Raw genomic sequence first — 288,358 nt, 5'->3', positions numbered from 1 at the left:
AATGGACCTCATTACAAGGTTGCTGGTCGGTAAAACTGATGTCTGTACGGTAATACCAGCATCGTTTACCGGACCCGAGCATTACGACCCGTGATGCTGGTATCACCGGCATTGGCAGGGACCCACCATCACTGGCATGCCGCAGTTTAGTGCACATCAAGAGGTGGTCAGACATGCTCTTATCAGCATGGACATGCCAGTAATAACAGATACAATGATGCTGTTAACACCAGCATCGCGGAACAGGTATTAACAGGAATCTGGTGTGCAGAAACCAGCCACAGGAGGCCACAATCAGCACAGGTGGAGGCAATGGAGTCCGGCACAGCACAAAAGGAGCACACCCACACACCACACTGCTCCCAAAGCCAAAATGCTACCATTAGCACTAGCCTTACTGGAGAAGGAGTACATGCAAGAACACCTACTCTATGAGGAGGCAGTGAGCCAGAGCATGCAGCGTATGCACAGGACATATGCACAGGAGGAGAAGGAGGGCGAGAATGGCCCAGCACATACCCAATGTGCAGTCAGTTGTACCCCACAGGCAGCCACTAATCCCCCGCCTAAGGACCAGCCTATTTAACCAGACCCCTGCCCAGATACACACCCTGTACCGGCTGGACAGGGACACCATCACCACAGTAGTGGACCTCATACACGATTACCTGGTGAGCGTAATCAACACCCGGACAGCCACCCCCCCTGCTGAAGGTAGTGTGTGTGCTACACTTCCTGGCCAGAGGCACTTATCAGCACACAGTGGGGCACCTGCATGGAATATAACAACCCTGTTTTTCCCAGGTTCTAGATGCACTCCTGAACCATGTATGCGACCACATAAGCCTGCCACGGACTGCAGAGGAGGTGAATGCCACCAAAGTTGCATACCATGCTATCGCAGACATGCCCAACATCATAGGTGCACTCGATTGCACACATATTGAGCTGGTGGTCTGGCATGCTGTGGAGGGAGTATACTGCAACAAGAAGCTGTACCATTCCCTGAAAGTACAGATGGTGTGTGATGAACGCAAAATAATAACGCATTGCTGTGCAAGATTCCCTGGCTCCACAGATGACGCCATGGTGCTGCAGAACTCCACGCTGCCCTGCTACATGGCACGACATGCTGGACGTCGTACATGGCTGTTGAGTGAGTCTAACCACAGGGGCATGAGGGGTGTTGAATGGGGGGCAGTTAACAGCATAGACAACCTGTTTGCTGTGTGAGCCCTGAGGGGCGTGGGAACATAGCATTGTATTGCATCAATGAGGAGCACAAGTGCACACTGCATGCATGAATGCATCATGACTCCTGGCAAAACTCATTAACATAACCAGGAATGCAATGAAGTGCAGAGAGAGTGGGTAGGCCGATAGAATGCTCAGTCAGATGTGGAAATAGAGCAACCAACCTCAGCATTGCCAACATACACACAATGGACCCTCACACATTGATCAGTTGAAGACCACACACAGTCAGATTCCCTGAGGCATGATATCTGTAAATTCCAAGATCATAAAGCACAGTTGATGCATGCAGATACGCAATGCCTTCACAGCCGTGTCTACAATCAAAAAACAGACCCGGAGCTCACACCAGCACATGTATCAGGCACATTTGTAAACATGCGCCACATCTACTATGATGCACCACCCTGTAATGACAATGCATTAAATGGGAAGTCTGGAAATTAAATCACGAGTCAGGATGCTCCACCAGGAAGAAAACCATCTGTCACACACACAAAATCAGGGACTGCACTCAGTCCACTGGTATAGCGCAGATCAACATGCCAGTCCTGTCACCTTAAGGGACACCCACAAGTACAATGGTTTCAATATAGAAACACAAAAACGCACACTTCTTCACTACACCCAGATATGGCAGTGAGGTGCGGGACACATCCAATGTAGCACCATTCCACCATGCTAGCACCCACCCAGATGTATTACAGTACCGTCACCCTTCACCTTTGCCACATACTACCCATGGACATCGGACCTAGTCACATGGGGATATGTGTCGATGCATATGTACATGGATACCTGTGTATGTATAATGCATAATGGGGAAAGGCCTGTATCACAACGCTGAGAGCAGGCAAATGTGTGAGTAGACACTGTGTATGCACATTCCTTTTCCATTGGTAACACAATCTTGCAAAGTGAGACAACAGTGGTCTGTACGACATGATTTGTGCATGTGCAGGTTCCCATTCGATGGACTATGTGGCAGCAACTGCACCTACCCCACCCACCACAAGGATCAGCCCTACGTACACTTTCCGGGCAACAGAGAATGTAAATTACCATGTGCTGTCATGTCATCCTGTGTTTTTTTGTGAACAACACTGTACCGCCTGTGGAACATGGAATGACCAAAATCATCACAAGTACACTTTCTCATGCTCACATGCAGTAATGTCAGTTATCCCCTGATGGGCTGGCTATTGACCCGCATCAGTCAACCACACAACAGACATGAGGAGGACTACACCCGCGCACATGCACACACTCGTGTGACCATTGAACAGACATCTGGCCTGCTGAAGGCCCGGTACCAATGCCTCAGCAGGTCGGGGGGAGCACTCATCTACGGTCCCAAGAAAGTGGGCAAAATTGTGCTGGCATGTGCGATGCTGCACAACATGTGCATCCGGAATAACGTCCCCCTGCCCCCTGACATAGACATGACGCCACCTGAGGATGAGGATTATGAAGATGCTGGGATACCTCAGCAACATCATGGCCATGATGGACATGCCACATGGCAAGCATTAATTGACAATTAGTTCTGATTGGATGTGGAAGACATGGAACTGAGCGTGGGTCACACTGTGCTGGACACTGTGCATGATTACATTGATACACACTCAAGAATCAATGTCCAGGTATATGTTTTTTGCTACACCAGGTGTATTCAAAGATGAAGAACTATGTACAGATAATATTTGTTGAACCTTACACATCTATCCCCCTGAACTTAGACCCCACATCCTCCCCCACTAGCCCCATACACAATGCCCCAACACCTCCTCCCCCACTAGCCCCACACAAAATGCCCAAACACCCCCTGCCCACTAACCCACACACAATGCCCCAACACCCCCTCCCCTACTAACTCTTATTCCGCCACCCCACCCCCACCCCTACAACCACCAACCACATGCCCACTGCCACCTCCCCCACAACCCTCACATCCCCTTCCCAACGACTCCATCCACATGGTTACATGGCCTATTTGCTGCCCCTTTTTGGTGGATGGGGGTTAGGCTCCTGCAGCCGATTCAGTCTCTGCGAGCGATGCACAGGACTTCCTTGGGTGGAGCGGCTTGGTGTTGCGCTAGCTGATGGGCCAAGTGGAGTTATAATGTGCCTAAATTTGGCTATTGCAGTCACCAGCATATTTATCGACTCGGCTATTGATGACATCACCTCATTCCCCTCACGCACACGCCTTGCCAGTTGGTATACACCGTTGGTTCCCCTGCCGAGCATATGCGCAGTGTTGCAGGAGGTGTCCTGCATTGTCTGGCATGTCAACTCAGCCTTGGTGAGGTATCGGCTGACCAGGGCATGCAGAGCCTCTTGCCGCTCCTCCGTTCGACTGAGGCGGCCCTCAATGTCCCTGATGTGGCATAGTCTGGGCAGTGGCAAGGGTGGTGGGCTGCAGAGGTCTGGGGGAGAGAACCGAGCTTCCTCATCCAGTGCCACGTAACTCTGTGTGCCTGCCCCAGTGCCCCCAATGGTGCTGCGTACTCCTGTGTCATCCGTTGCACTTTCTGGGTGGTGCGACTGGCTGGGTGGGGAGGAATCCAGATGTTCGGTCAGGCTCCGGACAGGGGATTGTGGGTCTCCTGGCAGGCTCGGGACAGGGGATTGTGAGTCTTCAGGCAGGTTCATGACTGGGGAATCTGGATCGTCCTGGTGCTGTGCTGCCTTGGAAACTGGTCTTTTTGGCTGATGTGCTGGCTTGTCCACTGGTGGTGTTGGTTTGCGAGGTTGCTTGGCCGCGGGTGTTGCGGACTTGTGGTGCTGCTGGCCAGCAGGTGTATGGTGGTGGCAGGGGGTTGAGCGATAGAGGTAGAGGCACGCTCTGGTCTTGTGGCGCTGGTGCCTGGCTCCTGGCTAGTGATGGTAGATTTTGTGCGCTGGCCACATGCTGCAGTGGAGGTGAGTGTTGTGGCTAGCTCACCCTCGCTTTCAGATGATGTGCCTGTGGGGCACAGTGAAGGAGGGCATTATTGATGTGTTTGAATCCATGTGACATACATAAAAGCTAGTGCATACATAGTCATGTGCATTGTCATGGTCACGGTGTAGGACGTGGCATGGTGCACACATGATTGTGTGGGGGAAGCAGTGTTGGGACATATTTGCAGTGTGGACATGGATGGTGCAGTGTCTGTTGGCTGGGGTACTGGTGTGTAGTGGCTTGGGTGTTGTAACCACGCAGCCGTGGCTCTGTGACATGTACAGTTTGATTGTGATAAGGATGTGGTCAACTTGTGTACATTGCTGCATTGATGTTGAGTCTGTGGGAAGGGACATGGTGGGAGTGACAGGTGGGCGACTGGTGTCAATGATGTGTGTATCTTACCATGAGGTGGATTGCACCATGTGGTGGCACAGTGCTGCGGGCAGCTGGTGGACAGTGATGTGTGTCTGTGCATGCTGATGGTACTTGTGTGTGCATTACAAGGGACATGTGGGTTGTGTCAGTGGGATTTGTTGTGTGTCTTCCTGGCAGGTGCATACTTGCGTGCAATGAGGTTGTCGGTGTGTGGCAAGGCAGCATGGATCTGGTGGCACTGACTTGTCATTAGGACATTGGGGAGACATTTGTGTGATTTGGGATTAAGGTCATGGGCACTCACCAGCATCTCCTGATGACGCTGCTCCCGTCTCAGCATCTCCGACTCCCTCAATGCTTTCCATGTGTATGACCGAGCTACAAGTTTCCTCCCATGGCTAGAGTTTTATTGGGGATGGCGCACCACCTCCTGTGGCCGGCCCCTGGCTGCGCTCAGCTGCGAGGAGGTTTCAGACGCTGAGACGCAAGTTGTCCCACCTCTTGCAGCAGTCTTTCACAGTCTGGGGTGTTGTCCCCACTGCAGACACTTTGGTGGCCACTTCCACCCATATCGCCTTCTTCCTAATTTGGGCTGGCCGAGGCAGATCTCCTCCAAACACAACATCCGCATGCTCTACTAGAGTGTCCGCGAGCATGTTGAGCTCTGCCTCGCTAAAGCGTGGTTTGCGCCGACGGACGGTGCCTCGTGTGGCTGACATAGTCCTCAGTGTAGCTGTGCAATTCGGATTTCAGATGCACTCCTGTAGGACGAGGATTGCAATGGATTCTGATTTTAAAGATGGCCGCCAGTGGATTTTTCATTCCGACATGATGACGTTGCTTCCGGTGCCAGTATTACCGGTACCAGCGATTACGGCCTCATCAGTGCCAGAGTCGGTGTCTGCGACATCGAGGATGCTGGTATTGAGAGCTTGGGGGCTGTAACTGGCATGCCGGTGCTACCGTTACCGGCATGCCGGCGTGCGCATGCATGTTGACTCAGAATGTACGGTAGATTCCGGCAGCAGTGCTACACGTGCACGGAAGCACCGGAATGCCAGTAATTTTCGTTTTTTACCGGCAAAGTCGTAATGATGTCCAATGTCTTAAAAAGAGGCCAGGGTGTCTAAAGTAGCGTTTGCTGTTGATTTACCAACAATGTACTCGCAGAATTGAGCTTCTGTTTATGGATTTATATTGCTTACCTATAAAAACAGGAAAACAGAAGATCCATCCTGGGAAGGGGCTGCAGAAAAGAACAGTATTTCTAAGCATATTTAAAGAGACCTACCTCACTGGGGCCTGGAGAAGCGTTGCTGTTAAAAACTGAATCTGTAATGCAGGAATGCTACCCCTGTCTGTGGAGTGGTCGGGGTGGGGGTTTTGCCTACCAAATGCCAATGATGGGACTGAAGTTTAGTTAGCTTCTTTTTCAAATTACAACTAGCAGGTATGTGTTTAACAACTTCTTTTTCAAATTACAACTAGCAGGTATGTGTTTAACGCTTGGACTTCACTACATGAGCCAGAGGTTCTTTTCTCTTGCTCATATAATTTGTTTTCTTGAATTGAATGGAATGTTACAAAGGTGCAAGGGCGACAAACTATGCAGGTATTTTTTCTTATACCAAAACTTGCTGTGTGGAAGTTGCCACGCTGTGCTTCATTGACACTCGGAGCCTCAGGGATAAAAAGCAAAGGCACACACTCGCACCTCAACTGACATTTGCAGGGTGTTGGCTCCAGTTCCAGTAGACAGAATTACCCTCGTAACACGGAGTGAACTTGCTGGTAAGTGGTTGAACTGATTAGCAGGCACCCAGCAGACTATTGTGTATGATTTACTGTATTTGGGATGATATGGTGACTCCACAATCAATGACAATTGTTTTCTCCTACATGCAACAGAGCTGATAAGGAAATAAGGAACACAGCCTGGACTTGATGACATTTTCAACTAGGTGCTCCCTACAGTTTACAAGGTGCAAAGGAGACGTTCATCCCTCGTGCGCATCCCAGCAGGGGACTGATACACACAGCACAAGCCACACAGAGCTGCAGGGATCTTCCACTTCTCTCTACTTGGCACTGACCAACAGCACCAGCAGTGAGCAGGGCCTGGTGAGAGCAATCAAGAGCAGTAAAGAAAAGGGCGATCAAGAGCAGTAAAGAAAAGGGCAATATTGAAGGCCTAAGGCTCCATGAATGGACCCCTGAAAATCAACTTCTGCCCAGCAAAGCTCACCTCGGGTCTACTATTCAACTTTTCTGGCTTTACCTATCAGGCCGCCAGTGGGCTGCACCACTCACGCTGTCCCGAGTGGTGACAGCATTATCACAACAAATTACCTCAGGATGGACACTGTGTCTCCCGACTGGATACAGTGGGCCTCATTATGCGGTTGGAGGTAGCCTTGTCGGTAAAACCGTCAAGGCTACCTCCAAACTCGCAACTGGGTCCGGCACCCATGAATGGGCAATTACCGGGGTATTCTGGCCCTTTCACTGGTGGGAACCGCTACATCCCCATTACCATTGAGCCCCGCAGGCTCTTGCGAGCAAAGCTCGTAGTATGGCGGTATGGTAGTAGCGCTACCGGCACCATTGTTACCTTACTGCCATACTAATAATGAGGCCCAGTAAGTTTAGCATTACAGGAATAGGCAATCAAATAAGTGAGCATGAGTATCTAAATTGGAGACGGTTTGCATGTGTTAGGGAGAATTCTCCAGAATGGCTAATTTCCCTTAGCTACTGAGACCCTCACGTTTTCACTTGGTAAGAGTGTAAACCCTTTTTCCCACTCTTACATGTGTTTTGCTGGGTGTGTTTAACATTTGTTTGTGTTCACAGACTGAACCTACTCCACAGGCATCATCTTTTTACAGTGTGTTACACAGCACCTTCAGTGCAGTGACAGAGGGTTGTCTTTTAGACTTCCCAACTCAGGCTCCATTTTCTGGGACTCCCAGAACATGTAAAGTTGCCATTAACTTTATTAGTCTCTTTAAAATCCACAGACCCAGTACAAACTATCTTGCATAGAGTACTGGAAAGGGTTAATACCTATCCCTTTTTGTCTGTTTCTCTTGGAGCATTGTTTAGCTCCCTTTTCATCAAGACTTGGCCGGTGGCAGTGGTAACTACCCAATTTTTCCTACCACGGCTATCTTAAATAACCTTAGTATTGTTTTAGGCTATCTTGGTAGCCTCGAACTTAAACCCACTAAACCATATACGTTTTTATACGGTTCCAGCTGGGTTTATTTGCCATTTCTTTTTGAAAATGTCTTTCTCGTGTTTTACTCTGCGCGCCAAACCAGGTTTGGTTCCTTTGTTCGCCGTCCTTTTGCGGGCTTCTGCACAGGAGCCCTCCTTAGGCGCCTGAAAGTCTGGGTAGGCAGGATGTGAGGGAGGGGTTTTAGGACCCCTGCCATGGGTTCCTTTGGTAACCCAAGTTGCACTCCTGTTTGAATGGCTAGGTGACTGTCCCACCAGGACAGCCACCCTGCTTTGTGATTGACAGCCAGGATGTGTGAATGGGGGAAAACTGCATAAAAAGCAGGTCTCTGGGGCTGGAAAGGCAGAGTCGCAACGGGAATGAAAGAACCAAAGAGGAGCTGACAGAAGAGGACCCTTACAACGACTGAACTGCCCGCTGAAGCCCTGCTGCAGGTTTGAATCTTCAGACTCCAACGACAGAGAAGACCTACCAGGAATGTTCTTCCCCTGAGCTGGTGGGACCAACCAGTTCACCCAAACTGCAAGCCAGGACCCCCTCCTCTGGTCAAATTTGCTGTACAGAGCTTCAGTGAACCAGATAGCCAGGAAGGTCGGACCCTGCTTGGGTTTCAAGGCGCGCACCTTTTATTTGTTGCTTTGCTCTGCTGCTGGTTTCGTCCCTGGGCAGTGCAGGACCCTCCAGTCTTCCTACTTCATGTCAGTCCGACAGTCGCTTCAGGAACTGTGTGCCTGCAGGAACTGCCAGGAACGTCTGCCTCAGCTACAGCTTCTTCTCCATTTAAAGGTACTGTGCAAATCCGGTTGTTTGTTTCGTCCAGCCGCGGTGAAGGTGTGTGAAACCTTTCACCAATCTGAGGGCTTGTCCTTCTGTACTCTTTAAACTAACTTTTCTGCCGACCAACCTCGTCCGGAACTCTTGGCAAAGACCTAACCGCGAACTACCCTGAACTGTGTGATCTTGAGCAAAAGACTTTTGTCCCATTGATTGACTTTGACCCTAAGCTTTTTGATTTGTTCCCAACACTGTAGTCCCTCTTTCTAGATTGCCCTGCTTACTTACCTGTTGGTGCTGCTCAATTTTAGTCTAACTTTGTCTTTCCCTCCCTTTTAAATTATTGGAGTCCCATTTTGCTCACACTTCATTTTCAGCTTAACTTGTCCAGAATCTATTGGGAGTGGTGTGATGTAGTAAGAGTGTGATTTTCCAACTGCTTTACTTTAATGAAATGTTTTACAACTGATGTGTAAATAAATGTATATTCTTTTACTCAGAAACCTTGAGTCAGAGTTTGTTTGAATCATAGTAATTGCTGTCCTTTCTGTAACTACTGATACTGCTCTCTTGCTCTTGAGATAAGTCTGGCTACTTAGCCATCGCTACCACTTTGCTGTGTAGTACAGGCTTGTACCCAAGGTGAATGTGTACTGTCACTTGTAGTCTTAATTGTGTGTGGTGTTCCCAAAGGGTACTGCATATAATTCTGCCTAACACTGGTGTACAGCGGTGAGGATCAAGTATAGTAATTACACTTAGAGTGCTGCTATTACCTTGGGTCAACTAACCACGAGGCTAAACATCACTAAAAAGCAATACTTAATCATGTCTGATATGGAAAGCTACAATCAGGAGACCCTCCTTAGTTACACGGTGTGTTATCTGAAAAATCTGTGTAGAGAAAGGAATCTCTCTGTTAAAGGCAAAACGTCTGAATTGATTGAAAGGATTGAAAGGTTGTTAGAGAAACAAAGTCTGGAGGCTGGGTCTGAAATACCTGACCCCTCAGCAAATGTGGAAAATAATGAGGATGATAATGTGTCTATTATTGATGAGTTAGAGGAAGTAGATGTGTCACATAATATAGGCCTCACTGCTCCCTTACCTGCTCAGCAACCTCAACCTTTGTCCACTGGGGCCCCCAAAGGTCCTACACTTAGCCCTGAATTCATTGCTCTTGAAAAGATGAGGCTTCCCTGGCTCTTCTCTATGCTACCCACTGTTGCATCTGATGTTGTGATGGAGTTGGGGGGAGGTGGATAGGATGGATTATGAGTGTGTGAAGCTAGCTTTAATTGCTAGATTTAGGAAGACCCCTTCCCAGTACCTTAAGAGGTTTAGGACACCCAAAAGCATGATGGTACCCCTTGGGCTATCTGGGTATGTGAATGTTTGAAAAACTTAGATGGTTGGGCTAAGGGTTACAGAGTAAACACTTATGAAGGTATGAGGAATCTTGTTATGTTGGAGTCAATATATGATGCCTGCTCTCCTGAGCTCAGACAGTACTTAGCTGATTCCAAGGAGATAGATCCAAACAAGTTAGCTAAGGCTGCTGACTTGTGGGTTGCCAACAGGGCTACTCACAAGGATTCTGGGGCAACTCAAAAGAAGGATGAGGGAAAGCAGCCAAAGAAAGATAACAAGGAGTATTCTAATACCTCCAAACCAAAAGAGGGCCACAAACAGCAATATAAGGATAGCCACAAAGGAAACCGAATCAGGCTAGTGCACCATCTGGACCCAAACCAGATGGAGGTCAGAATAAACCCCCATTCATCAAGACATTTGGGAAATGTTATGTTTGTGGGTCAACTGACCATGTGAAAGGGGATCCCAGATGTAAGGGTAAAACTTAAGGTGTCCACACTGTCTCCTTATCCTTCTCCCCAGAGGAAGAAGTACCTATGGCAAGTGGAAACTTTCACCTACTTGCTGATGAACCCATGAGAGTCTCAGCTAGTGTTTCTTAAGTGTCCCTGGGATTGTGGGAACAACATAATGTAGATGTCTATAATTCCATCCCAGATAATACTAAAGAGTATTATAAAGATAGTGTTCTTATGAATGGACAGGAGACCCCTGCCATCAGAGACACTGGAGCCAACATAACTGTGGTGGATGAATCATTTTTCAAGATGGAGGATGTTGCTAAGGTACCCAAACTCCTCACCAAGTTAGCTGGAGGCCCTGTGCAAATGCTTCCCCAGTTACCAGCTGACATCCAGTGCAATTATATGACTGTCAAGATACCTGTTACTATGCAGAGTGAAGTGCCTGGGAGAGTTCTGTTGGGTAACAACCTAAAAACTCTTGGCATTGTGTCAAGTACCCCCAGGCCTCCCAGTAAGAGGAGACAGGAGCTCACTAGGCCTGCAAGGGAGAAAACATTGAGGGGCTCTCCAGAGGAGTTGATAGAGGTAACTATCACTCCCACTCCACAGGAGTTGCTCACTGCTATTTCTAGAAATAAAGAGGCAAAGGGGAAACCCAAGACATCAAGGAAAAAGTCAGACAGCACCCCTGTGCTACCAACAAGGACATCCCCAAGATTGTCCAAGGTCACACGTGTGATCCCTCCACCTGCTCAGGCAGAGTGTGAGGTACAACCATGTGTGGTTGAGCTAGTTTCTGAAGAGTCAGATCTGGAAGAAGACACTGTTTTGGTCGGAGATCTTGACCCTGTTGACCATCCTGAGCTGCAGTCTTTACTGGCAGAAGGTGGACCCAAATGGGCAGACCTCAGCAGAGGACAAAGAGAGTGTCCTACTCCCGAGGGTCTTCAACAACAGGCTGCTAACCAACTTGATGGGCAAGAAGTTGGAGAGCATAGGTTAAGCTGGGAAGATGGCCTCTGCTACAGTGAACCGACTGAGTCTATCCCTGGGGACTGCAAGCGAATTGTAGTGCCCCTTGCTAACAGACTCCAGTTCCTACATTTGGCCCATGAGATACCTTTGGCTGGTTACTTGAGTTTCAAAAAGACCAAGGAAAGACTCTCCTTGTACTTCTACTGGCCTAAGATGGGTTCAGAAGTTTACAAATTCTGTAGGGGCTGTCACACTTGCCAAACCTCTGGCAAGAGTGGAGCCAAGAATGTGGCACACCTAGTGCCTCTCCCCATGTTGGAAGTTCCTTTTGAGAGGGTAGGCATCGACATTGTTGGTCTCCTTGACCCTCCCACATCTTCAGGGAACAGGTTTATTCCTGGTTGTAGTAGACCATGCTACAAGGTACCCAGAAGCAATACCTATGAGGACTGTTATGGCTCATATTGTGGCTAAGGCTCTACTTGATATTTTCTTTTACCAGAGTAGGGTTTCCTAAGGAAGTGATATCCGACAGGGGATCCAATTTTATGTCCGACTACATGCGAGCTATGTGGAAAAACTGTGGTGTCACTTACAAGTTCTCTACAGCCTACCATCCACAGACAAATGGACTGGTACAGAGGTTTAATCCTACTATGAAGAGCACGATAGGTGCTTTAGAGGAACCCCTTAAAAGAAAGTGGGACCTTCTACTGCCATGCCTTCTCTTTGCTTATAGAGAAGTCCCTGGTGAGGGAGTTGTATACAGTCCCTTTGAACATCTCTATTGCCATCCAGTCAGAGGTCCATTGGCCCTGATTAAGGAGGGGTTGGAGAGTGTTCCTTCCCCCAAGCCAGTCAGGGTGACTGACTATGTGATAGGTCCCCGGAGGAGAATGTCACACATGATGGCAGAAGCTAGTGATAACTTAAAAGCAGGTCAGGCTCTCATCAAACATTGGCATGACCAGAAGGCCAGCATGGTTGAGTTTACTCAAGACCAGCTTGTACTAGTTATGGTGCCAAGAAGGCAGAGGGCCTTGCAGGACAAATGGACCCTTCAAGGTTGTGGGCAAACTTGGAGAGGTGAACTATTTGGTGGACTTAGGCAGACCCAAGGAGGCTCCCCGAGTCTTTCACACCAAGTGGGAGCATTGGTTCTAGCTTCAGCTCAATTGGAGGAGGAGAGGGAACGTCTGCCTGACCTCCTCAGAGGCCAACCTTTGGATGAGAAAATAGGAGTCAATCTTTCTTCTCAACTGACTTCTGAACAACAGGAGGAGTGCAAAGTTCTGGTAAATCAGTTTGCCTCCCTGTTTTCACTATCACCAGGCTTGACCCATTGGGGCCAGTATAATTTTCTCACTGGTGACTGTCTACCTGTGAAAAGCAGAGGTTACAGAATGTCAGAACATGTGAGATCCCACATCAAAGGAGAGGTCATCAAGATGCTTGATCTCAGGGTCATAGAGCCCTCTACAAGTCCATGGTCTAGTCCAGTTATTCTAGCACCAAAGGCAGGATCCAAGGAGTTGAGATTCTGTGTGGACTATAGAGCTCTAAATGCAGTCACTAAGACTGATGTGCATCCTTTGCCAAGGACAGATTAACTGGTGGACAGACTTGGTTCAGCCAAGTACCTCAGTACATTTGACCTGACATCAGGCTATTGGCAAATCGCCCTGACAGACCATGCCAAAGAGAAAACTGCATTCTCCACCCCAGCAGGCCTCTACCAGTTTAAGGTTATGCCTTTTGGACTAAAGAATGTATCTGCTACATTCCAAAGGATGGTCAATGAAGTTCTAAATGGGATAGAGGACTTCTGCATGGCATACTTGGATGACATTGCAGTGTTCAGCCCTACATGGAAAGAACATGTTGATCATTTAAGATATGTTTTGCAGGCTCTTGAGCAGGCCCATCTGACCATAAAGGCAAGCAAATGTCAAATTAGTCAGAGCAAAGTGGTCTACCTTGGTCATGAGGCAGGAGGAGGTGTAATAAGGCCATTACCTAGCAAAGTACAAGCTGTACAAAACTGGGCCGCCCCTACTACTCAAACCAAAGTGAGAGCTTTCCTAGTTCTCACTGGGTACTACAGGAATTTCATAGAGAACTATGGGACCATAGCTTCTCACTTGAATGTGAGCTCCTCTCCAAAATTCCCTTTGTTAAGCTCCAGTCCTAAGAGCTCCTGATTATCACCAACCCTTCATTGTGCAGACAGATGCATCCAATACAGGTATAGGTGCAGTCCTTAGTCAACTGGATGAGAAAGGTAGGGAGCACCCCATTTGCTTCATCAGTAGGAAACTCAAGGAATCTGAAACAAGGTGGGCAACCATAGAGCGTGAATGTTTTGCCATTGTGTGGTCTCTGAAGAGGTTTAGACCATACTTGTATTGATCTACTTTTGTGATTCAGACAGACCACCAACCCTTGAGATGGTTAATGCAAATGAAAGGGGAAAACCCAAAACTTCTGAGATGGTCAATCTGCCTGCAAGGGTTTGATTTCACCATTGAGCACAGAGCAGGATGTCACCACCAAAATGCTGATGGTCTCTCCAGGATGTTTTTAACCGACTAGAGGTAGAGATTGATCCAGGAGTGCATTAAATCCTCCTGTCCCTTAGTCTGGGGAGGGGGGCGAGTGTTAAGGAGAATTTTCTAGAATGGCTAATTCCCCTTACCTACTGAGTCCCTCAGCAGCTTTGTTGGATTTCTAGGATTTTTTTTTCTCCTGGTAAGAGTGTGAACCCTTTTCCCCACGCTTACATGTGTTTTGCTGTGTGTGTTTAACATTTATTTGTGTTCACAGACTGTGGAGCCTCACCGACTCCACAGGCATCATCTTTTTACTGTGTGTTACACAGCACCTTCAGTGCAGTGACACGGAGTTGTCTTTTAGACTTCCCAACTCAGGCTCCATTTTCTGGGACTGACTACTGTCTCCCAGATCATGTAAAGTTGCCATTAACTTTATTTGTCTCCTTAAAATCCACAGACCCAGTACAAACTATCTTGCATAGAGTACTGGAAAGGGTTAATACTTATCCCTTTTTGCCTGTTTCTCTTGGAGCATTGTTTCGCTCCCTTTTCATCAAGACTTGGCTGGTGGCAGTGGTAACTACCCTATTTTTCCTACCGCGGTTATCTTAAATAACCTTGGTATTGTTTTAGGCTATCTTGGTAGCCTCGAACTTAAACCCGCTAGACCATATACGTTTTTATACGGTTCCAGCTGGGTTTATTTGCCATTTCTTTTTGAAAATGTCTTTCTCGTGTTTTACTCTGCGCGCCAAAACAGGTTTGGTTCCTTTGTTAGCCATCCTTTCGCGGGCTTCTGGGGCTGGAAAGGCAGAGTCGCCACTGGAACGAAATAATCGAAGAGGAGCTGACAGAAGAGGACCCCTACAATGACTGAACCGCCCACTGAAGCCCTGCTGCAGGTCCAAATCTTCAGATTCCAATGACAGAGAAGATCTACCAGGAATGTTCTTCCCCTGAGCCGGTGGGACCAACCAGTTCACTCAAAGTGCAAGCCAGGACCCACTCCTCTGGTCGAGATTGCTGTACATAGCTACAGTGAACCAGATAGCCAGAAAGGTCGGACCCTCCTTGGGTTTTAAGGAGTGTGCCTTTTATTTGTTGCGTTGCTCTGCTGCTGGTTTCTTCTCTGGGCAGTGCAGGACCCTCCAGTTTTCCTACTTCATATCAGTCCGACAGTCGCTTCAGGAACCATGAGCCTGCAGGAACTGCCAGGAGCGTCCGCTTCAGCTACATCTTCTTCTCCATTTAAAGGTACTGTGCAAATCCGGTTGTTCGTTTCGTCCAGCCGCGGTGAAGGTGTGTGAAACCTTTCACCAATCCGAGGGCTGGTCCTTCTCTACTCTTTAAACTAACTTTTCTGCCAACCAACCTCATCTGGAACTCTTGGCAAAGACTTAACCGCGAACTACCCTGAACTGTGTGATCTTGAGAAAAAGACGTTTGTCCTATTGACTTTGGCCCGAAGCCTTTTTGATTTGGTTCCATCACTGTAGTTCCTCTTTCTAGATTGCACTGCTTACTTACCTGTTGGTGCTGCTAAATGTTAATCTAACTTTGTCTTTCCCTCCCTTTTAAATTATTGGAGTTCCATTTTGCTCACACTTCATTAACTTGTCCAGAATCTATTGGGAGTGGTGTGGTGTATTAAGTGTGTGATTTTTCAACTGCTTTACTTTAGTGAAATGTTTTACAACTGATGTGTAAATAAATGTATATTATGTTACTCAGAAACCTTGAATCAGTGTTTGTTTGAATCATATTAATTGCTGTCCTTTGTGTAACTATTGATACTGCTCGCTTGTTCTTGAGATAAGTCTGGCTGCTCAGACATCGCTACCACTTTACTGTGTAGTATGGGCTTGTACCAAAGGCTTGTGTGCTGTCACTTGTAGTCTTAATTGTGTGTGGTGTTCCCAAAGGGTACTGCATATAATTCTGCCTAACAGCATGTGCTTGTTATTTTTTTCTTTTTAGGAAATGGTGTTACTTTATTCATACAATGAAGTATTAACAGTACAATGCATTACAGTTCGAATTATTGCATTTAGGAAATGCATTACACTTAAAAGAACATTTCAAAATACATATCAGGTTAATAAAATGGTTTACATTACATTTTTACTTTTAAATACAATAACATGTCCTATTAGCCTGCATAGGTGTCTCTGTAATTTCTTTCTCAATGTCTAACAAAACCACAAAGCAAATGCATACATAGAATACATATTTAGCCCACTGCTTTTTATAATTTAGTAGCCACTGTGTTTTTAGGGGTTAAACTGATAAAACTTCTGCTTGGCTGAACTAAAAACATATTTGCTATTCAGTTTACTCGCAAGATCTTGCCAGGTTTGCCAGAGCCCCAAAAATGTGTAAGGTACAAGTTCAATGAGTAGGTCTGACTTAAACCTTTTGTTTTCTATTGTCATGTTTTTTGAAGTTCCTTAAAGTCAGACCCCCCCTTTGACAAACACCAGGTGATTGTTCTTTGAATCGCTCACCCATATCCTCCATAAAAAAGCAAAAAGAAGCCCTTTCTGAAAACCTTTTATAAAATCCTTTGTCACTCATTTGGTGAATTTTGTAATCCATTTACCTTTAACCTCCCTTCTTGCAGTGAAACAAAACCTTTATGAAATTCGTTCTAACAAACCATTGGGAAATCTTTATCTTAGTGCCCAGCACAACTGTTGATTGTATCAATAAAAATAATAAAAACTGGATCTCTTTGAGCACATATCATCTTCAGATGAGGAAGAAGAGATGAACATTGGCCTTCATGTGGTTGTGTATTCACAATCTGATATTGAGGCAGACACCTTGTCCAGAGACAAGGAAGTGCCTTAGACAATAAAGGTGAAGGGCTGCTATTTGATAGACATGGACAGTGTGGGGAAGAGGTGGAATGGGTAAAGACACAGAACAGTAGCATGCCATCATTGGGGGAGCTCCCTTTAGTGATGTGGGAGGAGGAGAATGTAGTTGTGGGGTAGGAGGAGATATTAGCAGCAATTGAAGAGATGTTGCAGCAAGAGGCTTATGGTGAGGGGCAACAAGAATGAGGTACGAGAAGGACACAAAAATTAGGAAATGGAAAGGCAGGAGATGGCGGAAGAGGAGGCAGATAAGGAATGTCAGAAAAGGTAGCAAACATAGTGTAAAACATGGGGCCAGCAAGGGACATGAAGCGGTCTCTGCATCATCTATACAGCAGTTGCCCTCAAGTCACCCAATTACATTGTGGAGAAACTTAGCATCTTCAGTGGACAGCGCACCACCAGAAGCCAGAACACGTGATATGATATGATAAGTCATTTATAATGCACCTGTATACAAGTGTTTCTAGGTGCAACAAGACAAGGAAGGTTAGACATTGGGTGGACAAAAAAATCATTCATATCATGGAAGTGTGAGGGTGAGGGAAGAGGGGAAGTGCTGAGGGGGGAGAGTGCAGTGGCAACAATGGGGTAAGTGCTGCCAGGGGGTGGCTCAAGTAAGTGCCGGGGTAAGTGCAGGGAGACTATAGGGTTGCAGATACAGCCCCTAAGTGGGTGGTAGGCTCGGAGGCAGGGCAAAGATCTACTGGTCATGGAGGAGCCTGTGAGGTTAAGTGGGTGGCCAGGTAACCAGTTAGCGCTGCAGACAGGAACATCAGCAGGGGAGAGAAAGAGAACAAGGAATTGAAGAGGAAGGTCTTGAGTTGCTTCCGGAAACCTTAGGTCATCCTGCTCTAGTTTGAGAGCAGCAGGGAGGCTTTTCCAGAGGGAGGCCCCAGCCGAGGATAGATATCTACCCCCCACTCTCTGCCTGGAGAAATATCTTACCCTTAGAGAGTTGGAGGTGGATGAGTGGAGGGCTCAATAAAGAAAATGCTTAGGAAGAGAGAGTTGGATGTAGTGAGGTCGCCACCCCCAGAAAGCCTTGTGGATGATGCAGAGGGTCTTGAACTTGATCCTTGCAGCAACCAGGAGCCAGTGGAGAGATTTCAGGGCTGGAGAGATGCAATCCCCAGGCTTGAGGCCAAGGAAAAGTCTTGCAGTCTTGTTCTGGGTTAGTTGCAAAGGGGCAAAGAGTAGAGGCAGGCAGATTTAGAAAGAGGCTGTTGCAGTAGTCCCGCCTAGAGAGAACCAGGGCTCTGGATACAGTGATCTTCTGGGGCAAAGTGAGAAAAGAAAGAATACCTCTGAGGAGGTGCAGCTGGTAGTGAGAGTTCTTAGAGATGTCAGAGATGTGAGGGGAGAAATAAAGGGTGGAGTAGAAAATGACCCTGAGGTTCTTCGCCTCACAGGAAGTTGCGGGTAGAGGGCCCATAGGAAGGTGCATGCAGAGTTGAAATTCGCCACTGGAAGGAAAGGACAAGAAAACAAGCCTTCTCTGCCTATGGCTCAAGACTATGGCACCTCTTCCCCGTCAGCATCACACTCGCCCCCACACTCCTCCAATTTAGAAAAGAACTCAAGACCATCCTCTTCAAAGAGTCTCTCCTCCCCAACACCTAGGCCATCACGTAACCCCCGTGCCACCTGACTCGCTAGACGCATCCGCCACTCTCCTCCCCGCTCCTCTATATCCTACCCCGGCTGTATAACCGTTATCCATCTGTACTGTTGTCTATCTCTCTAAAACACTCTGTTGTGTATCTGTATTGTTGTATACCTCTGTAAAGCATTTTGTTTCTTCTCGAAGCAAGGATTGCACTCGATAAATATAATAATAATAATAATAATAATAATAATAATAATAATAATAATAATAATAATAAATATAATAAATAGGTGGATGAGGGATAGGAGCAAGGGGATTACAAGGAGGTAGACATGGGGCTGTGGGTGCTACACATGGAGATATATGTGGATCAGTAGGTGGAGAATGATGATTTGGAACACATGGATGTAGTGCAGTATGTGGAACACTAGAAGGTGGAACACAGGTGATGGATGTGGGGCAGGCAGAGTAACATGAAGTGGCAATCAACTGTTATGAAGAGATGAGGTCGAACAAGGCATATCCAGGACAGGAGTAGGATGGCAAGATTTTGAATATGGTGCAGGGTAAAGAGGGACTGCAGGCGGAGAGGCAGCCAAAGTAGATGGAGAGAGAGCAGAGGACTCAGACTAAAATGCTGATGGTGGCTCTTATCCATTACAATGGGCAGAGTGGACCAGAGGAGGGGGCAAACAAAAAGAGACTGCCCCGTCACTTTCAACAAGTTGTTGTACCAGCCTGTTGGGAAAACACAGGCAGCAGAGTTCAAAAGGTGTGGGTGTAAGAGGAGTGTGCATAGAGGCAAGAAGACTCAGCATTATAACTTGGGCATACCTGCAGTGCATGACCCCATTCAGCAGTTGCATGTAGCTATGTTTACCATGCATGTGGAATCTGCCACCTCCTGCCATAGTACAATCCTGCAGTGATGCAGATGATACATCTGCCAGCAAGTCTGGACATGCAGGTAATTCCCGAGCACAATGCATAGTGGAGTGGTATGGGAATGTGGCCCAAATACGGCCAGCAGCATCAGCTGCAACTATCAAGCCTTTGTTGGCCTCTAATTCAGCCATCATAGAAAATGTTGGCTGGGCCTCCATTCTGGAGGACTGTGCAATTCAAGATGTTTTGAAGGCTTGTTTGCCTACCCATCACCCCGGAATCCCCCACTTAATTGAGCAAGTGAGAAGATGACCAACAGGAGCTTTTGTGGAAGCAAAGAGTAGACAGCTGTCATATATTAGGAAGACCCTGTGGACTACTTGCAACTGCCCCTATTACCTAGAAAGGATGTCCCAAAAAATAAAAGTGTGCATATATTTTCAGGGCGACCCTGTGAATTATTTGTAGCTGCACGTATAGCATAGCAGAAAGACACTGGGCCTCATTACGAGTCCGGCGGTAACCGCGGCGGTAGAACCGCCTGGTTTCCGCCGGACTCGTATTACCATTCCGCCTCCGTGATTCCCGGAATTACCGGGGCATTACAACCCCGGTTTTCCGGGAATCACGGAGGCGGAATGGTGTTAATCCCCATTCCCATTGAGTCCTACGGGACTCGATGGGAATGGGGATCATGGAAACACCGGCAACATCTCGTAATGCTGCCGGTGTTTCCTCGTCCGCCTGCAGGCGGGCAGTGTTAAACCCGCCAGGTCAAACCTGGCGGGAACATCACCTTCCGCCTGCAGGAGTCGGGATCAGGCGGTCCGGAAACAACAGTGGCGGCGGGTTTACCGCCACCGTTATTTCCGGACCGCCTGATTTGTAATGAGGCCCACTGAGTAAAATGTTCTGCACCTCTCTCATTTAGCAAGGAGAGCCAGAAGAAAATCATGTAGTGACAGCTCTAGTGTAGCAGGTCGAACCTGAACAATTCTCATGTTTTCGACTTTCGTGTGGCAGTGAGAACCCCTTTCATTTTCATGTTAGTGGCTCTTGTAAATCTGGGGAACTCAAACGTGATCATGTTGATGGTTTCCATGTAGCAGCAAGAACCTGCAAACTGGAATGGTATTTATCACATAGATGGGAACACCTGAATAATTATTTTTCTATTGATTATCATGTAGAGGGGGGGGGAGGGTTGAAAAATGCTGATTTTCATTTGTATTTTATGTTTGTATGTGTACTTATTGGAAGAACAGTGATATCAATTTTGATCAGAAATGACATACAGTAACACATGGTGGAGGCATTCCCCAGGTTTTGAGCCAGTCTATGAAGGTGTGAACAAAGTGGGATACAGAGCAAGGACAAAACAAAATCAAATCATTAACCTATAAGGGTAAGTGTATTTATGTGAAGAACATGGATGTCAATTTGGATCAGAAATGATGTACAATAACACATTTACAGATGGTGGAAGCACTCCTCAGAAAGGTGCTAGTACAATAGAACAAAGATGAGAACACGTGGTAAGCCAGTCCACGAAGGTGCGAACAACGTGGAATATAAAGCAAGGACAAAACAAAACATAGTATAATCATTGAGCCAGAAGTTTAAATGCTTCTATAAACTGAAGAGGAGCACATTATTACATGTAAATTAACTAAGCTAAAAGGGTAAATGCTACTGCAAACTGAAGAGAGTACATTATTGAATGAAACTGGAGGGAGTGGTGGGGTCAGGTAGGGAGGAAGTGGCAGCTGCTGCAAGGAAGTACCTTTTTGGCCAGTAGCTGAAGCTGAGTTTGAGGAGAACACAGTCGGACAGGCTTTGATTGTGCCTGTCAGTGGATTCCAATATAGCAGGGTGAACAGGGATTAAGAGCGGAAGCGAGTGTAATCATGGGGGAATGGGACAGTGAGGTTGGCTGCAGAGGAGGAGCTCTGGAAATTAGACAGTGTGTAGACAGATGTACAGTCAGCCAGGTACTGAAGAGCAACACCCTCAATACCTTTGTAGACTAGGAGAAGGAACTTGAAAAAGGAGTGGTTGTGCATGGAAAGCCAGCAGCATTGTGCTGGTAGGTGGAAGTGGGGGAGGATCTGAGAAGGTTGTAGACAGTGAGGGTTGCGAAGTTGAGAATGTAATCTAGAGGGATTGGGAGTAGAGAGGAAAGCAGAGGTGGTGAAAGTGATGAATTGCAGAAGTCATAGTTCGCTTTCAAAGCCACATCCCCTAGTATGATTACATGTTTAAATGTTTCAGACATGTTGGCACACAAGATGGTTATTCCTCCTTCAACTGACAAGAAACTTCACATGCGTGTATGTCACACAAGACAGTAATTGAGATTATCCCTTCCCTAGTACTTCTATCCACTAGTTGATGTCACATGTGTTGCACACTTACCCACAGACAATGAATATAATCTCCTGCCTTCAAACAATTCTGTGATTTTCTTTTCACAAACATTATTTGGTCTTGCCTATCATAAAATATTGGCACATTCGGTTACAACCACTAAACGTAATTGCCTATCTAGTAGCAATATATGATTGTATCTGTGCAACTAGTTTTTTGTCTCATATGTCACAACAAATTGGCACACTATGTTGCAATCAGTGAATGCAATCTCTTACATTCAAACAATTCTAAGTAAGACTAACATTTTATCTCATCTGACACACCATTGACACACTACTTTACAACCACTGAATGTAATCTCCTGCCTCCAAAGAATTCTATGATTTTCTCATTGCATCTAGCATTGTGTCTGGTTCATCACAATAAGTTACTAGTTGCAGCCACTAAATTTAATATCCTGCTTCAAAACAATTTGTAGCTAGTATCCCATCTTGCCCCTCACAAAACACTGTCACACTTAGTTACAACCACTGAATGTAATCTCCTGCCTCCAAAGAATTATATGATTTTCTCATTGCATCTAGCATTGTGTCTGGTTCATCACAATAGGTTACTAGTTGCAGCCACTAAATTTAATATCCTGCTTCAAAACAATTTGTAGCTAGTATCCCATCTTGCCCCTCACAAAACACTGTCACACTTAGTTACAACCACTGGATGCAATCTTCTGCCTTCCTCCAAACATTTCTTAGACTATTTCCTGATTTGCCTATTCACTGACAAGAAATGTCACATATGTTTATGTTATGCAAGGTGGTCACTGGAATTCTCTTCTGAAAGATGGCCTATCCTATTTCACATTTCAACCTCTCACTCAACTAAGTCCTATTTCAGTGGCTCACCTCTCCCTCAACTAAAGGCTTACTTTAGTACCTCTTTTGCAAAAGAAATTCTATTTTAATATTCTCCCTCTCCCTCTACTAAAGCCTGTTTCAGTGTTTTACCTCTATCTTAACTAAATCCTATTTTAATTTCCTAACTCTCCCTTAACTATATGTAGTTTACTTTTCTACATCTCCCTCAGCTTTTCCATCAACACCCTACCTGTGCCTTTGTCTACTAGTCTGATTACTAATTCAAACTGTGCATCACTTATTTATAGCATTTTAGTCAGAACGTATTAAACCATTTTGCACAGACCCCAACAGAGGGTCATGAAATTTCACCTTGACTGAATCGTCCAAATTTGAGTGATTCAGAATTGTGGCAGAATATGTTTGCCCATGCTTTGTTGCTACCAATAGAAAAATGAAGTCTACAAAAATTAAAAACACTGATATTAAGGTACACACTTTCAGTCCAAAGTAAAAAGGACAAGTATACTAACACTGAGTATGCCAATATTAAGATGCAAAGACTCAGTTCAAATGAACATTTTCCAAATTATAAGCAAAGTTAATCACACTACAAACTTAACATAACTCAAACGCTACACCACTAATCCACACAATTCACTTGATCTATAGAATTGGTACAAACTGTGTAAAACTTAAAGCAAGTGATGTGGAATAGTGCTCTATTTTGTATCTGTCTATCTATCTATCTATCTATCTATCTATCTATCTATCTATCTATCTATCTATCTATCTATCTATCTGATATGTGTATTTGTGAGGCTATCTATCCTTTCTATTTAACAATGTATCAATCTGTGTACCCCTTTGCATCGATGTGTCTATCTATTGGATGTCTGTTTGTCAGCCAATCCATTTCTCAACATCTGCCTGTCTCTCTATATATCTATTTATGTTTCTAGCTTTCTTTTTTATTGATGTAACTTCATATCCATGTCTTGAATTATCTTATTCTTATATGTATCTATCTTTTCATCTATTTATCTATCTGTCTGTCTTTGTCGCTTCCTTTTCAAAAAAGAGGCGACAGTGGATGGAATATGTTAAATGCTAGGTAATCCCAGCTCTTTATTCAAAATACTCAAGAAGCTGGGGAGGAAGGAGGAACAAGATCCACAGGCAAGCCTTTGCCCAGTTTTCCTAACTGCTCCATTGGGGGACAATTATATTTAAAGACAAAACTTGTCATTGATGATGTCACAATGACAAGCAAGCTACAAAACTTATGTCTGACTTTCATTGGTTTGCACCGCTAGGGCATATGTATTTCGTATTGGTGCAACTCTCAGAATTGGAGAGTGCCTTGTATGCTGATAACCCACTTAGATACCATATGCGCTTACATCACTTTCCTTACATTTCATAGACTAGTATTAGACTGAGGTAATGTGTGTTCCCATTGGTTGGCACAGTCTGTGCTCAAACTTGTACAGACCAGGTGTGAGATATGGAGTTTGTTATAATGATGATAGAGAGAGATCAGTGTGCAACTTGTAATTCCAATTAAATAACAGCTCTGTGTTATCTCAGTCATGTATGTGAAAGCCCAAGGCTATTCGCGGAGCCATTATATGCCTCTGTCTAGTGCAGCAGCTGTGCTTATCTTAGTGTTAACACTTTGACTAACTGCAGCCTTAATCGTGTGTTCCTCAGGACTATGTTTCAACTTAGAATATATATATTTCATCAGATTGTAGTTTTTCTTTCTATCCATGTATCTCTGAGTCTATCTATCTATCTATCTATCTATCTATCTATCTATCTATCTATCTATCTATCAATTTATCTATCTGTTGGTACAATGTCCCCTGCTTGAGGATGGGGACGGACAGTGGGGGTGGTCATAGGAGCTTTAGGTAGTGGGTGTCCAGAGGAAGTAAATGGGGATCCCCAGACCACCCTCACTGAGTCAGCATAGTGGGCCTGTGGATCTCCAATGAAGAAATACATAGAGTCCATTGAAGTCTATAAGGACGCTCAAGCAGCAGATCTTTGAGGACAGCCATCACTGCTTTACCCTGGCCAGGGAAGGTGTCAATTCCTGGTTACCAAGAGTGTGATGCCTAGTATAAGAATGGGTGCCTGCTTCTTTAAGGGATCCCTGGAGCAGGGCTCTGAAATCAAAAGTAGCTCTGATGATTCAATGTTACTGTCAGAGGCAATGCCGAGTAAGACTAAACTTTCAGACAGTGATTTTGATAAATGTATTTCCATTGGCAGTGTTGCCTGTCCTGAGAAATCTGAACATGAAAGTGGAGATTTCGACATATTAATTTCTTCTGCTGAGAAATATGCAAACAGATGAAAGAGACCAGTGTGGTCAGCTAATACAATATTACCACAGACATTAATTGAGACACACTCTACATAGCCCGCTCTGCATGAGTACAGTGATGGGTAGTGTCTAAAACACATACTCATCCCACTACTACCAAACCAGCAGTTATCCCACTCACCAATCAGAAATGTGAAACAGGCAGAGCCAGACAGGTAAACCTCCTTCACCACTGTTAGTAATGCATGCAAAGGGCATGCTGTATTCTTCAGATGGGGTTTGATCTGGTACAGAAGCAATCCAAACAACAATAGTAGTACGGCTGGGGTGCTACACAGTACCTGTGTAATCCCACATGGTTCAATTTCTCCCCAGTTATCTTCAAACTATACATGGAGCCACTGGGAGCCCTCCTAGCCACACACAACACCCACATCCACCAATGTGCTGATGACACATAGCTAAACCTCAAGATTGACACATCAAGGACATCCATAGGCTCAGACCCTGCCTCTTGCTGATCCAGTCTTGGATGTCCTGTGCATACTTGAAGCTCCCCCTGTCCAAGACCAAATTCCTACTCCTCACCAACAACACTGAACACCTAAATATACAGACCTCGTTATCAACCACAAACTCTGAGCGATTCACACCTGAGCTCACCTCCTCCACCAAGTCCCTTGGGTTCCACATCAACAAACACCTCTTCAAGACACACTGTCACGATCCACTTCCTGAAACCCCCCCGGCAGGTCCACGGGCCAGGAGGGGTCTCAGCTCGGGCCCCCAACAAGCGTAGGCATCCTTTGCCTAGGCCCTCTTGGGGCCAGTCCTGGCGCCTTTGGCGCCAGGCTCATACTTAATGAAGACTTGTGCTTGGGAACTACTTTATTTCAGTGCCAGTCAACATGGACGCACCCACATAGCTTGGCTCCTTGGAACCAAGCTATGTGGTATAGTGTTTTGGGTGTGGTGGCCTAGGGACTATTTTACCTGGACTACTTTCTTGATGCTATTTAAACCACACCCGACTTGGATAACACGCTTCGAGTTACTTTGCAATCCTGCAACGTGACGCTCATCGTGTTCAGCTGCATCTGCAAACCTCGGAAGCATCTGAAAACAAAAGGACATCGTTAATAGCAGCAGCTTACCTGTGATTCCACCGCTAGCTGCCCTCTGCTCCTGCAAACAGCATCCAAGGAGCAGCAAGCCTCCCGGACCATCGGATCTGCAAAAAGGAGAGAAACAGGACATTAGACATTTTACAATTGTGCCTGCAGCTTACCTGGTGAGTCGCCCATCGACCAGTATTGCCTTGGGACTTCTTGCTCCGGGTGAGCACCGCAACCTACGGGAACAAAAGACAACAGGTTAGCAAAGGCAAGGCATCATAGCGCTGTGCATAGCGCCTACTTACCACATCAAGGCGCTCTCGAAGCACCATCACCCGGCGGCGAGTCCCAATTCAGCCAACTTTCCACAGCGAACTTCCGCGCACCTAAGGAGAGAGAAAAGACATTATTTAAATCCAAGAAAGGCATACAGTATAACAGTAATAAGACCTACCTGAAAGACTCTAAAGGGCCTGCATCAGTGAAGTAACTAGATCGCACTCGCCCACAAAGGACAACGCGCCCCTGCCAAGAAGGCAGGACGGAGAGCACGCCAAAACCCATAACAAGGTGAGGAAAGGTCCGGGGAGGGGCTGTGGGCATACAGGGTGTTGGGAGGCTCTTACCCCAGATGCCCAGTCTTGAACATTGCCCACCTGTCTTCCAGGCAGAACTTCTCTGCTGATTATACCAGTGAGCGGCTGAGAAGGGTACCATAGTCCCCACAGCTGGGTGGCGTCCCCGTGGATACCAGTTGAGCGTAACAGAACGCAAAGCCTGCCAAACTAATCCTCCTGGTTGCCATGGAAACATCAGAATTAGACCAATTGGCTCAATTGTTGGGAGAACTTCGTGCCGAGGTTCACTCTGCCAGACAGGAGATTAACTCTCTCCGGAGAGACTTATTGGTGACTAAAGAGCGTACCAAATATATCAGCAGGCAAGTCTTGCAATCGCAAGCGGGTCAGACGCCTCTACCTGGGAACAACCCACCGATGCAAAATCCTAGCATGTCATCCACTGTCTCTACTCCGGTACAAGTTGTGTTACCAGGTACAATTCCTTTGGCACCACCAGAGAGGTTTGCTGGTGATCCACGAAAATATGCTGCTTTCATGAATCAGTGTCGCCTTCATTTTCTTTGCAGGCCGGGAGCATTCCCAAATGCCCAAGCCCGGGTAGCCTTTGTTTTATCATACCTAAGTGGCAGCGCCGCAGATTGGTCGGTACCATTGGTGTCCCATGATGATCCTTTATTACATAACTTTGGGGACTTCCAGAGGGAAATGGAAAAACTCTTTGCTCGCCATACCCGAGAACAAGCTGTGGACAATGAACTCCTTTCCCTCCGACAGGGGAATCAGGATTCATTAACGTACATCGCTACTTTCAACCGATTGGTTGCTGAAGCTAGGTGGCCTGAAAACAAAAGAACCACGTTGTTTCATCGGGGTTTATGAGGCAAATTAAAAGACGTTCTAGCTCAAGTGGTTAATCCTCCCAGAGATTCTTCTGAATTCATAGACTTGGTTGTGCAACTGGACCACAGGTTGCAAGACCGAAAAGCAGACCGTTCTAAAATGGACCCTCGGCCAGTGTACGTTCAACCTAGAAACAATGTAACTCAAGTGAAAGAAAATACTGTGGAGCCCATGCAAATCAGATGGGTACGACCCCCGCTAACAAAACAAGAGTGAGATAAAAGGAGACAACAACAACTATGTCTGTACTGCGGAAGGTCAGGGCATTTCCTGAAGGACTGCCCAGTGAAACCTCTGAGGAAGGTCATTGGAGCCACGGAAAAAGATCAAGAGAAGGAGTGTCAGTCGGGAAACTACCCAGCTCGGCAAACGTAGAGGTCAGTTTGTCGAGTGAGGGAAAAGAGCCACCAACCTCACACTTTGCAATTCCGGTGATCTCAATTAATAACCAACAGTCGTCAAGAATGCATGCCATTGGAGCATACATCGACAGCGGAGCAGTTGGGAATTATATAGATCAGCACCTGGCTGCAGAGATGGTGCTTCCCCTGTGTTCCAAGCCGACTACAGACAAGGTAACCACGGTGGATGGGACAGAAATCGCTTCTGGACCCGTAACCCAGCGCACAGCCGAAATAACCTTGCTCTGCCAGGACGGACATCAGGAACTTATTTCGTTCGATCTCATCAAGGCACCTCAATTCCGGCTCATACTAGGGATGCCATGGTTAGTTGCTCACAAACCTTTGATTGACTGGCGGGCAAGATAATTAACCTTTCCCAGCGAATGCTCTCCAGCCTGTTACTGCCAAGAACAGAAACCTGCTTTCAGTATCTCTACGACTCCTGAAGTGGCAACTTTGGGCGTGACTAGTACCTTGCCTGAGGAATACCACGATTTCCAGGATGTATTCCAGAAGGACCAAGCAAACACGCTGACGCCGCACAGGCACTATGACTGCCAGATCGACATAGTTCCCGGTGCTCAAGCTCCTTACGGCGGAATCTATGCTCTCACGGAACCCGAAAACCTTCATCTGAAGGCTTATTTAGACCAGTACCTCGCAAATGGATTCATCCGCCCATCCAAGTCCCCTGCAGCTAGTCCTTTGTTCTTCGTACCAAAAAAAGAAGGGGACTTAAGAACCTGTATTGACTACCGCGCATTAAACCTGATCACTGTAAAGAACCGTTACCCCTTGCCGCTCATCCCAGAAATGCTGGACCTGGTCAAAGATGCCCAAATTTACACCAAACTGGACCTTCAAGGAGCATACCACCTGATACAGGTCAGAAGCGGAGACGAATGGAAAACTGCTTTCTGGACCAAATATGGTTTGTTCGAATATCAAGTCATGCCCTTTGGGTTATGCAACGCTCCTGCAGTGTTTCAGTATTTCATGAATGACGTTTTGAGAGAGTTAATTGATGCCTGCGCCCTAGTGTACATAGATGATATCTTAGTGTACTCAACTTCAAAACAGGATCATATCAAGCACGTCCGTTGAGTTCTCTCCAAGCTCCGAGAACATCGTTTATATGCAAAGCTGGAGAAGTGCTTTTTTCACGTCACCGAAGTTGAGTTTCTGGGTTTTATTCTTACTCCAGGAGGCATCACAATGGACCTGCATAAAGTGGACGCCGTTTTGAAATGGCCAACACCAACGTCAGTAAAAGGGGTACAGAGCATGTTGGGCTTTGCGAAGTTTTATCGCCGGTTCATACCATACTTCTCACAGGTCGTACACCCGATCACCATATTGCTAAGAAAAAATTACAAAACATTTGCCTGGACCGAAGAAGCAGAGAAAGCTTTTCAGGAACTCAAGAAAAGGTTCACCTCCGTGCCAATCCTGCGACATCCTCGCCCAGATCTTCCTTATATCGTGGAAACAGACGCTTCGAGCATAGCGATGGGAGCTGTCCTCTCACAAAGAGACCCAGTAACAGGCCAGCTACATCCAGTGGCCTTTTGGTCGAAGAAATTCTCTCCCCCGGAGATGAATTATGCCATCACGGACAAAGAACTCTTGGCGATCAAATCCGCCTTTAAAGCCTGGCGGCACTACCTTCTGGGGGCCAGAGACACCATTACAGTTATCATGGACCACCGAAACCTGCAATACCTTAAGACAGCTAAACCCCAGTCTTCACGCCAATTGCGGTGGGCCCTTTTCTTCGCCAAATATGACTATGTCATCACTTTTCGACCAGGGGTCAAGAATGGAAAAGCTGACGCACTCTCTCGTACAGGCACTGATGACTTGGTATATACGCCCCCAGATCCAGTCCCCATCTTACCGGAAGACAAGCTCTTGGGCGTCACTATGGCCTTAACCCAAGTTGAACTGAGAGATAAGATTCAACGAACCATGAACCAGGTGCCTTCCTCGCATGGCAAGCGCAAGGAGAACAATATTCCATTAAAGATCACTTATTCTTTTTTAAGGATCGGTTGTATGTACCCACCAAAGACTTACAACAACAAATTGTTTCAGGTTATCATGATTCCCTGATCGAAGGGCACCCTGGAATCACCAAAACTCTAGCCAAGGTAAAACAGAACTTCTGGTGGCCTGCCCGGCATAAGGATGTCACCCAATATGTTCAAACCTGCGGAGTCTGTGCGCAAAACAAGTCACAAAAACAAAAAACATCCGGTCTTCTGCAACCTTTGGACATTCCTCCCACTCCCTGGCACACTCTTTCCCTCGACTTCATCACTGACCTACCTCCCAGTCAAGGGTTTAACATCATCCTGGTAGTCGTGGACTTGTTCTCAAAGATTGTGCACTTTATTCCGCTCAAAGGACTCCCTGACGCATCCACTCTAGCCAAAGTGTTCCTGGATGGTATTGTAAAACTACATGGTCCTGATCTCCGATCGAGGTAGCCAGTTCATCTCCAACTTCTGGAAAAAATGTTGTGCAATGGCACAAATTGACGTCCGGCTATCCACTAGCCATCACCCCCAAACGGACGGTCAGACCGAGAGGACCAACCAGACCCTCGAACAATATCTACGGTGCATGTTACACCATGAACTAAGAGACTGGAAAGATTTGTTATGGATAGCCGAGTACGCATATAACAACTCCTTGCACTCCAGTACCGGACACATACCCTTTTATACCCTTTATGGTAGACACCCACGTACCTCCGAACTAGATGTCCCAACAAGTTTGGAAATGCCAGCAGAAAAAACTCTTCACACCAACATCACTCAGGCTTTCAAAAATGCCAAAGAACATCTTATTTTCGCCAAAGAAAAACAAAAGCAATTTGCCGACCAACACCAGAAAAAGGCCCCAGACTATCAGGTAGAATACAAGGTTTGGCTGGCTGCCAAGTTTGTACCCAACAAGGGAACCCAGACCTTTCAACCCAGGTGCTTAGAGCCGTACACCATCAAGGCAATTATCAATCCAGTGGCCGTCAAACTAGACTCACCACCTAACCTACAGATTCACCCAGTATTTCATGTGTCCCTATTAAAACCAATGCAGCCGGGTACACGGATTGGGACACCACCAAAACCCATACTTATTGACGGAGAACCAGAATTCGAAGTCAGAAGCATCTTGGATTCCAAGTATTCGAGGGGAAGGCTATACTACCTAGTTGATTGGAAAGAATTTGGACCCCAAGACAGATCCTGGGAACCCTGTGAAAACATTCATGTACCACGTCTGATCAGAACATATCATCGCAACTTTCCAACTAAACCGGGGCCGGACAGAAGGAAAACCTTGAGAGGGGCCTTGGGGGGGAGTGCTGTCACGATCCACTTCCTGAAACCCCCCCGGCAGGTCCACGGCCCAGGAGGGGTCTCTGCTCGGGCCCCCAACAAGCTTAGGCATCCTTTGCCTAGGCCCTCTTGGGGCCAGTCCTGGCGCCTTTGGCGCCAGGCCCATACTTAATGAAGACTTGTGCCTGGGAACTACTTTATTTCAGTGACAGTCAACATGGAGGCACCCACATAGCTTGGCTCCTTGGAACCAAGCTATGCGATATAGTGTTTTGGGTGTGGTGGCCTAGGGACTATTTTACCTGGACTACTTTCTTGATGCTATTTAAACCACACCCGACTTGGATAATACGCTTCACGTTACTTTGCAATCCTGCAATGTGACGCTCATCGTGTTCAGCTGTAGCTGCAAACCTCGGAAGAACAGCATCTGAAAAACAAAAGGAAATTGTTAATAGCAGCAGCTTACCTGTGATTCCACCGCTAGCTGCCCTCCGCTCCTGCAAACAGCATCTAAGGAGCAGCAAGCCTCCCGGACCTTCGGATCTGCAAAAAGGAGAGAAACAGGACATTAGACATTTTACAATTGTGCCGGCAGTTTACCTTGCGAGTCGCCCATCGACCAGCATCGCCTTGGGACTTCTTGCTCCGGCTGAGCACCGCAACCTACGGGAACAAAAGACAACAGGTTAGCAAAGGCAAGGGATCGTAGCGCTGCGCATAGCACCTACTTACCGCATCAAGGCACTCTCATATAGCACCATCACCTGCCGGCGAGTCCCAATTCAGCCAACGTTCCACAGCGAACTTCTGCGCACCTAAGGAGAGAGAAAAGACAATATTTATATCCAAGAAAGGCATACAGTATAACAGTAATAAGACCTACCTGAAAGACTCTAAAGTGCCTGCATCAGTGAAGTAACTAGATCGCACTCGCCCGCAAAGGACAACGTGCCCCTGCCAAGAAGGCAAGACGGAGAGCACGCCAAAACTCATAACAAGGTGATGAAAGGTCCGGGCAGGGGCTGTGGGCATGCGGGGTGTTGGGAGGCTCTTACCCCAGTTGCCCAGTCTTGAACATTGCCCACCTGTTTTCCAGGTAGAACTTCTCCGCTGATTATACCAGGGAGCGGCTGAGAAGGGTACCAGAGTCCCCACAGCTGGGTGGCGTCCCCGTGGATACCAGGTGAGCGTAACACACACATAGCTAATTTACTCAGACAGCTTGGGATCAGTTCTCCCTCTTGCGAAAAAAGTCAATCCCTTCCTCCGTCTGAACAGATTTAGGTCCACCATTCAGGCACTAGTTCTATCCCACCTAGATGGGGGCAATGCACTCCACAAAGGCCTCCCATTGTCCTCCCGTGCCCCCCTGAGGAGTGTCCTGCACATGGCTGCACGCATCCTCAAGGGTCTACGCAGATGCGCCACATCACCCTGGCCCTCATCGACCTTCACTAGCTCCAACTTCATGCACAAATCACCTTCAAGTCTTGCTGTATCCTCTATGCTGTACCCAGCTAAATCGTGGAGAAACTCATCATCTGTGGCAGACAGTGCACCAGCGTTGAGCTAGTCCTTTCAGCATTGGACCCAGAGTGTGTGTGCAAGGGTGAAGTTAGAGAGGAGAAACAATGGGATCCAACAATGCCTTGCTATTCAGCAAAACAACAGCTTCTGGGTGGAAGACATTGGGAACGGCAGGTGATGTCATGTTGCTGGTGCTGGAAGATGTTGCGGCCTCAAATGCAGAGAAGCAGAGACTTGTCTTCAGTGGTGAGTGGGCTCAACTGACACAATACAACATGGTAGTGCAGCAGCGATGGCATGAAGATTAAAGAGGTTGGTGTTGTCAGATGCAGAGGTTTTTGAGTGTCAAAGTTGGAAATTAATATGCCAGTATCCTTGCAGCAGCCTGGATTGCATCAATGGATCCCAGACTGGCTTTAAGGTAGTTTGTAGATGTAGGAATTTCCTAGTGTGACTTCCTTGATTTTGTGGTAACTGGGAGACTGTGTGCAGGTTTTGCAGGAGGAGGGTAAGTCGTTTCTTCTGCCTTTCCCAATCATGAAGATTTCAAGAGAGCACTTACTGGGTTATGTCATTTCCATTGAGCCGAGCCATTTATACCATTGTCACAGTTGCAGTAGGCCTTGTCCAGTCAGCTGGTAATCACAAATAGGTCCTTGGGATGGGTAGTGAGTAGTAATTTCCTCTTTCTTGGTGCTTCTGCCATCACCTCTCCATCAGAGGACTTTGGAGTAGACCTTACTTCCACTCATGTCCCAGTGAATCCCTCCAAGAGTGTTCTGATGGTCTTCCCCTGCCCCTGTTGTAAAGGAGAAATGCTACAGTGGATTGGGCCAGAGTAAGAGTCTTGTTAAGGTTGCCATCCTTGCTGCTGAAACAAGTGTCCTTTTCCTTCTGATATCATACCCAGATCCCCTTGTCTGCAGGAAGTGTGTAAGGCGGACAGGGGGTTTGGGAAACCTATCAAAATGTAAGCCGCTGAGGCCCCTTTGTTGGTCGGAAGCTCTCCTCTGTGCTACACCTGCTCTGGCCCATCCTCTGTTTGTCTACTTTCAAAGGTAATCAGCAAAAGGGGAAGACACAGCATGCCACACTTAAGTATTCAATGTTTGTAATAATGTAAGGTGCAACTGTGTGAAAACATGTACTGGATATGTATTATACGGAAAAGAAAGAATGCCAGGTGGAAATACTACCTAGAACCACAGAGCATTTAGTATGGCCAAAGGCTTCCAAATGTGCATCCAAACAAATATCCAGAAAAGTGCTACTAATGTAGATTATACATATACAGTCCATTATGTCAGAGTACAGCACAGGAGAAGACTAAACTCTTAACAAACATGTCCAATGCATTTCAGTGCATCAGTGTTCAACATTTTTTGCAACACTCCCAAACTATTACCAAATGAAATTTTGGATTTCATCAAGAAACCTTCTTAGACATAAGAGGGACACCAGGGGAAAGAAATACCAAGGCCAAACCTAGTACATCAATACAAGTTATACATTAAAAAGTCCCTGTGTTGTCATGAATTGATCCACGAAACAGCATATCAAATTAGACAGCGGAAAACAATACAAAGTACTCTCTTATACAAAAAAAGTAAAAACAGTGTATTTGTGCTCATATTTGGAACCATTTCAGTTAAGAAATGTGCATAATTAAATGTTTGCATCCCAATGTGATCAGTGCCAATAAAACAATACATATTTTAATTAATTAGATTAAAACACATGATTAGTTGCACAGAGTAAATTCAACAGCGGACATACAGTGGATGTAACTGTTGTATTGGTGGTCTTTACACTTCTTGTTCTGAAAGACTTAGGGCCTTGTTACACGGTATGCGGTAAGGGTTTACCGGTACCAGTATTTTACCGGTACCGGTAAATCCTTACCGCCTTACTACGAGGTCCCTTTGCGGGTTGGGGAATTTAACGCCTGCTTTTTGCAGGCATTAAAAACCAACCCGCAAAGGGACCAGTGGAGCTAATTACGTTACCGCAATTTGCGGTACCGTAATTAGCGCCTTCCCCATTCCCATAGAGCCCTATGGGGCAAAAATGGGAATGGGGAAGGGCAATGGTGGAAGGGGGAATTACCGTCCCTCCAACCTTGGAATGGAGCGGTAATTCCCCTTTCCACCAAGGCGGTGCCGGTATTTTACCGGCATGAACCATGGCGCTAATAGCTAATAGCGCCATGGTTCACCTCCTTCCGTGTAATGAGGCCGTTAATCTGTCTCTTTATAGACTCGTAGTGATGCAGCCTTTTAAATAAAGATATATTTGTGACCCAACATGTTTTATTCTTTTAAATCTATTTTCTTAATTGTAGGAACTTCTTCAGGGGCTTTCTCTTTCGCTGTTCTTGGGTTAGGTGAAACATATACCTATATTAGTAGTCACCTTCAAGTTCAATACTAGATTTGTGTTCTTCTATGTCCAATATATGTAGCAGAATCCTGTGAATGCAGTTGCTGCCTGTATCATAACGACACAAAAACAGCTCAAGTAAGATGCTGTTCTTATTTAGAGTTTAATTCTATTATTAACCTGAAATTAATACCAAGGTCTTTTTTTATTCTTACTTATTATATTACTGTCTAATAGGTGGTCAGGAGAAGTTCCATTTCTCTAGTATCTCTTCCCAAGGAGACAAAAACATGATGTCCCTTGGTCATTAGAAAGTATTGGTCAACTGTGATAAATTACATTCTCTGAGTATCTTGATAGGTTCACTTACTGCTATTAGCCTTGGTTGTTAACTCGGCTTCTAGTGTCAGTGCATTCAATAATACAGATTGTCAGTATCCTTAAGGCTCTCATTTATTGAAGGTTTGTTATTGTTTCACACTGACATAACATTATTCATTCAGTACTCTAAGGTGTTACTATTTCTGTACGTACAGCTTCGAAGTACTGAAATTGCTTTTTTATTTATTTATTTATTCATTTATTTATTGGTTTTGAAAAACCTTTACAAAATGTTCATTTCAAAGATACAAAGCAAAAACAGAATAAGATAATTCAATTGTTCTCAAGTGTATTACATAAAAATTATACCAAATTCATACCGTTGATTTTCATACAATAGCATCAAAAAGTCACCTATTGACGATCCAAAATCATCCTCAAAACTCTTACATAGTAAGAAAACCAAGCCCAAGAAAAACATTTTTAAAACAGAGCACAAATATTTCTCAGAAATGTTGCAACCCTGATATTCAAATTGCCTTTACTGTTATGTAACATTTTATACCAAATAAATTCTCTGTTTACTTCCGCCGTGTTATGAACGTATTGAGCAAAATATAAAAGTCTTTTTTCCCTCAACGCCAAACATACCAAAAGAATGTGTTTCAGGTCCTCCACCATACCTTCTATACAACAGAACCTACACCACAGCCATGTTAGTTGAGCAGTGGATCTGATTGAGAGAATTTGGTTAGTAGGCAATACGTTGAATCTAAAACACATAAAATCATTTCGGATTGTTTTGTTTGGATACTTGATTAGGTCACTTTCCATCCCAGGTAGCCATTTATTTGAGGCACACACTTGTTGATACATTTTAGTGCTCAATATTGCATTTGTTGTATGGATCCAATAGAAACCCAGCACACTTTCTTTCACCCTACCCGGGTTATTCCTGAGAGAGATACCTGAGATACCCATTAGCATCAAATTTTTTGTAATTTCTTCATTTAATTCCACTATGAATGGATTACATGTATCCCGACCTGCATAATAGTACAAAGTGTTTGGTCTCTAATGAATTGGATTTCCTCCATAGCGTCATTCTTTTCCATGTCACCCACGCCTGCAGCGAGTTTAGACCCATTTCATACTAAATTAGATGATACGGAATACATTTCGGTAAATGGTACATTACAGATTTCCAAATGTAGCTTTCTATCGAGGACCACACTCCTTCACCGGTTAAGGGTTGAAATTCAGCCCCATATATTAAATGGGGAATTACTTTTTTTGTGTAAAATTCTCTAAGAGGGGTCATTGAGAATTTCCCAAATTTTGTATCTAAGGCCCGCATTTGAGAGATAGCAATATCGGCCTTAAGTTTCAGTTGTGTCCTGAGTAGAGGTCTGGATTGAGCACCTGCTATTGAAAAACCCAGGTATTTGAACTCCGATTTTGCTTTGAGTCTGATGTTCCCGGATACCCATGATAACATATTTGATTTCTTGTTCTTCCTCCCTAGTCGCACAATCACTGTTTTGTCCGGATTAACCTTTAGTGCTATTGATGTAATAAATCCCTCAAAGGCTCTCAGCATACGTTGAAGTCCCACCTTAGTGGTGTCAATAAGGAGAAAATCATCCGTGTATGCCATCCAGGACATACGTGTATTCGAGAGTCTAGGTGATACCAGTCCCCTATTTAATAGAGCCTGGTTTGCACCACTAACATATAGGTTAAAGATTGTGGGAGCCAATCTACAACCTTGGCACAATCCATTGTGAATGGTGAATTGATCTGAAAGGGTGCCTGCTGAATCCAGTCTAACTTTCACATCCGTCTGAGAGTAGATTGCCCTTACTATGTCTAACAATATTGCCGGCATATTTAATGTTCTTAATCTTGTCCACAGTATGTTCCTATCCACCAAATCGAATGCGGAACTCAGATCCATTGACGCGATAAAGACCGAGGTATCCGCCTTTTTCATTGCTTCTGCTCTCAGACAGTACAGGATCAGCCCCCCACATTCCATCCCCATATTTCTCCTAAAGCCGAAATGTCTCATATCCAAAATCTGTTTATCATCAATCCATTTCTGGATGTCTCTTAGAAGAAGTGAGAACAGTTTGGATTCCGGGTCGGCAATGGCAATTGGCCTGTAGCTCTTGGGGCATAGTCGAGAACCCTTTTTAAATATAGGTATAATAATAAATACCCTCCAAGACAGTGCGAAGGACTTAGTCGATAGTATGTTGGAAAACAAAATGGACAGTATTTTTGCCCATAATTCAGGATCGGACTTAAGGATTTTATTGGACATATTATTAGGTCCCGGCGCCCCAGAATTTTTAGATTTTACAATTAAGTTTTTTATGTCCCATGTGGTAAAATTCAAGATCCAATTTGTTTCATGTTTCCATGGAACCCCTGCCCCATCCTCATTGGGAGAGTACATTTTGGAAAAGTGACCCTGCCACATTGCTTCATTTATGGGATTCACGAGTAGCTCTTTCTGGGGTTTGTCCCAATTATTAATTAACTGCCAGAAGTTTCTTGAAGTAGAGCCTCTTAGAGAAGTCAACATTTTTTCCCCATCACTCTGAGCTTTATTTATTCTATGTTGTATAGACAAATTTTTATAACTTTGTTTGACTTTTTTAATCCTATTCACCATATCTGATAAAGTAAGTCCTGATTTCTTGATTAGTCTGATCTCTTTCCTCATACCCCGCTTTTTTTCTCTGATTTCCAAATCAAAGTTATGGGATTTGCCTTTCCTCGGTGGGTTATCCCTAATATTAGTATTTCCCAGTTTTGCCACAGATCTCCCGATGCATTCTGTAAAATTACTCGCCATATAGGTCTTTCTCCTCTGTAATTCTGAAAAATTCTCAAAATCTGCTACCATGGAAGCTGTAAATTGTCTACCTTTTTTTCCTGTCCATGAAATTCGGTTCCCTATGTGATTGACATTTAAATTATAATTAAACACAGTTTTAAGCTCAGTAAGTACCGTAATACATATTTCCAAAGACAAGATACAATGATCGCTAAAGGTGGTCTAAATGCTCTCGAGTTTCCCTGAACAATTGAACAAGTCCCCTGAGCAAATGATGTAATCGATTATTGAATGACAGCCTCTAGCTTTCCAGGTTGGAAGTAGATTTACCAAAATGTCCAAGCCCCACGTCTCTGCAAAATGGGACCACATCCTCCCCCGGCACATTGGGTTATCGACAATTTGGGATTCTTCACCCAATTTACTAATCAAAACATCCCTGTTGAAATAATCTCCATGGATGACTGCATTGAGATCACCTGCGATCACTATTTGGCCCCCTATGTTAATTAACAACCAGTTCTGCAGTAGGGACCCTAAGTTACATAATTCCAACCATAATTGCCTGTCAGAGAGTTCAGCCAGATTCCAATATATGTTGACTAACAGAAAAGGTGAGTCCCTATTATTGTACAACAGTGAAAATCCAACAGCTAAAAAATGACGAGCAAATGCCCATTCTCCCATAATTTTGGGATTCAGGTGTTTTTTTGCTGCAATAAGGAGGCCTCCTTTGGGACGACCTCTACCTCCGCCATGTGCGCATAGAGAACATCCCGTAAAACCCTCCCAACATAATGGGACCGTTGACCAAGTTTCTTGGATAAAGGGTAGATCATATTGTGTCATGTCCCTCATTAAATTCACATTATGTAGGAGATTAACCGAACCTCTTGAGTTCCAGGTTAACAATTTCAATATACCATTTACCTTGACTAAAGTGGCTTCCCTAGTTTTTTAAGGCTGTCAATAGACTCTCTCAAAGTCATAGCGAGCCATCTCCAGTCCTGTTTCTCCTCCTTTTCCGTCTCCTCACCCTTATCTCCTTCCTCCTGTTTGAAGGGACTTCCTTCTGAAAACTGCCAGTGTTACGTGCTGTCACTGTTGGATGGGAGTGATTCTGAACATATTCAAAGATATCGAAGCCCCTATGATATAGTTCTTCTGCTTCTTTCATCATAAGGTTTCTGACCAGAGGGGATGGTATCACTGCACGGACATAATCCAGCCTCTGCCTGTGTATATAATCGACCAGATATATGTCCGTTGATTCAATCAAGCTTAAATTTGGAATCTGACCCAATAGAGACATAATGTAGGGTCGATTGAGGGAAGTATTATTCTGTTCTAAAAATAGGGTAGTCAGAACTAGGCCTGGTAGGTCCGGTCTCACCGGATCCTTCAGGTCTAGTATCTGATATGAGTGAAGCTGATCCTTCTCCTTCATCTCCTTTTCCCTTCCGTAATCCTCTCCCCTCATTCCCGAACAGTATTCTTCATATGTATCCTCCCTCGTGTTATTCTGTCGCAGTTCAATCCCACTTTTGGGCTCATCCTGCTGCTGTTTATCCCTTAATACTCTGAGGATGTTTTGATAAAGGGCCTCATCATTAACATTCTCATATGTTTTCCCTTCCGGTTTCTGGTTATCTGTAATGCTCACCTGGTTCCCCCGGAGGCGCGGGTCTTGATCTGGCGAGGATACTGTCTTCAGTGTTAGGCGCAGGGTTCGTTTTGCTCCCAGACTGTGCCCCCTTCCCACCGACAGTTTAAGCTGAAGAGAGAGATGTCTGCAAGGGTAAACCAAGGTATTAGTGTTTGGAAGGTTCGGAAAGTTCCTAGCCCCTCTCGCCCTTTCTTTCCCCGTGGAACTGGGTTGATATTGCGCTTACCTTATATAGGTAAATGCCGGGCTCTCCATCCTGCGTCTATGCAGGGGCGCTGGATCCAGTTGCTTCACTGGATGCGAGCTCTGCCTCTTGATAGCAGAGGATTTGCTGAGAGCGAAGACGCCGTTAATGCACAAGCGTGCCTTGTAAGTATTAAAGTTCCTTTTGCCTTGTTTTCTTCTCTTTCAAAAGTCTTAAGTCTGTAAAGTCTATGTCTTTCCCTTTTCAGATGCTGTGACGATGAAGATTATCCTTCTAATGGCACGTAAGTAGAAAGACTGCACTAGCACTGGAGAATGCTCCGTAATGTCTCTTTTGTCTTTGCAGGTGCTGAGGTGCAGCGCGAACAGATTGAAAGCGAGCATAACACAGGTAAGCAGTCTTGTAACTAAGCGTTACTAACCGATGTATCTTGCCTTGCAGGTGCCGGAATGCAGCGCGAGCTGAGTTGGAACGGGCGTAACACAGGTAAGCAGAACTTGTAGTTGAATATTACTAACCGATGTTCTCTCTCTTTGCAGATGTCGGATGCCGGAAGAGAAAGGCAGAAAAAGGCGCCTTGGATGCTGCTGTTGGATTAGGTAAGTAGATTCACTGCCTTTACTTTAACCTAACCTGTGCCTTTGTCTTGCAGGAGCTGCAGAAGACTGAAGAAGACTGCAGATTGGATTCCAGCAGGTTATTTCGTGTTCACAGGATCTGGAGCTGGAGGTTTCCTGGAGCTGACACGGTGAGCGTCCTGCTGCAGATGCAGAATAACGCGAAGCACGTGAAACCAATCGGGTGTGGTTAAATAGCCTTCTGTAGTGCTTAGGCGTCTCCTTCCACGGCCCCACCCAGGTAAGAAAAGAGTTCCAGATTTCTAAATGAGTTCCTGTGTTCTGCTTCCAGGGAGTGGCCCCTGCTCCACCCAGACAGAAAAAGTAGTTCCAGGCAGAGAAGGATCAGGAGACCAGTTAGCTGGTAAGTAAGCAGCATGGTCTGCTACAGGTAGGTCCACCAAGCACTCTTATCCAATATGAGCCCGGCGCTTCCTGTGCCGGGACCAGTCACCATCATGAGCCTGGCGCCACTGGCGCCAGGACAAGGTCCAGAGGGTCCCTATAGGGACTGGCTGGTTCCTGGGATCAGAGTCATGGGCCTGCTTCCATGGTCGTGGGGCAAGTCCTGACCCCTTGGAAGCAGGGATCATGACAGCACCCCCCCTCAAGGCCCCTCCCAAGGTTGACTTCTCCGGAGGTCTTGGTTTGTTAGGAAATGTCCGATGAAATTTCCTGATTAGTCGGGGAGCGTGTACATGTTCTGCAGGTTCCCAAGATCTTTCTTGGGGGCCGTAGCCTTTCTAGTCCATTAGGTAGTGTAGTTTTGATTTGGAGATCTTGGAATCCAGGATATTTTTGATTTCAAACTCAAGTTCTCCGTCAACTAGGATAGGTTCAGGAGATTTAGTCAATCGGGTTTCTGGTTGAACAGGTTTTAGTAGTGAAACATGGAAGACTGGGTGCATTTTCATGCGAGGGGGTAAATCCAACTTGACCGCTACTGGATTTATTATGGCAGTAACAGAGTAGGGTCCCAGGTATCTTGGGTTAAAGGTGCGTGGTCCCTTTAGGGGTAAATATTTGGTGGATAACCAGACTTGATCTCCTATTTGGTATTGAGGGGCTTCCTTTCGATGTTGATCTGCTCCTTTCTTGTATTGTTCCTTGGCCCTTTGAAGGTGGGTAGTAGCTTCCTTGAAGGCTTGGGTGATGGTTGAATGTAGGTGATCAACTGCTGGTGTTCCAAGATCCTGAGGTGGATCCAGGTTAGAGGTTCGAGGATGATTACCATACAAAAGAAAAAACGGGGTCTTTCCGGTTCCAGAGTGGACTGAGTTATTGTAAGCGTACTCGGCTATCCAGAGGATGTCCTTCCAAGTTCCTCCTGTCTGTTGCAGCATGCAGCATAGGTACTGTTCTAAAGTCTGATTGGTCCTTTCGGTCTGACAATCGGTTTGTGGGTGGTGACTGGTGGAAAGCCTCACATCAATTTGAGCTAACCGACAGCAACTCCGCCAGAAGTGGGAGATGAATTGACTTCCTCTGTCTGAGATTAAAACTGAAGGAAAGCCGTGCAACCGAACAATGTTTTCAAGAAATTCTCGAGCCAGGATTGCTGCTGACGGTAACCCCTTTAGTGGGATGAAATGTGCCATTTTTGAAAATAAGTCTACGATCACCAGGATTGTATTGTATCCGGAACAGGGAGGTAAGTCGGTGATAAAGTCCATGGAAAGGGTATGCCAGGGATGAGGTGGAATTTCAAGTGGTTGTAAGAGGCCTGCTAGTTTTCCCTTAGGACTCTTGTTCTGGGCGCACACTCCACAGGACATGACAAAGTTTCTGATGTCTTTTCTCCAAGATGGCCACCAAAAGTGACGCTTGACCTTTTCCGAGGTCTTGGCCATACCCGGGTGTCCTTCCATTAAGGAGTCGTGATAACAAGAGATGACTTGAGTTTGTAAGCTGGTACAGGGTAATTTAAATCGTTCCTTGAAGTATAATAAGTCGTCCTTTACTGTGAAGTCTTCCCCCCGAAGTTGCCATTTTTGTATGTCCGTTGGAGTTACAAGTTGTTTAACCTGGGTTTCAATTTCTGCAATGGATTGCATGCTGATCAAACCCAGGATTCTTTGTTCAGGAATAATAGGTACAAGCTCGGGGTTAACCATGTGTTCCTCTACTCCGATTCAAGAGAGGGCATCCGCTTTACCATTCTTATTGCCTGGTCGGTAGGTGATTATAAAATCAAATTCGGCAAAAAATAATGCCCAGCGAAGTTGTCTGGAGGATTGAGCTTTGGCTGATTTAAGATACTGTAGATTACGATGGTCAGTAATGACAGTGACTGTGTGTCGGGCTCCTAAGAGATAATGCCGCCAGGCCTTAAAGGCGCACTTAATAGCCAACAGTTCCTTATCGGTAATGGTGTAATTGATTTCTGGGGCTGATAATTTGCGAGACCAAAACGCCACAGGGTGCAACTGGTTGGTTTTTGGATCTCTTTGTGAAAGCACTGCTCCCATAGCAAGGCTGGAGGCATCGGTCTCTACGATGTAAGGTAGTTCCGGGCGGGGATGTTTTAAAATCGGGGCGGAGGTAAATTTAGTCTTTAGCTCCTGAAAGGCTTGTTCTGCCTCGGTAGACCATTCAAAACGTTTGTTTTTTCTGAGGAGAGCTGTAATGGGTTGGACTACCCGAGAAAAGTCTGGAATAAACCTGCGATAGAAGTTGGCGAAGCCCAACATACTTTGAACCCCTTTTACAGATGATGGTGAGGGCCACTTGATTATTGCATCTACTTTCCTCGAGTCCATGTGAACTCCGTTAGGTGACAAAATAAATCCCAGAAATTCGACCTCAGTAACATGAAAGACGCACTTCTCTAATTTTGCAAAAAGTTTGTGTTTGCGGAGCCTCTCCAGTACTGCGGTTACATGTTTTCGGTGTTCTGCCTCAGAGGACGAATAAACCAGAATGTCGTCAATGTATACAACTACACACACATCAATGAGTTCACGGAGCACGTCATTCATAAAGAACTGGAATGCGGCCGGTGCGTTACTCAACCCGAAGGGCATCACTTGATACTCGAACAGTCCATACTTGGTACGAAAGGCCGTCTTCCATTCATCGCCCTCCTTTATTCGCACCAAATGGTAGGCTCCTCTGAGGTCTAACTTAGTATATATGCAGGCGTTTTTGACTTGGTCAAGTAGTTCTGGGATCAATGGCAATGGATACCTGTTCTTAATTGTAATCTGGTTCAGGGCACGGTAGTCTATACACGTTCTTAAGTCTCCCTCCTTTTTTGGCACGAAGAACAGAGCTGAGGAGGCCGGGGACTTCGAAGGACGGATGAATCCGTTAGCCAGGTACTGGTCCAAATATTGCCTTAGGTGGAGATTTTCAGGTTCAGTAAGGGCATAAATCCGACTGCACGGAGGAGTGGATCCGGGAATCAGGTCTATCTGACAGTCGTATGATCTGTGGGGAGGCAAAGAATTAGCTTGGTCTTTCCGAAAGACATCTTGGAATTCCTGGTATTCAGGAGGCAGTTGCGGACTCTCAGAAACAGTTGCAGCTAGTTTGGTGGAGAGCTGAGGGTAGCAGGTAGAAGCACATTCTGGAAACCGGATTGTCTTTGCTCGCCAATCAATTTGAGGATTGTGTTTCTCCAACCAAGGAACTCCCAAGATGACTTGAAACTGAGGGGCCTTGATCACATCAAACACGATCTTCTCTTGATGCCCATCTTGGCTTACTAACGTTACTTCCATGGTGGTGTGAGTTACGGGTCCGGAAGCTATTTCCGTCCATCCACGGTGGTAATGACGTCTTTCACCGTCTTTGGACAAAGAGATAGATTCATCCTGGCGGCCAGCTCACAGTCCAAGTAATTCCCGATTGCGCCACTATCAATGTATGCTTTAATGGCATGCATACGATTAGGTTGTTCAGGACTCACGAGGACCATGGGCATGATGAAATGCGAGGTCAAAGAACTGGTTTTAACGCTCGGCAAGCGGACCTCTGCACTTGCCGGGCGAGGTCGTTTCCCGGCTCAGAATTCTCGGTACCTTTATCAGACGCCCCTACTATCTTCTTCTTGGGCTTCACTGGACAATCTCGAAGAAAGTGCCCTGAGTTTCCGCAATAGAGGCATAATTGCAGTTGTCTCCTCCTTTCCCTCTCCTTTTGGGTTAAAGGTCCTTTTACACCCCCTATTTGCATGGGTTCCACGGAATCAGTTCCTTTCGTAGAACTTTGCGGCCTTGAAAAAAGTCGGGTTTCAAATCTGGATCGATCGGCTTTCCGATTCTGTAGTCGATGATCCAATTGCACTACCAGATCGATATATTCGGAACAGTCTTGTGGAGGATTTACCACTTGAGCCAGAACGTCTTTTAATTCCCCACGCAGACCTCTGTAAAACAGTGTGATCCTCTTATCCTCCGGCCATCCGGTTTCCACCACTAGTCTGTTAAATGATGCAATATAAGTCAGAAGATCTTGATTGCCCTGTCGTAGTGAAAGAAGTTCATTGTCCAAGGCCTGTCCCTGATAGTGCCTTGCGAACAGTTTCTCCATACTGGCTTGGAAGTCCTGGAAGTTATGGAGAATGGGGTCATCTTGAGACACTAAAGGAACAGACCAATCTGCGGCACTGCCACTGAGATAAGAGAGCACGAAGGCCACTTTAGCCTGGTCCGTTGGAAAAGCGGCGAGTCTGCACAAGAAGTGCAAGCGACATTGATTGAAGAACACAGCAAACCTTTTTGAATCACCTGAAAAGCGTTCGGGCGGAGCCAAAGGTATATTTCCTGGTAGATTGATTTGTACCGGATTCGAGGAAGCTGGAGGAGCGTGGCCCCCACTTGGGGTTGGTAGAGGAGTTTGTCCAGCTTGGGCTTGCAGCAATTGTCTAGCCAAATCGTCTGTTCGCTCTTTGGAGACCACTAACTGCCTCCTTAGGGCATTTGTTTCCTGACGTGCAGCGTGTACTTCCGCCCTCAACTCCCCGAGTAATTGGGCAAACTGGTCTGTGTCTGAAGTTTCCATTGCGCCTGGGCGGGAATTTTGTGGTAAGGCTTCGCGTTCTGTAACGCTCACCTGGTTCCCCCGGAGGCGCGGGTCTTGATCTGGCGAGGATACTGTCTTCAGTGTTAGGCGCAGGGTTCGTTTTGCTCCCGGACTGGGCCCCCTTCCCACCGACAGTTTAAGCTGAAGAGAGAGATGTCTGCAAGGGTAAACCAAGGTATTAGTGTTTGGAAGGTTCGGAAAGTTCCTAGCCCCTCTCGCCCTTTCTTTCCCCGTGGAACTGGGTTGATATTGCGCTTACCTTATATAGGTAAATGCCGGGCTCTCCATCCTGCGTCTATGCAGGGGCGCTGGATCCAGTTGCTTCACTGGATGCGAGCTCTGCCTCTTGATAGCAGAGGATTTGCTGAGAGCGAAGACGCCGTTAATGCACGAGCGTGCCTTGTAAGTATTAAAGTTCCTTTTGCCTTGTTTTCTTCTCTTTCAAAAGTCTTAAGTCTGTAAAGTCTATGTCTTTCCCTTTTCAGATGCTGTGACGATGAAGATTATCCTTCTAATGGCACGTAAGTAGAAAGACTGCACTAGCGCTGGAGAATGCTCCGTAATGTCTCTTTTGTCTTTGCAGGTGCTGAGGTGCAGCGCGAACAGATTGAAAGCGAGCATAACACAGGTAAGCAGTCTTGTAACTAAGCATTACTAACCAATGTATCTTGCCTTGCAGGTGCCGGAATGCAGCGCGAGCTGAGTTGGAACGGGCGTAACACAGGTAAGCAGAACTTGTAGTTGAATATTACTAACCGATGTTCTCTCTCTTTGCAGATGTCGGATGCCGGAAGAGAAAGGCAGAAAAAGGCGCCTTGGATGCTGCCGTTGGATTAGGTAAGTAGATTCACTGCCTTTACTTTAACCTAACCTGTGCCTTTGTCTTGCAGGAGCTGCAGAAGACTGAAGAAGACTGCAGATTGGATTCCAGCAGGTTATTTCGTGTTCACAGGATCTGGAGCTGGAGGTTTCCTGGAGCTGACACGGTGAGCGTCCTGCTGCAGATGCAGAATAACGCGAAGCACGTGAAACCAATCGGGTGTGGTTTAAATAGCCTTCTGTAGTGCTTAGGCGTCTCCTTCCACGGCCCCACCCAGGTAAGAAAAGAGTTCCAGATTTCTAAATGAGTTCCTGTGTTCTGCTTCCAGGGAGTGGCCCCTGCTCCACCCAGACAGAAAAAGTAGTTCCAGGCAGAGAAGGATCAGGAGACCAGTTAGCTGGTAAGTAAGCAGCATGGTCTGCTACAGGTAGGTCCACCAAGCACTCTTATCCAATATGAGCCCGGCGCTTCCTGTGCCGGGACCAGTCACCATCATGAGCCTGGCGCCAGGACAAGGTCCAGAGGGTCCCTATAGGGACTGGCTGGTTCCTGGGATCAGAGTCATGGGCCTGCTTCCAAGGTCGTGGGGCAAGTCCTGACCCCTTGGAAGCAGGGATCATGACATTATCCTGCTGAGACGGGTTGCCCCTCGTACACCCATCATTACCCTCGGAGTTCGGTTGACACCGGTTATTTGCCCCCCCATCCGGTCCCTGTTCTTGGATGCAAGGATTTATATTACCCCTGATCAAATTCGGGTTAGTTTTAAGTTAATTTCCCTGAGGAATTTTCCATTCCCTACTACCCAAGCCCTTATTATCTGCAATGGGGATCATATTCCTTACAGGGCCCTTTTCAATAAGTGTTTCATTCATCCCCATCAGATTACTTTTAGTCATCAGTCCGTCCCTATGTGTTGAAAGGTTTAACTCTTTAGCATTTACAGACCGCCCTATGCTAGACATGTTTTCCTTCTGAGGCGCTACATTGAAAATTTCATATACCTCATCTCTATGGTTTTTATTTTTCATTACTTCCTGTAGTTATTGCTCTCCTTGTACATATATACCTTGAGTTGCTTGGTCCTTCCCCTTGTTGGAGGTCCAACAGTTCTCCTTTAAAATGATTTTATTCTGTAGTTGTGTGTTTACAGGTGGAGATTCCTCAATGTCAGCCCCCTGAATAACATTTCTCAAGAATTTTCTAGATGTTTTGCCCATTCCACCATTTTTGTTAATATTTTTCTTTTTTTGTTTTGCCATTTTTTTTACCTGTCTTTTAGACAGTTTAAATTCTGTCATCAGATCCTCGGACCCGTTTGTTCCAGTTCTTACATCTAGACAACTTAGGTCAGTGGCCTCCAGCAAGGTATTTCCCCCCACCCCAATCGGGTCTAATGCGTGTTCTTGTGAGGCATCTACCAGAATGATCTCTTCAGTGAGGGGAGCCTTGGTAAGATCCACCGACCTGACCTCCCCTTCCCGCTCCTTTATTTTCTTCAGAGACTTTAACAATGCATCTGATAGTGTATCTGGTAACGCTCTAAAATCAGAGGTCAAATTGGTCAAGAAATCAGTTTGCTTACGCAATTCAGACAGGATATGGCGATTGAAAATTGTCATCATTACTGTAAATTCAGAGGGAGAAGAATCAGACCTGATTTTAGTGGAGTTCTCCTTTCCGAATGTAGTGCCATTAGAAAAATCTAGGAGTTTATTATAATTCAAGTTATCATGCACCTCAAAGTCATCCAGTTTCTGGATATTCTCATACTCTTTATTTGTATTAAATCCCATCCCATTAGGCTGAACACTGTTCACTGTATCGTCATCTCTGAACAGCGGTTGGGAGTGGTCAATAATTTCCTCACTCTGTTTCTCGAGAAGAGAACGTTCTTGAGCAATTTTTAGGAATTCGGCCTCTTGCGAGGGGTCAATGTTGTCCTCGGGCTGTTTTTCCAAATGAGAACATTGTTGAGCACATTGAAGTAATTCTACTTCCTCCTCGTTGGCCTCCGGCAGCGGTAAAGCAGCTGCGCGAGCCAAGCTTGCCCTTCTTTTGCTTACCGCAATAAAGAAGTCTGCCCTCGCATCTTTGCGGAGCGGAAGTTTGACTTTCCCCATTTCTCACTCACTACAAGTTATACCCAGCAGAAGTACACCATATACGAGTAAGTATGCCCAGTCAAACCCCGTGCAACAACACACACCGGCCTTGTGTAAAAAAACTCCTAGCCAAAGTAAACTCTTACCCCCTCCATTCTCCACCAGCCGAACAGCACAACAGCCGCACTTGCGAGCACTTCCGGATGCACGCGCAGGATGCGCGTGCACAGGTGCTTTTAAGGAAGTGGAAGAGGCTGTGGCAGGAGGGCCGGCAATGGGCGGGTCCGGAGGCGTGGCTAGAAAAAAGAGGAAACCGGAATGAATACACTCCCCTGGATACGAGACCCGCGGTAGACCCGCGGTCGAGCTAGGTCAGAAAGGGAGTAAAGAGCAAAAATACCCTCAAGTTCACAGTTAGAGTCCCCAATGTTGCGCGTTTCGCATTGAAAGAAAAGGCTGAGCTTCAGCTTGCCGACGGCGACCCCAGCTTCCAGATCCGAGCAGCAGCGAGCACAGCCCAACAGCCGCACTTCCGACCACTTCCGAGCACTTCCGGATGCGCACACGAGATGCGCGTGCACCGGTGCTTTTAAGGAAGTGGAAGAGGCTGTGGGCAGGAGGGCCGGCAATGGGCGGGTCTGGAGGCGTGGCCTCAAGTTCACAGTTAGAGTCCCCAATGTTGCGTGTTTCGCATTGAAAAGAAAAGGCTGAGCTTCAGCTTGCCGTCGGCGACCCCAGCTTCCAGATTCAAGCAGCAGCGAGCACAGCCCAACAGCCGCACTTCCGAGCACTTCTATTCTCCACATGGTGGTCAATGTTACGCTGTGTAGGTTGTTTCCGACTTCCTTCTTGGTCACGTATTTACATGCTCGTCACGTGACTAGAGCAATGTAAGTGGATGTTCAACTAACGTCTTCCATGGCAGCCATCTTACAATGGTGAATTTAAACTACTTAACAGGCTAAAATAACCGTATTGTTGTTATTGTTTCACTACTGGCGATAAATACAACCTCACACTTATTACGTGTAATGCTTTACATCATTGCTTAATATGTGGCTCATCTTAGACTCTTTAATAAATGAATGATCGCATAATGAGTGACATTTGTGAAAAGCACAATGGCCCTCATTACGGGTCCAGCGGTAATTGTGCTGGTAAAACCGGCAGATAGCTGCCGGACCCATAATGATTTACCTGTGCCTGACTTGCCGGAAACACCGGGGAATTCCAACCTCGACGGTCCGGTAAGTCAGGTGCTGGTAAAATGTTGATCCCCATTGCTGTGGGAATGGGGACCACGGAAGCACCGGCACCATTAATAACGGTGCCGGTGCTTCTGTGAAAGTCTGCGGGCGGGTGCCGTTCCACCCAGAAAGTCAGACTTTGCTGGGCGGGAGGGCAACCGCCACACAGACTTGTACTTTGCCGGTCCAGAAACAACAGTGCTGGTAAACTTACCGGCACCGTTGTTTACGGACCGGCAGAATTGTAATTATATCTTTTTTTTAAATATATATATATTTTTATTGGTTTCACCAAACAATCAGCTAAACTTCCAAATCCCCTAACTCCCAGCCCCTTCTCCCCACCGATGGTAGGATGGTAGCACCCCGTGACCTGTGGAGTTTCTCGTGCCTGAAAGAGGTCCAAAATCCTGATCCTCTGTGGACACCATTGCATCATGTAGTCCGATTGAAGATAGTCCAATACCAACCCCCTCCCTTTCATGAATGACCCAGGAGACCCATGTAAATCATGAGACAGTCTTTCCATTGCAACCAATGACCAAACCTTCTGCAACCAGATAAATATCCCCGGTGGATCACATTGCTTCCAGTGTTGGGCTATCACTGCCCACGCAACATTAACTAGCCCCATGAAACATCTCCATTGTGCCATTGAATACCTCTCAGCTATACCATCTCTCAAACCACACAGCCAAATCTGTATACCCAACTGCTCCACATGCGGAAACATCTCCTTCATTTGGGATTTCACCCCATCCCAAAAGACCCGTATCCTCTTTCAGTCCCACCAGATATGCCTCCAGGTTCCTTCCCTCCCGCATCCCCTCCGGCATACTTTGGACACCTTTGGGTACATCGCATGAAGTCGCTCCGGTGTGTAGTGCCACTGCAATACAATCTTAGCCCACATTTCTCTTGATTGAATGGAGCGGGTCGTATTAGGATACTCCACCATAGGTCTTTCCACTGCTGTTTACTTATGGGCTCCCCCAATGTTCGTTCCCATTTTACCATGTAGTTCCACCTGATGTCCACTGTTTGCACATTTATAAATCTATACAATGTTGACACAAATTTCTTCGTCCCAGAGTTGGTTATTGTATACTGTTCAAAGGGTGTGAGGTCCTCCCGGCCGCCCTTTTAATTGCTGGCGTCACTAGCCAATACCGGAGCTGTTCGTATTTGCATCTGTCCGACTCTTGCAGCTTTATAAGACTAGTCTCAAATCACTTGACCTCCCCGTCTTGGTACATTTCTCCAATCTTGGTCCACCCTGCTTGCTCCCATTTCCCAAAAGCCCCTTCCTACATCCCTGGTGGGAAATCCGGGTTCCCAAACATAGGAGTAAACGGGCCTGGGACACTCTTCATAACACCCTTCTCCACTTGCTCATACCAAGCTCCAAGAGTAGCCCCCATCACTTTACTTATGCGCATATTAGGATGCCTACTATGTACCCCTTTCCATAAAAAGTCCACTAACTGGGTTTGCGCTACTGCCCTATCTTGCTCGGCCCATATCTTAAGCCCTTCTCCCCGCATCCATTCCTTTATAATCCATAATTGTGCCGCTTGATAGTATCTGAGGAAGTGCGGGAACGCTAGGCACCCATCTTGAGGCAGTGCAGACAGCACTCCCATTGCTACCCTGGCCGGTTTCTTCCTCCAGACGAAAGAAAGTACTATTTTAGTGAGGGCTCGGAAAAAGGACTTGGGGACTGAAATAGGGAGAGCCTGAAAAAAAATATCAATTTAGGAAGGATCGACATCTTAACCTTAACCATGCGACCCCACCAAGAGATTGTCAAGGGATTCAAGCGCTCCAACTCCCTTTTGACTTTAGCCAGGAGGCCTGTGTAGTTTGCCCCATATAGTGTCTCTATCCTGCCTGTGAGAATGACCCCCAGGTAATTAATCCCGACTTCTGCTACTATCAAGTTTAGAGAGGTCGCCACCTGGTTTATCTCCTCCCCATCCCCTGCTAAAACCAAAATCTTCCGATTTATTTCGATTAATCTTCAATCCTGACACAGCCCCAAACTTCTCGAGTTCGTGACAGACCTCCGGGAGGGAACGGGTCGGGTCCGTGAGGAACACCAACATATCGTCCGCGGATGCCATCACCCTATGCTGGATGCCCGCCATGTCCATCCCAATGTTCTTGGGTTGTTCTCTAATCTTAAAGGAATGGTTCGCCCAAAATGTTTTATTTCAAAAATAGATAGCCAATATTAAAAAAAAAAGATTGTCATTTTTTTTTTCGAAGTCCCTATGCAAAATTTTGGGCAATTCAAGCTCAAAGATAGCACATGGGGGCATCAATTTTGTGAAATGGATGCCCGCCGCTGTGCTCGCTTTGGCTTTTGCGGCAATAATGAAGGAAAAGCCAGCCAGCTGTAGTAAACAAAAGCTACCACTGGGTGGCTTTTCCTTCATTGGTGCTGTACGCAGAGGACAGGGACCGGAGACTACAGGCAGAAAAGCAGTTTTTTTGGCTCAAGGAAAACAGCATATAGAAGTGGCGAGAGCGGACATCCCTGCTTGGTGCTTCTCGTTAGCTCCACCCTGTCCGTGACCTCCCCATTCAGTGCAATTCGAACTGAAGGGGTATTGTAATTGGCTTTGACCATTTTCACAAATTGCCCTCCAAAACCCATACCCTCCATGGTCTGGAATAGCATTGACCATTCTACCCGGTCAAATGCCTTTTTGGCATCCAGTGCCAGGAGGACTGCCGGGTTTAATTGATCTCCGTCTTTTCTACCAAGTGTATGATTCGTCGGATATTATCATGGGTTTTCCGACCTTGGATAAAGCCTGATTGGTCCCTATTGATCAATTTGGGGAGCACTGGGGTCTGTCTAGTCGCTAATACCTTCATATACATTTTTGAGTCTAAATTGATTAAGGCAATAGGTCGATAAGAGCTTGGGAGCGTTTGGTCCTTTCCTGGCTTATGAAAGACCAAGGCTTTGGCCTCGTTCATCGACTGTGTCACGGTACCTTCCTCCCTAAAGGAGTTAAATAAGTTTACTAGCAAGGGGGTCAGGATGTCCGCATATTTTTTATAGAAATCCGCCGTGAACCCATACGGGCCCGGCGCTTTATTAACCCACAGTTCTCTTATAGCCTGCCTGACTTCATCCTCCCTAATTTCTCCTTCCAGGATTCTCTTTCTTCCCCTGACAGCCGAGGCAGTTTTATCGCACTTAAGTAGGAGCGTTGGTCCTCACCATTCAGATTATCCGAAGAGTACAACTTCCTATAATAGTCTCTAAAGACTTTGCCCATATCTTTCGTACTGGTTACGGTCTCCCCCTGCCTTGTTTTCAATCCCTTAATCGAGAGTTCCAGCTGCTTCGCTCTTAACTCTCTGGCCAGGTACCTGTCGGCTTTATTCACCTTCATATAATAATAATGACGAAGATAAAGGGGATTCCTTTCTGCTTTTTTTGTGCAAAGCGCATCTAGTTGGCCCTCTATATACCTTAATGCTCTTTTTAGGCGAAGACATGGTGAGCGGGCAAGTTCCCCTCTTATGTCCACCATTTTCGACTCCAATTCCTTCTCCCAAGCTTAGCACTGCTTATCTTTGGATGCATTCAGGGCTATCACATGCCCCCTTATCACAGCCTTAAAGTCCTCCCACGCAGTGCCTACACGCACATCCCCCATATCGTTGACGGCCCAGTATTCCTCAATCCTTTCCCTAATCGAGTTTCCTACTGCTGGGTCCTGGAGGATTCCATGCGGCAGCCTCCATCGCCAGAGTCTTGACCTCTTCTCCGGGGTGTTTATTTCTATCCACACTGGCGCATGGTCTGACAATGATATGGGCCCTACTTCCATTTCTTGTATGTACCCCAGCAGCCCCACTGCTGCCCAGAAGTAATCTATCCTCGACCATGAATTATGCACATGCGAGTGATAGGTGAACCCCCTTTGCTGGCCCTTCATTTCCTGCCAGACATCACAAAGCGCCAATTGGCTCATTTTTTGGCAAAGCCGTTTTGAAGGAGCTCCCGGACCTTGCCGGCTCCCTGAGCTCCGATCCACTGCAGGGTCCCAAGGCACGTTCAGATCTCCATCCATGATTATCTCCCCCTCCGCAAAAACCTCCAATTTTTCTAATACCGGTCCCAGAAATCCATCTTGCTCCGTATTTGGGGCATACACTGAGGCCAAGGTAAGTAACTTTCCTTCCATTGTGGTGTTGACAAACACAAATCATCCCTCTTTGTCCGCCCATCATGGAATGCAATCAGGACCCGGCTTTCTTATCAACCGAGTTGGCTTGTACTATCCGCTTGTACCCCCTTAGACGCAACTTTGCTTTGTCCTGCAATCTGATGTGTGTTTACTGCATAAAGAGGATATCCCCTCTATCCCTTCTCATGAAGTCCTCCACTTTCCTCCTCTTCACCGGGGGATTGAGACCCCGGACATTATATGACAGAATTTTCAACTTCCCCATGTGAATTGACTCCTTCCAAATAATACGCCGCCTTTTGATCTCCACAGTCCCACCGGCCTCTCCCTACACATCCCCCGCAACCCCCAACCCCCCCACCCTAACCCCAGCTCCCCCCAACACCCCACAATTGTCCCAACGAGGGCCCAGGAATCTATGGATGCTAGGATGCACTATCCTTTGCACCTGTCCCTCAGAGAACTCGGGAATGTCACCCAGGGGAGTCCTAAACCCTACACTCTCAAAAGATTCCGGCACTAAAACCCTCACCGGGCCACATTCAATACGACCATTGCTGCGTTGAGTCCCCCTTGTTTCTCCAGGGGCCACTGAGTTACCTTTTCTCCACCGCCGGCCGTCCCAACATATGGCGAACGCTGACACGTCCCAGAGGCCTCCCTCCCCTTTATTGCTTCTTTCTGCGCTGGATCTCCTTCCATAACCTTTTGCTGTGAATATCCCTGTGATGCTGTCACCTGTCGCTTCCCTCATCCTCCTGGATGCCCATCATCTGCAGCCCCTCCTCACACAATGTCACCCTTCTTGGCTTTCCTTCCCAGGTGAATAGCAGTCCAAACGGGAATGTCCATTTGTATCTAATTTTTCTGTTCACCAGCTCCCTGATCACCGGAGCCATCGCCCTCCTCTTCTGCAGGGTCACCTGCGACAGATCCTGAAACAGGTATACTTCCACCCCATTCATTTTTATGTGGTCCGTTCCTCTGGCTTTCCTCAGGATTTCCTCTTTCTGTGGGTAAGAAGACATCGCAACCAACACGTCTCTGGGGCGTTCCCACAGCTCTCCCGTTCTCCTGGGACCCACTCGATGGACCCTATCGATCTTGACTGCCTCCGCTTCTTCCTCTGCGAGGATGTCCGGAAACCCCTCTTGTACCACTTTCGTCAAGTCCTTCTCTACCATATTTTTAATGCGGATATTCACCCTCCGGGATCGATTTTCTAAGTCCTTGCATTGCAACTCAAGGTTATGCGTCAAACGAACCAACTGTTCCTGTGTTGCGCTCCATTGCTGAACTTCGTCTTCCACATTTTGTACTATCTTTTCCAAGGTGTCTGTCTGCTCTTTGAGTTTTGCGACATCCTGCCGGACATCCTGGACTGCCTGCTTCATGTCCTCTTTCATACTGGTGAACTGATCCTGCACCGTGAACATGAACGTGCCCTGCAGGTCTTTAAACCATACCTGCATGTCCTTCTTTGACACTTGTAAACCGTGCGAAGGGGCCTGATTCTGGGCCTCAGGAATCTCCGCCTGAGCTTTCCCTCGATGGCTGCTCGCTGTGTCGACTGTCCACATCTGAACCAGGCTCGAGTCCTGTTTTGAAGAAGTGGATTGCGACCCAGAGGGGCCTCCCTTTCTTTGTTCTTAGACATCTGGATCCAGAGCCGCCAAATCTCCACACACCTTGTCGAAATCCTCTCTTGCTGGATTGCTCCGTTCACATGGGGGTGCCCAATGCACTCCTTGCTCCCTCAGAGCTCTGCTCGCCCAACACTCCCGGGGTCTCCTTCCGCTGCCTCTCACTGCTCAATTAAGCCCCCCTGGGAGTGTGGTCTCTCCTACCACCGAGACCACTCCTGCGATCGATTCCTGTGACAATTCCCAGAGCCGTTGAGGGGAGTCTATTTGTGGCCACTTTATTGTCTGATATGCAAAATGCAGGACCTCTGCTTTTCCAATGACCAGCTCCTGTCCTCTTTCCCTTCTCTGGCGACACTTAAACCGCATTGTGGCTCCAGCCGCTCTTCCTCTGTCCCGTTGTTAGGCTTTCTGTCTCGAAAAGGGCAAGCAGGTGGTTAACAGGGAGACTGTGCCCGCAGGCTGTAGCCCATTACTGTATGGGCTGTTTACTGTAGGGGCCCTCACCCAGGTCCCGTTGCCTCAGCGACCACCCGTGGCCTCCCCGGCCCTGGTTGTCTCACTGCTTATGCTTTAGGCAGACCCCTCAGCAAAGATGGAGTCCTCTGAAATTCCCTTTATCTGAGGGCTTGCTGCAGTCCCCCACAGACTTGTGCTTCAAACGCGGCCAGGAGGAGGGGGGGAAGGAGTGTGGACACGACCTCCCCCGCACTGGGCCACGGGCCGCGTGATATTGGTGCTTCCTGGAGCCCCCCGATCCGCGCTCACCTCTGGTCCTGATCTTGCCATCTGCAGATGGCCACTGGGTCTCTGCAGGCTCCTGACTCCCGACTCCTGAAACGAATGCAGCGCCTCCTGGGGTGGGCCGTCACCGCTACCGGAGAGGAGGCGCTACTCCTCCACTCTCCTAATGCCTCTCTGCTACCGGCCTCTGGAGTGTATTCTATCCACCTCCCCCGAGGGGGACACTCCTTGCCTCTGCCTCTTTCCACTCCAAAATGCTTCCTTAGGGCGGTTTTCACCCAGCTCAGCCCTGCACGCCCAATGTCTCCTGGCGCGGCCACACTAGACCGCATACCCCGCTGCAGGCTCCCGCGCCGCCGTCCACAGCCAGAGTCTTCCACACCGTATTTCACTCAGCTGCCCCCAGGGAACTATGGACTTGCTGCTCTGTCTCTGCGCCCGCAATGCTAATGTGTGGTGCTTATTGTCCAGCGGCCCGGCGGGAGAGACCTCTACGTGCGTCTCATCTCACCAGCCGCCATCTTGGAATGAGTGTATTATATCTTGTTTAGTACTCTAGACTCGAAGCGCTCATGTTCTGGTACAAGTATACCTCGCATATTTTGCATTGCGATCATAAATCAGTGGTTGTCTTATCCAATTGAAATGTATATGATATCTAAAGCTATTTTGTTGGCAGAAGGAAATTCGTTTTTCTTATTGCAGAGTCTTTGGCATTAAGCAATGTCTCTGTATATGTGAATTCCCATATAATACTAATTTATATTCACCATTGCAGCCTAATTACCGGTTGTATTTACTCGATCTCAAATTCTGTTACCACTGTGCTTTATATTTTGTGCATTTCCATCATGATTGAGTGCCTATCTTATGTTAAAGAAATATACATGGATGTCTAAATGTATTCTATTACTACAGAAAAGAATGTATTTTTCTTGTTATAAAAGCTACGGCGTTGAGCGATGTCTCTATTTACATGTGAATTCCTATACAATGCTCATTTACTTTCACCATTGCAGCCTAATTGCTGGTTTTATTCGATACATCTTCCTTCTGCTGGTCTCTCATGTAACGTCTGTCGACTCATGTGCCAATGGATGTGCCAATGAATGTTTTCGTTTTATCCTTTTTCATGGCTTTTTGTTAAGAAGATGATACGCAATTCTTGTTTAGTCAGCTTCATTTTATCTCAATTGTTGTCATTGCTTAAGTTAATTTTCACAAGCACTGACCACTAAAGTTCTTCACATTTATGTTCTGCTGCCATAAAGTGGCCTACTAAAACATGATTCCTAATGCAGCTCTTCTGCTCGCTAATGTGAGTCTTAATTTCTTAATTTTCTGCTCAGTTTACCAATGTAAATCTTCTGGCAAAAGCATCCAATTACGTATACTAGACATGCAGTATTGCAATCGGTGAAGCTTCTTTGCTGCCAGGGCTACGCTAAACCTATGTCCACTTCCACTGTTCTTATAGTTTGCGCACAGCATCTACATCCTCCAAAAGAACTGTGTCCAATGGGTTTACTCATACCCCATTGTTCTGCTAGAGTTGTTTGTTTTGTTGATTGTTCATACATGTCATTGCGCGGTTACCAGTTCCTCAAGAAATAACCTGGGGGAGGAAATATCAATCGACTGTTTCTTCAGAGAGAACATTTTTGGATTGACCATTTACCAACATTGTCTCCTTGGGGTCTGAATGAAGAAATTAAGTGTGTGTGTAGGGAATGTGGAGCAGTCAATACACTGGAAACTCTCAAACACCTGATTATTTTCTGTCCTATTTTCCAACAGAAGTGGATTGAAAGATTCTCTTGTTATGTACTTTATTCTGTAACAATAGTTTCTGAAGGTTTTTGGCATCAGTTTATACAGCTTATTGTGAGAAACCTGAAGGTGTCTCCCTAACTAGTCCCTGGGATCTGTCATCCAGGTGACTAGGACATGGCCATTGCTATTGGATCCAGTTCCTGTGGGTGGACCAGTGAGGGAGGATCACCTGGATGGGGGGTCCTTAGGGAGTGGAAGTGGGACATCGACAGGTGAGAGGCGGTATCCCCCTTCTTTCAACACCTTTTCCCCCACCACGTAGGATATTCCGAAACACTGCCCCCCTCCGTTTCCAACAGGAGCACTTTCGCACACCATGAAAGACAACGGACTAACACCAGAGTCGTTTACCTAACATGTCCCAATACAAGGGTCAAGCAAAGTCAGGCAATTGACCAGAATCACACACACACCTGAGGGCCCTTTCCCACAGGGATACAAGGTGGAGCACAAGAGCACAATACGAGCAAGGCAGACCTCACAACACAGCTATCCAAGCACAGCAGTTCAAGAGAAGGAGAAAGGTTGTAGGAATTTGACAAGAAGAGAAGAAAGCTTGCCCTTTCCAACCCAGTCCTGCGAAACCTCCCTGTATGGAAGCATAAGACCATGAACAATAGCTAACGTGTGTTGCAGCAGATGCCAAAGGTACACAGAGCATGCCTACACTGATAAGCAGGACAGAGAGAGACACCTGCTACTGTTGTACCATCCTTGACTCCAGATACAAGAAGCGCCAAGCAGTTCACCACCGCTAGTGAGTTGAGTGGAGAGCCGATAAGAACCAAACTGTGTTGAACAAAAGCCACAAAGTAGCAACTTAAGGGAAGTTCGAAAAACTGTTAGAATAAAGGGAAGACCAGCTGCAGCGGGATCCGGCACCACGTGGGTGCTTACTCGAGATACTCTGGGCAGTCCCACTTTTGTTAAAACTGCCAATACCAGAAGTCCTTAGGAAGGCCACAAAGGAACCCGTCAAAGTGGTCATACAGGGGTCTAGCAAAAGCCTCTGCACCGGTAAACCATTGAAAGTTACGGGAGACGAATCCTGTCTGATGAGAAAGCGGAGGCACTATATGTGTGACAAGAATTAACCCGACGGAGGGATGTTCTTGCAACACAGTACGCCACTGGCATCCTTGTCGGAATGTCCCAAGGATTACCACTCTTTTTGCAGATACTAGCAACCCTTGAAAGTCTATGGGCAGTATTATACCTGCTACCGATTCAGGAGACACCACAGGGCAGACAATGAAATCAGTTGGCACTCTCCAGCAGGCTTTGGCAAATTGTGGCACTTTTACGAGCACTGTTATGCCGTATATTTAACATGTCTTGGTCGATGGGTATCCCTCGCACTACTACCTTACGTGCAATGGCATGTATTATGACTATCATTCTCATTGCGCCCATCCCTTGCTTAGCGCAGGCAATGATGTGATCTGTAAATGAGATCATCATGTTCAAATTGCTGAGCAGATCCCTGCAGAGCAAGTTGACAGGAGAACTCTTGGCATGTAGTAGGGGAGCACGTACTACCCTCCCCCACCTTTACATCCAAATCCTTAGTGTATGGAACCATATAAATAGCCCCAGAGAGTCCCTGCGTGTCGACAGTTTTGCCAGATAACGGGTAGTCGCCTTCACTGACGCATCATCTCTCAGTGCACGTACGAACCATACAAATGAATTGCTTGTTTCTATCTCTGCCCCCACCAAGGGTTCCTCTTCTGTGTTGAGGGTGATCGACAGGCCTGGACAAGCAAGTGCTCTCTGTGGGCTTCCCTAGTCCGGTATGTATTTGTCCCCGGAAATTAGAAGGGGTTGCCCCCCACCACCGTTGTGCCTTGGAACAGAGCTACTGTACCACTAGGCATTCTGTTAAAGGGGTTTATGTGTCCTCTCTGCTGAAAGTTGTTGCAAGACATGTATTGTTGCATCATCTGCTGTGGTTTTGCTGTGTGGGGGTCCTGGTATCTACGGGGGAATCTGTGTGTATGCCTCTTGTATTTCATAGGGTGTGGAGGTCATCCTGGGAGTTGGATCGGGGGTACATACTAGAATATTGTAGACCATAACTGTAACCCATCCCGTGTCTGCTTCTACACTCTCTTGAGAAGTGTCCCCATTTCCCACAGTTCCCACATTGCCCCATTCCTCCTCCCTGGGGCCCCATTCCTCCAAATCCCCCTACACTTGATCCTCAGAACGCACCTCTTCCTCTCTGTTGTCCTCCTTGCAAATACAGTCCGGGGTATTGTGGGTTCCCACCCCAATGTCCTTATCCTCCTTCTGACCACACTGCAGCTATTCTGGTATTCGTGAAATTAGGGGTGTACCCAGCCACTTACGTCTTTGCTGGCATCGACACTGACACCAGCATCACAAATTTTAGCTAATTTATTTTGTACTAGTTTCGCTTCCTCTGCTTTTCGCCTCTGAGCCATTTCCCTGTCACATTATTTTATTATATTATCATGCTCTGTATTTTAGGCCATCCCTTCACCTCAACATCCATAATGTTGTCCAGTGCCTTTTGCACTTCCTTGGGTAGACTCTGTCTACCGATAAAATAGAAGAAAGGTATTGATTGATCCCATGCGCTACCCATCTCTGCTCTTCACATCTCTTGAACGTTAAGAAGAAATTGAGCAGCGTCTTAGTCATCGCCCATAGTTTTTTAAAAATGTATCATTTGTGTTTTAGCCAAATCATGGCTTTTTACAATATAACAACATATAAAAGAAACAGCTGTACAACATAAAAGTAGTATATATTCAATTTCATAAAAAAAGATAGGTAAGCGGGAAGAGAAAGGATAGAAAAGAAGAAAAAAAAAGAAAAAGAAAAGAAAGAATATACAATAAACAATTTCCCCTCCGGCAATCCATCATTTGCTAATGAAAACAGTTTCCATGCATTGCATTGAGAATACATCACAAATCTCCCCTTAAGCACAGTTCACTCATATGATTGCCTAAGGACCTGCCTGTTTCTGATCAGAATTTAACAAGAAGACCTAATGCTTGGAGCACTCGAATATCTTGGAGTGTTAGAGCGACATCTTGCCGCAACCAGTCTATTCCAAAACATCTCAGAGTGTAGGGTATATGCTGTCTCTACTGCATGCAACACATTCCTCCTCACCTCACAGGTACCACTGCAGTTCAACAAAATATGCTTGAGAGTTGGACCATATTTTCTTTGCACCAAGTGGAACCAGTTCCCCAAGAGTCATGAGACATTAGGACTTCGCTGGGAGGCACAAGAATGAGAGGTATCCTTTTTTTCTGTGTATTGGGAGGAATGATTTTGCTAGGACTAAGGAACACATGGTATCAATGGTGCATAGCCAGTCCGTTCTTTTCATCAATCTCTTTGTGCAAAGTGGATTGGACATAAGCCCCTCAACATCACTTTCACAGTCTGAGAGAATTGTTGTTACCATCAATTATATTTTTTTAATTAGCCTCAGGGGATTCGGTCCCAATGTGCATGCAATATTTTCATAAAGGGAGTTCGATTGTGGAACTATAATCAATCTGTACAGTGAAGTGATCCACCAGTCTACATGCATTTTTAATGAAGAAAGCCCCAGTTCAAATCTTAGACTAGCCATAGGAAGGGAGAGGGGCAGGCCCAGTACTTTTTTCCAGAGTCGACCCTCTACCCTTATCCAGTTGGTCTCCCAGAGCAGAGGTTTGGTGTCGATCCTATAGAGCAAAGCTGGGAGTACCGTGGCTATATAGAATTTTAGTAAAGGCTCCAAGGAAAGCTTACAATATTTTTTCAGAACTCTACTCATCTAGCTAGCCAGACCTTTTGACTTATCATCTAGATCCAAATTCAATGTGTTCAGTGTCAGGCAGGCATATAATTTAAAGCCCAGATGCCAACTTTGTCACTACGGGTATCTCTTCATCTACTAAGGCCCATTTTAACTGTTAAACCTGTTTCTTGGTCTTTTGCAGATCATTATGTTAGATTCTTTCACATTAATCTCTAATTCATTTATCTCTGCATAGTTCCACATCACTTTTAAAAGGCGCTGCAGACCTATTAGAGAATAGTTCAGTAGGACTATATCATCGGCGTAAGCCAGGCATCTCACACGAGTACCTCCTATCTTGGGGCTGACCAAGGCTACAGGAACCAAGCTTCTATCCAAATCAGCCAAGTAGAGGTTGAACAGAATGGGTGCTAGGAGGTAACCCTACCTTACCCTTCTGCCCACCCCTACCGGGACCGACAGCTCACCCGCTGCATTCAGTGTGATCTTCAGGAAGATGTCTTCATGGAGGCTTGTCAGCATAGGTAAAAGGTGCCTCGGCATTCCCAATACATGTAGCTTAGCCCAAAGGTGCTTTGCATACTGTATTGAATGCCTTTGATAGATCAATTCCAGCACCATATAGGGCAGGCCTCGTTTTACCCAAGGGTTTTCGCTGCCTAGATTCAGAACCAAACCATTTAAAGATGTAGATTGACCCTTCCTGAAGCCTATTTGGGCCTTTAGTAAAATTTCATATTTCATTGACCAGGCCTCCAGCTCCCTCAGAATCAGCCCTGAGAAGATCTTACAATCAGCATCCAGGAGGGCGCTAGGGGGTTTCCATTGTTTGCCCAGTCGCCTCTCTTATAGATCAGGATAATGATGGAAGATTTCCAGGAGGAAGGAAAGCATTTCTCCCCATAGATCTTCTCAAAAAGTGTGTCCAAAACTCTAGACCAGGTTGCCGCTTTGTTCTTCATTATGGCATTCGTGAGTCCATTCGGGCCAGATGCCCTAGAGGATGAAGATTTTCCCCAGAGTTATCTCCTCCGATATCTCTATATGCCATGGGGCATTACACTCTTTAGTTCGATATACACTCAGAGGCTTGCTGTATACTTCTGAAAAATGTACACACCATTCCCTCTCCCCTATTACATTGCTCATCAGGAGCACTTGGGAGCTCTCTGCCCGGTTAACCAGGGACCAGAAATTGCAGGAGTTACCCTTCCCCAAAGCTCTAAGCATAGTCTCTTCTTCATTCTGGTAGCACTGATATTTCTTACCCCGTATCCAATTTTTTTACTCATTCTGGAGGTTTTCTTTCTTTAACCTATAGGTCAGGGGATCTAACAGAATAGTTCCTAGTATTCTTAAGGCTTTTCAGAGAGATATCTTTCTCATACAGACCTCTTCATCAAATGAGTGCAGATGATTTATACGCCTAATAATGTACCGGACATTCGGCTTCTCTACAGACCATAGAAAGACTTGAAAATGAGTTGGCATACATTCCAGGCCCAGTTCTACATCACTCATACCGCCGCATCTTATAGTAAGATCATCATTTAACCTCATACCTCCTTTCTTAAAGCGTAGGAGTCTGTTATTGCTTTCATTCAGAACCACATCATGGCATAGGCCAGCTTGTATTACCGTAAAATCCCAGTTTATTAGGCAAGAGATTCTCCTGGGGTCACTTTTCCCCACCACCCCAACCCGGATCTCTTTACATAGGGCGAATAAATAGGGGGACAGAAATATATAGCCCAGAATTGAGCTTGATGAGCCCCGGCTCCACGTGGCAACAGGAGGGACATCTACCCTTATGGCAACATTTTCCATCACCAGATTCCATTCTGTTATAAAACATAACCATTTTTCACACCTTACAAGGCCCCTCAGCTGCCCCTGGCTACCCTTCTGATTATCTACAGGGATGCATTGAAAGTTAAGGTCACCCACTAGAAGCACTTCAGGGTGCCCTCTGCTCATTCTTATCTCTAAAAGCAGATCGGCAAATCCTTCCAAGAAGGCCTCTAGGTCAACCCCTGCTTCATTCCAATAAAGGTTTACTACCACGATTAATTTCTGATCAGTTTTGTAAGGTAAATTCAACCTTACTGTCTGAATACCTCTCATGTTCGTTGTGATCAATTCTGAAGCACTTTGAAACACATTGTGTATAGGCGCTATATAAATAAACTATCATATCATATCATATATGAGTATATGAGAGGCATTTGCAGTCATGTTTTGTTTATTTTGATCTTTTTCCCACTTCCCCTTTTCCTTGCCACTGCCATCCAGCCAAACCTACTTCTTAACCTCCCATCCCCTAAACTTTGCACCCTTATAGTTAATTCGGGTGCCTGTTCTGCTTCCTCATCCTCATCATCCTCAAACTCGTTGAACGTACTCCACCCATCAGCATTGACATATCACAAGCTATCAGCCCGCTCACTTCCTTCTCCCTCCTTTTCCACATGCACATTTTACATGGGTGTATTATCTACCCTGAATAAGAGATCCCCTGCTTTTCATCCATCTGGTGCCTGTTCTACCTGTCTGTCAGCTTTCACTTCATTTTGCACTGTTTGAAGTCTGTTAATTTCTGCTCTTGCTGAGGCCAATGCCACCTCTAAATCTCTTTTATTGACATCGGCATGTCCTGGGGCGTCCGGAGGGGACACATCTGGGGGTGGTGGAGCTGTCGATGCTGTGGACACGTAGGTTGGGTTGGTATGCCTACCACGGACCGAGATGCCAGTGGGTATATCCCTCTGTGTTCTGTTGCTGCCCCGCCCTCACTTCCTGGGCAATCACCCTTGCTACCGTCCTGTACGCCCTCTCTCTTATACTCGTCAGTGTCCTCAAACATCCTCCAGAGATCTAATATTTCCTTACGTCTTTGTGATTGTTGTCCCTTATACTTGGCTGTTAGAAAAATTGACATATGCTCTAGCATACCCTTATAGTAGTAGCCCTGCTCTGACCACGAGCGGGGCATCCGCCCTCCTCTTGTCTCAGTCACCTACTGCTTATGGTAGTTCTAAATTTTGTCTCAATATAGCGGTAGGGCCCTACACATGTACTCTATTGGTGTTTCTCCTCCCATGTTGGGGGTGGTTGTGCCTCCATTGCCCTTACGCTTGTACTAACGCACTGCACACAGTGTTATAATATTATCAAAAAACACAACAAATGTTCACCCCCTCCTGTCAAATTCTAAAAATACCCCCGCCCCCTTCTTTCTCTTCACATTATCGATCACACACTGCACACACTCAAATATACACACATTACACAATGCCCCTCCTGGGCCTACCCTACACAATAAAAACACCAATAAAACAAGATAAACTATCAAATTAAAATAACAACTACTATTGTAATTGTTTTCCCTTATACTTGGCTGTTAGAAAAATGGACATATGTTCTAGCATATCCTTATTGTGGGAGCCCTGCTCTGGCCACAATCGGGGCATCCCCCCTCCTCTTGTCTGCCACCCACTGCTTATGGTACTCCTCAATTTTGCCTTGCTTTAGCGATAGGACCCTACACATATACTCTATCAGTGTATCTCCTTCCATGTTGGGGGTGGTTGCACCTCCACTGCCCTTACACTTGTACTAACATGCTGCACACAGTGTGACAATTCTATCAAAAAACATAACCAATGTTCACCCCTCCCTTCTGTCAAAAAATTCTAAAAATATTCTTATCTTCCCCTTCTTTCTACTCACACCCTCGTTCAAACACTGCGCACACTCAAATATACCACAAATTACACAATACCCCTCCTGTGTCTACCCTACAAAATGAAAACACCAATAAAACAAGCTAAAATAACAAACTAAAATAACAACAACTACTAGTCCGGAGCCCTCTAATTATGCAGGGCTCCTACATATGTCCTTGTTTCTCCATTATACATCACTGGCACCACCTTCTCCCCTTACACGGGAAGGCTCCAGACCATTCCATTTTCCTTTCCTTAATATTCTACTGAAAACATTTCTAATACCAAAAAACAAAACAATCCACATACATGCCACACCTACAAATTCAATATCGGCGTGTTCACACTTTCCCATACATCTATCATCTACTTGTTATCCCTTGCAAGGCTATACTCACGTGCGCGTGTTCACCCAGACTCCTCCATCACAGGGTTCCAACAACACCTGTACTTCTCCCTGCTCCAAAGAGCAGACAGTAATTCTGCAAAGGCCACTCCTGTACGGTCACTGGAAAATACTTGTTTTCTGGGACTGGTTGCTGTAGGTGGGCATGGCCCTTTAGGAGAGGCTGCCTGGACACCTCTGCCGGTACGGGGGGGTGCTGGGATCACATTGGTTCACCAAATGAAGGCACACCCATGAACGCTCACACCAGAGAAAATATAACCTGCTAGGGAAGAAAGGGCAAGAGATTCTTGCAAGGATATCAAGGTTTAATCACACAAAAAATAGGCAAGCAAAGAACATTGATATCAACTAATTAGGCCCAACAACTTGTTCCTAGAACCTTCCAGCAACTTGTTCCTAAAACCTTTATTGGTTCAGTGTCGCGCTTATGAGATATTCGGAGGGAAAAGAAACCCATCCTCCGTTCAGAACATGTTTACTTGTTTCTCATAAATGACTGCGCCACACTTAAATAAGTGTGGCGCAGTCATTTATGAGAAACAAGTAAAAGTAAAAATAGTACAAGCAGAAATTTATAAGGAAACACACATCATCACTAATGACATCACATATATAGTAAAAACCTGCATGTCTGGTTGGTGAGACCCTATACATTTGCGGCCTGCTTCATAGGGGATACCAGGCTGGTATTAGTTCCAGCCCCGTCCGTCCGTCTTCCATCACGTGGGGTTCCCTGGGCTCATTATCTCCGGGGAACCAAGATTGTGTTTGCAATTAGTTACTATGTAAGACAATGCTACACCTGGGAAATTTGGGGACTGGCACAGCGGATGCTTAAAATCATGCTGACCCACACATTCTTAACTCAGTCCATATCGCACTTTCGGCACCCAAGGCGTCCACTCTCATTTTGGACTATAATGTATTCCACCCTGTAGCTCATATTACGAAGTTTGTCATTATGAAATAAGGTGGAATGGTCATGTTCTTTTAGATCTTTTATGACCACTGGGTTTATAGTTGGTGGTCTGAGATCACATACTATGGTGGAATTCAGGGGTCTTGGACTGGGCTGGTTGTGGGGGTCATAACTCATGGTGGGCTGAGTCGGGGCTGGAGGTCTGCTTTTGGCCTGGCTGCAATAAACATGCATTGCGAGGCACCTGGTACTGTCTCGCAGCCTTGCAGGGCACATTCCTTCTTGGGATAACATGTATTAGCAACAGTTATCGAACAATGGAAAGTTTCTATGGGAGCTAGCAGCGTGGGTCTCTGTATCATCAGCGCTTGGGCCTGTTCAGGTTTCTTCGTTGAGTCTGTGTTTACTGTGCAGCCATGCAGTGCTGAATTTTTCTACCATAACTAGAAAAATGGTTCTTACTTATATGTGCGCACTAAGTGTATGCATTTAAAATATTGTGCTTGCGCAGGGTTTCTTAGCATGCCACCCCTGCCCCCTGGTACGTTACAAGTGTAGTTATTGGATTCGCCTTACTCTAAGGCGCCTAGGGGTGGGTGAGGTTCATTTCCTTCCCAACACTTCCCAGGTACAACTGAGCTGTTTGTACTCCACTACCTCACTGTATACCTGCAGAGTAACACAGGGTTTCATCCTATCATTGTGGCAATACCATTTCTATTTTCTCCCTCTGGCTCACCTGATGTATTTCTTCTTTTCTCATTTCCAGTGTTATGTTAATGACAGACAGTTTTCCTTAAACTTCCCTGAACTAATTTGTTCTCCCCGTTTTATATCCCTGATTGTCTGACTGCCTTTGAGGCATTGTGTGTGGCTAACAATCTCTGTTTCGATGCCAGTAAGCCAGAAATCTTTCTTTTTATGACACCTTTAACCTGTTTTTCTACTACCCCGTGGCTGCTGTATTTGGGCCGTCTACTCTTACCATTTTTTTAGGCCAAAAATCTTGGGGTTATCTTTAAGTCTTTTCTCTCTTTTACTCCTTACATTTTGGATCTTCTAAAGAAAGCCTGTGTTTTGAGCTTGACCTCCTTACTGGCATTGTAATGTTCCTTCCCTTCCCCCAGAAGCTGAATGTCTGCAGAGCCCTGGTACTGTGTAGGCTGGACTACTGCAACAGCCTCTTCCTTAACCTCCCCATTTGTTGTCTGTGCCCCCTTCAGCTAATCTAGAATAGGGCTGCAAGACATATCCTTGGCCTGAAGCCCAGGGATGGTATTGTTGCAGCCCAAAAATGTGTACATTGGCTCCTGCCAATGGCAAGGACTATAATATGTCCACTTTGTTTCCCTAAATACTTCCCTGCTGAAGCCCTCCGCTGCTGTAACTCCAATACTCTCCTTGTCAAATGCTTTTGAGCTGGGCTTCCTTAATTTCCAAAAACTTCTGAAAACTGCTATTGTGTTCCTGTTTTACTTAATCCCTTCCCTGCTAAGTCATACTACTGCCACTCACACTGGTGGCCTGGTACCTCATAAACTTCACAAGTTTCAGGCCCTAAATCTAGTCGACACCAGTATACCCCTCCACCCTTGAGCACTGCAGTTGTGGGTCTACCACCTGGTGGCTGTGTACCACACCGTTGGAACTCCTTTGCCCCAGCAGGTAATTATTGGCCTCCCACTCTGGGATGTCTTGATACTTTCTTTCTGGCTTCTATAAGCACTTCGTAATCCCCACTCCTCTTTACATGCATGCACTTATTTTACTGCACAATGCATATGTGCATTTATAGCAGCAGTGTGTACAATTTTCTTGGAAAAGCAAGGGAAATGCATATGGAAAAGATGTGCACAACTTTTTAAGTGGCAGTTGGTGTGTGGAAGTTTAATATGCTCACAGGGTTATCTGTGTTCTTAAAAAAAATCATTGGTGGATATATGTGTGACTGTTTCAAAGCAGGCAATGAGGGAGTGCTACAAACATAACAGTTAATCTGTTATTTTTTAACAAATCATGGTCTACAGAGGGGACTGTAGAGACCGCATATAGTCATGACAGGCCACGGTATATGGTCATTATTGTATGGTAGAGAAACATTTTCGGGCCAGAAAATTGTTTCTGTGTTTTGATCTTTTTCTCTAGCATACAATTGCCCATTATTTCAATTAGCATAGGAGAAAATGCTAATGGGAATGTTGGTGTATCTCATTGAGTCTAACTACTTTACTGAAAAATGTGAAGTAGATGGAGTCTATAAGCTTATCTTTTTTACTTCTATTTTTTAACCGTGATGATTCCTAAAGTAACCCTTTTTTACTGGTTTTTATTTATTTATTTATTTGCAAGAGAGGCCAGGAAGTAAGGTGGCGAGGGAAGTACGGGAAGGGGCAGCTATGGAGGGGCAGGTGAACAGGGGAGGACGTTGGGCGTGCATTAAATCTAAGGTAGGGGGCAGTGTTTCTCATGGTCCCTGATTGCAGCATCAAAAGCACTTAGGAAACTGTTCCCTCTGCAGAGTGCTGTGTTGCAATATGTACCAAGTGCAGTTGTCTTCGAAAGATATGCATGTACTGCCTCTTTCATAGCTTGCAAGGTAGCTGGTGGGATCTTGTGCCCCACAGGAGAAGACTGTGTGCTGGCAGTATTGATTGAGGAAGATGATGTAGAGGAAGACAGCCTACTACTTCCTGAGAAAGGAACAGCTTTTCTCAGAGCATCCTGGTGGTTGTATTTAGTGTGGCCACGCATGGGGAGGTGGTCCGTAGGCGTACTGCTCAGATTGTCCGTGGCTGAGTACAACGTTGCACTCAGTGCATTTCACCTTGGTAGCTTTAGCCTTTAGTACAACCCCAATGGTGGTAAAGAACTGCCACACCCATGATGCTCTCTGGGGGCTAGAGGTAGGCATTTCCTCTGCCTCATCTTCCTGGTGCTCTTGATTGTTTTCTGCATCATTGCACTTTTTCCGTTGTCTAGGCCCTCCAACTGGTGGTGGTGGATGTGGCTCCTGGAGAGGAGGCATGGCAATAGCTAATGTCATTTTTGAAAATAAATAGCAGTTCTGCTACTATTCTGGTAAGCATGTGCCGTGTCCTAGATTGCAAATGGATAATGAGTAAAAATAGGTGTAAAAGTTGTGCAAGAGTACATTTCAGCTCAATACCTCCTAGATCATCTGGAAATGCAGTTTCAAACAGTTTGATTAGCACAGACCCATTTGCGAAGTGTGTACGCATTTGCGAACATGTCATCATGCTGCGCATGTGCCCTAGGTCATGTGACACCGCCCGGAAAGTCAGCAGTGATGTCAGCAAAAATAGAAAAAGTAGAAAAAATTGCAAAAAGTTTATAGAAGTGTTAAAATGTGGCTAGGTGGTGGGGAATGCCACAGTTCTAAGTTGAAACATTCTACATCTGCCAAAAATGCAGCTATATTGGGCGCAAGTATGACATTAGGAAGTTGTAGCCAATTAGGGTGCACTGGTAAAAACCCATGAAATTCAGCAAAAAACGTTCTTAAAGGGACATTATGGTTACAAGTAAAACTGAACACCCCCGGAAATTCTCCAGTTATTGTAAGCCAAGCAACCATAACTCACACCACCACCGTGCACTGCACAAACATCAAAGATGACATCATAAATGTTATTGATGACATCACCGTTTTACATCACATATCTGGCCCATTTCTTCTTATTCACTAACATTTGTAGATTAGTTGTTTTTGTTCACTAACAGTGACAATTTCAAACATTGAAAAGGTGCTATATTTATAAACATTAACCTTCTCATATGTTCTTAAAGTATTTTTCTTACAGTTTGATCTAAGCTCATGGCGCACATGCATGGGCCCATAAGCAGGCCTCAAACACACAATTTATTTGTGTACATGATGGTCAGCTCTAATGTTATTTTCATTTTCTGGTGATGTTGTTTTGTTCCTCTTTACTGGAGTTTTACTGTATGTGCCTCAGAATAGTATGCATTGTGGCTTTGCATATGTATTATTTGTACTAACACAAGTGTGCAGTGCTTCTTGTATTGCTAGCTATTGATTCCAAGTTTAATGTTCATATATATAAATATATAAATGAAATATCATATATATCATATCATATCAACATTCTGATAGGTTTGCATTTATTATTTTACGGGCCACTATTACCACATTAAACATACTGTACTTCTATGATGCATGCTGCAACCATTGCCTATGTGTATGTATGATTAGGTTCCTGTATTAACAACAACACTGCAATATAATGTTTTGTTCAGATGTTGAAATTCTTCAATACATTAAATAGTTCATGATAGGTCTCCCGATCACCCCTGACATCCTGTTAACAATATTATAAACACAATCCCTTGTAGGAACTTTCCATGATGTCATAAATAACATGTGTTATTGTTAGCAATGCAAAGTGGTGGAACGAGTTATGGTTGCTTAACTTACTATAACTGGGGTATTTCTGGGATTTGGGGTTTTTACTTGTAATCATAATGTCCCTTTAATTCCATAGGTGTTTATTAATGCAAATTAACCACAACATCCCAAAACCACGTTTTTCCACTGAATATATCTATACATCTACTTCCTCCCTAAATTGCACAAGTCATTTAAAAACCTCCAGGGAGACCCATTGTTACACTGTGTAGATCCCTATTAAAGTATGTGGCAGAACTGGTTGATGAAACACTAAAACCCATGGTTTCCACATTACCCTCAGTACCAAAGATTTTTTTAATTTTGTGAATGGCATTCCTTGAGAGGAAGATATGCTTCTTGCCACTCTTGATGTGGTTTCACTTTACACTGCTATTGATCATTACATTGGACTTGAAGCCTGCAAATCATTTCTAGACATGAGATCTTTAAACTATTTGCAACAAACTGAAATGATCATGGAACTCATGAACATCTGTTTGACCCACAATGACTTTCTTTTTAATGGTTCTTTTTTTCATCAAGTCAGGGGTACTGCCATGGGAGCCATCTTTACTTTGCCCCTCTTATGATAACTTGATGATGGGCTGGTGGGAACACAATGTGGTCTGGATCAAGCTAATTCAGGGTATATCGAAAAGATCTCCACTATATTGATGACCTTTTCAACTTTTGGAAGGGCAGTGTGTCAGAGTGGCTTGATTTTGTTAAGATCTTAAATCTGAATGATCTCAGTGTGTGGTTCACTGAAAGTCATAGCCTAACCGAACTGGCCTTACTTGATTTAAAGTTCACCAAGTCCATGGGAGCATTGACTACAACCGTGTTTTGTAAACCCACCATCTCCAATCTCCCATTGTTGGCCACCAACAATCATCTAAGGTCATGTGTCAACAGTATACCCTATGGAGAGTTTGTGAGATTCCATCGGAATTGTTCAAGGAAAGCAGAATTGGACTCATATTCGGATAACGTTGCAAAACATTTTGCAGCCAGGGGCAACTCCAAGAAACTGATCTCCCACCACATCCATGAAATACTTTCCGCAGAGCCTCTTCACTAAAGGACAAATTGGTTTCCAGTTTGCTTGCTCCCATCAAATGTCCCGATTGGCTGGTGAAAAATTCAGTGGGATTTACTAAATGTACTAAATGTACTAAATGCAAAGTTTGTGATTATGCGCTGGTCCAGTCCTCATTTCCACATCCTATTGCAGGACATGACTTTTCCATCAACGGGCACATTAATTGCAATGCAGACTTTGTTATTTATGTTCTGAGCTTTCCCAGCCACAAATGGTATGTGGGCTGCACTGCAAACAAACTCAAACGTAGGAACTTGCCACATGTGCAGGTCATCAATAATAAGGATTTTGCATAGCCCATTGCACAACATTTCTATGAATTTTACAATGGCGAGATATAAGGCTTTACATTCTTTGCATTGGCTCACATTGCAAAACATCCTCGTGGAGGCATTAGAACACTGAAGCTAAGACAATTTGAAACCACACTTGTAATCGACTTTCCCATAACATCGTTGAGAAACTTTACACATTTATAGGTGTTTGACTCCATTATTTATGAGGCCCTGGCTATCTGTTTTGATGTTTTAATGTTTCAATATGTGGTGCTATTAGCTGTTTCCTCAACATCTGCTAATGTATTTTAAATGTACTTATTATTTAGTTTTTGTCCAATTCTGTTCGGTTATCTAATTAGAGATTTTCAGAGTTTTTATGAGTTATTAATCTGTAATATTTCTTGGGCAGAATATATCTTTTTTTCTTTGTTTTTTTCTTTGGTTCTTTTTTGGGTTTGATTTGCTTAGGCCACTGCCTGATATTTCTTTTCTCTTATCCCAAGGAATCTCTTCTTTATGCTTTCCTTCTTCCTCTTTGTCAACACTTTTTTCACTTGACTTTGTTTCCGTGAATTGGTTCATTAATTATTTATTATCATTGTGTATTTAGCCTCGTGCGATTTTGCATTTTGTATATTATGGTTTTTGATTTATACAGACCAGTGAGGTCCTTTGATCTCTATTAGACATCATTTTTTTATGGGCCATTTGTATTCTGGGTGGATAATGTAGCGTTATTGGGTGCGTCAGCATTTATTGTCATGCATTTCCATACCCAGGACTTTTGCCCTATGGTAAGATGTACGTCAGATTATTATGAGGTGTGCACTTGGCACTTTATTACAGTGTTTATTATGCATTGTACACTTTGACTTTGATGTTATCATCTAAGTTATATGTTACCTCGTTCATGTGGCCCTCAGAATGTTCTCCTTTACCTGTTGTTTCTATTTAGCATTTTACTGACATATAAACCAATGTACTTGGCACTTTATCTTTGTGCACTATTATGCATTTTGCACTTTGCTATTGGCTGAATTATTATAGGCTCTCTTGTATTGTCAATACAGTGGTCTGATACTCTTATCCGATGGTACTGTTTTATCATTTGGGTTTTAATCGATGTGATGGTTTTAGCATTTTATGTGTTTGCTTTTATATCCATGAAGCCCTTATATCCTCCATCTGCCCAGTCCCCTTTTTCCCTGTCATGGCATGTTATGACATATCCACCTTTGGTCTGTATTCGATCTCAGGAACTTCGCACTTTTAGTCTTCCAATTGTGTGATTATAGTGCGTACACTGCACAGTGTGTTACCTTTGTAATGAATCCCTACATGGGGTTCATTGCGCCTCTTTTTATTACCCACATAGGGTCCATTGCGCTCATTTTCTGATCATGCGCTTGTAGTGTGTATTTTTAGTGCCCTGACCAGCAATCTGCATGCTGCAGTTTTGGTCCTTTAGCACTACGTGTTAGGCAGCACGGTTTCCCTTCATGGATGTACCAACGAGCGACCCACTATTGTTACTCCAACAGGAATTGTTACTTTTATTACAATTTGAGCAGTTTTACCATGCTTTGCAATTTTATATCCATTGCATTTGCTTATTTTTGTATTGAAACAGAGCATTTTTACTCTGTGAAAAATGGCTGACATTATTACCATGATTTTATGTACCATGTTGTAAACCAAAGAGTGTTATTCACTATTCACTGGGGCCGCGTTTAGCGTGATCAAGTGCCTGGTAGGGCATGAAACGCATAGCTGTTGCTGTTTGTTTTTCTTGCGCAGCTATTGTCTGTGATTAAACATGCTTTTTTGAAACAGATTACTTTCTGTGTCTGTGTCTCTCTCTGTTACCCCCTTGTTGTGCGACCTTGACACCAGTGCCGTATGTCAGTTTTGCTCCTATATTTGTATAACAAATTCAGTGGGAAAACTTTGTTAAAGGGATATTATGGTTACAAGTAAAATCAAAAACCCCCAGAAATGCACCAGTCATGGTAAGGTAAGCAACCATAACTCACACCACCAATGTGCACTGCTAAGATTGACACCCATGACATCAAAGATGACATCATAATTTATATTGATCACATCACTGATGACATCAGAAATCCTAGCCCCTTGGTTTTGTTCACTGACACATGAAAGCCAACTGGTTTTCTTCACTGGCAGTAAGAATTTTTTAATGGAAAAGTTGGTATATGTTGGCTCTCTCAATGACCACCAATCTGGTTTCAGAGCTGCCAGAAGCACGTAAACTGCTCTCCTGAACATCTGTGAAGACCTGCTCTCCAACCTTGACTCTAACATCCCTCTGTCCTCATCCTGCTTGATATCTCCTCTGCTTTCGACACGGTCAACCATACCATCCTGCTCAATCGTCTCTGTCACAACCTGGGTATCACCGACACCATTTTCAGCTAAACTTCCAGTGCTTTGCTGAGGACACTCAACTCATTTTCAGACTTCCCTCAGACATCTCCTCTCCTTCTCTCATTTCTGATTGCCTAATTGCCATTCAAAATTGGGGTGCAGCCAACGATCTTTGACTAAATGCCAACAAGACTGAGATCCTCGACATTGGTACACCTTTACCATCCTTTCCCCTCACTCTCTGTCCGGCCTCCTTTGGCCCTCTCAGGGGTCTGCAACCTGTGGCTCTCCAGATGTTTCGGACTACAACTCCCATGATCTCCTGACATTGACTATGCTGTACAGGGCGGATGGGAATGGTAGTCCAAACACATCTGGGAGCCAAAGGTTCTTAGAATCTCGGGGTCATCTTTGACTCCACACTTTCCTTTTCCCCACACATCTCTGAAGTCTCTAAAAAGTCAAACTTCCTACTGCACCTCTTTAGAGGTACTCTGTCTTTCCTTTCATTCCCCCAGAAGCTCACTGTCTCCCAAGCTCTGGTTCTCTCTAAGTTGGACTACTGTAACAGCCTCTTTCTAAATCTACCTGCCTCCTCGCTCCGCCCTTTACAACTAATCCAGAACAGGACTACAAGACTTGTCCTTGGCCTCAAGCCCTGGGATCGTATCTCTCAAGCTCTGAAATCCCTTTGTTGACTCCCAGTGGACGCAATGATAACATTTAAAAACCACTCTATTGTCCACAAGGCTTTCTGGGGCCTGGATCCAAAATACCTTTAAATATCCCTCTGTAAATATCTCCCCTCTTGGGCCCTTTGCTCCTCCACTTCTAACTCCCTCAGGGTCAGTCGTTTTTCAAAGAAAAGAGATGGGGGTAGATCTCTGTCCTCAGCGGGGGCCTCCCTCTGGAACAGCCTCCCAGCCACCTTGAAACTTGAGGAGAAACATCTCTTGTTCCGGTAGCACCTCAAGACATTCCTCTTTGCTTCTGCCTTTGCCCCTCTTCTCCCCTGCTGATCTGTTTTCTCTCTCAGCACCATGCTCCTGGCCGCCCTTTGTCTTCGGGCCCAGGTACCTGCTCACCCTACTACACTGCCTTCGAGCCACCCTTGCACTGGGTTCTGTATCTGTACCCACACAGTCCCCCATTTTTCTCTTGCTCTTAACAGATATACCCTATCTGACTATTTATGCACTTACCTCTGCCTGTATTTATTTTATTTATTTATTGCATTTATCTATTTTTTGCACTTATTTTTACTCTGTTCTCTCCCTTGTGCTGCACTTTCCACTCCTCCTCCTTCCTCGCACTTTGCCCCTTTTCCCTTTTCCATGCACTTGCATGTTCTTAATGTCACTGGGCCTAGTAAGATCGTTGTTTTTATTCTCTCTTGTTCCCCTCCCTTTGCTTGGTCGCGCTCTGTACCACTTGTATAAGCGTGATATAAATCAAATATAATTCATATCTTCATATATATTTAGAAGACATTTACTTTCTTTTATATTGTAGAAGTACTTTCCTTAGGGTTTGGTGTCAGCTCATGGTGCACAGATATGGGCCAATAAACTGGCCGGAAAGACATAATTCATTTGTGTACTTAATGATGACCTGTAATGTTATTGACATTTTGTATTGATGTTGTTTCTGTCTTCTATACTGTAGTTTACCCGTATGTGCCTCTAATTTGTATGCATTGTGGGACTTTATGTGTATTGTTTGCACTAACACACGTATGTAGTAAGTATTGACTTATTAGCTATGTATTCCATTCCTTACATTTCTGAAAACTCTCCACAGATATCTTTAATTATTTTACAGGGAAAAATGACCAGAATAAAAATATTCTGCTTCTACAGTGTATTCTGCAGCCAGTTCCTATGTGTATGTATGATTAGGTTCCCTGATTAACAACAACACTGTAATATAATGTTTTGTTTAGATAAGTACATTTGTTCATACATTAAGTAGTTTCTAATAGATCTCCTGATCTCACGATCACCCCTAACACCTTGTCAGCAACATTATAAACAGAACCCCTTGTAAGGTCTTGAAAATTGTGATGTCCTGGGTGTTAGTCTTAGCAGTGCACAGTGGCGGCGCAAATTATGGTTGCTTACCTTACCATAACTGGCAAATTTCTGGGTTATTTCGATTTTACGTGTAACCATAATATCCCTTTAACAAAGTTTTTCCAATGAATTTGTTAGGTTTTTATTAGTGTAACTTAACCATAACGTCTCTTTAACAAAGTCTTTTCACTTAATTCGATAGGTTTTTATTAGTGCAACTTAGCCATATCCTCCCTTTAACAAAGTTTTTTCACTGAATTTCATGGGTTTTAACCAGGATACACTTACATTTTTTACATGCTTCTTACATCATACTTGTGACGGAAGTATCCGCGGACAGGGTACATACCCCCGGACAGTTTAAAACTGCATTTTTGGCCAATCTAGGGTGTTTCAAGCTGAAATGTTAACCTTGCAGAGCTCCCAGACCGTGTCTTAGTTGGTCTGGCAGCTTTGTATAACTTTTTAAGTGCCATTTCTAGCTCGGTAGTCCACGGACAGTTGCACCATCCACGGACATCCCCTCTAAAGGGATCCACCCATTACTGCTCCTCATTCTCAATCTGGCTGTTCAGGAGAAAGCACCTGCTGGTTTTTCTTTACTTCTTGGAGACCACAATGACATCTACTTTGGCCACTGCAGCTCCCCACCACCACCACCACCAATGCCACCACCACCATTTTGGAGGGCCTGGAGAGGGGAACAGGCGTGGTGATAAAGAAGTGGATACAGATGAAGATGAAGATGAGATACTGGAAGTCCCTCTCTCCAACTCTTGTCATGAATCCTGGGTGTGGCAGCTTTTTAGCACCGTTGTAGGTATACCCAAGGCTCAGGCAGACAAGGTTCAATGCACTGAGTGCAGGAAAACCAGGTCTGTACTCCTACGAGACCATCTCCATGTGGTGTCACCTCAAGTCCAATCACAAAGGAGGAGTTGGAAAGGTCGTACCTTATGAAGGGATGAGTAGGCTGATGCCGACTACCTCATCCTCATCATCCACTCCTGTCACCACAAGAGACACTCCTGTGGTGCAGAGGATCACAGCAGGAGCCTCACAGGCCATCCATAACACAGTCAACCCTTACCTTTCAACAGTGACAGTGCTGTGCATGTACTGTGACACACCGCTATGTAGGGGGGAGCAGTTTTGAGTGCTTTTGAGGCCGCGGTCAAGGAGCATGAGAAACACTGTCCCTTACCTGATTAATTCCCACCGAACATCTTCTTCGCTGCCCCTGCCCCTTTGTCGCTGTGGTTGGTGCCCCTTCCCACCCTTCCCTTCACTTCCTTGTCTCTCCTGCGGAACAAAAAGCCCAAATTAATATAAAATACAAAACCACAAAAAATATTTCCTTTAGGGGCCACCTTTCACAGTTGAAAAATAGATGGAGCCAAAAATGTTACAGGCCCCTACGTAGCCTGTGGAGTCGGCAGACAGCGCAGTAGTCTGCAGACATCAAAAATGTGTGTGGTGGCATCTAAAACATTGAACTCTTTTGCGTGGGAAAGTAGTGCCTCTGAAAATAACCTTTTTTTGCATTTTTTGTTTTGAAACGTTTTTTTCAAAGTTTAAAGTAAAATAAAGAGCATTCTATTAAACTGAACCATTTCTTTAAACTTGCAAAAAAGTAGGCATTTTCTTTTCCACGTGTTTCCATGTATTTCTTTTGCACCTACTGGAAAATACTTTCTATATTTACAAAAACTGCTGCAAAGCATTTTGAATGTTTTACATAAAAAGCTGATTATCAGCATCAGTATCAGAGATGCACTCCATCTCTGTGGAAAATATTGGCAAAGTCAAATTTAATATTTTCGCTATGGAAAGACGTCAAGCCAACATCTCTGAAAAATGCACACACAGTCTTGTTGACATTGTGCATTGCTTTCTCCATTTGTAGACCAAATGAACTCGAGCACATCCACATCTGCCTCGGGGCAATGCAAGAAAAAATCAGTCTAGAATTAGGGAACATTTTCTTCAATTTGCCAAATGTCTCCTTCATTGCAAACTGCAGTGAAATTCCAGTGACATACCCTAAACTGATCCCTCCAGAATGAACAATGATAATGCCCGAATGTTGCAGTGTGACCATATTTACACAAAATGGGACCAAGTCCACCCACTTCATGCCGTGCCCTCCATACCATTGCACATGAACATCATCAAATCCAAGATCTCCAGACACTCCACAGTGCTCTGCATACACCTTCAGCTAATGGGTCCACAAGTCCCCCAAAATCCATGGACTCTGCCTCCTGAAATACATAGCCATAGTCATCTGCACTCCTCTCAGCAAACAAAGCTTCTGCCAGAGTCTCTCCTTGTGTAGCTGTCACAACCTTATCCCCACCCTCTTTATGACACCCTCACAAATGGCATAAATACGATAGCCCCACTTGAAAGTAAGAAAGCAAAAAAATCATTCCATTGCAATTCCTGGTTCTGGGAAGATCTCCAGACCCTCTGAGCACAAAAGCGCCAGGAACTGAAAAACTGTCAAACGGATCCCAACAAAAGCTCATTCACACAGCTATCCCTCCAATACAAAAATGCCATCCTCGCAGCAAAATCCAAGTCATTCAATGACAGGATCACTAATAGCAATTCCCAATCAAAAGAATTATTCGCAATCTTCAACGAACTAGTCACGCCCCCGGCCACCGCTAACGAGATAATTAAAGACAAAGCTTGGTGTGCCAACATTCAGACTGCTATGCTCAACAAAATAAAACTCCTCCAGAACAAAATACAAAACCACTGCAAGGCCCTCCCTAACCCAATAACCAACCACCCCACACCAGATAAATGCAACAACGTCACCCACGAGCAATTTACTTTCAGAAATGTCACTGAACATGAGGTCCTTAACCTTATAAAAAAACTCAAACCATCTCTATGCAAAACAGACATCTGCCCTCCTCAACTCATCAAGAAATGCGCCAATTACCTAGCTCCCCTGAGCACCGCCTTCATTAACGCATCAATCCAAACAGGAACTGTCCCAAACAATCTCAAGGAAGCCTGGGTGCGGCCACTTCTAAAAAAGCTACACTTGATCCAGCACAACCGAACAACTATAGACCGATAACGACAGTCCCATTCCTCCTGAAAATTCTTGACAAAGCAGCTCACAACCAGATCCAGGCATACATAGAAGCCAATTCCATACTAGGTAAAAGGCAATCTGGCTTCCGGGCCGGCCATGGAACAGAATCTGCCTTACTAGACCTAAAAAACCAAACCACACAAATCCTGGACAAAGGCAAACCGGCCCTTCTCCTCCTTCTCGACCTATCAGCGGCTTTTGATCTGGTGGATCACCAAATGCTTACCAAACACCTCACTCAAGCAGCCCATTTCTCCAAACAAGCAGCCTCTTGGATCACCTCCTTCCTCGAAGGAAGGCCATGAAGGCCTACTCCGACACAGCAAATGCAGACCCCACCACGATAAACTGCGGTGTCCCCCAAGGATCATGCACAGCCCCTACCCTCCATAACCTCTTCACGAAACCCCTTTTCGACCTACTGAACACCATTGGTGTGGCATACACCAACTACGCAGACGATACGCAAGCACTCATACCCCTAACTGGACTCTACCACAAAGACGCCTCCACCCTCAACAACATCTATGCCACAATCCAAGCCTGGATGGGCATCAACGGCCTGTGCCTCAACGGAGACAAGACTGAAATTCTCATTCTTGGACTAAAAAACACTATAACGAAGTTAAGCCCCCAATACACCAACCTCAACATAGACAACTCAACCATACTCGTATCACCATCCGTCAAGACCTTAGGGGGTTCACATTGATGCCAACCTCTCAATGGACAAACAAGTCAGAGCCATAGCCTCTGCATCAGCGCTCAGCACCAAACTCATCAATGCCATCAAACCTTATCCCCCCCAACCGAGTGGCCATAGCAAGAGCAACCGTAGGCGCTAAACTCGATTACTGTAATGCCCTCCTGGCCGGCACCTCAGCTAAAAACATCGACAGACTACAAATCATCCAAAATAACGCCCTCAGAGCCGCCTTGAGCATCCCTAGAAGAGACCATAAATCCATAGCCAGACGCTCAGCACGATGGCTTCAGGTCAAAGATCAAATCACGCTAAAAATCCTCACCATCACACACAGATGCATCAACAACACTGCTCCCACTTACCTATAATAATAATAATAATAATAATAATAATAATAATAATAATAATTTGGCTCTACTGAAGCAATATCTAGAACCACTTCCGACCGACCTACTAGATCTCAGTATACCAACCAGCTACACACGCCTCGCATCAAGAGAACCACTGCTGGAGGCCTAGTCTTCTCTTACATCGCACCACAACTCTGGAACTCTCTCCCGTTCACCCTCAGAGCTGAAACTTCCATCTCGGCCTTACGCAACAACCTAAAATCCACACTCCTCAATTAGGACCATGACCTCCTCTCCCACCATGACATGTATATTGTAATATAGACAGAAATGTATAATCATATTGTATATAACCAGAAATATAAATGTAAATAACTTAACTATTGTACCCTGTATATATATTGCTGTTGACTCTGTAACTAAGACTGTACTTGTAACAAGTGCCACGATGTCCCCGGACTGCTGTGCGCTATATAAATGTTAATAAAACAAACAAACAAACCAAGGGCTCACCGGGCCATAAGGACCTTTTTCGGATCCCCTCGGATGCCTTGGAGCCAGTCCTGGCGCTGTTGTCATAGGAGACACTTGCTGGGACGGGGTTTCTATGAACAGAGGACAAGCACGGCCGCCCCCATGCGGAATACTGGAGAACTGCATTCTGCGGTCTAGTCTTCAGTGTGGGGCCCGCCCCAAAGACACCTGGGATACTGCCTTGCTATTTAAACAACGCCCGATCAAGGGCACGCGCTTTGCGTTATTCTGCCTAGCAGCGTGACGCTCATCTGATCCTGCCCTTACCTTTTCTGCAGCATCCATCGGTTTCGAACTCTTCCAAGGCAGAACCATCGCCGTCCTTACCTGCTTAGCAGCACTCATCGGGTTCAACATCATCCGAGGCAAGATTCATCGCCATCCTTACCAGCTCCACTGGTCGCCCGGAAGGCCAACATCTTCAAGACATCTTCATCTCGTTGGACTCTTGTGAAACCTCCTCCTCCAGGTCCTCGCGACCTACAGAACAAAACCAAAATCACAGGTTAGCCACTTGCTAGGATGCTCCCAGCGCCGCTTGGCGTTCTTCTTACCTGTTTTAACCGGGCTTCGACTTCTACCGCAGCGCTTGCCACCTGCAACAAAAAGCGAGAAAGACAATGTTGCAAATTCAACTAAGGACTTGCTTGCATCTAAAAGACATTTCTTTCGCCAGAAAGACTTACAAGAAAGAAGGAGTTGCAGCTGGTCTGAACTCCGGCCCTCGCCAGTGAAGAAACTCGGTGGAACGGTGCCACCTTTTGACGCGCCCCTGCTCAGCGCGGCAGGACGGAGAGCGCACCTTTATAGAGAACCAGGTGAGAGACATTCCCTGGGGAACTGCAAGGGGATGCCGGGAGGAGGGTTGCAAGGAATGGACCGAAGCTCATCTCCCCCTCCTTTCTTCCAGGGTTGTCCCTCGATTATCCACGTCCCAGGACAGGTGAAGGGTTCCCAAGAGCATTCCAGCTATTCGAGAGGCGCACCCATGGACGAACAAGGTGAGCTTTACAGTACCACTCCCAGGAATCCTGATTGGCCATTCCCCTGGGCTTTACAGTGTCATTTCCATTCCTGGCATCCTCAAAAAACCCAGGCATGGCATGTTCCGTCCGCGGACTACTGCAGTGTCCATGGACAGATCGTCCAATTGAAGGGGGTGTGGAAAGAATTCAAACCCAATGTAAGCTATTTAATCGATTTCTTTGGGGGGCTTTTCAGGTTTTTTTCCTATAACTACTTACATGCACTTTACATAATTTTCACAGGAACTTTCTGAGTGCATTTTGAATGTTTTGAAGAACGATTGCATTACCAAAATCAGTGAAAGTCATGCCATCTAATAAAATGATGTCCACCATCCAACAGAATGTTCTCATTTGGGAAGCATGTCATCCCAACACCATTCAAAAATGAACATACCGCTTTGTTCACAAGGGGCCTTCCTGCATCTTGTTGGGGACAAAACACATTGGTGCATCTCCATAGTGCCCTAGGAGGTATATGAGAAAAGATTATCTTTCCACATGGAAATAGTTCCATTAGTACTATCAGCATATGTTTCAATGCAATCTGATGCAGCCGAAACTATGTCCTCTTCAATGGTCCACAATGATCACTGGACATTGGAAATTAGACATGTTTTTGCAAAGTGGAAATAAAGTCTCCCAGTTTGGCCAGGCATGCCATACCATGAATACTCCACTCCCTCCAATTCAATGTTGGCAAAAATTCCACACATTTCTGAGTACCTTTTCAGATTCACCATCCAAGAATCTCCCACCATCCACGCAGTAAGATTTCTCATCTCAAAAACCACAGCCATCTTCCCTACACACAACAATGAAAATAACTGCTATGCTCTCTTCCGATAAACCACAAACAGAACACCTCATTGGCTAATCCCCACAGTCCCCTTTCCATACTAGGCATCATTAAAAGACCTGGATGTGGCACGCCCTGTCCACGGACTACTACGCTGTCCACGGACTCTGTAACACAGATCAGCCCTTCTTCCCTTTCCACTTTAATATTTGTAGCACTCCCTCATTTGGCTACTTCAAAGCAGTCACACAATCATCCACCAATCATATCCAAAAACTCTACATCTAATTCTGTCATATTAGTTCAACACTTCAGATGTACTGTTCAACTCCACATGTCTAGTGTTGGTCACAAGCACCCGCATCAAAAACTACTATAAAAATCTCCAAGATTTCTATTTGCAGATTCAACCACATCTGCATCTTTCAACACAAAGTACAGGTGTGCTTATATTTTTAAAATTATATTTCCAACTCTTTTACAAATGCTTATAAATAGGGTTTGTGCCACTTACCCTGCGTTAACCTAGTCAATAATCATACTTTCCTTTGTCCCACCTCCTGACATCAAGTGGCAGTTAGGTACAATGCTGTGTGGTTGCAAAGTTTTCTTTTAATGAGCTTTTCCATAACAGTGTAAAAATACATATTTGCAATTTCAGCAGCACTGTCTGTGTCTTTTTTGTGAATGAGAAGAAAACCACATTTAAAACATCTCTGCAGCATGTTTAAATCAAACATCCTGTGTGAAAGTTCAATATATTGACAGTACATGCATACTTGCCAATATGACCCATTGTAATCTACTAAGTGTTATTTGTTTCTTTCATTCTGTCACTTTCAATACCACTTCTCAAACTAACAAAGTTACACTAAAACTCCCACAATGCAAAGTCAAAACGAAAACTGCATGCATGTTACTAAAGCATGGCTTGTAAATGGAATGAAAAATGGGAAAATGCAATGCGTTTACATTTTTTTTATTTCACCACCATTTCAAGACAAACTAATAAATGCATGTATACATATGCAACAGTACTGTCTGTAATTGTTTTGAAATAAATAAAAGAAAATGGAAATGATTTGTGCAACATTTTGAAATAACACTCAGTGTGTGCAATTTTATTAACTTTGATGCACATGCAAACCTGCTAGCATTCCCCTTTCTAACCTGTACGTGCTTATTGGCTCCTACATTTTTCGCTGCATTCTGGGAAGTATGCAACATGTGCAACCACAACTCACACAATACAATGAAAAGAAGCATAATTTGATACGCAACTACATATTGGAATGCTTCACATTCGCAAGTATACATGTACTGACAGCATAATAAACCTTCACAAAAGTGCCACTTAATAGTGTTCTACAAATATTTTCCATGTGCATTTCTTTTTTTAATAAAAAGGTTATGCACAGTGCTGCTATAAAACCACAAAACCCCTTCTTTGATTTTCATGCACAGCCTCCCAAAAAGGACAGCTTTTTAAATGCTCAGCAGTTTCAATTTTGCATTGTATAAAAATGTCACACTTTCTTGCTGCGGCCCCGTTAGGCATAATTATCATGGGACTACTGGCCCCATTAGCAACGGTGCGAGTGCTCCCGTCCCAATTCCGTAGAGTCCTATGTGACTCGGCGGGAATAGGCACTAACATTTTCGGGCACCTGACTTTCCAGGCACACAGGACTTGTAATGTCCTCGTGGCACCAGTGTGATGCTGGAAATGCATCGGAGGGACAGGGCCTCCGTATCCTTGTCCTTTACTGCTTTTTATCATGTGTTCTGTCGTGTTTTCCATGCAGGAGTTCGTGTGGGACTCCTGGCGGTGCAGCTTTCTCTTTTGGTTTGGCGTACAGACCCATGGGATACCCTAATGGCACCCATGGGTGTGGGGTACAACCGTGTGCCCCTAGTGTATGTTTTTGGGCACATGTGTGTGGCCCACAGAGCAGGGTACGGGCTGGTGGCAGCTCCGTGCTGAATTGACTGCTAAACTGAGCATCCTCCATTTTGGGATGCCCTGGCCCTGTCATTGGAATCGGTAGATTCCTGGTGGAGACAAGATGGCCCCCGTGGCCTCTTGCCTTCCATCGCCTGTTACCTTGATCTTCCCGAAGTCCCTGAAAGCCATGACTCTGTCCCTTCCACCTGACTGGCTGTTGGGTGGAAGTTCCATATATGGTAGTGTGGGGAAGTGCCGACCAGACCGGCTGGAGCCTTCCCAACAACCGTATGTTGTGGGTACACCTATGGGTGGGACCTGGGTGAATGGAGTGTGTAATGAATCTACACTTCTTGTTGTGGATGTCTGGTATCTGGTGCTTGACACAATGACTGAGACAGCCCTGCCCGAAACTGGTATGAATGCAGTGTGTAGTGTTGAATGGCATGGTACTTGTCCAAATCCACATTCTGTATTGTGAGTGTCTGGATGGAGAAGAATGGCCTGAATGCACTGTGTGCCTGATTGGTTGACTGACTACTGAATGCCCTTTGAAGTGATTGGATGCTTAAGTGTGACCCAGCAGAATGAATGAGAGATAAACAGTATTTCTGGGGACCTCTCACTGCTAGGAATCATTTTCAGAAGCTGAAGTCCAAACTACGAAGAGTAACTGGAGTGAAACTGAAGCTCGACCTTGAAGCCCTGCTGGAAAAGAAGAATTGCTGTTGCTCTCCTTCATCAATCTGAAATCTGCTCTGTCTCCAAGGACTGACTCAGAGAGCACCTGGTAAGGCGCCCTCTTCCCGAGCTACGAGGGACCATCTTGCACCAGCTGATCTTTGCCAAAGCTCCCTGGTAGACAGACCTACGAAAGGCTGCCGACCGGAGACGGGCACTGCCGAGGAATCCCAAAGAGAAGCGTCTGGACTGTTGTCCGCCACCGTCGATGACCGCCATCGCCGACTGGACCCGCCGTGCTCCCGTTGCCTAAGAACTTTCAATTCACGGGCACGCTCGTTTGCACCGCCGCCCGCCTTATCCCGCTGAAGAAGGCCATGCAGTCGACGCGCCGAGGAACATCCGCCGGTGGGTTTCCTGCCACTCAAAGACCACAGTGACACTGACGACTCGACATCCTTGCTGGGCCACAGTTCTTCAAACTCTTTGCGGTCCAGGACTATCGACATCGAGGTGTCCCGCACGCCTCTTCCTTGCAGGGCGTTTACGCTTCCCCGTCGACGAGCACTGCTAGGAAAGAAGCTGCCACTTCACCGCCGTAGTTCACCCTGTTCTTCACCGGACGTTCGAATAACGTGACTCCTGCCTTAAAGGGAGTGCATTTAAGAAGGGCCGTTGATTCCCTGTCAAGGAACGCTACAACGCCAGGTGCTGTGGGGTTGCTGAACTATTGGAAAGACTCTTGTGAACAATATATGGACTGGGCTTGTGATATATCTTTATTCTACAGGTTGCCCAGGTGGGGGGCTCTCCACACAGAGCTGTGTCTATCGGTAGGGGCCAGTATTCTGCCAATTGTTCTAACCAACTGCTTTCCTCTTACATTTATTGATGGTTTCCTTTACGAGCTGATTTGTGTGACATGTCACCGTACAGTTGATGCACTTTAAAGAGATCTAATAGTAATTGTAATTGTGTAATTGTGGTACCACGTAGAACTGTATGTTTGCCATTATAGATAACCGAGTACAAAGTGAGTTATCGTGATATTGTACATAACCTTGAATATTAATTATATAAAGACTGTGTTTTAACTAATACAGTGTGCGGACATTCCTTTGTGGATGCTTGGGGACTACACTGTACTTAAGAACCAGCCCGCATCACCTCCTGAGAAGCTAGGCGTTGATTGCTCTACCACAAACCAGAGAATCTTGGCTGGGGTCCTCTGTGCCTCTCCTCTGCCATATAGAGAGCAGGAGAACAGACACCTTTCTCCGGTCTTTACAACCAGGAATCCAGGTGCCACAAAACTATTAGGAATATGGTAGCAACCCATCAGCAGCACTAGCAGGGTTACCACCATACTCATAATGAGGGCCAATGTTATTAACTCTTCTTCCCAACAACTACTCCTACATTCATAAATCATGTCTTCTTGTGCTAAAGTACAAGAAGACATTACCACCATTACCATATATACCCATTAATTTCCTTCTTTCACAATTGCAGTGAACAACAACCTGCTGGAAAACAACAACCTGAAGAAAACTACTCTTCACATCCTACAAAGTAAGTGCATTAGTGTAGTAGTATTCTTTGTGTTACTCGTACAGTATAGTTTAGCCGCATTGTAGCCTACAAAATTCCCCAGCCACCAAGTTTATGAAAGATTTGGTTGGTGTGTATGTGGAAGGTCCTGTTATCCTCCAATGGATTGAAGCCTTTGAGATGGCTTGTGGAATCCATGATGTTGATAACAGAGATTGGGCTAAGTGTTTTTTAAGCAGAGTGCCTCAGACTGGATATGACTGTATTCTGAAACTGAGTGTGGAAGAAAGGGGTCAGTATGAGTGCATGAAGTCTGCTTTGATTGCCAAGTTTGGCAAGACACCTACCAAATACCTGAAAAGATTCAGGGAATTTAAGAAAAGAGAGAATGTGTCTTGGATTGACTGGGTGAGTGCTGCACATACAAACATGATGGAGTGGATTGATGGATACAAGGTGAAAACCTTTGTTGAATTGTCCCACCTTTGATTTTTGAGCATTTTTCTGAATCTGAAGCCTGTTCACCAGAGCTGCATCAGTATGTTGCTGACCAGAACATTTTAGATCCCTTTAAGCTGACCAGACTGGCTGACAAGTGGGTCTCCCACTGGGTGTCACCTAAGGACTCCAGTGTGAAGGACAAGGACAAAGAAAAAGGGACCTCTCAGAAGGCTGACAAGTCCCAGATGAATTCACAGTCAAGTAATCCAAGAGCTTCCTCTCCTAAGACCCAAAATTCTAGTGGGGATAAGTCCTATGTGGGTGGGAGTAAGAGTAGTGGTCCACCTGCTGCAAAGCAGGCTCCCAGTGGTTCCAGTACTGTACCCCGCATTCCTGGCACTTGTTGGGACTGTTGGGCTCTGGACCACAACAAGGGTGACCCCAAGTGTAAAGGTAAGGCACTTGGAGTCCAGGCTGTCAGCCTGACCTACCCTTACCCCATGCCTGAGATGGAGGCCACTGTCCTCCCCTCCTCTACAGGGATCACATTTGGTGCTCCTGTAGAGATTTCCCTAGTGTCCCTTGGGGCATGGGACCAGTATGCAGAAGTACTGGCTACAATTCCACAGAACATCTGTAGGTTTTTGAGAAGCGTCCTCCTGAATGGCCAGCCTTCTACTGGCTTGAGAGACACTGGGGCAAGCATGGCAGTGGTGGAAAGGACCCTGCCCAAGCCAGAGGACTATGTGGGTGCTCCTCTGAGAACTACCAGGTTAGCTGGTGGGCCTCCCAAATGATCTCCTATAGCCTTAGTCACACTCATGATTGGAGACAAGACAGCAAATCTTCCTGTCCTGGTTCAGGACAATGTATCTGCTAATATTTTGTTAGGCAACGATTTAGTAGAGTTGGGGTTGATCTCTGATGGTCTTCCCATGACTGCTGCTGCGGCCACTAGATCACAGGGGATACCGGCTCTGACTGAGAGTCATATACCCAAGCCAAAGGCAAGCCCTAAGGCAAGAAGGAGGAACAAGAAGGCCACCTCTGTGAAGGAGGCTCCTTCTCCTCCTGCTGCTCCTGCAGCACCCATTGGGATTCATGCTCCGGACGGGCTGGGTCCAGTGGTAAACATAAAACTCAACTCCTGAGGGAGAAGAGACAGAAGTCCCTCTTGCGGGAGAGGTGCTTAACCCGGAGGAACACCTCGACCTTCAGTGCCGGTTGGCTGAAGGGGGACCCTCCCTGGCAGACATCTGTAAGGGACAGAGAGAGTGCCACTCTCTCAAGGGTATGAGGACACAGGCCCTGGCCCAGGGACAGGGAGAAGTCCCTAGGACATTCCAGATATATTGGGAGGGAGAGCTCCTTGTTAGTGAGCCACTAAGCCTGAACCTGGTGCCCTCAAGAGGTTGGTGGTACCCCAGATTTACAGGTCCTTCCTACTGCAGTTGGCGCATGAGGTGCCATTGGCTGGTCATCTTGGGACCAAGAAGACCAAGCAACGGCTCTCTGCCCATTTCTACTGCCCCGGATGGGAGTAGAAGTTGAGTCCCACTGCAGGACCTGCCCAACTTGTCAGTTGTCTGGCAAGACTGGAGGCAGTGTCATTGCCCCACTGCATCCATTGCCAGAGGTTGACACACCATTTGAGAGGGTGGGCATCAACATTGTCGGTTCCCTTGACCCTCCCACTTCAGTTGGACATCGGTTCATCCTGGTCTTGGTTGATCATAACACCAGGTACCTGAGGCTATACCCCTTCGGACGGTTACTGCGAAGATGGTTACCAGGGCTCTCCTGGGCATTTTTACCTGTGTTGGATTCCCTAAAGAGGTTGTCTCTGACAAAGGATCCAATTTCATGTCAAGTTACATGAAAACCATGAGGAAAGCGTGTGGGGTAACCTACAAGTTCTCCACCTCTTAACATCCCCGGACCAATGGTCTGGTCAAGAGATTTAATAAAACTCTCAAGGGCATGTTAGGGGCTTTGGAATAGCCCCTAAGGAGGAAATAGGATCTCCTCCTACCATGCCTGCTGTTTGTTTACAGAGGTACCTCAAGAGGGTGTTGGTTCCACCCCCTTTGAAATACTCTTTGGCCATCCAGTGAGGGGGTCCCTTGCCTTGATCAGAGAAGGTTTGGAGGCCACCCCTTCAGGTCCTGCCAAGCAGGTTGGGGACTATGTGTTCGGCCTCAAATGGAGGATGACACAGATGATGGGTCAGGCGACAGCGAATCTCAAGGCCAGCCAGGAATTGAACAAGTACTGGCATGACCTTAAAGCCTTGCAAGTGGATTGGACTCCAGGACAGGAGATCCTTGTGATGGAGCCTACCAAGCCTCGAGCTTTGGCAGATAAGTGGACTGGACCCTTCAGGATCATCTGCAAGATAGGCAAAGTCAATTATCTGGTTGACATGGGAGTCCCTGGGGTAGCCCCTCGTCAACAGGCTCAAGCCTTTCCATAAGCGAGCAGAAGCTCATGCCTCTGGCTGCCTTCAGAGCAAGAAGAGTATGAGAGTGAGCCCCTTCCTGATTTGGGTATAGCAACCCTCAGGATGGCTCAGTGGAGGGAGTGCATCTCTCTCCAGATCTGACTCCAGAGCAGCAGAGGGCCTGCAGGGCTTTGCTCCAGCAGTATGCGCCTCTGTTCTCGCTGACGCCAGGCCTCACTCCATGATGCAGGCACGAAATCAACGTTGGTGACAGCGTACCTGTCAAAAGCAGATGCTACAGGATGTCAGACATTGTGAGGAACCACATCCAGGCTGAGGTCGCCAAGATGTTGGATCTGGGTGTAATTGAACCCTCAACCATTACCTGGGCCAGTCCAGTGGTTCTTGTCCCCAAAGCCAGTTCCCAGGCAGGTACCAAAGATTGGAGGTTCTGTGTGCACTACAGAGGAGTCAATGCCATCACCAAAACTGATGTGCACCGATTGCCCAGGGCTGATGAGCTTATGGACACCGTAGGTGCTGCCAAATTTGTGAGCACCTTTGACCTTACCTCAGGCTATTGGCAAATAGATCTGACGGACAGTGCCAAGGAAAAGACTGCATTCTCAACACCTGAGGGACTCTACCAGTTTAGAGTCATGCCCTTTGGGTTGAAAAATGCACCTGCTACTTTCCAGAAATTAGTCAAACAAGCACTTAGTGGACTGGAGGCCTTGTGTGTGGCATTCCTAGACGACATCGCTGTCTAAAGTTCCACCTGGGAAGAGCATTTGACTCATCTGGATAATGTGTTGCAGGCCTTGAAAAGGGCTAACCTCACTATCAACGCCAGCAAGTCCCAGATAGCTCAGGGGAAAGTCATGTATCTTGGTCATGATATAGGAGGGGGTCAAATCCAACCTCTCTCCCCATTAAGGTACAGGATGTACATGACTGGGAGACTCCCAATACTCAAACCCAGGTGAGAGCCTTTTTGGGCCTCACTGGGTATTATCGCAACTTCATGGCGGACTATGGAACCATAGCTGCCCAACTGACAGCTCTGACTTCGTCCAAACAAGCAAGGAAGGTTAGGAAGGTAATTGGACAGAAGACTGTCAGAGGGCCTTTGTTGGCTTGAAAGAAAGTCTGTGTAGGGCACCTGTGTTATGTGCGCCTGACTACAGCAAACCCTTTATCGTCCAGACGGATGCCTGCGACACCGGAATTGGAGCTATCTTGTCCCAGTTAGACGACAAAGGGAGGGAACATCCAATCATATTCCTCAGTAGACAACTCAAGGGGAGAGAATGTAGGTGGGATACTGTTGAAAAGGAATGATTCAGTATAGTTTGGAGCCATAGGTGTTTTAGGCCCTACCTTACGAGGTCTACCTTTAAGGTCCAACAGACCATAAGCCATTAAAGTGGCTTATGCAGATGAAGGGTGAACATGCGAAACTGCTCACGTGGTCCATTAGCCTAGATGCCCTAACCTCAGTCTGGGGAGTGGGTGACTGTGATGCTCTAAATGCATTGGAGGGACGGGGCATCCCTGCCTTTCTTCTGTAGTCCTTTTTCATATGTCTTCTGTATTGTTTTCTGCCCAGGAATCCATGTGGGACTCCTGGCAGTGCAGCTCTTCCTCTTTTTGGTTTGGTGTACAGACCCCTGGAATACCCCTAAGGCTCCCATGGATGGGGGTACAACCCTCTGCCCCTAGTGCATGATTTTGGGCACCTGTGTGTGGCCCACAGAGCGGGGTATGGGCTGGTGGCAGCTCCATGCTGAATTTGACAGGTGCTCTGAGTATCCTTCATCTTGGATATAGCCAGGCCCTACCATTGGAATCAGTTGATTCCTGATAGGAAACAAGTTGGCCCCTGTGGCTCCTTGCTTTCTATTCATTTCTACTTCTAAACCCTGGCTATGTCAACATAGATGCCTTTTCAAACTTTTGTGAAGGTGAATGGATTCACACAGGCAGCAGAGAACCATATTTCAATGAAGAGGCTTATAAACAAGAACAGAAAAACCCAGTTGTCATACATAGTAATGGCCAAGGGTATGAAATTGTAGAAAACACCATTATGGCACAAGAAACCCTTATCGAAAAAACATCCCCAACAAACTTTCAATCAACTGTTCCTTTCACCCAGCCAACCGTCCAGTCTACAAATAGCCCTGCATCTCAAGATGTAATGTACAGCAACAATCCTTCAAATCTTTACGAGAATTCCTCAATCACTATGTGAAAGGAAAAGATCAAATTAGAATAAAAACGTTACAAAACATGGACTCCTGTCCAGTGCGCAACTACACTGGACTGCAAGGACATCCATTAGCCTGCATTTCAGGAACTGCTTGCAAAAGCACCTTACACCACATCAAAATTTTAGGAACACACCATTCCACTATATGGAATCTTCTGCAGAGACTGTACTATGTATCAAGTCCTGCTTTACAACTGCAACATTTTAATGACATTCTCCTACATGGAACAGACAAATAACTCCTTCAACAAATAGAACACATCCAAAGTAAATATTTTGGAAGTGAAGACGTTTAAAAGCACACCTGCTGAAGTACCAAATGAAGTATGTTTGTGTTGTTGCAGAACTTTTTATAAAAAGAACACACAAATTGTAGATATCACTTACAAAATAGAGGACAATGATAAATCCCAATGGTTCCAATTAGTTTCATATGTTACAACAGAAAATACATACAAAATAAGGGACCACTCAATACTTTGCACATACTGCAATACAAAGCTTGATTATACCCAAATGCCATCACGTGCTTTCATTAATAACTTGGAATTATTCCCACTTCCAAAACCTCTCCAACAGCTTAATTTGTATGAGAGCATTATAATCCAAACAGTACATCCATGTCAAGCTCCTCCTAAATTATTGAAGGGCATTCGTGGCAAAGTAGTATATTTGCCATTAGATCTTAATGAAAATGTAGAAACTCTAGGAGTGCAATGGCCAATAGATCAATCTTTGATTATCCCAGTTAATGGTGCACCAACAAAAGACAAAAAATGTGGCAATAACTAGTAGACTTAAACAAAGTTAGAAAAAGCCCTACAATATCTAAAAGAAAACAATGAGTACTATAAAGATATAAACATTGAAACCACCCAAATGATTCAGTATTCATACCAACTGGCCAATTTGAACGTGTAGATCCTATTACTGCAGTCAATATTTTGGACCAGTATACAATTTAACCACTATACTCCAAAGACACCATAGACGATGCATTAGAAACAGTTCAAATGCATCAAGCCAAAGGATCTCCAATCAGCATATGGGAGAAAAGTGTAGAAGCAAGGGCCTTTCCTCTACTCTTTCCTACTGGAAAAGGTGGAAGTTACGATGAAAGATGCACACAAATGACAGAATCAGAATACTGCTCTTTACAAATGTACTCTGAAGAGCCCAGATTCAGACAAAATGTTGAATACATATTCCACCTCCTCTTTGAAAGTGAACTAGCAACTCGGTGTTATAGAGTTTCACACACATTGAAAACAGGCTCCAATTTTCAAAAGATGTCTGCTACGCAGCTACTTCAAAAGGTGCAAGAGAAAGATGAAGTTTACAGTCAAGTATTTCAAATCTCTTGGTAAACATGCGTGGTATGAAAGAATACTGGTTCCGATGTACGGTGTATGCTACGCAACCTTGACCCGCCCACATGGTTTGTCACTTTAAGTTGTACAGAGTATGCATTGGAAGACTTGCACGCTTTCATACGCATAGCAAATTAAAACAAAGCAGGTATAGACATGAAAACACCAGGAGAACTCCCATCATCACTTTATTGCCATGCTGCGCTTCATTTGTAATAAAACACTTCCTCCCCTGGAACACTTCTTTTGGAGAAAAGAATATCAAGCCAGAGGAGCACCACCCATGCACATGCTTTTATGGATTAAAGATGCTCCTAAATTTGGTCAGGACAGTGATGCAACTGTTTTGCAGTTCATTCACAAATATGTCACTTGCACAATCCCTGCAGAAAGTACACATAGTGACCTACATGCAAAGATTTTGCAGTTTCAAAGACACAAGTGTGGCAGGTTTTGGTGGCTCAAGTATAAATCTCATCAGCTAAACAGAGCTGTATTGTCCTCTTTTTAGGGGCCGTATGGGAAAGGACTGAACTATATAACACAATGCACAACCCATCAAAACGGCTTCCTCCCTTTAAGTTATAGAGCTGTCTATGACATCAGCCCGACACATACACAATCCACCCTTTCTGACTTCAGGGAGGCACACACAGTACTTCAAAAAATATACATATTTTAATATCTATCACATTTCATAAAAATCAATCATAAAAAGATCAAAAATACATTTGTAAAAAAAAACAATGGTTCACAAACAAGTGCTGTGTTTTTCTCTCCTAAACACCATTTCATTGCAAACAGTATGCATTCTTACACATAATGCCGTGTTCTTACACCCGACCATAACATATACACACAAATTGGTTATATATGCAAGATATAGTAGTCCCCTCTTTTTAAGGAACTCAGTGTGTCAACACTAGACATGTGTTTCTGGAATCTATATACAATTTCCAAATACAATCCAAACAAATTGTCTTTTTTACTTTCCATGGATTCTGTCTTCAGGACACATTTTCTTTTATGTCAGGCAGTCATGTTATGCGTGTTGCATACTAAGAACGAGGTATTCCCCCACAGATCTACAAAATTAAAACAGACAGACATACATATAAATATTATGTGTGACTTTGTGTAATGCATCAACAAGGCAAAAAATGTCAAATACATGTTCTATTTCATCATTTTTTTTACACCAAGGGACGTGCCCCTAACTACAATTTAGTCAAAGTACTCTCACCAACACCCTCTTTTGTGTTGAGTGTACACTTATTCCGTAATTAATTAGAACATCATCTATTTCTTCTTTTAAATGGTACTGTGTTAGTTAACAACAGACACTGTATCATCTCATAACATATCATCATCATAAGCTCTTCTAATGCAAAGGCCCCAGACATCTTTCTCTACAAGTATAATGTCAAGTACCTCTTATTTTCACTTTCCCCTCGTGAGATTCTTTTCAGCCTTGGGGATCTGCCAGTTCGACAATGCCGTGAGTCAAAGTTTTCTGGGTAGCCGTGTGTCTACAAGAACAATACCGCCAACGAGTTATGGTCCCATCTTGTTCTAGACCATCTACCCTGCCCCTTCGTCGCTGTATCTTACCGGAAATAGCTAGACAAGACAGGCGTAGCCCAACAAACATCTGTTGCTTCTACGTTCATTTATTCGGCCATATTTCACAATGCCAATAGATCATCACGAATCTTGATCCCAAGTTATTCGACCTACAACAACAGCATTCCTCATATGAATACCAAAATGGATATCCACTCTCTGTGCCCATTTTCATTTATGAAATGCTCCTTTGATTTACCTTTCTTACACCGTGATGTTGCCCCCTCTCATTCGTGTGCGCACGAGCCTCCGTCTTCACAGTGCACTCACATTCCCCGATGTCACATGAGCCTTATCAGCCCTGTGGGTGTGATGACATCATGACGCTGCCTTGTGCACTCGCGTTACGGACTACATTACTTTTAAGTCCGGATGTGTAATAAACACATTGAGGCTGGACACATGATAGCGTTATCTGCCTATAATAAACCCATACACTGGGCCCAATGATCAAGTCAGTGAATTGACCCACAGACTGGATATGGACACAGACACACTATGTTACACACCTGCTAACGGTTGTGCCACATGGATAAGGAATATTAGAATTAAGCTATCAGGATGACCCGGAACGATCAGTAAAAAGCTGATCAGGTTGTGTGGATCTAGCCCTTTACATCATAAGATTGATGTTTTTCAGGCTTGTGTGAAAGACTTTTGTATTGAACACTACATTACCCATGAATCGCTGGGACTGGAGTAGTCCGTAACGCGAGCGCACAAGGCAGCGTCATGACATCATCACGCCCACAGGGCTGATAAGAATCATGTGTCATCAGGGTATGCGAGTGCACTGTTAAGACGGAGGCTCGTGCGCTCGAATGAGAGGGGGCAACATCGCAGTGTAAGAAAGGTAAATCAAAGGGCATTTTATAAATGAAAGTGGGCACAGAGAGTGGATATCCATTTTGGTATTCATATGAGGAATGCTGTTGTTGTAGGTCTAATAACTTGGGATCAAGATTCGTGATGATCTTTTGGCATTGTGAAATATGGCCGAGTAAATGAACGTAGAAGCAACGGATGTTTGTTGTGCTACAGCCGCCTTGTCTAGCTATTTCTGGTAAAATACAGTGATGAAGGGGCAGGGTAGATGGTCTAGAACAAGATGGGACCATAACTCGTTGGCGCATTGTTCTTGTAGACACACGCTACACAGAAAACTTTGACACACGGCATTGCCAAACTGGCAGACCCCCGAGGCTTAAAAAAGAATCTCACGAGGGGAAAGTGAAAATAAGAGGTACTTGACATTATACTTGTAGAAAAAGATGTCTGGGGCCTCTGCATTAGAAGAGCTTATGATGATGATATGTTATGAGATGATACAGTGTATGTTGTTAACTAACACAGTACCATTTAAAAGAAGAAATAGATGAGGTTCTAATTAATTACGGAATAAGTGTACACTCAACACAAAAAAGGGTGTTGGGGAGAGTACTCTGACTAAATTGTAGTCAGGGGCAAGTCCCTTGTTTTTTTTTTAAAATGATGAAATAGAACATGCATTTGACATTTTTTGCCTTGTTGATGCATTACACAAAGTCACACATAATATTTATATGTATGTCTGTCTGTTTTAATGTTGTAGATCTGTGGGGGAATACCTTGTTCTTAGTATGTAACACGCATAACATGACTGCGGACATAAAAGAAAATGTGTCCTGAAGACAGAATCTATGGAAAATACAAAAGACAATTTGTTTGGATTGTATTTGGAAATTGTATATAGATTCCAGAAACACATGTCTAGTGTTGACACACTGAGTTCCTAAAAAAGAGGGGACTACTATATCTTGCATATATAACCAATTTGTGGGTATATGTTATGGTCGGGTTTAAGAACACGGCATTATGTGTTAGAATGTATACAGTTTGCAATGAAATGGTGTTTAGGAGAGAAAAACACAGCACTTGTTTGTGACCCATTGTTCATTTTTACAAATGTATTTTTGATCTGTTTATGATTGTTTTTTATGAACTGTGATAGATATTAAAATATGTATATTTTTTGAAGTACTGTGTGTGCCTACCTGAAGTCAGAAAGGGTGGATTGTATATGTGTCAGGCTGATGTCATAGACAGCTCTATAACTTACAGGGAGGAAGCCATTTTGATGGGTTGTGGATTGTGACTCAAGTATAAAAGCAAAGACACATACTACACCAAATTCCGTTTTGGTTTCCCTATACCAGTTTCAGCAACAGGATATGTAAACAGCTTCATGTCTTCGGTTAGACACAGTGTGAAAGGCAAATCACCTAAGAACATATACTGCATAAAAAGAACCGAAACATCAAAGTACATCAATGATTACAATGCATTCATTGCCCTCCCATGGAATGCAAATATAGATGTGCAGTACATTGCAGACAGTTCCAGTGCAGTTGCACAATATGTCACAGCCTACTTAACCCACGCAGAGAAAACAGAGCTGAAAGATCTCTGGGATGACATATCATCAGACAGAACACTGTCACAGAAATTGTACAGCTTTGTCATAAAAATGCTCTCCCATAAAGAATGTGGCTGCTATGAAAACCACAGTCCGTTAAACCGTGACAGCCTTATATGCAAAATCTGAAAACATAGTCTGGCTAAACCTGGGTCCTGCTGCATCCAGAAAAAGGGTTCTCAATCGTACCAAGATATAGAAACAAAGACCCACAAATGATCCTAACAGCCAGTTCATTTTGAAAAACAACTTTTTGGACACATACTACCCAAACAGGAGTACTGCTTTGGAAACCATGTGCCTATACCGCATAGCCCAAAACTTCTTATACAAAAATAATATTAAACCAGATGAGAAAAAAGGTAAATATATACAAAAGTTGTGAGCGAAGCCTGGTTAAACTTACCAAACCAAGCCTGATTAATCATATGAAGCTCTCACTGAAAACTCCTCAACACAGAGAACGGCCCTACTGCAACTTTTTAAACCATGGAGAAACAAAGATTTATTAGACACCCATGCCTCCTATGAAGATGCTTTCAATTCAAGTGAAAGCATTATAACAGATATAAACTTTACGCAGTACAAAACCATGTTGGACAATGAATGCCAACAAGAAAAAGAACTTCAAGCACAACTAAATATAAACACTCATGAGAGCAGTCAATCTTCTCTTACAGGAAGCCAAGAACCACTTGGTCAGACACTCATAGCAAATGAGGCAGAATTAGCCATGACTGAAGGAGAAAAAAACCTGTTTCTGTATGCGCAATCTGCAGAAGACTTTGCTCTATTGAAATCACATATGCTACCTATGTCATGGAACAAAGCACACAAAAATGTCAACTGTATGTCATTAATGCCAACTCTAGCAAGCTGTGCACAATTCAATGAAACAATACTGAAAAAAGAAATGCCACCACTAGTGCAAATTTACTCCACAGACAAACTGGACGTGCACAGTATGACAGTACCCGTGTGTGAACAAGCCGCAGCACAACTAAATACCTTAGAGAACTCTGGCTCTAACACAGCTGGTTTGGAGAAAATGTTAACATTGTGTTAAAACTGTAGAGTAATGCTAAAGCATAACTTTGACGCGGAACAAGGTTTAGTTAATGGAGCCCTTGGTACAGTTGTTCGCATCCAGACATACCCACGTGACAACAGCATTCAGTTTGTCAATTTTCAATTTGATAAACTTTCAAAGTTAAAATGATAGGGCGCTCAGCAGCCCTTTTCCTTCTTTTCAAAGACATGTATGTACGCAGAGAACAGTTTTCTCTGTCTCTTGCATACGCAGTCACTGTTCATAAATCACAAGATCTAACCTTAGATCAATCAGTGATTGATATTGGCAGCACAGTCTTTAAAGAATTCATTCATGAGTTAAGTAGCTCTGTCATGCCTTGAAGGACTATTTCTAGTCACTTTTGATGCAAGTAATGTCAACACTGACATTTCTTGCATCGTAGAGTACAATAGACTACATTCACTCTACACCCCATCTCAAAATGAACCCTGTTCCTCAAAAATACAAACTTTGTAAAATAAATTGAGTGCAATCAGAACTAATACATGATCTCCCAACAGAATCAGCAAAGAAATTGAAATCAGCTCATACTGCTTCAATTACCACAACCATAGAAGAATGTACTGAAAGTGCAAATGCATACCTAACTGAGCAAACAACGAAAACTACTTCTTCAAAGAAACCATGTGGACTTCTATCAAATGACTCAGACACAGAACTATCTGGTCCATTCACATTTTCCCATACAACTAGTGTAAATTGCTATGCAAATGTAGCAATCAATGTTCTCTTCCAATTGCCACCAATTGTTGAAAACATTTACTTAAACAGCTTGGACCACTTGTGTTTACAAATGCTACTCCTTCACAGAAATGCAACAAACAATTCTGAGAACACGTACAGTGTCTCTGGATTAAGGCAGGAATTGCACTACTGTGCTGGAATGGTGAGATTCACTATAAACACACAAGAAGATCCACAAGAATGTCTAATGCATTTACTACAAGTACTGGAAAGCAAAAACATAACTATAAATGAAATCTTCCAGATTTCATACATGTGGAAACATACATGCACTCTCTGCAACCATGTGATGCAGGAACAAGTCTCTAACGAGTGCTCCATCTATGTATCTATACCTGACTGTGAATCCATTCCATTTCAACAGCCCGTACAAAATGCAAACCATAGGATATTATGTACTACTTCCAATTCCGATAATCGTTCCATTTTACAGATACAAACACATAGCCAATGCGTAATAGTAATGCTTTTAAGATATAATGCAGATGGTACCAAAAACAACTGCAAGCATACAAGCTTCACACATGGACAAGTATCACTTGGTAAGAAAACCTTCACAACAGTAGGCATAATCTACCACACATGCGCAACAACCAGTGCAGGTCACTATGCTGCATACATTAAAAAGAAATGTGGATGGTGTGAATTGAATGATACTTCCATTACTCTAAAGCAGAGATTACCAGCAAATCTTGCAAATGCCTACGTAATATTCTTGAAACCAAAATGTACTCACTGATCAACAAAATTAGAATAACCTACTGCCCAACACCCACCAGTAGATATATAATTGCAAAAAGAAAATAAACTTCTACTCTGTGGAACTGAAACAACTTAGCATACAGCGTCTATCCAACAAAGATATCAGTTGCCCTGCTATACAATTATTTCCCCAATTACCCAATGATTATAGTCATAGACACAACAAGTGTAGAAAAGACAGACTAATATTGTTGCCTACATAGTACTTAATGTAACTACACCCATACTGCTGCAAAGGCACTTCACAATAGTGAAAAATAGAAATGTGCCAACAAGAATGAACGTGCTTGAAAACATACCCTGTGAAAATGAGAAAGTATAAACAGTTATAATATGCCAACTGGTATCTAACTGCAACCATAATACTTCAATATTACTTGCTGCATTCAAACTGCCAAACTCAACGTTCAGAAACCACAGCGCTACAAACATACCCTCAACAAATTCCAAACTATCAACAGTTAGAATACACCAACAGGTATCTAACTCCCCCCACAATTCTGCAATATTACTGTGCAATACCACTGTACTTACAAACCATGAACAGGAACCAAATGCATAAAGAAATACTGCTAAAAAGAGGTAACAGATAAACAGTTAAAATACGCCAAATGGTATATAACTGCAACCATGCTACCACCACTTCCAAAAGGATAATCATACACCATTTCAATTCCCCCTACTGCAACAGTGCACCTTAAACATTGCTGTAACTAGTGCACACGTCACTAAAACAGACTGTGCAAGATAACAACAAATAAACGTACACATTTTTTTTTTTTAATCCTGCATGGATTTTTTTTCTCAGTGACTCAATGATTATGCGAACAAACATAGGAACTGAGCACAGAACACTTGTTTAAAGTATGGTACTTATAAAGTACTAATTATAAGGGTCCACAAAGTATACAAATGTCTGCAATGCAATGCAATACAACATACCCTAACATGTTATGTTTTCCTTTATCACAGAGAATGAAACAACGATTGCTCCTACATTTCCACGTACAATGCCAAGAAACTGCATAGGCCCTCAACAATGCAAACAGTAAGTATACAATTATTAGTGTCATACTTCTTTATAATCTGCAAATTGTAATCTGTACTCATATTTGTGCAATACATATACCAGTATCACAATGTTGAGTACATAGCTATATTATACTGCAGTGCTTGTACCCAGTGCCTAGACTCTTGAGTGCATAGCCTACAATCTACGGCCTCCAGCCATGCACCCAATACTCTACAGCCTCGCCACAACCACCACAGCATAATATAACCATGCATACAAACATCTGCCCACTTACCACAACCCACAAACATAACACAACCACCTGACCCCCCTATCTACTTCAGTTCACATAGTATTGCAGTACTTCCAGTCAGTGAACAAACTCTTTGATACATGGTCTCTTCACCCAAGACTCTACTAACTGCCCGCAACCAATACATCATAATACAGTAAGCTACCAAAGAATCTGCCCAGTGGCCACAACCCAAACACAGAAGGTATCCAATTCAGACCCTGTCCACTTCTGTACACATAGTATTCCAATACGTGCAACCAGTCAGCACACTCTTGAGTCCAATAACCCAGCGGCTGAGGCCCTGTCCACTTTTCTCCAGATACCATTACAGTACTTCAACCAGTGGACACAATCGTGGACTCTTCAATACATCACTCTATTAATTGCCTGCAACCAATACATCATAATACAGTAAACTACCCAAGAATCTGCTCAGAGGCCACAACCCAAACACATAAGCCATCCACTTGAGACTTGTCCACTTCTATACACATAGTATTCCAATACTTCACCCAGTGGGCAAACTCCTGGACTGTTGACTGCAGCACCTCCAGCCATGCACCCAAGACTGTAGTAGCTGTTCATAATCACCACAGAATAACATACCCATGCAACTAACACTGTACACACTGGTCACAAGCCACACACATAAGCCAGCCACCTGAAGCCCTGTCCACTTCTATAAATACAGTATTCCAGTGTGTACAACCAGTCACAACACTCTTCAATCCAATAATAAGCCACCTGAGGCCCTGTCCATTTTCTACGCATGCCATTCCCATACTTCAACCAGTGGGCAAACTTTTGGACTGTTGACTGCATCACCTCCAGCCATGCACCCAAGACTGTGGTAGTTGGTCACAATCACCACAGCATAACACACCCATGCACCCAACAATCTGTACACTGGCCACAACCCACACACAGAAGCCAGACACCGGAGGCCCTGCCCACTTCTATAAATACAGTATTCCAGTACATAAAACCAGTCAGCACACTCTTCAATCCAATAAGCCAACCGCCTGAGGCCCTGTCCCCCTTTCTACACATACCATTACAGTACTTCACTCCTGTCCGCTTGCTCTCGTCTGTCTTCCCCCACTCCCTCCTTATTCCATGGTGCTCTCTATCTCTCCTATCTTCTCTAACTGCTTCTCCATTGACTATTCTGCTCTCCTCACTAAATCTGGTAGGAAAACGTATAAAAAGGATATCCTGGTCTCCAACCCAGGCCTCCCTATCGCTGACACCTATACTAGTGCCTCCTCCAAGGAAACTCTTACTGACATCCTCTTTTTCGTGCCTTCCCCTGACCAATGGACCCTTCATATGGTCTCTGTGCTCTCTACCTTCCCCTCTTCTCCCATTAATGGTGGCACCCATTGGGATGTCCTCTTGGCCCCCTTCTGCTCCTCTAAGGCCACCATTAATGTCTACGCTAAAGGGACTGTCTTGGTCCAAGGCCCTCAGACCAACCTCCACCTCTTTGATAGACGCTTCCCGCGCCTCATCAACTTCCTTTCCTCTCCTGCTGTCCCCTCTTCTCTGTCCTCGGCTACCTTGCCTCCACCCTCTCACCCTGCCCTCTCTCTTGCTCCTTCCTCTTCACCTCCACAGGGCATACCTCTGATCTGTACCCCTCCCCGGAAGTCCTTTAAGGATGGCAACCTTCTCCTCATGAAAAAAAAGAGGGGCGAGAGTGCACAGCTTCTTTTCTTAATAGTATATTGCGTTTCCAATAGATTGTTATTTTGTGAATAAATATGTTAATGGGGTGCAGCCCACTATCATGTGCCACCGTGTTGGGCACAGAAAATGAACATGGAGAAAAAGAGACCGAGGCAATTGTGCCTTCGGTGTGGGCCGCACACCCTTAATTCCCACTAAGGGTTAATCAATTTCTTTTGTGCTCGTTATTCAGTTAATAAAGTCCAACTTCAATCGTGATTCAAAAATATGTAGATTTTTTAATTTTTCAATTATTGTGTATATAAAGTTCATAAAAGATTGTGCTTAATTGGTTAAACTTCACCAAAAAAGCTAATTATCTTAGTTGAGGCAAAACAGAAAACCCATCCGGCTAATGCATTTCGGATTGTATCCTTCATCAGAGCCAGGTTAGTACTACACACGTTATAATGCATTATAGATGGATTTAGAAGGTTTACAATGTTTAAGTTCATAATTAATCCGTACATCATGTACAACAACCAGATATTCAAGAATTAACAACCAAAATAATCATAATTAACGAACAGGGCGCCCACAGGGACAGACAAATATTTAACATAAAAGTGAAATTGGAGAAAAGAGAAAAAACAAACAAGTAGGCATACATCATTACAAATCGTAAAATGCAACATTTACAAAGATAATGATTTTACTCTATAGTTCAAAAGGTTAATGGAACTGGTCAACTACATACTAAAATGGCAACGTGATCCCTTGTGATGACTATGGTGCTTAAAGGTCAAACTAGCGGCGTGTGCTTACTGTGCCAAGGTGTTAATTGTCGTACTATATTCTGTGAGAATGCCTGTGGCTAATTTAGCATGTCACTAACCTGTGTGCCAGTTTGCAACCCACGCGTACTGTCCGCTTGTGGTGTTTCTCTATGAAGCACTGCCTGGTATGGAGAGAACAAACGTGTTATCTCCTCTGTGTTATTTACTGCTGTCAGTCTATACGCGATCTGACTTCGCATTGCATTCTACAAAGATATTGCTTACCTGGAGCGTTGTGAGCAGCGTCTTGCTCAATCAACTCCGAACAGCGTCTGGGACTCGCGGTTCGTGTCGTTGCCCTGGGCAACGTTATGTAAACAAAATGGCCGTTCGTGTAATGCCAAGTCGGCCATATTGGTAGAGGCAATACTAGGACATTGATGGCATAGAGTGTGAAATTTAGTTAGTAAATGTAAAAAATGTAAATATAAAGATGTTGATTGCACATATAAAGGATTGTAAGCCTCATGATATCTGCGTGTCGTATGTTGTGCAGCTAGCACGTGTATGTTCTGATAGTTTATGTAGATCCATTGTGTGCCTCATGACTTGGGGTGTCTAATTGGCCATTAATGTAAATTCATGTTGCATATAGATGTACTATCTAACATACATAAACAAAATGAATAAATAATAAATCATACTAAATAAATAATAAATAATAAATATTACAAAAACTATCTGAAGACAGTTTAGCTAGAGAAAACAGTGTTTTCAAATCGGATGGTGATTTATACTTTTTACATGAGCATGTAACAATTTGGCATGTTCATTATTGACATTGCACGGTGAACAAATGGTGACATTATTACAGGAAGCAGTTGAGATCAAATTCCTCATTGAGTCCTCGTGGTGCCAAAGAATCGAGCCGATCTATCCAATAGGCTTCTCTTTGTTGCCTTCTTTTTTTCAAATCAGCATATATGTTTGTCATTTCTAGGGTTTCCAAAATTTGGAACTTGACTTGAGAGATGTTGTGCTGCTTTGCATTAAAGTGTCTTGCTACCGTTGAATTAGTGTTTTTATTGCGTATGCATGACTTATGTTCATTCATCCGAATTCTCAGTTTACGACCTGTTTCACCTACATAGGCAACGTATACAGTAAATACAGTTTTCAGTATTGCAAGTACCATAGATTTTTATCATGATTTTTTCTCCCGTGTATGGATGCGGAACCAGTCCTCCTTTGATAATGTTATTGCAATTACTGCAATTTAAACATGGAAATGTTCCTGTCTTTTTTGGTTTGATCCTTTTGGTTCTGGTGTCTCTTGTGTTAACTAGATAATCCCTAAGGTTACTGGATCTTTGATAAGCAAACGTTGGGGTCTCTAAGAAGAGATTCTTAGTTCTTTCGTCATTTTTCAGTATTGTCCAATGTTTATTTATACATCTTTTGATCTGCATACTTTGGGATGCATATTTAGACACATATACAAGTGCTGGGGATTGTTTTTTATCATTTGGTACTAGAGTGCTGGTTCTTGTTATTGTTTGTACCTTTTCTTTTGCTGACTGTAGATCTTCGTTCGGGTATCCCTTATCTTTAAGTTTTGTGCTTAGTTTTTCTAGTTCTTGTTCGTACTCTCTATCATCACTGATAATTCTTTTTAATCGCAACATTTGTCCATAAGGTAAATTCTTCAGAGTATTTTGTGGATGGAAACTCAGACGGTGTAATAGATTGTTCCTATCTGTAGGTTTTGTGAACAAAGAGGTAGTGATTTGTTGATTGTTTACATTCACCAGGATATCCAGATAATGGATTCCAGGATTGCCAATTTCCGAGGTAAACTGAATCCACGGATCTATATTGTTGACGTAACTTATAAACTCATTGAGTTCTTGCCTTGCCAGATGCCGAATATATCATCTATATAACGCACCCATGTTTTCAATTTATTCTGCCATTCAGGTTTTTGCAAGATATGAGTCGTCTGGAATTGGTACATAAACGCATTTGTGTAAGTTGGTGCCATTGTTGCTCCCATGGCTGTTCCGGAGATTTGAATGTAAAATTCATTCTTATGTTCGAAATATGAATTCATTGCAATGAAAGAGAGTAGTGATAAGATGAATTCTTTCACTGCTCCTATATCGTTTTCCTGTAACAGAAGCCACTCTACGGCTTCCTGTCCCAAGTCATGTGGAATGCTTGTATAGAGGTTTACCACATCTATGGTGAAAAGTATGTCATTCTCTGTAAGTTGGACTCCTTCTATGATGTTCAGAAAGTGTGTGCTGTCTTTCACATACGTAGATGTCTTCCGTATTAAAGGGTTCAAGAAAAAATCTATGTATGTTCCTAGTGGTTGTAAAATCCCTCCTGTGGCTGCTACTATCGGTCTTCCAGGTGGATTGTTAAGACTTTTATGGATTTTGGGCAGCAAGTAAAAGTGAGGACCTTCTCTTCATTGCCACTCTCAACTCTCGCTCTGCCGTCAAACATTCCTCTGATATCTGTCGCCTTCTTGAGGAACTGGACCTTGACATCCTTGGTCTCACTGAGACATGGTTCACGGCCAGCTCTGTCACCAGCTTTGACACACTCCTACCTGACGGTTCCAAGATCCTCTCCTTGCCCAGGCCCAACCGTGCTGGGGGGGTGTGGCCCTTATCTTCCCTGAGTGGATTCCTGCCACTGTCACCCCTATGCAGACCTACTCCTCCTTTGAATGCCTTGTCTGCCGACTCTCTCTCTCCTAGCCATTCCCTTACCATGGCTACTATCTATCGGCTACCTGGTCAAATTTCCTCCTTCCTCTCTGAGTGGGCTGATCTCTCCTCCTCACTCCTGTACTCAACCACTCAACTCCTCTTTCTTGCAGACTTCAATATCCACCTGGATGCCTCCTGTCCTCCCTCTGGACTTTTTCGCGACCTCTGCGACTCTCTCTCACTCTCTATTCTCCCGTCTGGGCTGACCCATTCTGCAGGGCACACTCTTGATGCTCTGATCTCTTCTGACCTTCCCCTCTCTGTCCCTCTCTCCACTCCTCTCTCCTGGAGTGATCACTTTTTCCTATCCTCCCACCTCACCTTCCCTACCCCACAGGCAAAGCCACTCTCATCACTGCCACCCACCTTCGCGGTCATCCGACCCATGAAGCGCGTGTCAGTTGAGGCTTTCGCTTCCACCTTCTCGCCCCCCCTCCCCCTTCGGCTGACTCCCACCCTGACACAGCCCTCTCCACTCTCCACTCTGCTATATCTGATACCCTTGATATCCTTGCCCCTGTCATGAGAATCCGCCAGAAGCCCAAAGCCAAATGTAACTCCTGGTACGACTCGGATCTCGTCACCCTTAAACGCAAGTGCAGGGTGGCAGAAAGGAAATGGCGTGCTTCATGTTCATCCTCTGACAAACTGGCCTGCCGCCTGCTCCAAAGTCAATACCGGCTCTCCGTTCTCACTAAGAAGAGAGCCCTTATCCAAGCCTGCATCTCTGCGGCATCTAACAATTCGGCCGAACTCTTTAAAATCTGCAACGAGCTGGCCAACCCTGCTGCAGTCTCCACCTCTCCTGTCCACTCCCAGGCCCTCTGCACGGCACTGGCCTCTCACTTCATTTCAAAAACTCAGGACATCCTGTCCTCACTCTCCTCCTATCACCTCCCCTCCTCTATTCCCTGCTCTCCCTCTGGCCCTTCTGCAGCCACCCCTCCTCCCTCTTTCTCTGCTTTTCCCCTTTTTTCTGCTGACGAGGTTTCGAGACAAGTCCGATCTATGAAAGTCTCATCAAAACAGGTCCACTCCTGTTCCTCCAAAACTATCAAGGACCACATCGACTCCCTGGCACCTGCCCTCGCTGACTTCTGCAATCGCTCCTTCGCCTATGGAGTCTTCCCATCCCCCCTCAAGCACTCCCTTGTGCACTCCGTACTTAAGAAACCCTCTTCCGACCCCTCCTGCCCAGCTAACTATCGGCCAATCTCTATCACTCCCTTACTGGGCAAGCTCCTGGAGAAACTGGCCATCTCCAGCTTAATATCCATGCTGAATCTGTTGGTAGTTTTCATGACCATCAGTCTGGCTTCAGAGCTGCCAGAAGCACGTAAACTGCTCTCCTGAACATCCGTGAGGACCTGCTCTCAATCCTTGACTGTAACACCCCTTGTGTTCTCATTGTGCTCAACCTCTCTTCTGCCTTTGACACTGTCAACCACACCATCCTGCTCAACCGTCTCTGTGATAACCTGGGTATCACTGGTCAGGCTCTGGCGTGGCTGACCTCCTTCCTCTCCAATCGACCCTCCCAGGTCCAACTGGGTTCCTTCCTCTCTGACATCTTTTTCTCTACCTGTGGTGTCCCCCAGGGATCTAACCTCTCCCCCTAGCTGTTCAACCAGTACCTGGCACTTCTTGCTCACCGCATCGCTGCTCTCTGTCCCAACTTTCAGTGCTATGCGGATGATACCCAGCTCATTTTCAGGCTACCCTCGGCCTCCTCTTCCCCTTCCCTCATCTCTGACTGTCTTTCTGCTATCCAGAAATGGTGTGCCGCCAACGACCTCTGCCTTAATGCCAGTAAGACTGCAATTCTACTTATCGGCACACCCACTCCCTCCTTCCCTGCAGCTCTCTGGCCGGCCTCCATTGGCCCTCTTCCTGCTCCTACCTGCAAGGCAAAAAACCTTAGTGTCATCTTCGACTCCACACTCTCTTTCTCTCCTCACATATCTGACGTCTCTTAGAAGTCACACTACTATATACACCTCCTCAGAGGTATCCTTCCTTTCCTCTCCTTCCCCCAGAAGCTCACTGTCTCCAGAGCCCTGGTTCTCTCGAAGCTGGACTACTGTAATAGCCTCTATCTAAATCTTCCTGCCTCTACTCTCCGCCCTTTGCAACTCATCCAGAACAGGACTGCGAGACTTGTCCTTGGCCTCAAGCCCAGGAACCGTATCTCTCCAGGACTGAAATCGCTACACTGGCTCCCAGTGGCTGCGAGGATTAAGTTCAAAACCCTCTGCATTGTCCACAAGGCCTTCTGGGGCCTTGGGCCAAAATACCTTCAACTCTCTCTTCCTAAATATCTTCTTTCTCGAGCTCTTCGCTCATCCATCTCCAACTACCTCAGGGTCAGCCGCTTCTCCAAGCAACGAGCTGGGGGTAGATCTCTCTCCGCAGCAGGGGCCTCCCTCTAGAACAGCCTTCCTGCCTCCCTGAAATTTGAGGATAACCATCTCCGGTTTCGGAAGCACCTCAAAACCTTCCTCTTTGCCTCGGCTTTCTCTCCCTTTCCCCCCTGCTAAAATCACTGAACCTGCACTGAATCTGCAACTGGGCCACTCACCGATCTCGGTCCTTGGCCCAGCCACTCTTCCCTGCACTGCCTACCTGCACTACGGGACTGTCTCTGTATCCTACAGCCCCTTCTCCCGGCACTTGCCACCAGCTGGCCCTATTATTTATCTTGTATTCTACTAACCATGTACTGCACTCTCCTTGCACTTGCCACCAGCTGGCCCAATTATTTATCTTGTATTCTACTAACCATGTACTGCACTTTCCCCTCTCCCCTTCCCCTTGCACTTTTCCTAGTCCCCCTACCCTTGCACTTGCGCTATCTGAATGACACCTGGCCTAGTAGGATCGTTGTCTGTTCTCCCCTTGTCCCCCCCCCGCCTCATCGCGCCTTGAAACACTTGTGTATAGGCGTGTTACAAATGCCATATCATATCATATTATATCATAGTGGGGGAACACTCCTGAACTCTTGAGTGCATCACCTCCAGCCATGCACTCAAGACTCTAGTAGCAGGTCACAAACACCACATCATAATACAGCCATGCACCCAACAATCTGCACATTGGCTACAACCGACACACACAAGCCAGCCACCTGTTGCCTCTACACTTCTATACATACAGTATTCCAGTATATAAAACCGATGAGCACACTCTTCAATCCAATAAGCCAGCTAGCTAAGGCCTTGTACACTTTTGTATTACAGTACTTCAATGAGTGGACATGAACCCAAGAGTGTACTAGCTAGCCACAAACACCAGAGCACAATACAGCCTATACAAGCATCCTCATATCATCTGCAATGTACTCCCCTACCCTAATGAAGCCTGCCTGCAGTCACCACATAAGCTGCTTGCCAGAGTTTCTGTCTGCGAACTATTGAGGTATCCGTGGACACCACGGACACAACACTGTCTTCTTCCGCCTAAACAAATACATAATATGACCCATGTTTCACTTCCCCACCCTTTCCAGCCCCTCTTCCCACCACCATATGCCCCAAAACATGTTTTCAAGCCCTTTCGCCACTGCGTTATCTGAGAATATCCGTGGATACAACATGGTGGGTGATTTGAAAATGATGACGGGGGTGGCGCTGTTGAGCAGCCCAAGATGGCTGCCTAGCTCTTTGGCTCTGTGTGACTCCGGCAGAAATCCGGCTACATCTGCGGCACACTACACTCCTTACATCTGTATTTCACAGAATCTGCAATTTGTCCTTCCCAGCCCGCATCCTGAAGATTTGGGCCTGATCTGCGTATTGGAAGTCTGCCTGTGGTGCCTGTGGCGGCGGCTGGCCGGGTGTGCGCATCGGCCTCAGTGCCTGCCTTGCTCCTGTCCTCTCTCGCTGGGCGCTGCGGCTGTGTGCGGGGTACCCGGAGATTCCGGCTTCTGGGCTTTCGGCGAGTGGGTGGAGACCCGGCGCGGCTGCTGGGGGCCAGCCCTGCCCGCCTTTACGGTGTCCCATTACGAGACACATTGCTGTGGGAGTGAAGCCGCAGCTGGGGCCTGTGCTGGATCGTGCCCCGATCCCCTCTCCCCCTCCCTCCGCATCCAGAGTTGGAGCTCTTTGCCTGGCGGACGGCGTTGAACGGCTGACCAGGCCCAGCTACCATCCGAGGACGGTGTGCAGCGCGCCGTTGCCCTCAGCGGACCAGGAGAGGGGGAGGGGCATCTACCTCAGCTTGTGGCTGCGGTCCACAGCCGCTGGCGCACATTAACGGTCCGCCCATCTGGCCGCAGTGACACCGACCGGATTCCCTTCAATACAGCAGCGGAGACTCTTTGGAACTGTGCTAGTTGAGTCCCGTGTATGCCTGGTCTGCCCATACTGGACTTTCTACTATCCCCGCCACTGGGCCCTAATCTACGCTGCGGCTCCCTCATCCCTGCGCAGCTATAACATCAGGAGGCCTCCACAAGGAAGGGACATGCAGCTCCCACCCCCCCTTTTTTCCTTCTCGCTGCGGCTGGGCACTGGGGGGAGCGAGCCCAGCTCGCTGTCATGATCTCTGCTTCCAAAAGGTCAGGACTTACCCAACTCCCTTGGAAGCAGACCCATAACCCAGGTTCCGAGTGCCAACCAGTCCCAATTGGGACCTTTTGGACCCTGTCCTGGCGCCAGTGGCACCAGGCTCATAAATATGCCCAGTCCCAGCGCTGGAAGCACCGGGCTCATAATGCTTGGGTGGACTTACCTGCAGCAGACCATGCTGCTTACTTACCTGCCAGTTGAGCCTCTAATCCTCTTCTGTTTGGGACTACTTTTCCTGTTGGGTGGGGCAGGAGCCACTCCCTAGGTTCAGAACACTGGAACTCTTCTGGAAAGCAGGAACTCTTTTCTTACCTAGGCGAGGCTGTGGAAGGAGACACCTAAGCACTACAGGAGGCTATTTAAACCACACCCGATGGATGAATCTTGCTTTGCGTTATTCTGCATCCTCTGCAGCAGAACGCTCATCGTGTCTTCTGCATCTGATCCTGGGCCTAAGGGAAAAAGGCTTACCATCCTGAATCCAGTCTTCAGCAACACCTATAAAGACAAGAAAGAACAGGTTAGCATTACAGTCTTCAGTGACAGCGCTTCTCTTACCTGGTCCATCGGCTGTCACCAACGCCTCGCGCTGCATTCCGGCATCTGAAAGACAAAGGCTTACCTACTCTTCACGTGCTCCGGAGGTCTTCGCACTGCATTCCGGCATCTGAAAGACAAAAGCTTACCAACTCTTCGCACGCTCCGGAGGCCTTCGGCGCTGCATCCCGCATCTGAAAGACAAAAGAAGGTGCGTTTAAAGACATTGGTTAACTTTATTACTCACGTGCCATTACTCCTTCCCACGCCGAACCCAGTGGGTATTCCGGCACCCTTCAGCAGCTCCGAACTTGTACCTGCAAGATAAAAGGACAGTTAGTGCGCATCGTGAAGCAGGCAACAAGCGCTTACTTACATGCTTCCAGGCGCTTCTATTCCTCACACGGGTTCCATCCTCAACTCACTTCAGCCCGTCATCCGCCATCGCCGGAACCCTGCAAAACAAGAGACATCATTACAAAAGACTTTTAAAGACATTTGAAATACTCGGAACTTACCGTTCGTGCAGTAAATGACAGACAGCAGTCCTCTGAGGTCAAGAGGCCTGCACCCTTATCCAGTGAAGAAACTGGTTACGGCACCCTGCCCCGAGGCAGATGGAGAGCTCGGCGTTCACTTACCTAAGACATCTTACTCTTCGAGTCAGACATACAGTGCACAGAGGTCCAGCCCAAAGAGCCAACCGTGTGTTACACATCACCTTCGAAGATACGGTATTCGCCCAGTCAAGACCGGCGCCTCTGCGGGAATCAGGTGAGCGTTACAGAACGCAAAGCCTACCGCAAAACTCCCGCCCAGGCGCTATGGAAACCTCGAATACCGACCAGCTAGCCCAGTTACTTGGGGAACTAAGAGCAGAAGTGCATGCAGCCCGTCAGGAAACGAACGCTCTAAGAAGGGAACTGATTATTTCCAAGGAGCGAACAGACGATCTTGCTAGACAATTGCTACAGTCACAAGCCGGACAGACCCCATTACCCGCATCATGGGCAAATCTTCCTTCAACATCCTTTATGAATCCAGTGCAAATCAACCTACCTGGGAATGTACCTCTGGCTCCGCCCGAGCGATTTTCTGGTGACCCAAAGAGGTTTGCAGTATTTATTAATCAGTGCCGGTTGCATTTCTTATGCCGGCCAGCAGCCTTTCCAACTGATCAAGCTAAAGTAGCTTTTGTGCTTTCGTACCTTAGTGGCAATGCGGCAGACTGGTCGATCCCTCTAGTTAATCAAGATGATCCGATTCTCCATGATTTTCAAGCTTTTCAGCTCAGTATGGAAAAACTGTTCGCAAGACATTCACAGGGGCAGGCCTTGGACAATGAGCTTCTTTCGTTGCGACAGGGTAATCAAGACCTTTTGGCTTATATTGCGTCTTTCAACAGACTGATAGTGGAAACTCAATGGCCTGAGGACAAAAGGATTACGCTGTTTTATAGAGGTCTACGTGGAGAGCTCAAAGATGTGTTAGCCCAAGTAGTGAATCCCCCGCAAGACTGTTCGGACTATATAGACTTAGTCGTTCAAATAGATCACAGACTGCAGAACAGGAAGGCCGATCGTTCCAAGTTTGATGCTCGAGTATTTTCCAAACCACCAACTCCTTCCAAAGGAGTAGACTCCGGGGAACCCATGCAAATAGGGGGCCTGAAAGGACCACTAACACAAAAGGAGCGGGAAAGGAGAAAACAGTTGCAATTATGCCTCTATTGCGGAAACTCAGGGCACTTTCTTCGAGACTGTCCGGTGAAACCAGCCAAGAAGGCAATAGGAGCTGCAGTTACCAAGGTCACAAACTCTGAGCAGGGAAACGACCTCGCCCGGCAAGAATAGAGGTCCCCTTGCCGAGCGTTAAAACCAGTTCCGTGACCTCGCATTTCGTGATACCTATGGTCCTCATTAACCCTGATCATCCGGATCGATTACATGCGATTGAAGCTTACGTCGACAGTGGTGCCATCGGCAATTATGTGGCTCATGAAATGGTTTTGAGGATGAATCTAACTCTTTGTCCCAAGGCTGTAAAGGACGTCATTCTACGGTGGATGGTACGGAGATAGCCTCCGGACCAGTAACGCATACCACTCAAGAAGTGACGCTAGTAAGTCAAGATGGACACCATGAGAAGATTGTGTTCGATGTGATCAAGGCCCCTCAGTTCCAGATTATTCTAGGAATACCTTGGTTAGAGAAACACAATCCTCAGATCGATTGGCGAGCAAGAACGGTTCAGTTTCCAGAATGTATCTCTACTTGTCACCCTCCACCTGGTGTTGCACTGGCAGCAATTTCTTCGGAGACTCCCCAGTTACCTCCCGAATACCTAGAATTCCAAGATGTTTTCCGGAAGGATCAGGCTAACTCTCTACCTCCTCATAGGTCTTATGACTGCCAGATAGACCTGATACCTGGATCTACTCCTCCTTGTAATAGAATTTATGCCCTCACCGAGCCTGAGAACCTTCACCTCCGACAATACCTGGATCAATACCTAGCGAATGGGTTTATTCATCCTTCCAAGTCCCCTGCTTTTTCAGCTTTGTTCTTCGTTCCAAAAAAAGAAGGGGACCTTAGAACTTGTATAGATTATCGTGCCCTGAACCAGATCACCGTTAAGAATAGATATCCGTTACCTTTGATCCCTGAACTCCTGGACCAAGTCAGAAAAGCCTGCATATATACAAAGCTGGATCTTAGAGGAGCCTACCACTTGGTACGAGTAAAAGAGGGCGATGAATGGAAGACGGCCTTCCGCACCAAGTATGGACTATTTGAATATCAGGTCATGCCCTTCGGACTTTGCAATGCCCCGGCCGCCTTTCAATATTTTATGAACGATGTCCTCAGAGAGCTCATAGATGTGTGTGTTGTTGTTTACATTGACGACATCCTCGTTTATTCTTCATCGGAATCTGAACATCGGAAACACGTGAAAATGGTCCTCGAGAGATTGCGTCAACACAAACTTTTCACCAAGTTGGAAAAATGTGTTTTCAACGTGACTGAAGTTGAGTTCTTGGGATTCATATTATCACCTAGCGGAGTGCGTATGGATTCAAAGAAGGTCGATGCAATTCTCAAATGGCCATCACCATCCTCCGTAAAAAGGTGTTCAAAGCATGTTAGGCTTCGCTAACTTTTACCGCAGGTTTATCCCCGAATTCTCTCGAATAGTCCAGCCCATCACCGCCTTGTTAAAGAAAAACAAACGTTTGGAATGGTCTACCGAGGCGGAGCAAGCTTTCCAGAATTTGAAGACTAAATTTATCTCTGCACCAATTTTAAAACATCCTCGCCCCGAACTCCCCTACATCGTTGAAACTGATGCTTCGAGCCTTGCCATGGGGGCAGTTCTATCACAAAAGGACCCAGTAACCAATCAGTTGCATCCCGTGGCATTTTGGTCCCGCAAATTCTCGCCTCCTGAAATCAATTACACTATTACTGATAAGGAACTTCTGGCTATCAAGTCTGCCTTTAAGGCTTGGCGGCATTATCTTCTGGGGGCCCGACACACCGTTACTGTGATTACGGATCGCCGAAACCTGCAATATTTGAAAACCGCAAAAGCCCAATCCTCTAGACAACTCCGTTGGGCACTATTCTTTGCCGAGTTTGACTTCATAATTACCTATCGACCTGGTACAAAAAACGGTAAAGCTGATGCCCTTTCCCGGATGGGAGTGGAAGAACACTTGATCAACCCTAAACCTGTACCTATCATTCCCGAACAAAGAATTCTGGGTGTAAGCGCCACACAATCCATAGAGGAAGTTAAGGATAAAGCCAGGCAACTTGTAACTCCAGCAGACATACAGAATTGGCATCTGCAGGGAAAGGACTTTGCAGTGAATTATACCTGCCCAGCACAGATTTACAGAAAAAGGTAATCTCTTGTTATCACGATTCCTTAATGGAAGGACATCCCGGTATGGCCAAAACCTCAGAAAAGATGAAGCGCTACTTCTGGTGGTCGTCTTGGAAAAGAGATAGCAGAGACTTTATAATGTCATGTGGAGTATGCGCCCAAAACAAGAGTCAAAAGGAAAAACCAGCCGGGCTCTTACGCCCTATTGACATCCCACCTCGCCCTTGGCATACGCTTTCTATGGACTTCATCACTGATCTACCTCCATGCTCCGGATACAATACGACCCTAGTAATCGTGGACTTATTCTCCAAGATGGCGCATTTCATTCCACTCAAAGGCTTGCCAACAGCAACAACTCTGGCCCGAGAATTTCTCGAAAACATCGTCCGACTGCACGGTTTTCCTTCAGTTCTAATTTCGGATCGAGGTAGTCAATTCATTTCGCATTTTTGGCGAAGTTGCTGTCGGTCGGCTCAAATTGATGTGAGACTATCGACCAGTCACCACCCTCAAACCGACGGACAAACCGAGAGGACTAATCAAACTCTGGAACAGTATTTACGCTGCATGCTGCAACAAACTGAAAAAACTTGGAAAGATATCCTTTGGATAGCCGAATATGCCTACAATAACTCTGTCCACTCAGGAACTGGGAAAACCCCGTTTTTTCTTCTATACGGCAGTCACCCTCGAACCTCGGAGTTGGATCCACTCCAAGATCTTGGAACACCAGCAGTAGACTACCTGCATTCTACAATCACCCAAGCCTTTAAGGAAGCCGTTTCTCACCTTCAAAGGGCTAAGGAACAATACAAGAAAGGAGCAGATCAACATCGGAAGGAAGCCCCACAATATCAAGTAGGAGATCAAGTCTGGTTATCCACCAAATATCTACCTCTAAAAGGACCACGCACATTCAACCCAAGATACCTTGGTCCCTATTCCATCACTACCATAGTAAACCCAGTAGCGGTCAAGTTGGACTTACCCCCTCACATGAAGATACATCCGGTCTTCCATGTCTCTCTATTAAAACCCGTGCAACCTCAAACCCGACTAACTAAATCTCCAAAACCTATCCTAGTTGATGTAGAACTCGAGTTTGAAGTCAAAAGCATCCTGGACTCCAAGATCTCCAAATCTAAACTATTTTACCTAATTGACTGGAAAGGCTACGGCCCCCAAGAAAGATCCCGGGAACCTGCAGAATATGTCCATGCTCCTCGTCTAATCAAAAGATTCCATCGAACATTTCCTGACAAACCCAAACCCCCGGAGAAGCCCGGTTTGGGAGGGGCCTTGAGGGGGGGTGCTGTCATGATCTCTGCTTCCAAAAGGTCAGGACTTACCCAACTCCCTTGGAAGCAGACCCATAACCCAGGTTCCGAGTGCCAACCAGTCCCAATTGGGAACTTTTGGACCCTGTCCTGGCGCCAGTGGCACCAGGCTCATAAATATGCCCAGTCCCAGCGCTGGAAGCGCCGGGCTCATAATGCTTGGGTGGACTTACCTGCAGCAGACCATGCTGCTTACTTACCTGCCAGTTGAGCCTCTAATCCTCTTCTGTTTGGGACTACTTTTCCTGTTGGGTGGGGCAGGAGCCACTCCCTAGGTTCAGAACACTGGAACTCTTCTGGAAAGCAGGAACTCTTTTCTTACCTAGGCGAGGCTGTGGAAGGAGACATCTAAGCACTACATGAGGCTCTTTAAACCACACCCGATGGATGAATCTTGCTTTGCGTTATTCTGCATCCTCTGCAGCAGAACGCTCATCGTGTCTTCTGCATCTGATCCTGGGCCTAAGGGAAAAAGGCTTACCATCCTGAATCCAGTCTTCAGCAACACCTATAAAGACAAGAAAGAACAGGTTAGCATTACGGTCTTCAGTGACATCGCTTCTCTTACCTGGTCCATCGGCTGTCACCAACGCCTCGCGCTGCATTCCGGCATCTGAAAGACAAAGGCTTACCTACTCTTCACGTGCTCCGGAGGTCTTCGCACTGCATTCCGGCATCTGAAAGACAAAAGCTTACCAACTCTTCGCACGCTCCGGAGGCCTTCGGCGCTGCATCCCGCATCTGAAAGACAAAAGAAGGTGCGTTTAAAGACATTGGTTAACTTTATTACTCACGTGCCAGTACTCCTTCCCAAGCCGAACCCAGTGGGTATTCCGGCACCCTTCAGCAGCTCCGAACTTGTACCTGCAAGATAAAAGGACAGTTAGTGTGCATCGTGAAGCAGGCAACAAGCGCTTACTTACGTGCTTCCAGGCGCTTCTATTCCTCACACGGGTTCCATCCTCAACTCACTTCAGCCCGTCATCCGCCATCGCCGGAACCCTGCAAAACAAGCGACATCATTACAAAAGACTTTTAAAGACATTTGAAATACTCGGAACTTACCGTTTGTGCAGTAAACGACGGACAGCAGTCCTCTGAGGTCAAGAGGCCTGCACCCTTATCCAGTGAAGAAACTGGTTACGGCACCCTGCCCCGAGGCAGATGGAGAGCTCGGCGTTCACTTACCTAAGACATCTTACTCTTCGAGTCAGACATACAGTGCACAGAGGTCCAGCCCAAAGAGCCAACCGTGTGTTACACATCACCTTCGAAGATACGGTATTCGCCCAGTCAAGACCGGCGCCTCTGCGGGAATCAGGTGAGCGTTACACTCGCCTCAACGGGGCCAACATTTCTTTACCGTGCGCAGGCGTGCAACACGGCCCCACAGCTGTAATAGCATCGCCACTCAACGTTCTCCTCTGATGAAAGACAATTGCCTCCAGCTGGTCTATGGGCACCCCAGCCTCTCATAGCCATCTGCGCCCCCTCTTCTCAAGTACTGCCACTGCCCAGCTGCCTGAATTACACTGGCGTATCACTTGGTGACTAGTTGACTATTTGGAGCCCACGCCATCCGCCCCCCCCACCTGTGGGCCATTGCCACATCCATATCTGTATCAGCAATGTCGAACAGATACAGAGGAGCTGCTAAGGGGGGAGCTATGGACAATTTTGCCAAGGCTGTCCCAAGGGCCAAGGCGGGCCAAGCACCATCCTTCCAGGAGGAACTTGAGGCTGATCCTCACCCCGGTACATCTGTGCCTGACCTCACTTCGCTAATGGAATCAATGGCTAAAAATGTTGCCTCCTTCCACGAGAAATTAGATGACATCAATGCCAATGTCGCCTCAGAACACGAGTGGACCAAGCAGGTACTAGGATCACGGAAGCTGAAAATAGCATCTCTACGAACGAGGACAGAATACGCACGCTACAGAACATGGTTGCATCTCTGTCACGTGACATGAAAAATGTGAAGGCAAAGTGCGACGACTTAGAGTCGCGCTCCCGCAGAAATAATCTGCGCATCGTTGGTGTTCCTGAGAACGCCCTCAAAGGGCACATGGAGGACGTTGTCGAAAACCTACTCAAAGATCTTCTGGGAAATCCAGCCCTGTCACCATACTTCATGCTCGAGTGTGCACATTGCGCCTTGTCACCACGCCCTAGGCCGGGTGACATCCTGAGGCCCATCATCGCCAGAATTCTCAATTACCGGGACAGGGACCTCATCCTTCGCTTGGCACGCAAGAAGGGTGACTTACGATTGGAGTCCCACACCATTAGGATTTTTCCTGATTTCTCAGTGGGGGTGCAACAGGAGAGACACCAATCCTTGGCGTCAAGAAACTGCTTAGGGAGCGTAATGTCCCTTATGCCATCTTGTTCCTGGCACGACTCAAACTCACCCACAACGGTAAATTGTACTTCTTTACTGTCCCTGACGAGGCGGTGAAATTCATTGAGTCGCAAATACCACTTTATAACCCAGGAGCAGACCTCGCCAATAATGATTAGTCATAAATTACCTCGCTTGATGCTGCCCATTTTATCTGGCGATCCTTGACCCACAATGTGATGATGGCAATCTTGTATTGTTCAACTAGTAAATATGGCTCCCTACTACAAGCGGTCCGGCTACTGGCTCTGCTCCTGAACTAGAGACACTAACTATCCCTCCTCCCCCAGTGCCCGGAGCCGGCCGTGAGCCCCAACTACTCCTTCATTCTTATTTTACCTGGATTAATATACTGGTTCCTGTGACCAGGCATAGGATCCATTCACTGCAAAAAGTTGTTATGGACAGTGTTCTACTGTCCCATTTCATGCTTAAGATGTTGACCACATGGCAACAGCGCACCTCACTGCAGTTGCAATGTTCATTTTCATTTGGCTGCTGCTGCTTATTGGCCCCTCTTGGGCCTTAAATGGAGCATATCCACGTTGGGTATTGCTCACTGACCTCTGCTTCCATGGGAGCGTTGGATCATCCAGTGGCACCTGGGTTCGAGGTAGGGGATTCTGCACTGCAAGTTGGGGGTGTGCAGTGAGGGTGGGGGGAGGTAATGTTGTGGGTTGGTTTAATAGAAAAGGCACGAGAGCGGGAGACATGGTCACAACTCAGGGCGCTCGACTACTGCTGCCCGCATGGCACTGAATGGCAACAATCATCGTTGCAGAGATGTCCCATAATACAGCACTATGTCACCTAATCTTATGACATGGAACGTCCGGGAGTTAAGTAACTTTACCAAAGCCCGCAGGATAACCGCCTATGTCCAGAGGCATGGAGTTAAGATACTCCTTCTTCAAGAGACATATGCTCTGGGGCGCCTAGCAACTTACCTGGCTCCGGCCTGGGGCGCAAACAGATACTACACAAAATATTCAACCAAATCCAGGGGAGTACTCACCCTTGTCCACAAGTCAGTTCAATTCTCACTGCGCGCCAGCCACATGGACCCTGAGGGCAGATACTTCATTGCCTATTAGCTAATGTGGAATGCCTCCTCGTGAACACATATGCCCCGAATTTTGACGCCCCAGATTTCTTTGATGAAGTCACCACCATACTCACGAAATATATCGGTGTCCCTATCATATGGGGGGGAGACATGAACCTCATTTTAGACAGCGAGCTGGATAGATCTGGTACCGCCCGCAGAGCTGCATCACGTGCGGCCAGTAGATTACAAGTACACATTGCCATGCTGGGCCTCAAAGATGAGTGGAGAGTCCTCCACCCACTCGCAAGAGAGTATACCTTTTACTCGCTTGTACACGATAGTCTGTCAAGAATAGACCTGTTTCTCACATCAAGCGGAATGGTAGGGAAGTCCATAGACACACAGATACTACCGCGCACACTTTCAGACCACTCCCCAGTGACACTCCGACTCCAACTGGGACGCAACCTACCTCTCCGCTCTGCCTGGCACTTCAAGTCGGAGGCGCTGAGAGATATAGTTTTTAAAGCTGAAATCCTAGCTGACACCAACATCTTCTTTGACTGAAACAAAAGACATGATACATCCGAGGGGGTCCGGTGGGAGGCGTTTAAGGTCTTCATAAGAGGGATGTGCATCTTCAGGGAGGCAGGGGTCCTCAAGGACATTAAAAATAGCCTGCAGCGATCTGAAGCAAAGCTTAAAGAACTTGAGAGGGACTATGCTTCTGCCCCGTCCCCGACCATACTGGCACAGATAAGGTCTGAACTGGAGGCCTTTGAGGCTCACGCGCAGAGAGAGATACAATTCCACGCTCGCCCCCTGGCAGCGCGGAAGTATGGCGAGGGAGACAGACCCGGGAGAACACTATCTAGACTAGTGCGTGTGGAGGGCAGTAGAACCCGCATTGACTGCATCAAAGATGCGAATGGCGTCCTGCACTGGTCCGACCAACACATTCTTGAGACATTCACTGTATTTTACACAACCCTATATGCTTCCCAGCAGGAACACAGTTTACACGATACAAACCTCCTACTAGACCAAATCCCCATGACCCTCCTCTCCTGCACCACAAGGGATCAGCTTGATACTCCATTCACCCTCGACGAGATCACAGAGGCCATCTTGAGCCTCCCGAAGGGCAAGGCACCCGGCCCGGATGGGTTTACCTCTGAGTTTTACCAAGAGCACGTCACCATCCTCACAACCAGACTCCTCGAGGTCTGGAATGAATCACTCAGCCTATCCATCTTTACCCCTTCCATGCGCGAGGCCATCATAACCGTGCTCCCCAAGATGGGCAAACCGCCGGATGAATGCGGGTCTTACAGACCCCTATCTCTAATCAACACTGATACGAAAAACTTTGCCAAGATAATTGCTAGCAGATTCCTCCACATAATGACCCACTTAGTTCATCCAGACCAGAGCAGCTTTGTCCCTGGTCGTTCAATGGCTCTCAACATCTGACGCTTGTTTAATGTTATGTCTAGAATAGATTCCAGCACCAGTGCCGTGGCGGTCACTCTCAATGCCCAAAAGGCATTCGACATGGTGTCCTGGCAATATATGTGGGCCGTATTGCATAAATGGGGATTGGCCCCTCATATATTAAACTACTGTATACAAACCCTGTGGCCAGAGTCCTTATCAATTCCCAGACCTCGTCTCCCTTCACGCTCCACAGGGGCACTCGACAAGGTTGCCCGTTCTCCCCAATACTGTTCGCGCTTGTTATCGAACCCATGGCTGACAATGTCAGAGACAGGCATACCCGAAAAGGTATTTGCCTGCGAGACAATCCGGAGATAATATCACTGTACGCCGATGACGTACTTCTCTATGTCAGGGACCCTGCGGCCCATCTCGACTTGATTATTCGTGACATAACCAAAATTGATACGTTCTCGGGCTTTGCTATAAACTACACCAAATCTGAAATATTCCCGCTCATGGTGGAAACCGTCCAGCCAACCTGCGAATTCCCTCTCTGCTGGCCTCCAGGTGGGATACGATATCTCAGGGTCCAAGTATTCCTCTCTAAACCCTCCCTATTGGCTGACAACTACACGGCCACGGCACAGATGGTTGAGACTCGGATGTCGCAGTGGCCTAACCTCCGGCTCTCCTTGTCGGGCAGGCTGTCCCTAATTAAAATGATAATTGTCCCTAAGCTGCTCTACATCTTCGTAAACGTCCTGATCAGGCCTGGAAAACTATATTTCAGGAAACTACACGCTGCATGTGCCCAATTCCTTTGGCACTCCGGTGAAGTTCGCAAAAAATGGCAGCACATGGTTCTCCCATATGAGAGGAGGGGCTTCACGGCTCCTGACCTCGCTAGATACTGGATTGGCACACAGGCTCAACACGCCACGCACTGGTATGTGCACACCGACCCACCTCCACATGTTAAGCTTGAGAAACTAGCAAGCGAAGGGGTCATCACTCTATCTCTCATTCTTCATCACACATTTCGCGCCGATGCCCCGGCAGACCCCGTGGCAGCAACAATCATGGCGTGGAGACGGCTACTGCAGCCCCACCCAGGCCACCGTCCATATTATCAGTGGCTGCCCATCTGGCAGTTCCCGGGCCTCAGCCCCACTCATGACAAAGTTCTCATGTGACACTGGTACGACCTGGGTTACCGGGCACTGTCCAACTTGTATCCTGACAGGAAATTCATCACCCCACAGACATGGCGGCCAGGGCACTCTGGTACGGTGCTAGAACTACTACAACTTTTCAGACTAAGGGCAGCGTTCCGTTCCATGTGGCCCATCTATCCCGATGAACCCCCAGACTCACCTGAAATTCATTTTATAACCAACTCGGCTGGGGCTAGGGGCATAACATCCTCTCTGTACAAAATCCTGCTGGAGAGACTAGAGGAAGCACCGCAGGCGCCGCGTGACATGTGGGGGGATGAAGTGGCCTTACCCTTACTGATGCAATGTGGAGTAAGATGTGCACACATACAAGCAAGGTCTCCCTAAATGCCAGATTTAGGTGTATGCAATATAAGCTCCTGAATCGCCTATACTACACGCCACACAGGGTGGGGAGGTTTGCACACAGCCAGGCTCATACCTGCCCTAGATGTAGATCCCCAGATGCAGATCACATCCATATGTTCTGGTCCTGTAAAGCAATGGGCCCGTTCTGGAAAAACATCATGGAAGCCCTCGCTGAAATAACCTCGATCCATATTTCACCTGACCCACTGGCCGCCTTGTTCGGGCTGTGGGAAGGGCCCGAGGTGAGGAAGGTGTCCAAGTTCTTGCACGTCGCTACTATGGTGGCCAAAAAATGCATATTGCAGTGCTGGAACCGCCGATCCCCCCCTCATTTGAAATGTGGCTTAAAAGGATGGTTTGCCCAAAATGTTTTATTTCAAAAATAGATAGGCAATATTTAAAAAAAAACAATTGGCATTTTTTTTTTCTCCAAGTCCCTATGTAACATTTTGAGCAATTCAAGCTCACAATTTGCAAAAGCAAACACCTGGGCTCATCCATTTTGTGAAATGGATGCCCGCCTGTGCTGGCTTTTGCTTTTGCTGCACTAATGAAGGAAAAGCCAGCCAGCTGTAGTAAACAAAAGCTACCACTGGGTGGCTTTTCCTTCATTGGTGCTGTACGCGGAGGACGGGGACCGGAGACTACAGGCAGAAAAGCTGCAGCTGCATCTCAGTAAGTTATTTTTTAAATAAAAATAAACACTAGTTGTTCTGGTCCTGTAAACACTAGGGCTATCTGTTTTATGCACTGTGTTGTTTGCCTGTTCATGCCTCATGCCAATAAAGAAAAGTTCAAATAGAAAATGATGACGCACATCACACTTCCCTTCAGCCAATCAGCGGATGTGCCGTGTGTCCGCGGACATCACGTCGCCCCCTGGACCAATCGGAATCCGGTCCATGGAGTGAACAGGGAAATGGGTCTGCGGAGCGGAGCCAGAAATCACAAATTTTTTGGGACCTACATTTTACCAGTTTTAAAAAAAACTACTGGACACATTTTCACCAAATTTACAAAAGCACACTTTCAGGACCAAGCCGCCTCTCCTACCACAAATTTGGTAAAAATCTTTCCAGCGGTTTGGGCTGTACGCGTGAGCAAAGTTTTTCTCCATTCAGTCTATGTAAAAAAAAATGTTTTGGGACACCCTGTATAATTTGCCCCCCCCTTGATGAAACCTCACCAAACTTAGCCAAAAAATTCAGAGCAGGACATATACTTTTTGGGCAAATTTTTATCCAAATTCGTCCATGACGTACAAAGTTATAAGCCCTCGAAAAGGAAAGTGGTCTTCCTATGGATGAATCTGGATAAAACTCTGCCACAAAAGTATATGGCCCCTACTGAATTATTTTGGAAAGTGAGGGTGAGATTTCGTGCAGCGGGGGGTAAAGTTATAGGGGTTCCAACAAACATATTTTTTTCCATAGACTGAATGGGCAAAAATGTTGCGCACGGCTACAGGCCGAACGGCTGGATGGATTTTAACCAAATTTGTGGCAAGAGTGGGGGCTTGGTTCTGAAAGTGTGCTTTTGTGTGTTTAGTGGACCAATTCGCGGGTACCTCCAGACGTGACTGACTACCTTGGGTGGTGAATGCAGGCAGGCTTCATTACGCCACGATAGCTCGTGCGGCAACCTCTTTCCGTGGTGACTGGTGGCAGGAGAATTGCAGAAGGGGAGTGCATTGCACATAACGTAAACATTGTACCATAGTGTGTACTATGTTATGTTGTGCATGGTGAGCCTGTAGCCCCTTCCATGCATGGCTGGAGGCCTTTAACTGACAACTATGTGTCCTGGTTGCAAGTAGGTTTGATGGAGCTAATGGTGTGAACCTTCCTGCAGTGTGTTGAGTGGGTGCAATGTTCAAATACTGTGTGCATAGAAGTGGATAGGGTTGAACTGCATAGTTCATAGGCTTGGGTAGTGTCCATTGCGCGGAGTGCTGACTACTGACCTGCACTGTGATGTATTGGTTTTGTGCACTGAATAAAGTGCTGGGAGCAGGGCCACTGTTGTGAATTGTTTTTTGGTTTGTTTGGCAGTAACACCATAGTATGTGAATGACAGTGGGTAGGGGTGCTGGAGGTTGTGTTATGTTTGTAGATTCTGCTAACTGTAGCATGTTTCCATGCAGAGCTGTATTATGGTGCGGAGGTTGGGTAGGGGTGCCAGTGGCTGTGGTACGTGTGTGGATTGTGGTACTTGGTCACATGTTGGCATGCATGGCTGTATTAGGTTGCGGTGGGTGTGGGCAAGGCCTAGACTATTGGGTGCATGGCCAAAGGCCGTAGGCCATAGGCCATGCACCCAAGAGCCAAGGCCTTCACCACACCCACCGCAGCGATGTAGTTTCGACTCTGCTTCTCTCAGAGGGTGGTGACCAGTAAAGAATGGTTGTGGAGCACGTTTTAGATTTGATTGAGCACCAGAAGTGAACTGACATGCGTATATTGTTGGTTCCATGGGTGTGTCATTGTTAGAATATCCGACAGTTTGTGTGCCCACTGGGTGCACTGTTGGAATACTGTCAGTATAGAAGAGGGTAGGGTTGAAGTGCATCTCCTATGTGCTTGGATACTGCAGTGTGTCAACTGGGTGCAATGTTCAAATAGTGTGTGTGCATAGAAGTGGATATGGTTGAACTGCATAGTTCATAGGCTTGGGTAGTGTCCATTGTACACAGTGCTGAATACTGTACTGTGCTATGAAGTATTGGTTTTGTGCACTGAATAGAGTGATGGGAGCAGAGCCCCTGTTGTGAACAATGTCTTGGGTCGGTTGGCAGTAACACCATGGTATGTGAAATAAAGTGGGTAGGGATGCCGGAGGCTGTGGTATGTTTGTAGATTTGCAAACTGTTGCATGTTTCCATGCATATCTACATTACGTTGCAGAGGTTGGGTAGGAGTGCCAGTGGCTGTGGTATGTGTGTGGATTGTGGTATTTGGTCACATGTTGGCATGCATGGCTGCATTACATTGCGGTAGGTGTGGCCAAGGCCTAGACTATTGGGTGCATGGGCAAAGGCCGTAGGTCATAGCCCATTCACCCAAGACCCAAGGCCTTGACCACACCCACTGCAGCAATGTAGTTTTGACTCCGCATCTCTCAGAGGGTGGTGACCTTTAAAGAATGGTTGTGGAGCACATTTAGCCCATTCACCCAAGAGCAAAGGCCTTGACCACACCCACCGCAGCAATGCAGTTTTGACTCTGCATTTTACAGAGGGTGGTGACCTTTAAAGAATGGTTATGGAGCACATTTTAGACATCATAGAGCACCAGAAGTGAGCTACAATACATATATTGTTGGGTCCATAGGTGTGGTCATTATTAGAACACCCTACAGTTTTCGGTGTATGGCTGGAAATGGTGCAGTGACAAGTCCTGCAGTGTGCCCACTGGGTACAGTGTTGGAATACTGTCAATGTAGAATAGGGTAGAGTTGAAATGGATCTTCTATGTGCTTGGATACTCTGCTTTGTGAAGATTGCTGGGAGTAGGCCCAATGTTGTGAATATTGTGTGGTTTGGTTGGCAGTGACAGAATACTTTGTGAATGGAAGTGGGTGGGGGTGCTGGAGGCTGTGGTAAGTTTGTGAATTCTCGTAACTGTTACATGTTTCCATGCATCATTGTGTTATGATGCAGTGGTTGGGTAGAAGTGCCACTGGCTATGTTACATTTGTGGATTGTGGTATCTGGTCACATGTTTGCATGCATAGTTCCATTATTTTGTGCTGGGTGTGAGCAAGGCCCAGACTATTGTGTGCATGGCAAAAGTTGTGATGGGTGCCACTCTGGATGATTTTGGATGCTGAAATTGAGGACTCTTTTGCAGAACTTTCTACTGGAGGTGCTTTGGATGCACATGTGCCGTGCACTCCTAGAGTTTAACAGTAAATATGGAGTGCTGTACAGAAGTGATAGTGTTGGATGCAGAGGTCATGGATGTGATTGGTGCATGCGTGTGTGAATATTCCACAATAACCAATGAGGGAGTGCTGGAAAAAGAACAGTGGAAAGGAAAGAAGGACTACCCCTGCTTTACTGGGGTATGGCCCTCACTGTAGCTGGGAAAGTGCACGTGCACATCCTGGCATTCTGAGCATGGTGGGCATGTAAATGGAACTGTGGGGATTAGCTAATGAGGTGTTCAGGGTGTGGTTCACACAAAGGGGTGGTACTATTTTTCCCCAATACTGTGTGTAATGAGGTTGGTAGAGATGGGGAAATGCACAGTGCTGATCGTGAGTGATACCTTTGTTCAAGATCTGCACAGGTATGCTGTGAAAATAGGCGTTGCTGCTAATTTCGGGTTGGACGGAGTGGACGCTTTGTGAGGCAGTCTCTATTAGTGCAGTTTCGGCGGGATGGTTCACCTTTGCAGATATGTGGCCTCTCACAACTGTCAATGTTGTCATGGTTCATTATGGAAGGCTACATTTGGGACATCCGAGTTACATGTCGTGTGGACGTTTGCTCCGTCACCTGAAGAAGTTGATGAATGCAGTGATGTGGATTTTTCCCACTGCCAAGGTCCTTTTCTCATGCATTCCAGAGGAGTATGGGACCATGCCAGTGTAAGAGCTTGGAAGGTGTCTTATAAACAGAATCATGTGTGCATTTATGTGCACTAATGTGATGTTCTCCACCCACTATGAGATCATGTAGTCGCAAAATATGCACTGCTTCCATTGGCAATGCTATTTTCTTTTACACTGTGCAAGAAGCGTTGACCAGAATTCGGTAAAAATGTAAGGAGGAGTAGCAAACAGAAAGTCATATAAAGATAAAAAACAAAAAGGGTTGTTTGCAAGCACAAAAAAAAACACAAAAAAAATAAATATTTTCTGAGCCACGACTAAAGACCCAATCCCCTACCTTGTTTGAAATTTCTCCCCCCCTTCCGTTCCTAGTACGATAGCTCTGCATATTCCGCTGTAGTTTCAGGATTACACGTGCCACATCTGGGCCTTTTCAGGATGGCAAGCATGGAAATGGGACTGTGGAGGCTAAGGCATTGCTCAGTAAGGTTTCTGGTTGTGTTGTATAACCGAAAATCATGGCAGAAGGTCTATTTGTACAGAGAAATGCAGAAGGCTATTGTTGAAGTGTGCACGGTAAGGGGCAGGCATCCTGTTTGTATGCATTCAATGTATGTACTTGTTTAAAGTTGCTACAATGCATTCAGTGCTGCTTTTGTGGGATATTTTTGCGGATTTTGTCGTAAATGGGTTACTGTGGAAAAAAACATCTGAAGTATGCAAGGTAAGTTGCAGGCATCCTGTTGTTATGCATGCAAAGTGTATGATATAATATGATATGATATGGTATGATATGGCATTTATAATGTACCTATATACAAGTGTTTCAAGGCGCATCAAGGCAAGGGAGGGGAACAGAGGGGAGACGGAGACAACGATCTTACTAGGCCAGGTGTCACTCAGATGGCGCACGTGCATGGGTGGGGGGAGGGGAAAGTGCAGTACATGGGAATAAGAACAAATAACAATAGGTAAACATATGGGCCGCTGTTGGCAAGTGCAAGGATAAGTGTAGACATCAGGTGGTGCTGTTAGGCATACAGAAAACAGTCCTCAAGTGTGGGGGTTGGCAGAAAGGCGGTGCAGGAGTGTGACTTGTGGGGGGAGGTGGCCTGGGCCCGAGATTAGAGGGTGGCAAGGTAACCAGTGCAGAATCAGTTTCAGCCAGGAAGTCAGCAGGGGAGAGGAGGAGAAAAAGCAGAAGCAAAGAGAAGGGTTATAGGGTGCTTACGGAACCAGAGATGGTTCTCAAATTTCAGGGAGGCAGGGAGGCTGTTGCAAAGGGAGGCCCCAGCCGAAGAAAGAGATCTACCACCAACTGGTTGCTTGGAGAACCAACTGACCCTGAGGGAGTTGGAGGTGGGTGAGCAAAGAGCTCGCGCAGGAAGACATTTAGGAAGTGAGAGTTGAATGTATTGAGGCCCCAAGACCCCAAAGGCCTTGCAGATAATGCAGAGGGTTTTGACCTTAATCCTCGCAGACACTGGGAGCCAGTACAGACATTTAATTCCCAGAGATATACGATCCCTGGGCTTGAGGCCAAGGACAAGTCACGCAGTCCTGTTCTGGATGAGTTGCATAGGGTGGAGAGTCGAAGCAGGCAGATTTAGAAAGAGGCTGTTGAAATAGTCCAGCCTACAGAGAAAACCACAGCTGTGGAGACAATGAGTTTCTGGGAACTTGCTTTAGGTAGGTAAGATACATTCAGTGCTGGTTCTGGTACAATCCTTTTACGATTTATGCAGGAGATGGGTTACTACGGAAAGAAATTCATAGCGTTGTCGGAAGGAAAGCAGGGAGTTCCTGTTTGGATGTTACAATGGGTGATATGGGTAAATGAAAACGTTGAAAGCATATACCATCGAAGTGCCACTTGATGGTAGGCAATGGGAGAAAAAACAGTATGTTTTTTAAGTCCGTAATGGACGTTCAGTGGCAGATACCCTGCTCAGAGGCACTTATAACAGAGTTGTAAACATACTGCAGAACAATTATTCATACCTCGACTTTGTGGTGATGGATGGCCATGGGGATGTATGTGGATGCAGAAATCTTGGATAGTTTTACTGAAATTTCTACTGGATGTGCTTTCGAATGACACGACACTTGCAGTTTGAATGTGTAACGGTACACCTGTCAGTGTTAAATGCTGACGTCTTGGATGGGATTGGTGAATGCGTGTGTGACTATTTCACAGCAGCCAAAATAGAAGAAAGGGAAAAAGGACTGAACCTGCTTTACTTGGGAGCTGCCGTCGGGGTAGTTGGGGAAGCGCACGTGCCAAAGTCTGCGCTTCTCACCATGCGGGCCAATGGAAATGGGACAAAGAGATTATCCAATTAGGTACTGAGGGTGTGGTTCACAGGAAGGGGTGGGAATACTATTTTTCATTACTCTGCTTAGTGAGGAGGGCTGACATGGAGAAACACATTGTATTGATTTTGGGTGATGCCTTTGTGGTAGATCTGCACAAATATGCCTAGGAAAGACACGTTGATGGTGATTTCGGTTTGGAAGGAGTGGACGCATTGTGGTGAGCTGTCCATGTCCGCAGTTTTGGCGTTATGCTTTTATTTATTTATTTATTTAGTGCATTTGGTTATACGCCCAAAACCCTGGGGTATCACGGCGTAGTTCACAAGGAAACTTACATGCTTACAAGTTACAGGAATACTTACATAATAAAAGATTACAATATAATAGTTTATTGGTTACATGATTGCTTAATAGTTTCTTAGTTACATAGGTAGCTAACATTCGCAATAGCAGAGTGAGTCGCACATCGGTTACAGTTTGCGGAATGAGCAACTAGCATACAAACAATTGTTTATTTACATATGGTGATGACATGTGGGTGTTTCAATTACAGGTCAGAGGATCTGGTCTGAGGGTCAGGATAGTGGGACAGTGGATGGTATGAACTGTATGTCGTTTAGTTGGAATTTATTAAAGAGCCAGATCTTTAGTACTTTTTTAAAGTGTGGGAAGGATGGCTCGTTACAGATGTTGGGTGGGAGAGAGTTCCAGATTCTGGGGGCTGCTACGGGGAAACTAGAATTGCCTGCTCTAGTGTTGTTGAAGGGGGGGATGAGCAGGTGTGTGTTAGCATTGGATCTGAGTGTTCTGGTGGTTGTTTTGCGTGTGAGGTAGTGAATGAGGTAGGTAGGTGCCTGTGAGGTGATGCATTTGTCTGTGATGGTAAGTGTTTTATATAGTATTCTCATTTGTATGGGTAGCCAGTGGGCATCTCTTCTGCATTTTGATATGTGTTCCCTCTTGTTTATACCTAGAGCTGCTCTCAAAGCCTTATTCTATAGAAGCTGCATTTTATTTAGATTTTTTGATGTGCCTAGTAGGAGTATATTACAATAATCAATCTTGGCCAGGATGAGGGCCCTTGCGAGTGTGAGGCAGTTTTGGGGTTTAAGGAGAGGTTGACTTAATGTGATGAGTTTGGCAGTATATGCGGTAGATGATGCAAGTGCATTAACGTTTTTGCCCATAGTGAGACTGGAGTCGAGGTAAACCCTAGGGTTTTGACTTGGTGTGAGATGGTGATAGAGGTGGCATCTATGACTATGGCTGTGTAGTACGGGTGTAGTTTGCTAAGGCGGGCAGGGGCGCCTACTATGAGAATCTCTTTTTTTTTTTTACATTTAGGCATAGGCTGTTAGTCGCCATCCAGTTTTGGATCAGGGAGTAGGTTTTGTTGACACTGATGGTGTCTTGTTCGATATTACCTGTGATGGTGATGAGTATCTGCGTATCATCCGCAAAGTTAGTGTAAATTACTTCCATGGCATCAAAGGCATTGAACAGAATCTTGGTGTAAGCGTTATAGAGCGTGCGGGAGAAGCATGATCCCGGTGCGACACCCAGTGGTACTGTTATGGGGTCAGCTGATTCATGTCCTATGGCTACTCTGGATGTGCGGTCTGACAAGAAGGATTTGATCTAGAAAGTTTCTTCCTTGGAGAAGTGGAAATTATTGGCTAGGGTTAGGCATAGTTTACTGTGATCCACTAAATCAAAAGCTGCAGAAAGGCCATGTAATAGAAGGATACATTAACTACCTGTGCTCTGATGGCGTCCATCTATTTTTTTAAACCCAAAAGGGCTTTCTCTGTACTATGCCTAGGGTGGAAACCTGATTGTCTGTCTCCTTGCAGATGGTTGTTTTCAAGATGGGATTGTACATGGGTATAAGCTATTTTGTCGATAACTTTGAGGAGAAAGGGAACTGTGGTGATTGATCAGTAACTGGTGGGGATGGTGGGGTCTATGGTGGGTTTCTTGAGGATGGGTGTTACCCAGGCTTCTTTTATACTGGCACGTATGTGGTTGGTGCTGAACAAGGCATTGATGAAGTTAGTGATGGTTGGTGCTAGAGCAGGAGCACGGTCCTTGTCTAGTTTGGCAGGGAAACTATCACCTTTACAATTGGAGCGTTTGAGGGAGGCTATCGTTTGTAGCACTTGGGTGGGGGTCACTGTCATGAAATGAAATTGCGGTATGCTTGTTAAAGTATCTTCCGAGTGTTTCTAGTTCTCTGATTATTGAGAATAGCTCTTTGCTATCAGAGGCAGAATTAGTGATAAATTGGTTGAGGGGGTTGGCTTTATGGGTGATTAATGCAAGTGTTTAGGTTTTAAAAAATAGCCTGGATTTCTTTTATGGTTTCACTGGTGACCTTTGCAGACAAGTGGCCAGTCTTCCTACAGTGCACGTTGTCATCGTGCATTATGGCAGCATGCATTTGGGTTACATGACTTGTTCATGTTTTTTCCATCAATTTAAGAGGTTGCTGAAGGCATTGGAGAGGCTTTTTGCCAATGCCCAGGTTTGTTTTCTCTGCCATAACACCAAGAAGAGTATGGGACTATCCTAATGTATACTGTTCCCAGTCAGAGGCTGGAAGAGGTCTCATCAATAGAGGCATGTGTGATTTTTTGTCAGATCATGGGATGTTATTCTGCAACCATGACATCATTCATTCTCGAAATGCGGTGTGTTTCCATAAGGTGTTTCTCTGGAAGCATTTAAAAAAAAGACTCTTTTCAGAGCCACCACTGAAGACGGAATCCCCTACCATGGTTGCAATTTATTCCCCACGCCCGCACACAGCACAAAAGCCACATCCAGGGCTTTTGAGCATGGTGGGCATGGAAATGGAACTGTGGAGGCTAAGGGATTGCGCAATAACATTTCTGGGTGTGGTGCCTACGCAGAGGAATGTTGTTCAGAACTGATAGTGTCACATTGAGAGCTCATTCCTGTGATTGGTGGATGGGTGTGTGACTATTTATCAGTACCGAATAAGGGGGTGCTGGAAAGAAGATAGTGGAAAGGGAAGAAGGGCTGTTACTGCTTTACTGGGGCACGGCCCTCACGGTACTTCAGGAAGCGCACGTGCCACATACTACCGTTGTCAGCATGCTGCTCATGGGAATGGGATAGTGGGGATTATCGGTACTGAGGGTGTGCTTCACTGGAAGAGGCATTAATACTTCTCTCCATTACTGTACGTAGTGAGCCAGGCTGACATGGTTGCCATTACTTGCAAAGGTAATTTAGCATAGCAGAAATTGTTCCAAACTCAATTACAGCTCACAGCTATGTAGGCTGTGTGATGCTGGAAATGCATTGGAGGGACATGGCCTACCTGTCCTTGTTCTGTAGTCCTTTTTCATGTATGTTCGGTATTGGTTTTGGTTTTTGGCCCAGGAGTCCATGTGGTGCAGCTCTTCCTCTTTTTGGTTTGGTGTACAGACCCTTGGGATGACCTATTGCACCCATGGGTGGGGGTACAACTCTGTGCCCCTAGTGTATGTATGTTGGACACCTGTATGTGTCCCACAGAGCAGGGTATGGGCTGGTGGCAGCTCCATGCTGAATTTGACAGGTGCTCTGAGTATCCTCCATTTTGGGATACCCAGGCCCTACCATTGGAATCAGTCGATTCCTAATAGAAGACAAGATGGCCCCTGTGGCCTCTTGCTTTCTATTGCCTGTTACCTTGTTTTCCCAAAGTCCTGGGAAGCCCTGCCTCTGTCCCTTCCCCGTGACTGGCTGTTGGGTGGAAGTTCCATATATGGTATTGTGGGGAAGTCCAGGCTGGACTGGATGGAGCCTTCCCAGTGACTGTATGTTGTGGGTTCACCCTGTGGGTGGGACCTGGGTGAATGGAGTGTACGACAAATATGCACCTCTTGTTATGGGTTTCTAGTTTGTGGTATGTGACACAAAGACTGAAACAGCCCTGCCCGAAAATGGTATGAATGCAGCGTGGAGTGCTGAATGGCTGGGTACTTGTCCCAATACACATTCCTTTTTGTGAGTGTCTGAGAGGGAGGAGAATTGCCCGAATTCCCTGTGAGCCTGATTGGCTGCCTGCCTACTGAATGCCCTTCTGAGCAATTGGTTTCCATGAGTGTGACCCAGCAAAGTGAATGAGAGACAGAACTGTATATCTGATGGCCTCTCACTGCTAGAAATCATTCAGAAGCTGAAGTCGAAACTGATGCTTAATCTTGAAGCCGAGATCAAAGAAGAAGGTTGACTGCTGCTACCTTCACCGCAATCCGAAAGCTGCCGTGCCGTTGAAACTGATCCAAGAGAGGACCTGCCTAGGAGACCTCTTGCAGAGCTACGAGGGACTATCGAGCACTGCTAACCTTTGCCGAAGCTCCCTGGAAGTCAGGCCCTCGACATGCTGCCGACCGGAGACGGGCACCGCTGAGGAGAATGAAGAGGAGCCCCGGATATTACATCCAGCGTAGTCGACCAGAGTTTGCACGTTTGCTATAACCACTGGAGGCCCATCAAAGCTGTGTTGCCCAGACGCAGGGACCACTTGACGCTGTGCCACTGACGACTGGAGCCGCAACGCTCCATTGATTAAGACATTCGAATCCAAGGACTCTCTCATCAGCACCATCGACCACTTTGTACCACTGGGGAAAATCGAGGCCACAGAGGAGCATCCACCGATGGATTTCCTGCCACCCGAAGACCGCAGAGACGCTGGACACCTTGATGCCCTTGCTCGGCCAAATTTCTTCATAGACTTTTTGCGGTAACAAACAATCTACACCGAGGTGCCCTGCACACCTCATCTTTGCAGGAAATCCATGACCAATTGTCGACGAGCACCGCCAGGACCCAAGCTGCTGCCTCGATGCCGTTGTTCACCAATTTCTAGGGATCACAACGATCCGTGGCTCCTGTCTTAAAGGGAGCCGCTCAAGAAGGATCCGTCGAGGACCCAATGTTGAACTCTGCTATTCCTGGTACATTGGAGTTGTAGAACTATTTAGAAGGAAATAAGACTCTTGTGAACAACATATGAACTGGGCATGTACAATATATCTTTATTTACAGGTTGCCCAGGTGGGGGGAACCTCATACAGAACTATGCCTGGTAGTAGGGGCTCAGTATTCTTCCAATTGTTCTAACCAACTGCTTTGCTCCTATGTCCATTGTGGGTTCCCTTTATTAATTGATTTGTGTAACATTTGACCGAAGTACAGTTGATGCACTTTAATGAACTCTGATAGTAATGTGGTACCACGTAGAACTGTGTATATATTTGCCATTGTAGATTAACGGAGCACAACGTGAGATATTGTGATTGTGTATATAACCTTGAACCTTAATAATATAAAGACTGTGTTTTCACTAATACAGTGTGTGGACCTTCCTTTGTGGGTGCTTGGGGACTACACTGTACTTAAAAACCAGCCTGCAACACCCCCAGAGAGCTAGGCCTTGATTACTCACCCACGTTTACCAAATAGAGAATCTTGGCTAAGGGCCTCTGTGCCTCTCCTCTGCCATATAGAGAGCAGGAGTACAGATACCCCCCTCCAGTCTTTACAGGCTGCTACTCTAGTCTGAAAAGCTACAAACAGAATGCAGAGCAGGTCTGAGGTGTGAGCTTTTCTTGGGCTGTTGCAGAGACTTTCCAACCGGCAAAGAGGCCTACATTGTTGAACCAAATACATACATGTGCAATGGCACATTGTGGGGAGTTTGTAAGCCTGTAATTTCCCAATAACACTTCGTAGATCGCAGAACATTGCACTTTTCAACTGTTTGAGGGTCCGGATCGTGTCCACGACACAAGGGCCAACGCACAGCGTGGGTGCGATCCCATGATGATGTTGCACATGCTCTCCATTGGGACGGCTGTCCGCGGGATGCGTTTTGGGCAGAATATTTTGTGTGCATGTGCACAGGTGTCCTATGCACACCGTTGGGATCTCTGCACTGATTAATAGTGCGACACACGTGCGCTGACCATTTTGGGACACGCTGGGTGTTTGTAGGGTATAGTAGGTGGGATGTTTATGTGTACAGCTATGTGTAGGACGTGGGTGGGTGCCTCGAACTACTTAAAGTTCGTCATATGTTTCTTTGCATATGTTGGACAGGGGTGGTGTTACCAGGAGATAGAGGAAGAGATGCGCATGCGCGCACTTGTGCAACGGACAAACGTCCGCTCCCACAACTAGTAATAGGTAGTTCACAAGGTGCGGACATGCGGTTCGTACTTGTGTGGTACAGATGCCTCCATTGTGATTGCGGATAGGACGGGCAGGTGCGGTGTCAGTAGGACACCTCCCTTTTGCTTAATTGCAGTCATTCCCACCAGTACTGTGCGCCGCTGAGTCATAACAGCATTTTAAAACCAAAGGAAAAGCCACATGTACACTCAGCAACAATTTACATATCAACGTTTACTTCCACATATTCATACAGTCGGGCAGTGGTATTTTATTTTGACCATATTATGTCCTAGTACGTCATCTTGTAAGGCAGCAAAATTCTTCACCAATTCTTCCATTTTGCCTTCCAGGCTGTCCAGTTTGCTACTTTCTTTCCTTTCCTTTGCCTGTATGCTATTGTCGAAGGGGTGCCGCTTGTGCTGCCTTGCTTTCCTTTCCAATATATTCTCTTAAAGAAAAATAAATCTGTTAAGTGTACATGAAGCAATAGATGTTAAGGGGCTGATTCATGGAATTTTTGTGCCGATAAACAGGGATTTGTGAGCCATTCTGCCCGCAAATCCCCATTTGTTAAACAGGGATTTGGGGGCTGAATGCCGCACAAATCCTCCTTTTTAAGCATACAAATTCCATCAATCAGCCCCTAAATATTTTACGTTTCAGACTGTGGTGCATACCGATGAGGTTACTATTGTAAGTCATTACATCATGAGGGATATTTTTTGGCAGCCACTCTAATGTGCTTGCCATTGCTGCGTAAAAAAAGAAACATTATGCTTCTCAACTGTTGTGTGCTGCACCACCTGTGCAATTATCAGACAAACTTCAGTGTGCTTACTATGTTGTAGTGACGTTCTGGTCTTAGTACTTTCCAGTCCTTACTTTACCCATTCGTTCTTTGTTACCATGTAAAGTAGTAGCGCAGTACCATTGTTGAAGGCAGACGTCACTTCTCTTGTTGGTGCATTCCGTTATAGTGTGCTCCCTACTCCTTTTTGTTGTTTGTTTCATAAGTACACTGTTTGCAGACCTCCTCTATTTTCCCTTGCAATTCATGCACATGTTGCTGGTTGTATATGTTCCATGTGTTTGGTGAGAGCCCCTTGCCTTTGTGAGCAGGTTGGATGCCACCCAAAGTCCGCAACCAGACGCATAGTCCGTGGCTGCTGTGCGCATTAACATGGTGCCAGCAGGTTCAGTATGTTGTAAAATACATCTTTACAAACTAAGGGTATCCTGGTAAAAACATATGAAATTCAGTGAAAAAACGTTGTTAAAGTGACTTTATGGTTAAGTTTCACTTGTAAAAAGCTATGAAATTCAATGGAAATACATTATTAAAGGGACGTTATGGTTACAGGTAAATCCGAAACCCCCCAAAAATGTGCCAGTTAAGGTAAGCTAAGCAACCATACCTCGGGCTACCACTGTGCACTGCAAGGACTAACACCCATGACATCAAAGATGACATGACAAATGTCATTGATAACATCAATGATGACATCACACATAGTTTTCATAAATAGCCTCCACAAGGGATTTTCATTGTAATGTTGGCAGAAAACTATCAGAGATCTTTGGAAGAACTATCATGACATAAATAGTTCATTAACAAATGCATTGCTATAAACACCATTGCATTACAGAGTTCTTTCCAGTACATGCACCACCTCATGTAGAAACGTAGGCCTTGTCTGCAGCATAATCCTCCCATGTTGGACAGTAAAATGATGATTGCTTTCGTTTCAGAGTTTTGTGTACTGTGAAACATGTAATAAGTTGCTAAGATTACCTCACTTACTACATAATTGTACTACTATACACAAAACATAAAGAGACCGCAACACATACAAATATGAGCATATACAGGGAACGTACAGCAAGCAAAAAAGCAGCAGTACTACCAGAAGGTGTTCATAACCTAACTGATTATCTTCATGCACAGAAATGATTGCTGTATTTCATGCTGCCTTCTTCCCCTATGTATATGTATCATATGATGTGAAAATACAGTGAAGTGTACATTCTCAATTGCGCCAATCCAATTAACATGTTATAAGGCTTGAGTTGGTGAGAGCCAAAACAATGTGTTTCACACTATTGATGATCAAAGAGAAGGTTCTTTTATTCACAAGTGATCAGTACTCTCTACACATGTTTTACCCTTGTTTAAAGACCAAAAGGGATCCTAAGGAGAGTTTCTGTGAACACGGTAAATAAACCAAAGTTTTACTCAAGTGAAAGTGACTTTTAAAATTCTTGACATGCAAATCTTAATTTTGAATATAAAGCAATCAGTGACAATCAAAGCAAAAATCAGAAAAAAGGACAAGAGGGTTGATTCTTTTTCCAATTTAGAAAAGTGATTTTTAAAACATATATGTTGAGCATTTCTTTATAAGGAGACTTTAAATGATGGCGTCTTTTAGCTACTCACCATATTGTTTGTGCTGTAAATCAAACTGCGCATTTGTGCTAATTGGGTAGTTATCCTTTTCCTAATAGAAATAAAGGGAGTACTTCAGGATCCAGTTTGAAATTCTCACTGGCCTGGAAAAAAGGAGTAGGAGAAGTCAACCATTTGGTTTCTCCTAAGGTTTACAAAAGAACTATTCTTTTTAAGTTTGGTCAAAAAGGGATTTCATCAGCTTAAATTATACCCATGTGGATGCTTACCTTAATTTTAGTTGAAAAAGATGAGAAATAGTTTGTTGGATGGGGGAGGGATCCGATTGTCCCTACCCAGGAGCATCAGGATAGTTGCACAATGCTGCAATGAATGTGCGGGCTTTAATACTGTTTGTGGCCGACGAGGTGACGTCATCACGCTCGCGCTTTTTTTTTACAGTCTAAACGGGATTAAGCAAGTCACTTAGTAAAGGGTTTTCATATAGTTGTAGATAACCTATTTTTGAGAGGTATTGTTTGAAGGAAAGCCAAAGAGACATATTAACTCTACCTTGGCAAAAAGATGAGCATAGCTTGTAGAACATTTGCAGTATATTTACCTATTGCTGAAGATTAAGCCTAGTTAAAGCAATACATTTTATAGAAGGTCTTAATGTGAGGCAACCATCCCTAGGAAGAAAAAAAAAAAAGGTTGGTTGTTATTCAAACATTTGACAGGTGTGGGTTAAGATGAAAAATCCACATTCTATACGTGTTTGTCCAATGTGTATAATACATCTTATAACCAATTAAAGAACTAATTGTCACAATTAAGACCCGTGTCGCAAGTGTCTATAAGACAAATCCATTATGATTCTCTTTGTCGCAATATTAGTTCCTTGTTGCCACCTCTGGGTAGATCATTTTTTTTGCTCCAGTCCATAGATCTTAAGCTAGTTAACCTATAAGTCTGGATGTTCCATGATGCAATGGGTTACCAGATATTTGGTCGAAAAAAATTGGTCGACCAGACAAATGGTCGAACCAATTTGGTCGAAAACCAAATGGTCGAATTTTTTTTTTTATTATTTTCACCCCTTTTTATTATTTTTTTGGGGGGGGTCCCCCCCAACCCCCTTTTTTCTCCAAAAAAACCTTTTTTTAAAAAACGAAAACCCGAAAAATAAATATATAAATAAAAAAAAATTCGACCATTTGGTTTTCGACCAAATTGCGTCGACCAAATGTCATTCGACCAGTTTTCAGTCGACCAAATGACTGGACACCATGCAATGTATTGCCAACAGATATTTATGGTCTTTGTTTTTGATTGCCCGTAAATGTTCAAGAATTCTGTTTTTCAGACATCTAATGGTGCCCCCAATATATCTTTTTTTGCATATACAAATGATTGGGTAAATAACAAACTTGCTGTTGCAGTTGATTAGTTGTTTAGCGAATATTGCTTTTCCATTTAACCGAGTGATACTCTTCATCCCATTGGCTATTAATGGGCAGAGTTTACCATGTCCACATTTGTAGGTGGGTTTGCATTGTAATGAGCTCATTAGGTCTTTTTTAGGGATAGATTTAGGATGACTTGGGCTGAGCATGTTTTTTAAAGTTGGTGCTTTCCTGTAGCAAATTCGAGGTATTTCATCAATGTGTTTGGATATTTTGTCATCTAGTTTCAGAATTGTTCAGTATCATATGATGTGCCTGAACCCTACGGAAAGTAGCTTAAGAACATATGAAAAGGGTAAGGTCTTCAAACAAAGTACCTTTTGCATTCTTACTTCCTGACTGTTAGTGAAGAAAACCACCTGGCCTACATATGTCAGTGAACAAAAAAAGAGGGAGCCAGACATGTGATTTCATCAGTGATGTCATCAATGACATTTGTGATGTCATCTTTGATGTCATGGGTATTAGTCCTTGCAGTGCACAGTGGTAGCACAAGTTATGGTTGCTTAGCTTACCATAACTGGGGAATTTCTGAGGTTTTTCGGATTTACCTGTAACCATAACGTCCCTGTAACAACGTATTTCCATTGAATTTCATAGGTTTTTACTAGTGCAACTTAAATATATATTATTGGTTAAGCTGGTGGAGCAGGTAGCAGTTGACGGGTCACATGGGAATGATACAAAGATGCCAGCATGGCTGTCATCAATGTGGGCATGGTCTGCACAATGTTGGGGAATAAAGCTAAGATGGCAAAGCTTGCAAACCAACACTTGCCATATTTCAAGGGTTTTATTGCATTAAAACCTCACCATGAGGGTTTAATTAATCCCTCACTTTTCATGCAACAAAACCCTTGAAATTTGGCAAGTGTTGTTTGCAAGCCATGCCATCTTAACTTTAGTGCCCAACGTTTTGCAGTTCCTGCACACATTGATGACAGCCATAGTCAGTTGCCACATTGCCTGTGCCTTGGATTTCCATCTAGTCCCAGGTCCTGCCAAACCATCCAAAGTAGCCATTTGGTATCCTGTAGCCATGTCCAGATTGGCCACACTGCCCAGACAACAAACGTAGCCACCAGGCTTGACTTGTGTCCAGGCCTACTGGCCACTTTACCCAAAAAAGGGTCCATAGGCAACTAGCCATAGCCTGTGGCCATAACCAATGACCAAACTGCCGGTGTGAAGGCCATGGCTCAGGCCCCACCAGGCCACCCAAAGTAGCCACTGGGAGTAACCCCAATACAGATTCAGGGGTATATTACATTTCTATTAGCATGTAGTACATATCCGACATTTCTGTCGTATGTCTTGAAATAGGCCAAAATAATGTTTTTACTCCGAAGGGTAGTTTCCCATAATGTACGCTCATCAGTGTGCTCTACTTATCAGGGACGTCATCAATAATTATATTTCTTTTCTTTTTTTTAATTATTAGGTTGGACACATGGAAAAATTGTCATGTGTAAGGCAAATACAGATAAATTATGCAGTACAGATAATACATCTTGCGCACTTTTGGGCGGGTTGATCACCGCATTTCCCTCATGTATCTCCCTCCCAAGCAGTCCAGCTGCTACATGGTAGCAGGAGCCTGCATGTAAAGTCTTGCCAAATTGGGAATAATGTTAAAGCTGGGAAAGTCTGATAGTAGTCCAAAAAAGGAGACCACATGTTCGTAAATTGGTGTAGTTTTCCTTCCTTTGCTGCTGTGACTTTTTCTGCCACTAAGTTGTCCCATACTTTAATCCACCAAAGAGCTAGACCCGGCCCTTCCGGGGACTTCCAGCACAGAGCAATCGTGCTATGTGCAGCGAGCAAAAGTTGTGTAATTAGTTTTGCTCGTTCCCCGGATTTAGGATATATCTCTTCTATTGCGGCCCCTAATAGAAGAGCCTTAGGACACATCAGGAGTTTGATATTGGTGATGGCCTCTATAATGGCAACTTTGCCTTCCAGGAAGGAGTGAATAAGCAGACAGTCCCACCACATGTGAAAGTATCACCCTTGCACCCCACAGTTTCGCCAGCATGTAGGTGCCACTGATGTCTGACAATGGTGTAGCTGTACTGGGGAGTAGTACCAGCGGAATAAAAGTTTTAGGGCACATTCGTTGTTGGTCACACATCTGGAGGAAGAGTGGTTTCTGGCCCAAATGTCTAGCCAAGATTGGAACTCCAGCAGGTGGCCCAAGTCTGTCTCCCAGAGACTCATGTAAGATGGACGCCCGGACAACAGATCATCCCACAGGAGTTTGTATAGTTTGGAGACCCCTCCAGGCTGCGTGCCTCCAAGGCGGTAAGATCGATCAGGCTTAAGGCATGTGTGGCTTTTTGTCTGGTCAACGGATGTGTGATCCAGTGCCATAGCTGAGCATACGAGAACCTGTCCGACTTTGTGAGTTGGAATATCACCTTGCAGCAATCAAAGTAGGTGGTTGGCCTCCCTCAAATAGCTGGGCTAATGTTTGAAGGCCTCCTCGCCTCCAGTTTCTAAAAGCACCCGGCTGCATGCCAGGAGAAAAGACAGGATTGTGGAAGATTGGAGAGAGTGGGCCCATGCATCTTGGGATCTTTCTCTGTCTCGTGCCCCAACCCATGACTTTAGAGTAGCTTTTGAGGAGGAGAGCAGATTTTGCCATTGTTTCCGTTTTTTATGGGGGACAACAAGCAGAAAACGAGTGAGTGGGAGTCTGGACTGTTCAATGTCAACCCATTTTAGTAGGGGAGTGGGGGACATCCATGTCAGATGTGAAATCTGTGCTTACGCAGAGTGCTTGCGTAAGTCTGGGACCCCAATCCCCCCTACTGGGCACCTCCCAGCATCACCTTCCTAGGGATCCTGACCTTTTTGCCCTGCCAGATGAACCACAGAATTTTCTGTTGGAGGGGGGCAAGTATATTTTTTGGGAAATAAAGAAAATGAGGGAGTAGGTTCATTTTGATTGCTTTAATCTGACCCATTAGAGAGATCTTCTGAGTCACCCATTTCCCCAAATCTGTTTGTAGTGTCATAAAAAGGGTGGGAAAGTTAGCTGAAAATAAGTCCTTGGGTGAGTCTGTTATACAAACCCCAAGTATTCAATGGACTTTGTGTCCCACTGGATTGGGCAGATGTATTGAAAGGAGAGAATTTCCTGAACTCTTGTATTTTTGTATTTGTATTTTATTAATTTATATAGCACTCCAAGCCCGAAGTCATCTGGGCGCATTTCTTACATAAGCATAGGTTACAAACTGTACATAAGGCAAAGTTACATATTTACAATAGCAAGATACGAGGTTATACAGTTGCATACATTAAAAGGTGAACGCAGAAGGATTTAGCTTGTAGAGTCTAAGTGATGAGCTATCTTTTAGCATTTCTCCTGAACAGCTGGTAAGAGGGTTCTGTTCTTAGCTCTATGGGTAGAGTGCTCCACAGTTTAGATGGTAGGGTGGGAAAGCTACTTCCTCCTGCCTTCTGTAGTTTGAAACTGGGGATTTTGAGGCAATGTGCTTGTACAGATCTGGTAGGACGGTTGGAAGTGTTGCGTGAGAACTTGAGGGTCAAATATTTAGGCACTTGGCTAGCAAGACATTTATTTGTGAGCGAGAGGGATTTGAATACAATCCTTTGCTTGACCGATAGCCAGTTCAAGTTATGTCTATATTCTGAGATGTGTTGCGATCTTGGGATATTCAATGCTTACCTTATGGCATTGTTTTGAATAACTTGCATCTTTTTTAAGTTCCATTGATTAGTTCCAAGGTAGAGAGCGTTGCAGTAGTCAGGTTTTGACAGTACTAGCGCTATGGCTATTGAGAGTGGTGAGGAACGGTCTGCAAGCCGTAATTAATTTACACTTGGAAGCCGTGGTGGAGGCTATCATGTTGGTTTGTCTAGATAAAGTTAACATTGAGTCAATATAGATGCCAAGTGTTTTCACATCCTTGGAAACCCTGATAGTGTTGCCTTCTATGTTGAAGGAGTCAAACAATTTGTCTTGTCTAGTCTGTTCAGTTTAGGTTGGGAGCCTAATAGGAGTAGCTCTGTCTTCTCATCAATCAGGCAGAGACCATGCTTGGCCATCGAGGCCTGTGTGATGAGGTTGGTGTCATTCAGTGCTTTCGCGTCAGTTTCGTAGTCTCTGGAGATAGGGATGAGTATCTGGTTGTCATCCGCGTAGTTGGTGCAGGTGACACCCAGATAGTCAAGGTCATCAAATTGAGGCTTTGTGAACACATTATATAAAGTCAGGGACATGCAAGACTCTTGCAGGACTCTGCATGTGATTGGAGCAGGCTCGGAAGCAGCCTAGGGTGCAATCATGGGCTCCAGGACCTCACCGGGAATGATTTACTTCCCTGGTTGTTCTCTAGGCTCCCCCCTGTTGCTTTGATAGCTAGATTCGGGAAGACCCCTTCCCAGTATCTTAAGAGGTTTAGAACCCTCAGAAAACATGATGGTACCCCTTGGGCTACCTGGGTGAGGGAAGGGTTGAAAAACCTAGAGGGATGGATTCAGGGTTACAAAGTGAACACTTATGAGGGTATGAATAATCTTTTTATGTTGGAGTCTATTTATGATGCCTGTTCTCCTGAGCTCAGGCAGCACTTGGCTGATTTGAAGGAATTGGATTCCAGGAAGCTAGCTAAGGCTGCTGACTTGTGGGTTGCCAACAGGGCTATTCATAAGGATTCTGGGGCAACTCAGAAAAAAGATGAGGGAAAACAGCCTAAGCAAGACTCAAAAGAGAATTGGAATAACTCAAATTCCAAAGAGGGCCCCAAACAAAACCAGAAGGGTAAGCCACAAGGAAAACCACAGCAGAATAGTGTGTCTTCTGGTGCCAAACCGGAAAGAGGCCAGAACAAGCCACCATTCCAGAAAGCATTCGGTAAATGCATTGTTTGTGGCTCGACTGACCATGTGAAAGGAGATCCCAGATGTAAGGGTAAACCTTCAGGGGTCCAACTTGTCTCCTTAGCCTTCGCTCCACAGGAGGAAGTCCAAATGGCAAGGTGAAACTTTCTACTGCTGGCTGATGAACCCATTGGAGTCTCAGCCAGCGTTTCTTTAGTATCTCTGGGGTTGTGGGAACAACAGAATTTAGACGTCTATAATTCTATCCCCGATAATACTAAAGAGTATTATAAGGACAGTGTCCAGGTGAATGGTCAGGAGACTCCTGCCATTAGGGACACTGGGGCCAGCATAACTGTGGTGGATAAATCCTTTTCTTAGGCTGAGGATGTTGCTAAGGCACCCAAACACCTCACCAAGTTAGCTGGAGGGCCTGTGCAGGTGCTTCCCCAATTACCAGTTCTCATCCAGTGTAACGACATGACTGTGAAGATACCTGTCAGCATACAGAGTGAGGTACCAGGACGCGTTCTGTTGGGCAACGATTTGAAAACTCTTGGAGTTGTATCGCATACCCCCAGACCTCTTAGTAAACGGTTACAGGAGCTAACCAGACCTGCAAGAGAGAGGACCATGCGCGGTACTCTCCAGATGAAGAAAGAAATCACTCCTGCTCCACTGGAATTGTCAGCTGATGTCTCCAAGAAATCAGAAGCAAAAGGGAAACCTATGACTTCTCTACCGAAACCAGCAGCCAGCATTTCAGTGCAGCCAACAAGGAATTCCCTGCGGTTGTCCAAAGTTACACCCGTAACTCCACCTCCAGCTGAGGCTGAGAGGGAGGTACAACCCTGTGTGGTAGAATTAGACTCTGAAGAAGAGCTAATGGAAGGCCAGGAACTCATTGGAGATCTGGATCCTGTTGACCATCCTGAGCTTCAGTCTTTACTGGCAGAAGGTGGACCCAGCAGGGCAGACTTCAGTAAGGGACAGAGAGAATGTCCAACTCTGGAAGGTCTTCGCCACCAGGCAGAAGCTCAGGCTGAAGGGCAAGAGCCTGGGAAATACAGGTTGCACTGGGAAGATGGCCTCTTCTACAGCAAATCGACCGAGTCTGCACCTGGAGACTACAAACGACTTGTAGTACCCCAAGAGAACAGACCACAGTTCTTGCAGTTAGCCCACGAGATTCCTTTGGCTGGTCACTTGAGTTTCAAGAAGACTAAGGAAAGGCTCTCTCTCTACGTTTATTGGCCAAAGATGGGGGCCGAAGTAGAAAAACACTGCAGGAGCTGCCACACCTGCCAGACCTCTGGTAAGGTTGGCTCCAAGAACGTGGCATCTTTAGTGCCTCTCCCAGTCATGGGAGTCCCATTTGAGAGAGTAGGGATTGACATTGTTGGTCCCCTTGATCCTCCACCCTCCTCAGGCAACAGGTTTATACTTGTTGTAGTAGACCATGCTACTAGGTATCCTGAGGCAATTCCTATGAGGACTGTTACAGCTCTGGCTGTGGCTAAGGCCCTCCTTGGTATTTTTACCTGGGTCGGGTTTCCTAAGGAAGTAATATCTGACAGGGGGTCAAACTTTATGTCCCACTACAGGAAAGCCATGTGGAAAACCTGTGGAGTTACTTACAAGTTCTCAACAGCTTACCACCCACAAACCAATGGGTTGGTAGAACGGTTCAACCGAACCATGAAGAGCATGATAGGTGCTTTAGAGGAACCCCTTGAGCGTAAGTGGGACCTTCTACTGCCATGCCTTCTCTTTGCTTATAGAGAAGTCCCTCAGGAAGGAGTAGGTTATTCTCCCTTTAAGCTTCTCTGTGGTCATCCCGTCAGAGGTCCAGTGGCCCTGATTAAGAGGGGTTGGAGAGTGCTCCTTCCCCCAAGCCAGTCAGAGTGACTGACTACGTGATAGGTCTCCGGAGGAGAATGTCACACATGATGACAGAAGCAAGCGATAACTTGAAAGCTGGACAAGCATTGGTCAAGCACTGGCACGATCAAAAGGCTAACATGGGTGAGTTCGCTCAAGACCAGCTCGTTCTCGTTATGATCCCAACAAGGCAGAGGGCCTTGCAAGACAAATGGATGGGACCCTTCAGAGTTGTGGGTAAACTCGGAGAGGTCAACTATCTGGTGGACTTGGGCAATCCCAAGGAGGCTCCGACAGTCTTCCACACCAACCGTCTCAAAGCGTATGTCTCAAGACCTGATGTAGGAGCGCTGCTTCTAGCATGATCCGAGAAAGAAGAAGAGAGTGAAGCTCTTCCGGATCTCCTCAGAGGCTTACCTTTAGATGAAAAAATTGAAGGAGTAAATCTCTCTTCAAATCTGACACCCGAGCAACAAGAAGAGTGCAAATCTATGTTGAATCAGCTTGCCTCCCTGTTCTCACTTTCACCAGGCTTGACCCCTTGGGGCCAGCATGACATACTCACTGGTGACTGTCTGCCAGTCAAAAGCAGAGGATACCGAATGTCAGAAAATGTACGAACCCACATCAAAGGTGAGGTCAGCAAGATGCTCGATCTCGGGGTAATAGAGCCCTCTACTAGTCCATGGCCTAGCCCAGTTGTGTTAGTACCAAAGGCCGGATCTAAAGAACTTAGATTCTGCATGGATTATAGAGCTCTTAATGCAGTCACCAAGACTGATGCCCACCCTTTGCCAAGAACAGATGAGTTGGTGGATAAACCTGGCGCAGCCAAGTTCCTCAGCACATTTGACTTGACGTCAGGCTATTGGCAAATAGCCCTGACAGACCATGCCAAGGAGAAAACTGCATTTTCTACCCCCGTTGGCTTATACCAGTTTAAGGTAATGCCTTTCGGATTGAAAAATGCACCTGCTACATTTCAACGGATGGTAAACCAGGTTCTGAATGGGATGGAGGACTTCTGCATGGCATACTTGGATGACATAGCAGTGTTCAGCAATTCCTGGGAAGAACATGTAAACCACCTGAGAGATCTTTTGCAGGCTCTTGGATGAGCCAATCTGACCATAAAGGCGAGTAAATGCCAAATTGGACAGAGTAAGGTAGTCTATCTTGGACATGAGGTAGGAGGTGGAGAAATAAGGCCTTTGCTCAGTAAAATTGAAGCTGTGCAAAATTGGACAACACCTACTACTCAGACCCAAGTGAGAGCATTCCTAGGCCTCACTGGGTATTACAGGAATTTCATCGAGAACTATGGGACCATAGCTTCTCCACTGAATGTCATCTCCTCGCCCAAATTTCCTAAAAAGGTTAGATGGAACGAGGAGTGCAATCAGGCTTTTGAAAACCTGAAAAAGGCTCTTTGCCAAGCCCCAGTACTCAGAGCTCCTGATTACCACCAAACTTTCATTGTGCAGACAGACGCTTCAAATGTAGGAATAGGTGCCGTATTCAGTCAACTGGATAGGAAAGGTAGGGAGCACCCAGTTTGCTTCATCAGCCGCAAGCTGAAGGATCCTGAAACAAGGTGGGCAACAATCGAAAGAGAATGCTTTGCTATCGTGTGGGCTCTGAAGAAGTTTAGGCCATACTTGTATGGTTCTACTTTTGTCATTCAGACTGACCACCAACCCTTGAGATGGTTAATGCAAATGAAAGGGGCAAACCCAAAACTACTGAGATGGTCGATCTGCCTGCAAGGGTTTGATTTCACCATTAAGCACAGGTCAGGGTGTCACCACCAAAATGCTGATGGTCTCTATACGATGTATGTCATCGACTAGAGGTATGAGATTCATCCAGGAGTGGATTAAATCCTCCTGTCCCTTAGTCTGGGGGGGCGAGTGTTAGGCAGAATTCTCTGTTTAGGCTGAATTTCCTAACCTAGTGAGTCCCCCAGCAGCTTTGCTGGATTTCTGGAGTTTGTTTTTTTCCATCCTGCCAAGAGTGAGACTCTTTTTCTCCCACTCTTGGACATAAATGTATGTAATTCCTTTGAATGTCAATGTGTTCTATGGGCTATGGGGTCTTTTACCCCATAGGGTCTCATATGTTTTTCTATGTGTGTTACACCGCACCCTCCGTGCCATAGCACTGGGGCGTCCTAGAGGATCCCCACCATAGACTTCATACCCGGGGACTGACTACTGTCTCCCCGGGCATGTAAAGTCAACATTGGCTTTACTAGACCTAAATTTACTAACAGAACTAGTACAAACCATCCTATTGTGGACGTACTAGTAGGGGTAATTCGATTGCTCCTGGGTCTGTTATTCGAGGGGGCACTGTCCTGTCCCCCCTCGTCGAGTTTTGGCTGGTGGCAGTGGAAACTACTTGTTATATTCTACCCCGATTATAACCCTATGGGATTCTTCCCATTGTTGGACATTAATCCTTTTTCTCTTTAATCTCTAACCTACCACCGGTTTATTTATCTTAAATAAATCTATCGGTTGGTAGTTTCTGCCAGAACTCGGTTTTTAAAGTGGCGTCTGTGTTCGTCTCTGTGACTCCTAAACCAAAGGTTGAGCCCTTTGTTCCACTTTTGGCGGGCTTTTGTACAGAGGCCCTCCAAAGTGGTGCCATTCTGTCTGGGTACCACAGGGGGTGTGGGAGGGGGTTTAGGCACCCTGGACTGAGTTGCCTTGCCAACTCCAGTCGCACTCTGGTGTGATTGGCCCAAGTTTTGAGCCACCCCGCTCACCACTTAGCGTGTTTTGATTGACAGCTAGGCTGAATGAATGGGGGTTTTCTGCATAAAAGCAGGGTTTTTGGGACTGGATGTAGAGAAGTCGCCACAGGACCTAAGAATCCGACGAGGGTAAAGCTGAGCTGACCTGCAACGACGACACCTCTGGTTGTGCCCTGCTGAACCGACTCACCACTTCCCGACGACAGAGGAGATCTTCCAGCCGGAGAGTCTCTTCCCCTGACTGGTGGGAACAACCAGTCCCCTTTGCTTTTTCTTCGTTCCAGGACGTAGTGGTCGAATTGTCCGTGCAGAGCACCCCGGCAACCGGATAGCCACTACCCCTGTACCGCGACCAAAAGGTGGTGCCTTGTGACGGAGCACTCCGTGGCTGGTCTCTTCACCGGTGGTGCAACGATCTTCAACTTTCCTTCGACGACGAGATCATCTCTTCTCTTGGCAAAGCCCCGACCTGCATCCACCACCAGGAACAACTGCCCCCGCCGGAGCTGTCTCTCCACAAACAAGGTACCGTGTCCGCCTGGCTTCCCTTGTGTCGGTTAGCGTGAGGTGTCTTAATCCTCGCCTCTCCATTGGGTCGCCTCCAAGCTTTCTTAACTTTCCGTTCTGAACTGGTCCAATCTTTCTATAACAATTTGCGACAAAGACTCGAAGTGCATTTCCACTGTAATACATCTTGGGACATACCGCCTTGCCTCTCTCCGAGTGGGCCTGGCCTCTGAACTTTGTGATCTACAGTAGACCCTGCCGTACTTGCCTTGCATTTTTTCGAAAAAGTGTTGGTACCGAGTTGATTTCATACCCTGCCTTTTCTCTCCCGTCCTAACGAATACTAGAGTGTCATCTAGGTTAAAGCATTCACCTCTGTCTGCAAATAAGTGGTGCCGTTGAACCTAGACTTGTCGAACTATTGTTAGGGGGATTGATTTACTTATAGTAATTGTGATTGTAGTGTTTACCGTATTAGTGCCCGAGTGTTTTTCATAGATGTGTTTTTATAAATAAATAACTATATATCTTTACACCGAAGCCTTGTTCTGTGTTTGCTTGTTCTACTGCGTAAATTGCCCTATTTTGCATACTCCACATACTGCCTAACTCTTCTTGAGGGAAGTCTGACTGCTCAGCCACAGCTACCAAGTGAATCTGTGTGGTACAGACTGCTACCAAGTGGGTTTACTGCCAAACACCTGTAGTCCTAAATCTTTTGCAGTGGTCCCAGAGGGAACTGCACAGGTTTCCGCCTAACATCAAGGAACAACTGGATCCATGCATTGGCTTTATCGGAAAAGTGTGCTGCTGAGGTTAGATGATTCCAGAAGACTCTGTGGTTAACTAATTAAAATGCAGCTGACAGATCTAGTAGTAGGAGGAGGGCAAGTGTGCCTTTGTCTTTTAATTCTTCAATTTGTGTTTTAAGGTCGATCAAGGCTTTTTCCGTGCCGTGTTTTGGTTTAAAGCCAGATTACCTAAGGCTGAGAAGAGTGTTTGTTTCCAGATGCTCTTGAATCTGCAGATAGGCGTTCTGTCAAGAATGTTCAATAAAAATGGAACCGTGGTGATAGGTCTGTAATTGGTGGGGATATTGGGGTCTAGAGTTGGTTTCTTTAGAAGTGGGAGGACCCATGCGTCCTTTAAGTTGTTGAGGACAATACCAGTTTCAAATGAGGCATTGATAATGGAAGTGATGGCTGCCACCTTAATGATGGGTGCAGGGCATATGTCTCCCTGACATTGTGATGGTTTTAGTTTTGAGATGTTGTCTTCTACCTCTTTTGTAGTAAGAGGAGAGAAGTTAAATGGATTGTGGATTGTGGTTTTAGATTGATGCCCTACCAGGGAAGGTTGGGGTGCAGCAGCCGGGAGACTAAATTGTTTTGCTTCAATTTTATTCTGAAGCATCGATATTTTGTCCAGGAGGGCTTTCTGGGTGTTAGTGCACCATGTGGAGTCTTTAATGCAGGTGTCTGGTGGTGGGTCAGGGGATTCTAACTCTCTAAGTATATTGAAGAGTTCTTTGGTGCTTGATTTGGCTTGGATGGTGCAATTATTGTAGGTTTCTTTTTTGGCCTGTAGGATTGCCTCTTTGTATTTGAGGGAGGCTAATAGAAGTGTATATTTGTTCACGGCTATAGGGGGGCTCTTCCAGAGAGTTTCTGCATTTCTTTTAGATTTGCGTAGTAGTCTAAGTGTGGGGTAAACTAGTTTAGATGTGCACAGGGTTTAGCCTTGTGCAGTTTTAGTGGTGCGATTGTATTAATGGCTGAGAATAATACGTGGTTGTAGAAGTCCACTAGGACCGTGGGGTCTGGGTGTTCGGTGGATACGCAATTAGTGATTGACTGAAGTAACGGTAATAGCTTTTCTGTTGTTAAGTTACGATTATTCCTCGTAGGTATGGATGGGGAAAGGCTATGAGAGTTACTATGCCTCCATTCCTTTATCATGAAGGAGATAAGGTAATGGTCTGACCATGGGCATGGTGTGTTTGTGAGGATGTTATTGCCGCAAATGAGTTCGAGTGTGGGATCGGATATACGATGCAAAAAGCCTTGTTCAGAGATCGTATTGGCAAGGGCTGAGGCCTTAGTATCCTTTGGATCCGAAAGGCAAGGTTTAAATCCCCTATGAGGATAACTTGTGAACCTGGCTTGGTATTGTTAGAGAGGAGGAGGGTACAGGACCAGGTGGTCTGTATACAAGGTGAATGGTGATGGTTCGGGAGGAAGAGAAAGGTAGTTTAACTGACATTAATTCTGCCGATGGGAACGTTTGACTGGGTATGAGCCTAAGGTTTAGAGCAGTTTTTAAGATGAAGGTGACACCCCCGCCTTTGGCACGATTGGAGTCTCTGTCAAGTGAAATGATAGAATAATCATCTGGGATAGCCAGGGATAGTGGCGGTCCTGCTGCAGCATGGAGCCACATCTCTGTGATGGCTAGAAAGTGAAGGTTGTGAGATGTTGTATAATCAGCAATATCTAAGGCTGGCAAGGACCTGGCCTTGATAAGTGCGCCCTTTATTGAGGTAGTGGTGTTGTTGGGAGTCATTTTTGTGTGACTATTGTTATCCTTGGGAGGGTTAGTGTTGACCGATGAGGTCTTGTTGGTGGCAGCTATCTCAGTTCTAGTGATGGGAGTTTTGGTGATGGTGGTATTTTTGCAGTTTGGTTGGGAGTGAGTAGGCGAGCATCTCAATCCTAGTCTTTTGTTTTTCTTCTTTAGAGCACAGGGTTGGTTGGGTGTGGGTTTTGTGGTAAATTGTTTGATCCACAGGGCTGGTGAATTGACAAGGGGATTGTTGTGGAGCATAAGACTGGGTTCAGGGGATACGGGGAGGCATGGTGGTAGGAAGGTAGATGGTGGTATGCTTTTGGAAGTGGGAAGTTTCAAAGGCATAGCTAGTCGCAAGCTAGGAGTCCTGTGCATGGTGATTGTGTTGCTTGTAAGCGGCGGCAGGTGAAAGCTGGGATCACTGGAGGGCAAGGTGAGCTGAGCAGCATGTTAATGTATGTCGTGGTGATGATTAACAAGAGCATGTCTAGGTGCATGGGATGTTAAGCTAGGGACTGTAAAATGCCTTTATACTAAAGCCAGATGTGCATGCCCATATTGTAAAGAGCTGCAATAGGTTAAGTTCTGGTGATATGGCAACCTGACTGAGGCATAGGGGTAACCTTAGTATTCATACTTATGTGAGAAGTGGCTAGGTTTCAGAGCATAGAGCGAGTGCCATGTGGTATACATTTACATCAGAATACAGTTGAAGTATGAGAAGGTAGGTAAAAATATGAGCAACTTGAAACATTTTGCTCTGGCAAAAGCTGTAAAGAAACAATGCTGGATATTGTGGTGCTTATGATGATCATGGGGTGAGGCACGCCGGAGAGAAGTGCATGCAAAGTATGTAGTCGAGGTGCCAGTTATCATCTATCCGAGCAGTGCAGATAAGTAAGATTAAGCGTTACACAAAATATACTATAGGCAAATTGGTCAAAAATAGGAGGGGAATAATGAGGGCAGATGGAGTATGCATGAGTGCTTATACAGTTTGTGGTGCTAGACATATACCTACATCATATAGGGTATGTTTGGCAGCAGTGAATGGAGCAGCATACAAGAATGGGTCTGCGAGTGAAGAGTTGGTGTCTTCAAACACTGTGGTCAGGACTGCGGGTGTTAGTACCAAGTGCAGGCTATCGAGGTTGCAACTTAGCGCGAGTCAGAAGTCTCAGTAACAAGATTTGAGCATATGAAAAGTGGACAAAAAGATGCGGGCTGGAGGTTTGCTTACCCCAAAGTCAGAGTCTTGGGTGTATCAGACCACTGGAAGACTTGAGCAGCGTGGCGTGCCCTGCAGCACCAGGGTGGCCCGGACAGGCACAGACAGGCCCTTATTCAGCGGCCTATTCATTCAGGCCGTATTCAGACCCTTATTCTCACCCCGAAGAGCCCTTTAAGACTTTACCTTACTTTACGGCATTTGTAGAGCGCACTGTGGACCCTCAGGCATAAAGGCGCTAAAAGGTGTACATAAAACTAACATTTAGAAAAAGGGTATGAGCAGGAAAGGTGGTGAGTTATCCAAAAAGATGGGTTTTTAGCACTTTCTTAAAAGCAGGTAAAGTACTTTGTAGTCTTAACTCTTTTGTTAAGTTTTCCCAGGGTCTAGGTGCTGATGAATAGAAAGCTCCTTTCTCGACTTTGGCAGTTCTGCATTTTGGCTGAATGAGCAGGTTTTGTCCATTAGACCTGAGATCCCTACTAGTTGGTTTATCGGTGATGGACTCATGCAGATAGGCAGGCATGGTGCCTAGCCTACACTTGAAGGTGATGGTAAGGAGCCTAAATACTAGACATGCTTCAATAGGGAGCCAGTGACGAGAGCATCTGGCAGTTGTGACATGGTCTCTTCTAGAGAGACCCAGAACCACTAAGAGCCTGTGTAATTCATGTTTACTAATTCCTGCTAGTAGGCTGCTGCAGTAATCTATCTTTGCGCCTATAATGGCTCTTGCAATGATCTCTGCACTCGCTTGGGTGATAAATGGTTTAAGAAGATGTAAATGTTTGATATGCAGAGGAAGCAATTATACTTGATACGTGAGATTCAATGGTTAATGATTGGTCTAGCATGACTCCTAGGATTTTAAGTTTGGGAACTGGGCCAATGAAGTGTAACGCTCACCTGATTCCCACGGAGGTGCAGGTCTGGCTTCGAGTGCTGATGCTTCTTCATGGTGAAGCGCAGGACTCTGAAGATGGACAGGAAGGGCCCTCTACTCTGGCTCGCAGGAACATTCCACTGTGCGTGAAAAGTGAGTATTACCTACTGACTGAGTTATGCTCAAGCCTCCCACTCTCTTCCAACCCTCCACGATACCCTTCCACGATTCCCCGTGAAGTCTCACCTTAGGGTCTGAAAGGACGAGCTCTCCATCCTGCTTCTGACGCAGGGGCGCGTTGAACCCAGTTACTTCACTGGATTGAGGTTGGATGGGAGTTCAGGTAAGCTTGATTATACTGGTAAGGCGCTGTAAAAGTTCTGTTGCTTTAAATAATAATGTTCATTGTCTTTTTCAGGTGATGAATGAAGATTCCTTTGGAGACTTCTTGCAACAAAGCGCTGATGTTAATGTCTTTTCCCCATAGGGGCCGGGGTTCGGAATGCCGGAGATATGGCGCCGACCCGAAGTGAAAAGTGCAGTTCCAGTAAAGATCTGGTAAGTCCTAGATGAGCGCTCAGGTAATGTTTTTGCATTCGCTCATCTTATGTCTTTGTCATTTGTAAGAGGATTCAATTCAGCACTACAGCTAAGTTAACGCCTAGTCTAGAATACTGAATGAAAACCCTTATTGATATATCTTTAGGTCCAGTTCATGCGTTCTGGATGACTACCCCTATATAACACCCCTCTCTTGGAATCCCCCTGACCCCACTGAGCCAAGAAGTAGTTCTGTTTTGCAAGTTTAAAAGGTTTATTTGATAATTTAAACAATAGATATATATATGTCACACCTTATAATAAATTAACAATTGAATATCACACTTAATCTGATATGATAAAGATTAACAACGGAGAATCTGGCACTAGCACACTTCTTGATAATCACTAAGGAGTTGACATGAAATGGATAAGGTAGCACACTGGTAAATAGGTACAGAAGTATAATGTGGTAGAGAATGCTTTATAGGGTTCAAATGGATGCAATGTTGAATGAAATGCAGTACAGAAAATACTCAATATGATTTCAACAAAACAATGTAATCACTTTTCTCTGGCTATTCACTCCCCCCCCTCTTTATGCAATGCAAGGAAATGGGAGGAAAACACACAGTTCTCAGAAATGCAATCAGTGTAATTCAGTTCACCCCAGCAAGCTTACACCACAGAAAACAGATAGGAGTTTTGAAAACACAGGCCCAAATGCTTTTATATGTGTTAGCAATGGATGAGAAATATGCTGGAAATGCTGTTAATTCCCTTTCAGAGGTTCAGGGTGAGTGGTATCTAGTTAATATTAGTCCAGGCTCACTCTTGCAATGATTCAGGGATAGTTTTTATGAGGCAAACGATTTTCTGGCAAATGGAAGGCAAGCAGCAGCAGTTTTACACGTGAAGAAATTTGCAAATCGCGGTAAAATTCGCGAATGCGCCGAGCGCTATTACAGAGAAACCACAAGGACTATCTCTATCGTTTTGGGGTCCTAGGAAAGCCTAGGATCTCAGCTTCAAAATGAAAGTTACCGCAAGTCTCTAGCACAAACGGTTGCGGAGATATGAGCGATTTTGTGAAGGTCGTTTTTCAGATTTGAAATTTTAAACGCACACTTTTTCAGCTTTAAAAATGATGGCAGGATAACACAATTGCTAAGCTGCAGTTCTACTTAGGTTAAAAATGGATTGAATTATATTATTTTAACTAGGAGATTGGTTCTGCACAGTTTTCTAGGTACTCACACTATATTCTTGAGTGAAATGGGCCTCATCACGGATCTGGTCAGGGTTTTAGACTCGCCTCTGGTCTCTGCACTTCACAGTGATCTGGGTCAGCTCTCTCTGGTTCTCTGGTCTGGGTCTCTAGTTCTGGATAGATTGAAGTCTTTAGTTTGGCTCTCTGGAGGTTTGATGGAGGTAAAGTATGGATTTTTCCGGCATAGCGTCCCGCTGCAGATGGAATTGAAGGTCCCTATCTGTCCTGTCTGTCTGCTTTTATGTGTTTAGAATGTGGGTGTGTTCTAGCATCACTGACCCTACCTCTCTCTCAGCTTCTAATTGGTCAAACTTCCATTTATCATTTGATTGGGGAATGAACTGTGAGTCAGAGGGATGTCATTTTATGGCTTGCAGATAGGACACTCCTCTGTCAGATTGCACACATTCTATATTTGATAATAAAAGACATATTTCAGAGTTACACAGTTGTTTGAAATTACATATACATGGTGTGGCTGAATTTAGCCATGTCTCTGTCCAAATCTGCTGTTTCTAAGAGCTTGCATTCAGAAATGGCACATAATTGACTTTTTAACTGATTTTTCACTTTCTGACATTGACCCAACTTTACATACATGTGTGCAGGGAGTAGGGACATTAACTGATGAAGTTTCAGACTTTTAACATGCATACATTTAGAGTAATATCCACTTTTCCGCTAACACCCCCCTGAACATACCACCGGTTATAAAAACCTCTTAAACTGTGGGCAGAAAAATCACAAGAATTATGGTATCATTTATAAAATGTTCACATGTCCGCTCTATGAGTTATTCATCTTTTTAGAGTTATGTTCTGGCTCTAAAGGGGTGTGGTTTCCTCTCAGCACAAGGTAGAATTCTGGTTTTTCCAGTTCTGCCAAGCCAGCTTGCTCTCACAGGCAGTGCCCCTCCCCTTTCCTCAGGAGGAAGCCACTTTTTACGACCATTTACGACTCCTGCCAATAAAACCTTTGCCTGAGCCAGGACAGGGCTTTGTTCACTTTCCTGCAGAGCACAGGTAATTCAATTATCAGATAGATGGCATATCCTTAGTGTGAGCAGCAAAAGGGCAGCTAGGCCTGGGAACACAGCTGTGACTCAAGTTTCACTCCTGATGGGGGTAGTTGCCAGGCAGAATTCAGTTCCTTAAGCCAGGTTTCAGATAAAATGTCACTTTTTGTTCCCCAGTTCCTGCATTCAAATAAAACTAAACATTTTTACATATGCAGCTAGAATGCTGATTCTAAGTGCAAAACTATGACATTTCAACAGTTACAAAGGCATGTGACACCAAACATAGGTCACTCATTTAATCTAAACATTTTCGATTTTAGTGTCTTTAAATCCAGTGCAACTTAAACTGCTGCAATCCACAGCTCAGCCAGTCTTGTTATAAACCTTCAAGTCACTTCAGAATATCACTTTACATTGTATCCACCTCTCAGTAAGTCTTTCTTTGGCCTGCTTTGGGTTCATTCATTTTTACACAAAAAAGTAAAATCTGGTGTTGTTTTAAATTGCCGGCTTTTGGATAGTGGTGAGTACTGGTACTGCACCCATTTTTGGGATTTAAGAATGAATTCCCCACAATTTTAGGTTGCATTTGGCAATCAGCATTGCATCTCTGAACTCACAATATAGGCAAAATGGGATTTTCCCGTGCATTTTCTGGGGAGCTCTGGCCATTATGATGTTTTCAATGCCAGTACTGCACAGTTTTGAGGTATGGCTCGGATGCATGGGTAAATACATCCCACAAGCCCCCCTCTTGCGATGGCCATTCTATTTCACGAATGGGACTCGCAAGACCTGGGATGTTTCCTCATCCTCTTCCAATAGATGGCACAGTTCAGCATCTTTTCCTCCATCCGGTACTGATCGATCGGTTCTCCTCGCCGGTCCTGATGGGAATATTGGGCGGTCCACTGGGCCCATTGGATCTTCGTTCCCGGTCTCCGGATCGCCCTCCTTGGCCCGTCTTCAGGTTTTCTTTCTCCTAGGACGACAAAGGAAGAGCGGCAATACCTACTCATAGACTTTTTCCACCACTGTTGAGATAGTGGGGCAGCATATGCATTTCATCATCACGAAACATTACATTCTTATTTTGAAAAAATAAAAACAGTATAACTAAGAGACAGTTTCATGCAAATCACAATATTTTAGAGACTAGATGTGGTATGTTTTATGGTTGGAACTGAATTAGTCTGAGACAGTACCCGCTAGGATTCCAGAGGATTCTTCCAGTTGTTGCAGAGTGTGCCTGGGATGGCAACATTTCAACTGGTTTATGTGGACCCACTTGTCTTCCCCCGCTGCCAAAGGACCTTTGGGGATGTGGATTTTGTAGGCCACAGGGGAGATCTTGTCGATGATCTCAAATGGTCCCTTCCATGTAGGCAAAAATTTGCGCTGCTTGGCCTGGTTCCTTTGGAAGTTGTATAGATAGACCCGGTCCCCCACCTGATATTCCTTCCTGGAAGTTTTCAGGTCATAGTGGGTCTTCATGCTATCAGCTGATCTTTCTAGATTCCGCTGAGCATAAGCAAAAGCATGTTGGAGGTGTTTCCTTAAATTCTCTACATACTCATGAGTAGTGGAGGCATTTATCAGTGTCTGCTCTTGGGTCCTGTAGAGCAAATGCTGAGGAAGCACCATCTTGCGCCCAGTCATCAACTCAAATGGTGACATTTTGGTTGCAGATGAAGGGGTAGATCTGATAGCCATTAGGACCAGAGGTAATCGGATATCCCAACTTGGCCCAGAATCTGCCACAAACTTCTTTAATATGCTCACAATGGTTCGGTTATATCTCTCTACTGCCCCAGAAGAAGCTGGCCGATAAGCAATATGCAACTTCCTTTTGACCCCCAGTATCTCCCACATCTTTGTCATTACTTCACTGGTGAAGTGGCTACCTCTGTCTGACTCAATCCTTTGAGGTAGACCAAAACGGGAAAAGATGTGGTTAATCATCAAGGCAGCTGCAGTTTCTGCCTTGCAATTTGGGGCTGGGAGACATTCCACCCACTTGGTAAACAAGCATGTCACAGTCAACATGTACTTATTCCCCCTAGCTGAGCGAATCACAGGGCCTACAAAGTCGATTTGTAAATCTGACCATGGCAGTGTCATCCCCCTCTTTTGGAGAGGCGTGCGGTGCGTGAGGGATGATGGCTGAAATTGTGCACACACAAGACACCCCTTCAAGTATTGGTCGAGGTCCTGCCCCATGTGTGGCCAGTATGCAACCTCTCTTAAGATTTCCAATGTTGTGTGAAACCCCCTATGACCGGCAGTGGCCGCATCATGGGCGTGACTTAACATCAGGCTTCGGAATGAGGTAGGAACCACCCACTGATCGTGGCCAGCTTTGGATTTCCTTACCAACAACCCGTCTTGGATCCGGAACATTTTTGGACATTTCATCAACACTCTTAGGTCCTCTTTCCCAATGTAATCGGTATCCGTCAGGGGAAAGTTCTCAGGGTCCTCAGGGTGCTGGTAAAATTTACCAATTATTGGATCCCCCTTCTGAGCAGTAATCAAATCAGCATCAGGGGTCTCCTTACTCCATTGTGCAATTGAAAGGTCGTTGTGAGCATTTGTCTGGGACCTAGTGATGGCAGTGACCTGGATTTCCCCCAACAGGGACTCAATCTCAATTAGATCCCCTTGGATGGCCCCGGTTTTGGCCAGCTGATCAGCTAAGTCATTTCCAGTTTTGTCTGGTCCCTCTACTTTGGAATGACCCTTGATCTTTTTCCAGTAGATGGTCATCCCATTCGATGTGACCAGATCATCAATGTTTTGGATCAACTTCCCATGTTTCAAGGGTTTGTTGTTAGCACATAACATGCCTCTGGTTTTCCAATTAACCAGGTGCTCCACGAACCCGTTCCGTACATAATCCGAATCTGTGATTATGACCAGTTCGTGGAGTTGATGCTGGACAGCAGTGAGGATGGCCTGATGCACAGCCATCAATTCTGCCACCTGACTACTTCGGGGACCAATTTTGTATCCAGCGGAGGGTTCTGGGGACTCATTCACCCATGCATTCCCTACGCCAGCCACCAGTTCTTTCTCCCCGTTGTTGTCAACATGGTAAGAGCATCCATCCACATAGACAGTGGGCATTCCCTCACACTTGTCCTCTTCAAAGACTTTGTGTGGGGAATTAAGGTATGCCTCCGTGTTGTCCTTTATTTTTAGACTTTCGTCCTCGAGACAGTTTTCTCTGGCACAATCATGCAAGTCAGCCAGACCTTGCGCGAGGGGACTCTTCTTGTTTTGGCCATATCGGACCTCCACAGGAAAGCCTTGCATTGACAGAATCCAGGAAGTAATTCGGGAATTACTCACATTTCCGGCCCGGATTCTGTCACTTTGGAGATATTGCAGAGGCTGGTGTGGAGTCTCCACTATGATGTGTTCCCCCTGGATAAACGGGCGGTAATTCTTCAATGCCCACACCGTTGCCAGGAGTGCCTTCTCACAATCGTTGAATTTTTCCTCCACAGAGGATAAAGTTTTGCTCGCATAGGAGATTACTTTATTGACCTTGTCATGCTTTTGGTATAATACGGCCGTCAAGCACGTATTAGAGAACCCTGTCTCCAGGAAGAACTCCTTGTTTCTGACAGGGTAAGCTCGGCAAGGCGCTTGTGAGAGGCTTCTCTTGAGTTGTCTTACTGCCTCGGATTGTTCTGGACCCCATTCCCACTTGACCCCCCCCTTTAGGAGATGAATCAGGGGTCTGGTGATCTCTGCGTAGCCCTCAATGAACTTTCTGCTGTAATTAGTCAGTCCAAGGAGGCTCCTTAGTTCCCGCAGAGTTGTGGGGTCTTTCAGTTTCTGAAGTGCTTCCACTTTCTTTTCCTGGGGACAGAGACCCTGAGGAGTAATCTCATGCCCCAAGAAATTAACACGGGTTCTACACCACTGTGCTTTCTGAAAGGAAAGTTTTGCTCCGGCGGCCCTCAACTGTGTCAGAACATAACGGATCTCCGCTATGTGTTCCTCCACAGATGAACTTTTGATGAGGACATCATCTACATAAGCCAGGTTACCCCTCGCACCCAGGTCGGGCATGGCCTTGTGTAGAAAAATGTTGAATTCATTGCCGGAGTTGAGGTATCCGAAGGGAGTCCGGGTCCAGGTGTACTGCTGGCCCCCAAAGGTAAAAGCCAGCTTGTATTGGTCCTCCCTACTGACAGGCACAGTCCAGTATCCATTGGTCAGGTCTATTGCAGTGAATACCTGTGACCCCTGGATCTGGGCCAGCCCTTGGTCAATGTAGGGCAGAGGCCATCAGGAAGTATGGACCCGTTTGTTGAGCTCCCTGAGGTCGGCGCAGAGTCTCCACTGGCCGTTTGGCTTCAATATTCCCAGCACCGGATTATTGAAGGTGCTGTGGACTGGACGGATTATTCCCCGGGACTCAAGGTTCTTAATTATTTCAGTAAGGGACTCCATTGATGCGAGAGGCAAGCGATATTGCTTCACAAACACAGGAGTCATGCCAGGGTCCGTGGGGATTGTTGTTGTGTGGATGTCAGTGCGACCACAGTCATATGAGTCTACCGCAAAGAGATCTTGGAAATCCAAGAAAACTTGTTTCAACTTTTGCTTTTGTTCCAGAGTCACACAGGCATCAGCTAGGTTGACTCTCTCTTCCACCATCTGCCTGAAGCCTGGAAAGACTTCTGGTTTGGCTATCTCCGCGGCCTCCTCCAGCTGGGTGGAGAAGTCCCTGGTCAGAGTGCTGATTTGGACTGGAGGCTTCAGGTGGGAAAGGCAGCCCTCATGGACCTGGAAAATCACCTCATCCCTCCTGAAGTCACAAGCCACATCTTCCTTACCATAAGGGCAAGAAGTGTACACCAGGAAGTTCCCCCCATGCCGGGTAAAAATCCTGTCTGGTGTTGTATTGTCATCACTGTCACTGTCAAAGCAGTCCTTGGGGATTGGCCCTAACAGTTCATTTCCTAAATCTATGGAAAAATGTCGGTCATCAACCGCCATTCCAATAATGGTGCCTGCGGCTAGAGTAATACTCTTTAAGCCGCTGTTATCCACCTCTATTAGAATGGTGTCCTGTTCTATGTTGACTAATGGAGTTGGGTTTACCCCCAACCCTTGCTGTTGGAGAGAAGCATTTAGATGTATGTAAGCATCAGGGTTTTTCAACTCTTGTCCTCTTTTAACTTTCACTTCCAGGGAGAATTGTCGGGTCCTTTCTGGGATGGTGACTTCCTCTTTAACCTGAATTTCAACTGCATAAGGTAGCAATTGAGCTGACCTAAATGCTTTTTCTGGATCATCAAAGCCCATGGGATTATCCGCTAATCGGGACCAAGCTTTGAAGTTTATTAGGTCCAAACTAATGGCAAAGCGATTGAGAATGTCACTGCCTAAGTAAAAGGCGGCAGGGACGTCTCGCACGACCCAACAATTGTGGACTATGCTCTTGTTGCCAATGGAGATTTTGAGCATACACCTGCTTGGCAGGAGATGTTTTGAATTGGGTGCTTCCAGGTCCATTTCCCATTTGTCTATCAGTTTGAAGGTGGGAATGGCTGGATCTTTTGGGAGTTGGCGAAACATGGCTTCGCTGATGAAGCTCTTACCGTTGTTCACGCACACTCGAGCGAGAACAGAGTCCTTCCCATCATTTAACTGAACAGGGATGAACAACTGCTCTCCAATTTGCTGAATATCAGCCAGACTCTGAGCTGATTTCACATCTTTCTGGACTATAGGAGTGGGAGTTTCTGATTGTCGATTAGTATAGAATTTCAGAGTGTTTCCTTCCAGCGTGGAATACCACTTTAGACTGGAAGGAAGGTTGATTTTCAGAAATAGAGAGGACCCCCCATCACCAGTCTGTTGTCCTACTGCTATTACTGTCACGTCTGGAATTTGGTTGTTCTGGAAGTGAAATTCTACTTGGTCAGATTTTTGTTCAACCATGTGGCAGGTGCCGTTTAAACTAACATGGTTGACACTCTTTTTTAATTTTATTGGTCGGCTAGTCTGGGTCCAGAGGACCTTGTTTACACAATCTATTAGGGGTGACAACCTTCTCAGGAGGTCATTCCCTAGTAAACAAGGGGTGCCCTCTGGGGTCACAACGGTGACCGGGTGTTTCAACTTATGTCGCCCAATTTTAATGTCCAAATCTGCAGTCCCCTCAACGGGAATTTCCTTCCCGTCAAAGTTCTGTAGTTGTCCCGGAAGAGAGGTGAGAGGAATTTGGTAATTCTCTCCCCTTCCTGCATTCAGTTCGTCAAAGGCCCTTCTGGACAGAAGGGTAGCTTGAGATCCAGTGTCCACCAGTGCCGAGATTGTACCCTGCCCCTGTACTTGTACCGGAGCATAATATCTTCCCTCCTTCTCCTCAAGGGGGCACAGATAATGTACATTTTTGGACAACTGGTGGGCTAACTTTCTGGTTTTGGACATCGCGAGAGAAGAATTTTGGGCAGAATTCTGTGGAGAGCCTTGGGAATCTGAAAGAAAAAGTTGGCAACTGGAGATCAGAGCCATTGTGGGTTCCCCTGGCTCCGGTTCCGGGCCGCCCCCCCCTTTTTGGAGGCAGTCACCAGGATGGGTTTGAACCAGGGGATTTTCTTGCTGTTGGTTCTGGGATGAGATGGTGGGCGGCGGTAGCTCAGTCTCCACATCTCCCCAGTCTGGATTTGCATCCCTAGGGACCAATTTTTCTTTGGGAGGAGTTCCCCCCTCTCTGAAGGAGAAGATCCTTTTCCCAGGATCCTCTGAGGATCCCTCTCCCTCAAATTGGAAGACCTGTACTTCCTCCTCAAACTGAGTCTGTTTGGGTCTTTTGTTTCTCCTACCCCCCCTCTGCTCCTTAGGAGGCAGACTTTCAGGGGCAAGAGATTTTGTTTCCGGTTCCTGGGTTTCCAGGGGCTGTTTACAAGTGAGGAAGGAAGCTTCCTCCAAGGCTTTACACCCCCCTTCCCCTTGTGCCTCCTCCCTGGGAACCGGTGAGTTATCGGGGTGCTGCCCCCGTCATTGTTCTGGAGCACCAGGTCCAGAGTTGGGTACGTTCTGCGCCGGCATGCCGATCTGAGGGTTCTGCTGAGCCCTCAGTATGTGACCCATATCCCGCGCCATGTTTTGAACCTGGCGCTCTAACTGGGAAACCCGCTCAGGCTGATACGGGACCCTGTTTTCTCCCCTGGGCTGATCCCGGGAAGGGTAGCTGTCCCTTCTTTGGTAGTACCCCTGGTTGGGAAGATTTGGGTACCCCTCCACCCTTGGCCTCCCCTCTCCCGGATTCAGTGGTCTGGGCTCAGGGAATTGGGGAAAGAAGGATGGATGATTTTGGGGTTGGAAGTCGGGTGGATATCTGGGGAAAAAGTTCTGCCCAGGGTTTGGTAAATTTCTGCCCTCCTGTGGGAAGTTTGGAGGGAAGTTCCCTGGGTTAGGTGCTTGGCTGGATCCCCCCCCTTGGGCTGGAGGAGTCCACACATAACCCAGGATGGGTCTGTTACCTTTGTAGCGAGGACTTACATAGTCAGGAGAGCGAGGGACCCCATTTGTGGGGCTGCCTCCCTGGCTCCCTGTCTGTGACTGACCCGAGGACCTCCTGGGCCTAGCATTATTAGGTGCAGGTAGGTTTTTAGGCCCCCCCATCTCCAAATCCAAAACGGGGGTGACCTTTACCTCTGCCACCTTGGCAGCAGCAGGGGTGCTGTTGGCTTTGGGGTTTTTCTGGGCATTACTTTTGCTATCTATCGGTTTCTGCACCTCATAGATCCGGGTAGCCTGTTCAATGACCCAATCTAAGGATCTTTTCTCGTGAAAATCCCTCACGAGCTGGGTCATGATGTATTTGGGCAAGGCATGGAAAAACGTATTTATGAACTCTCTACTATCTGTGCGCACCCTTCTTGTGGTCTGTGCAAAAGCACGCTTTAACTCCTGCACAAATTCTTGTGGGGCCTGATCCTCCCCACATTGCAAATTGTAGGCTGCCTTGCGAGCCTCTTGAGGATTTCTGTGAACAGAAAAATGTTTCAAGATGGCCGCCTTATAGGTGGACCATCTTAAATGATTTTGGTCCTCCAGCCCCGCAAAGAAACTGGAGTATTCCGGGGAGAAGGTCCACTTTACATATTGAATACAGCTTTGGCTGTCCTTCAAATGGAAAGTCTCCATCATTTGTTCAAACAACTCTAAGTGCTCCCAAACAGAATACTTAGCGTTCTAATGGTAAGGCGTGATGACGCTCCTGATCGCCTTAATCTGCTTTAAGGGGTCCTTAAGCAAGGCCCTTTTTGCCTTATTGGCCTTTTTGGTTCGGGTAACCCTTGTCCATTCTTCCTCGGACTCAGAGGCACTGCTCCCAGAGGTTCCCGTCTGTTCTTCCAGGTTTTCCCGGATTCTGCGAGCCTGGGAATGGCTGGCAGAATGTAGGGACCTGGTCTCCTGTGTCCTGCGCAGTTCAGAGGAGTCTTCAGATTCCTCCTTGCTGCCAGGATTTGATGGGTACCCCCTCCACTGACCTAACTGGGCAGAGGTTTTCAGGATGCCCTTAATGGGCCTACTCTCCTGGGGTTCCCCATTGAACTGTACTGTACTTGGGTGCCCATACCCGGATGCCCACCCCTCCATTCCTGAGTGGTACTGGCCTATGAGCCCCATACTCTTAGCTGCATAGTAATCTGCCATCCCTGCAGCCCTGTGCTCATGTGCGCCAGGGGACATGGGGGTGGCAGAGTCCAGGGACTGAGAGTTATGAGGGCCTCTGGTACTAGTGCTCCTGAGGTTATGCTCCGGAGTTTCCCTTTCCCAGCGAACCTCATCTCTATCCGCCCCTGCTCCCTGTTGCAATGCAAGAGCCTGCATTTGTGCTTTCAGTTCCTCTGTTAAGGCCTTACTCGACTCTATCAGTCTCTCCTGCATCGCTACCTGTTGTTGGAGCCTATCATTGTGTTGGCAGAGAGCCTCATTCTCTCTCTGTACTTCCTGATTGGTCCTGGAGTACTGGGCCAGTCTTTGCTGCAGGAGGGTTACCTCCTGGGCAATGTCCCTATTGGCCTGCTCCTTTCTTGCCAGAGCCTCTTCCACCCTCCTGTTGTGCTCTGACAAGTTCTGGTTTTCTTTTTGGAGGTCACCCAGCCCCTGGAGGGCCAGGTGATTTTCTTCCATTTTCCTTTTTAAATGGCAGACTTCCTGGCCTGTGGCGTCTCTTTCCTGACTAAGAGCCTGCATTTGTGCCGCCAGGTCGTCCCTCTGCCTTTGGAAGGCACCAGCTTTCTGGCGCTCCTGGTCAAACTCTGTCTGGGTATCCAGGTCTTTCAAAATCAGTTTATTGCTCTCTGCCTTCTCTCTATCTAGGTGGCTTTGCAGGGTGACTACCTGCTCAGCACATGCCCTATTGAAGTCTAGCTGTTGCTCCAGCTTTTTCTGGCTTTGCAGTAGGGAGTCCAAACCTTCTTGGTGTTCCTTCTGCAAGGCCAGAAATCTGGTATCCTGTTCTGACTTTTCCTTTTGCAGCACATCCATATCCTCCTTCATTTTAGTGATGTACAGTCTGCTGTCATTTTCTGACTCCTGGCTCCTCTGCAGCCTCTGCTCAGAAGAGACCAGGTCAGATTGGACCTTCTCTAACACCATCTGTTGCCTATTTGCCAGATTTTGGCTTTCAGCACATCTATCCTGCATGTCTCCCATATATAGGTACAGGTATGCTGCTATCCTGGCAATCTTATTGTGTTCCTCTTTGGCTTTAGGAGCCATATATAGTTCACTCAGGGCCACATGTAATGGACCCTGATCTCTCCATAAGTCTGACCCTGTTTCAGTGACCTGTCGCGTGATGGCCTGCAACCAGGCATCCTGGCCCTGTTCGGTCCATTCACCTCTCACAAATAGCTTATGCAAGAGGTGCTCTCTGGCTATTTTCATATCTACCAAGGTCGTCATTCTAGAGATTGGTCTCTGTCCTGACTTACAGAAGTTAGTATTTTATTTTTGCAGAACAGAACTTTTCTTGGAGTGTCCCTTTTGAGGAATGCTTTACAGCGTAATGCAGCGTGGTGATCCGACCGGATGTATGTATCCCGTCAGTTAGCGCACTGTATTAAGCTGCACAAATGGTAAATCTAACCCAACGTCTCGGCTCGAGCCCCCAATTTGTAAGAGGATTCAATTCAGCACTACAGCTAAGTTAACGCCTAGTCTAGAATACTGAATGAAAACCCTTATTGATATATCTTTAGGTCCAGTTCATGCGTTCTGGATGACTACCCTTATATAACACCCCTCTCTTGGAATCCCCCTGACCCCACTGAGCCAAGAAGTAGTTCTGTTTTGCAAGTTTAAAAGGTTTATTTGATAATTTAAACAATAGATATATATGTCACACCTTATAATAAATTAACAATTGAATATCACACTTAATCTGATATGATAAAGATTAACAACGGAGAATCTGGCACTAGCACACTTCTTGATAATCACTAAGGAGTTGACATGAAATGGATAAGGTAGCACACTGGTAAATAGGTACAGAAGTATAATGTGGTAGAGAATGCTTTATAGGGTTCAAATGGATGCAATGTTGAATGAAATGCAGTACAGAAAATACTCAATATGATTTCAACAAAACAATGTATTCACTTTTCTCTGGCTATTCACTCCCCCCCCTCTTTATGCAATGCAAGGAAATGGGAGGAAAACACACAGTTCTCAGAAATGCAATCAATGTAATTCAGTTCACCCCAGCAAGCTTACACCACAGAAAACAGATAGGAGTTTTGAAAACACAGGCCCTAATGCTTTTATATGTGTTAGCAATGGATGAGAAATATGCTGGAAATGCTGTTAATTCCCTTTCAGAGGTTCAGGGTGAGTGGTATCTAGTTAATATTAGTCCAGGCTCACTCTTGCAATGATTCAGGGATAGTTTTTATGAGGCAAACGATTTTCTGGCAAATGGAAGGCAAGCAGCAGCAGTTTTACACGTGAAGAAATTTGCAAATCGCGGTAAAATTCGCGAATGCGCCGAGCGCTATTACAGAGGAACCACAAGGACTATCTCTATCGTTTTGGGGTCCTAGGAAAGCCTAGGATCTCAGCTTCAAAATGAAAGTTACTGCAAGTCTCTAGCACAAACGGTTGCGGAGATATGAGCGATTTTGTGAAGGTCGTTTTTCAGATTTGAAATTTTAAACGCACACTTTTTCAGCTTTAAAAATGATGGCAGGATAACACAATTGCTAAGCTGCAGTTCTACTTAGGTTAAAAATGGATTGAATTATATTATTTTAACTAGGAGATTGGTTCTGCACAGTTTTCTAGGTACTCACACTATATTCTTGAGTGAAATGGGCCTCATCACGGATCTGGTCAGGGTTTTAGACTCGCCTCTGGTCTCTGCACTTCACAGTGATCTGGGTCAGCTCTCTCTGGTTCTCTGGTCTGGGTCTCTAGTTCTGGATAGATTGAAGTCTCTAGTTTGGCTCTCTGGAGGTTTGATGGAGGTAAAGTATGGATTTTTCCGGCATAGCGTCCCGCTGCAGATGGAATTGAAGGTCCCTATCTGTCCTGTCTGTCTGCTTTTATGTGTTTAGAATGTGGGTGTGTTCTAGCATCACTGACCCTACCTCTCAGCTTCTAATTGGTCAAACTTCCATTTATCATTTGATTGGGGAATGAACTGTGAGTCAGAGGGATGTCATTTTATGGCTTGCAGATAGGACACTCCTCTGTCAGATTGCACACATTCTATATTTGATAATAAAAGACATATTTCAGAGTTACACAGTTGTTTGAAATTACATATACATGGTGTGGCTGAATTTAGCCATGTCTCTGTCCAAATCTGCTGTTTCTAAGAGCTTGCATTCAGAAATGGCACATAATTGACTTTTTAACTGATTTTTCACTTTCTGACATTGACCCAACTTTACATACATGTGTGCAGGGAGTAGGGACATTAACTGATGAAGTTTCAGACTTTTAACATGCATACATTTAGAGTAATATCCACTTTTCCGCTAACACCCCCCTGAACATACCACCGGTTATAAAAACCTCTTAAACTGTGGGCAGAAAAATCACAAGAATTATGGTATCATTTATAAAATTTTCACATGTCCGCTCTATGAGTTATTCATCTTTTTAGAGTTATGTTCTGGCTCTAAAGGGGTGTGGTTTCCTCTCAGCACAAGGTAGAATTCTGGTTTTTCCAGTTCTGCCAAGCCAGCTTGCTCTCACAGGCAGTGCCCCTCCCCTTTCCTCAGGAGGAAGCCACTTTTTACGACCATTTACGACTCCTGCCAATAAAACCTTTGCCTGAGCCAGGACAGGGCTTTGTTCACTTTCCTGCAGAGCACAGGTAATTCAATTATCAGATAGATGGCATATCCTTAGTGTGAGCAGCAAAAGGGCAGCTAGGCCTGGGAACACAGCTGTGACTCAAGTTTCACTCCTGATGGGGGTAGTTGCCAGGCAGAATTCAGTTCCTTAAGCCAGGTTTCAGATAAAATGTCACTTTTTGTTCCCCAGTTCCTGCATTCAAATAAAACTAAACATTTTTACATATGCAGCTAGAATGCTGATTCTAAGTGCAAAACTATGACATTTCAACAGTTACAAAGGCATGTGACACCAAACATAGGTCACTCATTTAATCTAAACATTTTCGATTTTAGTGTCTTTAAATCCAGTGCAACTTAAACTGCTGCAATCCACAGCTCAGCCAGTCTTGTTATAAACCTTCAAGTCACTTCAGAATATCACTTTACATTGTATCCACCTCTCAGTAAGTCTTTCTTCGGCCTGCTTTGGGTTCATTCATTTTTACACAAAAAAGTAAAATCTGGTGTTGTTTTAAATTGCCGGCTTTTGGATAGTGGTGAGTACTGGTACTGCACCCATTTTTGGGATTTAAGAATGAATTCCCCACAATTTTAGGTTGCATTTGGCAATCAGCATTGCATCTCTGAACTCACAATATAGGCAAAATGGGATTTTCCCGTGCATTTTCTGGGGAGCTCTGGCCATTATGATGTTTTCAATGCCAGTACTGCACAGTTTTGAGGTATGGCTCGGATGCATGGGTAAATACATCCCACACTTTTTTCCCCATAGGGGCCGGGGTCCTGCTTGGAAGCAGCAAGACCCGAAATGAAATGGGAATGACCCAACAGGTAAGTCTTAGAAGGAAACTGAGCTTTTCCTATTCCCTTCCTTCTCTCACCTCTTATTCTTGTCTTTTTCTCTAGGCTCTGGGAAGTGGCTGTGTATCCGGATGATCGCTGCTGAAGATGGAGGAACCCAGGAAAGGTGAGTGAAATGCAGCGCTGCAGCGATCGTAACGAAATGCTTTTAAAAATGATGTCTTCCCTTTCAGGATCGTTGGTGATGTCTCCGTGGTGCAGATTAGCTGGTAGGTCTCTTGTCTCTCTTTGCAGGTGACCCAGGATGCTGACAGGCGTGGCTGAAGTCCAGATGCAGGAGCTGACACGGTGAGCGTCCAGCTGCGAGGAGCAGAACAACGCGAAGCGTGAGTTGCTGATCGGGTGTGGTTTAAATAGCTTTGGAAGAAGTTCCAAGTGTGTATCCTTCCTCCGATCAGGTATGTATCCTTCCCCGACCACACCCGGGTGGAAAGTAGTCCCACAGGTAAAGTAGTTCCTATTCAGGCCTCAAGAGGGCCTGGATGTGGCAGCATGGTCTGCATCAGGTAAGTGCACATTAAAACACTTGAACACATGTTTAGCTTTATGAGCCTGGCGCCTAAGGCGCCAGGACAGAGGTCCAACATGAGCCTGGCGCCTAAGGCGCCAGGACTGCGTCCAAAGGGCCCCAGCTTGGGCCCGCTGGCACTCCCCTGGGGGAAATGATGCCTGCCTCTGGGGTTGCTGGGTCGGACCTGGCTCCTTGGAGGTAGGCATCATGACATGAAGTCAGTTTCGAGTCTGAACAGGCCATAGTTGCTGTCTAGTTTTTTTAAGGGGGCAGAACTCTCCACTATCATGAGCTCTGTCTTGCTTTTGTTGAGGGCCAGGGTATTGTTGAAAATCCAGTTCTCAATGATAGTAAAAATTCTATTGAGTTCCTGTTCATCCTGCGTATGGTTACCGGAGAGAGGAACGACGCATTGTGTATCGTCCGCATGATTGCAGAACATTATGCCCTCAGCTTCCAATTCAGAAAAGAACGGTGTCATAAATAGGTTATAGATACATGGTGATGTGCTGGCACCCTAAGGTACTCCAAATTGGACTGGAATCGGCAGGGCTTCTGCTATGTCAGAGCAAACTCTACTAAGTTTCCTAAAAAAGAAGCTATCCACGAAGCGTTCAAGGGAGAAAAATTGGCAACCTCAGTGAGTCTATGCTTCAGGATAGAATAGTTGACTAAGTCGAACGCCGCCGATTGAGACTAAGAGGGATATCGAGCCTTTATCTAGTGTCTTAAGCAGGTTGGATTTGAGTTCAAGGAGGGAAGATTTGGTGCCGAAACCGCTTCTAAAGCCTGATTGATGTTCATTCAAAATGGGATACAGCTTTAAGTGTTCTGATATTTGTCCGTAAGCCACTCTATTCTCTTCTTCAGAAGAAATACTAGCCCTTTTTCCAATGATTCGTTAACGAATTTACAAATTGCTTTTGTGAGAAGAGGGGGACACGTTTTTATAATTATGAGAGGGTTTTAAATTCTCAATAACGTCTTGTAAAGTCTCCTCTGTTATGGAATGGAAATTAAATTGGGGAATAGTTGGTTGACACCTATTTGATTTCTGAGATTCATTTGGGGGATTAGCTGGACTTTTCTGTCCAGCATTCCTGCACCAATGCCCAAGAGTTTGTTATAAATATCCTCCTGAATTTTCTGGCACCAGACAGCATCACGAGTCTTGAGTTGATCAACTGGAGGTGGGACCGACTCTTGTTCTTTTAAAATGTTTAAAATGTCATCAGTGTTTGAGATACCGTTAACTAATCTGTGGTTGTAAAAAATTTGTTTAGCCTCTAAAATTACTGATTTGTATGTTTTTGCTTGATATTTGTAGGATAACAACAAAAGTGAGGACGGTGCAGATTTCCATGAATAGAAGGCCTTGAGAACTGTAGCCTTAAGCTTCCTTAGGTTAGACAAAAACCAAGGTTGTTTTTTTTTCTCTGGACTCTTCTGTTTCTTAATTTTTAAAGGAGCTAGAATTCCAGAAATATTGACCATATTAGAGGCCATGTTTGATGACATGGCCGAAAAGGTAGAGTGAGACAAAACATTTACATTGAGGTTTAGTAGAGGCACAATGTTATCCGTTGTGAGGCATTTTCGATTGCGTGACAACACATGTCTGTTGATAAGATTTTTGTGTTTTATAGGAAAAGGAACTATAATGGAGAAGTAAATACAAGCTTGGTCTGACCACAGGCATGGGGTGACGTTCAGATCGTGATATGCAATATTAGTGGGTGCAATCCAGTCTGGGGTACGTCTTAGAATTTGAGTGGGTTTTGTCACTTGGTGCTCAAAACCTAGTTCAGAGAGGGTATTGTGAACCTATGAAGCGTGTAAATCTTCAGGGTCACCTAACCAGTGGTTGAAGTCGCCCATAAATATAAATTGCAACAGTGGTTTGAGCCGTGGAAGCACAAGATGATTAAGTGCCTCTATCCAATTATCCTTCAGTGATGGAGGGCGATATAGAAGAATAATGTTAATTGTGGCCTTGCGTTCATTCCAATCTTGATATATAGCAAGTCAATTTCTTTATCTCTGCTGGAACCTCCCATTTGGAAAGAGTGTCTCTCAGAATGAAGGCTAACCCCCACCTCTGCCTTCCTGTCTGCCCTTATGTTTCATTATGTAACCCCTAGGTATGTTAAAAACAGTTAAGACAACGTATCATAGTTAAAACCCAGTTAAAAAGTAATTTCTGTCTAAACGATCCTAATAGCCGAGCAGCTTTTTGTATCTGCTGCAGACTGCCCCTTACGAGTTAGCAATACTCAGAGGTGGATGGGGATGCAGATGTGACTCAAAATCAATAATCAAAATGACTCAGGAAGTGACCCAGGGAGTTGGCAAAGTGTGTTTCTGTTTTAATATCAATTATCTAAAACAGGGTGTACAAGGGGCATCATCCGACGACGCACAGCTCGATCTCAGAATATTTAATAAAAAGCAGCTCTTTTATAACAAAAACTTGTCACTAATAACGTCATACTACATGGCAAACTACAAAAACCTGTGGTTGGCTCTCAGTGAACATCCATGTATACGTTATTGGTTATTGTATAGCCATTGGTTATGATTGTGTACTTAAGTCAGGTGGGCATCAGAACCCAATAACTGGTCATCATTGTCATCACTAAATACACAACGATTAATTGGTTCTTCAAGCTACAGGGCTCTTCATTACACCACCCACTATGATTGGTTTGGCACCTTTGTACCGCTCTAGAATATTCCACAAGCTAGCAGCACGCAGGCTACCATCCCAAGTGCATGGAAACTCTGCGTGATCATGCCTCCCCTCCAATTAACCTGCTATCTATCAACACTCCTCCAGTCTATCAGACAATTAAGCTTTTTAACTTGGCCTTGAAATTGTTGACTTCATCTGGGAAATGAAGGGAGTTTAGCTTCACTCTGTCCTCTAGTTTCGGCACAGCCTGACCCAAGCTATTCCGATCTCACCCATGTGATTTAGAGACCACTCTTTTCAAGCCATTTCATCATTTAATCCTATTAAATGATGAACTATAGAAACCTTTAGCCGGGAGAAGAAGGCTGCAGAAAAAGGCCAGCGCTCCTCTTTGCAGCTCAGCTGCGAGCGCACATGAGAGCTGCCCCAAGATCAGCTGTTTGTCTCCGCTTCGGAGACTTGGATTTGAAATCTGCATTTGCCGCCCTTCCAGAGGGATCTAAGATGGCCGCCGCCGACTCCAGCTCCATGCAACCCATGATTCTACCACGAAGCACGCGAATCTGCCCGCGAAACAGACACCAGCAGGCCTGTGCGCCTATTCGCTCCCCCGACCTGCCTGCCCCTCCCCTCCTACTTTAAATGGAGGAGGAGTGGGCCCGTGAGGCGAAGCCGGGAGAAGAAGGCCGCAGAAAAAGGCCAGCGCTCCTCTTTGCAGTTCTTCGCTGCTCGCCGCCTACCGCCTGAAAAGACATGCTGCAAATGCTCGCAGGTAAGAGGGTCCTTGCATCCCCTCCTATGCAGCCCCAACTACTGCCATCTAGACGTGATCGTCTATGCTCACGTACCCTCGCTCTGCAACTTAAATTTCTACCGCAGCCCACAAGCACGCGTAATACACACCTTCTATCAATGCTATGTGCTGCCTCCCGATTAACCTACGGGACCGCTGCAATCACATTCTCCCGACACAAAACCGCAGCCGCTACCTCCCACCAGCTGACTTCTCTCCAAGGCTCCCGCCCCTTATCCAGCCTAACAACCAGCACTGTCACTATGGCATCAAACACTATGGCCATCACCAAGGCACCTGACCCCCCTAAGGGAGAACCTACGGTCCTCACAACCTTAATGCTTTTTGCCCCCGAAAATGGGACCCCCACTATTGCCAATTGTTCTACCGTAACCATGCAATGTATTGATGTACCTGTCACTGTTACTATGCCTATGATCCCTGAAAATGAGGCCCCCACTATTGCCAATTCTTCTACCATAACCATGCAATGTATTGATGTACTTGTCACTGTTACTATGCCTATGACCCCTGAAAATGAGACCCCCACTATTGCCAATTCTTCTACCATAACCATGCAATGGCCCTCATTACAAGTCATGCGTTAAGGGTTTAACGGCGCCGTCGCCGCCGTTAACCCTTAACGCCTGATTCACACTTTAACGGCTGCTTTTTGCAGGCGTTAAAGTCCAAGGCGCTAAGCGACCTTGGTGCTAATTACGGCACTGTAATTTACGGTGCCGTAATTAGCGCCTTCCCCATCCCCATTATGCCCTATGGGGCAAAAATGGGAATGGGGAAGGGCAAATGGTGAATGGGGAATTACCGCCCCACTCACCTTGGAATGGGGCGGTAATTCCGCCATCCACCATGGTGGAATCCGGCATGGACAATGGTGCTGATAGCACCATGATCCACCGCCTGACTTGTAATGAGGGCCAATGTATTGATGTACCTGTCACTGTTACTATGCCTATGACCCCTGAAAATGGGACCCCCACTATTGCCAATTCTTCTACCATAACCATGCAATTTATTGACGCACCTGCCACTGTTACTATGCCTGTGATCCCCGAAAGCTCTGCTCCCTTACCAGAATCTAACACCCCCAACCCCCCATTCCACCTCACCTCAAATGTGCCTTGATCAACGCCCGGTCTGTCAATGCCCATGCATTGGACATCCATGACCTCATCACCACCAACGACCTAGACCTCCTCCTGGTCACTGAAACATGGTTGCACGAATCCTCAGGGCCCGCACTCTCCCTTGCCCTCCCACCAAGCTATGCTGTCATTTGGCAAGATCGCCCTACCAAAGGTGGAGGAGTAGCAATCATAGCCAAAGATTCCATCTCCATCAGAAAAAATGACAAAACTACCAATGACAACAGCGACTACCTCCAACTCAAACTCACCATCACCCACCACTGCACCATCACGCTCCATCTTATCTATCGGCCACCCGGCCCCATAGGGGATTTCCAATCCGCCATTACCCACCTCTTGGCTGACAATCTAAAGAAGTCAACCAAAGCTATCCTCCTCGGGGATACCAACCTTGCACTAAATGACCCATAAGACCTTGCCTCTAAATCATTCAACTCAGCCCTTGAAACTCTGGGCTTCACTAACAACGTCACAGATCCCACCCACTCCTTAGGGAGGACACTTGACTGGATTGCACAGCACAACTGCCCACTCACAATCACAAGCAACTCCCTCACCCCGTGGTCGGACCACCACATCATAACCTTTGACATCCCAACCACCACTCACCCACCCCACCCTCCTCAACCCCTGCCACCTGCCCTCACCAGAAGCGCCCGCCTTCTCACCAAAGAAAGACTCTTACCATTCCTTCAGGGAACCTGCTTTCAGACCTCCCTTTTCCAATGACCAAGAAACCCTGGCGCAAAATTACAACAATGCTATATCGGCAGCAATCAACTCCATTGCTCCACTCAAACCTCGGAAATCCAAACCCACGAGCCACACCAACTCTTGGTTCACCCCAGACCTCCTCAAACTCCGGACAGACAAACGCTCTTCCCTTGCACGCTGGCAAACTTCCCAAGATGACAAAGACAAACTTGACTTCAAAAACCGCTCCAAGGAGTATAAAAAAGCCATCATCCAAGCCAAAGCCAAATCATTCGAAGCCAGAATTACCGAAGCAAATTCCAACACAAAGGAAATGTTCACCATTTTCAGGGAACTTGAAACCCCTACCCCCGAACCCCAAAACTTCACTAAAGATAAGGCCTGGTGCGATGGCATTCAAACAGCCATGCACAACAAACTGGACCTGCTTCAAGCCAAAATTATGAACTCCAGACTCACTCTCCCTAGCCCCCCTCCTCTCCCGTCCGCCCTCACACCTCAGATACCTCCCCCACCTTCTCCTTCAAAACCATCCAGGAGAAAGACATCATTTACTTAATGAAAGGCATCAAACCATCAGACTGCAAAGGAGACCTCTGCCCCGCCACCATCATCAAAGACTGTGCTGAGCCCCTAGCCCCATTTCTCACAGCCTTTGTCAATGCCTACTTCACCTCAGGGAAAGTACCCTCATCCCTCAAGGAAGCGTGGGTAAGGCCTCTCATAAAAAAAACACACTCAACACCACCTCACTCAACAACTATAGGCCCATCACCACTGTCCCCTTCCTCCTGAAAATTCTAGACAAAGCAGCCTACCTGCAAGTCCAACAGTTTCTCGAAGAGAACAAACTCCTAGGTCTGAGACAATCCGGTTTCCGCCCCAAACACGGGACCGAGACCGCCCTACTCGACCTTAAAAACCAAATGGATGAAGCAAGAGACCTAGGCAAACCCGTCCTGCTCCTTCTCCTCGATCTCTCTGCCGCGTTCAACCTTGTCGATCACGATGTCCTATGCCACCACCTGACCACCACTGTAAACTTCTCAGCCCATGCTACCGCCTGGATCACCTCCTTCCTACAAGGAAGAACCATGCAGGTTTTCTCTGATCTAGCTACTGCCTCACCCACCATCATGCTATGTGGGATACCACAAGGCTCATGCCTCTCTCCCACCCTCTACAATATATTCACTCTCCCCCTCTTCCTCATCCTTGACGCCATGGGGATCTCCTACACTAATTACGTGGACGACACGCAGATCCTCCTCACCCTGACAGGCGACTATGACACTGACTCCAAGACCCTTAACATCATCTACAACACCATCCAAACCTGGATGGCTGCTAACAGCCTCTGTCTCAACTCATACAAAACCGAACTCCTGTTTGGAGGCTCCCCTGACACTCTCAAGAAACTTGACGACCAGTTTTGTCACTTCATCATTGACTCCCTCAAAATCCCAGTGTCCATGACAGTAAAAACCCTAGGCGTCTACCTGGATTCAGGTCTGCCCATGACCAGACAAGTGAATGCCATTGCCTCCCAAACTGCCTACCATGCCAAACTCCTCAACGCAGTCAGACCCTACCTCTCCACCGACACCTGCACTAATATAACCAGAGCTATCACTGGATCATGGTTGGACTACTGCAACATTCTCTTCCTAGGGACCTCCACAAAAAATCTTGAGAACTGCAAGTTATTCAAAACAATGCCCCACGTGCAGGCCAAGGCATTTCAAAAAGAGATCACATCTTCACTGCCAGAAGAGCCTCCCACTGGCTCCCCATAAAAGAAAGGATTATCTTCAAAGCCCTGACCCTCACCCATAAATGCATTTACCTCGCCGCACCAGCTTACCTATCACAAAGGACCCACCTTACCTCATCCTCAAGACCAACTAGGACTCCCTATGCCAACCTTTTCACCATACCCATGGTAAAAAGAGCAAGAGCAGGTGGTGCCAGCTTCTCCTACCTAGCTGCCCTGCACTGGAATGCCCTCCCCACTGCCCTGTGAGCTGAACCCTCACTCACCGCCTTCCGCAAAACCTTGAAAACCACCTTATTCGCCTGATCAACACACCCTGTCAAGACGTCCATGGATATGTTGGCTATGTTCGTTTTATGTATAACATGTACTACATCTTTGCGCTCAAATGTTGTATCTTATGCATATTGTAACTAAGTTTGCTGCAAGTAACAGCGCCACAATGCCCCTGGGCTGCCTGCGCACTATATAAATGTAAAAAATAAAATAAAATAAAATGTAGTGTTTTTTCATGCTGCTTCAAACAGAAGCATCTTCCTTTCTCACATTCATGTAGTCTTCTTGACAGGCATCAGTTTCACTGTGGTCTTATCTACTTGGTTCTGGGCAAGCCCCATCTTCTCTGAAACCTGCCTCGCCATCAGTAATTTCCAACTTTGCAACTCATTTTTAAAGTCTTTTCCTCGTTCACGAAGTTCTGGGGCCTGCTAAAGTGTGTTGTGGTACATCCAGGTTATGTACATTCCAACATATATACATTGGCCCATCGTAGCAAACTAATTCACTAAGCAGACAGCATTATGAATACTTTTCCCTACTTGCGTTTCAGCAACTGTATACGTGTAAACTGATTTACATATTCTTCAGCGTTTCTGTAACATGAGCATCTTCATCTCGAGCCCGAATTGTTGCTCATCTGTACCACCTGTTCTTCAAATCTTAGAGAATACTGTTACCTTTCTTCTTTCCGTTCGGTTGTCAGATATGTCAACTCCTATTTCATTTGACGTCATCAGGCTCCATTCTTTGTTGAAATGCACATTTCTTCAGGTACTTCATCCAAAAGAATGCTATGTCACCATGCATTTAGGTAGGGTTTTCTCAATGGATATCTTGTCTAGAAGGTTCTCTTTGGCATTGGTATACTGACTGGAACTGCACATGTCATCATCTTTGGTTCCCAACATACAGTCAACATAGGGGCGGAGCTTGAAGTGAGGATGTCTGACTGTACCTCTACACTCTCCCCTTTGGGCGATTCATCGACCACTTCATTATCAATCTTTACATCAAGACATCCTCATCTGAAAAATTGTTTCTTTGGGACCCAAATCTTCATGACTCCTTTCAGGCCTCCCGCTGATTTCACATGCTCATCAATGCTCCAGGTCATAAGTGTGCAATGTCCAGTAGGGCCACAGTAGACCCATCTTCCCACATACTTCTTCTGGTGTCTTTGGTACAGAAACTTTGTACCTTCAGGTGCTTGTATGCTGGCTTTCACATAGTCTCTGATTTCTTCATCTGTCAATTTCTTAGACTTCCATCCTGATTCAACATCAATCATGATCTTCATTCCTACAGCTTACTTTGTAGTCTTCTTGAACTGAGCGATTATCATTCTGATCACACAAAGTCCAAGCATGATCATCACTAACATGGCTCCAAGCAACTTGAACATATCTGCCATCCAGTGTGGATCTCATGATAAAACTGTTCCAAACCAACAGTCATCAGCATTGTCATCCACTTCATCAATCATCTGAACGTGTAGGTAGGTCAACATGGATATGGACTCTGTCAAGGTGCCATTCTCGTCATCATGAGAAGGTATAAATGTGCAACATGATTTTCCAATTTTGGCACAAACACCTCCATCCATAGCTGTAATCATGTCTAGAGCATATCCGTTCTGAAGAGTCATCAGTCTTATGGCTCTTAGCTCCTCCTTGATTGCATTGAACCCTTTTATGGTAGTGTTGATTGTCTGCAGAAGCTCCCTTCTGTTATTTGCATCCATGTAGTATTTGCATCCATTAGGATCCTGGGCATGAAGATTATCATGAATTACGATGAGGTGTTGCTGAACAGTCTGTGTTCATATGGAATAGAATCAAAGGTTTCTATTGATTCTGCTGAGAAGAAATTCTCCCTCTTCAATCAACTCAAAAGTTCTGCAGACCTCTTCTTTGTTAGCTGTGCATCTGCTTTCGGGAATTCACCAATATTCAGATCACTTTTCAGAATCACCAATGCTGGAACGTGAACATTCACTATAGAACACAGTCCTCCCCAATCCTTGGGCAGCTTCATACAAGCTCTGGAACCACAAGCCCAGTAGTGATCCATTATCACTGCTCTTCCAACGCTCATTCCTGGTACATCGAAGATTGCCGCACATTTGTTCAATGATGTTCTGTAACTGCCTCGCATTTTTACATAATGATGTATCATGACTGCCTTCATGTATGACACAAATTGAAACTATGCACACGTGGAATGATTATTAACCATAGTCCCATTGAGGCTATGATCAAACCTGATTGAAGAATAGACGCAGTGGCTATACACAGTCTATACATAATAGCCCTGCTCATAGCCGTGTCTATATAGAACACACACAAACTGTTGACACCACACATGGCCCCTATATACCACTGTCCAACTTGGGGTCCTTCATCACACTGTGACAGATCACACTTGTCAAACAAGCGCACACCGTACACAGGACTGTTTGTCCGCTTGTTTTGCCTTTACTACTAGGCGAAATCATGAAACATCTTTCTAGGCTAGCCAACAGTGGCATTTGGTACACATGTCCCACAGCCACTTGAATTTGATTCTGGCCATACAAGTCCGGACCCCACACCAGCACTATTCAGACTGCCTATCCGGCAGCCTCCCAAAATGGCGGCCGCATATATAAACATCAACTTTGCCACGGTAATGGCACACACTCGCAGCCGCGCTGCCACTGAGATTCTGGACCGCCAGCAGCTCCTTTACAGCGGTTCCTTGGTCCGACGAGAGGTAAGCACTGAAAGGCAAAATCACGCTGTTGCTCTGCACCCCCCCTCTCTGTACGCGCGCCTCACGCTCGCTAGCACTAGTGATCAGTAATTACACATGATATGCCTCTTTCCACACACGGCATCCCTCACGCTTTATGCACAGCATGTTCTGCCATTCTTTTCATACTCACGCCTCCATACTGGCAGCACTATCACCTCGGTAGCGGTTCAAATGCCATCTGCAGCCCCAATTAGTCGCCTTGGGAAGACACAGGGGGTCATTATGACCTGGGCGCAAAGGGATACCGTGCACCGGTAAGGACACCGGTGCCAGTAATCCCTTTGTGCCCTATTCCGAGGTCCCTTTGCGGGTCTTTACCAGGCGTTATGGACGGGACCCGCAAAGGGATACCAGGGTCAATAACGGTTGCCGCCTTCCCCCTTCCCATTGAGCCCTATGGGGGCTCAAATGGGAACGGGGAATGGCTCTGGTGAATGGGGAATTACCAGTCCTGCCGACCTCGGACTGGACTGGTAATTATTCCCTTCACCAGACCGGAGTCAGACCGATTTTGGAGGCTGCCATGGCGCTAATAGCACCATGGCTACCTCCAAACTCGGAATGAGGCCCACACACTTTTACTCAACGTGAGCACACAGCACCACTGTTTACCACCATAGTGGCACCGCTGACCACCATAGATGCACGTTGTAGGCACCAACATCAGCCCTTTACGTCTCTATACTGGCAGCACTATCACTTCGGGAGCGCTTCACACGCCATCGGCAGCGCCATGTAGTCACCATGGGAAGACACACAACTTTACTCTATGTGAGTACAGGGCACCACTTTTTACCACCATAGTGGCACCGTTGACCGCCATAGAGTCCCGTCTTTTTATTTATCCGCAGCAAGGATCCTAATTGGACCGCTCCTTACACTCTTACCACGACCTGTTGACAACACCGCCACAGGCCCGAGAGGTAAGATACTGACCTACACTACCATAACTCTTAATCAAGGCTAGATACAGCCCCATTGATCATTCCTTCATCTGTTTTGACAGGAGTGACCGCGTGTGTTTAAGATGAAGGCTCCATTTTCCTAAAGTGCACTCGGACACTTTCACGCCCCAAGCCAATGTGCTCATTGGATCCGGTAAGCACCGGCATCCCCTCGTTTTCATTATTTACTTACATGTCTACTGCTAGACTATTTCTACCAACGGAATCCTGACATACTCTCCATCTGTTTTATTCCAGCAGACCACATAGGATACTTCACTCCCAAGAAACTCTTATCCTGATGAAGGCCTACACCATTAGAGCTCACCTACCTTATCACAAAATGGCTGAAACGCTGTCGTGTTGACATGTTATATATGTTGTTGTTCAACTCTTGATTCTACCCACATCAAATGGGCTGCTTACCTGATTATGCCTCCACTAAGTTCTCTAGTTTCCTTCCCAAGGAACCTTTAGAGAATGCACAAACATAAGAATTTGGTTTTTCATATACTTACCATTTGAATCATTGAATTCAGGTACTACACTCTGTGGGCCTCATTACACGGATGGCGGTGAACCATGGCCCTATTCCAAGGTTGGCAGGGCGTTAATTCCCCCTTCCACCATTGCCCTTCCCCATTCCCATTTTTGCCCCATAGGGCTCTACGGGAATGGGGAAGGCGCTAATTACGGTACTGCAAACTGCGGTACCGAAATTAGCTCCCTGGTCCCTTTGCGGGTTGGTTTTTAACGGCTGCAAAAAGCAGGCGTTAAATTCCCCAACCCTCAAAGGGACCTCGTAGTAAGATGGTAAGGATTTACCGGTACCAGTAAAATACCGGTACCGGTAAATCCTTACCGCCATCCGTGTAATGAGGCCCTGTATGTCTTAAATATTGAATGTCCTATGTTCCTAAAAATTCAAGTGTATCTTGTCACTAACTGCACTCAAAATAAAATCCGAACTGCAGTTTACAGACTTTGTGATAATTCTGTGTCTACCAAAACATTTGGTGACAAATCCAGGATTGAGTTGCTAGATTTTCAGCAGGTAGATCTCCATGACCTTGCGTTGTTTGACATAAAGGTTTGTATCCATTGTGTACAATGTCAATGGTTGGTTTATAGAAACCAATAACTACCCATTCTCTGCAGATTACCCATACCTTCTTCCCAACCATCTGGAGAGAGAGTACTGAACCCCAAATCTGCATTTGGCCTCTTTCTTTCCATCTTCAGATCTCCTCTTTAGTTTTTCCTGGGCTCTCCAGCCTTCTGTTTCCTTCCCAACTGATTCCAGCTCCTTTCACTCCAGGCTGGTCATACCTTATCACATGATTCTTAGTGTGGGCTCTTGCTCTTGTCTTTGTGTCTTGCACAAAGTCATCTTCATCCGGATCTGTCATTCAGTTGCCCATTTTAGATAAGCTGTTTGGCCCATAAACTGGCCTCTTGCCCTACAGAGTGCTATTCAAGATAGGCAGTGTGCTGTTTGGACATCTATTTCAATAGCTATGAAGACCTTAGATTGTCCCATATTATAAGGCAGGAGTGTACATACATAGCAGTCCTCCTCGGACATGCTCTTGCCCACCTCTTTCATGTGCTGATACCATACATTGTTTCCTAAGTGTGCTGTGCTGTCTAGATAATTATTCAATTCATAATCATCCTCTGGTGCATATCTCTTAGGCCTCCACCTTGCCACACGAGCTTTTATAAACATTTCACGAAGTATTTCAGCATGATTTCATCTTACTGGAGGGATCATATGAACATTTGTCTGTACACTTGGTGTTTTTACATGTACTACTGGTGTAGGGTTAGTTAAAAAAGATCTCTTCCTTTGCCTTTGCCTAAGAATCTGTATCTGCTGGTGCTCAGCAAGAATTCCCAAAAGGCTCTTTCCTGAATAAGGATGTATAGTGACATTTGCCACAGTGCCTGGTGCTTCCACATAAGCTACTGGAGTAGGAACAATAACATCAGGCTTAGGATCTCTTGCAATTTGAACTTCTCCCTTACCTTCAGGAGTAGGGAGAATAAAAGGAACTCTGCCTTTTTTCGGATCCATACCATATGCAGCATATATTACCAAGATTAAAATGACAACAACAAACATCAAGTAGGTATATATCATACACCAGTAGAAGATGCCCTACCAACATGAAGACGCTGATCGTCATCTTCTCTCACCTTCTGGAATAACTAAGTGGCTTATGGACCACATGATTTGCCTGTATTTAACTTTAAGGAAATAGATATGCTTTATTCAGGCAATTGCATAACCATTCCGATAGCTGCTGGATCTTTTCCACAAGTTCCATAAGCAACTGGCTGATTGCTGGATGGTCAATAGGGTTCTCAACAAAGGCAAAGCGTCGTCCTTTCACCAAACGAGGTAGGGATGTGATTTGAGTAGACAATAAAGATCAACGCCAACAAGTCTTGACTGTTCTCCCTTGTGATAACACCATTCATTAGTTCATGAAGATACGTAATACAAAAGATGAAACTGCTCACTTATGTCATGTATCAATTGATTAAAGGCAAGCTGATTCGTTGGATCTCTCAAAAATGTCCAATCAGTTTACCTAGCAACAACATTCAGGCATTCTTCAATCAAGAAATAGAAAACCATTCCACAGTTTATGAGAATCCTCATCAGATAAGATCATCCGTTTGTTCACAGAGATGCACCAGGTGATGAATGAGCCTTTTTGCAAAGTCACGTATCAGCCAATTTATTGCAGGTCGATTTCTGGGATCCCTCAGAAATACACAAGTGCTTGTGTGTCATCCAATAAGATGAGGATGCTTGCGAATCAAAGGTAAATCAATCCAAGTCGTTTGTGAAAGTCTTCATCAAGCAGAACCATCTGTATGCTCAAAGAAACAAACGTTCAGGCAACAGTCTGATCTGGTCTAGAATTGCAGCCACAAGTCATCCAATCGCTGGACCATTCTTAGGATCTTGGAGGAAAGTACGAATATCACCACAACAGCCAACAAGAACAGGGTAAGCTCGGAGTATGAAAATGAAGACAGCAAGAAGTAGTCTGTGTATGTCCACATCAGTGAGGACCATAGAATCCTCCAAAATGAAACTCTGTTTGGAAGGAGTCTGGGAACTGCTCCCTCTTCCAGTCGTCAAATAAGAAATCCAAGTTTGGCATTTCTCTGGCTTTGCAGTCCAAATTTAAATGTCAACACACCTCTGTGGCTAAAGAACAGTGATTTTTCCACTTGTTGCTGTAGCAAATGCAAAAAGTGATTTCCATGAAAGCCACAGTCCAAAGTCTCTGCGTCCTTCTTCCTCATCATTGATATTTTCTGCATGTAATGAACTGCTTCTCCTTGACTTGCTTCTCAATGGAATAGGGGTGTGGGGGTCTCTCCAGCCTAGACTTTCATGTCACCTTGATGAATCCACGCTCTTCTTCTTACAACTTTTACAGCTGACGGTGTAGTGTTTTCCAAAATGAATGGACCACCAAATCTAGGCTCATGCCACTTTCTGGTGAAATTGCGAATCAATATCTGGTCTCCTGGAAAGACCTTTGGTACAGATAGTTTTGCACGCAAGTTGATGAATGGTCTTCATCTGTGTTCTTAGCCCGACACCCCGTCCGCTTGACTTGGTCTGAAATGACAGATATACTTGTGGTGATGCATGTTAACTCTTGCAGCTCAGTTCCTAACACTTCTCCAGTTGTCTGGATATCACTCCTAATCCTCAATGGAGTAGTTAGAGGTGTTTTCATTTGCCTCCCAGTGACTAGTTTGTGGGGTGTGAGGTGGTGGTCTGAGCCAGGTTGGTTTCTAAGTGCATATAATGCAATGGGTAGGCAATGCAGCCACCCCTTCTTCAGGGTCAATTTGAGCTTGGCTATTCTTTCTTTTAGCAGGCCATTGAGCCTCTTGTATATCCAGTTCCCTTGCAGATGATAAACTGAAGAAAACTTGTGTTTTATGTCAAGCAGCAAGCAAATTTGCTCAAATACTTTGTTGACAAAATGTGGGCATTTTCTGATCTCATCACCTCACATACTCCCCATCTAGGAAAGACTTCTCAAACTAAAAATCTTGCAGTGCAAGTGGCAACAGGATGTGTGCATGGGCCAGCCTCGACCGACCTTGAGAAAGGGCACACTACCACTATCATATACCTATAACCATTACAAACATGCAGCATATCAACATAATCTATGTGTAAATGTTGAAAAGGACCATTCAGTCGAGGGATGACTCATCTGACTGTTTGCAGCGTGTGCACAGAAGTAATCTTTTGACATACGATGCAATTTACTACATAAAATGCAACATGTTGTAACAGGTTCGGCACAAACCAATCCTCTGCTGTCCTGTCACCATAATGCTTTGGTGGGGATAAAGAACACCCCCAACATATCCACAGATCTTACTCTTCCTTTGAAGTGCCACCCTGTATTTCCATAATCTGTGTCTTTGACAAATTATTAAAACATTCATTCACAATCATCATCACCCCAATCTTCTCTTTCACATCAGGCATATCAAAGCCTGTTCTATTAGTGTATGCTGTGCACTTAACTATTACAATGGCTACTGGGAGTTGCACTGCTTTAATAAGCCTAACAAATAGGCGGCATGTTGCACTGGAGTGCCGTACGCTGGGAGGTAGCCCCTCCTTTCCCAGCGTGCCAATCCTGCATGCACAGCCGACGTAACATAGGTGGAGTCACTATACACCGCCACTTCCTGGTCTGCGTGTTTCTCAAGCATGACAATAAGCGCCTTCAATTCTGCAGCCTGTGCTGAGAAATTAGATGTAGTCTTGCACTCGTCATCACTTCAAACTCCCTGTTAGACTTATGCTTTACTACAACAGCAGCAACTGTATACCTTTGTCCATCAGTTTGATCGATTCTTGAGGAACCGTCAATAAAAACAATTTCTCCTGCAGCAAGAGCATTTTCTTTTACTCTCGGAATATCATCATAGAACTCTACATAATTCGAGCAATCATGCAGTTGTTCACCATCAGCCAAACATGGCAGGGTTCACCATTTTGCATCTGACTATTTTGATTGTCAGATTCGATATTGCCACTCCATAAGCAGAAGCTCTTTGAGATGTTAAAGTACCCTTAGGTTTCACTAAGACAGCAAATAGAGCATGCTTAACAAATAACGTCATAGAACACCCCATCACTATACTAGCAGACTTCTCAATAGCGAGTGCGGCGGCTGCCAATGACACTTCACACAGAAAGTGATCCCTCAGAACTGGGTCTAGAATCCCACTGTAATAAGCCAGTGGTTTATACCCTAACATAGTCCTCCGCGTAAGCACTGCTGTCATAACTGTTCCATTCATGTGAGAAAATAATTCCTCTACATAATTGGGAATTCCTAAAACTGGAGCCGTACAAATTGCTTTCTTCAATTTATCAAATCCTTGCTCCATTTCCTCAGTCCATTCAATCTTTTTTAAACTCTGCTGTGCCTTTTTCAGGGCTTGCAACAATGGCTTTGTGTATGAACTGTAATCAAATACCCATGCTGTAACATAATTGCACATTTCTAAAAACTGCTGCATTTGCTTTATCGTGTCTGGTTTTGCTGTTTTCAAAATTGCCTCAGCCACATCAGGTGTAACTTTCTTTGCTTCATGCGAGATTAACTGTCCTATATACAACACTTCCTTTTGACAATACTGCTATTTCTCTTTGTCCACTTTATATCCTTTCTTTGCAAGAATAATCATCAATTGAATCGAGTCTCGTTTACACTCTTCCTCAGATGTGCTCCAAACTAAAATGTCATCTACGTATGGCCACACAACACTCAGCAAATCTGCATTGCTTAAGTACATCTGCAGGACTCTTTTAAAAATTGATGGAGACTCACAATACCCTTGGGGCAACCTCTCAAGGCTATTTGCCCTGTGAATGCCATGATAAACTCGCTTACATTTAAATAATGTATTCCTGGTGTTGAACACACTATACCCTCATCAGTGAAAGAAATCGTCATATTCAACTTCATCATCAAATCTCGGCCTAGTACATTAACTGGCGTCTCTTTTGAATACAATAATTGAACAGCAATATTTCAGTAATAAGAAATATACTTGTAGCTCCTGTGAAACCTTGAGCATTCATGGCATTACCTGATAATAAAAATGCTCCCTCTCGTATACATGAGCGTGTAGCTCCAGTGTCTACTTAAAAAGCAAAGGATCTGCCTCCTATTGTGATGTCAACCCTAGGTTCCTCATTAGGATTAGGCGTTACCGATAGTACTGAACACATCAAATCCCCCAGTGAGCTGTCCTATTCTGGGTACATACTTATCCATGTACCTGTAAAAGGATTCCCACTCTCGTCAGTGACACCCACTACTCGAGGAGTCAACAATTGTCCTGTGTTTGCGCTCTGTTGTATCTGCATGGGTGCACGCTGCAATTGTCCTTGCGGCGGACTCAATGGTGCTGGCCGTGATTGCAAAGCCAGCTGTGTTTGCGGTGCTTGTGTCTGATATACTGTCTGATCTTGGGCAGACCCATCCCTTCTTTGTGGGCTATATGCTGGAGGTTAAGCTATTCCCCCCTCTTGAGAATTGCCCATTTTGTACATATCCTTGGCTCCCACATGTCCGCGCTATGTGTCATGTCATTCCACATGTCCAACATACAGGAGGGAATCTCCTAATTGACCCATCATGCATACCTTGATTATTCTGGAAATATCCTTAGCTATTCTGAAAGCTTCCTCGTCCTCAGAAACCTTATCTCCCTCTTTGCATAAATCCATTTCCTCCTTGCACTGGCTGCCGTTGGTTATTCACCAGCGGGATACCTGCAATCTGTTGCGATCCTGTCCCATCTCCACTGGTTAACATCGCCCCTTCAATGGCATATTCACACCATTTTTTCTGCACTAGTTAGGCTTTCTCTACTTTTCTAGTATCCTCCTTCTTCTTTTTTTTTTCTCTTGCAACGATCATGTTACGCTCACCTGGCTCCCACAGGGGCGTCGGTCGGATCCGGACGGCTGTGAGCTCCACCAACGTGATGTGTAGTGCAGGGATGACTGACTGGGCTGGCCCTCCTGATCTTGTCTGCTTGACCCGTAGAAGTATTCTCCTTATATTCTAGAAAGATGAGCTCTCCATCCTGCATGGATTGCAGGGGCACGTTGATGCCAGTTACTTCACTGGTTTGAAGGTGTGGGAGAGTTCCGGAAAGTATTGACTCCAAGGTTCCTGGCAAGGTCCAGTAAGTATCAAGTTCATAGAGTTCAATAAGTCCAATGTTTCACTCTTGTCCGCCCTTCCTTCCTTGTCTTGCAGCTGAGATTATAAGAAGATGCTCTCGTGGCAGCTGGTGGCGCTCAGGTAAGAGTCTGTATTACCCGACGCTGTCCGGTAAATGTTGCAGGTGTTTAGCGTGTTGTTTTCTCTCTCTTTGCAGGTGCGGCACATGAAGATGTGGAGAGGTATAGAATAATGCCTCTGGTGGTAAATCAGGTAAGTCTATGGTGAATAGAGTTCTATTTGTTGGTTTTCTCGGCTCACCTTGTTGTTTTCTTTTGTCCCCCAGGTGCCGGAGTTCGGCGAAGAAATGATGGAGGCAGCGCCGAATCGAAAGATGCTGCGAGGACTGGTGAGTATGGCGCGGCGCTGCAGCTGGAGATGCGACGCATACAGAAATGATGTTCTTTCCAGGTCCGGAGGCGAGATGGATCCGGAATCAGGTGAGGAATTCGAAAATAGTTTGTTTCTAACCTTGTCCTTTTCTTTCCTCTTTGTTTAAGGAGCTCCAGATTCGAGGCGGGCGTGGCAGAAGACTGGATGCAGACTGCAGGCACGGTGAGCGTTATGCTGCTGGATGCAGAATAAGCGAAGCGTGTGCTGTTGTTCGGGTGTGGTTTAAATAGCCTCCAAAGTAGTCCCAGGTAAGAAGTCCCTAGAACTACGCCAAAGTAAAAAATAATCCCTGTAATAAAATAGTCCCATCCAGGCCTCACCTTGGCTTGGACTCACTAGCAGCATGGTCTGCATCAGGTGAGTAAAGTCTATGAGCCTGGCGCCTATGGCACCAGGACTGATTTCTATGATGAGCCTGGCACCTAAGGCACCAGGACTGAACCCAAACAGCCCCCAGCCGGGGCTTTTGGGGTTTTAATAAGTATCTGGATGCCTGCTCCTGGAGCTGATGGGCTTGATCCTGATGCCCGGGGGTAGGCATCATGACAGATCAGCAATGATGCGCAATGGTCCGCTGGGTTTCAGGCCATGTCTTCGCTTCCATACCCACCAACTTTTGACATAAAATATGATAAAACACTGGTATAGATTTCCCCCATGGTTCTCGAGTTTCCAAAGACCACTGTTCTTGGAAATTTTGAATGTTAGCAATAGGATCTTCCCCTTCCTGCATCTTTCGTGCCATTATAGATCCCATATCTGACACATCAGGATACTGCACTCTAAGTGCTTTCTAAACTGCTGCTTTACAGTTATTAAATGGCCCACCATTGTGTGCTGTGTTTTGAGTGGTAACTCCTGCGTATCCTGCTCTAGACCAAATGTCATCAGCTCTTTCCCCAAGGATGGCTGCAAGTAGACCTTTAATGTCCCCTATAGCTAATGTGTTACCTCCTGTCATTTTTTCTAGCTCGTAGGTCAATTTTCCGGCACCCGACGTTAAACTGGGAAACTTGCATCTTAAGTTGTCCTTATCCATCTGATGCCATGGAATATAGTGTGGTCTGACCCCTCCTTTCTCTAATAAAGGAAACTGTGAAACCCTGAAATCGCAATTGGCTTCCATCGTTTGCCTATCCATAGTAGGGGCGATGGTTCCCGATTGCCTTTTTCTTGGCAATTACCTTACTATACTTACATATGGCAGCAATTCGCCCAGCACACTCTGGGATAATCCTTTAGGTTGATGTGGCCACGCCACTGCATCAGGTGTCCTCAGTTTAGGTAGGTCTAGGTCTCACCATCTAACCTCCTTATCTGTCAATAAACATTCTCCAAACCCACATGTACCGGTTCCCCCTTCCCCATGAAAGACTTCCCTTTTTTCGTCTGACATTTCCTGTCCCCAACTCGAGTGACTACCCTCTTTCTCGTCCCTATTCAGAGACAACCTATCCAAAGACAGAGATCGGTGCTCGGAACTAAACAGACTTCCCTCCTTTCCTCGAAATTGGGAAATCTCAAGTTGATCATCTTTCCCTTTATTTTTCAATGCGCTTTTTGTCTTCATCTCGTGATATGCTATTGCAATTCTATCTTCTACAGTTTCTTCTTCAAAATCCTCGTCTAGATTTACTCTAGAGGACCCTGGCATTTGTTCTTGCGATAGGAAGAACTCTTCTATGTCCTCCCATGCTACTACTGAATCCGGACTCCTTAACTCTTTCTCAGAGCAATCAATGTTGTGTGCTCTCTGTCTCCTTTTTTGTTCTATTTCCTCATCAAATGCCCTTCGATTCCTTGCTTCATCCCTAATTCTTTCTTCCTCCTGTCTCTTTATTTCTCTTCTCTCATTTGCCCTACGTATTTCATCATTTTTCCCCTTTTGCATTCACTTTTCTCTTAACTTTTCTTCTTCTTGTTCTTCTCTTTTCTTGTCTAATTTATCCCACTCTTTGATTGCTCGCTGCCTATTATCATATTTTCTTTGCTCTTCTGCCTTTTCTTTCTTTTTCAGCTGTTCTTCTTGATACAGCTGTTCTTGTCTTTTTCTCTCCTTTTGTTTAAGCTAGTCCTCTTTCAATCGTTTCTCCCTGTCCATGTCTGTTTTAACTTGTTCATCCTGATCTTCCTTTTGCTGTACCTCCCCAATGCTCGCTCCGTCAAGTTTGAGCAATATTTGACCCCATGCATACAGTTTACCATGTTCCCCAATCTACTCACCATTTGTTTTTCGACTTCCAAATCTCTGGATCGTCTCCTCCTCAACCAGCCGCTTCAGCCTTTTGTCTGTTCAGCTTCCCATAGAAATCAGGAGGAGTTTTCGCGTTGAAAACGAGGGACCCGTCCTACCTATACTTGCAAGATTTTGTACTTTAATCTAACCGCTATCTACAGGGAGCTTCACGTTCTTTCAGCTAGATGGCGTAGGACATCCGATATTACCAGGACCCAAAGCTTACTAGATTGATGGGCCTTTAACCATCATCTCTCTGCTACCAAGTGAACTCTTACTCCTAAAAGCCCTTTAAGATGAGGTAGCAATACTCACAGGTGGATGGGGGTGCAGAAGTTACTCAAACATCAATAATCTAAATGACTCAGGAAGTTGGCAAAGTGCGTTTCTGTTTTAATATCAATTATCTAAAACAAGGAGTACAACAGGCATCATCCGACGCTGCACAGCTGGATCTCAGAACATTTCATACAAAACAGCTCTTTTATAACAAAAACTCATCATACTGCGTGGCAAACTACAAAAACGTATGAGTACCTGTGGTTGGCTCTCAGTGAACATCTATGCATATGTTCTATATAGCCATTGGTTAGGATTGGGTACTTGAGTCATCGGAACCCATCCCCATTAACTGGTCATCATTGGCGTCACTGAAAACAAAACGATTAATTGGTTCTTCAAACTATAGGGCTCTTCATTACACGACCCACTATGATTGGTTTGGCACCCTTGTACCCCACTAGAATATTCCACACGCTAGCAGCAGTTGCATGGAAGCTCGTTGTGATCATGCCTCCCCTCTAATTAACCCGCTATCTATCAACATTCCTAGTATATCAGACAATTAAGATTTTGAACTTGGTCTTGTAACTGTAGACTTTTTCTGGGAAATAAAGGGAGTGTAGCTTCACTCTGTCCTCTAGTCTCAGCGCAGTCTGACCCAAGCTATTCCGATCTCACCCATGTTACTTGAAGACCACTAAAACAATGTGTTCCTTTCTCACATTCATTGTAGCCTTCTTGAGAGGCATCAGTTGCACTATGGTCTTACCTACTTGGTTCTGGGTCAGCCCCATCTTCTCTGAAACTTGCCTCGCCATAACTAATTTCCAACTGCACGGCTCATTTTGAAATTATTTTCCTTGTTCACGAAGTTCAGGGGCCTGCCAAAGTGCGTTGTGGAGCATCCAGGTTATATACATTCCTATGTTAATACATTGGCGCATTGCTGCAATCAAATCATTATGTAGCCAGCCTTATGAATACTTTTCCCTACTTGCGTTTCAACAACTGTACACATGTAAACTGATTTACATATTCTTCAGCGTTTCTGTAGCATGAGCATCTTCATCTTGAGCCTGAAATGTTGCTCACCTGTACCATCTGTTTTTCAAATCTTAAAGAATACTGTTAAGTTTCTTCTCTCCATCCAACCTCTAAATACGTCAACTCCTATGTGATGTCATCGGGCTCCTTTCTTTGTTCAAATGCACATTTCATCCGGTACTTCATACAAAAGAATGCTATGTCTCCATGCATTTAGGAAGGGTTCTCTCAATGGATATCTTGTCCTGAGGGTTCTCTGCTGTATTGGTATACTGACTGGAACTGCACATGTCGTCATCTCTGGTTCCCAACATATAGCAACATAAGGGCAAAAGCTTGGAGTGAGGATGTCTGACTGTATATTCCTGTGAGGACAGCCCCACCCCAAATGCCACGGATGTCCTATAATTTATTTAGAAAACAGCTGCTTGGCCAAAGCACGTCAGTTCTTAAAGGGCTGCTTGAAGGGAGGGTCAGATGTAGGTTAATGTAAGTAGGACGTCATCAGCATTAAGGTATACTTTATGTTGTGAACCCCGAATCGTGATCCCCTTGATTGCCGGATTGTTACGTATACATTGAGCGAGGGGCTCTATAATTATGGCAAATAAGAGAGGGGAGAAAGGGCATCCTTGTTGCGTCCCACGTGTGAGGGGGACAGGGGTTGTTTGTTCCCAATTTACCTGAAGTAGAGTGATAGAGGATATATAATTGGCCAAGACCATTCTTCGGAAAGGAAGGACCAAATTGAAATGCCTCTAGGGTTAATTGCATGAATTCCCAATGCAGCTTATCAAATGGCTTAGTGGCATCTAGTGCTAGAAGGGCCTGTTTGTCTTTCCCTGCTGTTGTTTCTATCATATTCAGGGGTCACCTAATGTTGTCCCCAGAGGTGTGGTAAAGCGGCTCCTTCCATAAACTGCTTTTGTTCATGGATGGACCGGGCAGGTGACGCCATCGTTTCGATCAGGTGGGATTTTGCTAACTGCAACTTAACCTGTTCCCTGCATTGTGTCACCCCTTGCTGATCTTTTAGGCCTATAAGGATGTAAGTTTGGTAGGGTTTTCCCAGAAATAATCCTGTATTGCTTTAGCCACCACGTCCCTAAGGGCCATGTCATTCATGTCATTTCGGAATGGGTCACACACTTTCCACTGTGGTTGGGGGGGCGGATACCAGATTCTAACCCGCAAAACAACTGGGGCATGATCAGAGAGCACCCAGGGGGCAATGCACACCCTGTCAATAAATGGCATACATTGGGGGGGACACTAGAATTAGGTCTATACGAGAAGTGGAGAGATGGACTTGAGAGAAAAAAGGTAAAGGGCCTCATTCCGAGGTTGGTGGTAGTCATGGTGCTATTTGCGCCATGGCTGCCACCAATAACGGTACCGTGTCCGGTTTGGTGCAATGGGGACTGACCGTTAAATCCCCATTCACCAAACCATTCCCCATTCCCCATTCCCATTTGAGCCCCCTAGGGCTCAATGGGAATGGGGAGGGCACAAATAACAGGCCGGCGTATGCCAAGCTGTTATTTGCGCCCAGGTCCCTTAACGGGTCCCGTCCTTAACACCTGGTCAGACTAGGCATTAAGGAAGGGACCCGCTAAGGGATCTCGTAGTAGGGCGGTAAGGGATTACCAGCACCGGTCTCCTTACCGGTGCCCGGTATCCCTTACCGCCCTACTTGGAATGAGGCCCAAAGTCTTGTTTCTGTGGGTGTAACACTCTCCAAAAATCCACCACCCCCAAGGACTTGAATAAGTGAAGAATACTTAAACCAAGCTTGAAACCTCTGATAGATAGCTCATGTGTTCTGTTCATCATGGGTCAGGGACTCCATTGAAATCTCCCCCAAGTAGAGAGGTCATGTGTTCTGTTCATCATGGAGTCATCTCCCCCAATAATGACCAGACCCTCCAAGAAGGGAAGGACTATGGCTTCTAAATCTATGAAGAATTGATCTTGTCCCTCATTGGGGGCATAAATGGAGACTGTGGGGTACATCTGCCCCAGTAACATATCTTTCACTACAATATATTGAACTCCCGGGTCTCGTATGATGTCCAGCTCCTTGAACGAGATTCCTTTTTCCAATAGGATAACTGTGCCCCCAGTCTTTGAACAGCTAGAGGGCAGTAATTGTTAAGGGAAGTCTCTGTTCCATAGGTGAATAAAATCCAAAGGGAGGAGGTGGGTCTCCTGCAGGAATATCAATGAACCATTTAAGTCTCTCAGGCATCACAAAATCGACTTTCGTTTCATTGGGGAGTTCAGTCCTTTAACGTCAAATGACACAAAATCCAAATTGTGATTAGGTAATGTAATATCTCCACGAATGGTTTCTTCTGTAGAGGGGAAGGGGCCGGGTGACTTTCAGCCGCCATCACAAGTACTATACATCCAAATCCACAAAAATGAACTCAAGAATACAGGGCAGATCACCCCTACGGCCTTCAGCTGACATCTCACTTGAGGCAGGGCATGGGCCGCATTAAGCATGTTGTTAACTCAATGCTACTCTGCGCCCCCTCAGTATTTGTTACGAATGTCCATATGCCAGGAGGTTCCATTTGCAGCATTGTCCTTGATTCAGGTATGTAGTGGGGTTTCCCATAGAATTGCGACCTTTGAGGTCTCTCGACCAGGTGGTACACTGCATCTTTGGTTTTTCGCCCCCAAATCCCTCGAGGGAGATAGATAAGGATACATCCTCTTTGGTGGGGAGGAGCTCAGAATCCCCTCTGCATCCTGCATGCTTGTGATGATACGGGTTGTCCCCTTGAACGTGAACTGTAGAGATGAGGGAAATAGCCAGCGGTATTTGATATTCTGGTCCCGCAAGAATAAGGTCAGTGGCCAGAGAGCTCTTAGTTTCTGACTGTTGACAGTGGCCAGGTCCTGAAAAACCTGTAGAGTTGAGCCTTGAAATGTCAATTCATCTCCGGTGCGACTCACTGCCAGAATTTCCTTCTTGGTAGTAAAGAATTGAATCTGGGTAATGACATTGGGAGGAGTGTCTGATGATGGGCCCTTGCAAATTCGCAGTCTATGGGTACAATCCAGTAGGAGCATCGATTTATCAAGATGCAGCAAGAGTGCTTGGAAGAAATCTCCTACATATTCATTCAAGGCTTGGTCTGGGACCAATCAAGGCACTCCTCTAATGCATATGTTGTTCCTTCAGGCCCTGTTCTCCATGTCCTCCTGCTTTCTCTCCAAAATCTCACTCCTTCTTTCCAGGGCTTGGATCTTTTGTTGTATGTCCACAAGCGTGGTCGTGTGGTCCAGAACGTGGTCTTCCGTTTCCCCCCGTCTTTGTTCCACTTCCATGACTTTCTGGTCCAAATGGTCTAGCTTTGTGGAGATCGTGGACATGCAGTTCCAAAACTTAGATTTCACGCCCATTCGAAAAGATTGGATGTCCTCCTTAGTGGCCAGCTGACCACTGGAGCAATCTTTGGCCTTTGGCACAGATGCTACTCTGCGCCCCCTCAGTATTTGTTACGAATGTCCATATGCCAGGAGGTTCCATTTGCAGCATTGTCCTTGATTCAGGTATGTAGTGGGGTTTCCCATAGAATTGCGACCTTTGAGGTCTCTCCTTTTTCTGCCTTTTTCGCCTTATCTGGATGCAGAAGCGTTGTAGATAAATCTGCTTTTTTCTGGGATTTGTACTGTTTGGACATGGTATCCCACTTCGCAGGAGGCCCTCTCACGCTGGGGCCGTGTCAGGGCAAAACATGGTACAGAGGTAGCGCCTGATTTCCAGCAGGTCAAAGTGGTCAGAGGGCCCTTGGGTGGCTAGGTCTAGATAGTTTCCTGAATGGCTTCAGAGGGGTCTGGGTGGAGGACCCAGGTGAGTGAGCCCACACCAGGAGGTTGCATGTTGCTTTCCAAGCCCCCACAGGTTGTCCTAGGCATAGAAGGAGTAGCAGGCCAGTCTATTAATGGAGGGGCAAGTGTTCTGTGTACCTGAAAGCTGTTGTTCCATCTGTCTTGCAAGGCTCAGAGCTCCGGTGCGGGACAGCATTTCAATCACCCACCGCCCACGACTGTGATGTAAGAGTTTCCCACGTAGATCATGCCAGTCACCAGATGTGGAAGGGATGAGCACTCAACCTTAAGGCGCTGATTGACACTGGTCCCGCTCCTGCCTCACACGTCGCCAAAACTCCAATGCTCTCAGGTGGAGGAGTATGAAGGGGGAAGAAAGAGGAGCGGGTATTCAGCTCGCTTCAATTCAGACCATCTCACTGATAGGATCTGATCTGCTTGCTGTTTGCTTGTTGGTCGATGTGAGGCAGGTCAGCTAGGCAATCCTCGATGCCATGATGGATTCCCACTGCAGCGGAAGGGGCCTACCGGCAACCCACTCACCGCTCAGAGCACAGGCTCGGTCATGTTTCTCAGGTCACCCCATCATCCCTCATAGCTTCGCACGCCTTGTCCTGGGCATATGGACTGTAGCGAGGCATGGAATGCAACAAACAATTCACTCAATGCTGGGGCTTCATGCGGAGGCCATTAGCAGAGTGTCCGCATCGACGGTGCTGCTAGCGATGCCCCCAATAATGACATTTTGTTTTGATGTCATCAGTGATGGAATCTGTTATCTCATCAATGTGCTCATGGGCTGCACAATATGGGTCAGAGTTAAGATGGCCTAGCTTCCAAACTTAATTTTTGTTGCCTTAAACCATCACCTTTACATCATGATTAGTAAAGTTTTTTCACATAATTGCAAGGATTTTGTTATGCTATGTCCCACACCACCTTCAGTACTAGAGTATTTCCTTTTTATATTATCATAGATGTCATTGTCAATATTATCATTGTGTTTCCACATCATGCACATTGTGATTATTCCCCATTATGGATCTGTGATTCATGGCCAGTGTTCTGTTTGTGGAAATGAGACACCTGGAAGAGAAAGGGTGCAATATTGGGTGTTATAGAAAAACATTCCCAGCATGTTTTTTGACACCCCTTTTGTTCTCTTAATAATTTTCCACAAATGTACAAGTTTACTGCGAATTTCATGAAAAATTACTGAAAAGCCTCAGCTGCTGGAGTGCAATTTTGGAGATGTACAATGGTTTTTGGGGGTCATGGAGGAAAGGCATGGTATCACAAGTATTGACACTGACACAATGGATACACTTTGTAAAACCTTTATTGATAATGTTGGGGTTGGAGAAAATCCTTTTCTGCCCTATAACTAAGATGGGAGTAGTCTCGACCATCAAACGATAAACAAAACAGTCCTAGTGGAGTCTGTCAAATCAAAATGGCCTATACTAACAACATCCCAATGCCTGCCCTATCACTTGCACAAAGTGTAAAAAGGAGAAAATGTATGCAAAAGGAAAAGTCAGTGTTCAAATAATAATGTGGCTAAACCAGCTCTCTTCCCCACGTTAGGCCTCATGAGGTAAGGCGATCCTTGTAGGCAGGATAACACACTCTGGCTCAGCTTCCAACACAGTACACAGTTCACAACCGTGGATCGATGCCCGCCTGGCCTTCCACGTTTAAAATTCCTTTCTCTTGCATTCAAAATAATGTTTCAACCAAAATGTTGACAAAGGATCCCCTCTGCGCGGCTCAGACCTTTCATCACACAGTTCTCATAGGACCCTCTCTCCCGGGCTCAGAACTCTCACAAAACAGTTCACACAAAGTTGCAAGGGGGATCCCTTCCCCAAGCTTAATATATATCAGGTTTACCTCAATCGGGCTCGGACCACTTTCGGATGTCGAAGTTTTTTGAATGTGTGTGGCTTTCTTAATAGACCACCGCAGGACCACTTTCGATTTAACATTCACTATTTAATTTCACTCCTGCTGTTGGTTCGCCCTTTAGCTTCAACCAATGCTCCTTTCACAGAGACTTTCGAATGGGCTACTTCCTTTCACTGGATCACTTTGTTACTTAGTATCGCTTATCTTGCAGCTATATTTCACTTTAAAGTTCATGCATGGGTCTGCCTGTCTTCGGGTTTCATCTACATGCGTGCAGCCTTCACTTGTGATATGATGTTGCTACTTCATTCACTTTAACACACACCGGTCTCTCAGGTCTCTTGCACACTCACCGGCTGTGTGCGCTTCTTTCTAGTTTGGCCTTTTCCGATTTTTGAGTTAAGTTTAGTACCACAGACTTGACCTCGCCTCCCCAACTCTGCCGTTCACCTGGGAGGATCGCTGGCTTCCTTGAAACACAATGCAATCTTCACTTGTGAGATCTGGCCTTCTTCACGCATCTTTCGTGGCCTGTCGGAGGCCTCCAATAGGGAAGCTTTGGGGTTCTCAGCCCACAACTCTCTTCCCTTGGTCTGTTGCTCTACTCCAGTAGGTGTGCCTTTATCCTGGACGTTCTGCTCTTTCTCATGTTCCGCCTTGCTCAGAGTGTGTCTTTAGGTGTTACCTTTTATTTGTGTGAGGAGCGCTAATGGCATCATGTGTATGTACTTGGGTAAAGTGCTTGGCTTTGCTTGACCTGATTAACTGGACATGTCCAGTACGATGTGAGAGAGTTACTCTGGTTAATCACAGTCACCCTCTTCCTCAGCCCAGTGTATGTGTATAAAAAGGGGATTTGGGACGTCGGAAAATCCTAAAAAACATGATGGGGTAGATGAGCAAAAAAAGTGGGGATACTGTGTCTCACCATGGGCTATCTCACCCCCACTCCCCAAAGACCCCTCACCCAGTTGATCCACCCCCAGGAACTGGATCCAAAAGCGATGGCTGTGCCCTGGCCACTTGGAGGACAAGTTCTAGAGGACTAGCTGATGAGATACCTGTTGGTTTCTCACAGTCATAGGCTCCACCTTCTCTGTCACATTTCGTTTATTTTAAAACTTCTAGATGGAGTTGCACCAAACCACCAAAAGGCACTTCTTCACTGCTTTGTGTAATGGCATAATTCTGTCCATTGGCTTCTGATTTGCGCCTGATCAAAGGATGCATCATTTCACTTACTGGAAAACTAATGGCATTGGTCAAAAGCAACTCTTTTACTCAATGTTTACAACTTTTCAACCCTTCGAATGATATGCCACACATTTCCAAATTTAGGAGGGCACAGACCAGACTTTATCATTGAAAACATATTTCTTTATTTCTTTATGAAGTTATTTAAAAAAATGTTATTTATAAAATGTTCGCAAACCATATAACTCTGTCTGTCCCGAATCCCTTCATCCCACCTCGCCAGCCCAGCAGATGGTCATTCTGCCGTGCTATCACCCTCTTCCACTCACATCTCATGCTAACTTATCACGATTACTATATTAAAGAGCAGCCTCTCTATGCATCTTGTCACAATGGATACTGTAACATACATCAACTAAGCCTGTTCACTCCTCACTTTTTACCTCACATTTGACCTGCCACATTAGATACTCCCTGAATGGGGACCAAATGCCCTTTGGTCTGCTACAGGTCAGGAGCATATCCCCGTACAACGGCCGCCAAAAGGAATCTACCTCTGAAAACCCTAAAGACCTCAGACAGTTTGTTCAAACTCATAGGATGCAAGAAATTGATACTTCTCTTCCTCCCATGCAACAACCTGGCTGATACGTTTCTGTGCATAATCTCCATCGTTTATCGATATAGATTCTACCACAATGCAGAAGGGATTGGTCTCCTCTTATCTGGCTCTCAGCCTCTGCAGCTCATCTAGTCAGCATGATTTGGAGTCGCTGTTTCCATTTAGCCACATTAAAACTCTTATCTGCAAGTTGCTATGTACTTCATCTTAATTTTGTGTTGACTCTGTTTGTGTTACCCCTTTCCTTTTGTCTTCATCCCTGTCTCATGTTATTCCTTCAGGATAATCTACGACACATTGTGGTTAATCCTATTTGCTGTTCCACTTTAGGATTGAATCCTAATATGTATGCTTTTTTATGCCAGCCAATATGTTTCTTATGTATGTTCAGATTTGACATTATGCCTCTAAATATTACTTTATGGAATGTTAAGGGTTGCATAACCCTATTAAGAGACACAACGTTATTTCTTATTTAAGTGGATACAAACTGTCTATTGCTGGCCTTCAGGAAATGCACCTTTCAGATGCTGATGCGGCTAAATTTATAAGAGGTTACGGGTTGGGCAGGTCTTTACAAGCACAGCACATGGTAAGAAGAATGGAGTTATCACTCTCATCAATAAAGCTCTTAAGTGTTAAGTGATTAAGTCTTATTCTGATAATCTGGTTAAGTGGCTCCTTGTCAAAATGTGTGTTAATTCAGTTGAATATGCAATCCTCAATGGGCACTGAGGTCCTACCTCGCCAGATACTACGTTTTGGTCAGAATTGAAGCACTACGTGTTTCAAGCTGATTTGGGTAACCTAATTGTCTGGGGGGATTGTAATGAAACCATTGCTCTCTTCCTTGATAGGAAGTCAACTGTGCATTTTGAAAACTCTTAAAACACAGAAGCAAGTTTTGGTTTTAATATCGCATTTGGGCCTCATTGATGCTTGGCCCATAACTCAGCCTATGGATTCAGAGTTGACCTTTGATTCCAGTCCTCATAACTTATTTCCCAGAATTGATCATATTCTTCTACCTAAATCCATATCCGTCTTATACTACATACCAATATAAATTGTATTTCCTTGTCAGCAGATCATGCACCAGTCCTCATTAAACTTCAAATTGCCCCAAAATATCTTACATCAAATAGATGGAGATTTAATACAACTTTGTTAAAGGATGATTTGTTTTCTCCATTTGTGATTGAGTCACATCATCATTCTTTCACTGATAATAGAGAGGAAGATGCCTCCATTCCAAATAACTGTGACTGTTAGAAAGAGGTTCTTAGAGGGCATATCTTTTCATACATAGCTTAGAAAAAGAAGAAATTGAAACAGGAATCAGAGACTATTTTGAATCAACTAAACATTCTTGAAAAGGAATACACACAGAATCCAACTCCAAATATTATTAATAATATTATACAACTGAGGATTAAGTATAATAAAATTGCTTCAGAATATTCATGTGCCGCATTGCTCAAATATAAGGCTAAAATGTATACATTTTCTAATAAAACAAGTAGATCACTTGCATCTTACCTCAGGACTAAAAATGAAAGAACAAAGTTAGCTGTTCTCAAGGACACATTAGGTAACAGAAGGTTTTTGGATAAAAAATATTGTTAATTTCTTCTCCAAAATTTATCAGAAGTTATATACATCAGAATCTAACCACAATAACCTACCATCCCAAAACTTCTTGAAGCACCTGTCTCACTCTACTTATCCAAGCCCACATCTCAGTTAGTTAAATAATCCAATTACTTGAAATGAAATATGTAGGTTGATTGATTAAAAAAGGTAAAGCCCCTGTCCAGAAGGTGTCTTAATTGATTTCTATGCACATTTCAAAGAACTATTATTACCCAAGTTAGAAGAGCTTTTTACTCATTTTGTCACACATAATACATCTAAAGGATCCTTCATGGAAGCCATGCATGTTGTGTTCCCTAAACCTAATAAATATCCAGAGCTCCCCCAAAGCTACAGGCTTATACCCCATATAAATGCTGATTGTAATTTTTTTGCCAAGGTTTTATACAAATCGTTGTCTTCCTGTTTTACCCAGTTTAGTTAGAAATGATCAAGTTGGGTATGTCAAGGGTAGGCCATGCTCGTCTAACATAGGATTATTTCTAGACATTCTCGATATTGTTGATACATCCAAAGGCAGTTATGCAGCTGTGTCTCTTGATGCTGAAAAAGCATTTGATAGAGTTGAATGGAATTTTATGTTTTATGCACTTAAATGTCATGACCTTGGTAACCCCTTGTTATCCATGATCAATGTATTATACTCACATCCAAAAACTGCTATTTTTGATAATGGGCAAATGTCATCATATTTATCTTTATTTAGGGGTACCAGGCGAGGCTGACAGTTATCTCCACTATTATTCATATTGGTAACGCTTCCTGGAAACTATTAGAAATGGCATAACAATAGAAGGTGTTGTTGTTGGGGATGTACAAATAAAAAAAGCTGCATTTGCAGATGATGTACTTTTGTTTCCTTAAAATTCCAATACCAGCCTATATGGTCTTCTATCTGTCATAACCTGTTTTTCACTAGCTTCTTGTTACAAATTAAACGTGGATAAATCGGAAATATTGCCCTTCAGTGTTCATTGTTATAGACAACACATCCAGGTATATGATATGAATGCTATGAAGAGGTGCCCCAAAGGGATTACATATTTGAGTGTCCATATTTCTTCCTCTATAAAAGATAAAATTAAGGAAAATATGAATGCTGTATTATCTAGAATAAAAGAATTAACAAATGCATGGTATCCCTTGTTCCTGTCTTGGTGGGGTCATCTTGAGACCATCAAAATGATGATTTATCCCATTATCCTGTACGGCCTATATATGCTACCGGTGTCCTTTACCTTCACATTTCATAAATCGATGGATTCATGTTTCACTAAGTTTTTATGGAAAAGGGAAAACATAGAATTTTGCTTGCTAAACGTAAAAGATTCACTCAGTACAGAGGTGTAGGGTTAGACATGACATTCTGCATTTGTGTTAAAACAAGCTAAAATGTGGTTTTCACTTTTAAATGATAATGCTCCTTCACCATGGCTGCATTTAGAGAAAGATATGGTTTTCCCATTGACACTTGAAGATTGTTATAAGCTTAAAGGTAAAAATAGATTCATTAAATGTACATATGTGGGCGTTTCAGCTAATCATATTAGATTGTATATATTTGCTACATCCTCATCCTAATTTATCTCACAATATCTTTGGTTTAACAATCTGATAAGTGTAAAGTGCAGATCTGTCTTTTGGAGAACTTGGCATCATAAGGGTATAAAATGTGTTCACCAACTATTGAACAAAGGAGTGTCGCTTACATTTAAGGATTTTAAGGAGAGAAATGTTCTATCACTTTACCATATTGGCACCAGTATGCCAGTCTAACTGATGCATTAATGGACAATTTAGAAGTCCTGATGTCCAATGCGCATGTTTGTTGACAGAATAGGTTTCAACATTTACACAATCTCCAATTTACCGCTTCAATGTTCTATAAAATTCTGACAGCTCAACATACTTGGATCCAGAATGGGGGTCACTTGTGGCCTGGCAACATGATTGTGCTTTAACCAATGAAGAGGATTGCTGGCCTGCGATCAGGAAAAAAATCTCATGGACGACTTCATCTGCCAGCTTGACTCAAGCTTTATATTTCATTCATCATAGAGTTTTTGTCACTCGGTCTAAACTTTTCAAATGTAAGATTGCACAAAATGATAAATGTTGGAGTTGTCTAGACGCAGAAGGAACATTCAAACATATGTTTAGTGGTTGTAAGTTTATTCAAAACATCTGGAAAAGCGTTTGCGGTATCATAAAACTTTTCTTCAAAATACATTGGCCTTCATTACGACACTGGCAGAAAGTAACTGACATGACCGCCATAGCGTAAATAGCGTTTCCGCCACTGCACGATGGAGGAAAGTGCGGCTAATTCTGACCCATCGGGCACGAGCATTACGCCATGGCGGAAGTGCAAAGTCTGCGATGGCGGAAATGACCCCAAAACGCCCCTTACCGCCGTCGTACGTCGCCCTAGGTGCAATTCCGCCACCCATCTTAGCGGTCACCGTAATGAGCGGGCAGCGCAAAATACGGTCACCGTAAATATACGGAAACGGAAGTAAAAACATGGGGCCGGAACGGGAAACAGCACGCCGTACACCTATAAAATCAGAATCCCAACACAACCATAAAATATCCGACCCTGAGACACATCCCAACCCGTTAGCCACCCCATTTAAAAAAATAAATATGGGAAAAGTTGCTAAAAAAGCGTGCGACCGCAAGCGGCAGGTCCACTTCTCCCACGAGGAACTCACCGTGCTCACAGAGACCCTCCAGGAGAATGCTGCCGTCGTCTTCTCAACGCAAATGACCAGGACGGCACTTGCGAACAAGAAGGCCATATGGGCGCTGGTGGCACAGCGGGTAAGTGCGGTGGGGACCGCACCCCGCAACCCACAGCAATGCAGAAAGCGATGGGACGACCTACGGATACGCGTCCGGAGCATACTCTCTGCCAACCGGAACATTGCCACAGCTACCGGGGGAGGATCGGAATCACCCATCAAGTTGACCCCCTGGGAAGAAATCTGTGCCTCCACCATTGGAATGGAGAGCATAGAGGGAGTCGGAGGGATGGAGAAAGGAGTGCAGACATCAGAAGAATCAGGTAGGTGGCCCAAATAAAACTATGCCAAATCCACAATTACCAACCATGTGAAGTACCATGTGTCCCCATATTGCAATAGAAACACATGTCCAGGAGAACGACCACATACATTGCCATGACAGCGCCCCTTAAAAGTCAGATTAAATAAATAAATATTTAAAAATCCCAAAAACACACTCTACATGTGCAGCATGCACACCCTAACTGCAGACTGCAAAATAACTGCATCCCCAATGCACACAAAAATGAGACCACCTCCAAGGCCCTGACCCAAATCACCCCCAGGTACCACCCCAATGCATGTGATACAATTGCCATTACAATTACCACAGACCCATGAATAACGCTCGCCCTCCTTTACTCCACCACAGGGTCCGATTCCAATGACGAGCTTCAGGACACCCCTACCAGCACACCTGCAAAGAGGGCCAAGACCAACGGCCAAAGACCCTCCACCTCAGCTGCACGGATCAAGACACGGCAGCTGCACAAATCGAGTGGCAGCACACTGGAGGGGACTCCAACAGGCACCCCAGCAGCCAGCATGTCCACAACAGCAGCACCACAGGTCCCCCCAATGGATGCCACAGAAGGCACTACTTCTGGTGGCAGCAGCACCCTAGGTGACACTGCATTCATGCCAGCATGCTCCGACACAGAAAACGGTGCTGCCGAAGTAGGACACATCCATGACCTGTCTCAATCCCCCTGTTTGTATCATCCCGTACACCATGAGGAAACCACGCAGGGGCACCCACAAGACGACGACTGGCCAACCCCCACAAGGCCTGTTGCAAGGCAACATGAGGCGTCCAGCCCCTCTGTGACACCACCGCAAATGGGCATGGCCCAGCAGAGGCAACAGTCCCTCGAGCAGATGATAGTGCAACAGCAGCAACTGGCCACGCTCCTCAAGGAGCATGCTGCTGAATGTGGGGGTTCTAAGGCAGCCATTGAAACATCTACTGAGACACTTAGGGCAGAAATGGAGCGAAGTACAGAGACACTAAGGGCACAAATTGAGGGAAGCACCGAGAGCCTGAGGGGACAAATGGAGAGAAGCACCGAGAGCCTGAGGGGGGAACTGCATGCGACGTCCAAAGACGTATGTGGTGAACTTGCCGCTGTGTGCCGTGTGCTCACTGAGCTCTCACAAACCCTTAGGGACATGCATGGACGTGAGCAGGCAGAGACATCATCCGTTGCAAGTTCCGTCCAGGGCAGCCCCCAACGTAGATCTGGGAGGAACCGGCGCTCCACAGGCAGGGGTGCCCCTGATACCCGGAGAGGGGGCTTGCAATAGCGTCTGCCCACTGACAATGAGCGTCATTGGACACTGGTGTTCGGGGGGGTAGGAGGGTGGAGGGGGTGTGTTGTGCTTCTTTGGGTGGCGGGTCGATTGGGTGTGTAATGTCATTTCACATCTGCAATACAATTCTTCATATTCATCCAATGAGATGTGTGGACATTGATCTCTGTGTACGAGGCCTATCTTGGCGTACAGTCCACATTGTGCATGTTCCAGACACACACAGTGCCACAAGTCCCGTGTCCATGTAACAGCCACCAGGCGTGAGTGCTAGAAGCATGCATCTATGAGATTCTGACGTAATTCACGGGCCTCCTGTGCCTCGCGGACCCCTTGAGGTGCTGCCACATCCCCACCCTCATCATGACCATCTTCAGGTGCTAGCAGTTCTGCGTCGGGGGGCATGGCCACATTCCTACGTACGCACATGTTGTGTAGCATGACACATGCCATGACCATCTTTGCCACCTTCTCATGGCGGTACAGGAGTGCCCCCCCAGACCTGCTGAGGCAGCGGAAACGACCCTTCAGTAGGCCGAATGCCTGTTCTATGACCACACGGGTACGTGAGTGGGCATGGTTGTAGTCCTCCTCATGCTGGTCCTGTGGGTTCCGGATTGGTGTAAGGAGCCATCTCTTCAGTGGATACCCGCAATCACCTGTATGTGGACAACAAAGGATGTTTGTGGAATGTCATTGCTACGTACGCACCCCCCCCTTCCTGCCAGGTCATTCACGCATCACCTACCCCACATACTCATGCATTAAATGAGACTCACCGAGTAGCCAGGATCGGCGCCCTGCGTGTCGCTCCATGTAGCGTGGTATTCTAGAGTTCCGCAAGACCATAGAATCATGTGTTGATCCTGGAAATCGGGCAGAACAATGTGTAAAGATCCTGTTGGAGTCACACACCATTTGTACATTGATAGAATGATATTGTTTCCGGTTGCGGTACTGGGCCTCCATGGCATGTGGGACAACCAATTCCACATGGGTGCAGTCGATGGCACCAATGCAACCCGGTATGCCGCCAAGTGCATGGAATCCCACTTTTGTGTTTGTAAGCTCCTGCTCCGAGCGTGGTAAAGTGATGTAGTCGTCTGAGTGCTTCAGGAGGGCATCAAGCACTTGGAATAGTGTCCGTGAGAATAGTGGCTGTGAAAGGCCATGCAACTGTCCGACTGTGTGCTGGTAGGTGCCTGTGGCCAGGAAGTGGAGTACAGACACCACCTTCAGTAGGGGTGGGATGGCGGTTGGGCTATCTATCATGCTGACAAGGTCAGCGTGTGTCATGTCGACAATGGCGGTTATGGTGTCCCGGTCCAAACGGTAGTGGGTGTGGATCTGCTCAGCTGTGAGGTTGAACGGATTAGCTCAGAGGCGTGGGATTGCGGGTTGCCTGCGTGGTGGTAGTGGCTGTGCTGGTGGGGCTTGCTGGCCATGCCTTGCCCTCCTCCTCCTCCTCCTCCTCCTGCGTCTCCTCTGTGCGGCCGGTTGTTGTAGTAGTTGGCGTTCGTCTTCTTCTTGAAGTTGGAGTACTTGCAGTGCAATCAGGTCCCCCAGGCCCAACATCGCTAGTCCTGCCGGTAGCATTCTGGAGTGGGTGTGGTTGGGGGAGGGGGTTGGGTGTGCAATTTATGTGTTTTCAGGCTGTATAGCCTTCGCCTGTGGTGATTCATTCCACCTGTGTCAGCTGCAATGCCTTTCGTGCGAGCACGTCCCGCACACAACGCTGCAATTCGACGCATGGCATCTTGCATTTACATTCATGTTTTTAATCCCGATGGCAGTGAAATATTGGTTTATATGTTAATTCTGCTATGGTCCCATTGTTTCACATACTATATTTGCATTCGCGAGCAGACTTGTGAAGGGTCAGTGGAATGTAGTACTCGATCAACGGTGGACCCTCATGCAGCACTGTACCGACGTTCACCGACGGCGGGGAGTCCCATCAGTGATTGAGGCCAGTTACCATTTTCACACACAGCCGCACTGCATAGATGTATTTGTGAATACAAGCGTTCACAGATGCCTTTTCGACGTGATGTTGCAAATTAGGAATTCGAAGGACAGCGCTTTCGGTTTTCAACTAGCGGCGTGGAGACGCCCACAGGTCTGACTGGAAATGTAACGTTCTATTGTTGAATGTCCTTGGGACAGGGCCCATGACGGGAATGCAATGATTGATATGATTTGAATGGGATGCGCTATAGCGTAGTGGACGATAAGGCAGGACGTTCCCAAATACATGTGACTTCACTACACAAGGAATCCGGGCAGGAGCACAGTGGATTTTGAAGGCTGCATTACGCACAGACTCTATGGAAATTTCGAATGTTATGTGAGTGAATATTCAGGCGTTTTCATAACGGGATGAGGGAATGATGAATGGATGCATGGAAAGATGAATTAATTTGGTGTCTCCCATGTACATGGCTATTTGGAATCTATCCCCTTCCCCTGCGCTATGTGATGCAAGGCTGCCATAGTGGGACCATCGTCTGTCTGCCCTTGTTGAACCCTCCCTGTCTCGACGCGCCTTCAATCACTTGTGTCTATGCACGTTGATGATCCCATCTGATGGATCCTGTTCTGACAGGCGCATGCACACAGACACTCGTTTCAAATAGTGTATTCACCTCGATTTGTGTCGTAATAATTCACAAGTGATTTTTGGGTGCAATTGATCCTTATGAGTGGGCTAGCATGCATATTGTTGTAGGTTTGGTGTGTTGAATGAAGTGAGTAATACATATGAAGTTCGGATGCCCATACTATCATTTTTTTCATTTGGGTGACAGGTATCTCCTCCCCTTCTGCCGCTGCCATCTGTACGCCACTCCTGCAGATGGCTTCTACAGTCGACACCTGCAGCTTCGAGTTAATCAGTGGAGCACCATTACGATCTTATGGGACGATCGCCAATGGCCCACATGCCCTTACGCAGTACTAGTGGCTAGGTGCAGCATATCTAGCTTCCAGCTGGACTAGTGCCTACTTCATGGGACGGCCCTGCGGTCCTAGGCGCTTCCATGTTGCCTTTTTGGACGTTGATGTAGCCCCTGTGTGCCATGAAGGTACAGGGCGTCACACATGGGGAAGCTGGTCATTTATTGCGGATGCAGCCCACAGTAATGCTGATCATTTGTGAGTTTATGTTCAAATGGCTGTATGGGCTTGGTGATTTTGATGTGCATTAAATTTATATTCAGATATTAACCGTGTAGCGTTATTCTTTGCTAGTAATGTGGCATATTCCGATTTGTGGCGCGATGTATTGTGAGGTGTTCTGCATTGGGTTCCGGCTTCTGGGTACAGTTGTGTGGTACGTGCTTATGCTGATGGTTGGTTTGACTACTGGCATGTGTACAGGGCTGGTGCTGTCTCCCTCAGGTTACTGCTTTGAATGTTGATTTACACTGGTGGCAAGCGATGGGGGACTGTTGTTGTTTTGTGTCATGGAATTTTCAGTTCATTTTGGTGTACTTGCACCTTCAGATGCCTGTGCTGCATCAGTACGGCAATGGTGTGTTGCCAATTGTGGATGGCCACTCACAGGGCACTTGGGGCCCCTGCATGCATTTGCTCGTTGGCATGCATGGGTGACTTGTACATTTCACTGGTTGCATGGTGTGACTGCATTGCGCCTACGAGGAGTTGTGAAATGTGGCCAGGGAGTGGAGTACAGGCACTCAGTAGGGCCATTACGGTTGGTTCGCGATGCCGTAGTTCTCGCCATGGCGGAATGGTACTTTCCGCCATGCTTGATGGCGTTAAGTGAATGTCCGCTGGGGTCAGCATTCGCGTACCGTTGCGCCATGGCGGATATTGCGGTTTTGCACGGCGCGCGTGCGCGTACTTGGTGCAGTTAGCGTTGGCGTTCACTACGGTGTCGCTAATCGCATCGTACTTTACGGTGACGGGTCATGATCGCAACGGGCGGTATTCGATGGCGGTATTACATTTCCGCCATCGTTTTTCGTATTCCGCCGGGGTCGTAATGAGGGCCAATGTGATTTTGATTTTAAATTTCTTTTTTCTGTAAGTGCATTACCCCAGGATACTTTAGAGTGTAATGCTTGTCATTTGTTTGATCTCTATTCTGGTTGAAATTCAAACTATTGCTGCCAATTGGAAAAATCTAGATCATATCCATTATAAAGGTTGGTGAAACTGTGTATGCAATATTCACAGGATGGATGGTTGCATTGACTCATCACGATGTCTAGTTCGTATGCCTGAAATAAAGTGGAACATGTTTTTTGATTTCTGTACTTAATAATGTTCCCATTTCATAATACTAGTTGACTGCTATTATTATATCTTATTCCATCCCCCCGCCCTCTTGTTTCTGTCTGTTTTGTCAGTCTTTTGTATGCATGGTGTTTGTCGACTCGTTTTCAAAATATTGAATCTTAAATCACTATATAGATATATAACCCGTTTCAATTTGTACCCTTTCATTCATCCGATTGTTTTTTAACTTCCAATTACATTCATTCACTTCTGTTATATTGCCATGTACCACTATTCTTCAATAAAATATTTTCAAACAAAAAAGAAACAGGTGAAATCCATAGAGATTTAAGCATCTCTATCCACATGGCAGTTCGATGTGGTAGAGATGCTGGCATATATCATGCATGCAGCGTGGTTTAGAGGCTGAGAAGACTTTACACTATAAGCTCCCTTCAGAAAATTCAATCAACATGTGCAAGAGCATAATTTACTCACTTCTTTTCTCTCTCACAGAACTAAGTTTTGGCACATTTAGCCCAGCAAGCAAAATTAGCCTGTTGGTTTCAGAGTGGGCTTGAACTGCATGTCCCAGCATTCATCAACATTCTCTGGGGAATTTGACTTCATTTCACAGCATGCAATAAACGTTCAAGGCTCTATCTGGTCTTTGTCATCTTACCTCTCTCATTTTTGGACTTCATGAACTCTCCCTCTCTCTAACTTGATGCTACTCACTTTACTCCTCCTTCAGGGTACTGTTGCTCTTACCCCAACATCCACATTATGCCTCTGATTTCTCTATGGGGCCTTTCCCGCTTTGATATTCAATTTTTCTCTGTGGTACCTCTGCTCACCTCTGTCCTCCAGCCACTCTCTTCTTCACTCGCCTTCCCGTGGTCATCGCTCTCCACTGCATTCTCACCATTCGTTCTCATTTTTCTCTTCCCCTGGTATAAAATATGCTTTCTGCATCTGAGCCACTTTGATGCTGGAATGTGTGGTCAACTTCCACGTCCTTCTCATCACTTAAAACAGCTTGATGCCGTGTTTGTGTGCCCTACTACACATCTGATCATAAATTCTGTTGGTGTGCGCTTCACTCTCAGCATATTTTGCTCTGTACCTTCACGCTAAGCTTTCTGGCAACAACCGGGATCTCACCAACCTCCCATTGGTCCTGCTTCTGTTCCTAGAGATTTTCCAGCTCCTGATCTGGGTGTTTCAGCTTTCACCCTCAGATGCTTACCTCCTTCCTTCATTATCTGATGGTTTTCAAGTACCTGTGTATCTCTGTGCTTGTTCACCACATAAATGACAGTCCCTGGTCTGCACAGCTCTTTGAGAAATAATGATTTGCCACAATAGAGAGAGCCTTCAAGTATGACTTCCAGGCAAACCTCTCTTAGATACTGGGTGAGAGGTATAGCTATGCACATGCCTAATGTGACCGATAGGCCTACATTTACACACACAGTCACAGACAGGGAGCCACACTCTCATGCAGGTACCAGCACATACAAATGCCAGCACAAAATTGGAAACAATTTGGGACCCTTTGTTTCAAACCCATTTCCTCACACACCCTCTTATTATGTCACAAAGCCTTTGGACTTTATAAGTATAAGAGTGTGGAATTTGTTAATCATTAATAACTGCACAGATAACGTTCTGCAGCCACAATAGTAGTAACTGTTGTTTATCAAGCCATCTTGCTTTTATTGGGGGTCAAAATTCTATTTTGTCACAATATGGTGGTAACCATTCTTAACTATTGACACCTCGAGGATTACTGCGTTAATTTTGGGAGCGTTGTTCAATTATGGTCTCATCATTACGCTCTTGCACATATTGAAGATGCACTCCCAGACATCAGATGTTGCCCTGCAGCAGGACCAGAACTGTGTGGCTCCCATGGGGGAGAAACCAGTTATGGTATGACATAGATTATGATAGGTAATTGGATTTCTAAAGCGCATTTTTTCACCTCCAAAGATCAATTTGGCCCTAAGACTAAACTACTTCTTGAAAACATTTTGTAGAGCACAAACAAATGATATTTCATTGATCTGTCTAACAAACAAATGTATTACATTTCTGTCTAAAAACAAAATGGTTAGGCGTTATTCTAAGATCATTTGTACTCCAGATACATGCCACTTGCATGGCGAAGGGTCTAGCTCCCCATCTGGGATACTTCAATTTAGGAATAATCAATACTCAATAAGCCCAATGGTGTAGGTCTTAAGGATTTAGTTGCTATATAACACTTGTGAAGGTAAATCGGTTGCGTATTCCATTTTTTTAGGTAGGGACCTAAATGCTAGGTGCATGGTTGACAAGTTATGTGCTGCCTATAGTAAAGCTACACAAAAGAGTGTGATGACACAAGGGATTTTCAGTACAAAGGGTAGAATCTGGGTTGCTTTCCTGAGACAATGGGATCTACATATATGTTAGACTTCCTTTGCAGGGACCCAGTGTTTAAGGAAACTCTCACAGACTCCATAAAGAGCATGACACAGGTGAAATATTATTGAACACGGGTTGAACACGGGTTGGGAGGCAGGGAAAGCCACAATAAGGGGCATTTTAATAGCCGAGGGGACATTTAAAAAGAAAATTAGGCTAAAAAGGGAAGAAGAACGCAAACTTGAGATCAAGTCCCATGAACGAGACCTCTGCAAGCAATCAACAGATACAGACACCACACTAGACCAGATCAAAGGGCTCCGATAAGAACTGAAAAAGATCTGGCATGGCAAGGCACTATCACAACTAAAATATCTCAAACAAAATTTCTATGAAAAAGGGTATAAAGCCCATATTGTGCTAGCCAACCGTCTGCGCAGACTAAGAGCAGACAGAGTGCTATATAGAATCAACAACGAACAAGGCGTAGCACTCACCGACCCCCATGAAATCTCGAAACGCTTCTTGAGATTTTACACCACGCTATACTCTGCAGAGGGAGAAAGCTCGATCCCAGAAATTAAAAGCTACCTAACCAAGCTGCCACGTCCCCCAATAGCACGAGACCAATTGGAAATGTTAAACAGCCCAATTACTACCATAGAGGTCCAGAATGACATCTCTAATATAAAAGTGGGCTCAGCCCCGGGGCAAGATGGCTACATGTTAGCCTTCTACAAAACAAACAGTAACTCTCTCACCCCCTTCCTTACCAAACTTTTCAACTCAATATTAGCAACAGGAGAGGCCCCCCCAATCCTAAAGGCAGTATTGAAGTCGTCAGGCCTAGGTGAAATATGGACCCAAGGGGCCAAAGCACTATATCGTAACTCCACAGCCAAAGTCTTAGTCAATGGCATTGCCTCAAACCCCTTTGTGCTGACTCGTGGTACGAGACACGCTGCCCGATATCCCCTTTATTATATGCCCTGGTAGTGGAGCCCTACACCTAGGTGGTTCGGTCTAGCTCTCTAATCCATGGGATGACACAGGGGGAAAGGAATATAAGCTACCAATGTTTGCAGACGGCATTCTGATGTATCTCACACAGCCATTAGACTCTATCCCCGCCTTCTTTGAAGACTTGAAAACATATGGAGCACTATCGGGATTCTGAGCTAATTTACAGAAGACAATAGTAGTCCCCCTAAAGCCAAACACCGAAATCCCTCCCCATCTAACAGCTAAATGAGGCTTTCAAGTGCAAACGCAAGCCATTAGATACTTGGGAGTGGAGATCACAGTTACCCTAGCAAACCTCTTCAAAGCAAATTACGTCCCCCTATGGAACACTATCAAAAATGACCTCAACAGATGGGACAAGTTACCCCTCTCCTGGGCAGTGCGGTTCATCTCTATAAAAATGAACATTCTCCCCAGGTTTGTATTCCTTTTCCAATTTCTCACAGTGATAGTCCCTGATGCCTTCCTAACGGAGATCAAACATAAATTATTAGCATTCCTCTGGGCAAGCGCTAAACCCAGAATCCTGTACACGACCCTGATTTTGCCAAAGGAAATGGGAGGCATGGGATACCCCGATTTGTCAGAATATTATAGAGCCTCACAACTTCGGATCCTCTCAGACCACCTGTGGGAAAACCCCAAAAAGCAATGGGTATCCCTAGAAAACACCTTATTCACACCAGTTACACCGGGGTAATGGTTATGGGTCTCCCTCTCCACCATGCACCAAAGAATACAAAAACACCCGATCCTGACTGTATTGTGGTCACTGTGGCGTCCCTCCCGTTCCATGAGAGGCGTCACAACATGGCTGTCTCCCCTCAGCTGCATCTGTTCTCCTCCCATACGCAATAACCTGAGCAGTGTATCCTGCTTCCAGCCCTGGTACGAGGCGGGTCTAGTAAGAGTTGGACAAATGTGGAGAAAGGGATCGTACATTTCCAAGGAAGATCTAGAGGAGGCCCTGCATGGAACCACAAGCCCTCCCCTACTGTATCTCCAGCTAAGAAGTGTTGTTCCACACCATTTGAACAAACCCCCAGTGTGCCCCAAACCTCTAGGGGGTTGATAGCTCAGTTATATAATGCACTAATCACCAGGGGTCACCTTGCACGCCCCACATCTGAAACCAAATGGGAAACAGACCTAGAGTTGAAAGACCAACGAGATGCATGGGGAGCTATACACATAACTGTGTGGAGCTCATCAAAATCTGTGCAATATAAAATGCACAATGCACGCCTTCTGATTAGATGGCACTACACCCCCCAACGGCTATCTAAGATGTTCCCGGGAACTTCCCCCTACTGCTGGAGAGATTGTGGGGATATCTGTGACTACTGGCACCAATGATGGAAATGTGGCAAAGTCCAAACATATTGGAAAGAGGTCCCGGGGTGGATCCAAGCCATAGACGGTATAACCAGGCCCCTCACTCCATTGTTAACATTGTTCAGGGTTGAATCGGATGGAGAAGACTCCTATACAACGCTTTCGCACATGCCTCAAAACTTTCTACTTGCAGCGAGAGTGTGCCTAACGATAAAATGGAAAAGAGACACCCTGCCCACGAAAAGAGAATGACTCACGAAAGCCCATTCAATCTACGAGATGGAAAGCCTCACAGCCACCTAACTGGAATCCCGCACACAAATAGAATCGATCTGGTTGCCCTTCAAAGAATATTACTCAGCATATTGGGACTCCTTGAAACTATCAGATTAATAAAGAACTGTGTTGCCCCTAAAACTGTTAATTGAAAACCTAAGCACACCTTACTGCAAAAAATTCTGATCACACTGCTACTGTGAATTACTGTGGAAATGTGAAGGACTACCAAATATTCCAATGTTATTCTTATGCCTCTCAAGAAGATGAGTGGGGGAGGGAGGAGGCGATAGGGGGGAGGAACTTTTCTGAGGGCCGGGGTGTAAACCAAGTTAAGGTCTTACCATTACAAAATACTTTCTGCATATTCTATTTTTGTGACCACTACTGTGAGATTAACATGTAACATTGTCACTTTTGTTGTAAAACCAATAGGAATTATGTTTAAAAAAAACACGCTAGATTGTAGATAATTGGCTTTAGGTGGTTATATGTAATTTCTTTTATAATACACACAGATGCAGCAACAAAGGCCCTGAGATACGGATCCTGTTTCCGGTTTTAAGGTATTTCATGTATTATAATGACTATTGGGCATGGTCAAACACCTGACATCAAACCCCTAACACCAAAGAAAGATAGTCATGTGTTATGTAAAAGTGTATATAATAGTACACTCTTTTGGTCTGCATAGTTCATGTTGACCCTGAGGACTCTGTGAATCTGTAGTTTTCAACTTGTAATGTGTCTTATATGTATATGTGCATTGCGATTGTGTATTTTGTAAAAGTTCTACTGGAACTAAATACAAATAAATAAATAATAAATGAATATACGTTTTACTGCATACAAGTTTATGCTCTTGTGATTGTTTTGATCATATAACTTTTTGATTACCCATGAAGAATTATAAACACTATTTAAATTGAATTACAACTGGTCCTGTCCAGTTTTATGGTGTGAAAGGGACCTAGGTCTTTCTAACTTGAGACCCTTTTTCTTTTATTTTCTTAAAATGCTGAAAGGGTGTCGTTTTGAAACTGAAAAGGAGAGTAGGATGATTCCAGAGGAAAGGATACGACACTGGCAAAGACCAGGCTGCTTTTCATTTGCCTACTTAGTATTCATTTATGTGATTCGCTCTTATGGAAATGCAAGTTGGGGGAACTTCTCCTTTTATAATGTATCTTTATTTAAATAACATAAGTGAAAATACACTGGCCTTTTGCCACATTCCTATAAAACAGCAGAAATATTCTGCGTAACTGGGATTCGTTTTTAAATAAAGTAAATGGTAGGAGCCTGGCTCCTGTGAGGTGTGTTTTGCAATGGTCGTCAGGTAAGCAGCACATGCCACATGTAGATCATCAAAACATCACAGACCACTCATCTTCTTCCAGGTTGGGTGTAACAGTCTTTTCTGTCATAGCTATTTCCTTGCATTCTGGTAGCTGAAGTCCTGACTTTAATATGTAAAAGCAAAACAAGTACCAAAATGTAAATAAATAAACTGCACTCAGCAATATTTCAGCATGCAATGTCAGATTAACCCCTCCCTGAAGATGATAAAATGTAATAAGCAAGACAGAAGGGCAATTATTTAGTTACTCGGAGTTAGATCATAGTGATGTCTCTGTTTAAGGATTACTCCCTCTTTCAGCAATAAAGAACATTGATATTTAGCAAACCACAAAGCATTACAACTTCCATTGCTTCTGAGTTGCACCCTGGGTAACCTCACCAGGAGCACCATTACTCAGCCCCAGCCATTCAGATGCTGAGACTTGTGGTACAGCATGTATTATTTCCGCAACAAATAAGGGCCTATGAGTCCCATTGTGCCGGGAGTTATTTGCTCAAGAAAGTATTGGACGAAAGTGAGCCCAGGGACATGGGTGCAAAAAGACCTTGGCGCACTTAACTGACATGTTCTTAGGAGCACTTTTGCATTTCTAAGCTGGGCCTCGGAAACACTGTTTTGCTGCATCGCTTAGATTCATTTTTGCAAATGAGTAAAATAAACACTACACTGGGAACATTCTTTACGATGGTGTTTTATCTGGTTTTATAGGTTTGAACTCAAAACTGTAACACATAATATTGGAATGTGATGTGCTCATCCCTCTATCCCTGAATGGGATTTCTTGGCAGGAAACGGCCCTGCCTGGCAATCTTCTGAGCAGCCATTATTCACCACTCAAGTCCTCACAGGTGTAAGCCAGCAAGGGTTCTCCAGGGTCATGACCTTAGATTGCACATCCTCATTTTCGGAACATGCTTTTCAAATCATGCATTATTGGATATGCTATCAACAAAGCTGAGCCTCCAGAGTTATCCATCATCAAGATAAGACCACCCAGATGCAGGTCAGTGATAGTCCCGGGCCTTCTCTCCCATACAAACCTTGTTAGTTCTTCAGCACAGCTGTATTGTTTAGAACGACCTCATGCATGCCATTGTGTGTGATGATTTTTAGCCATGAAGAGAACTGGAGAGAAATTCCGTCTGCTAAATAACTGGTTCAAGCAAAAGGAAAAGGCACATTCTGGATAGCCGCGATGTCCAGAATTTCTAACATTCCTGCCAGTGGAAAAAAAGATTTCACACACCCTGACAATTTTATATCGAATGTTTTTCGATTTAAATTTTTAAAGTTCAAAACTATTAAAGAACATTTTTTGAAATACGATTCCAGCGAATACAGGTTTTCATCATGTAATGAATATTCAGAGATCATATATGCTCCATCAGTGATGGCTAATGACATCCAGAATGCAAAGAACATGGTAGCGATCGTTACAGACTTGGCCTGTTCTTATATAATGTGAACAAAAGGGTCCAGGATCTGCAGGAAACACAGTCTCTCTTCCCACATCAAAATGCTGTGCAGGGAAACCAACCCTGCCCTTGAGGGTATTTTACGCCCTTATCATCACCCTGGGTCCAGTTAACCACCTCAGTGTAAATTATCCAACACAAACTAGTAGCTTTCAAAGTGTATTTTGCACTATTCCCTGACAATTGACTCATTAACAACATGTCAGCCGCTCAGTCTCCCTAATACATTATTAAAAGTAAAATACAGTAAAGTTTCAGTTTTGGGTTTAGATTGCTCTCTTTTTTTAAAGGTCCTGTCTACTAAGTCTTCTATCAGGCCCACATGTCTCCCAGTGCACTATTCCTGCTGGTTATTTTCTAAACTGCTAGTCTTGGATCTATTTAATGGAAGCAAAACTACTGTTTTGAAATGTTACTGTATGTGGACCTATTGGTTATGTATTGGTACCTGAAACGAGAAGGAAATAAGATATTGAAAACACACAATTAAGTTAGAACCATTTGTCAGGCACTCTTGAACATCTTAAACTCAATGTCTGCTTTCACAAAATACTCAATGTCTGCTTTCACAAAATCACACTTCTGAAGGAACTTCTGAAGGACTAAAGGGATTCACACGGGTTGAGAAATGAAAGTAAGGCAATCTTGAAAGCTATCCGCTTTTTGGCATAGAATTGCATTTGAGATGTTCCTCTTTCAGCCAGTTCTAACTGTTTAGCTCACAAACTCCAAATACTGAAAATCATGACGTATTTCCAGTAGGAAAAGGACCACAAAGCACATCCCTTATTTTGCAGTTTAACATTCTATATTTCCTCCAAGATTTCCCAAATAAGGCACACATTTCAATAAAGAATCATTTTCTTAAAAAGAAAACTAGTAATAAAAAAGTGTGCCTGTTTCCAGATAAATGAAAAGAACGGCACTAAAAAAAAAGAGGCACTAAAAATTGGCATTGGATGTCAAGGGGCTCTGAAACTGTGCACTTTGACTTGTGGCTGGACTGCACCAAATTGCACTGACTGCAGCAGATCCCCAGCCATGAGCCCCTGATCTTTTGGTTGTAGCCCCGGATAGAATCTCAGGAGCTACAGCCAAAAGACTAGCTAGCCCCCAGTCCCAACAGTTCCGACATCAGCTTAGCCCCGGGTCTTTTCCAGACCTAGCAACTCCCCTGGCATATCGGACAGCACTTGGGGAAGGTGAAATCCAAACTCAGTGCCAATGGCTGCTCCCTTTTCGGCACAAACCATGCAGTATCTATGAAGCCAGTAGGAGCAGAGGTAAGTGTTAACACATTAGATGATTCCGTTTCTCGTATAACGTTCCGCAAACTCTATCTAGCCCCCCCCCCCCTAGAACTGCTTTTTCAGTACCCATGTACATGACCCGTATGATATGCTCACTATGCTGAAACCACTCTCTGTGCCCTGTCTGTAAAACCTAGCACCCACTCAGTCCAACTGCATGCATACATGCCATTGCAATCCACGTTACTGTAATGCACGGTACTGCTGTGCTGTTACAACTCTAGGTTAAGTACCTCACTCTGTCGTTAGCTAAACATCACCTGACAGATGCATTTTGCATCTGCCAGTACTGCCATTTACTGCTACATTTTGCAATATTGCTCTTGCCTGTACTGCCATATACTGTCGCATTTTGCACCTACCTACCTGTACTGCCATATACTGTTGCATTCTGCACATATTTTTACTCCACTCTGACAGCCGCTCCAAGCATTCTGCTGCATTACCATCCAACCACGCACCATGTCTCACCCCAACCAACCAGCACCCCACCTACCCCTCCCAACCTCCCATCCTAATCCCCCCACTTTCTACCCTCCTTCTTCACTAAAGGTCACCTCACAACAACCCATCCTCCAGACACCATAACATCCTACACTAGACCCACTAACATCAGGAACCAACTCCTAGGACTCCGCTCAAGATACCCCAGCATCACTCACCAAGCCCCCCTAACTCACTCAAAACCACTGTAACGTCCACCCTTACGGCCAAGCCTACCATACCCACACCAGTTCTGGCGCACCTCAACCATGCCTTATCGGCACCACACAACACCACTCCCTCCCCATCCCAGCCCCCACACAACCTACAGTGTGTCCTTATCAACGCAAGATCCATCCCAGCTCATACCACAGAAATTCACAAATTCCTCATTAACTTGGACCTCGACATCCTAGCCATCACAGAGACTTGGCTTCACAGCGCCGCAGGGCCAGCCCTCAACCTCACCATCCCACAGGGCTACTCCATCATCAAGCAAGACCGCCTTTCTTAACTAGGAGGAGGGGTAGCACTCATCCTGAAAGATCACCTAGAGGCCAGACAAATCACATCGAACCTGGCTGATACCATAGACTCCCTTGCTATAAAAATCGCCCTCTCCCCCAACTCCACCATCACCATTAACCTAGTCTACCGGCCACCTGGCCCAATGTCGGAGTTCCATTAGAACCTCCTACATCGCCTAACAGAAAACTTAAAACTCACCTCCAAAAGCATCCTTTTAGGTGACCTCAATCTAGGATAGAACAACAAAAAGGATAAGCTAAGGCTTTGAATAAAAAATAACCTCACCCACACACAACAAAGGCTGCATCCTTGATTGGGTAGCAGACCACAACTGTCACATAGGCATTAGCTCCATCACCCCGACTCCCTGGTCAGACCACCACATCATTCACTTCTTCATCCCCGCCGCACCTAAAACCAAAAAGCCCAACCCCCCTGCCCTGGCAAGATGCGCCAAAAATCTCACCAAAGATAAGATCTTACCACACCTCAGCACCCTCATAACAGACCTTAAGTCCTCCGACCCGTCAGTGCTAGCAGATATGTAAGGGCGTACTATAAGCACTGCCATAGACACCATTGCCCCTTTACAGAATAAAAAAGCCAAAACAGTGAAACACTCAAACACTTGGTTCTCATCGGAACTCAACGAGCTCTGCTCTCAGAAGAGAAAAGCACTGAACACCTGGCAGAAATCACCCTCTCCAGCCACCCTATCCTCCTACAAAAAAATCACTTCTCAACACAAAAAAGCCATAATCACAGCCAAGTCAGCTTCCTACAATGAAAGAATTGCCAATGCAAGCTCTGAATCCAAAGAACTCTTCGCCATTTTCAAAGAACTCAACACACCAGCTACCAAAGCACAAGACATTGTCAAAAACCAAACCTGGTGCAACTCCATGCAATCTGCCCTTTTAAATAAAATCGAACTTCTACAAGTTAAAATCAAAGAACACCACAAAAACCTATCACAGCACATCAAATCTACCAACAATATTAACAACCTGCCCTTCTCTAGCCCTGTGCACCCCTCCTCCAAAGCCCCCGCAACTCCTTTCAAATTTAGAGAAGTAACAGAACAGGAAGTCATTGAGATATTGAAGAAAATTAAACCATCCAACTGCAAAGGAGACCCCTGTCCTGCCAGCCTGATTAAAGACTGCACTGAAACACTCGCCCCCTTTCTCAAATCCTTCATTAACGCCTCCTTCAACACCAACACAGTCCCAGACAGTCTAAAAGAAGCCTGGGAATGCCCCCTTCTGTAAAAACCCACTCTCGACCCAGAAGTTGCCAATAATTACAGGCCTATCACCACCGTGCCCTTCCTGCTCAAGATCCTGGATAAAATTGCCTACATGCAAATCCAGGAATATCTTGAAACCAACCACATCCTAGGAAAAAAACAGCCAGGCTTCCGTCCAGGTCACGGGACAGAGTCAGCCCTACTCAACTTAAAAATACAACTTGGGGACATCATGGACAAAGACAAACCGGCACTCCTACTGGACCTGTCTGCCGCCTTTGATCTTGTCAACCATGACATCCTAGGAATACCCCTTAAAAATGAAGCACACTTCTCCCCAGAAGCTATCGCTCGGGTGGCCTCGTTCCTAAATGGGAGATTCATGAAAGTCTTCTCAGACACAGCCTCGGCATCCCCTACTATCATCCATTGTGGAGTCCCTCAGGGCTCCTGCACCGCCCCCACTCTCTACAACATATTTACCCTCCCACTCTTCAATGATCTCGACTGTCGCAACATAGCGTACACCAATTACGCGGACGACATGCAGGTACTACTCCCACTAACTGGGATCTATGAAGAAGATGTGACAGCCCTAACCAAAATCTACTCAGCCATCCAAACCTGGATGGCTGCCAACGACCTTTGATTAAACGGGGATAAAACTGAGATCCTCATAGTAGGGACCAGTGAAACTCTTAACAAACTCTCTCCACAATACAAATCCTTCAACATCGACAACTCCATCATCACAGTCTCCAAGACTGTCAAAACCCTAGGGGTGCACCTAGATGCCTCACTATCCATGTCCCGCCAGGTCAACGCCATAGCATCCTCCTCAGCACTCACCGCCAATGTAATTAACGCAGTCAAGCCTTTTCTCTCCACCAAAAACTGCTTATCCATCGCCAGAGCCACAATAGGTACAATAGGTACCAAACTGGACTACTGTAATGCCCTATTTCTAAGCACCTCTGTTAACAACCTAATAAAACTTCAAATCACGGACAACAACGCGCTCCGGGCAGCACTGACCATTCCCAAAAGGGAACACATGTCTCAAGCAAGGAAAGATGCACATTGGCAACCGGTAAAGGAACGCATTCTCTTTAAAGCCATGGCCATCACACATAGATGCCTCTCATCTGATGCCCCACCCTACCTCTCGGAAAGAATCACACTATGCTCCTCCAGTGATGAGAAAAAAAAAGGATTTGCCAGTAGTCGCTCGTCATATTGGGCCAAAGGGTGCATCGCATTTTTGGCTGACATCACAAATGTTGATGGCAAGTACTCTAATTGATTAAATAACAATGGCTCTTTTTGGTGAGATATATCCTTTTACCTTAGTTTAAAAAAAGTCCAATTAGATTGTATGTTTAGTATAAGGTTTCTGCCTAGTCACTTGTTCAGTGTCAAAAGTAATTGAATTTGCCGACATGTTTTCCACGCTTTGTTAAAAAGAGATCCTCAGGACTACAAAGCAAAATATGAAATTCTTCTGTTTAAACGATGCAAATATAACAGAATCAAAATGTTTTTATTACTAATCCCAGAAAGGGTAATAAAGCAATGATATCTGAAAAGAAACATGCTTCATGGTATGGATGATCACGTTCCTACAAGATAACACAATGCAGGTGGTGCTGCATTAGAACATAAATGTAACGACCATTGAAAATCATGGAGGTATTAATGAAGTCCTGCGCACATGACCATAAACATTTAACACATGGGCATTTTCACAATTAGGTCCACAATTCTAGGGCTTGTCATGCCAGTGACCGGGATCAAAGACTAGACAAACCTGCAAACTCAAATTCAAAGTAAATTATGAAAGGATTCTTACAGTCTGAACCAGGTGGAAATAACATGCAATTTGAGTGTCAGAGTTGGCTCAGTGAACAGATTCAAATGAACATTCAGGGATACCTAAACGTTTCAAATGGCTTCTCTTCGACCTCTACCTACTCCCTTCCCTGGAAAGGCCAAGTAGTAAAGCCTTGAAAGAAAATCCCTATGCTGTTCTCACAGGCCTTAATGGTCTGCTCCATGTGGTGGTTGATTTCAGCTCGTGACTTGACTGCACCAGGACAGCGAATGAGGGTTCAAGGATGGGCATGTATCAACTCCCAAAGCCCTGGATGTGGACCAGAGAAACATGGCAGGGTGAGAGGGTGGCTAACTGCTCTGAATCTCCCACTCTCATAGACCTTACCCTAAATCACAGAAATCGCTCCCACTCTCTGTTTAAGGGAAATTTCCCTGACTTGTCCCCTTTCCAACTTCTAGTTCAATCTTGGTGTTTTTATTCACCTGATTGGCCCTCACATCGCCAAACCTCTAGCTCCTGTTTTAACGCCTGAACCAAATCCTCCTCCTGTTCATACTCCTGCACTCCCTTCTTCCACTTCCTTTATCGTGTCCTGTACCAACTCCTTGTCCCTTTCTCCCTCTGTAATAACCTCTTGCTGTTGTGTTCTCCTCTCCACTCTTCTTTTCCTTCTTCACCATTTTAGGCACCCTCCTTTTCCCACTCCCAACCCCTGAGTATCCAGTAGTTGGCTCGGCGTATTCCCCACTTAGATGCCTTCTCCTCTACAAACACTAGTTTCAAGATCTTTCCCATCCCTCCCACCTTCTTCGCCCAGCCAGGCAGCACCAGACTTATCAATACCCCATTCCAACTCATATCCATCTCTTGCATCTACTCTATACCACTTGGCACCCCACATCTCCTCAATACATTTCTCCAGCTCACGACTGTGCCTCAGGCCTTCTTCACCCCTCTGGGCCTCACGCCTCTCTTTAATGAAATTCTCTAATTTACCTAGTATATCTTGTACCTTCTTCACCTCTATGGGCACCATGCTATCACAGAACACCTTTTCTATCTTTGGCTACCAGTCTCTCTCTTCACCAGCTGCTCTAGGTCTCTTAGTTCCTTGGTCTGGTCTCCTGCGGCTCTTCTCCATCTCCCAGCATCCTTTATGGTCCAGCTTTCTAGATATGGTCACCATCCAGTCTCCTGGGCTCTGCTCCCTACCCAAGTTCTGTCTGTTCTCTTCTCCAGCCTTCTTCAAAATGTCCTCACTTTCCAATCTCCAGATCCTACTCTAAAATCCTTCACTGCCAGACTAAGCTTTTAAAGGCTTCTCAACCTCTCTCTGGTGAAAATGGATTTAGGTGTGTTAGCGTGCATGGGGATTGACTGTCAGGCTCCACCCCCTGAGGTGGCTTACATCAATTTTGGGGACATTAGGATTGGCTTGTCCTCACCTGGCCATACTCTCTCTGGCTGGGACACCCTGTTTATGTCTTCCAGCCACTCTCGGGGGAAATGGGACTCAGGTGTGTCTCTTCCAGTATGTGGTGTTGGGATTGGCTATAGAGTCGCAAACCTTGAGGATGCCTTCTAGTTCTGATATGGTCTTAGGACCGGGCACTCCCTCTTCTTGGGTGGCCTGTTTCTTACTTTCATGCACTGAACCCAGCCCCCGGGTTGACTCCCTGAGCCTATCTGTTCTTAACTGTCTGAGAGTGGAGGCCTTATATGATTGATCGACTGTCTAGTTTTCATTCCTAATTCAGGTTACCCACTTTCCTTGTGTAGGTTTAGGTGGGATTTTTATATCTGTGTGAGGGGAGTTTAGCAATCAGACATTGCTGGTTCTAAGGGACTGTGATTCCTTGATTGTCTTAGAAGGGTAGTAGCTACAGAATCCCCAGCTTCAATAAAAACAAAATCACTGAGGCTGGCAAGAGGCGGATTTCCATCATCCCATATTGTCTCTGCTTCTCAGGCAAAGGTGTTGCCCTTCTTAAAGGGACTCTGTTGCCAGATGGCCTCACGTGACTCATCCCTGTGACTGTGCCCTTTCAGAGAAAAATGAGGGTCAGGGGACATTGAACAATATCCATATCACCCCTGGGTCCATCATCCCCTAGCTTAGGGACATATCTGGCACACTCCATCACCCCATGAGAGGTCCTCAGAGTGATGGAAGGGACTTTGTCACAGAATGTGTACAGGGCAAGAAATCAGAAGAGGAGGGTGCAAAGCAAGAGCAATTAAGAGATTAGAGGAACTGCTCATTGCCAATAAACGCATAGGGCCTGATTCACAGAGTGTTTTCCAATGGGATCGCACCAATATAAAAGGCTTCTGTGAGTCAGGCCCATGATGTTCTGCATCAACATTGAAATATTAAAACTGATTTAAAAGGGAAGAATCACAGTGCCCTTGGCCATGCCCTGGGCACACTAAATGTGCCTCTACCACCCTCAAAGCATGCTCTAGAGTAATGATCTCCATATTTCTCACGGAATCCTAAAATGCCACTTGCCAATTTCTCTGGGCCACAGTGTAAAGGCCAAGAAGGAGGAGAAACTGCAGTTATGAGATGACCATGGCAGTGTAGGCTCTGCCAGGAATGTTCATGAGTGTGTATTAATGGACCACTGCAATAGCCTCATGTGCTTAAAAATACCCCATTTGCACTTGCATTCCGAATGTTTATTGTAACACAGAGTTTGATTACTAGATTACCATTAACATGAACATGTTCTATTTGCAGTATCAAGTTTATTACGGTTATAATTTGTTTTCCAATCATTGTGCCACCACTTGAAAGCCAGATTGTTTCTTCCAGGTACGAATATTGCTCACCATTTCATTCGATAACCAAATGTTGTTGGTAGCCCACAAAAGGTTGGGCGCCCCTGCTCTAGACCATAACGTGTAGTCACACCCCCCTGAGCACTACTCCTGCCCACGCTATCCGCGCGACGTGGTAGTGCCCTGCGAAAAGGGCAGGACATGGCAGATGTATGTTAACAGACATGCAGCAGTCGCATTGCATTGCTAGTCTGTTGCTGCTTCACCTTTACACATTCCAGCTCTGTATTGCAGTGACTTACAGCTATGCAAAATTAACCCTTCTATAAGGTTCATAGCATCAACTTGATGAAAGCTCATTTGTGAAAGCCCAATTTTAAGCTACCATAATTACAGTTAGTTATGGAAAAACTCTCCTTTGCCCTGAGGTTCATTTAGTCAAATAAAAGATATAAAGTGGACCAGTAATTGGTAAAGTATAGAAGTAATCCGGAAAAAGATATAAATGCAATCAGTACCTAATGCATGTACAAAGACAGGTGGATTATCAAAGAGGATAGGACCATAGCAATGTGAAACATGAACTTAGAATGACTGAAGATGTCGATGTTGGAGTGGCCATTTTGATAATGTAGATAGGGGGCGCGCGACATGTCCTGTCGGGATTGGACCTTGGCTTCACCTGTGTCCATGCCACTTGCACACTACTGCCTGCACTACCCTAAGGGCATGGTCACACAAGCACATTTCACGCACCCCTAACTTGCATTTGTGTTCCTCAAACTTTCCTAAAATGATATGTGTTAGAAATATAGTATAATATATGCAACATTTGTTTCTTTCTTGTGTGGTTGTAAATAGTGACTTGTAAAAACGAGTTTGGGTGCTTCAAATTGCAAAGAAAAACTCTGTTTCTGTTCATTCATTATTTCATTAATCTCATACAGTATTTACCACAACAAAAATTACCCATGAGTCACATTGAATGTTCTTTCACAAACAATATACTTGCCACTAACACGTTGAAATCCAGCTTGTTTACACTTGTGAACAGCAACTTTTAATCATTCATCCCCATCCCTGAGCACTTTCAAACCATCCTTTATACATCAGGATGCCATGGGCGATACCACATCTATGGGAAAGTCCCATTGACATTTTTTTTGTAAATCCAGCTCTTAGGGTTTGACAGACTTTGCTCTGTTACATTTACTGCATGTGGTAACAGTAATTTACCACCTGATTTTGGCTTACTGATAATGCCCGTTTTGGGGTCCCATAAGGCTACATTGGGATAGGCAGAATTACCAAATGGGTTTCGGCTTGGCCGTTGCCACCTTACATGCTGCCATTCTTTTTGTATATGTGTGCTCAGACCCACAATTGTGTAATTGTTTGGAGCAATAAAACAGGCAGCATTCTCAAATACTGCCTCATTCACCGTTTCAGCAAAACAAAAGATGTGATGGCTGGAAGGTTTAGCATTAATCTTATCCTTTGCCATTGCTCTGGGCAACGCCCAGACCATCGTTCTTCGCCTGCCAAGCAATTACAGAAAGGGTAAACACCATATGCAAATCAGGCTCGGTCCCACCCCAAAAGGGGCTGTCCAGCAAAAAACTGCTTGGTCACATCCCTTCTGCACGAGTCCACAAGTATCCCCAAACATGTTTTGGCCTTGTTGGGCCTCATCAGTGAGGAGTAGCTTGGGTCTCTAGGCCCAGCAGACACGGGACCCACGTCTGGGCATACTCGTCCCACTCGGGGTGACTACAGCAGAACAAAAGAGGCAATGGCTGAAAGGTTTAGAATTAAACTTAACCTCTGGCATTGCTCTGGGCAACCCTCCAGACCATCTTTCTTTGCCTGCCAAGCCATTACAAAAGTGGAAAGACCATTTACAAATTAGGCTTGATCCCACCCCAACAGGGGCAGTGCAGCCCGAACTGCTTGGTCACATCACTTCTGCACGACACCACAAGCATCCCCAAACATGTTTCGCCCATCCACTGTTACTGCACAACCTCTAATGAGCCTGATTATGAGTTTGCCCGCTCGTTTACCATTATCGCATGCGTTATGTGAATGGTCAGTATGATTTCGAGTCACGTGGACCTTCTTGTTATTACCCTTATTTTGGAGTCCATACGGGGCCATGAAGTGTTACTGCATGCAGTAATACCACCTGTTAACACCGAATGCCGTAATGCTTCTGTGTGAAGGAAATTTACTCAAAAGGAAATCAGGCGGGAACAACGTAATGAAACTCGAGATTTGGCAGAGTGGTAGAACATTCAGTATCCGTAAATACTGCATGTTTCACCACCAATCTTGTAATTAGGCCCTAATTTCCAGAATAAAATTGCACCCTTTTACTCAATGAAAGCAGCCATAGAAAACCAATGTTCCTCAACCATGACAAACAAGATTAATAGTCGATTGGAGTGCCTAGAGCCTGAAACACACGCAAAGTCAAAGTACAAAAAAACAATACACATAATTGTTAAAACTACCCTTTTTTGACTACTGAAACTAGTGGGTATAAACGATCTACAAACGGGGTTCTATAAAATTATCTCAAGACACCCAGACTATGCACTCCTTGCATGCTATATCTGCTGGGCATTTTCAAGGCTCTCAGCTCACAGGCGTAATTTTAGGGGGGTGAGGGTGTTTGTCCCTCCCAACTTTCATAGCACACGATTTTGTCCCCATTCATTTGGCCGGGGCACCTTTTCTTCAGATGTCATGTCCTCCCCAACTTTTCCAGCACTCCACTGCTCACACTACTACTAGACAGTGCTCATGCACACGTGACCCTGGAAGGCGTAATGCATTTTGGAAGTTCCTGGTAATTACGTCGAGGGGACTTGTTACATTTGCACCTGGTCGTGCACAGGTCCCCTCCATGTACTTGTCAACATATGGACAGCAGAGTGAAAAATGCAGTCTAAAAAGTTGCCATATGGATTCTGCCGGCTTTTTGCTGGTGTAAAAAACTGGTGTATTCCGTAGGAATGTACAGTATTTCCGCTGGCATGATAATGCATGCTGGCACATATGAAAAAGTGTTTGCATGGCAGCGAGGAAGGGTGAGGCGGAATCATAACTTACGGTCCACCCCTCCTCTCTGCAAATGGTTAGACATTTGCTGTGCTTTTAATTGAATGCATAAACGTCTTACGCAGGACTTTTACGCATTCAATTAACAGTACGGCTCAACGAAAAAGATTCCTAGTGCATTCTATCAGGAACACACAATAAAGCTCATGCTGACAGCTTTCTTCAGATAGAAAGGAATATTTCAACTGAATATATCGCCTTTTCAGAGTTTAGCCAGTAGCAATGGTGTTCATTTGAGGATCCCTATATCATAAATAATAGTAATTTGCCAGACAAATAAAGTTGTGTATGTCCTGAAATGCATCCAGTAAGTTATCATAACAACCTTCAAGCCTGGATACATTGCCATGGACATCTTACGTGATGCGGCATGTGAGATCATTAGTAAATTCAAGCAAGTAGGACTGTTAAGATGAGTATGACATATATCCTAGAAAATATATTACTGATTACATAATTTGAGCACATTCAGATTCAATTTTTCACTCCCTTTGCTCATTTGCACAAATAAGGAGGCATTTTTGCACATTTCAATGCACACCCCGAAACTACGAATGCATTTTCAAATGTGCAACATTGAAAGATCCTCCATTGTGTGTGTTTGGACTACACGCAGGGTAAGTCCACTGCCCTATGTGTTCATTTCCAAATCTTCCATGCATTTTCTTTGATGTGGGAAACTGCTGCTCTCCCACTTGCATTTCTACGAGGAAACAAGGATAGGAATACATTTGATTGTTTACTGCATTTCACAGTGACAGGAGGGGCTGTCACTCTGAAATATGCTCCAAGCAACCATGCGCCCAACACCAATGCATTTAAGGCGGCTGGGCAGTGCATGTTGGCACTACCATTCAGCCACCCCAGATATGCACAAGTCACATTTGAGGATAAGATGACCTGCACATTTCTGAATTTAGCACAAATGAAAAAGCACATTCTCTTCTTTTCGATTGTAATCAATTTTGAGAATCGGCCCAAGTTTGTCTGTTCACTATCGCACAACTCCTGTAGCATTCTCACACTTCTGTGAGGAATATTTTGTGCAATCCTGAAAGTTTAAATGCATATTGATACATTTGATTGCCACCATTTTTCAGAATATAGCTCAGTGTGGCAAACACTCGTTACAGAGACTTGTCTTAATATGCCTGATAACAGTAACAAACTCCAGCAAGGTAGACTCAGTCTTTCCAATGTCTGTGCTTGATAAGCTTGCGTGTATATATACTTTTGTGATACTTTTGTGATATTAACACCTGTACTTCAAAACAATGTACCTCATTAGATACTGGTAGCCATAAAAGGTAACATAGCATCAGTATCATGCATGGCTAGAGCTTGATTCCTACAAACAAGGGGTGTTAAAGCTAGCAGCCACCCCAATAAAGAGCATAAAGTGTTAGTCAGGAAAGGTGATTAGAGAGTCAAATCCAAGAGTGTAGAACCAAAGTGCTGAGGATCATAAACTAGCTTTGCCATTCGGACGATACAGTGATACAGGACAAATCATCTTGTCTCAATGCATGGTAATCTACTGCCTTCAGTGAGACGGCTTGACTTCCCACACACTGGTGCCATTGTTTAGCCCATTGCCTGATCTTTCATTGTATTTATGCCATTTGAGCGAAGTCAGTTACAGAAGAGAGCTGACCAAATGACACTGGACTCTGGCAAGAATATTTTCAGGTGTGCTTATTTAGCACAAGAAAAGGGATGGTTTCTTACACAATTTCATCATAAATAACAGTCAACAAGTTTGTGTGTTGGGTTATTTAAAGCTTTAAAATCCAAAAGAAAACAGAATAAATCTTTTAAGCTCAAACCAATAGATATTCTCGTACTTGCATACTTACATTGATGATGGGGATCATGAAGTTGGATCATTCTCCTTTTGCGTAACATGCTCCTATAAAGATTTGTTTGAATTTTTGTCAAGTCACGCTATTATGTGATGTGTGTACTTTACAAGTTCGTTCTACAAAACAGGGTGTTATTTTAATTCATGAAAGTGACATATTGACTAATAATTGTACCTTGCTCTATGGTAAGAACTGGGAATCATTGTGTCAAGTGTGAAATTGAAGAATAGCCAAAATCTCAGCTTCATTTTACAGCCAATGTGTGTGATCCTGGACAATTCATTTAATCTTGTCGTACCTGGAAAAAAGTGTTACTCATGGTTTAACTAGATGTGGTGTTGCTTCTTGTATAATATTAGTGGCCTTGATATATTGCAAACCACAAAGTCCTTTGATTCTGCACTGACTCATTTCAATACAGCTTGAAAACCATCATTCTCTTTTAATCTCAATCTATGTTAGCATAAATGCAACATGTTGCTAGCTTCTAAATTATATCCCCTATCTGTTCTATGCAATTGTACGTGGACCTTTGCCACAGTTTCCAATCTGGCTGCATGCTTGAGCGCTTTTACATTCTGAAAATATAAGTTCTCTGTATATGCGAGGGTATGTGTACCTTTTATATGGCTACTGATCTGTATCCTTGGGGGATGCTATTTTTTGTTTTGGCTATTAGACCCAAGCTCATTGCCTCTCAATACCGAGGTTCAAGCATCAGAAAGCGGGGGGCTGCAGCTTCCCAGTGCTTGCCGCAAGGCTTTGCCCTCTTTCCATTCGTTCAGGTGTAAAGCCAAAATCTGGCTCGCAGCCCTGGACCGGCTTGCACATACCTAACTAATCTGTGCTTTGCATCAGGGTAATGCTACTGTAAATATTATCTGTATTTAACTGCCTTTGTACCCTGCCATGCTCATGTAATATGTATACAATATGTATGTAATACCTATGCAACACTGTAATTTATGTCAATTCTTCTCCTTGCAACAACTGTAAATATATGCAACTGTGACCTACTTAAGAAATGCGCCCAGATGCTCCCGAGCTAGGCGCGCCATACAAATAAACAAAATACACATACTGGTGTAATAAACATGTCTTACAAAGTGTGCTTTTAGCCACTTGACGTATAAGCAGTACGCATGTCCTAGCATGGGAGGCCTATTAAAAACAGGCATTGTCAAAGCCAACCGTTTTGGCTGGTGTATAGTTATTAGTTATTAGATCTTCATTTTCCAGGTGCTGCTATCATTTGCTCAGGCACTCACATCTTTTTCCAGCTGTTGACATCTTATTAACAGATGGTACCCTTATGAAAGTGTGTGGCAAATGTCTATTGCATGCCTACACTAAAGCCAAAATGTTGACTTTGACAATGCTTGTTAAAATGTGTCCGCTGGGCTCGTTGTGGACTGCTAATGTTGCCATTGAAATGCCATGTGTTTATTATTCTGATTCCAGCAAGTGTGAAGAGTGTTACAGAGCTGGAAGGGAGTACCCACGTATATTTTGATTTCTTTGTAGCAGCATATCAAGCTATGGGTTGTGTTCTCACTGAAGGGGATCACAAGAAGAGATTCTGAATGCCTTCGTTTGCTTTGGTTGGGGTGGGGGGGCTTATGGCATCTGTGCCCCGGCCCCACAATACCTTAAAATGGCCCTGCTAAATGCGAGCTCATGTTCCGGAATTGGGGTATAGAAACAAGGCGTATAACAGTCCTAAATGTCCGGAGATGGACTCAAGGATGAACAGTCGTGTTTTGATATAAGACTGTTGGTCCCGTGACAAGAGCCTTTCTGTAAATGCCCTTTTTTAAAATCCTCTGTTACCAGAGATGATAGTTAGCTGAACGAGTTAAGCGCTTGCTATCGCAAAAAGCCATTAATTGGATTGAACCCCGACATGGCTGACTCAGGTAGTCAGTCGATAGTGTGATTATTATCACATTGGTATATAGCTAAAATACATAATTTACTATCGCACAAGTGTTGCATGAATAAGTGAGCAAGCGACATTGTGGTGTATTTATCCTGTTATTCCCTTCTGAAGAAATAATTGAGGAAGCAGCGTGTTTTCCTTGTTATAAAACGCTCATATCCGTCGGCAGATATCATTTGGTTTAATTTGAACGGAATGTATTATGATTGGGGTGCAGTTATTTTAAATATCCGCTGGGTGGCAGTAGAGATGCGTAGACGAAACAGTTTCTATTTACGGAGCGTGTGAAATAAAATCAATTATTTTAGTCGAACTACTGTTGCATACCAAGGAGAGGTCTTGGGCATGTGGCGCAGAATAACCAAATGAAGAGAATGATCATTGATAATAATTGTTGAACTACTATCGGTGTGTAAATCAGCTTGTTACTATGCATAAATACATCTGGGAAAGAATTCGGGCGAAACGGAGCCAGATAGTTATTTTTCATAACTAAACTCCCATACACGGAAAACACCCTCATACATTTACGCTTGTGTACATTTATAATCATGTTTGGGTCATTCTTTTAATTCATTCGGGAGTGTGCATTGTATATTTATATTTTTGGACCCAGATCGAGAGCAGTGGGCAGCATTTGGGCTGCCATCTTTTAACAGTAGCACAGTACTGTGAGGTCTGTACGTCGGTATGTACTTCTGTAAGGCATAGCGAGGCTAAAGAATGATCTACGGAATAACATCTTACTGTAATTGCCAGTTTTTATGATTAATTCACAGCTTTCTATAGATCACATTTTGGTTGTTTTAAAGTCGCCCTTAATGCCTACTTGGGTTCAGAACACGTTTTGCCTATGATCGTAGTACCTCTGGGAAATCAGGTGGTTGGTGTGGTGTGACTCGGTGGGTCTTGAAAATCTGGCTTTTAGTCGTTTTTGAGAGAGATATCTGGGTGTGGTGTTAGTTATGTATTTGTGTGTGATGGCCAGAGTTTTGATCTATCCTTTTTAAGATGGCGTGAAGGTTAGCAGTGGTGTTTTAAGCTGAGCCACCTTTCATATGACCCGTGAGTAGCGCCTTAAGTAAACATGAAGTTTTCATGCGGAACGTTTCCTTGCTCACTGTCGGAATGATACCCGGGCACGCCTCGCACTGTTGCGCTATTGGGATAGTCTTGTATTATCGGGCAGTATATGGTGAGTTTTGATTTTGCATAGAAATATCTCAACACTTCTTTGGACATGATCCATTTGTACTCAGCAGAACATATGTGTTTCCATAGAGGTGGGAAGCTCATGAATTGACAAGGCATTTCCCTAAAGACTGTCAGGCCGATTCATGTAATTCCTCACAAAAGTGTCGCACGCGGCTGGCGCACAGCGTGCCCGTGCGAATGTCTGCGCCAGCCGCGTGCGATAAAATCAATTTCCTAGCACAGCGTATTCATGGATTCTCGCCTCCAAAAGCAGACGTGGCGCAGAATGGCGCAGCGACCCTGCAGCAGCGCCAGTTACGCCCCCAAGAACGCCCTCGCGCAAGGAAAAGCCATCAAGATCGCAAAACCATCGCAAAGGGCTGCTGCAAACCTGCACCAGTTTACCGGGCTGGCAAACAGCAAACGCAAAGCGGGGAACGTGTATTACGGGTTTCGGGAACACGCGTGCGCGAGAAGTCTCACACGCGATCTGGCCTGGGGGAGCGTGTGCGTGTATTTCAGAGGTGCGCGAGAAGTTTCACACGCGAACGGGCTGGGTGCGTGTATTTCAGGGGTGCGCCAGAAGTTCCACACGCGATTGGCCTGGGCGCGTGTATTCCAGAGGTGCGCGAGAAGTTCCACACGCGATCGGGCCTGGGGGAGCGTGTGCGTGTATTTCAGGGGTGCGCGAGAGGTTCCACACGCGATTGGCCTGGGCGCGTGTATTCCAGAGGTGCGCGAGAAGTTCCACACGTGATCGGGCCTGGGGGAGCATGTGCGTGTATTTCAGGGGTGCGCTAGAAGTTCCACACGCGATTGGCCTGGGTGCGTGTATTTCAGAGGTGCGCGAGAAGTTCCACACGCGATCGGGCCTGGGGAGCGTGTGCGTGTATTTCAGGGGTGCGCGAGAAGTTCCACACGCGATTGGCCAGGGCGCGTGTATTCCAGAGGTGCGCGAGAAGTTCCACACGCGATCGGGCCTGGGGGAGCGTGTGCATGTATTTCAGGGGTGTGCGAGAAGTTCCACACGCGATTGGCCTGGGAGCGTGTATTCCAGAGGTGCGCGAGAAGTTCCACACGCAATCGGGCCTGGGGAGCGTGTGTGTGTATTTCAGGGGTGCGTGAGAAGTTCCACATGCGATTGGCCTGGGCGCGTGTTTTTCAGAGGTGCACGAGAAGTTCCACACGCGATCGGGCCTGGGGGAGCATGTGCGTGTATTTCAGGGGTGCGTGAGAAGTTCCACACGCGATTGGCGTGGGCGCGTGTATTTCAGAGGTGCACGAGAAGTTCCACACGCGATTGGCCTGGGCGCGTGTATTGCAGAGGTGCGCGAGAAGTTCCACACGCGATTGGCCTGGGGCGTGTATTTCAGAGGTGCGCGAGAAGTTCCACACGCGATTGGCCTGGGCGCGTGTATTTCAGAGGTGCGCGAGAAGTTCCACACGCGATTGGCCTGGGCGCGTGTATTCCAGAGGTGTGCGAGAAGTTTCACAGGCGATTGGCCTGTGCGCGTGTATTTCAGAGGTGCGCGAGAAGTTCCACACGCGATCGGGCCTGGGGGAGCGTGTGCGTGTATTTCAGGGGTGCGCGAGAAGTTCCACACGCGATTGGCCTGGGCGCGTGTATTCCAGAGGTGCGCGAGAAGTTCCACACGCGATCGGGCCTGGGGGAGCGTGTGCGTGTATTTCAGGGGTGCGCGAGAAGTTCCACACGCGATTGGCCTGGGTGTGTGTATTTCAGAGGTGCGCAAGAAGTTCCACTCGCGATTGCCCTGGGCGCGTGTATTTCAGGGGTGCGCGGGAAGTTTCACACGAGATTGACCTGGGCGCGTGTATTTCAGGGCTGCGCGGGAAGTTTCACACGCGATTGGGCTGCGTGCGGGTATTTCAGGAGTGCGCGGGAAGTTTCACACACGATTGGGCTGCGTGCGGGTATTTCAGGAGTGCGCAGGAAGTTTTACACGCGATTTCAGCAGGGTACGTGCACTTTAAGGGGTGCCGGGGAGTCCTACATGTGATTTGGCAGTGTGGGTCCTCCCAGGTGTTCTCTGTACACCCTCCATGGCCCCTGCAGGCAGCCCACACCACAGGGGACTACCCTGCATCCCCCGTTATGTCCCGCAGGCAGCCCACCCAACATGGGCATGCCCCCCAGCAAAGGCACATGTCTCCTTGCACTAATGATCACCAACTCATGTCCCCTTGCACCCCCATCCCCAGAATTGCGGGGCACCTGCCAGCAGGCCCCCACCCATGTCCAACTCATGTTCCCCACCACCCCCAAGCACTGTGGGGCACCTGCCAGCAGGCCCCCACCCATGTCCAACTCATGTTCCCCACCACCCCCACCCCCCAGCAGTGCAGGGGCACCCTCCACCAGGCCCCCACCCATGTCTCCCACCACCCCCACCCCCCAGCAGTGCAGGGGCACCCTCCACCAGGCCCCCACCCATGTCTCCCACCACCCCCACCCCCCAGCACTGTGGTGCACCTGCCAGCAGGCCCCCACCCATGTCCAACTCATGTTCCCCACCACCCCCACCCCCAGCACTGTGGGGCACCTGCCAGCAGGCCCCAACTCATGTTCCCCAGCCAACATGTCATCACAATCTAGATCCCAGGTCCCTATGGTCAGCCTCCAAATGCAAAACACCCACCCGAGTATTGCATCCACCCACTCAGAAATGGCAATTACATGACAGAACACCAATTGCAAGTTTCGAAACAAACACATGTCCCTCACATACACCCAATGGGTGTCAATGAATCTCAAAACCCATATCATGATATGCATGAAACCAATGAGATGATACTACACATTGAAGTTCGATAAAAAAATATGTATTAAAGGAAACATAAATAGACTCAAAAATAAAGAAACAGAAATGGGAATGTTCAAAAATGAAAAGAAGCATGTCCGTGAAAAAAAGCAAAACCAAAAATCATAATCCAAAGTAATGGTGTCCAAAGTCACTGTCCACAAAAGCAAATCCAATGGGAAATAATAATTGAAAGCCATTGCTCCATGGGTAAATTGTGAAAGAAAATTTAAATCCAACAGTGAACTATGTACAGACGAACAAGCCAGGGTCCATTATCCCAACAAAAGAAATGAAACCTATCTAACAACACTAACTAATAAAATAAACTATATACAAAAATGTGGCCAATGTCCAAAAGGTCCAAAATAAAGGAAAAAACAAAGGAAACCTAACACTACCTACATAACTATGTACAAGGGCAGTGGGCTAGTCTGACGGCTCACTTTTGGATGTCCCGGCCCAGGGCATCATCAAACTCCTGCTCAATGTCCCGGAGGCGGTCCTCCTCCATGGCCCCGAGGGTCCGCAGGGCCGTCGACGTGTCCACCTCCAACCCCCTGCGGATAGCCTCGAGGCACTCGGCCCACCTCAGGGCCCTCCGCATGGAGTTCTCCGCCCTGACCATTGTGAGCTGTGCCTCTTCCGCCCGCTGCCGCTTCGCATCTATGGCGTGGCCCAACCGCTGCCACACGGAAGACACTCTCTGTCCTGGGTCCTCCTGCCCTCCGGCCGATGCCTGCCCCTCCGATGTTGAAGGCCCCGAGCCTTCATGGCTCCCACCACGTTGCTGCTGCTGCTGTGCCTCTGCCCGTGCACTGCCTCCTGCTGCCTGCACATCCTCCGCCGGCTGGGGTGCAGTCGTTGATGTGGCCAGCCCTGCTGGACGTCCGACTCCCGACTGTGGCAGGGATGCCTCCTCCACCAGCCTGGCCGCACCGTCAGAGGCAGCTCCACAGGGCACCCAGGTGACTGATGGGTGGGAAGATGGCACGGGGGACGACTGGCGCGTAGGGGGTTCTGTTGAGGAGGGGGTCGTAGCAAGCCCCATCAAACGGAGGAATCCGGCTTGGGTGACCTGTCCCAGCAGGCTGACGTGGTCAACGAGCCATTCGAGATGACGTGCAGTCTCCTCATGAAAAGACTGCAGGTCAACTCGCATGGCCCGTTGACGCAACGCCACACCAGTCAGGACAGGCTCAACCCGGACCCGGATAGCCACGTCCGCAGGCAGAGGAAGGCCAGTTGTCGTTTGCTCATCCCCTGCCTGAAAACGCGTCTGGACGTAGGCATCCCTGCTGGTGCAAGATGATGCAGGGACAGGATCAGGGACAGGATTGCACACAGGCACCTCCGCGGCAGCCTGTGCTGCCTCCTGTCCCTGGTCCTGCACTGCACCACTAGCACCAGTGGGATCCCCACCTCCAGACCCCGTCTCTGTTGCTTGCACGGCCTCCTCCTCCACCAAACCCCCCACCAACCTGGATGACTCTGTGCCATCTTCCCCCGTTGGGCCCTGTGGGGTCCCAGCTGCCCCTTCTGCTGCCGAGGAGTCCAACTCCAACCTCCGCCTCTTGGACCTACCCCCTGCAGCTGCGGCCTGGGACGCAGCACCGGCCTCCTCACTCCCCGACGAGATGGCAACATGGGAGGGGAGCCGGGCCTTGCGTCTCCGGCTGGCGGTGGGATCCCCGCTGCTGTGCTACACAGCACCTTCTCCGCCCTCTTCATCAGTTGACGCTGCAGACAGGGAGAAATAAAACACAGGCATCAGGGCACTGTACAATGGACACATACACACATGACAGTTGTACATGAGTGGCATTTGCAAACCTCAGACATGCCATCACAATCCCCAACACACATGTCATTTCAACTCGCACACATGAGCCATACCACAGCCATATCGCAACTGCCAGCACCATCCATACCCATACAACAGCATGAGCAGGCAAAGCTGAGCGAGACATCACATGCAACACAGGAAGTGCACCACACATGTACACACACCACCACACTTGCATGCATGTGTACACCTCTGCCAAGTGTCGCAGTGTTCAGATGGGCATCCATGTCACATCTGCCAATCAGGCTTCCACATCCCGCTGTCACATGCATCCATGTTGCATCACTGTTGCCCCCTTGTCAAATACACACAAATGCATACGTACACAGTGCTGATACATGCAGCTGAAAACAACATACATGCGTGACATCACGGACATGTCTACTTACATACACATTCATCCAAACATGTGTGCCCACACAACTGCATTTGGCATGCAAGCCTAAACACACAAGCACCATCCATGTCTCACACATTACAGCCCTCGCATGTGTTAGCCCCACGGACCTGTACACCCCCACCCATACTCGACCCCATACAAACAGATGTGCAACCTGCACACAACTGAAACATCACCACACGCACAGCTCACAATCAGGATGCATGTACACTTACCGCTCGACTCCAGACGGGTCTGCCTCTCAAGGATCTGGACGTGGAGCGCTGGGGATATGCGTTCCAGGACCCTCATCTGATCTTCTGACAAGTGGCCCCGGCGCCCCTTGGCATCCGCTGCCTTCAAGAGGCGCCGGGCCTTGTTCAGGGTCCTGGATCTGAAGTCCTCCCAGCGCTTCTTGACATGTTGGAAGTCGCGGACTGCCACCCCCTCCATGTTGATGGCAGTCACGATGTCAGTCCAGATCCGAGTCCGTCCTTCCTTGTCGGCGCGGGAACCTCCGAAGAGGGCATCATACTGCCCCAGGACTTGCTCCACCAGGACACCAACTTCGGTGGCACTGAAGCTGGTGCCCCTCTGCCTCTCTGGCCGGGGGTTGTCAGTGGTGCCAGATGTTGCAGTGCCTGACATGACAACCCCAGAGGCAGGAGTGGGTGGGCAACTGGGTCCTGGGGCTGGGCTGTGGAGTGATGGAATCCCAGTCGGGAGTCTTCGGTTCCAGCAGGGGTGGTCACAGCAACAGCACCCCTGGCTGATGTGCAGGCAGCAAATGGCAGAGCACGTGGGCAGCAGGCAGTCAGGCAGCAGCAGATGGCATGTGGGAGCGTGCTCGGGGCTCTGGGGGGCAGTAGTTCGGCCTTCTGGGCAGGAGCGTGGTCTTCCGTGTGCTTACGCGTGGCCAGCTTGATACGGAGTGATTTGGCACGTGAAAATTCTGGACGTCAGCGTGTAATTCGAGGAAAGCCCCTTAGCGCGTAAGCGCGTCAGCGCGCATACGCGATTCCATTGGACCAAAGGCCCTTAGCGCAAATGCACGTCTGTGACGTATCGCGCACGGGCGTTGCTTTTCGTGGGGTGCGGTGCGTGTGTTTTGCAGGCGTTGGGGTTCACACGCTATCACTTCACAGCGGGTGGGTGTTGGCTACGCGTTCTTCTACACGCAAGTCAGACGGTGAGTGGTATTCTGCTCCCCCAGGCCCGATCGCGTGTGAAACCAGCCGCAAGCCCCAGAAATACACGTACCCCGCTCCCCCAGGCCTGGTTGCTTGTAAAACCACCCGCGAGCCCCTGAAATACACGCGCCCAGGCCAATCGCGTGTGAAACTTCTCGCGCACCTCTGAAATACACGCGCCAAGGCCAATCGCGTGTGAGAAACTTCTCGCGCACCCCTGAAATAAACGCGCCCAGGCCAATCGCGTGTGGAACTTCTTGCGCACCTCTGAAATACACGCACACGCTCCCCCAGGCCCGATCGCGTGTGGAACTTCTCGCGCACCTCTGAAATACACGCGCCAAGGCCAATCGCGTGTGAGAAACTTCTCGCGCACCTCATGAATACACGCACACGCTCCCCCAGGCCCGATCGCGTGTGAAACTTCTCGCGCACCTCTGAAATACACGCGCCCAGGCCGATCGCATGTGAGAAACTTCTCGCGCACCTCTGGAATACACGCACACGCTCCCCCAGGCCCGATCGCATGTGAAACTTCTCGCGCACCTCTGAAATACATGCACACGCTCCCCCAGGCCCGATCACGTGTGAAACTTCTCATGCACCTCTGAAATACACGCACACGCTCCCCCAGGCCCGATCGCATGTGAAACTTCTCGCGCACCTCTGAGATACACGCACACGCTCCCCCAAGCCGGATCGCGTGTGGGCCTTCTCGCGCGTGTAGCACTTTGGCGCACATTTTTTTCCTGCGCAGGGACGCTACCGCCTGCTTTCGTGTGGCGGACATGTATGGGCCTGTGCGCGTCTTTGGCCGTGCGCTGTTTTTCCATATTCGATTCCATGAATACGTGTTGTAGGCAAGCGTGTGAGCGTTCTGCGCTCTTTCCTCCTGTACTTCCCCCGTGACGCCCACATTTTCACGAGTTGTTCCCCATTCTGCGTGTGACGCCCCGTGTTACGCCTACTTTTGTTATGTGCGCCGCGCTATGTACGAATTCGCTGTGGCCTTATCGCACGAAGTTCAATGACCTGTGCGCCAGCGTGCGCCAGCATGCGCCGTGCATTTTTTCAGCGCACATCCCACATTTTGCGCGTGCACGGACTTCCATGAATAGATGTGCGATGTTTTCTGTGCGATAATCGCACTTGCACTGCGATTTTGGCTATTTCACTGCGAATCGCACGTTTTCGCACGCGTGCGCCGTTTTTTCGGCGCACATTAATTCCATGAATCGGCCTGTGTATGTGTTATCCAGTTGCCTCGGAGGTGTGCTTTTTGAGAGCTGGCTCTGTTCAGTGCTGGGGAATCACTGCAAGGGTGTTTTAGTGACTAGTCACGAATGGTGAGTTTCTGACATTTGAGCATTTTATGTTACTTTATTAGGCATGACTTGAGGGTAATGAACAGTATTTTTCATGTTTCTTTAGGTAGTTGGTTTAAAGCCTGCAAGATTGTTTCGTAAACATCTAGTTCTTCCGAAAATGTGCAGATATGGGTAACAGTAGTATTGGTTGGCCTTAATTTCAAGAAGCAGACAGTATTGTACTGATACATGTAATGGTTGTATCTGGTGCTTTACAGACAGACCTAGTTTGTGACTTTGCTGGTGAAGATGTGTCTTTATGCTGAACTTCAGTCCTTATCAAGGTATGTGATTTCATCAATGTATTTTTGAAGAATGGACGTTGTTTGTATCTAACTATTAGATAGTCTGTGATTTCAATTACTTGCATTGAATGTTTTACTTGTTTTTCTTGGACTTTAGCAAGGATTATCCACTGAAGATGGGAATTAGTCCCGAAACGCGAAGGGCAATGATTATAATCCTTAAATTAGGTGTTAAATAGCCGACAGAGTGCGAGAGAGTGCAATATGTACTGTGCTATTTTTAGTGTACTTCTCTACATTTATTTTTCTTTGCACTATTTGTAAATTTGATTTGCTAACTGCTATTAAAATGTTTCTGATGGAACTTTTTTCTCCATGACTCCCAATTAAGTGTTGTTGTAAGTGATAGGAATTTGGTTTAAATATTGGCAATTTCTCTTTATTGTTTTCTATACAGTGTGCACTTGCATTCTTGGCATTTTCTGCCAAGACATTGTTTTCTATATGTGTTGTTTGTGGGTATTTGGTCATACCCACTTGGCACATTTGCACCTGTGAGAATGTATTTAATTATACTAATGTGTATGATCTGGTCTGGTAAATATTTGCGGACTGTGTGAGTGAAGCCTGCAACTCTTCGTATCTATTGTAAAGTAATCATGATATGTGTACCTGTCTAGCCTGGCATTTGGGTGCAGCCAGTATTGGCTTTTGTTACTGGCTCATATCATATTTTCTGGGCATATTTAATGATGTAAGCATCATAAATGTTATTGCATAGCTAGACTAGAATTTTGGTGCAGCTAATCTAGCAATTACTCTCTGTGGCTTGACATTGTGTACTGGGCATTTCGATAAAGCAATCATGATAACTGTAATTACTTGGCTAGACTAGCATTCACATGAAGCCAGGCTAGCCTTTCCTTATTGTAGCCTGGCATAACTTTCTGGGCACCTATGATAAAGTAAGCATGATATGTGTTATTACGTGTCTAGCCTACACATGTGCAGGTTGTTCTGACATGTTTTCTTATTGTGGCATTGTATTTTTAATAGCAAAGTGGTAGGATAGCTCAGTGAGTTAAGTGCTCGATGCTGCCCTCTATGTGTGAGCTACCAGTTTGAATCCCGGCAAAGCCAACTCAGCCTTTCATTCACCCGAGGATGTTAAATGATGACCAACTTCGGTTGGAATGAAAACCTTATTTAAAATATGTGCTATGAATAGTGCTTTGGTGAAAACGCTATATAATTAACAAATGATTATCATGAATCAAAGCATTAATGCTCCTGTGCATTGTTGGTTACTTGCATCTATTGGATTTTTGGCTACTGTAATATTGCATACACTGGCCATGTAGGGGATCCACTTATCATATAATGACAATACCTGACATGTAGCTATAACAGGCAAGCAACTGGCAATACATTGATGAAGTGGCATATCTATGGCAGTGCATCACCCTTTGTTGAGTCAATTGAGTCTGACTCTACCATATCATGACCCCCATGCATAGCATATGAAAGCAGCACATTTGTTAAAATGTGGTTGATTTCGAAAATATTCTTCTCTGCTATTATACCTATTTGGTATTTTAAAAATTGTATTGCCGTTGGATGTAGGGACAATCCGTGTTGTTCAAGGGTAGGATCCAAATGTATAAACGCTTCCTGGTTCATCAAGGTGTGTCCTCTATTTTGATTGGTACTGTAAATGTTCACACCTGTCTTGGATAGTAACCTCTTCTTTTGCTTGGACTCCAACGGAATAGGGCAACAATTAAGATGACCGAAATGCTTTCTAGACATTCCCAAAGCTCATAGGGTCCCCCCTCACCATGATCAAACTTTATTATTAATAAAATATAAATTAATTGCAAATCGATTGAGAATGTCACCACCCAAATAAAATTAAAAAGGGACATCTCTAATGATTTAACAATTGTGGTCAATAGTTTTATTGGCAATTGAAATTTGTAACATGCACCTGCTGGGTAGTAGATGTTCTACATTTTGGGTTTCTTCACCAACTTCCCATTTACTTGTCTAAGTAAAAGAGAGCATGGTCTGATCTTTTTGGAGTTGCTGAAACAGGCCTTCACTTATGAAGGTTTTTTGCCATTGCTTAGACAGACTCTGGCGAGCACAGGATCTTTTCCCCTTCTTATCTGAATGGGGAAGAAAGTGTGTTTCCTCCTTTCCTGAATGCCAGTCAAATTGTGAATATGATTTTCTGGATTCCTCTCAGAAGGACCTTGGATTTCTTTGGGGTCCTCCTGTGTGTTTAACCTCAAGGTATCCCCTTCAATGTGGAAGAAAATTTGTTGTGGAGAGGGAGATATATTTTTATGAGTTAAGATGTGCTCGCCATCACCATGCTGTTCTCCTACTGAGATTATGGTGATCTTGGAAAACTGATAGTTCTGAAAATGAAATGCAATCTGGCTGGGGTATTTTTCAAAGAAGTCAGAAGTGTCATTCAGTCTGACATAATTGCCACTCCTCTTCAGCTTGATACAATGGTTTTTGTGGGTCCAGAACACCTTAATACAATCAATGAGAGAAGACTGCCTCGCCCGGACATTGTTCTCCACTAAAGAGGGTATGCCTTTTGGATCCTTGACAATCACCATATGTCTCAGACAGTGTTGCCCAATTTTGATCTCCATATCTGCAATCTCATTGACAAAAAATATCCTTTCCATCAACATTTTTGAGTTCTCAGAGAAGAGGTTTGAGAGGGATTTTATAACTCCCGCCCCCATCTTCCTAGATTGAGTTGGGCAAAAGTTTGTTTAAAAGCAAAGTCGCCTGTGACCCTGTGTCTCCCAGAGATGATAAATTACACTGACCTTCTATCTAAACAGGAGCATACAATCTACCTTCTGTGGAAGCCAGTTTATAAACAAACTGTAAGTTATTGGACAGCTGGGAATGACTTTTCTTGATGTCATTTTGTTATTGAACTTGACATTGGGCCTCCACCATGCATGTACATCCTTCCGTAAGATCAAGTCCACGTGAGTTGGCTTGGGAACCGGGCAGAATAAGCAGGCACTTGGAAATCAGTAATGAAGTAGGCTATCTCCCCTTTCCACAGACTCTTTGCTGCCTTCTCTTTTCAGAGGACAATCTTCAGAATCCTTTACAAGGCAGGGTGGATGCCTATACGGTTTCTGAACTGTTTTAGTTTATTGTTTCTCTTTTATCAGATTGTCTTTCATGTCTAGGCATTACTTCACACTTTTCGGTATCTATTTATATACAATCAGATTCAGGGTCTTTTATTTTGACACGCTTTTCTTTTGGGGGGGTGTCAACCATCTCTGGAAGAGAAGTCTTTCTTTTCTGGTTTTTCTGGGTTACTCTTTGTCACAATGGCAACTATTTATTTTTCTTTTCTTGGAACGTCACTATTTTTCTCTGTTCTTTTGGTTCTACTTCGTAGTGGAACGAGTTGTCGCTACTAGTTTCTAGGGTATCTGTACAAATGATCCAAAATAAAATACTGAATGGATAAAAAACTGCATCTTTTGTCAAAAACATTGGACATTTTTTTAAAATATAGGTGTGGGGTGGGGCAAGGGTAAAAGGTAAGGTGGAGGGAAGAGGGAGAGGCTGGGCACCTGACCTGGGCATTGGGGCCTTTTGGAAATGCTGGCAGTCTGAAGTTTCTGTTGAGCCCTCAACATCTGTTTGATGCTATCTGTCGTTCAGGTTGAGAGACATTTTCTCTTTCCTCAGAACTACAATGAGGTCTTTTTGGTAAAACCGTTATTGCTAGCTGTAAGGATACATATACCTCCTAGCAAGGTAACTCTGGTATTGTTGAACATTTTTGCTATCGCCCTCATTTTTGGATCTCCACTCCCCTTGACTCTGGGCTCTGTTGTCCTGGAATCTAGGAGGAAAACTATTTATACAATTTAGATTAAGGATAAGTATTCTGGAAATTTTGATTTACAGTGGGAATGGTTCCTTGATGTTCCTGTTGTAGGGCACTGTATCAGTAGCCCACGATGGCATAGAACCCAAATACCCTAGACTTATTTATGTACTGGCATCAGAGAGAACTGTATTTTGGAGCACGGGTTGAGCACTGCTCAACTGGGAGTGGGCAGAGGGTCTCCTTCGTCGGTCATTCTGTTTGGCAGTAAGAGGAGCATTTTTCAACCTCCCTGCCTACAAATCCACATGAGGAACACTCTTCACCACTGCCACTTTCACAGTGGCCGTGGTGAAGAGTGTTTTGGGAGTTTTGGGACTGTTTTTATTTTCTGTACACTTTTGGACCACACAAATCCTTGCAGCTTGAGAAATCACCAATTCAAGACTTTGTGAATCATCTAAATTCCTCACTATCTAGATGAGCATGTGTTTTGGAAGAATGTGAAAGAATTTTGATAGGAATGTCCTAGTGTTGCTGTTTACCGGCCGAGAAGGCTCTGTGAATGCTTCAACTCTTGGGTAAGGTCTCTTGGAGATTTGTGCTTGCCACAAACCATATTGCATTGCATGCAGCTTTATGGGCCTTGTGGGTGTTATTGTGCATAAAAAAGTGTTTTAAAATGGATGCCTTTTAAGTAGACCATTTATGGTGGTGTTGGTACGCAAGCCCTGCAAAGAAGGTGGAAACTCAGGAGTAAAAATCCATTTTGCATACTACATGTTATTGACATCAGTCCATATACCAAATGAGGACACAGTTTGTTCATACAACTCTAGATTTTCACACACTGAATATTTTGTGTTTTTGTGATGAGGAGTCATAAAATGTTTGATGGCTTTTATTTGTTTTATGGTGTCTTTGATGAAATTCTTTTGCAATCTACCCTTCTTGAGTCTTTGAACCTGAGTCCACTCTCCCTCAGAGTCAGATCTACTACTGGAACCCAATTCCCATTGTTATCTGGGCCCTCCCTACTATGCTGATTTCGGGAATGCCTTTTAGATGCACAGATCTCAGGCTCCTCCTTTTGTTCTTTTCTCTTTGATTTCTTAATGTTATTTTCCTAGGATCCTTTTTTAGAACTCAGATAATAGTGTTTTTTCTTTCTCAGAGGTTTGAAAATAAACACAATCTCTTCTCGTGGTAATGAGTGAAAAAATGGTTTTCACTGTACCGAAATTAAAAAAGGTTGCTTTAGAAAGACCATTCTGAGAGCAGACAGAGTGGTCTTTCTAAAGCAAACTGTCACGCCCCTGGATGTACACAAGTTAAAAGGTGAGGGTGGACGAAGGACAGGTTTTCAGGGGGCTTCAGTGGGGTAACCCCCCAAGAAGTGATATTCAAAAATATCACATGAAGCCCTTCTCATAGATGTCCTAGAAAAACCCTCTGAGTCACCCTGTTGTGAAGAAACTTTTAAAATGCCCTTCCTGGGTTGAGGTTTTGGTCTTTATATCTCAGCCAAGTGGGCTTGTTTATTTTTCTAGGTCACTCAATCCCTCTTGATAATTTTTCCTCAGGTCCAGCTGTATTTTCATTTCGACTCCAATCTCCTCCTGGCATTCTAAATAGTGCAACTCCCCCTTATTGCTGGATGAGAAGTCATCTATGTCTGATAAGGAATGCTCTCTTACATGATCAGAAATATTTGAGAGAGGGGAGTCACCTCTCAACTCCTTGTTCCCTAAAGCTGTCAGGCATAAAATGTTCCTAAGCATGCACATGGTAAGTTTTTGATAGGTGGGATGAGGCCTTTGACAGAATGATTCCTCTGTCCAAAGCACCTATCTCTCGTGGTTGTCTACTGTGTAGTTGTATTGTCATTTTATAGACCTTTAGTTCCTGGCATCATTTTTCATTGTTTCTATCGCAATAATATGTTTCTGCTTAAAGTGGACTCATTGTTCTCTCAAATCACACATGCTGGCCTGATTTGCTTCCAGCATTTAGTCATGGGAAGTTAATAAGTCCTTTTTAATTTGAGTTCCTGTTGTAAAAATTCATTCTCATGCAGACAAGTTTGAATTATGCTAGGCTTTTCATGATATATTTCTTACGAGTTCAGAATTTCTTTTTCAAATGGCACTTTTTGTTTGTCTGCCTGCTCAGGCCAGTCCCTATTTGTTCCTATTGGTCTTGTAGGCACAAACTTTCATCTTTCACTTTGGGTAGTTCATCTGAAGAGACTAGGCTCAACCCTTTATTTGCATGTGCCTGATTTACTTTTTCAATCAGTCGCTGTTTCTCATGGATTACAGCATCACATTCTTGTGTGAGCTGATCGCTCTGTCATTTTATGACATTACATTTATGATTAATTTGATCAAATTCAGTTTGGGACTCAACTTGCTTGAGAATTAGTTTATTGTCTTGGCTTACTTCCACAATGTGTTGTTTCAGTGTCATAATGCTGCCTTATAGGCCATCATTATGTGCAGGTTGCTCATTATATTTTCCCTGAAGTTTATTTAGCAGGCTCCATATGCTGATTGTAAGTGTCCTGGAGACTGAAAAACTGTGTATGTTGGATTTGCAGGTCATCATATGTCTTGATCTCAGCTTGCATTTGATCAATGATATTTTGTTTTTGTAATACTGAAACGTGACTTTCTTTCAGTGTTTCTTGCAACACCAAAATGTCTGATAGTTTGTCATTACACAACTGTTGTGCGTTCAGACGCTCCTCAGAACTTTTCTGACCCATTTCTTGGCACTATTTAATCTGAGAATCCCAGTCTACTAATCGGCCTCCACCAATTGAAGGTGGCAATACAGGTCTGCAGAGTGTTATATCAGTTTAACATGTTCTTCTTTTATTGTTGTAGTCATATATAGCCTCTATGGGTACAGAGCCTTGTCATCCCAATTATCTGAACCCAGAGATGCCACTCTTTCCATCATTTCTGTCTTCCATATTTCAATACCTGTGGCTGCTGTGGCATGCAGGAGGACGGAGTCAGACAAAGGGGTGGCATGGTATGAACGCTTCTTTATTAAACAATAACCAAAAAAGCCTTACTGTTCCTATTCTAAAGTGTATTCCCTAACTAACTAAGGAAAACTGAGGTACTCGTCTATAGGGTGGCTGTGCAAATGAAAATGTCCTGTCCTCTGCCCAAAACTACCCCACTCTAGTCCTACCACTATATACTCAAACAATGTAAAGAACACCAGGAGAATGACTCCCTTCTCCTGGTTCACTGGTATCCACCTTGGGGATTGTGTTTAAAACTCTTAACTAAGAGTTGATGTTCCACAAAGATATAGAATACAAGGTGGATGACTTCCTCCTCCTGGTCCAAAAGTTACATTTCTTTGACAATATCTTTGGCAACCATTGCCCTAGTGTCCGAATCAACAAAATTGTTTTGGAAGTCCAGAAGAATGACTCCCTTGTCCTGGTTCACCTGACTATTGATGACAATGGCCCTCATTACGGGTCCAGCGATAACCTGACTTGCCGGAAACACTGGGGCATTACAACCCCGGCTGTCTGGTAAATCAGGCGCCATTAAAATGTTGATCCCCATTCCCATGAAGTCCAATAGGACTCTATGGGCATGGGGACCACAGAAGCATCGGCACCATTAATAACGGTGCCGTCTGGAAACAACGGTGCCGGTAAGCTTACAGTTTATGGACCGGTAAACTTGTAATAAGCTCCAATATTTCTTTACAGTTCTTAGTAAGCTTTGTACTTCTCTGCAGGCTTTATCCAGAGTTAATTTAAGTGTTCCTGCTTCACTTCATTTACTGTAACCATTAGTATTTTTGTGATGGAGACTACTCCCGAGTCCTTGGTTATCTTTGCCAAAATTACTGATGTAGAGAGGCGAATATACATGTCATCTTCAGTGCCCACCCCCTCACTTCATTCATATTGGAAGAATAACAGGAAAGCACTGTGCATGACCCCAGGTATCGTCCGAATACTGCATCAAAGATATGAGAGACATTATGCACTGTATTGAATGTACCCTCGCACTGATGCATTTTTGTATCATATTCTATGCTAGGCAATGCCTGAACCAGTGCAATGGCAGATGAAGAAACAGGTAGGGATGGAAGCGAAGCCATGGCCAGAAATACAGCTAACTATCGTACATGATTGTCGATTATTACAAGAGATGAATAAGAAGAAAGCTGAGAGTAGAAAGCAGGAGGAAGCAAAGTTGGTTCAGAAAAAACAGTCAAAATTTGGCATAGAAGGAGCAGTGTTTACAAGTGGTGATGGTGTGGCAACAAAAGAGTTACAGCCAGCACAGCCAAGGAATGTAGGGTATTCTGTAGATCAAGGAGGATACCATTTTTGGCCAAGAGGTTAAAGGAATGGGCCAAGAGGAAGAGGCAGATTTCAAAACCCTCAAGGGGGAGGAGGATTTAATGTAGGTCAGTCACAGCAATGTTGGAATTATGGGAGGACAGGACATATGGCCCAAATATGCAGAAGTAGAGAAGGCATGCAGCAGAACTGGCAAGCTCCAAGAATGGGTATGGGCTATAGTATAATATAGACCCTCCCGGAATCTTATGCCCAAGATCACACACAGAATCAGACACGTGTGCCACAAACACAGCAAATGCAGCAGATTCTGCTGCAAAGACAATCGCCACAAGGGCAACCGCAGCAAATGCCTATGCAAACACAACAGGTACATAGTCAGCAAGCACAGACGCAACAAGCAATGATGCCCCAACGGAATACAAACACAGGAGCCCCACAAGCACCCCCACCCAGGATAAGGAATGTGACCATGGTAGGAGGAAATCCTTTCACGGGTGCAGGGATGAATTTATACCCACAATAGGAAAGCACAGAGAGCAACCTGATGTGTTCAGTACTATCAGTGACACCAAACCCCCAAGAGGAACTGAGGTTCAGGGTAACAATGGGAGGCAAGGGGCCTCATCACGAGTTGGGCCTCAGCCCTTAAATGTGGTGCTTATGCTATTACCACCACATTTAAGGGTTGGCCCAATCTCGAGTTCAGTGGTAACTTTGAGTTTTACCTCCAGCAAATAGCTAGAGGTACAAATGTCCACTTACCGCCCGTTTTTTGCCATTTTCAAGGGCTATTACCACTGGCAGAATTACCGCTGATGGTAATAGCACTCCCCAACCCCATTGGGTCCTATCGACCCAATGGGGAATGGGGATTTATCACCACTCCGCAACTCGAGATCTGGCACAAATTGCGCCAGAGAGAGTTGCGGTAACGCAAATAGTATTGCGTGATATCCTGGTGCAATTAACGCCAGGATACCTCCCAACTCCTGATAGAGCCCAAGATATTTTTGTTTCCTATACACATCCCTGTGTTTGAGAAGGAAAGTACCCAAATGTCTGGCATTGCTGTGATGCTGGAAATGCATTGGAGGGACAGGCCTCCGTATTTTTGTCCTTTACTGCTTTTTATCGTGTGTTCTGTCATGTTTTCCGTGCAGGAGTTCATGTGGGACTCCTGGCGGTGCAGCTCTATCCTTTGGTTTTTGGTGAACAGACACATGGGATACCCTTATGGCACCCATGGGTAGGGGTGCAACGCTGTGCCCCTAGTGTATGTTTTGAGCACCTGTGTGTGACCCACAGAGCAGGGTACAGGCTTGTGGCAGCTATGCGCTGAATTGACTGGTGCCCGGAGCGTCCTCAATTTTGGGATGCCCAGGCCCTGTCATTGGAATCGGTAGATTCCTGATGTAGACAAAATGGCCCCCATGGCCTCTTGCCTTCCATCGCATGTTACCTTGATCTTCCCGAAGTCCCGGGAAGCCCTGACTCTGTCCCTTCCCCCTGACTGGCTGTTGGGTGGAAGTTCCATATATTGTAGTGTGGGGAAGTGCTGACCACACTGGCTGGAGCCTTCCCAACGACCGTATGTTGTGGGTACGCCTGTTGGTGGGCCCTGGGTGAATGGAGTGTGTGACGAATACGCATTCTATGTTGTGGATGTCTAGTATCTAGTGGTTGACACAATGACTGAGACCGCCCTGCCCGAAACCAGTATGAATGCAGTGTGGAGTGTTGAATGGCCGGGTACTTGTCCCAATACACATAACTTGTTGTGAGTGTCTGGAGAGAAGTGAATGGCCTGAATACACTTTGTATTTGATTGGCTGCCTGACTGCCTGAATGCCCTTAGTCGTGATTGGATGCTTGAGTATGACCCATCGGAATGAATGGGAGATCAGCAGTATATCTGGGGACCTCTCACTGCTAGGAATCGTGTTCACAAACTGAAGTCCACTACGATGAGTAACTGGAGTAACTGAAGCTTGACCTTGAAGCCCTTCTGGATGAGAAGAATTGCTGTTGCTCACCTTCACAATCTGAAAGCTGCTGTGCCTCCAATGACTGACCCACAGAGGACCTGCTAAGGCGCCCTCTTCCCGAGCTACGAGGAACCATCATGCACCAGCTGATCTTTGCCAAAGCTCCCTGGTTGACAGACCTTCGACAGGCTGCCGACCCGAGACGGGGACTGCTGCGGAATCCCAAGGAGAAGCGTCCGGACTGTTGTCCGCCACTGTCGACGACCGCCGTTGCCAACCGGAGCCGCCATGCTCCTGTTTGCCTAAGAACTTCACTTGATCCAAGTACGCTCTCGTCCGCATCGTCGCCGCTGTATCCTGCTGGAGAAGGCCTGACCGTTGACGCGCCGAGGAGCATCCACCGGTGGGTTTCCCACCACCCAAGGACCACACAGACACCGCCGACTCGATGCCCTTGCTGGGCCACAGTTCTTCAAACTCTTTGCGGTCCAGAACTATCGACACTGAGGTGCCCCGCACGCCTCTTCCTTGCAGGACGTTTACGCTTTCCTGTCAACGAGTACCGCTAGGAACGAAGCTGCCACTTTACCGTTGTAGTTTATCCTGTTCTTTGTCGGACGTTCGACGACCCATGACTCCTGCCTTAAAGGGAGGGCACTCAAAAAGGGCTGTTGATTCCCTGCCGAGGAACGCTACAACGCCAGGTACTTTGGGGTTGCAGAACTATTGGGAAGTCTAGTGTGAACAATATATGGACTGGGCTTGTATCTTTATCCTACAGGTTGCCGAGGTGGGGGGATCTCCACACAGAGCTGTGTTTAACGGTAGTGACCAGTATTCTGACAATTGTTCAACCATCTTGCTTTCCTTCCTCTCTCTACTGCTGGTTTCCTCTTTATTGATCTGTGTGACATTTTGACAGTATAGTTGATGCACTTTAATGGGATCTAATAATCGTTGTGGTACCACTTTAGAACTATATATATTTACCACTGTTGATTTTCTGAGCACAAAGCGAGTTATCGTGATATTGTATATAACCTTGAATATTAATTATATGAAGACTGTGTTTTAACCGATACAGTGTGCTGACATTCCTTTGTGGTTGCGTGGGGACTACACTGTACTTAAGAACCAGCCTGCATCACCTTAGGCCTTGATTGCTCAACTACGTTACCAATAATAGAGAATCTTGGCTGGGGTCCTCTGTGCCTCTCCTCTACCATATAGAGAGCGTAAGTACAGACACCCCCTTACGGTCCTTCACAATTGCCATGAATGTGCAGGGCTTTTCGGGGGCTATGAGTTTAGTTTCTTTTACTCATGACTTACCAATCTCTATTGGAGAACATGATGTGTCTATGCCACAATTGTATCATCGGCAGACACCAGTTAACATATTAGGACGTGATTTGATGACAAAACTTAACATGACAATATCTTTCACTGACAAAGGGATAGTGTGTTCCACTCCAGCAACACATTACATGAATGTTTATATTAACATTTACAGGCCACAAAAGCATTACAAGGTGCCCCTTTAGATTCAGAAGTTTGTTTGTTTGTTTGTTTATTTATTTGTTGTGCGCACCAGACCCTGAGGTAGCAGGGCGCAAAAGACAAGAAGGTTTACAGCTTGGTTCCAGAAGTTACAAGTTACAGAACACGCAAATTACAGAGTAGGCAGTTTTGTCTCTACAGGTGAGACAGGTATAAGTGCAGATATAGCACCACCAAACAATCAAATCAATGGCGGGCAAGATAGCAAGTCAGGTAGAGTGTAAGTGGAGGTACGAGAGGTGGAGTGCCATTTATGTTGCATTCTCAGTGAGCCATTTTATGGTATTTTTTCTGAAGTTGTAGAACGTTTGGTCGGATCTAAGTGCAGGTGGTAGGGCGTTCCATAACTGAGCTGCCTTGACTGGGAAGCTGGAACCTCCAATAGTGGTAAACTTAAATCTGGGCACTAGGAGGCAGTTAGGGCTGACTGTCCTTGTGGGTCTAGAGGGATTCTTCCTATTGAAGCGTTCTGAAAGGTAGCTGGGGGCTTTGTTGTTTAAGCATTTATGGATGATGGAGACAGATTTAAGGTTGATTTTTTCTTGAGTAGAGAGCCATTTGTGTTTGCGTCTTATTTCTGATATATGTGCTCTTCTCGGGATGCTTAAGGCTGCTCTAAGTGCATTATTTTGGAGCACTTGAATTCTATTGATGATTTGTTTGGTTGTGCCTATGTAAAGGGCGTTACAGTAATCTAGTTTAGATAAGATGAGGGCTCTGGCTAGGATAAGGCAACTGTCATCTGATAAGAAATGTTTCCCAGCGCGTATTAATTTACATGTATAGGCCGTAGATGAGGCCAGTGAGTTCACCTGTTTGGTTAAGGATAGTGTTGCATCAAGGTAGAAACCTAAGGTTTTTACTTCTCTGGCGACCTTAATAGTGTTGCCATCGATGATGAAGGCTGAGTAGTTTTGGTTGAGTTTGGCGATGCGGGCTGCCGTGCCCAGGATGATAAGCTCTGTTTTGTCATCGTTCAAGCATAGGCCATGGTTGGCCATCCATGCTTGAACGATGCTATAGACTCTGTTCACCAGAGCCAGGTCTTCAACATAATCCCCAGTAAGTGGTAAGAGAATCTGGGTATCGTCTGCGTAGTTGGTATAAGTGACACCCAGATTATCGAGGTCGTCGAAGAGTGGCTTGGTGAAGATATTATAGAGTGTTGGCGAGACACAGGAACCCTGTGGCACTCCGCAGGTGATAGGGATCGGGTCTGCTGCCGCTGCGGGGGAGAACACCCTCATGGTCCTGTCACTAAGGAATGACTGTATACAGACTATAGCCTCCCCTGAGAAGTGGGCCGCAGAGTCCAAGTGATTGCATAGGACTCTGTGGTCCACCAAGTCAAAGGCGGCTGAGAGATCCAGAAGGAGAAGGAGAGCTAGTTTGCCCTTGTCTCTGAGTGAGTCTATTTGGGCCTTTAGGTCAATCAGGGCAGTTTCTGTGCCGTGTTGCGGACGGAAACCGGTTGCGGCGTGTTCCGAGGAGGTGGTTTATCTCAAGGAAATTCTGGATTTGGGTGTACGCTACTTTGTCTAAAATTTTTAGTAAGAAAGGCACTGTGGTGATGGGTCGGTAATTTGTGGGGATGTTGGGGTCCAAGGTTTGTTTTTTCAGGAGGGGGAGTACCCAGGATTCTTTTAGGTTGCGGGGGATGGTGCCCGTAGTGAAGGAGGCATCAATAAGTTTTGTGATGAAGGGGGCTAGATCTCTAGCCGCGTCTTTTATCAGTTGTGCGGGGCATTGGTCTCCTTTGCAATTAGAGGGTTTAAGAGTCAGAATGGTTTTTTCTACCTCAAATACTGAGACCTTGGAGAAGTGGAATTGGGTAGGTTTTTTAGGTTTGGATGTGGGGGTTTTATCCACGGGAGGTTGGGTTGGTAATGAGGCTTTCTTTAGGGCAATTTTAGTTTGGAGGTTGGCCACTTTGTTGGTTAGTGCCAGTTGTATGTCAGTACACCAAGTTTTATCTTTGATGGAGTCGTCCTGTGCTGCGATAGGAGTTTCTAGTTCTTTTAGGATGGAGAATAGCTCCTTCATACTGGAGTTGGCTAGGGTGATCCTATTGTTATAGGTTTCTTGTTTAGTTAGGATAATATCTCTTTTGTATTGTGAGGAGATGTTTATTAGGTTAGTTTTGTTTTCAGCGGTAGGATGCCGGTTCCATGCTGTTTCACATTTTCTTTTCTGTAGTCTTAAGTTTTTTAAGTGGGGTGTAAACCAGGAGTTTAGATGCTTTTTTGGTATACTGTTTCTAAATTTAAGTGGAGCAACTTTATCAAGGGCAGTGGACATAGCGTTATTGAATTCCTCCACTAAGATGCCTGGGTCGGTATGGTCAGGTAGAGAATTAAGTTTGGGTAGGATGTGAGGCAGAATATTGTCCACTGTGATATTTTTCTTATTTCTGGTTAAAGTGGGTCTGGCGGGGGTAGGGGTGAGAGTTGTGGTTCTTTTAGTGTTGAGGGTAAAGGAGATAAGGTGATGGTCTGTCCATATTTGGGGGGCAATGGCTGTTATAGTGGGGTTACAGTTATGACTGGCAATCCAGTCTAGAGTTCTCCCTTTAGTATGTGTAGGATTATTCACAGTCTGCGTGAAGCCTAGTTCTGACAAGGTATTAGCTGTGGCAGTAGCCTGGAGGTCATTGATATCGTTGTACCCTAGGTTGAAGTCTCCTAACACTAAGGTTTGAGAGGAGTTTTTTAGCTTCTCAGAGATAACCGAGGTGATATCTTCGTTGAAGGTATTGGTCGGGCCTGGCGGTCTGTAGAGGAGGTAGATATTAAGTGTTTGGGAGTTGGCAGTGGGTAGTTTGATGGAAATAAGCTCACAGGATTTAAGGTGGGGTGTGGAGGTGATTCTCATAGAGAGGTTGGATTTGGCGATAATTGCTATTCCTCCACCTCGTGCGTCTGGTCTGTCAGCTCTAAGGATGGTATACTTTTCTGGGACTGCTAGGATGAGTGCAGGACCTGCTGCCTCATGGAGCCATGTTTCAGTAATGGCGATGAAATCAAGGTCGTTTTCACGTATGACATCTGCTATGTCGGTAGCATGAGCGACTAGAGATCTGGCATTGATCAATGCAGCTTTTAATTCAGGTTCTGGCTGCACTGTGAGGGGGAGGTTGGCTATATGTTTATTAATTTTATGGTGGAGTTTGTGCCTGGAAGGGGCAGTAGTTTCCAATGGTGGGAGTAATTTGGGTCGGAGGTGTTCCAGGTTGATATTGTATTTGATGATGGGTTCGTATATTTTGGGTAGTCGAGCCCGGAGTCTAAAGTTCCTCTGTGCTAGATTGCAAGGTTTGGAAGAAGATTGTATGTAGGCTCCTAGGCCTTCTATGGGCAGAAATGTAGGCATGGTCATATAGACGATAGTAAGTATAGCTATCAGATTGATGAGTAATGTTTGGTGGGCTAGGTTAGGCAGGTAGGAGTACATAGTGTTACTTCTAGTTAAGCTAGGGGACTAGACTTAAATGCTATGGTTGGATACTGGGCAGAGTAGGCTAAGTATGGTCATCAAATACTAGGCAGGATGAGTGTGGTAATCAAATACTGGGCTAAATGCAACAGGCCAATACTGGGCGGCTAAATGCAACAGGCCAATACTGGGCGGCTAAATGCAACAGGCAAATACTGGGCTAAATGCAACAGGCAAATACTGGGCTAAATGCAACAGGCAAATACTGGGCTAAATACAACAGGCAAATACTGGGTGAGGAAGAGGCTAGATACATTGGTCTGAGTGTTTGGGAATGGATGGAAAACTGTGCTGATAAGGGTGCCTTGGTGCTTTGGGCACGTGAACTGCAGTTCAACATGTAACATATATCCAGAAAAGAAATCAACCGGAGGGGCGTGGGATTTATTCACGATCTTCGTCCCCTAAACAATACTGAAAAAGCAGAGTTTCCTCTAGTTCCAAATCGACCTACAGTATTATGCAGTATTACAGCCACAGCCAATTAGTTTACAGTAATAGATTTAAAGAATGCCATCTTTTCAATTTCCCTTCATGAGGACAAGATTTGATTTCGTTTCCAACAAGCGCTGGAAACATACATGGCTGCCTCAGGGGTACTGTGAGTCCCCTTTGATCTTCAATGGGGTCCTTCAGATGGACCTAGGTAACATACAATTTGAGAGCACTTGAGAGCACAATAATTCAGTATGTAGATGATATATTAGTGTGCAGAAAAGTGCAGAAAAGATTTGATTCAGCTAATGACCATACTAGCAGAGAAATTATATAAAGTAGACAAAGAGAAATTACAATATTGCCAGGAAGAGGTCCAGAAATCTCTCAAGAATGGAGAAAATTGAGACTTGAGAGAGCAGAAGCAATCATGAATACAACAAAACCTGAAACTGTGAGGGAAATACAACAGTTTTTAGGCCAATGTTATTATTGCAGGGCTCGGGTTTTTGATTGCAGTACATACACCAGCAGCAAGAAGGGCAGGAGCCCCACTATATCCACGGCAGAGCCATGTCCTGCCGGCAAGCACCCTCGTATGGCGTGATTTCGCTGGATTCGCATCCCGATCACAGCAACAAGTAAGGCAGGCATCCACCTACTAATGCCTATTTACAGCTTTTTGTGATGAATACTGCGGGTGTATGCATTTGCTACATTTGGTTCACTGCTGCGCATATCTCCCCAACTCCTTTACAAAATGGCCGATAGGCGTGGAGTCCCGGAGATGAGACCTGTGTTCCACCGAGCCTAACAGCTGATTGGTTCAGCAGCTGTATTTACGACCAGCCTCCCGAACGGAGGCGGAAGCCGGCCGCTCATTTTAAAGGGCCACAAATGAAAAGGGCCTGTCTACAGCTGTCTGCAGTGGGCCGTCGACCATCGAGCAGCCCCACTGCACCTATACTTATAAACTCCAATAAATACTCTCGGCAACTATACTGCATCACCTCACCCCGCCGATCTCCCTGCCGCGCTGACTGATGAAGCCTGACCCCTAGAACGCTCCACGTATAGACACTTCAAGGGAACTACCTAACCCCGTACTCTGTTAATTCAAGACACTAACTGCCACCACTAACGTCTCCCTGTTATGTTCTTCTAGTAGCGCACTGGTGACCAACACGCACTGCAGTTTATGGTCTAGCAAAAGCACATTGAACGTTATTGGTTCGATCAACAACTGTATTTTTCACCACATGTGTTATACCCTATTGTCGCCCATTAACTAAATTCAGCATGCCTTGGCATTGGCCTCTTGACATAGCAGTAAAAATAAGATAAGCCCCATGCACAGCCCTCTGCAGGCGCTATGCCCAATTGTAGCTCATACAGCATTGTTGCATTTGCTTCTCCTTTTGCATGTTTTCTACGGTGCCCACTATCTCCTGTTGCTTTGCAAACTAATGTTAGCAAATTAATGTTATGTAAATTCACAATCGTATGCGTTCATCTACTGGGCTCCAGACGCTTCCTCCCAGACACTAAATTGTGCTCATTGCTAGAAGCATTCTCGTAGACCGCTGTAACAGCTCTCCACAGCTTGCTATTATGATGTGATTACCCCATTCGCTGTCAGCTACCAAATGGTATAGAGCTGTACTTTTGTACCCTGTCCACCCACAATTAGGCGATTGCCTTCAAATGTATACCTCACCTGGAGCACACTCCTGTTAGTAAAACACCCCTACAACACCTCAAACACCCAACTATGTTTGACTGGTTAATCCTCATCATGTTCCCATTTAGTATTATTTCGAACAATATATCCTGTTCTGGTAGTCACTATGTTATTTACAAAGATGGCCTTACAAAACTAGCCTGTCCCCGCCATCACCCCATCCCTTGTCCCACTCCCTACCTGCCTACTCTAACACCCTTTCCTCACACCACTAATGGCGTTAAAACCATAAGTCCCAACTCTTGGGCACTTAAAACAGTCCTCCAGCACCCTTTGAACTGGAATTCCCACAGACGAATGATACTTCTACAGAAACCTTCTCCACCCCCATTCTGGGGAAGACTAGATGTCACCGTTTAAGATCACGCACCATGTACCAAGCCCCGAGTTGCTTTTCCAATACCAACACACCCAGAAAGATATCGCCTTTGGCAAATATCAGCCGCAGAAAATCAATAACCAACACCCCACAAAGTCCCACCACATCAGTGACCGCAAAAGTAGCTACTGTCACGACTTTAGCCGCAGACCAAGGATCTCGAGCTCCCTGGCCCATGCAACAGTATTTTAACAAAGCCCGAAGGGCCTATTTGTGCCCCTCTCGGGTGCCCTGCAGTCAATCCTGGCGCCGTTGGCATTAGACTCACATGGCAGGTGTGGATTCCAATGGGCAATGGATTAACATAGCTGCCCCCACTAGGATCCATGGGGAACTGCAACAAGCAGTCTAGCATCCAGGGCTGGGCCTGCCCCGAAGGCACCTGGGATACCTGCTGGGTAGTTAAACCATGCCCGACCCGAGGCAAGCGATTCACGCTATTCTGCTCTTCCAGCGTGACGTTCACCGGAGCCTGCTCAGCATCTTGGACTGCATGGGCGAGAGAAGAAGAACATCCTTACCTGCCCCGTCTCCAGCTCCGCCATCCATCCGGAGTCTTCCTGGACCTTCGCTACCTATCTCCAGCAACATCCCTGGGAAGAAGGACGAGAATAAGACATTAAGTAAACTTACTTACCAAGTTCTCCTGGAAGTCCACCGCCACTCGAACATCGTCCATCTGGCGTCAGGTTTCTTCGATCACCATCTTCCAGGATTCCTCCCGTAACCTGCAAGGAACAACAGCACAGGTTAGCCAACTTTCAAGGACTCTCTAAGCACCGCACGTTGCGCGCCTTGCCTTCTCGAGCTCAGTCTCCTGCATCTGCTCAACTTCTCCATCATCCCTTCGGCATCTGCAAGAAAGAAGGTGAAGGTTATTTGGGGAATCTACAAATACAGACATTCATTCTTAATACGAAAGACTTACCTCAAAAGTGGAGTCGCAGCCGGTCTGGACTCCAGGCACACGCCAGTGAAGTAACTCGGAGGTACGGTTCCCAGCGATGATGTGCCCCTGCCCAGCACAGCAGGACTGAGAGCGCACCTTAACGAAAACCAAGGTGAGAAAAGTCCCAAGGGGAACCGCAAGGGGACCATGGGGAGGTGGGCCTTGAGGGAAAGTTTAGTAGCTAAAACCCACCTCCTGTCTTCTAGAACTGGCCCTTGGCAGCACGGAGAAGGTGCAGTGTTTCCAGAAGCGTCCAGACCTGTCGAACGGCATCCCTGTGGATACAAGGTGAGCGTTACAGCTACCCCCAGACAAAAACGACCTACCTGCTTTCAAGGTGCCCTGATCAATGCTCGGTCTCTAGGAGCTCACGCCATTGAAATACATGACCTCATTGTTGATCTCAAATTAGATTTCTTAGTAGTCAGAGAATCTTGGCTCCACCAAGCCTCTGGACCACTTCTATCACTAACAATCCCTCCAGACTATACTATACTTAGAACGGACAGGTCCCATTCACACGGAGGTGGTGTAGCCATCATAGCCAAGAATACCCTCCAATTCAGACCCTGTCCCATTGAGAAAATTGCGGGCTATGAATTACTCCTAGCTAAATTTGCCCCTAATGATAAAAATACTATTAACTTCATAGTGATCTACAGATCACCCAACTCAAATAGCAGCTCAGAAACAGATCTACCACTACTACTAGCTCCTTTGATCAAACCAAATTCCAAATGTGTCCTCCTAGGAGATCTTAACCTAGGATTCAAAGACAACCTAGATGCTAAAGCAGAAGCCTTACACTCTTTGTTCAAGGACATGAATTTTACACAATTAGTGAATGCCCCAACTCATGTCAAAGAAATAACACTTGATTTGGATCCTAACTCTCAACACGGCCATAACTATAGACTCCATCACTCCTCTAGATAGGACAGACCATCACAACATCAAGTTCACGATTAATCTCGATGAACCACCTCCCCTCACCACAAAAGCCACACATACCTATGAAACTAGAAACCATCGAAATCTCACTCCTGATAACCTCACGCCACTGCTTAAAAAAGCACTTGATACTATCTCAAACACCAGTGATAACCCCTGCCTTCTACCGGATAACTACCACAACTGCCTCACTTCCACGATCAATGCAGTAGCGCGCCTAACTACCAAAACATCAAACACAGACAAACAATCATGCTTCTATTTTAACGAGGATCTAGTAATACTCAGAAGAAATAAACGTGCACTGGAACATGCTCATAAATAACACCCCACCACAGAATCTGGAAAAGCCTTTCAGATGGCTAATACAACTTATAAAAAAGCCATCATCACTCAGAAAGCTAACGCCTATAATACTCGAATTAGCAACGCTGTTTCTGACTTCAAAGAACTCTTCCCAATTCTGAGAGAATTGGAAAACCCCAACCCAGTCATAACTTCTACTAATTACAAGAAAGAATGGTGTACCACCATTCAAGATGCCCTAGCTGCTAGGATTTCTCTCCTTCAAAACAAACTCACTTCTAAAAGACTATTAGCGGATAAACCTATATCCACCAACCATAAGCTGATCTTGAAAGCCAATACCAATTCTATGTTCTATTTCTCCCCTGTCTCTCAAGAGCTTGTGCTCAATACTATAGCTAAACTCAAAGCGTCCAATTGCAAAGGAGATTCTGTCCCGGCGCAAGTAGTCAAGTCATTTGCCCTAACCCTTACTCCCATTATAACCAACTTTGTTAATGCCTCCTTTAATGTCAACCTGGTCCAGGTCAGTATTAAAGAAGCACCCCATTGCTAAAAAAAAACACTCTTGACCCCATTGTGCCCACAAACTACCAACCAATAAAAACAGTACTATTCCTACTTATAATCCTTGACAAAATTGCTTACAATCAAGTCCAAGCACATCTTGAACACAACCAGCTTCTTGACACTAGACAATCCGGCCTCCCAATTACAGCACAGAAATGGCACTCTTGGATTTAAAAATCCAGATGGATACCATTAGGGACATAGGTAAATTGTGAATTCTCCTCCTACTGGACCTGTCTGTAGCTTTCGATCTTGTGCACCATAACAAACTCTGCTCCACCCTAACAAAATACTTTAATTTCTCCACTGATGCCACCATGTGGATCAAATCCTTCTTAGCTGAGCAAACCTCTAGAGTTTCTATTGGAAAAGAAGCAGCAGACCCTATTCCAGTCCCCAATGGAGTACCTCAAGGCTCATGCCTCTCTCCCACTCTATACAATGCTTACACCAAGCTCCTCTTCGCAGCTCTAGATGATATGGGTGTCATCTATACCAACTTTGCTGATGACACTCAGAACCTGAGGATAGCTTAACGGCAACTTGTGCGCCTTGGAAGCAAGACGACACGAAGCAACACAGGTTCGATCCCCGGGTCCACACTTAGAAACCTCTGGGTGTTTAAGCGCGTTATAAATATGCAACTAAGACAAAAAAAAAAAAAAACAATTACGCAACTGAAAAAAAAATATAAACAATTCCTGTAAACAGTGCCTCGATGCCCGCGGGCTGTATGAGCACTTTAAAAATGCAAAATAAAATAAAAAAAATAAAATAAAAAAATCCTTATCCCACTCTCAGGCATTATGCCCAAGACACGCTATTAACAATATTTATTCCATAATATACAACTGGATGGAACTTAATAGTCTGTGCCTTAACAATGAGAAGACAGAAATTCTCATTGTGGGCTCCCAGTTTAAAATAAGCACCCTCCACCCAGGCTACTCTTCCATCAACATCGATGGCACAATGATTCCTGCCCTAAAGCAAGTAAAAACCCTAGGAGCGTATCTGGACGTCAACCTCACAATGACTAAACACATTAGTGCACTATTGTCATCGTTCTCCTACACCGCCAAATGAATTGCCTTAAGCTGCCAATTCTTGACCCTAACCAACTGTATCACTTTGGCTAGAGCGCTGATCTTATCGAAACTCGACTATTAACGTACTGTTACTCGGGACCTCTGCTAGTAATCTCAATAAATTACAATTGATTCAAAATAAGGCATTGCGGGCCGCTCTAGGGATAAAAAGAACTGATCACATCTCCAAGACTAGAAGAGATGCCCGCTCGCTCCCCATCAAAGCCAGAATCATCTTTAAAACTCTCTGCATCACTTTTAAATGCCACCACAACATACCTCCCATCTACTTGAATAAAGCCATTGTGAAAAAAGAAGCCACCAGAACCCTAAGATCCAATAACCATCTCCTGTTAGGATTGCCCTGCTTCAAAAACACCAGCGCCGGAGGGAGCAGCTTCCAATATTTAGCCCCTAAACATTGGAATTCTATCCCGCTCAGCATCAAAAAAGAGGAAACTTTAGCCAGTTTTAAAAAACTGCTAAAAACCTGGTTATTCAACCAGTACTGACACACTAGTTGCCATATCTACTGTACATTTTCATTGCGTAATTTGTATTACTTCTTTCTGTAAATAACCTGTGCCTTTTTGTATCGATAAATGTAAATGCCTGTAATTCATGTTTTTGACAAGCTGTTTGCAACCTCGCCGTGATACCTCAGGGTCTGGGCATGTAACAAATGCAATAAATAAATAAAATAAAGAAAAATATTTGACCACTTTTAAAAGGACTCAAGCACAGGTAGGCAAAAGTGAGATAATATGGACAGATGAGATGACTAAATGATTTTAAGAATTAAAATGGTGATTTGTACAGCCCCTGTGTTAGGAATCCCAGACTATAACGCAGAGTTTCATTTATTCTCCCACTCAAATTGATAAGTAATGACAGCAGTCCTCACACAGAAGATGACATTATGGCATGGACATAAACCATCAGCCTACCATGGTGGGATTTTAGACTCAGTAATGAAAGGACATTATCCTTGCAAATACGCATTCACTGCTGCTACTTTTGCAATTGAAAAAGCTGGAAGTATCACAATGGGGTGTTCAATTACATTATTCATCGAGCATTCCTTATTTGCCATTTTAGAGAAGACAAAAAGTACATTGACTATGCAATGGATATGAAGTAATTATTTCAAACCCAACAATACAAATTGTGAGATGTAGGGTACTGATTATAACGACATTCATAGCAGAACCAGTGGGGAATGAGGACTATGTACATGACTCCACAACACATATTGAGTTCTATGGCAATATTGATATGATATGATAGGTTATTTATAATGCGATTAATACTCAGAGGTTTCTAAGCGCAGACACAGGGATCGAACCTGTGGTGCTCCGTGTCGTCTTGCTTCCTAGGTGAGAACGTTGCCCCAGAGCTAACCTCCCAAAACTTCCCATGTTAGGAAAAATACCTTTTGAGGGGGGAATTCAATGGGGAATGAGGACTATGTACATGACTCCACAACACATACTGAGTTCTATGGCAATATTGATATGATATGATAGGTTATTTATAATGCGGTTAATACTCAGAGGTTTCTAAGCGCAGACACAGGGATCGAACCTGTGGTGCTCCGTGTCGTCTTGCTTCCAAGGTGAAAACATTGCCCCAGAGCTATCCTCCCAAAACTTCCCATGTTAGGAAAAATACCTTTTGACGGGGGAAATCAATTCATTGGCAGTTCTTCAAAAATTGACCAAACGACAGGAGAAAGACATACAGGATCGGCAGTAGTGAAGCTAAAAAAGAATGGTGAATTTGAAGTGGTGACATTCCAGCTGAGCATACATTGTTCAGTAGAACATCAGTGATATTTACAGCCATATTCAATTTAGACTGCAGTGAACGCCAAGTGGTTACAAATAACCAGGTGGGAGCTGTTGCAAACAATAAACACAACAATAAAAGGATTTCATATGATTAGAGAAGAATTGAGACTTATGACCCTCCAGAACAGGTGTGTCTTGAATTTCATAACAGCAATGAAAGGTGCTATGTGTGCCAAGATCAGGCCATCTTGCTGTACATACATACCTGCCCACGATGGAGAAAATGGAACCCTGACAGAGGCTATAATTATGCTATCAACGCTGCATACAAAAATGGAGGAAGAAGTAGATGAGACCGAAGATGATGACTGGTTTTCCTCCCTGTTTTTGTGGTTTCCAACCTGGCTAGCAAATGTCTTTAAGCTGTTTGGAGCAATACTAGTACTACTATTGCTAGGATTCTATCTTGTAAGAATATTTACAGGACAGTGCAAGAAGACAGCAACAAAAGCTACTAGGATGAGGATAATTATTTATATGAATGTTGTGACTGACGAGCACACATAGACTGAAAGCACCACCCATTAGCACCTGAAAGGAAGTCACCTGACATCCCCAGGAACAACGTGTTATTACTCTAAGGATCATAAGAACTATGTGGGACATTGGGTGTTCTGCCAACTGACTGGGGAGTGTTGCCATATGACCTGGAATGTGGATGAGCACATAAGGAATGCAAGTGACCTGAGGGGAGTGACAAAGATATGGATTCCGAAGAAACCCACGTGTGAAGAAAAGATGAAGAAGATGGATGAGGTGGTTTAGGACTCGACCAGAAGGGGAAATGTAGAGAGGCAGATGTACATGTCATCTCTAGTGCCTGTCGCCTCACCTCGGTCATATTGGAAGAATAACAGGGAAGCACTGTGCATGACACCAGATATCATCCCAATACCGCATCGAAGATATTAGAGACGTCATCCACTAAGACAACCGTATCGAAAGTATCCTCACACTGATGTGGTGGAAGGATGTCTGCATGCAAATTGGACATAGAAGAGCTACAAGTGAAATCTGACGAGAGTAAAGAGATGACATGAAGAGAAGACACGGGGACGCTCTGAAACAATATGCAAATACTTAAGGAATGAAGATGTAAATGAAGTAACAAAGTAAACATTTATGTAAATATGGAGAAATCATATATTCTGAGAAGACAAGTGAGAAGAGACAAAGTAGATGTGTATACGCAGAAAGGAAAGGTAGAGAGACATATAGAAGCTTTCTGCAGTAGAAAATATAACACAGGTAAAGCAGCCATGATGATAAAATGGACATCAACTCTGTATAAATAGAAATCAAGAAGGCTGAAGGAGAGAGACCATGGCTGCAGAGCTGACAGACACTGGAAAACAGCTTTGTGCAAGGAACAAAGAGTATTTGGTTGGCTTAGGATCAAGGATGCCACATCAAGAATTAACTGCAAGGCACAAGAGGAGTCAAAGAGGATAAACTTCATACGCACAACATATTTCTCTTAGATTAAGTAAAGGAGGGAACATTTGCAAGTGCCAAGTATCGAACAATTAAAGATGCAGAAAAATGCAAATGCAAGACGGAGAAACCAAGTATCCAGAGGCCATGGGCAGTAAATGCACCCAGTGTAATTTGATTAAATTGCACTAAATAGAAGGCCAGGATGGACAAAATCATGGTCTCTTCACACGTGGTGCAAGACTAGAAAACAAGGCCTATTCATTAAGCTCCAGAGTAAGATAAAAAGTCTTGGTTTAGGGCCTAACTGATTAGAGATGGTAGGCTAATTGGCCAGGTAGACAGTGGCTTAACGTTGTTCCCCGCACCTGCATTTCATTTTGCTTATGTGCTGCTAACAAAATGAATGTCCAAGGTTGGGAGAGAATGCCAATCAATCATGAGGGCCTATGTAGCAATGCACCATGCATTGTAGCAGGGGCCAATTTGCTGCTGTTGTTCTGCTATTAATCTGTATGATGCATAGTTAAGAGGTAGTTAAAGGTATTCCTACCAGATAAGGGGAAGTCAAATATGTTATTAACACCTTAACAAAGTAAAGGTATATATGTTCCCCTAACCATGTATGATGATGTCTTAGCTGATGTACATTAGGTATAAAGCTTTTGTGTAACCAAAGCATATTCGAGAATGAGTGAGTTTCAATCTGTTTGTTCACCAGGTTTTCGTACTTTATTTGAGCTGATAATAAAGTAGCATTTTGCCATTGTCTTTAGGTCTGTCCAGTTATTTGGGTCTGAAATTGTTTATTGGTAATTCCATCTGTCACTTGGTATGCTCCCGGTGCAACTGCACACTGAGATGGGAGAGATCACTTCTGAGGCTATGGTAGCCTTTGCTACAATTACTGAGATGATGGAGGTCACTCCTGATGCTTTGATCAGTTTTTTAGGAATTACTGACATGAGAGAGATCACTCCCGAGGCTTGGATCAGCTTTGCAAAAACTACTGAGATGAGGGTGATCACACTGGTGCATTCGTTATTCTCCACCATAACCCTACCCCCTGTACAACTTCAGTTAACATGGTTTTGGTTGCAATGACATTAGAAATCCCAGTACTCATATGTTGGTGGGGGTTCTAAGTGATTTTACCGAACCCAGAGGTTCAACTCCCAGAGGTTTGATTTTTTTTTATTTCCTGTAAATAGATCCCCCACAACCCACCCACTTTACCGCTATACATTTTTTATATACTCGACATCCCCACATATATATGCGGGAAATTAGGGGTCGAACTTTTGGGAGTCAAACATTTGGGGTTAGGTAAAATTGTACTATACCGTTGGTGGGATCTCAAATTTGTAGGACATTTAGATTGGAGGAATTTTCTACTCACACCAAATCAGGCGCACACTGATTTATTTAACAAAGTTCTTTTTATGAACCTGGGGCATGCCATTTTAACAGTATCGATTCCTTAGAGCCTCCCTCCCCTTTTGGGACACAAACAACATAGGGTTGCACAGAAGATCTAAAAACAATTGAAACAAACCAAGCAAATTATATATATTTATCATTCTCTATGTAATCCTGGTATCAATGGTTATTACAATGATGAATGATCAATGCACTGTTCACTGCAATTGTCAATGCTGTATTTAACTTGATATATACTTTTCTGGAAGCACCCATGTCACCATATTTACATTTAATTTGCCCTGAGCACACATTCACCAGGATTGAAAAATTAATGTGCGTTAAGGACAAAGCTTTGATTTCATAGAAAACTAAATTAAATTAGAACATCCCTGCCTATGTATGATATGATATAAGTTGATATGGCATTTATAACGTACCTATACACAAGTGTGTCAAGGCGCGAAGAGGCAAGGGAGGGGAACAGAGGGAGGACGGATAACGATCCTACTAGGCCAGGTGTCATTCAGATTGTGCAAGTGCCAATACAGTAAATGGGAGAAAGGTAGCAGGTAAGTAACAGCTGGCAAGTGCATGGGTAAGTGCGGGCAACAGGTGTAAAGGGCTGGTAGGGGGACTGTAGGGATACAGAAACAGTCCCCAAGTGCGGGGGTTGCCAGGTGGGCAGTGCAAGTAGGGCTGGTAGGGGGACTGTAGGGGTACAGAAGCAGTCTCCAAGTGCGGGTGTGGCCAGGGAGCAGTGCAGGAGTGTGACGCTGGCAGGGAAGGACCTGGGCACACGATCAAATGGTGCCCAGGTAGCCAGTGCAGTTCGGGTTACAACCAGGTGGTCAGCAGAGAAGAGGGGGAGAAAAAGCAGAAGCAAAGAGAAAGGTTTTGAGGTGCTTCCGGAACCGGAGATGGTTCTCCTCAAGTTTAAGGGAGGCAGAGAGGCTGTTCCAGAGGGAGGCACCAGCAGAAGAAAGAGATCTACCACCAAATTGTTGCTTGGAGAAGCGACTGACCCTGAGGGAGTTGGAGGCGGATGAGCGAAGAGCTCGAGAAGGAAGATATTTAGGAAGAGAGAGTTGAAGGTATTGAGGTCCCAGGGCCCAGAAGGCCTTGTGCACGATGCAGAGGGTTTTGAACTTAATCCTCGCAGCCACTGGGAGCCAGTGTCGAGATTTCAGTCCTGGAGAGATACGATCCCTGGGCTTGAGGCCAAGGACAAGTCTCGCAGTCCGATTCTGGATAAGTTGCAGAGGGCGGAGAGTAGAAGCAGGCAGATTTAGAAAGAGGCTGTTGCAATAGTCACGCTTAGAGAGAACCAGAGCTCTGGAGACAGTGAGCTTCTGGGGGAAGGAGAGGAAAGTAAGAATACCTCTGAGGAGGTGCAGCTGGTAGTGTGACTTCTTAGAGACTTCAGAGATGTGAGGAGAGAAGGAGAATGTTGAGTCGAAGATGACCCTGAAGTTTTTTGCCTTGCAGGTGGGAGCAGGAAGAGGGCCAAGAGAGGCCGGTCAGAGAGCTATAGGGAAGGAGGGAGTGGGTGTGCCGATGAGGAGAAGCTCAGTCTTACTGGCATTAAGGCAGAGGTCATTGGCGCACACCACTCCTGAATGGCAGACAGGCAATCAGAGATGTGAGAAGGAGAGGAGAAGGCTGAGGGTAGCCTGAAAATTAGCTGGGTTTCATCCACATTGCACTGAAAGTTGAGGCAGAGAGCAGCGATGCTGTGGGCAAGGAGTGCCAGGTATTGGTTGAACAGCCAGGGAGAGAGGTTAGAACCCTGGGGACACCAGAGGTAGAGTAAAGGATAGAGGAGAGGAAGGACCCAAGTTGGACCTTGGAGGGCCGTTCGGAGAGGAAAGAAGTCAGCCACGCCAGAGCCTGACCAGTGATACCCAGGTTATCACGGAGACAGTTGAGCAGGATGGCATGGTTGACAGTGTCGAAGGCAGACGAGAGATAAAGCAGGATGAGGACGCAAGGGGTGTTAGAGTCCAGGTTGGAGAGCAGGTCTTCACGGATGTTCAGGAGAGCAGTTTCCGTACTTCTGGCAGCTCTGAAGCCAGACTGATGGTCATGAAGACACCAACAGATTCAGTGTGGAGATTAAGCTGGGAGGTGGCCAGTTTCTCCAGGAGCTTGCCCTGGAAGGGAGTGATGGAATTGCGCGATAGTTGGCCCGGCAGGAAGGGGCGGCAGAGGGTTTCTTAAGAAGAGGATGCACAGGGGAGTGCTTTAGGCGGGATGGGAAGACTCCAGTGGCAAAGTAATGATTGCAGAAATCAGCCAGGGCAGGAGCCAGGGAGTCAATGTAATCCTTGATAGTTTTGGAGGAGTAGGGGTGAACCTGTTTTGACAAGACTTTCATAGATCAGACTTGTCTAGAAACCTCATCAGCGGAGAACAGGGGAAAGGCAGAGAAGGAGGGAGGAGAGGTGGCTGCAGAAGGGTCAGAGGAAGAGCAGGGAGTAGGGGGAGGGAGGGGATAGGAAGAGAGTGAGGACAGGATGTCCTGAGTTTTAGAGATGAAGTGAGAAGCCAGTGGGGCAGAGGGCCTGGGAAGGGACAGGATAGGTAGAGACTGTGGCAGGATTGGCCAGTTCCTTGCAGATTTTAACAAGTTCAACTGAGTTATTAGATGCTGCAGAGACGCGGGCTTGGATATGAGCTCTCTTCTTGGTTAGGACAGAGAGCTGATATTGCCTTTGGAGCAGGCGACAGGCCAGTTTGTCAGAGGATGTACATGAAGCCATTTACTCTCGGCCACCCTGCACTTGCGTTTTAGGATGACAAGGTCTGAGTCATACCAGGAGTTGCACTTGGCTTTGGGCTTCAGACGGATTCTCATGGCAGGGGCAAGGATATCAAGAGTATCAGATATAGCAGAGTGGAGAGTGGAAAGGGCTGTGTCAGGGGGGGAATCAGCCAAAGGGGGAGGGGGTGGTGAGAAGGTGGCGGCGAAGGCCTCAGCTGACACACGCTTCATGGGTCGGATGACCGAGAAGGTGGGTGGCAGTGATGGAGGTGGCTTGGCCTGGGGGGAAGGGAGGGTGAAGTGGGAGGAGAGGAGCCAGTGATCACTCCAGGAGTGAGGAGTGGAGAGAGGAACAGAGAGGGGACGGTCTGAGGAGATCAGAACATCCAGAGTGTGACCTGCAGAGTGAGTCGGGCCAGAGGGAAGAATAGTGAGTGAGAGAGAGTTGCAGAGGTCATGAAAGAGTACAGAGGAAGGAGGTATCTAGGTGGATGTTGAAGTCCCCAAGAAGGAGGCGTTGAGTGGTTGAGGTCAGGAGTGAGGAGGAGAGGTTCGCCCACTCAGAGAGGAAGGAGGAGATATGACCAGTTGGCCGATAGATAGCAGCCACAGTAAGGGAATGGCTAGGGGAGAGAGAGAGCCTACAGACGAGGCATTCAAAAGAGGAGTAGGCCTGCGTAGGAGTGATTGAGGCAGAAATCCATTTGGGAAAAATCAGGGCTACACCCCCTCCAGAGCGGTTGGACCTGGGTGTGGAGAAGATCTTGCAGCCATCAGGTAAGAGCGTGTCAAAGCTAGTGATAGAGCTGGCCGTGAACCATGTCTCAGTGAGACCGAGGACATCAAAGTCAAGTCAAGTTCTTCAAGAAGGCAGCAGATATCAGTGGAGTGTTTGACAGCAGAGCGAGAGTTTAGAGTGGCAATATGGACAAGGTTGCTATCCTTGAAGGACTTCCGGGGAGGGGTACAAATCAGAGGTACACCCTTTGGAGGTGAAGGAGGAGCCCGAGAGGGAGCAGAGAGGGAAGAAGAAGGCAAAGTAGCCGAGGAGGAGGCAGAAGGGGGAGGTGCGGTAGTCGTGGAAAGGGGAGAGGGGACAGCAGGAGAAGAAAGGAAGTTGATAAGGCGCGGTAAGCGTCTATCAAAGAGATGATGGTTGGCCTGAGGGCCTTGGACCAGGACGGTCCCATTAGAGTAAACATTAATGATGACCTTAGAGGAATGGAAGGAGGCCAGGAGGGCGTCCCACCGGGTGCCACCATTAATGGGAGAGGAAGAGAAAGGAGAGAGCACAGAGACCATATGAAGGGTCCATAGGTCTGGCGAAGTAATGACAAAGAGGATGTCGGTGAGAGTTTCCTTGGAGGAGGCACTGGTGTAGGTGTCAGCGATAGGGAGGCCTTGGTTGGAGTCCAGGATGTCCTTTTTAAACTTCTTCCTACCAGATTTGGTGAGGAGAGCAGGATAGTCAATAGAGAAGCAATTGGAAAAGATAGGAGAGACAGAGAGCACCATAGAATAGGAGGGAGAGGGGAGAGGTGGCGGGAGAGATATTAGAAAGGACAACTAGAGCGGGCAGACAGGACAGCGAGAGGCAAGCAACTTGAGCAACGGGACAAGATGATACTCAGGGTTAAGAGATCACAAAAGCACATTTAAGACAGGAGGGAAGACACCTCCTTAGACACATCTAAGTTTGAGAATCCTGGAGGAGGGGGAAAGGCCTAGGTTTCACGATGCAATAGTGTATTACTCTAGACAGTCACATTTCAAACACAAAGTGGAAAGAACCACCTGCGGGTGGAAGAGGGGTAGGCAGGGCAATCCGATGGAAAACGGGTGACTGGCAGCTGGCATCCCCTGTGGACACCTGCAGACACCACAGGGAGCCGCCTAGGTAGTAGCCGCCCTTTGCCAAGGGGGCCTTATCCGTAAGGGCTTCCGGGCAGGGGCTGCCCTCGGAAGGTCAGTGATAAGGAAGGATAAGCCAATCGGGCGGGGGGGAGTGTTGGGAGGCAGGAGGGAAGGAGGTGACAGACACAGAAGTGGAAGTGGGAGAACGGGAGACAACGGGCCGCAATTTAAGCAAGATTAGGCAATATTAATACATAGCTCTTCAAAGGCCCTGTACTTTTAATTTATAAAAATAAACACCTGATTTTTTAAATAGATATGTCAGTGTTTCAAACAGCACTCAATGTAAAGACAGTTTGACATTCCTGAGTGTAAATCGCTGGCAAAAAGAAACATGTCTATTTAATGTGTTTGTTTGCTAGATTCCCTTCAACAGTGTTTCTATTGCATTCATGTGTAGAGTGGCAGATTAAAACCCTTTCCCTTTTTTCTGGAGTAGGTAAAATCCAATAACAGGACTCTGATTGGTGATATAACCAGGGAATGACTTCAACTACATAATTTTCCTATGCATGTGCAAGGTGAGATATTACTTGGCTCCCAGTCTGTACTTTGACATTGCACAGCAAGGGATTCAGGAATATCCTAATATACACACCATTTGGGTCTATTTGATCAAATCCCAAATGTCCAGTAGCACTTACACTCCTGAAATATTTACCAATTTCCGGGGATGTACAGCCAATTAATATACCTCTCCCCTCATTACTTTCACAAATAAGGGGGGTGGGTGAGATTTTATCTATTCCCTTTAGAGTATACCTCCCCATAAAAGTATATTTCCCCTTGCCATTGTACTCACATTGGAATTGCTTTGGGCTATCTCACAGACAGGTGGGCACCATCTCAAGGACTGTTTCAATTCTCCCACTCTAGTAAAAGGTAGGCACCAGGCAGGAACCTGGGTCAGCTTGCCTCCGCAGCCTGGCTTCTCTTCTTGTTCTTTGGGCCTGCAGCTTCCTTTTCCACAGAGGAAGGCCAGGGGTTTAACTACATATAAGCCTCTCTCACAGTGGTCTGCCGGCAATCCTAAATGTGTTATAAGGAAAGCAAGCTATTCTATTCTCCTTTCTGTTGTTTTCAATTGTTCTTTCTATTGCTTTCTTCCAGTCGCTCGGACCCTTACAAATCTGGGGTTTGGACTTTACAGGCAAAAGAGCAAACTCATTAGAAATGTGTATACTTTCCCTATTTTAATGGGCTGGTCTATGTGATTGGACAGTGTTCCAAAAGTGACATAGAACTAAACCTTCCCCTTTGTACTCATTGGGAGTATTAATGAATAGCACCATCCTAACACAGTTGCCCTCCCATTGGATGTGATGCCATATTGGATATTTACTTTAAACAATTGTGATTTTCTAAAACATTAGGTTCCACACACATCATTAGGTTACTGGTTCGTTTTCCAGATTGCTCTCAACCTGATCTAGGCATGACATGTGATGTGCATCTGGCATATTTTTGCTTTTTATACTCTGATACCTTCACTCAAATATTCTATACCATCTCAAAATATCAGCATAGCTGGCGCACACACTAGCATATTTGAATAACTGATGTGTGGCTTTTCTGTGCAGAAATATCTACATTTCCATAATTTTCATAATTAAAGGAATATCATAAAAATATAATTTTACATTCAGCTGATAGAATTGTTCACTCTGATGATCCCTTATGTAAGATTTGAAGATGCACTTATTTTCCTTACTTAACAAAATATTAAATAGTAGTTTCATTCCCTGGCCTGACAATGGCCATTTATGACCCCTTAGAGGCCCAGTTGTCATGACATTTCTTTGCAATTAGGCTTCTCAGAGCCAAATGCTGATGCAGTTTTTGGCCTCTTAAGTGATTATACCTGCTGGCTGTCACAGATGCCAGACTTAATTTCCCTGCATGAGTGAATGGAATCCTTAATGGAAGGCCTGTTTGATGAAAGTTGCTGACAATTTGGGCAAGTCCACTGCGATATGAAATTTTTACTAAATTTTTTCTTATGTTTAAAAAATGCATTATATTTTATTTTTAAAATCTTTGCATGCGCTGTGATACAATTTGTTTGTCAAATTTGCACTACATAAAACCTATCAATAAATAAATACATGTTTCTGTATTTTTAGGGAATTCTTGGAGAGATCCAGTGACACATGGACACTGATAATATACATCAATTATTTTATTACCAATGCCTGCTTTTCAGAACAAAGAGAAAATTGCATCACTTGGTGCATCAACTCTGTCATAAAGTTTATAACCCAGCCTCCAGACATTGGTTTAAGTTCTTTTGGGAAAAAATCTATTCAGCACTGTTATTACGGTCAGAGAAAATGCCATCTTGCTTTTTCCATTGTTGCTGTCTCATGTATAAATATAACATATGAAGTCACTTTTATTTCCACATTAAATGTTGTTCTTTAAACAGAGGCATTATGATATTTTTGCATTCAGGCTCCTGTCGATAAAAATGTACACTTCAAGTCTCTGTAGGGTTCATGATATAAGAGTGATTCTCATTCCTGTAAAGAAGAAAGCAGAAATAATTGTATTTTTCTGTAAAATGCTGTGTTTTCTCATCCCATTTTATACAGATTGCTGTATCCTTCCTTCCATGTAACTGAAAAGATTAATGTTGTGCCTTGTCATTTACTGTGGTCAAATGCACTTTTCTTGTGCCTGGTCTGCTGACAGAAGAACATTTCCTTGCATATTTTTCTTTTAATTTCCTTGCATCGAATGAAGTTCATATATTTGTTTTTAAATGTGGAATTCAATTTTCATTTGCATTCTTTCCTTTTCTATAGATTTCCCTACACAATACACATAGGCCCTTCGGAGGTATGTGTCAATAAATCAGCCTTACCATAACTCGACATTAATGGATTGGGCCAGTATGACGGTATCTTTTCATAGGCCACCATACCAAAGCAGATATAGCCCTATGTTTAGTTTTAATCAAACTGCCACCGGGGCCTAGATGAGGTATGCTATATTGAAAACGGTTTACTTTCAAAGGGATTCACATTTTAATTGCAAAAAGCAATGCAGACATTAATTTAAATTTGGTTCTACTCAAGCCAGTGAGAAATACTTTGAAAAGCATATGCTTGAAGTAATCATGACAGCACCCACCACTGAATTGTACACTTATACCACCCTTCTAGCAGATTTCAGAACCAGAATATAATTTACACTTTTTAGTGAACCCTTTTCAAAGTGTGAACCTGGAGCTTATAAGGATGAACTTACCTTTGGCAGACTAATTCCAGACCACAATTTCCCTCAATCCATAATTCTCGAGTAATAGGGTTGGATGTGTCAATAGACAGCTGTGCAATTTGGAAAGGCTTCCTTAGTACCAATTATGCGCTTAAAACCAACATAAGACATTGTTGCCCAGTTTCTGCATGTTCCCATTTCCGGCTATGCATACTTTTATGTTAGGTACTATGTGGCCTAACCAGCTGCGGACATGACAATTATTGACGCCCGACAGAAAGTATACATGTGATGCAGGTGTGGACTGGCCTATAGGGAACTCTGGAGATTTTCTGGTGGGCCTCTGCACACTGGGCCTCTTCTATGTGGTATTTCCAAATGTTCTCATAGGAAAAACATTGGGCTTGCTGAAAATGTGTCGTATGGTGCCACTTCGAACATTTTTTCCAGGTCCTCTTTTGGTCCCCAGTAGTTATTTCAAGGGCCTCTTTTAGTTCCCAGTCCACCCCTGATGTGATGTCATATATATGTATGCTGGTAAGCTCAATGGCTGGTTTACCACTGCTAGTGCCGACTTAAGTATCAGTGCCTTTCAGTCACTCCCCAGCTAGGTCACTTCTGAAATGAGCTGTGGTCACTGGGACAGCGAGCATATGCGGCAATTTACTCGCATGGTAAGAAACACACTCAGCGTGACCGAGCGTAGGTGAGATGCGCGAGGGGGGGGTGGAGTGCATTGTGCGGCCATGACAGAGGGATGCGCACAGGTGGCTGTGCCAATGATAAATGCACTTTTTCGTGGGTCGCATATTTCGTCCTAAGAAACATGAACAGCATTTGCATCGCTTTTCATATTTATTTCTACAGATTTAGACTGTACGTGATTCCCCGATGATACAGGAAACATGGGTGTTTTTTTGTTTTTTTTATCTAGGCCATAAGCTTTAGCTACGGTTAGCTGCGGTTTGAGTGTTTGGCCGAGCACGGTATGTGGCGTGGCCCTGCGATTATCATTAACTGCATCTGATTATGCTCGTAGAAAGCTGAAGTAACATTTTATGGGGGAACAAAGTTAATACCATTTGGTCCGTGAGTCCAGAATTATTTTGGACAATGGGAAGTTGTAGCCATGCTTGCTGCATCCATGGAATGTTTGCTAATAACCAGTATGCGTTTATTATTTGCTTAGTGCACTTTGTCTACAAGTTCAGTAGGTGGCAGTATAGCTACACAGATGGAATTCTTTGATCGTGTTACTCCCAGTGGGGGAAGTGATGGCTGAAGCATTTTGACAACATAATAACTAACCAGTGTTGCACAAAATTGTTTTTGGTTAACATAGGATAGAAAAACAAAGTGCTCGGCAGTTACGCTATTTACACAGGGCTAGATTCCTAAGTGTGATTAAAGTGGGGAGGCCAGGAAGCAAAATGCCTAGAGGTGCAGCCAAATCTGACAGAATCGTTTAAATATGAACATTGTTCAATAAATTAAATCGTTTTCACTTAAATGTCGTTAAATCTCGTGTCTTCCGTCTGTTATTCCCGCCATTATAAAACACATCACTTCAGGTGAATCTAAGCGGTATTGTCCACTTTCACCGAATTACACTTTCGTTGAAATTGTTTTGCTGCATTTTTTACCACTTTATTTACCACAAACATGCAGACGGTAAATTGGGGTAAGGCATACAGAATGGGAGGAGGGGGAATTTGAGGGGAGTTGATGTTCTCGCCCACGCATTTTGCAGTAAAAAAAAAAGTGGTAAAATCAATAGAAAACTTTTGGCGAAAAGTCTCAAAACATTCATTGATTCAATCTAAACATGTGTGCCACGCCACGTGCGTGGGCTGGGAAGAATTGTATGTCACTTCGCTGTCATATTATGCCTACTGAAAGGCTGGGCTGCGCACCTACAGTGCTGTGCTCTGTGGCTCTGAACTGGAGGAGAACTGCAAGCGCCACCTTTTGGCCGTAGCTGCTATTGTAGCACGTGTGGTTTGGAATTGGCTTATTCTGCTCTCACATTACATGGTAGGTATGTTATCTTACATTTTTTAAGCCCACCATAATATTGATGGTGTTTGGTAAACATGTCCTACACGCTCCTATTGCAAAAATGTTAACTACACCACATTGTAGATCCTCAATGAGGATTACCCTTTATCCGTTGTTTGTGCATCGTTGAGACCAAAGATTATGGGGAAATAAAGTTATGTATAATATAGTGCAAGCTTGTCCTGTAATGGCTGCATAGAATAACGCCTTGCTTTCTAGCTCTGAACTCAATACGGACCTCGTATAAATGCTAGTTATGCTGTGACATTGTGACAGATTGCTGTTTTGCAAGGGTGTAGAAGCCTTGGCTTTTAATTTTTATTAAAATAATTAAAGGATACTTAGTTAATTCCATCTCTGGAATGGTAATCTGACAATCATGTGTATTCTGGAATGGTAATATGACAATCAGATTCCCCTTTCATGTGCTCGATGCCAACAGCATAGTGTGTACCTGTGCCCTGATGCAACCGTATCCTGATCTACAATGGCTCAGGGGTCACAGGTGCCCATTTGACAGATGCAGTGACAGCCAAGTCTCTGAATCGCAGGTGCTGCATTTAAAACATGTGCCTCTGGATCAAAGCACATAATTATGAATCTACTGTTCTGGTGGCAGAATAATATATAAAAGTAAGCCATACCTGAGTTATGGTACTGAGTAATATTTACCATAACTATTACAGCCACAGCAATTTGATATCAACCATGTGTCAACCCTGTGAGACCAGCTCAGCTGTGAAGAGATTATGCATTTTCTTCCCAGACAAGGCTGTCCTTGACACTGCTGGTAGGACTGTAGCCTTGGGGATTGCCTCAATGTGTTCCTTTTGTGAGGGCAGGTAACACCCTCCCCAGAAGACAACCTTTCCACATGAAGCTAGCCTTTGATTGGAATCGAAGGGCACACCTATTCACAAAAGACTTAGCCTCACAGCAGTGTGCTACATATCTAAAGGCCTTTGAATCTATTGAGAAGGGAAAGGGGTGGGGTTAATGTAAACAGAGAGACCTCTTTACTGTTGGAGGAAGGCTCCAATATCTTGTTCCTATCTGCCTCTACCTCTCCTTCCTGTCCCCTCCACTTCCCGTAGCACAAAACAGATTGGGTGTGATGTCACAAGGCAAGGTCCACCTATTGCAAGAACATAGATTGGACTCCTAAATCAGGCTAGCTTTAGTCTATACCCTGTGGGCTTTTGCCTTGAAAAGAAGGGGTCTTGCACAACTTCTTTGAATCACCTCTGGACTTGAAACTATCAAGATTTCATTGGAAAGCTGTTGGGAGAGTTAACCACTCCAAAGTTCTCTGCCAGTGAGGTGAAGACTGAGTGTCCAAGGCAGAGGTGAGCTATGTCCCCTAAGCATCCCCAGGGACCATTGGGAGCACCTGCTGCTGGGACAAGACCTGCCTCTCTGCCAGCCACAACAGACCCCAGTACCTCACTGCACTGTAGGAAACCTGCAGTTGTGGGCCAGCCTACCGAGTGCTTGGGACAATGAGACCACATACTAAAACGTATCATTGAGCTCCTGGATTGGGACCCACAGCACCCAGTGAAGCACAACAGCCAGGAAGCCTGTGTTCTCTAGTCAAACTACTTTGAACCATGATTATGCCTGATGACACCTGCAAACCTAGAGCATCCTCCAGAGCTGCTTTTGGCCCACTCAAACCCGTTTGCAGCTGCACTGAACCAGCTGAGCGCATTGTTGACTTAGCTTGAAACAGAAGAACTTCACTGCAGCCACCATCTTCGAACAACCAGAATCTTTGCTGCCGATCTTCATTGACAATCGACCAGACCCTGGTGGACACCTTTGAACACTCTTAATACACACTCAGGCTTTCTACTTCGCTTACAGATGGAAGAGATACTGCTTGTGGGATGTTTTTACCCATGCATCCGAGCCCTACCAAAAAAAAAAACCTGTGCATTACTGGCATTGAGAACATCATGATGGCCAGAGCTTCCCAGAAAATGCCCAGGGAAATGCATGAAGAATAGGCTGCCACCCATTTTTGCCGATGTTATGGGCACAGAAGGGCACTGCCTAAAACCACCATTGGACTACCCACACAGTAGCCTGAAACCATTGGGAATGGCAATGCTGATTGCCAAAAGCAACCTAGAACTGTGGGGAATTCATTTTCTTAAATCCCAAAAATGGTTGCATTACCAGTACTCACCACTATCAGAAAGCCGGTGTTTTAAAACCACCAGACTTTTGTGTAAAACTGAATAAATGAACCCAAAGCAGGCCAAAGAAAGACTTACTGAGAGGTGGATACAATGTAAAGTTATATTCTGAAGTGACTTGAAAGTTTATAACAAGACTGGCTGAGCTCTGCAGGTCTGCAGCGGCTTAAACTGAAACTGGATTTAAAATTACCAAAAATCGAAATGTGTAAATAAACTGAGGGACAGACTTGTGACTGCCACATGGTTTGTCACTGTTAAAATGTCATAGTTTTGAACTTAGAATCAGCATTCTAGCTGCATATGTAAAAATTGTTAGTTTTATTTGAATGCAGAAAACTGGGTAACTAAAAGTGACATTAGCTGGGGCCTGGCTTAAGGAACTGGATTCAGCCTGACAACTTCCCCCCAATTGGAGTGAAACTGGATCCACAGCAGTTCTCAGGCCTGGCTGCATTCTGAGGGGAGGTTACCCCTCTCTGATTGAATTACCAAGGGACTGCTAGAGACTAAACAAAGGACCCAGGCAGAGGGTTTATTGGGGGGAGGCCATAAATGGCTTCCTCTTGAACAATGGGCCTTCCAGGGCCCAGGCAGATGGTTTATTGGGGGAATCGTAAAATAGCTTCCTCTTGGCAGAAGCTGGGAGGAGCAGGGTCTCTGAGCTTGGCAGAAACTGGATAAACTGGTTTCTCCACCATGTAACCTGGGAAGACACACCCCTGTTGGCCAGAATATGATTTTAAGAAAGATGTATAACTCATGGTGCGGACTTGTCAAAATTATTTAAATGATACCATAATTCTTGTGATTTTTCTGTGCACGTTTTAAGACGCGTTGGGAATTTGTGTGATGTTCTGGGGCAAAACCCTGCTATTTATGTATACTACATACTCTGTGTTTAAGCTAGAGACATGGGAATTTACTGGAGTATGTATGGACAGACCGTGTATATGTGTATAATTTGTAATGAAAAACCAATATTGCAAAACCAGTAAAAAAACGCAAAATGTTGCCGTTTCTGAATGCAAGCTCTTAGAAACATCAGAGTTTGAACAGAGTATGCCTCATGTGATACGTGGTGGGTGCATGTAATTTCAAACCACTGTGTATCTATGAAATATGTCTTTAGGTCAAATATAGATGTGTGGGCAAACTGACCAGGGGAGGATCCTCTGACCCATAAAACGTACAGCATCACCATGACACACATTTCCTTCCCCCAATCAAAGCAGTGCGGAAAGCTTGACCAATGGGCAGTTGAAAGAGGGGCTGGCTAGTGGTGCTGCACACACACCCACTTTCAAAAGACATAAAAAGAGCCACTGGAAGCTAGAGAGGACATTCAAATCCAGTTGCTGCAACGCGCTCTGCCGGACCATACAACTTAGACTTTAAAACTCCAAAGAACTTGATTCAGAACTCAAAGCAAGGGCCTAAACCCACAAACTGAGAACTCTTCTCCGTAGGCCTCAGCATCCAGCAAACCTAACAGCGGTAGCAGCATCCAGGAGCCGTGCAGATCAGCGCTGGGTCCAGAGAAAGCTGTGCAGAAAGATCCAGAAGCAGTGCTGTACCCAGAGAAAGCAGAGCAGTATCCAGAACCAGAGGCCAGAGATCCAGAGTGACCCAGACCGCTGTTAGCAGAACCAGAGAGCTGACCCAGATCACTGTGAAGTGCCGAGACCAGAACCGGAGTCCAGTCCAAAGCCTGACCAGATCCGTGGGGAGGCCTATTTCAAAATATATTGTGAGTACCTAGCAGAACTGTGCAGAACCAATCTCTTAGTTAAAATAATATAATTCAATCTATTTTAAATCTAACCAGAACTGTCTCCTAACTGTCACCTGTCATTTGCAAAGCTCTCACCTGTCATTTTCTAGCTGCAAGCTGTATCCTGTCGCTTTGAACTTTTACAATTTCAAATCCGAAAAACTACCTTTATTTAATCGTCCGTATCTCTGGAACCGTTTCCTCTGAAAGCTTAGAATCTCAGCTTTTCAACACGCTTAGAACCAACTTGCTACTCCTTATACTTCCCACTCCTATACTCCTTATAATTCTCGCACTCGCGAATTTTTCCGCAATTTGCGATTTGGCCCGATTTCTTTACTTGTAAAAAGATAGCTGCTTTTGCCTGAACTGCTAAATTTCGTTTGCCTCTTAAGAACCATCCCTGAATCATTGCTAGAGTGAGCCTGAACTCATATTAACTAGATACCACTCACCCTGAATCTCCTGAAGGGAATTAAAAGCATTTTCAGCATATTTCTCACTGCATTGTCATCATATTCAAAGCCTTTTGCCTGTGTTTCAAACTTCTGTACTCTAAGCTTGCTGGGGTGAACTGAATTACATTTGATTGCATTTCTAAGAACTGTGTTCTCTCCCCTTCATTTACTTACATTGCATAAGGGGGGGAGTGGATTGCCAGAGAAAAGTGATTACATTGTTTTGTTGAAATCATATTGAGTATTTTCTGTATTGCATTTTCATTCAACATTGCATCCATCTGAAACTAGATAAAGCATTCTCTACCACCTAATTCTTCTGTTCTTATTCCCAAGCGTGCTACCTCATCCTTTATACTACTCCTGGGTAATCAAATCAGTTTATTAGAAGAACATTACCCATTGTTGTTAACTGCTCATGTTCTGAAGTGTGATATTAATTATTAATTTATTATAAAGTGTGATATATATATAGTTTACATTCTCAAATAAACCGTTTAAACTTGCAAAATAGAACTACTTCTTGGCTCAGTGGGATCAAGGGGGTTCCAAGAGAGGGGTGTTATATAGGGTTAGTCATCCAGAACTCATGAACTGGACATAAAGATATATCAATAAGGGTTTCCATTCAGTATCCCAGACTAGGCATTGACTTAGCTGTAGTGCTGGATTGAATCCTCTTACAAAGTGGGGGCTTGAGCCGGACGTTTGGGTTAGATCTATCACTTGTGCAGATTAATACAGTGTGCCAGCTGACCAGATACACATATCCGGTCAGATCACCACGCTGTGTTACGCTGTAAAGCACTCCTCAAAGGAACGCTCTAAGGAAAAGGTCTGTTTTGCAAAAATAAAATACAAACTTCTGTAAGTCAGGAAGGAACTCAAATTCCAGAATGACGACCTTGGCAGATATGAAAATAGCCAGAGAGCACTTCTTAAATAAGCTATTTGTGAGAGGTGAGTGGACTCATCAGGACCAGACGGTCTGGTTGCAGGCAATCTCACCCCAGATCACTGAAACAGGGTCAGATATATGGAGAGACCAGGGTCCCTTACATGTGGCCCTGAGTGAACTATATATGTCCCCCAAGGCCAAGGATGAGCACAACAAGTTGCCAGGATAGCGGCATATTTATATTTACATATGAGAGCCATGCAGGACAAATGTGCTGAAGGCCAAGATCTGGCGAGTAGGCAACTGCTGGCATTACAGAAGGCCCAATCTGATCTGGACTCTTCTGAGCAGAGGCTACAGAGGAGCCAGGAGTCAGAAAATGATAGTAGGCAGTATATCATTAAAATAAAAGAGGACATGGATATACTGTAAAAGGAAAAGGCTGACCAGGATACCAGAATTCTGGCCTTGCAGAAGGAACGCCAAGACAGTTTGGACTCCCTACTGCAGAGCCAGAAAAAGCTGGAGCAACTGATCAATTTCAACAGGGCATGCACAGAGCAGGTAGCCACCCTGCAAATCCAACTAGAGAGAGAGAAAGAGGAGAGCAATAAACTGATGCTGAAAGACCTGGATACCCAGGCAGAGTTTGATCAGGAGCGCCAGAAAGCTGGTGCCTTCCAAAGGCAAAGGGACGACCTGACGGTACAGATGCAGACTCTTAGTCAGGAAAGGGACACCTTAGGCCAGGAAGTCTGCCACTTGAAAAGAAAAATGGAAGAAAACCACCTGGCCCACCAGGGACTGGGCGACCTCCAAAAAGAACACCAGGACTTGCTAGAGCACACCAGGAGGGTGGAGGAGGCTCTGGCAAAACAGGAGCAGGCCAGTAGGGATGGGACACAGGAGGTAACCCTCCTGCAGCAAAGACTGGCTCAGTGCTCCAGGACCAATCAGGAAATGCAGAGAGAGAATGAGGCTCTCTGCCAGCACAATGATAGGCTCCAACAACAGGTAGCAATGCAGGAGAGACTGATAGAGTCTAGTAAGGCCTTAACTGAGGAACTGAAGGCGCAGGCTCTTGCATTGCAACAGGGAGCAGGGGAGGATAGAGACCAGGTTCGCTGGGAAAGGGAAACTCCTGAGCATAACCTCAGGAGCCCTAGTACCAGAGGCCTTTATCTCTCTCAGTCCCTGGACTCTGCCAACCCCATGTGCCCTGGCGCACATGAGCACCGGGCCACAGCGATGGCAGATTACTATCCAGCCAGAAGCATGGGGCTCATAGGCCAGTACCTCCCAGGAATGGATGGGCGGGCATCCGGGTATGGGCACCCAAGCACAGTGCAATTTAGTGGGGAACCCCAGGAGAATATGCCCATTAAGGGCATCCTGAAAACTTCTGCCCAGTTAGGTCAGTGGGTGGGGGGTAGCCATCAAATCCTGGCAGCAAGGAGGAATCTGAAGACTCCTCTGAACGGTG

This window comes from Ambystoma mexicanum, chromosome 2q, assembly GCF_040938575.1.
Source record: "Ambystoma mexicanum isolate Mex_15411 chromosome 2q, UKY_AmexF1_1, whole genome shotgun sequence".
NCBI lineage: Eukaryota > Metazoa > Chordata > Amphibia > Caudata > Ambystomatidae > Ambystoma > Ambystoma mexicanum.
Note: the sequence above shows the minus strand (reverse complement) of the source record.